General features: G+C 45.5%; 2 protein-coding genes and 2 long non-coding RNA genes across 18 annotated transcripts; 2 read left to right on the top strand and 2 right to left on the bottom strand.

The window, feature by feature from the left end:
- The first annotated feature begins 19146 nt into the window (after positions 1–19146).
- On the top strand, positions 19147–20915 carry LOC127471664 (uncharacterized). Its single transcript, XR_007904724.1, has 3 exons — positions 19147–19320; positions 19808–19901; positions 20883–20915. It is a non-coding gene; the product is annotated as an uncharacterized LOC127471664 (long non-coding RNA).
- A 19339-nt stretch (positions 20916–40254) lies between these two features.
- Positions 40255–43566, bottom strand: FEZF2 (FEZ family zinc finger 2). The gene is made up of 5 exons (XM_051788818.1): positions 42886–43566; positions 41698–42539; positions 41474–41608; positions 41250–41382; positions 40255–40820 (listed from the first exon to the last, which is right to left on the bottom strand). Exons 2-5 carry the CDS (start codon positions 42481–42483, stop codon positions 40564–40566), a joined length of 1311 nt encoding a protein of 436 aa, XP_051644778.1. The 5' UTR covers positions 42484–42539; positions 42886–43566; the 3' UTR covers positions 40255–40563.
- A 4387-nt stretch (positions 43567–47953) lies between these two features.
- Positions 47954–56069, top strand: LOC127471665 (uncharacterized). The gene is made up of 3 exons (XR_007904725.1): positions 47954–53613; positions 54946–55156; positions 55634–56069. It is a non-coding gene; the product is annotated as an uncharacterized LOC127471665 (long non-coding RNA).
- Positions 53843–265747, bottom strand: CADPS (calcium dependent secretion activator). 15 transcript variants are annotated; one of them, XM_051788784.1, is made up of 31 exons: positions 265349–265747; positions 224596–224709; positions 219797–220129; positions 190372–190452; positions 185887–186123; positions 183481–183602; positions 167506–167617; positions 163292–163431; positions 161222–161288; positions 153081–153189; positions 151775–151987; positions 140434–140570; positions 135062–135249; positions 133848–134012; positions 124860–124961; positions 123961–124024; positions 123070–123193; positions 120609–120677; positions 119727–119744; positions 110575–110681; positions 105023–105179; positions 103902–104043; positions 97129–97275; positions 93870–94025; positions 90845–90992; positions 85069–85143; positions 83912–83995; positions 78855–78887; positions 75691–75798; positions 56912–57016; positions 53843–55165 (listed from the first exon to the last, which is right to left on the bottom strand). In XM_051788784.1, the coding sequence occupies exons 1-31, from the start codon at positions 265730–265732 to the stop codon at positions 54986–54988; spliced, it is 4221 nt and encodes a 1406-aa protein (XP_051644744.1). In that variant the 5' UTR covers positions 265733–265747; the 3' UTR covers positions 53843–54985. The 15 variants fall into 15 exon arrangements, with proteins under 15 accessions (XP_051644744.1, XP_051644730.1, XP_051644731.1 ...); XM_051788770.1 differs by lacking the exon at positions 133848–134012 and adding an exon at positions 86477–86491; XM_051788771.1 differs by lacking the exon at positions 133848–134012.
- Between the last annotated feature and the right edge of the window lie 1743 nt (positions 265748–267490).

Genomic DNA, 267490 nt, shown 5'->3' with positions numbered 1-267490 from the left:
TTAGCAGTCACACCTCCCTGCCGCTCTAGCCAAGAGCTGTCACTGAAGCGCACACGACGCCGTCGGTGCTCCATGTTCTGCAACAAAACCTCGGCAGCTCCACACGCTGCCTCCTGTGCTGGTTCTGTGCTCAGTGCTGCGTTACCTTTCCTGTTGTTCTTGTGGGAAAGCCACTCGGGTTTGTGGACAGATTCTCGTTGCAATCTGCTGCTGGCACAGCAACTGCCCAGGCTGGCAGAGCCCTCAGAAACCCAGCAGCACGCAGCCTCTGGAGCAGCACCTGCACATGGACAAACAACATCCATAACTGGAATGGTTTGTTGATGTAAAATTGCTGGTTAAAATCAATACACTCCATCTGCTGCCTTTTGTGTTGCTGCATTCTCACCTGTAAGTTCCACATTCTGGTTGACAGGGAGAAAGACGGAGCCTGGGGCACTGGATGGGGACTGTGATCACTGAGACACTGCAGCACAGCCTGATGACCCCTATCAAGCCCCCCCATTTTATAGTGTGCTCCCTCCAGCCCTTGCTCCAGGGTGTTTCCTCATGTTGCACTCCAGTAGCAGCTCAACACCATCCCACCGGCAGGTCCTGATGCCTCATGAATGAGTGGCGGGGAGCTGCTTCCCAGCCTGCCAGGCCTGCTCGGGGGGATGCTCCAGCACCAGCAGAGCCCAGTGCCCTCTGTACATCTTCCAGACCAGGAGCAGGCACCAGGGAAGGCTCCTCCACTCAGCTTGGCTGCTCCCCCTCCATGGAGAAGACAGCAGCCTCTGCAGGCCCAGGTAGGTGGGTACATGGTCCTTCATAACAACAATATGGGAAAAGAGCTGCTTAAATCCTTCTTGTCCAGGAAGCTCCTGAAGGATGGAGCTGATGGCAAGCTGAACACAAGCCAACCCCACCTGCTGCAAGTTGGACAAGTACAGGTCTGGCAAGTCTACCCTGGGACCAGGTAAGGACACCTCCCAGCCTACTCACAGCAGGGTTAAAACTGTCTCTTTTTGGGAAGGAGGACCACACAGGGAAAAAATGTAACCCCACTGAAGACAGGCAAAAGGAGAGCAACAGGAATGGTTAGTGAGCTGGAAATCCTCTGAGTAAAGACAGGAGGAACTGGGACATTGCCTAGTGAGATGCTGGAGAGAGAGGGCCTGGAAGAGTCAGAAGCAGAGGAGAGGCTGTGGGGCTTATATCCTGGTACTGAAATCACCAATCCTGAAGGAAGGGTGTAATTCTCTTCCTATATCTGACAAAAAACAGAACTTGAACAGCCACGAGGAAGGTGGGGGTCAGGCAGTGGAAACATGACCTGAGGCAGTGATGGAACAACAAAAAATATCTCTGTAGCAGCTATAAAAATCAAGACACTCCAAGGCAGCCCCCTTAATGAAAAATGGCATTTTCAGTAGACAGCAGCAGCTCTGAGGTGAGCCCCCTCCTGCTGCCAGCCATGTCATCATGTGCACTGACCACAGACAGGGCAGAGCTCCCTGCAGGATGCAGGGAGGACGTTCCCTAACACACCCCTGTCCTGAGCTGAGCTCAACAGCAGCTCCCAACACTGCAAAGGTCATGCAGCATTTGTTCCAGGAGGCCCTGGTCCCCAGGAGCCGCTTTGGTGAGCAACAGAGGCAGGAGCAGAGGACAAGAGAAAAGGGAAAGCCTTGGAGAAAGTACTTGGATTCCGTGCTTGGAAATGCATGGGGAAGAGGCCTGGCTGAGACTCGTATAGAGTGGAAAGATGCAGTAAGTGATACTTTGGCAACAGAGATATGATTTACCAGCACTTCCCACTTCTAACAATATGCCTGAATTAATTGGTGGTATCAGGAGATCCCAACTTCTTCTGTAATAAAGAGCTAACGAGTTTAGCCTTTAAGCCTTCCAGAGGCTGCTAGCAGTCATGCTAAGCAGGCACAAATAATAGCAGCATTCTTATTAAATGGATTCAAATGCCAGAAGGTGTATTTTCAAGACCTTTTACAACATAAAAATACTTTTGATCAATGGTTTGTCCCAGTCCTATTACTTAGCCACTTGAAGCTCCACAAAGTGCTTCCTGCACTGACGTGTCATCCCCCCCTGCTGGCAGCTGCCTTATTGATCACTGGTGATTTCTGTTTCCCCTTTGCTGCCAATCAATGTTTCTGATGTCTTTCCGACTTTGTAATGCTTTAAGAAGCAACACTTCACAAAGCAATCTTTCCTGACACTGTTCAATTAATCTGACAGTCACTGGGCTCACTTTTCTTTTCTAAACTTGTTATCTTCCTTATGTCTTGAAATCCTTGTTTAGGACTTGACGTCTGCTTCACTGGTGTTTTATGTTATGGTTTTGAATTTTGAAAAGATTCTACATTTCAGTTCCATGTCTCTTAGGGGAGCCGTTTCCAATATTTCACATTTCCCTGCCTCTGTGTCCGTGAGCCACTCTTTCTGCATAGCTCAGCGTTTCTGTCACTCCCAAATTCAAACTCTGTTGGTCCTATGTCCCAGTACTTTGTTCCTTTGTCTAAAAAGCTGCTGAAAGAGTTTCTGGGTCAACATCAGAAGAAAGGCAGAAGGTATGTGTCTTTTGCCTTGGAAGGATGGTATTATTGGCTGGAAGCCCGAGACTTGATAGAAGGGAATGTGGCACAACCCTCCACCAGCTGTTTTGCTGGTTTTTTAAGTTCTAAAATGATGCCCCATCTGCAAGATGAGGGCCAGCAGGCTCGGACTGCACAGGATGCTGTGTAAAGTAGATGCTTTTCTACACCGTTTAGGGTCTGTGGGTCCCAGGTTTCTCTGGGTCCATCAGGGCACGGTGCCTGCAGGAGTGAGCCGAGCACTCAATTTTTCATACATTTTCCAGCCTAGGATGGATTTGAGATGGCTGAACGTTACTTTTGGTACTACTCCATTAACTGCACTGCTGACAAGGTCATAGGTACCATCTGTGTACAGAAGGAAACAGGCAGACTTGTGAGCTGGTGTCACACGAGCCCTCACAGGCCAGACCTGGGGGAATGAGACACTGAGGCAACAGAGGGAACCTCCAAATAAAGCCTGGATACTGAAGAAATCTAGTACAGACTCTTTAAAAATATTTTCCCATCCTAATAGAGAACCAGTGGCTTCTCAGCCATGCATCACACAGATCCCCAGCCCCCTCTGACACCAAGTTCTGTAGGTCAGCCCCAGAGCTCTGAGATGCCCCAGGCCCCTTCTTTCTGTGAGGGGGAAGGCTGTGATCCCCTTCAGTTCCTTGCTGGGAAGGAAAAGCCAGGGGAGAGCTGTTGAGGTTGATTGCAGGATAAAATGAGATCTTTAGTGTTCTCTCAGCCAGTGCATGGGAGGAAAATTATGATCTCTTCAACAAAGCCTGGCTGTTTCTTCTCTGCTAGGGGGTTCCTATGTGGTGCACACATAGGATGGAATGGGAGTGTCTTGCATATACGAGATAAATGAGCATTTTTCTGTAACAAGGTACTTATCAGGTTTCATCAGCAGACAATCAAGAAGAATAGAAAACCACAGAAAAAACAATAAATTGAGGCCTTGATTACATGCAGGCTGATGGGACCATTAGCACCACTCTCCAGGTGGTACTTCACTCTTTAGGAACTTTTTGTAACAAGCTCAAATCATTATCTTCAATGTTATTGCCTCAGTGTCAGAACTGTTGGACAAACCCTGAGTCCAATCATGAGATGAACATTCTGATTTTAATTGGTAGTTTTAATTTAAAATATCTTTTAATGTCATTTAAATTAAATTTTAATTCATTCATGAATCTGAATACACTGTGACTGTGACTAAAACAAGCTGTTGGCTTGTAGCTCTAATACAGGTAGTTTTGTAAAAATAGATGACATGGAATAAAAGGTGACTATTTATCTACGTATAGAATGGTTATCACACAGCAACTAGCAAGGAATACTAGACTGCAAGCTGAAAAACATCATTATTGGAGTGGGGTGGAATCATAAAAACTCTTAATGGTTCAGTACCTTAGGTTATGAAAGGCTCTGCCTGCTGAATTTTAGTGCTTTAAATAAGCTTCCTTATAACTTAAATCCAATTTTCTAGATAGCCTCTTACTTTGAGCCTGTTAGACATATGTTATGCCTTTGCCTGAAAGTCTCCTAGTGACCTGTATATTGATTGCAGCCTGTGAAATTGGCCATAAGTAAATCTTTGCTCTTTTTTCTTTTTCCCTATTTTCTTTTCTTCTTTTCTGAAATAAAAAGGATGCAGGTGGCTCGTTACTCTCAGGCTATAGATCCCATATGGACTTCAGAAACACTACTGACCTCCAAGCAGTGTGTGTTAGGAAGAATAACTGATTTAAACTAACTTGGTTAGATGAGCAGAGCCCTGTCAAAACACAGTTTTCTCCATTTGCCAAAATTCCCCCCCAGATTCTCCATCTTGAGTCATGGGTACCTGATCAGCCAGGGATCAGCACCTTCCAGTCAAGATTCATCAGCTGGTCTCTGATTCATCAGCTTTAATAGTTTCTGAAACACCTCGATGTGCTGGTATCCACAGGAACTGGGAAGATTAAGTATGTAAATGCCAAAAAAGATATTATGTTGGAGTTTTTCACATAAAAGGTAGGACAAAAAGAAAAAGAACAAGCTCCAAAACGACAAGCAAAAAGAACATGGTGATTTAAAATAAATGTCATAAAGCGGTTCAAATTACACTGAAGTTGGCAAATAAGAGATATTAGTACACCCCCACTTTTTGTGCCCTTATTTCTTTCTGGTTTTATGCCCCTGTCACTTCATGTAGCTGGGAGAAAGGCCACAGTATGATAAGTCAGTTTTGCAAATGGTCACAAAGTCACAGACATGTGGCACAAGCTGCTGATCCAGGTGGTTTCCAGTTTGTTCACAAAATTGTTTTGAGGCAGCTGCATCCCCATACTTTGCATCAGATGAGGAAGGTACATTTTCTCACAAATAGCATAAAACCCACCACTTTGGGTGCCAGATATTTGTTATTACCAGGCACTTAATGGCAGCCTCAGCAATGAACAACCCTGAGCAGGGCTAATGTCTTCTGAGCACACAGTCACCCCTACCCAAATTTTCTGCACTCAGTCATGTCTTGCACTCTTTTCTTCCTCAGACCATACAGTGGTCCCTTCCCAAAATAGAGAGCAAAGTCCCATTATGTAATTTCCTTCTTAGTAAGTCCCAAAAACGTAATATTAACTTCGGCAATTGGATTCTTTGCCTTTTGGAGCTCTTATTCCACATTTTGCCTGCACTTACAGAGACTTCAATTTTTATTGATTTTCCTGTGCCACCTCTCAACATCCTTCCTAGGCAGCATGATGCATTAGCTTTCCATATAATGAATATTCCCGTTTGGTTCTGTACTCTGAAATACACCCATCTCTGAATGAGATTTCAACACTCTGCATTGCTGATTTTCAGCTGCATGCCACAGCCCTTGTTTTTCATAGGCTGAGAGCACCAAAAGAGCCCTCTAGACCCCGAGGTCTTGCTTTTAACACAATCACTGCTGTATTGGGGGAAAAGGAGAACCTTTATATTTTTATGCTAGTTCCATCAATAAAGTTATTAAAGCTATTTTCCACCCTGAGAGAAAGCTACCTGATGATGCCATTGTTCTTGCCTTTTAAAATAATTTTATTTCAATGTGGTACATTTGCAGGCATCATAATCCTATTGTTGCATGTTATTGCCAGTATAATGACTGAAAATGCTGTTGTTTGGGGGAAGAGGTTTGTTTTGGGTTTTGTGAGTTATGGGATTTTTCTGTTTAATTTCATCTACTGCTATAATATCAGAAGATAAGCCAATTTATTCACTAAAATCCTTCCTATCCATTCCTTTGTTGACTTCACTTTCCAGTGAAGGATACAAGGTACTTCTGCAAAGCAATATGGAGAAAGACCTACAGTTATTCCACTACAGGTAGGATGCATCCACATAGCTAAGGGTCTGTCTGTCCCAGGCAGAGTGCAGAGCAGGAAGCATCCTTGTAGTTCAGCTTCTCATAGGAGATGAGTATAGACATAGATGTAAAGTTACATAGTCAGCTCCTCCACACAGGGTTTGGAAAATTGTTTCACTAAATCCACACCCCCTCTAGAGTGGCACCTCTGCAGCACTGGGGTCATCACAGTCTTCCTGACCTGAATGGCAGCAGATTTTTTTTATTATTTTTACTTGCTGGATTTACAAAATTTATTTTCACCTTGTGTAAAGCAGGATGATGTTCTGTTTCACACCATGTCATTACAACTATTACAGCTTACTCTGTAGCCCACAAGCACTGTTTTGAGTCCCAGACTTGAAGTGATTTAGAAAGTAATTAACTCCGGAAGAGCGGAATTTTGGCCTTCCTGCAATTAGGAGTTTTGTGTAAAGCACACAAACCCCAAAGTCTTTCTCTGATATCCACAAGAACCTGAGATCCAAGGTGGGTACAAGGTACTTAGTGACCAGGCTGGCACAGGAGGCCACTGCTCTCCCTGTATGCCCAGCTCTGCCCCTACAGTTGGGGAATGTCACTTGGTTGAAACAGAATAGCTGTTGGCAGGGCTGACTTCAGAAGAATCATTCCACATAACCCAACCAGGTTACACAGCTGTTCCATGCTGTGTGCTTTAACAAACCCTTTCTTCATGACACCATCCTTGCCTCTGCCCAGCCCAAAACCTGAGCTTCTCAATAACATGACAGTGGAGGAAAAATACATCTCTCTCTCCTCACACGTGAGTTCCAGCTGACACATTTCCTATTTACAGAAGGATCTTGTTGAGCATAAGCAAGTGCTTATAGACAAAACAGTATTAAAAAGGGACCTCACACATATGCCCATTACTGCCATGTTTTGTATTAAACTTCCTTTTATATTTAATAGGAATTAATAGATATTTTCACAAATAAGTGTCAGTTGTTATAGGTGATTACAGAGTTCAGCAGGTTGATTACTACTGCAATAGAGCATTATCTGCTGATGAGCTTGTAACCCTCGTTATCTTTATCTGCTAGATGCTCATATTATCTATTAATAATTTATAAACTAACCTCATTATAAACTGTAACATGAACTGCAACAGATTACAGCCCAAACAGGCAGGACATGGGCACTAAAAAGTTTCTCTATGCAGCTAATCCTGGCTTCATTATGCGTTCCTCGTTTAGATTTTATCATACACTGTTGATATTCTGGAGGGCTCCACTTCTTCCTAGAACATGGTTATCAATAATCCATGTGTTGCATTTTCCCACATGGCAACTGATGCCTGTAGCAGAAGCTCAGCTCTTGCTGTTATATTGGTATGGACAGATTTGGGAATAGGACCAAGAGTTCGTTAACAGCCTTCAGAGTGAGCAGAGCCGTGCACAACTTTGTGGGTCTGAGCGCTGTGGTGAGGCCACGGCAATGGACATCTCTGCTCTCACCCCCATCTCTGAGTTGGTGCCTTCAATCCTCCTTTCACAAGAGTTGTCTAGTGCCTGAAGATACAGTTTCACCAGTACACTAAACGACGCTTCCCATCTATGCCATGTTCTTCATACATTTCTTTCACTAAAATGGTCACAACTTAAAGTACTAAAACCTACAAGGCACAAGTATTTGCATTTAAATGGCTGAAGAAATTCCCAAAGGACTGCCAGTGGTTCTTTTCCTGATTTGTATGTGTATGCTTAAGTCTTTAATATTTCACAACAGTCACTTTCCAGTGCTATCTAAATGGAAAGCCAACTTCTTTTTTTTACAAAATCCTCTCCACCTGAATATTTTCTGCCAGTCCTCCCTCACAAGGTGGCATCAGAACATTGACAGCCATGAGTGCTCAGCTGCAGTATCTGGCTTTCTGAGAATGAATGACAAAGGTGGAAAGAGTAAGTTCTTCACAAAAAAAGTAGTATAGTCATCCATGGTGCACACATGCTTGTTAAAATCCATTTTTCTGAATTCATGACAGCACACCTTTCCTTGAAGCCCCTTCAGGCAGGAGATGCTCTCAGGACATCCAGGAAGAGCAGCTGGTCTGGGCAGACTCTCAAGGCAAAAATCTGGGCTTTACAGAAGCCACGGGCAAAGTTCAGTTTGGCTTTAGCAGAGCCAAGATTTTTCTGTCACCTTATCACTAAATCTCTTGGCTTTCAACACTACTGCATATTTTCCTGAGCAATTTTAGGCAGACCTATTTCAGTCTTCTGACAAAGATATTTATGATGAATAGTAATTATGCTGTTGTAGTAGTATCCTGGGACTTTAGCTGTGGACCCATGTGCACCAGCAGCAGCAGTGTGTGGATGCATAATAAAGAGACAGGTTGGCTCTTTATTTATGTATGGTGCTCTTTACCTTATCCTCAGACATTTACACGAAGGAGTTTAAGCTGAGGAATAAACACAAGGGTGTGGATATGATCTCTGGTTCAGAATGTGCCTGGTCTACAGACTGTCAAAGCCTGGTAAGAATTAATGTCTGTGGCTCTCTATCACTTTCCCTGGGTATCCTTTATTGGTCCCTTCTTAAAAACAGGATATAGCCTGAATATTCCTACACTCCCAGTAATAAAGATTTTTCAGCCTGTGTTTTGTTGGAAAGATCTGTCTGGAACAGCAGTGGTGTCATGGCAAACAGATCACAATCCTGCACCCTGACTGCAAAAGGATGGTTCTTTCTGAAGCAGTCCTATGAAGTGTGCCTTGTTTTTCTATAGCTACAAATGATGTTTTGCAGAACATTTTGACAGTTCACAACGAATTATGCCATTTCTAACTTAGTGTTTCCACTGAGATTAATCTGATTTTTGACATATATTTTGGCCTATAAAGTAGCAGTGATCTAACTGCCTTTTAAAATTTTTACTCACAGTAAACAAATAGTTCACATTTTTTGTAAATCTCAGGCTTGTGAGATCTTTCACTGTCTCTCTTCCTCCTCACCCCCATATCATGCTGAGTCATTTTCTAAAACTAATCCAATTGCTTTTTTATGAGCAAATGAATGAAATCTAAACACAGGTACATGATGAGAAGGAAGGCGTATGTTGTCATAACTTTCCAGCCTTGCAAGAGCTATATTCCCTTATAGTCTTGCAAGCATATATGATGAGACCACACAAAGAAAGAACTCTCAATAAACTACAGGGGAAAAGAAAACCTCCCTTTTTCTCAGAACTTGTGTGGGCTTTGCAAACACAGTTTGTTAGAAGGTAACTCTTTATACAGAGTTATTTATTGGGCTGAGACAAGAACACTGAGACTGGTTGTGTGGTGTAAGTACATCAGCATGGAAGAACAAGACAGGGGGGCAAAACAGGGTGGAGAGCACATTCCTTAGATGGGTATGTCCTTTCTTCTCTATTCTAAACAGAAGCAATTAAGGCTCTCTTAGCTGAGAGGAGCAAATCCTGCAGTAGCTGCTGGTTCAAGTGCGTGGTGAGAGCTGCTCCTGACACTGCCACAAAGCCTGGGGTCACAGACTTGGCTCTGCAGACTCCCATGGAGGAATAGGGATTGCCTGGCCAGAGGCTGCCTAAGGTGTGGTCCCAAGTACACCCTGCTGTACACTGTACTGGTGGCTGTTAGCCTTTAAGGTTTCCCTTGGTTTGGTATGATGCAGAACACAAAAAGGGAGGAAAAGCAAGGGCAATATATTCCTTTATCACACATGTGGACACCAGTGTGAGATGGTGTGGAATGACCAAGAGGATGACCAGCTGCAGCTTCTGGTCAGCATGGGTGGGGGTATTGGTGTGGGTATCTGGTTGGGGGTGTGTGCTCTTCTCCACTCCTACCACCCCACTGGCTAAGGCTGAAGGCACAAGGAAAAGAGCTGTCAGCTGGTGAGACAGAAGTAATGGAGTAGACCTAAAATCTTTTAAAATTTCTCTTTACTGATTCACTTTGATTCTCTTTCACAGTGTATCTCTAGAAAGCCTCAGTGACTGAACAGTTCCTGACCTGTATAATTCCAACTTCCCAAATTTACTGGCTCTTTATTTTTTAAAAAATACTCAGTTCCCTTTCAGAATGAATTGCTGCAGTTTCTTTTCCTGAACTGGTCCCTGATTCTAAATGAATGTTACTCCTAATTCTGTGCTATATCTACAGAGGGAGATACGCACATCCAAAAGTGCTTAATAAATAATACTAATGTTAAATTGAAAAAGGATTGTTTACTGCCAGAGATTACATTTTTGGGAGGTACCTTCAGCACCTTGTGGTGACATACCTTGCTACCTTCAGCATGCCGTGTGGGATTTAGCCATGGATGCTTTCATGATCTTTCTTACAGGTAACACCCACATTCTCTCACACACAAACAGAGATTAACAACCATTTCTACTCTTGCTTATGTGTCCTCTGGTGCAGAGACAGAAGTCCCTTCTCAGAGTCTGTAACAATATAAAACAATTAAAAGTACATAAAACTTATGGACTATGTTTTTCAAATAGAACTGGGGAAGCATACTTTTAATCAGCCCTGTTTGATTATTCCAGTTGGCACAATGTGTAAAAAGGTATCACAAATTATTTTGAGAGATTAGCCAATTACAGAGAGCCATTTCCAGAGAGGAAATTTAGAGCATCTCAGTAGTGGCTTGATTTATACAGCAGTCATATTTTAGCAACAGATCGTTTGATTGCTTATATAAACTGGTTTCATTTCACTTGCTTTAAATACAGAAAAATTCTAAGTATATAAGCAGCTCTATGAATAACAGAACCAAGGAGCCTGGTTTTCTATAGAATTGAGTTGGTAGGAAAAAAACCTACATGGACCCTCTGACATCTTGCAAATGGTAACCTTTCTTTTTCTCTGAATAGCCATCTATTAAAAAAACCCCAACTATTAGAACTGTGATGTCTTTGGGACAAGTAACCTTGGTGTTAAATTTGGCTGCAATGGGTCAGCTTCAAAAATTACTGAAAATAGAGATTAGTGCACACATGTGTGCACAGCTACATACACAAACACAGAGTATGACCACATAAGCCTCATTTAAATAGAAAAACATTATCTTTTAAAAAATTATATAAACTGCTGTAACTCTACAGCTTTTGCCAGTCATGTCTATTTTCAGAAGCTAAACAGCTAACCATCGACTGATATCATTCAGTGATACAGTTTAATGAAGAATATAAATGATACTCTCTAAGGAAAGTAATTTTCTCATTCCTTGGAATGTATTTATTTTCTCATATTTCTCACTGCTTCACCTTTCCAAAGAAAATCTCCTTTACTATGTTATTACTAGGCTGAAACATAAATGACAGAAAAGCAAGCGCTGACCCTTTTCACGTCAATGGTAGCACTGACATTTTTACGGAGTTATTTTAAAGCCTGGGCTCCATAGTGCTGTCCATAACTCTGATCACAAATAGAGTCTGGTTCAGTAATGCCAAAGACAGTCAATTGGGCAAGAAAATCTGAGAATGTTTTTAGAACTTGCTGTTATTTTAATATTTAAACTGACAGTGTTTGAAAACTAACTTGAAAGTTAAAATTTAAATTCACCTGCCTTTGTGTGCCTTAAGCTATGAAATAGGTTCAAACATCCAACTACAAATAATGCCATGTAGGACTTTGTAATGTAAAGCTCGTAGGGAGATCACAGGAAATACAAGGTTACATTAGGAAGCCTACACAGGCAGGAAGATCTTGTGTTAAAAACACAGAGATACTGTGTTCAAAACATTCTCCTTCCAATGCCTGAATGGTGTAGCAATGCTGCAGAGCACTGGTGTCAACTGCTCGGGCTGGCTTGGCAGGCAGAGCCCAGCAGACTGCACAAGTTGTGCATTATGTGGTTTATTACAGGTTTTCCCTCTGCAATTCTGCATAGCCAGAGGCACCGAGCAGCAGGTGACTTGGAGCTTTAATTTCCAAGTTTTCTCTCAGTGACGACTAGCAGCTGATAACAATACTGGCGCTGGTGATGGAATTTTGGCACTTCACCAGCACTGCTCAGCAGAACATGCCTGCTAGAAAGACTTGTCTTTGGAAAGGCTCTGCAAGTCAGGCTTCCCTCTGAAGGTCACCGGAAAGCCACGGCTCAGACTGCGCGTCACAAACGGATGAAGGTCTGTGTTAAAATGGCCCCATTTTCTTGCTCTTCCTCCCCCTCTATTCTGTCTAGGAGGCTGCCCTAGAAGTTCACCTGCTTAAGTACTTTCCTAAAAGTTCTCTGTTCAATAGAAGGTTTGTTCATTATAGAATCATAGAATGGTATGGGTTGGAAGGGACCTTAAAGGTCATCTAGTTCCAGCCCCCCTGCCATGGGCAGGGACACAGCTGGATTACATCCATTTGTTCTTCTGCTAGCACTATCTTTTTGCTTTAAAAGATATTTTCACTGATGATAACACTGTCACGTGTTAGTAGAAAACAATCAGATACTCTTCCTGCTTCTGTTTTGATAAATAAGCCAAACATTTTAATCTTTTCTCACAAAACAAGCTTGCTCCACTATCTTGATCATCCTAAAAGCTTTTTCTATACCTCTTCATTTTTCTTGAACTCAGGTGACCAGAAACACACCAGAATCATCACAGCTGGTCAAATAAGTAGAATGACCCATGACAGGCTTGCAAGGATATCCCTGAACAATTCTCTCACAAGAAAAGAGGGGAGAGCTAATCCACCTTTTCTCCATTTGCTGATTAAAGGGTAAATTTGAAGGGTGGGGGGTAAATTGAAGGATAAAATATGTGCTGTAATTTGGAATTAGTGCAGATTATTTGTGTCCCTGGGATGTATTCATTAATTACACTTTTATATTACTTAGATAACCCCTGCTTCTCTCTGCTTCATCCATTCATCCATACAAAGCAAATATGACACATTGCTGCTTCTACTTTACATAGTGTTATAAAAAAAAGTTGGTTCATTTTGTGACACAGAGTTTGAGATATTTAGATTCTATTTGCTTTTCTTAGATTTATGTGATCACGCTGCTTGCTTCCCTGCTTTTAGAATGGTTATTAATGTTCTAAACTTATTGTTTTATTCTCCTTACATTAATCCATTCAAACTTCAAAACTCTTTCCTCAAGAGAATTGTTTATTAAAACAGTATTTTATGTTTCTAAAAAATGTAACTTCTTTGCTTAAAAAAAAAAAAAGAAAGCCAAAACCAACAACCAAATTTCCTAGAAGCAAAATAGAGGAAAGAGATTAGGCAAAGAAAAGAGAGAAAAGATATTTGCATATCTTTTAAAATTGTCTATAAAAGCTAATTCTGAGAGTTTTCATTTCTGATGTCCAAACAAGATGCCACTAGACTTCCCCCCCCCCCCACAGGGCTAAGGGCACTGCTCAAAATTATTGAAATTGCAGGTCTGAGCACTCAGCTGCTCTGAAAATCAAGTCCTATGTGGGTCAAGTTGGTCATTTCCTCTGAATGAACACTTAAGAAAACGTTGGCTTTCAACGAGTTGGTTCAGACTATGAATCCATCCTGGCAGAGACGGGAACAGAACTCAGGCTTTCTGACTGACTGATCAAATGACTCGACTGTGCTATCACCAAGAAAGAGAGTTTAAAGAATGACTCTGAAAGGTTATTTTCACTGAATTGCTGAGTACATAAAATGTGTTGAAAGAAAGGGTAAAACTTCTTGAAAGGGTTTAGAAATGGTTATATTTCTAATCTGTTGTGGTAGGATTTTCAAGTCCAGTGTTCAGCGAAGCTAGACTGACAAATTTATTATAGTTATAAGGCTGAGAAACCTATTAGAAGAAATATAATAGAAGGTACATTTTTGTGAAGCTTTAATAGGAACGGAAACAATTCAACAAAAGACTAAATTCAGTAAGGGGGGAAAAGTCATTTATTAAATCCTTCTAAAAAGATTGACTGACCTTTCTTTAAAAAGTGTCTTTTTTAAAAAATTGAAAAGCTCAAGCCTCATAACAACAACCTAGTAAAAGGGTTTATTAGAAACTGGCTTCTTGTGCAAGTTCAGTTATTTTTATTGTCAGTAAATGTTGATGTTATGCAATAAGTGAAGCATTGTTGCTTCTCTAATTTCTCTCGGGAATTGAAGAAACTCATAATAAAAGCATTCAAAATCTAAACTGAAATAAAAAATAAAACATTGCTCCTGAGGTTTGTATGACAAAAAACCAGAAACGATGGGCTGAGAATTCAGCTGTTAAGGAAACTGTGCCAGAACTGTGAAGGTGGTGTTATTCTACCTCTGCTTACAGTAAAAGTCAAGCTATTAATATCAGGTATCTTGACAGTCGCATAAACGCACATATTAAAATTCAAAGTACTTTTTGCTGCTGTAGATGTATCATCATTACAGCATAAGACAATCTTAATGTAAGACCAGATGGCAATAGCATCACTTCCTTACAGTGTCTAAAAGTTATAGGGTGACTTGTATACCCAATGCAAACGTCCTGAAACTGAAGATGGTGTCTATCATCAACCTGGAGTAAGAGCGGGCACAAAGTTGAATAGTCCAGTTCATTCGAAATATTTTGGGAACTCGGACTATTTAAATAACCAGCAGTACCTGCATGTGGTTGGATCCACATGAAATCAGCAGGCACCAACCTGCTCCTCAGTGAATTTGCTACGGTTTCAAATAGGAATCTCAAACCAGACCAAAGCTGACAGACTTTCTGTCTGTGCAGCAGGCAAGGTCAGCCTTGAGGAACTCCAATGAACCTCCAGTAGGGTGTGAAAGACATAAGCTGTGGATGGTTTTGAAGCAGATGGTCAGACACTGATCAGGTACATAATTACAGGCACCAATCTGAGGAAGGCAGTTTCTCAAAGCTCCCTACATAGCTTGTAGAGAACGACACCTCTGGTCCTTCAGAGCAAGTCCAAATGTTCAGCCTAGTGCCTACATTGAGGTCAAGGAGAGCTGATCTCTTTGCATTGATTACAGAGGTAGTCTGGGAAAATCAGCCTTCCCATGTATAAACCATCAGACATGACTCTCTGCCTTAGGAGCCAAAAGGTGTATTTCTGTCCCTCTTGTTCACCCTCTTTTGCTCTCAGGAGGACCTTGCTCTCTGTGTGCTGGGGAGAAAAGATGCAGCCTACATGCGTAGGGAAGTGCTGCTTGTAAGATCAAAGCTAAGTACCTCCATTCGACCCACTTCAAACAGGAACTGAGAATGGTGGTTCTCCAAGTGTTTGTTTTTATTTGGTTTCCTGTGTGGAGTTTAGGGAAAACTGACAACAGGAGTTGTTTGAAATAAAGCTGTAATTTACTGTCCTAACATGCTGAGAAGCAATTAGATTCAAGCTAATTACTGTAAAGTTATTCTAATTAGTTGTAAAACATTCTACTACCTGTATGTCTGTTAAAGTCAGTCAAGACCTATAGACTTCTTTTAACTTTTTTTTAAAGAGAAGAGTTAATATCATAACTTAAGGGCTAAATTATTTTCTTGAACTCTTCAAAAAGAAGTAGCTATACCATAGAAACTACTGATGGAGACAACATACCCTGTTGGGGCGTGTATCCCCTTGACAAGACTGAGTGCGTGCATTAGTAAACTGGCTGAAGAATTGTCCAGGCTAGCTTGTATTTCCAGAACCTTAAAGGAGCTTTCTCAAAAGAAAAAAAAATCTGCACTTGAATACTGATTTTCTTAGCTTTGTCCTATTTATCAGGTTTTTATCTCTACTTGAAACATAAAAAAAATATTTTCTTCCTTACATCGTTTTATCAAGAACATTACTTTTTTCTTTTGACATTGGACAGAGTCTGGCCTGGCCTGATGCACAGTTTTATACCACACTTTGGCAGGCACACAAACCAGCTGAAGTTCCATCACCTCTGTGTCCTCACAGCTCTCAGTTCTTGCTCTTCACACAGGTCTTCCAACTCTGTTTCTGAACTTGGCCCAGCTGTCTCTAGTTTGGACAACTATTTTTGCACCAGCGGATGGATGCTGAGCCCATCCCAGTCTGCTGTTTGGGTTCTGGTTCACCTGAAACAGGTCTCCTGATGTCCGGGGGCAATTCCAACAAGCACAGATTATTCACTTTAGCTTGACTTAGCACACAGTAATGCATTGGCAAATTCTTTCCAACAACCTGTGACTTCTACCTGTGCACCAGTCCTTCCCACAACAAATATACACCTTTAGCCACAAAAAAAAAAAAAAAAAAAAAAAAAAAAGCAAATACAGGAATGTATTGTTGAGTTTTCCTAGCATTTATGAGCTTCATCTCAGCTCTAACCTTACTACCACAGAGGAGCCAACTATTCATAACGCAGAAGAGGGAATGGTGAGGGACCTGCCAACAGGAAGTTTGAAAGCAGCTCTCTGAATATTGGAATGTGAGGGGAAAAAGGAATTAGAAGTCCATTTCTTAACTTTCTGTGTTTGATTCTTTATTAGCTCGCTCCTGCTCTGGGAGGACGTTTCCTTGCACACTTTTGCAACTGGTCACCAAGGAAGGCCTACCCCAAACCACCACAGAGGTGTACCTCCAAAAGGTAAGGGAAGACAAAAAGAAGAGGAAAGCAAAGCAAAAAACCCTAAAATATATGCATTCCTTTAAAAAAGTTTTAAGCGGTTTCATATAACAAAACTCCTTTCTTACAGTTTTCCCTTTGAAATACTCATGTCTTGCAATCCCAGTACATAAAAACATTTCCTTTTTTAAAAACTGACATATGGCAAAAATTTGTAGCAGTAACTAAACGCACATAAAGCTAAATTGTGCCATCCTAAATGTTAGTAAAAATGACAAAATAAAATACTATCTATATAAACTACGCACAGGTGTGTAGCATATTACAAGCAAAAAACATATCTTGCAATTATAAGCCCACAGTATTTATTTCACTTGTCGGTAATTACATTTTATACATGTTTGTTTAGTAATATCAATCCAAGACATCATTTGGAGGATATAATTAACTGCATGTTAGAACAGAATGTGTTTGACTGTTTGTGTGTGTTGAAAGAGACAAAAATGTTTGTTAGCTGTATTTAAGTGCCACCTAGTGTCACAATTCACCAATTTCGCTCAGAAACCCCTCTAAATTTTCAGAGCAAAATCAAATTGCAGGGTTCGGAAAAACGTAGGGTCACAATCCTACCATTTCAGTGCTAACATTAAGTCCTTAATCCATAGTTAAGTGCTCATGGAGTACGCAATCTCATGCCTACACTTCTACTGCAGGCTGTGACCAAGCAGAAGAGGAACTACAAAATGCACACGTGGTCGTATGAGCACAACTGGGCGGTAAATACAGGTCTCAGGGTCCCACTGGCAGGTATCCAGTTTTTCAAATTTTTGTAGCAATGATCCAACAGTAAATTCACATAAGGATAGAAGAAGTTATGAAGTAATGAAGACAGTATCAGGGTGGAAAAAAGGCTTTTTATAAGTATTATTAAAGGTGGTTTTTTTCTGTAAGATGCACGAAATAACTGGAAACTGAGGGGGGGAGACACACGTGATATGACACACATTTAACAGTAGAACACAGTGCAGTGAGGTGCCAGTGCGTTCAGATCTGCAGGAGAATGCCTTTCTCCATGTACATGACTTCTTCCCCCAGGTCTATGCACTGACCATGACACTAGATGGTCTGGAATATCCCTTGGGTCAGTTGGGACCAGCTGTCCCAGCTGTGTCTCCTCCCAACTCCTTGTGCACCCCCACAAGATGGAGTGGAAGCAGAAAAGTCCTCAACTCCATGTAAGCCGTGACCAGCAGTAATAAAAACATCCCTGAACTATCAACAGTGTCCAGCACAAATCCAAAACACAGACCCAGACCAGCTGTGAAGAAAATTAACTCTACCCCATCCCAAACCAGAACATGGGGATTTCTGGCTGTCAGTAGCACTATTTTTTTTCAATAATTTTGAAGTTTGTATTCTTGACAAGTCCAGAACTGATCTAGGTTAAAATAAGAGTTTATAGCTCATTAGCTACGAACTTCACCCACTGTCATATAAGGCAGAAATTACGGCTTCCCTCCTGTCTCTGTTTCCGCGACACCGAACAATTGATAGTATCTGTAACTTAACTAAAATGCTCTTTGCATTCTCTCCACAAATGGCATCCATAATGGTTTATGTAAACCAAACTTCAATTTGTCTCTATTCTTCCTGAAATTCATTAAATGCTACAAGAAAGAAAGATCACGGCCATTACAGGGAGCTGGCATAGCTCAAAGTGGAATATGCAAAACACTTGGGCTTTCTGTTAAATTTATCGAGACCGTAACCGTTAGCTTTCCACACCATTAGAAACGAGGACTGACTCCTATGTCTCCCTGTCATTTATTGGAAAGTCTTGTTTTTAAATCACAATGGTAAAAAAAAATTAAAGTAAGTTTTTAAGTACTATTTATCCTGACTGCTGCAATAAGCATGGGTAAGTTGACAAGTACACGAAAGAACTTGTATTTATGTCATGAAGTGACTTAATATTAATTTGTTGCAGAAATGTAAAATCAGAGAATGGGAAAAAATAGAAAATACAGAGATGAATAGTCCCAAGAAAAAACTTCTGATCTGCAGTAAAAAGGCTTGTGATGAGTCATCTTAAACTAGGATCAGAAAGAAAATATTTAGGGAACACAAGCATTTTCAGAGCAGCTTTTAGAAATTGTCTGCAGCTGCAAATGTGTAAAAGCTGCAAATATGCAAAAATCAATCGGACACCAATGAAATGAAGAAAAAAATTATCTTTCAGCTTTATCTGGCTCGGAATATTTTGGTTTATGTTTACTGCTAAGGACAAAACATTGATTAAAAAAAAAAGGTGGCCTAGTTGTGCTTTTTTATTTGAAGTACATTTGGATGTAAGTTTGACTATAAAGGACTGGAGTCGCCTCAGCAACTCTCCAATACTGGAGCCGGGAAGGAATTCAGCTCCGACACACGGGGGCAGGATCACACCAGAGGGTTTGGAAACCACATGGAGAACCGGGCTGGCGCTCCGGGCGCACTCCCCGGGCCGGACATGGAAAGCTGTGTGCCTTGTCCGGGGACGGAGCAGTTGTTCTAAAAGCAAACGACCCTGAGCAAGGCCCGTGAGGCTCCGCGACCCGCGGGCTCCGTGAGGGGCGAGCGCCGCCACCGCCACCGCCCGCCCGCGCCTCAGCGCTCCCGGGCCCGGCCCTGATTGGCCCGGCGCCGTCCCGCTCCTCCAATCCCCGGGGCGAAGGCGGGTCTCGACCCCGCCCGACCCCGCCCACCGAGCCGACGGCTCGGCCCCACCTTTCCGGCCGTCTCCATGGCAGCCCGGGGGGGGCGGGGGGTTGTTTTAAGGCGTCCCGGAGACCATGGCGGGTCGTCGTCTTTCTTTTGGAAGCCGGAGAGGCTAAAGGTAAACGACCTGGTTTGTTTATGTATTTAATTACTTATTTATCGCCTGACTTCTCCTTCCTCGATCCTGAGGGGTGGTGCATTCCGACGGATCGTAAATCCTGACACCCCCTTCCCCAGTGGTAGGGCTCAGGCGGTGCGCGTCGCTCCCTGCCTGTCGGGGCCGCGGCCTGAGGGGGAGCGGCCCCGGGACCGAAGGGTCCTGTCCCATCCCGTCACGTCCTGTCCCGCCGCCCTCGGCCCCAGGGGCCTCCCGGGGCTGCTGACGAGCCGGGAGCTGCCCGTGGGGGCTCATCCCGGGCTGCCTCCGGCCTTGGCAGCCGCCCGGGGCAGCTGCGGTTGGAGCGGTTTCCCCGCGGTGCTGTGGGCGGGGGTGCTCGGGCTGGTGCTGCTTTGTCGCTCCCGTTGTGAGCTGTGGGCGCCCCTAAAGGCACGAGGTGCGTGCGGCGGCGCTGCCCGTGCTCTGTTTTCTCCTGTGGCCACTAAAGGTGTTGCTGATGAGCTGATACGGCGCGAACAGCACGACGTGCCCCGGCCGAGGGAAGGAGCGAGCGAAGGGGGAGCATTTTATCAACAGGCCAGGTGGACAGAAGTGTTTTCGGAGTGTGGTAAAGCACGCATCCCTAGAAGGTGCACCCCAACTTCAGCAGAGGCCATGTGTAAATAACTGGTCGCAGTGTGACTCTTGACAGAGAGGCCTTTCCCAACGTTGTCTTTACCTTGATGAGATCTTTCAGCTCTCACGCCCCTTAATCTTACGAACGCGTGATAAATTATTTAATTTTATTTGATGTGACAACGACACAATCACTTCTGAAACGAAAAAACAATAGGCTGTAAAACACTTTCACCCTTCTGAAAAGTGCCGTAGGATCTTTATTTGCATAAGGGGGCACTTGATCCCCTTAATGGATAAGAAAAAAGAACCAGTAAGATGTAAACTATTTAAACTGTGTACTCTTTCATGTACCGAGTTACAGTGCTGAAAACGTGAGCTCAGAAGTTTTTGCTTAATTTGCAAAATTTTAATTTTGCTTAAGTTTATTAGCTTAAGTTACTTAGTTAATCAAGTTACTTAGTTTAATCATGCCTGTACATAAAGAGTATCTGTGAGATACTCCATATCTGTCTCACTGTATCTGTGAGAAGTAGTTAAAAATCATATTTACAAGTAACTTTGTGTTCAGTGTAACATGACAAAAGCCAGAAATCAGTACTGTAAACAGTAATACACAGTTTTTGCAAGCACAGAGTTTGTGTGCAGTTGTAAGCATCTGATACTTGAGAAAACTTAATGCTGAATCTGAAACTCAAAAGTAAAATTTTAATTCTCTCATAAATTATTAGAATGCGGTAGGATTTTCCTAAAACATATTGTGAACATTAGTAGTGTGAATGTATTCAAAGCATAATGTAGCGATGTCTTGTGGCAGGTTTTGTGTAGATAGCTGACATATAAATATAATGTGTGCAACTTTTTAACCAGAATTGTTTAATACTGAAAAGTGTATGTTGATGTCTCTCTTTGGAAGGTTTTAATTTCACTTGATTTTCCTTTTGTAGGGTGACAAAACCAGGGCAAACAGCTGAAAATGTCATCCTATTTGGCTCAGGAGGTTCACCTTGCTCGAAGACATGAGGAGATGTAAGTAGTTGTGTTCTACCTCGCAGCAGTTTGTGCTGGGGTCGTGTGAGACCTCCCTCCCTGCACATGACCCTCGGTGCCCGTGAATCCGAGCTCTGCAAGGGGCTGGAGTTCCAGGAGGTGGCACCCTTCCTTCATGAACCATTGGAATTAGCATCCTTGCCTGCCGTTAAGGGTATCTAGGTTGATGAGTTTTTTGACTTCCAATGGTGGTACTGGTTTAAGATCTCCATTGTTAACCTCCTGTCACTGTTAAATTCCTATTTGGGGAAGGTAATTGGATTTTCTCACTCAGCGCCTCAGTTATAGAATTGCTTCTTTGTTGCCCTGTAAACTCAGATTGTGATGCAAAACCAGTAATGATTCAGAAAAGTCTGTTTTTCTTGTAACAACCAGTACGTGCCAATGAGCAAAAGCCGTACCGATCAAGTCACCCCAACCCACCCTGTCTTTCCTGTTCTGGGAGATTCAGTGTTTCTAAGCACCTTAGCATATGAGGGCTGCTGGTTACAACGTTATAGCTTCATACAAGCGCAGCAGGTGATGCCTGCCTGTACCTTTTCCCTCCTCCAGCACACCCACCCTGCAGCCGGCTTAATTAGCCCCATAGTTTTGAGAAAACTGGGTAAGGTAAAAAGGTTATTTTCTAGCTCCTGAGCAAAATGTTCTACCCACTTAGCAAAATGTTTTCCTTTGTAGACTGTCTCAGAGATCAGAGCTGCTACAGCAGATGGAGACTTATCTAGGAGACAAAAAGACTAAAAAGACATGGCAAACTCAAGCAGCTGATGCAGCTCATAAAAGGAATGCAGCACTTTTAAATGTAAGTTTCTGCAACTACCAGGGACCGCATCGAAATGTCATGGTTATGTAGCTTAGATAATTAGAAAAAAAAAAAAGTGTTTGCTGTATAGTTGTCATTTGAATTCTCCTCTGTACAGTTCCCTCTTCTGGAACTCGACCAAAAAGTATTAAATGACAAGTCTTTATTATCTGATGGCATCACTACCTATTTCCCATGCCCTTCTTATAAAAGTCTCGTAGTGGAAGCTGCTACTATATATTTTTATGTTTTTTAAAGTACGTGGAGATGCAACACATGCTAGTACATGTCTGCCTGAGAGAGCTTAGGGGTCTGACAGGACTCACAGCCTCTCTACGCTTCGATTCAAGACATGGGGGTATGTTTGGAAAGAGGGGCTGACCAGGCTATAGTGCTTTTGGTCCAGGGGAGGAACTGCTCTCCCACCTTAGTTTCATTAAGTTGTAGAAGAGATTTTCAGTTTGGTGTTTTTCTTTAAATAGGTGTAGAGTGACTGCAGGAATCTTACCTGCAAGTCTGTGAAAGTAGTGTTTGGTGTTTCTGGTTCTTCCTAGAGGTGACACCATTATTATATTGTTCACAGCTGTTCCGCATACCTCTTGTCATTTAGGTGAGGTTTGTGTTTCCTAGAGAAATTCAGCAGACACTGGAGAATGGGTAATTGAAAAGATCCAGGTTTGATGGCAGGGACTGGAATGCTAAAAGCCTCCTCTGGAACCCCAGGCTTAGGCATCTGAGTTAGAAGAGATGCACTTGGCCACTGATATGATGCATTTGAAAAATGTTTGTTGGTTTTTCAGGAAGTAGCAGAAAACTGAACTTCCTATGCATTTTCTTTATACTCATTTTTACTGAGGGTCCATATTGTATATATTGTGTTTACTGAAAAAGTAAATTTTACTCTAGATGATCACAAGATTAATTTGTGTCACCCAAAATCCTTTGCTTCTTCATGCAGAGCCTGGTTCAGGTTTAAAATGTTCAGATTTTGGGTGGGTATAATTCTGTTGAAGGCCCTCTTTGTATTTAAATGGAAGTTATATTCAGGGAGGGGTAGACAAGGTGAAACAGTTAGACAGGGATGCCTTCTTAACTATTCTGTGACAAGGAAGATTTTGCAGCTTGGACTGGCAAACTGGTGCATTCCAGGCTGGGGCAATCAATCCCCCCTGTATTGGGTATGGATAATGCAGGTGCTTCACTAGGGAGAAGTAAATGGTTTGGATTTTTTTTTCCATAACTCCTACTCCATCAATTTAGTAATTTCAGCCATTATGATCCCATTTTCCACATGCATTTTACATTAGATTTTTACTTCATAAATACAGTATTTTATAAATTATTTGCATTTATAAATGCATTCTCAGTTTACACGTGCAGGCAAACGCAATAAATGCTGAGTGTGTTTTTCCATGATGAAAGCTTTATTGTATTGGAAATGTTAACAATAGCTCAGACATATACAGAGTGTAAATATTTCTGCAGTTAAACAGATATTTGCCGTCTTCTGTCACATCCTCAAAATTGTTCCTTTCAAGTGTCAAAAATGTTGGTGTTTGTACAGAAAAAAAGCAAAAACATATGTATCAAAACAAATTCTGTTGCAGGATAAAGTAGCATAAATCAGTTTAAATCTATTAATTTTATACTAGTTTTAACAAGCATGCACTCCTGCAGATGCTTTTTGATAACAGAAGAAAACAGGAAAAAAAAAATCTATGCACCATAATATATGAGAAGCTTGAAAACAAGACTGATTAATGTGCCAGCTTCAGAATATTGTTCCTGATACCAGGCACTGTACATTTCACAGTTACCATGTGGAGAGTTGTTGATTTGGCCTACTCAAAAATACATGGACATGACGAAGTGTTATTTTTTTATTTGCATTTCTGGTTTTCTGCATGTAAGCAAAATCAGTTGTTTTCAGTAATAGATCGTAGCAAAAGGCATTTGTCTTTCTCTGTGCTAGTTGGTATTTATGCACAGGAAAGATTTCAAGATTAAATTCTAATCAGTAGTAAGCAAGGAACTAACCTTTTTTTAATTGAGATTTTGACATTATAAGCACTTGTTCAGCGTTTTAACATAATTATCAGAGTATTTTCCTTGATGTCTTTAGAGGGAGGCTGCAGATTTGGGGAAATCTGTATCATTTGGTGCTTATATAATGTTGTCGTAATAAAAGCAGAAATTAGACTAGTATTTGTAATCTAATTTATGACATTTGTTTCTCAGTGATATTTCTTGTGTTTAGAAATATGTATTACTTTGCAACAGCTTGTAACATGAAATAGAAAAGAAAGAATATGCTGTATAGTAATTAGTATTGGGAAGGTAATTTAGAGCAAATTTGCTTTCCTTCCCAGGCATGTAATTCCAGAATTATTTAAGTGGGATTCTGCCAGACTGATATCAATATAAGTGACAGCTGAATTTGGTCCCCTAAAAGCAATGCATGTGTCATGCATTCCATTTTACCTCTGGGGAAGGGTCTTGAATTGTTTTTGTTCCAGTCCTTGTGGTTTTAGGGGAAGCACTGTAAGATGCTCTCTTTTTTTCAGTACTGTGACATATTTGATTTGCTGGGTTTTTTTCCAAAGAAGTTTATATTGCTGATGTATTTATTTTTATATTGATGACAGGGATTTATTTTTCCTACAAAGCTTACCAGTTCTGTAGACACACAAGAAGTGCCATCTAATCTTTCAGTAGTTACAGTTATTTTCTAAAGCATACTACACCTTCCAGCAAAAATTTCTTTCACTGTCTGTCATTAAATCAGTATTCTGAATGACAATAGACTGCACAACATACAAACTGGAGTGAGCAACAAAAAGACATGTCCAATATCTAGGCTATGCCAAAGTGACCTTCTCTTCTAAACATATATGCACAACTGCTGTCTCCTTTCTTGCCTGAAAGACACTCATTTCCTATCACCATGAACATTCCAATGACTTGGCTGAGTATATAAAGAAATAATGATTGATGGTCTTCCTTCCTGCTGAAATTCCTACAGTAATTAGGAAGCAGGAATCAGAAAGGAGGAAAATCCTATGGAAGAATGAGGTGAACGTTGCTGATTGATCCTTTTTCCAGTGTGGTGATAAATTCTCCAGACTTGGCCTGAGCTATTCTAACACGAGCTACATTTGCTGCTGTTGGTGGTGCAGCAGAGAAATTCCTTGCTTAAGTTACTTAAGTTTGTGTTGGCCTCTGTTATTTTGACATCGTGATTTCAAATGGCTTCTATCATTGCTCTTGTTCTCCCTTTATGTTTATTCCATTAGTCTTTTCTCACCTGAAAAGGGACAGCTACTTGCTGCTTCTGAGGATTTGGATAGGGCAAACTGGGTCTCAGATTTTTCTCAAACATCCTTTAACTTCCTACAGCAGTATGGATTTTGCTGTAGAAAAGGGAGAACAGTTTTGGTTGGATTAGGTTTGTTATCATGTACAAGAGAATACAGTCATTGTAAAAGGAATTCATGAAATAAGACAAACACTGTAAATTGAATGAACTGACTGTATCTGTCACTAAGCTGAACTTCAACTAACAGTAAGGCTTGTTTTTTTTGCTTTTATTAATCATACTCACTGAATTTGAGTCATATTTTTCAAACTAAACCTGAGTTGAGCGCTGTGTACTTATTGAAGTATTCAGACTGGCTATTATTCAATACGAGTAATCATGTTTGGTCTCTCTTGTGGATATGCTCCTCCAGAATCTCACTCTTCCTTTCAGCAGCAGTGGTGGTGAATATTTGGGAAGTCCCTTTGGGGAATTTCCTCTCTCATTTAGTTTTTCTGTTGTACTCTTCACACCCGCTCTCTGCTCCCAACTCTGCCATCTGCTATACTTTCTTTCCCCCTCCACTCTGTTCAGCTTTGGCTTCTTCACACCCCACTCCCACGTCCCTTTCTGTCTCTCTTCATCTGCCCACAACTCAATCTCTTCAATGTTTGGGTATGGAACTAAGCCCACAAGAACGGGTCAGAACTTTAAAGGGGGAGGGCGGTGAGTTTGGGGGCATGCTTTGATTTGTTTGTTGCTGTTGGTTTTTTGGTTGCTTCTTTTTTTTTTAAAAAAAATGTATATAGGCCTTTGTGAATCCAACACACATCCACTGGACATACAGAAACCCAAATACTGATTTTTTTGTAAGAAAGCTATGTGAGGTGCATTGTCATCCAAGTTTGTCTGGTGAACAGCTTGCTGCAGCTCTACATTTTTGTGCACATGTTATGCATGCATATTAGCAAGTCATCTTTGTCTTGAGAAGTAAAGATCTTGCACATAATTTGCCTAGTTACTTTACAGTTACAGTAGCTAGAATACATACTTCAGTCTTCTTGTAGCACAGAAAAAGATGTTCTCTTCCCCTCTATTTCCTTAAGTTTTATAGAACAGAATTTAACTGATTTACCCTGGTGTCCAGAGAGAATAACAGTCTTTTACAGCAACAGTCCTACATGGTCCTGAAATGTACTCTTGTATGAAAAAGGTACAGCAAACATATTTACCAGCTGTAGGGTGTTAGTCTAACTAGTATAAGTTGGATTTCAGAATGCCTAAACAAAGATTTGAACTTCAGTGTGATTATTTGAATGCTTTTTAGATTTAATGGGTTTATTAAGTGAAATGCCTTTATGTGAATGTCTATTTTCCTTTTAAAATTCCCAGCATTTGTTTTAAAAATATACTTTGCCTGTGTTTTAGGATATAGAAGCAGCAGAAAAAAGGCTGCAAGAAAGAGTGTGTTTACTTCCACATCCTGAAACTGTTAAGTTAGAAGTAAGTCCTAGAACTCTGTCTTTTTATTTGCTGTTTACCAAATATTTTGTTGGGGTTTTTTTCCCCTGAAGCATGTTCTTAAAGTGAAAATAATTGATTTTAAAATCCAGTGACTGGTATAGCCAAAGGCCTGTGTACTGTGTAGCAAGCTGAACCTAAATTCTGGGGCAAGGTCCCTAGATTCTGGAGCATTCTGGTGGAAATATTTATCATCTTTCAGATCTATACAAAATTCTATTTTAAAATGAAGTCAAATATAAAAAAATTAATATTGTGAATATCAGAGGATTACTGTGTTTATTATGTTAGAGTAATTTAGTTTGTTTTATATGGTCATCCCATTTTCAGTTTGCCACAGATTGTCATCTTTACATTTCAGGGTCAACAGTTTATCAGCATGAACAGAGGAAATTTCACTTCAGTTATTTTGTGGTTATATGGAAGCTTACAAAAAGTACTGCTGCTGCAGGAACACTCTATTTTTGCTTCTCAACCTGGAGACTGTAAACATTATTTGAATATAAAAAGTTTGAGCAGCCAGATTCCCACTTGTGTTTCTTGCACCAACGGTTTGTGGGTTTTGCGTTGCGTGGTGATTTAGTCCTCACAGGCACAGCAGCACAGAGTCCCACACAGGTTTGGGTGCTGGGGCACTGTCAGGGAAGGGCAAAGGTACGTTTTTAGCACTGTCAGCTGTGAAAAGAGGTGTATTGTGCCTTAGCTTCACACCTGCTGGGCAAGTGTTGTCATGCTTAGGCTATTACTTAAATGAGAAGCATCAATTCTTGTTCTGGTTACTGTTAAAAGTTTTTATCTGTCATTGCATTTTGTAAACAGCCTGCTGTGACTATGGCTTTTTTATTATGCTTATTTTTAGACATTTTTAGGCATAAAGGTACTTTTTTTTTTTTCCTGGATACCTATACATCTTGATTGATGCTAAGAAAGATGCCAAGCTAGTAACAGTGAACCTATTTTTACTGTGTTTGGAAGTAGTTCTAGACTCCTTGAGGACTTTTGAGACACCAGCTAGGGTTTTCTGGGTCAGTTTTGGACTGCTGCTCCCTGTGTCCTGTGTTGGGTGTTGAGCTGCTTGCACCATGTAAAGCCAAGTCCTCACAAATGGGAGACTGCTGAGCGATTGCTCTGGCTGCAGAATGTCTGCACTCTGCAGCAGCGGTGAAATTTTAGAGAGAGCAGAGTTACTATTTGGAGGAGAAGATCCTATTTCAGCTTTTTTTTTTTTTTTTTTTTTATACTTCTAGAGAGGAGTGCTATAAATAGTGGAAAAAGAAAACTTTCTTTCATGGTACAAAATTCTTGTGCGTGCTTTGTTCCAAAACACTTCTGAGCATATTTCACTCAGCCATATATGTGTCTGTATTAATATACTCTGAAAGTTATGGCTATAATGGATCCCCAGCTTGCTAAGTCGGAGTAGTTTTGTGTGACAGCACATATGCTTGTCAAAAAAGATTCTTTGAGTAAATCTGTTGAAGAAAATATTTTTGTAAATCTGCAAGAGCCACAGTTATATCTGAGCCACATGCAAGGATCAAAATGATTAGCCAGGAATCTAATACCCTGCAGGGAGATGTTCAGTTTTGGGCTACGTTTCTCCCACATTACATAATTAAGTAAAATAAAAAGGCTCACTACATATGTACCATAACTGTTCTCTACTACAAAATTACTTTTTTCTGAATGGACATCAATGACTAAAAATACTTTCATTGGTGGATGGATTAAGGTGTTGGCTTAATACGGTTCTTCAATCACATTATTTTGGGGGGAAAAAAGATAATACACAGCACTTGAAATTTTCCTGAAAATCCTGCAGACAACAAAGTTATTCTTAGGATACCAATACAAAAATGATGAATGATGAATTCCACAGATAAATAATAAGTTAAATTCATTACTCAGAGGCACAGCATAATGCAGGAGGAAGGGTTAGATGATCCACAGTGGTTTTCCTAGACTGCAAGCTAAGTATACAGATTTTTTTTTTTTATTTGTTGGTCCAAATACTGGGGATTATAACTTCATCAGCGAGTTATCACATCTAAAATTTTACTCAAATATTTAGAATTATAGTACTGCAGACTCTTCTAGCATAATCAGTTTACGTTGGTAAATGTGCACTTTTCATTTCTAATATTAAACCGGGTTTTTTTCCACTTAAAAATTAAATTCCACTAATTACATACTTAAATATAAAAGCTGTTTCAGGAAAAGTATATTATCATGAAAAATAGTTTATTAAAGGTACTGTGAGGGTCTAAACTAATCTGTTGCTTACCACAAGAGGGCACATTCAGTCACTTCACAGTTCACGCTGCAGAATGAAATCTTTCCAGGCTGATATTTCGTATCATTCTAGAAATCTGAAATTTCATGTGTAAGTACATTATTGTTTTCTGAATTGCTTCACTCATAAAGTAAGATTTAATAATGTTTTGCATATCTATATATTGTTTTAAACAGGCTGACACAGATTTTGAAATTAAGTTTATTTTTTCTTATATCTTTCTCAGACTCTCTATTGGGCATCAATAAAAGAATCTCTTCCCAAGTGGGAAGAATTTCTTTTAGGAAGAGCAGAAGTTCCTATTGGCTTTAAGAAAATGAAAGCTACAAAGCAGAACATAAACTACTCAGAAGAAGACTCACAAAAATAAACATTCTAGTTGCATTTTGTTTTGTAATTTATTACTTAAGCAGAGAAGATCATCCAGATCGGGCAACAGAATATCATGCCAGTAAATTGAAATGTAAATAATTTAAATTAAAATTAACTGTATTGGATAATTTGATTCCATTGTTACATTGTGTACAATTCCTTATTTTTTTTCTGTATTAGAGGAGCGATCCTCAAAGGGGCTTTTAGGATCAAGAGTGAGAAACACTGGTGTACAGATTTCCACCAAGGCAATTGCTTTTTCAGTATGAGAAGAGTTTTAGGTTATTTTTAATCCTCTGCTTCTACATGTAAGTGCGATAAGTAAAGACAGATTCTTGCATTATCCTTCTTCACTTCAGTCATCTGTGCTGCATGCCTGTTCGTGGATGAGGGAGAGAGCAGGAATTTACCATTAGGAGGAAAGGCAGGCTGTGTGCATCAGAGTAGCCTTGGTTTAGCACCAAGAATCTGTAAAAACCTTCATGAGAGCAACGGTGGAAGGAACAACCTTGAATTTCCATATCCTGTTTTCCCTGATTTTTGTCATTGCCACTTTCATCACTTCTGCCCCTCACTCCAGTAACCACTGCTGCTTTTCCCAACCTCCTTCTGCCTACGTTGTATTTCCTGTCTAAGGGGTAGGGAAACAAATCTCCAGGGCTTTTCGCTACTTTGAGGATGCCCTTAATGCTATTTTCATTCTGTTGATATAATCTACAAGTGAGAACTTTTTCTTAGACATGAAAAGTTTGGGAGAAGCAAACTGAAAGGTAGGTGGAAGTGGCTGTCCAAGAACAAAGCATATATAGAAGTTGAGGAGCTAATAATTTCATTTCAGACATTGAACAGCTGCTCAGCTTCCTCCTACAGAGGTGTAGTATTGGTGAGTTTTAATTGTGCAGTGGGCTCACTTGATATGAAAAATTCACAATACAGAACTTCAGTATCAGTTCAGTCGAAGATCCTTCCAGGTGTGTGATGTGGTCTGCAGAAACTGAATCCTTCCCAAGCAAAAGAAGCCTAGAAAATACTATTTTTTTCTTATTATTAAGAACCTGTACTCGAGTCAATATACTGTTAAAATTTAATCTCATATCCAACAATATAATTCCACCCCAACCTGGAAGCAGGAGAAAAAAAATTTATCTCTGCCAGTGTCTGAGGATATGAAAATGAAATTATTACAAATTTTACTAAGCTACTAGTTAACTGTCTATGCATCTCCATGCTACAGAGATATAAACTACTGGTTAAATATATACAACTCTGTGTTGCATGAAAAATCACTGACACAATAAAATCAAAACTTCAGCTGCGATATAAAATTTTTGTATGTTTTCCACAGGAATATTAAGAGTTCATTTAAAACTTTTTCTATTGAAGTGTCCATTAAACTGATAAGTTTTTACAGAAACTGCCATCTTAGAATTATCCTGTTGAGTGGGTGTTGGTGTTTGTAACAATAACGTTGTTTTCATAATATGTGATGGCAGATTAGCACGCTTCTCTGCAGTGTTGTTAACAGTTGTAATTAAGGAATAAACAGTAAAGGGTGTCAGTCCGATGACAATTTCATCTATAGTGTCACAATACAAAATGTCACAAAATATTAGAACTGTTATATAACTACAAAAATATCAAATTAGGCTTTCATCTTACAAGCTGAGATCTTAAAAAAAACCTGGCATAGAGACTATTGCAATTTTATACCTACTCAGTGTTCTGTCACAAAGACAACTTGGTAATATTTTCTTCTGTAAGCTCACAATGTGATTCTCAATCTGATTTAGCGGGAATGTGGATGGATCTTACAGTAATAGAGCTCACATTTAAAAAGCAAATACTTGGAGCCAGTTGAGCAGACAAGAAGGGAAAAGCTATTACACATGATGCCCAGATTGAAGGGATGGGTGAGCAGTTAGTCACTAACAAAGACTGGGATTCATCCCGGTCTTTGCATCCAGAGGGAAATCACTTAAACTAAAATCTGGCCCCTAAGTACTTTATACATAGGAATAATCTGGGTCTTTATCTCTTTTGACTCCGCCTCACCACTGGGACACAATGCAGATACTCACTATCTCCTTGCCCCTTGTGAATTCCCCTGGAAGGAGAGCTAAGTGTGTGGACATTGAGGGCATGGCAGCTGGATGGATGAGGATTTGGCAGCGTGCAGGGAAAGGCACCTGCAAGCAGGATTAGAGTAGTTTCCATGCTGCAGTTGGGTGTTCACATAGCGTGTATGAGATTAAAATGAAATTATCTTCAAAGAAGGAGTTTAATTTTTCCTGCAGCATAACTTAAGAAGCACTAGGACAACAAGTGCAAGGAAAGCTGTATAGGAAGGTGTCCAGAAAAGTAAAAATTGAAGAGAAACATTAAAAGCAGGAATGTTTGTAGGTGACTGCTCTCAGAAACAAGGGCCTTGGTGTTGGCCTGTGGTCTGAAACAAATGAATGCAATTGCCTGTGACTGTGAAACAGCACAGCAGTAGGGGCAGGGGGGACACAGTAGGGACATTAAGGTACAGGAGTGAGTGTCTCCTGATTTGGCACAGACCTCAGGGCACACAGTGTCAGGGAACATAATTATATGGCATCTCCTGTTCTACCTAATTTGTTAAGTTTAGTTTACTACAGCTGAGCTAGCTTGCTGCTCGCCTTTCTATAGGTACAGATTTGAGAAAGCAAATGAGAAACTTTAGTGTGTTTAAAAAAAAATTTTTAAATTCCCCCAAACTGATTGATACTGATGTGATTCAATACTGGCCTTATATGACATCCTGAATGGGTGTTCTACACCAAGTCAAGGCTATTACCTTAAACATATCAATTCTATGTAGTTATCACATCCTTTCCCAAACTTTTATATATATATAAATATAAAATATAGATATTACATCATAGATATCTTCTGTAATTTCCTAGCCATCCTGACTAAATGTTTTTCCCTTAAAAAACTCTAACTTGTTACTCTGCAGTCTTGACTTGCTACTTACCCTATTATGTTAAAATATATTATATATATATGCTGCAGTGGTCCTAAGAGCCTGTTGCTTCTGGTGCTTTTTTGGTGGGTGGGGAACAGCAATTGAGAGAAGAGCAGTGAGAAAACCCAAAGGTTTTGCCTGTCTGTAAGTTCATCTTTGAGTATCTTGCAAGAAGAAATAATTAATCATCCTTTTTTAGGTTTATGCACAGATGAGTAGCCCCAATGCTAACCCAGGAGCACAGCCTGTTCACCCATCTTGTCACCTCTGCCATCACATTCCCAAGCTTTTTACTTTCTCAGTTATTCTGGCTGTGGGGGCAGGAGCAGAAGGCATGTTAGTTTTCCCTAGGATAAGAAATTTCTTACTCTGCACAATCTTCCTCAAGACTATTAATTTAATTTGGGAGTACATTTGAAATAATAAGTTGGTTTGGACAAATGATATTTGATACTATGGTATCTAGGTTGTATTTATTCAGGGTCATGTTTTCATAGGAGCTGGGAGCTAAATTTTAGGCTGTCATTTCTGTCTTTTTTATTCACATAGAGCAGGTTGGGGATAGAGATGCTCAGTTTGAGTTTGTTGGTACTGAAAAATAAGAAAACCAAATTTGAAATGGAATGTACTTTTAGAGGTTATATCTGAAAGAAAATATTATTTACTCCATAATGGTAATTTTCATAATATTTTAATAGTTGTGTTCAGATACAACTTGACCTTAAATATCACCCCAAATGCAAGCTGTTTTAACATATTTGTAATGCTAAGGTCTTCATTACTATGATATTCTGTTTGCTCAAGGATTATAATCCATGGATATACTGTGTTATAGTTGAAATAAAGCTTTGATCCTGTAGTCACTGCCTCCTGGATCTCGGTGTTATATTACATGTATGAGTTGGATGTAAGTTGGTGCCTGTGGTAGCCAAGTGTGTGAACAGCAAGTAGGCCAGTGATAAATACTTTGTTCAGGTATAGTGTTTATTTTCCTGTGACTCTGATATGAAATTCTAATCTGCTGAGTGAAGATTAGAATCTCAGAAGTTTACTGCTGAAAAATCCAAGTTTAATGAATCCCAGATCGATTATTGGCACCCCTCCTATTGTTTTACAATAACTGAGCTAAATTACTTCAGATATGCGATTACTAGGAAGATGTAGATAGAGAGACTTAAGCTCTTGCAAAGGAAACAGGTGGGGGAAAACGGTTCTTTAGTACATCCTCCTGCTGTGTGAAGCTCTTTGTCTTAGCTATAAATAGCGTGATTTAATTTGGGAATTTGCTACTCCTTTTAAACACAGTTGAAACAGCTCTTGAAAATGCGCTAAGTTGTACCCGCTGTGTATGGAGCCTTCCAGTTGTATCTTTTACATTTTACTTACTTTGAATACGTCTGTTTTTAACGCATACAGATAGGAAGTATGCTCACTTCTCCCATAAGTTTTATCGCTAGTGATGATGATCTTAAAAATAAATGTGTGGTGTTCTTTCTCCTCACTCTCAGTCGTATCACCTACCAGAAAGCCCTAATAGGCAACAAAATAGTGTGAGACGGTATTTACATCACACTTTTGAAACAGATTCAAGCAGAGCCAGCTGCTGTAAGATTATTTTACAAATCTATTGCAAATTAATAATAGGAAAAATTTGCCTTTCTTTAAGTAAATTACAGTCTTCTTGACTAATTACGTAGCTTGAAGCTGCAGTAAATAAGTACCTGTCTCACTGCGGTGTTGGGAAATGTAATTTTGATATTCAGACTTGCCTTTCTTTACCCGTTTAGTTCGCGTGTGTTCCCAGTAGCTTCATTTCGCGGAGCTCTGACTGTTGCTCAGTAAAAGCTTCCGGAGGATGATGTGCCCAAGTGGAGCACATGCCCGCAGCTTTGTTCGGCGCGGTCGAACCTGCGCGCCCCGCGCCCCGGCGGTGCGGGCTCTGCCCGAGGGGCAGCGCTGCTCCGAGCCGGGAAACCCCGAGCCCAGCGGCTGTGGGAAAGGGAGAAAGGAGACAAAAGAAACACCCCAAACCCATTGCTTGGTGGTTGCCCGGTGTGAAATGCGCTCGCTGTGGTGCGGGGGAGGACAGACGGACGGCGGTCGGTCGTGTCGGGGCGCAGGGACTGCGCGTTACCGGGAACGGTGCGCTGGGAGAGGGAACGGGGAGCCTGTTGTGTGTGTTCTCCCTCACTCAAAGGCGCCGAGATTCCCAGGAAAGCTCTGGGCAGAGGGTTTGATTCCTTGGAAGTGTTCGTAATAATACCCATAACGATGAAAAACGTATCCGTAAACCTCTTGGGAAAAGGTTTGTGTATGTGACCCAGAGTGTGGCAGCTCCCCGTCATCTGGGAACGGTGTTTAGAAGGCGCTTAAACTACTGCAGCCGCTTTGCGCTATTTCTCGGACATTTCTTTGTATCAAGTTTCCGAGTACACTTGGCTTTTTCCTCTATAATCAGCTTTCTCTTGCTGGATTCATTGAGTGATGCGATAATCCAATGTTGGTAATATCTCAATTCATTAACATAATGAATCAGAAGGAAGAGGCTGATTATAAATCAGAAAGCTTCTATTTATGTGAAATATCTTGGCAACTGGCAGCAGCGAGGAAGACAGTAGAAGGAGTATCAGACAGTTAACAGGACCTCGGGAACGCGGCTGCGGGAGGACTCAGGTGCTCTCTGCTATTTAAACGCCTTAGCCCTCCAAAGGACAATTGTGCCCATTGCAGCGAGGCAGCAGCGCTGATTTGGGGAAGTACCTGGCTCTCGTGGCCTCGGTCTCCCAAGTGGTTCAAAGCGCCCATCCCCGTTGTTTGGGACAGGGTTTTGCTCCCGGCCGCCGCTGGCAGGTCAGCCCGGGGGGGTGGGACAGGGGCTGCCGCCTCCCCCCACCCACTGCTGTGGCCCACGGCCTGAGGAGGCCCGGATGGGGCCGGAGGTGCTCCGAAATGCTCGGCAGGGAGCCGGGAGAGGTGAAGCGGGTCCAGCGAGATGCCCAGCCCCTGTCCTGTCAACTGGGAGTACTTTTGCCCCCGGACCAGATTTCTTTTAAAGTTACTCGTCAGCCTGCTTCTTCTGCAAATGGAGAAGATGGCAAAGAGGCAAATATTTGTAGAAGTCAAGTTTTATGTTGGTTTGGGCTTATACACTCAGAATTCCGGGAGCAGACCCCTTTTCTGCACTACGTGTCTGTCTCCGCTGGGGATCATAAAGCGTTTTGGTGACTAAACACGCTCTTAGTCCCAGAGTCACTTTAAAGCAGATTTTAAGAGCACTGGTGACTTGAAGCACCCACACTGAAAGGCCACATGGCCCAGCTGCAGCTCCAACACCTGATGAGGAGGGGCAGCCCGTTGTAAAATGGAGAGCACAGAAGTTCCAAATGCACCCTTTTCCTCTTTTTTTTTTTTTTTTTAATTTTTCATTGAGGGCACATGTTGCCCATGATTGAATCAATTAAGCAATTGCAATAAATCAATGAGATAAATACAAATAACGTGAGGAGGCTGTGGGCCAGGCAGGGTTAGCAGTAGGAGTAGGGTTATAAAAGGTGGGGAAGGGTCACCTAGAGAGTCAGGGCAGGTGGTAGAAACAAACTGGTAAGAGCGTTTTTGCTCCCTTTTTATGTTTTTTTTCCCTAAGGCCCTGTGGTGATGGTGTTGGTTAGCACAGCACCGTGGCTGTGGAGAAGGTGGGGAGAGTAGGAAGGCAAATATTTAGGGCAAAGCTGGCCATGGTGCAAGGTCTGCCTGCAGAAGCCCTCAGGAGAGGAAGGACATGGGGTGAGTGTGTCACCCAGCAGCCCCCCACCAGCACCCCAGCCCGGGGGGTGGGTGCCTGTCCCGCAGCCATGGCCTGCCAGTGACCCCCTCTGCCTGCACAGCCCCAGGGCCTCGCTGCCCTTCACCATCCCGTCCGCAGGAGGCTGCCCAAGGGGTCCAATGCGGCCGGGCAGCCGATAGCCCTCGCCGTGGCCGCTGTCCGTGCTGACCGAAGGGCGATGCCTACGCCGGGACCTGCTGTGCCGTCTGTCCCTCGGTTGCAGGGGCATCTTCCTCCGGCCCTTTCCTCTCTCTGCAGAGCACGGCTTTGGGTGGCAGCACAGCCCCGACTCTCCGGGGGTATCCAGGGTCCAAATCTGAACAGGTAGGGACGGCCTGAGGAAAGACGCAGGAGGTGTTAGGGAGTTGGCAGAGGCCACGCCGTGAGGGCTGGGGAAGGAAGGACAGCAAGGGCCGGCAGTGAGAACACCGAGAGCCAGGACAGCAGTGCCCGCACCCCAGCCGTGGGAGGGCGAGGCCCTGAAACCCGTCCCTGGAGCGGACTCTCGCGGGGGTGGGCCGGCACGCTCGAGGCCCAGTGGGCTCGCTTAAAAATAACGCAAATACTTCGGTAAAACTGCTTAAAGCGAGAGACGGACAAGTCCTGCAAGAAATTGGGCGTCCTTGGGGACGCGGCGGGTTGGGAAAGGCATGTGTCAATTTAGCCCTAGTGTTGACTTAAGCGAAAGTGCTAAGCCATTCCTAAACCTAAGTCAATACAGACTTAAGCCAAAATTGTTATTAACGAGCTCTAATCTGATTTAAGAGCCTCCGAGCGAGCCGTGTCTACACGAGGCGCGTTGCCTTGCGCTGCGCTCCGCGGTGCCCGGTCCCCCGGGGGGGCCGCGGCCCGGGACAGCGGGAGGGTCGGGAGAATGCATCCCCAGGGAGGAGGGAGGCGGGTTTCGAGGAAAGCCGGGCCGCAGTGATTTGGGCTGACCGGTGATGTCCCTCCGCGGGACAACCTCTTAAAACTGTACCCAGCTGGGCTGGCGTGGGGCGGTTCGGGGCTGTGCAAAGCCCTGGGCCGGGGGTGTTTGCAGCTGGGGCCGGGGCTGCCGGGACCTCTCGGCCGTGCCTGGCCCGGGGGTGGTGCCGAGGGCCGGCAGCTCCGCTCGCTCGGGAGAGGGACATGCCAATGCATTTTTTCCCCCGTCCCAATGGGGCAGTTGAGCCCTCCACTCCACCCCCCAGTGGGGGCCTTTCTTTTCTTCCCCACCAGCTTTGAGCAGCCCTGTTTCAGATTGGCCTTTTTATGTTTGATATAAAGAATAGTTGTTGGCCAATTCCATCTTTTCATCGCTGCTCTCCAGGCCCGGGTCCAAGCGGCTTGTCAGATGCTCATTAACTCCCCCTTTGGCTCTTTCCAGTGTGTCTCCTAAGCTCATTGTGCCAAGAACTAGCGCTTCTTTCTCTTTACACGGCTCCCTTTCTCTGCTCCATCAGGGAGACAAATTACTTTCCAAAAGGGATCGCCAGGGATGGTTTAATGAGAATTTCTCTAGCGCTGGCCGTGGAAATCAATGTAGTTAACATTCGGTGCACTTAATTGGACTTTTCTCTTCTGCCTCCTTCAAAAAAACTCTGAAGCTATCCTGTTAATCTCTCATTTGTAATCAATTGTGTTGACTAAACAAAAGTCTAGGTCGTCCTTTCTTCCTGTCCCAGACAATCCTTTGTTGCCTCTAAATGCCTCATTCTTGAGTGCTCCTGGTCGTGTAGATGGGTCCGATTTTTGACAGTTCATTATTGCGCTTTTGTCCATTTAATCTCCCTCGCTGTGTTTTGCATGTGCATGCCTTAATGAGCTCCGTTGGCAATTAACATGTTTCTAGCAGCAAACTGGTTGCTCAGACGTTTGGAGAGCGGAGTGCAGGGAAAAGGGCAACGCAGCTGCCTTGTAGGTTGGTCGCTTCCCGGTGCCCGGCGCGGTGCCGGGACGCGCCGGGGAGCCGCCCGGTGCCGGGGAGGCGCCGGGCCGGGCCGGGCGGGCCGAGGGGGGAAGCCCGGCGGTGCTGGCACGTCCCTCTCTGCGCGGAGGCACCTCTAACCCTCCCCCCGAGGCACCGGCACCGCTCAATCTGTTGTGTGCGCGGCTGTGGCGCCGGGAGAGTTTTTTTTTTTTGTGCGGGTTTTTGTGTTATTATTGAGGCTTGCTGGCAAGAGTGCCGAAGTGTGAGCAGTCGTGGACAGCAGAAACATCTTGTGAGGGAGAAGATAATTGGAGTCTCTGGCGTGTGTGTGTCTGACAGAGCCGCCCCTCCCCCGCGATCTGCGGCTTGTATGTGCCAGGATCCGGGCGAGATCCCGGGGGGGGCAGGGGCCGGCCGGTGGCGAGCGCGCTGCCGCGGCCCCTTCCCGGTGCGTCCGAGGTCGGGGGGAAGCCGGAGCGACAGCCGGCCCGGGCAGGGCTGCCCGCCGCCACCCGGGGGGGGGGGCAGGTAACCAAGCCCACCCAGCGGCGGCCGATACGGCCCTGCAGGGTGCCCCGAGGATGCCCTTAACCGTGACGGGAATGACTTCCTCCCCCCCTCACAGACGGCTCTGTAAACAACGCCGCTTTTTATAAAAATGCGATAAGAACGCGCTTCCTTAATTCCCTTCCCGGGAGCGGGTTTCGCACTGCTCTCGCCCATCAGGGGAGCTGAGGAAGCAGCCTGCGCGCTGTCTGTGGGGCCTGTAGCCGCGCCTGGCTCCCGCTTTCGGCTCCCGACTGGCAGCCCAGACCTTTTCCCGCGGCCCGAGGTGCGGAGGAAGCAGAGCTTCCCCCGGACCTGACAGCGGCACCGGCTCCGTAGCCGCCCCTCGGGATGCGCACGCCCCGCTCCCCTCCTCCGGAACCTTGTCCTGCCGTGGCCTCCCCCCATACACTGTCCTCTCAGAGAAAGGGGTCCCCCCCTTCTGTCCCCGGCCCGTGGGCTGTCCCGCCCCGTCTGTCGCGGCGTCGGGAGAGCCGGGCTCGGCTCCCGCCTGCAAAGGCTTGAGCTGCAGCCCCTTCGCTTGCGGGACCCTTTCCCCCGACAGGGTGTCCAGAGCGGTGACTTAACGGCGACGGGGTTTGCATTTTTCCTCTTCTTTTTTTTTTTTTTTTTTTTTTTGATTTCTTTTTAATCTAAAACTCTCCCAAAATATTTTAACAGATTTTTGTCACGATCTTTCCCCACTGCCAGGGTAATTGGACATCCTTTTCCGCCCCTCAAACCATCAAAACGCTACTTCTGACACTGGAAAATGCAAACCCCAAGAAACTCTGAAATCGCCCCATCCCTCCAGCGGGAGCACGGGGTCCGCCAGCCCTGGCCCCAGCCCCCAGCCCGCTCCTCGGGGAGCGCGGAACATCGCAGCCGAATAATGATCCAGAAACCCGGAGCGAGGGGTCGCCTCCCGTTCCTGCGCTCGGCGGCGAGCTGTGCTCGTCCTCGCCTCCTACTATTTAACCACTCAATTAAGCGGAGAAAGGTGAGCTCCCCATTACGCCGTCCCCGGGCATTTCGGTGCCTGTCTCGTTCCCCTCTTCATTGGCAAGCCCGGCCCGAGCAGCACGCACACGCCCGGCCGCCTCAATCTCCTTTCTCCGCTAGAATAATATTGTTCCTAACGACGTGGCCAGAATAGACACTTGCGTATTAAAAGTGAGGGAGGGGGGGAGATGAGAAGGGAATATTTAGTGTAATCCAAGTGCTTGATTATCCATATTCTGATCAAAAAGAGTTTCTGAGGCCTGCTGGGAGTGATTAGATTAATGTAATGCGGTTTGAAGGGTCTGTGTTTTCTCTCTTAATTTGGGTCATTACTCGGAAAGCAAGCGTGAGATCATTTTATCTGCATGCAAGGAAAGATAGTCATTCAGGAGCGGCTTAAACACGCCGTAATGAACCGACCCCGGAAAGCAGCTCTGGGAAACTCCGAGCCGCCGTTCGCGCTGCCGGCCGGGGGTCCCGCACCGGCGCTGCCCCCGTTCCGGGGGGCGGCTGCAGCCCTCTGAAGCCGCCCGGCTCCCTCCCGCCCTGGTTTTGCTTCCTGCGATGCCCGCGGCTTTCGGCGGGCCCTGGAGCGGCAGGGCCCGACTCCCGCAGCTCCCGCACGCCGCGTTCACGCGGGGGACAGCGCCGTGCAGCCCGGTCCCCGCTCGGGCCGGGGCCGAGGTGGGAAATGAGACACCTGCGAAGGGCCGGTTTATTGTCCCATGATAGATATAGATATATATTCCTCACTTATTCGAGCGTACATTTAAAATGGAGATTTACAGACACGTATAAAGAGCGCTGTCCTGGCGCGGGGGGCGGCCAGCCCGGCCCCTCCTGGCCCGCTCCGGCGGCGCAACGCGCCGTTAAATAAGATTCCTCTTATGTACAACTGCGGCTCGGGGTCGCTTGCTACCGGCGGCTGAGCTCGCTGGGGAAAAGACAGAGAAGCGAAGGCTGGTTTGGATAAATAGTGCTGGCCTGGTGGAGAAGGTCCGATTGGGGCGGCGCGCCGGGCCCTTAGCTCTGCCCGCTGCGCCCAGGGTCCCGCGGCGGAGGAGCGCTGGAGACGCTGTCGTGCAACTTTCGGACGTGCTTCTTTAAATCAAAGTTTCTGCAAAATCCTTTCCCGCAAGTGACACACGTAAAGGGCTTCTTGTCGTTGTGGGTGTGCATGTGGAAAGTCAAGTTATAGATCTGGTGGAAGGCTTTGTTGCAAATGGTGCACTTGTACTGCTTCTCTCCGCTGTGGGTCAGCTTGTGGTTCTTGTAGTTGCCTGCGAAGGAGGAAAAAGGTGGAAAAAGGGTTTACCCGAGGGTGCCCTGGCCGCACGGTGCACAGGTAAGGGGGGCATTAGGAAGTGTCTCCCCCCGCACCCCCGTCCCACTTGTCAAACTCGGTCCGCGTCAGCGCGGAGCAGCGCGCAACTGGCACGGCACAAATGAGAGGCAGGGTCAGCCCGCTGACCCGCGGCAAACGGAGGGCTCTGGATTAGGACCAAGGCCCGGCACCTCTCATTTAAAAAGCATTTAGGGAGAACCGTCAGCAGTGCCCGGCGATGCGGCCCGGCTTAGAGGGGAAGTAATTGGGATCGGCGGCGGCGGCTCTGCCTGCGCCCCTCGCTTCCCCCAACCGGGCCGGGCTCGCCGCGTTTAATCCCCGCTAATGATGGGCGAGGGCCCCGGCCCGGCCCGCCTCAGCTCACCTTTCTGGTGGAAGCCCTTGCCGCAGAACTCGCAGACGAAGGGTTTGTAGCCGGCGTGGATGCGGATGTGGGTGTTGAGCGTGGAGCTCCTGTTGAACGCTTTTCCGCACTGGTTGCACTTGTGGGGTTTCTCCTGCACAGGGGGGCGAGAGGCCCGTCAGTGGGGGCTGCGCGGAGAGCAGGGGGGGCCGCCGCCTCCCGCACCCCGGCTGCCCCCCACCTACCTGGGTGTGGATGATTTTGTGCCGGCACAGGGTGCTGGCCTGGCGGAAGCCCTTCCCGCAGACCTTGCAGACGAAGGGCCGGGCCCCCGTGTGCACCGGCATGTGGCGGGTGAGGTTGTAGTGCGCGTTGAACACCTGCGGGGAAGCGCCGGGAAGGCGAGGTCAGGCACGGCCCCGCCGCCGGCCGCCCCCGGCCCCCCACCCCGTGCCGGCGCCCCCCTTACCTTGCCGCAGACCTCGCAGGTAAAGTTTTTGGGCTTGCCCTCCGCCGCCCCGCCGCCGCCGCCCCCCATCTTGCCGTGGCCCTTGGGGGGGCCGCCGCGCTCCGCCGCCGCCGCCTCCTTCATCACCTGATCCAGGTGTCCCGGCAGCCGCTCCTTGTGGGAGAAGGGCGGCGGCGGCGGCAGCTTCTCGGCCGCCAGCCCCGCCAGCTTGGCATTCTCCAGCAGGAAAAGCTTCTGGTGGGCCGAGAGCCCCCCCGGCGGCGGGGCGCCCAGCAGGCCGGCGGGGAAGAGCTGTCCGTGCAGGAGGTCGGCCGGGTGGTACGCGGCGTCCAGGTAGTTGAAGTAGTAGAGGGAGCGGGGGGCGGCCGGCACGGCCCCTGCCTGGTGGATGACCTGCGGCTTGATGAGCCGGCCGCTGGGCTGGCCCAGGGCGAGCTCTGCCTTGCAGCAGACGCCGCAGTTGGCTTTGCAGAGCCCCGCGCCGCCCCGCAGGCTGCTCTTCCACAGCTCCGAGTAGTTGAGAGTCTTGGAGGGCAGCTCGTAGCCCAGCGGCGGGATAGGGATCACGCAGGGCAGGGGCGAGCACAGGCTCAGCGGCTTCTTGCCCGGCTCCGGCCCCGGCCCGCTGTGCCGCTGCTCGAAGGCTGGCTTGGGCTCCGACGTCTTGGCCATGATCCGCTCGATGGAGAAGGCCAGGGTCTTGGAGGGGTTAGCGGCGGCGGCCCTGCCGTCGTGCCGGGGGCAGGAGGAAGGCATGACCGTCTCCAGCGACCCCGGGCTCGCCATGTCGCTCCGCCGTGCGGGAACTTGGTGTGAGCAGCGACTCGCTCCCGCTCTCGGCTCTGCATTCCAGAAAAGCCAGGAGACAAATCAATTTAATAAGCACCTTGTTCTCCCCCCACCCCACCCCCCACCGGCACCCCCTCCCTATTTACATTCAAATGAACATATCCAAGAACAATGGCACGTAGGGTACCAGATTACTGCTCATTAAGCGGAACACGCTAAAGTAACATGCAAGCTAGACCTTGTTAGTATTAAAAAAAAAAAAAAGGAAAGAAAAAGAAAAGCCTCCTCCAGCCCAATGCCACCCAGCCCAGCCCCACCGATGGCCACGGTCCGGGAAATGCAGGAGCAGGGGCGGGGGGCACGGCGAGGGGCGGCGGGACTCGCCTTGGGACCACTTACCTTTGCCCAGCGCCGGCGAGACTCATCCAAGCAGCGCAGTGTGGCCACAGTCACATTTTGATAGCAAACATCTTCCTGAGCGTCAGATCGCGGTCTCGTACATTTAAAGCTGACATCACATGAAGTCACTTTGAGCAGAATGACATGGGGATGCCACCATGGATCTTCCCCGAGCCGAGGCGCCGGGCTGGAGCACGGTGGGTTGGGGCAGAGAGAGGAAGACGAGCCCCCCCTCTCCACGCACAATTTCCTTCCAGTTTAAGACGCACAAATCGCTCGTGTGCGAGCTGGGTTTTTTCCTCTCTCTCTCCCTTCTTAAAAAGCAACTTGCAAAGCAGAGGAATCGTTTTGCATGTGGCAAATTAGAAGGCAAGTGCGATTCACAAGTTGGGTGGAAAAGAGTGCTCCAGTTCTTGCTGGGGTTAGAAGAGCCACTCCGAGTGAGCGTGAGGATTTTTTTTTCTTCTTCTTCTTCTTCCTTTTTTTTTTTTTTTAAAGAAGGGGGAGAATGATTTTTTTTTTCTAAAGCAACTACCACGCAACCATGCTCGAGTTATTTTGGCAACCCATCTGCAATCAGCTCCGTTGCAACCGAGCTGGAAGATAATTAATAAATTGTCACTTATCTGCGAGCCTCCCCAGCATGTATAAATTAATAGCCAACCCATTAATTAGGACAGTGTATTAATGTTAATTAAACTAAGTTTAATTCCACCCCTCTCCCCTCACAGGGTAGCTGGTGATTAGCCTTAAATAAATGTGGAGGGAGTTGAGTCCAGGACTGGATTTCGCTGCTTTAAAAAAAAAAAAAAAAAAAAGACCAGTGTTCAGCGAACGGGAGTTCTGCAAATTGTCACCCCCGAAAGATGCCCGCTGCCCCGGCGGGGCACCCGGGCGGCTCTCCCTCGTCCTTCTAGCCCTTGTCGTGCCCCCCGCCTTTCCTTTTCCTCCCCCCTCCCCCCCAAATAGGCGACGATACATTATAGCGCCTGGATGCCGGGGTTTCTTTCCTTCCTCTCTTTAATTAAAACGTCGTGATGCGGGAGGGAAGGATTTGCAGAAACCTCAGATGCGAGGACGCGGTAATTGAGAGAGTCCCGCGTCCACCTGTTTGGGGGGGCCCGGCAGCACCTCCCTGGCCCTGATTAGCCGCCCTGTCCCTTGCTGGGGCTATTCAGCCGAACCAATTTTCCCCCAGCGATTCAGGGCGCTCAATTCTCTTTCACTTGTAGCCACTATAGCGCTGCGTGGAACCTGGTTTTGTGTGTTTCTAAAATAAAGGGGAGGATTATCCGGGGGAGAGGGGGGAGCGAAGGGTTTAGACTGAGCCTGGCCAGAGGTAAAGCAAGCAATGAAAAGGCCCCAATATATATTTTTTTCCGCCTCCCTCGCACGCCTAAGAAAGTTTGGAGGAATTCGGGGGTTTTGTGCGGCGCTGACAAAGCCGCGCCTCCTCTCCCCGCCGGGGCAGCTCGCCGGCGGCTGTTTGCAGACAGGCTTTTTCACCTGCGAACCACAACACGCTCCAGAAACAAACTTTGAAAGCGGCGGCCGCCCCGGGCTGCCTGCGGGCGGAGGGGAGCGCCTTGCCCCGGGGGGACACCTCGTCTGGAGCATCAGGTGTTGGCATCCCCCCAGCCCTGCCCGCTCCATCCCGCCTGCCCGGATCTGTCGGGTCAGCGTTCACGGGAGCGAGGGAACCGTCCCGCGTCTGGGGCAGAGGGTGGGACGGGACCGCGAAGAGCCACACAAGCCGCGTCCGGTGGCTGGGCTGCGGGAGAGCCCGTGGGAACCCCGGGGAGCCGCGCCGCGCTGCCCGCCCTGCCCGCGCCTCCTCCGGGCAGAGGGAGCGGGCAGGCGGCGGCTGGGCTGGGCTCCGCTCGCTCCCGGGGCTCGCCGGCTTTAGCAAAGTATTTAATTAGCCTCCACAAACTTCTTTTCCTCGCCTGCAGATTATACTGAGTGGAGGGTTGGGAACTATTTTACACCTTGCCACTCACATGTTAATTAATCTCTATCTAACCCTAATTGCAGTTTATTCAAGCACCGCTCAAACAGCTCACCCACACAATAAACACTGGGGCTGCTTTTATCCATATTACTCCCCGCTCACACGTTGAGTAATTAACTCCAGTACCAACTAATAGTGCAAACAAATATTTTCTGTAAACGAGATGATTTCGGGCAGGATAAAAGAGGGCTGCGGAGCCGGGGCTGAGAGCTTGCTGCCAGCTTCCCCGCGCCACCCTCATCCTTGCCGGGGTGTTTGATGGACCGGCTCTCTCCCTCTTTCCCTCCCTCCATTTCTGGACGAGGGAAAGGCTGCCGGCTCGCCGCTCCGCACCCACCGCCCTGCTCGGGGCAGAGGGGCCTGTAGGCCTCAGGGCTCCTAGGGGCGAGGAGGGACGGGGGAACCCCGAGTGCAGCCCCGGGGCCGCCTCCATCCTGCATCCCGGAGAAGCCCCCGTGCATCCCGGAGCCGGGCACCGGCTCGGGCCATGCCGCTGCCTCCCGGCCGGTGGGGAACCGGGTACCGCATGCCTTGTGCATCAGGGCTTTGAGATCCCAGCTAAGACCCCGGCATCGGAGCTCAGTATTTTAATTGAAATCGCAGGTTTAGGCACAGCTGGAGGCCGTCTCTATCGATTCGACTTCTGCTGTTCCGGCGAGCATATTACAACTGACTGACTTTGAGACAGCTGCCCCAGCCCCCTCGCCTGCCCCGGCCCTGCCGCCTGCCCACCGCCGAGCCCCTCGGAGCGGGTGGGTCTGGGGGGGCCGAGCGGCCCACCCCGGCTTTGGGAGGCAGGAGCTGCCGCACGTCGGGTGGGCTGCGGGATCCCGGCTCGGCAGGGCGTTCTGCCTTTCCCGTGGAGGCTGTTGTCCTGTGGGGTTTTAATCCTTCACCCCCGACGTCTGGAGGGAGAAATGGTTTGCGGATTTTTCCCAGGAAGGGTGCACGCCGCAAAGCCGCTCCTGATGCGGACGCGATCGCTCCTACGGTGATTTTTGCGCTGCTGCCTCCCCAGAAAAACGAGTGCGGTGTCCGGTCGGGCCGGGCCGGCCCCACGCGGGACACACAGGGTCACCCGGGGCTTCTCTAGCCTCCGCTCCCCTCGGAGGGTCCTGTACGCGCCCGGCAGCCCCAGCCCCAAAAGCTCCCTGGCCGCTGACATCGAAAACCGGCGGGGGTTCCCCTTTTGCCCCTCGACAGCCAGACCTGCTCAGCGAGGGGCTCCCGGGGACGTGTCCCGGGTGGGTCCCGGGTGGGCAGGAGCGCAGGGCCCCGCAGGCCCGGCCCGGCTTCCCGTGCCCGTCGGGCCGTCCCTGCCCGGGCAGTCGGCGCTGGGCATTTCTGGTCCACTGGAAGACAACTTAGGATCCTCCTAGTTATTTAACTTGGCAGCTGCTTAAACTCCACAGTGGAAGCTGCCGAAAGTTATTAGCATTATGCTTCAATCTCTCCGAAATGGTGGCTTTGATTTCTATGCTGCTTTGCTTTATATATGTATTTTTCTAAATACTTTTTTCCCCTTTTTCTCCCCCCCTTTTTTAATAGCAGAAGGTGATGAACTACCAGCCAAGCCACCAGCCCAGGCAATGGGGCTGTCTTTGTCAGCTGGGGGGTGGCAGCTTTTTATGTGTTTTTGCAGCTTTGTGGCTGGTGTGAGGTGTGGCAGAGCGGCCCTGGGTCAGGCTGGGCTGTGGTGCTGCCCGGCCCTGGCCCCACTTTTCTGGGTTTGGGACTGTCTCAGTGCAAGGCAGAAATTACTACCTCGAAGGGTCAACCCAGGGATGGTCCCAAGGTGTTTGGCTGGAGTTTGGTTTGCAGTGGTCAAAGACAGACATTGCTTGGACAAATTAGGGAGCAACGAATAGGGAAGTCAGGATAGCAAAGTTTGGGGCTGGGGTGAAGTGAGGGTTGTTACCCATGTGACTGCTTCCCGTTATTCCTTTGAAACCATGATACCTTGTGTAACAGGAGCAGTGCCAATGCCTCAGTCCCTATGAGCAGTCCATCTCATCCTGCAGGATCCTGCTGCCCTGTCACCCAATGGGGAATGCCACGACCGGGGCAGGGGCAGTGCAAGGCAAGGCCACCTTGGCTGGAGCAGAGGCATCGAGTCCCTCCAGACTATTGTTTTATCTCTTTCACTGAGTTATGTACACATTACTGCGTATCTGTAGACAGATAATTTTAATTTTTTTTTTAATTTTATTTTTAGATTTATTTTTCTTTACTGGGGAAGTAGTTTTTGGAGCACTGCACAGCTCCCAGAGCAAGTGTGGTCAGTGGGATTTTGGAAACAAACTGTCCCAGAGTCCTTGCATGGTTATGCTGTTCAACATTGTCAGTTATGCAAGAATAACATTGATATTTTCAACCTGAGTCCAATTTTAAGAGCTGGTATCTGACCTGCTTCTAAAGCTGTTTGAAATCTAGTCCCACTGCAGAGCAACCGGCAGGGCACCGTGGCAGGAGCTGCACAGAGTGCCTCGATGGCAATCAAACTGGCTTATGTAATTCTAAAAATGGCAACTCCTTACTTGCCACATCTCTTTCTGTCTTTGCGGAGAGTCCTGCAGAGCTGCCAAACAGAAGCAATTGAATGAACTCTTTTCCCGGCTCATTCCTCCTTCCGCAGCTCGGAGAAAGTGAGCCAGAGCCTATTCTAGTTTGCCTGTCAACAGGAATGGTAACTAACGGCTCGATCCCAGCCAGGCTTTATGCCCCAAAAACGCTGCCTGCCTGCCTGTGAGGAGTGGAGAGAGACATCATGAGGGAAATCTAGTTCCTGGTGTGAGACTGGTCTGGCCCGGGAGGCAGGCGAGGAGTTCGTGGAATCTACACCGTGTCCCAAGTCAACCTGGCCAGTAAGGCAAGGAGGAAATTGTTGAGCAGGTGAGCTGCTGATCTCCTTCCTTACTGTCGGAAATAGTCGTCCCTCGCGCTGCAGTAATGGAGCAATGCTGCGTCTCATTTCTGAACGCTGAAACTGAAAGATGCTCCTTCCTAATGTTTTGAAATGTTGTACTTTTTTGTTTTGAAAGAGTGGGAGCTTTTAAATTTTTCTGGTTTTGTAGGGTGTTTTTCCCCTTATTTTCTATTTAGGAGAAAAGGTGGGAGGAAGTAGAGAAGGAGAATATAATGGGGGGATGGCCTTGTTCTCACTTTCCTACTGAAAACGTTTCAGAAAAAGGAGCAAAAAGCAGTGAAAATGGGTAGAAGCCCACTTCAGTTTTGTGTTCCTATTCCTTCCTTTTTTTGCTTCGAAAAAGGATGGCCAAAAAAGTAAGTGGGACAAACTCCACGTGTTTTGAATTATTCTTCCCTTAATGAGATAGAAAAACATCTCATTTTCCAAATTTCTTGCTTTTTCAATGAAGAAAACCGAACAGAGAAAGAATCTTTCCAAAGCCAATTTTTCCACTGTGTCTTTTTGCCACTCCATCCTCACTCGGTGTTGTCCAGCCTTTGTGGCTGTGCCACATGTTACATAGTCTGAGATTTGTATTTGCCCTTGTTTGAACTGTTGTCACAGATGTCCCCATCGGCTGCAGGGCTGGACTGGTACGGAGGTGGCAGCACCTTACCTCCTTCCCCCGGGGCATGTGGGACCGGCTGGACTGCAGCATCCCTGTCCCTGGTGGTGGTGGTGGCTAAGTCAGAGAGAGCCTGGCAAGACTCCCAGATTGACTGGTGAAACTGCTGCTGAGCTATTTGAGCACAAGAAAAGGGCTGATTTCACCCCAGAAGACATGATCTAGAAGAACCACTAAAAATCCCTCTAACAATGAGAGCCCGAACTAAAAATCCATACCTTGTTATTCAATGAAAAATATTCAGTGCACAACCCAAGTATTTCCAGATATTGAAGAATACCCACAAATTATGCAAAAATAGCTATTTATTTATTTGATTTAATTATGAACCTTGCCTGTGATTTTTGGGGTGGGAGTGGGGCTGGAGTTAATCATGCTGGAAAGCCAATTGAGAGAAAAGACCAGGTGAGTCATTGGCTCTAGGGAGCAGAGGAGCTGCTTTGGTTCTTCCTCACAAAACAGAGAGCATTGCAGAACCCACCAAGGGCTTTGAGACTTCTTGGGTGCAGAGGACCTCACCAGGGGAGGTTTCTCCCTGGGGAACTCTAGGACTTTGGCCCCACAGTCCATGGATGAGGCTGGTGTCCCATGGCTATGGCCAGTGTATGTTGGAGGGATTAGCTCATCAGTTCCTACTTGCACACCAAGCAGATGACCAAGGGTAGATCTGCCATGGTGAGCATCAGCTGCCATTCAGTGGGTCTTCCTTCCCATCCCCATTGGGCTGAGCTACTGAGTGACCCCCAGAACTGGTGAATATGGATACAGGACTTGTTCCTGTCCCTGACGTGAGGGTCCAGATGGTTTGGAGGCTGCCGTGTGCTCCGCCTCTGATGTAAAACCGAACCTGCAATCCCTGCTGATTTAGCTGGATAGAAAAATACCTTCCCCATCATCAGAGTTCACCACCACATTCACTTTAAGTCTTTGAGCTATTAATCTCCTCCTACCTCCCTTCCAGTGTGTGCTTCTCCTCTCCAGCTGACAGCCTGGGACAGCCCCGAGATCAGCTGCTTGTGGAGCTCTCTGTGCCGAAAGCAGTCCTAAACGGTGTGGCCTTTGTTCCCCCCAGCTGTCGTATCCTCCCGGATCTGCAACAAGTCCTCATTTTACAGACCCCATCTTGACAGTCCCCAATCTGATCTGACCACCTGGTTTGTTTTTGAATCGAGCACTTGAGTCATAACATTTCTGTTTATTTCAACAACTGTATTCCTTGCATAGGAAATGAGCCAAGATGGTCTAAGGCGGGGAGAGTGAAGCATGTCGTGGTTGTAATTGCTTTTGCTCTTCCAATATAAAATTTTACAGTATAATCAAAATCTTATTTTTGTAGTACTGGACTCTGTTATTGACTTAATCTTCTTAAGTGCTCCTATTATTCCAGTGATTTCATCGTTGTATGTTGATTTTAATCTTTTGATCTCCATATTAGCTACTGCCTGCAACTAATTTGTTGCTCAGTGTTTTTCTTTGTTTTGACCTGTGAGGCATTTTCCTCATGGCACACAACTCTGCTGGCAGATTGCATATAATCTCTGCACTTTTTTTCTCCCATATTCTGCACAGTTATAACAAATGCAGATTTACAAATTGAAATGGAATATGTATCTTTTTAGAAAGGCTGAGGAAAATACCACTTCAGGTTTAGCCCAAGAGCCTAAATGTGCTTGATTAAAGGTACTATGGCTGAATGCAGCTCACCAGAGAGAGATGTTGCACAGGTTTTTTAGTCCAGCAAGTTCAGAATGGGTGAAACTGCAATAATTGTAACTTATATACAGTCAAGGATGAAGGAGTTTCTGAAAGCAGTGTTAGACCTAAGATGAAGAAGGCTGGGTTTTGTGAATGGCTCAAGGGACTCTCCTAGCTGGGCTTGGCTTGATGCAGCAGTGACTCTGTTGAATCCTGAACCATGGAGCAGGTTTTTGAACAAACACTGGTGACAGTGGCAATAGTGCAGAGCCATGAACTTCACAGCCAAAGTGCAGAGGTTAACATACAGCTCTGCTGTGTTTTGGTTGGCCATTAGACAACTGCTTTTCCCCTTGGTAGTTGATGTTTTAACCTGTGCTGATTTATTGTGTGCTTTGTTTTCTTTAGCTTTTTCTTTTTAAAGCTTAAAGAAGTAATTTTTGCCTTAGGTTTGCTGTGACTTTTTAAAAAAGAACACAGCCTGAACATTGACAAAATCATCTTTGCTTTGCTATGTGCCTGTTTATGCTTCTGAACACAAATTGTCTTCTAATATTTTTGACGTTTTGGTCACTAGAGAGGCAGAAAAGCAATTTCCAAGATGCCTATGGGCCAGAAGACATGCATTACAGCAGAGGGGAAAGAATCTGTTAGTTGCTGAAATATAAAACAAATTGGATGAACAGCTGCTGACACTTGTCAGTCAAATAGTTGATAGCATTTTCAGTCTCCATGCCACATGCTTTTAAGTAAGTCTGTCAAAAAAAGGATATTTTCGCTGGACTTCCCTGTAAATATGAGAGAAGTTTTGGCCTGATCTATCATTTAAAATTTTGCTGGCAGAGGAATGAAATTTTCCTCTTTCCCCAAAACTGATTGACATAACTGTACTGGCAGATTCTTCATCTAGGTGCAGTTGTACTGGCAGAAAGTCCTTTGACTGTTGGAGCTTGTTCTGTCGCAGCAATGGGTTGAAGTGAACCAGCAGCAGCTCTTTGCATTCCTTGTCTGGCTTTGCCAGAGCTCCCATCCATCCGCAAGCCCTTTGCTGCCCGAGCTTTACTCTACAGGAGCCTGAGCCCTGTCCAAGCTGTAGTCTGTGGCCAGCAGGGTTTTAAACTCGGATTTTCAGACAAAACCAAACCATTTTAAATTTGACATTTCTGCAGGATTAACCCAAGGTGGTCCGTCCTGCTCCTGGTGCCACGGTACAGAAGCCATTTAGGACAGGGTTGGGCTGCCAATCCACATAACCCTGTGCAGGGTTAAAGGCAGTGGGGATCAGGATGCAGAGCTCTCCTTTGCTCAGCCACAGGCTGCAGGCTCTGGAGTGGGAGGTTAAATCCTGCTTTGCAGCACTGCTTGTACGTGAGATCTTCTTCCTGCTCCCACTAAAGTATGTAACTTGAAGCTCATCATTTGGGTCCAAACTCCTTAAAAGTAGCAAGCTGGTTAATGCTTCCTTGTTCTGGATGTGTAGCCTCTGGGTTGTTTTGGAATCTCCGAGGTGCTTTATTGGGATTTGAGGACATGCAAAAAGCTGTCACAGGCCATAGGGTCGCTGCTCATGACAGAGGAACTCAGTTGAGGGTGTCCATCACCGCCGTTCCAGGGAAGTACCGACGTGCGTTAGCGATGCACAGCCAAGGAGCATCTCCTGAAGGCTGCGCCCACACTCTCATTCAAAAAACTGAGCAGGGCTCACTATTTTGAAAGGTGGCAGGTGGAAGTGGGCTGTGTTTTTACCCAATAAATATTTTATGGTTAAAAAAAAAAAAAAAAGGAGCCATTCCAAGAGCAGAATCAAGCTGTTTCTCCAGCTCTGCTCTGCCTGCCTGAGAGCGGAGCTACAAATCTGCGTGTCCCTCAGTGCTCTTTGCTACCAGCCTGGTGGCCAACCCAGTAAGGCTTTCCAAGTTCCTCCTCTTGTTGTCCTTCACATAAATATCTGGGACAGCTGAAGGACAGGATGAAGAGGGCACGAGCACACACATGCATCAGTATGTGTGTGAGTCTCAAATGGATCTCAGCCTCCTAGAGAGAAGGATTTATGTCCATTGCTTTATGTCTTGTGAGATTGGTTTTGTCAGGCAAGTCTTGTGAGGGCTTCAAGGTGGGATTGAAGACTCCAAGCAAAATGAGGTCAAGATATGGATGGGTTTTTTATGCATCCCAGTGACAGACCTGCAGAGGCACCTGAGCTTGTTTTGATAGACTCAGTATGACTTAAACACTCATTTCCTCTGGGGATTTAGGACCAAGTAGTTGCACAGATGGAGGGTGGGTAAGCAGGGGGAAAAGCTTCCTGTGTCACTGGCCACAAAGCCATGTTCCTGCCTAAGTCCTCAGAGGTGGCCTTCCTGGCAATGCTTCCCTCTATCAGCAGCATGGAGCAAGACAAAAATCAAGAAGGGGTCTGCTGGGCTACAGTCAAGAGTTCAAAACTTGTCTACCCTCATGTATCAAATGGCTTCTCAACACATCAGTGGTGTTAAATGTGCATGTCCACTGCCCACTCCTGAAGTGAAGCCCCTGTTAATGCCCCTGTTCCCAGGAGGGTGGTGTGTGCAGGACACCGGGGAAGGTGGGTGCTGCTTGTGCAGGGTGTGCCCATCCAGGTGGGGCTGCAGAGCACCTCCACAGCAAGGTGCTAAACTCTGTCACAGGGGGGAGGGACCCAAACATCCAGCACTGCAGGTGAATATGCTCCAGGCTCCATAATTATCCCAGCCCAGTGTGGGACTCAGCACCCCCTTCACAGGCAGTTCCAGAGGTCCCAGTCTCCTCCCATACATCCAGGGAGTGTCTCATGGCTTTTGGACACTGGAAGTTGGTTTAGTTTAATGGTTCATTATGTCAATCAGGATTGTCCAGGTAGGAAGGTTTTCCAACATTTGTCTGTCTTTTATTTGTGGATGGTGGACATTTGTCCTGGTTCCCCAGGCTGGCAACAGGATGTTGTGCTTGGGCATAAAGGACATCAGCTCTTCTGCTTCTCTCTCAAATGACTCAAATGACTGAGACCTGGGCAACCAGGAAGCATTTCTGGTTTGAACTGGCTGATGGGAGGGAGGGACTGCAAAACCTCTCAGAAAACTCAACCTAACAGAGAATGATAGAGTGGTTTTAGTTGGAAGGGATGTTAAATATCATCTCATTCCAACCCCCCTACCATGGGCAGGGACTCCTTCCACTAGACCAGGTTGCTCAAAGCCCCATCCAACCTGGCCTTGAACACTTCCAGGGAGGGGGCATTCACAACTTCTCTGAGCAACCACTTCAAGTGTGTTTCCATTAAACGTTTTCCATCAAACCAGGCTGTTATTTAATTTCAGCTCAGGGTCTGCCCCTGCCCTGTGTGTGTAAGTGCTGCTGCAACTGGCTGCTTTGGGAGAAATTAAAATACAAAATGAGGCCTTTTGGAGGAAGGTAAGTGTTGGGCAAGGCTGATGGCCATGTAAAAATAGGGGCTGAACAAGAGCAATTAGATGTCCAGGGACAAATCACAGGATGTAGAGTGCAGATAGCAATGGACACGACTGTGGAGGTGATTGCAGAAATGCCCTTGTACCTGGGGAGCAGGCAGTGTAGTCCCACCCTGACCTTGGGGAGCAAATCAGGAAACCATCTTCTTAATTAATAAACTAAAAAACACCCATGAGAAAAGAAAATTCCTTTATTCTGAGGTGGGGGCTCTTACATCTCAGCTTGTCTTGTTTTTTTTTTTTTTTTCCTAAGGCAGACATAAAAAGACTCCATAATTTATTATTAGGACATCTGAATAGTTATTTATTGAGAAGCCACAGTTCTCACACTTTTACAACTGTCGGCTTGTATAAGGCAAAAAAAGCAAAATGGATCACTATTTTACACAGAAAGTAAAAGCTCTGGAGGAGGGACTGATGGACATGCAGTTACTGGTCAAAATGCAATGTACATGACATATATAAAAACCATTGTGAAACAGAGGAATTGTAAATTATGGTAACAATCTACTGAAATAAATATTCAATATATTATTATAAACACATTTGTATAGTCTAAGATTGTAATTAAAGTTGTCTTTGTACATACACAGTTATTTGAAATTTAAACAAAAATGTAACATTTAGAGGAGCAAATGTCAACATAAAACAACTGCTTTGGAGTTGTAATGTGGCATGATATATCCATAATGATAGGATTAATCTGGTGTGGCAATTAGAATGACTAATCCTCTGGGATGTAGCCTCTATGGAGTTAACTGCATATTGGAGGGAAGAGCCTGGTACATTAACAAGGATGCAGAATGATTCAAACGGCTGTCTGGGTTTGTTTGTTTTCTGGTTTTCAAATGAACAGAGAGAACAAAAAATCATTTGTAATTGCCTGGTTCTTCTTTTAAAAACAAAGCTGTTTTTTTATTAATTTTAAGCAGTTGGCATCCACAGAAGAGAAACAAAGAAATGAAAGGACTCGAGTCACTCATCTTCACAACAATTTACCATCAATGTATATACAGTACATTAATGAAGCATTGTTTAAACTTTAATAACAGGGACACACCTAGCATGTTTTCTATGTAGTTTTTCCATTAACAGTATTAAACAATGGTGCTCCATATTGCTTATGAACATAGAGATATGAAATTAGGAAACTGATGAATCAAAGAGAGGTGCTAATCTTATTACCACACAGCTAACATGGCATTTGTATTGGTAAACTTCTCATGGGCATTGAGAGCTGACATAAAAATTCCTAATGTGGCTAACTGAGTTACAGACGAGGTACATGCACGGATACCAGGCGACCCCCAGCCTCCCTAGTCGTCCTCTTCATCTTCCTCATCGCTGTCCTTCATGGTGATCCCCTGGAGCCCTCCGCCTTCGCTGACCGACGCCGTCGCCTCCTCTACCGTCAGCCGGTTCCGGATCGTCTCGTAGGTTTTGCTGTTCAAGGTGGAGTCCAGCACGCCTTGCAATCGGAAATCCCGGTATGTTTTCTAAAGCAGGGAGAGGCACAGAGGAAGGAGACAACAGGGAGAGGTCAGGGCCAACACCAGCTCCCCTGCTTTGCCTCAGGGGCCAGCCTGTGCCCCTGTGCCGGGGGCTTGGGGCCGCTAATGGAAGAGGCTGTGATGCCAGAGAAATCCCAGCCCCAGGGACATTTTGCATCACCCCAGACAATGCACTGGCCACCACTTTGCCATGGCAGAGGTTCCTTTAGGGTGCCTTGGGCAAAAAAATTTACAGCTCTGCAACTCCAGCCCTGCCTTTGTGGGCTTGCGGGGTGGCCGGGCTGGGTGGCTTCAAAGCAGGGACGTGCGGGACTGCTCAGGGCAGCTTTGCATCAGGGAGGCTGGGGTCTAAAAAGACATCAAACAAGAGATAAGGGCTCTGCTCCAGCTAACTTCCCTTGCTCCTGGCTGCATTCATCCTGCCTGTGAAGTCATTTATTTTCCCTCATGCAGCAGAACACTGATCGCCCATAACCGCCGACGTGATTACACGTTCCCGGAATGCTCCGTATTAAACAATCCTACCTACAGTATAGGGATTAAATGAACTAAGTCCGGGATACTGGAGGAAATTATTGAAGTATAAATATAAGCACACGGCACGTGTTTCTTAAATCTCTCTTTTTTCACCTCAAATTGGAGTTGCAGTTCCATGGTTCCCGTATTTCCCTTGTTATTACAATTAACATCTCTCATTTGAATTTATGTTTATAAACTTTTCGACTCTGTGAGATAAAAACTCTGGTCTCGTTGTTCATTTAATTCTGCTCTGTGCTCTGTGTGGAAACTATTTACTGTTCTGCTATTTCAGAAAGTCCTTGGGTTTGTTGTAGCTGCTTCTGAACGTAATATTGGTATAAATAAAGCACAAGGAAGAAAGCTTTCCTCAGCTAGCTGACAAGTAGAAATAATTTGTCTGTGCCTGTTGTTTTCAGTTATGAAAAGCACATTTAATACATCTCAGTTTTAATTTATTCATGCCTTCAATGTGTTCACTGCACACAAGACCATAAACATTATAAAATACTAGACCAAAAAGCCTTAGATAGAACCTAAAATGATCAAAAATATATTTACCCCCTTCTGTGATCTTATTATTTCATGTAAACCACTGTGATTTCACACTGAAATAATTATCATTAGTCCAAGGCATGCACACACACATATACACATACACGTGCCCTTAAGGAAAAAAAAATGCTACTTTCAGGGTATGTTATCTCACCTTTATGATCTCTTAGAGTTGATTATATACAGTCATTGTAAAAGAAACAACTTCAACTAATTATGAGAACAATCTCTCATTTGAATTCTGACAATAGTCACAAGCCACAGTTGGGCTTAAATGTTTCTAGTAAAACAGTGTTAAAAACTTTTGCATTGATTTAACCCATTTTAACACTGGAGTTCATCGGTGTGATCAGCAGGTTTGTCCCCAGAAAGGCTAATTTCAGTGCATGCACTTTACAGGTAGGGTCAAATAACAAGAGAGGTTTTTTTTTAATGAAAGGAGTTACTTTGTTCTTACCTGCACACCTGTATTTTGCATCGCTATGCATTTCAATTTTGCGCGCTACCTGCCCTAGACACAACTATCTGAATTTTTAAAAAGAATTTTAATGAAAGGCTTAATTTATTTGCGGGTGACAGTCTGCCTAAGACAACATGCCACACATGCAGACACACACACGCTCCTCCCAGCAGCAAGGGGCAAACACACGGGGTGATTACCTTTACTATCCTAATGAGAGTTTTCAGTTGGTAGATGTGGAGCTGCAGGTCCATGCGGTCTGTCAGCCAGGTGCAGACGACATTCATCGAGCTGGTGTACCATTGCTGCAAGAGAGACAGGACTTCTCCAGCAACCACGTCAGGGCTGCCCCCAACACCCCATGACACCGACCTTCCCCACCAGCCAGCCACACACTTAGAGGGGAGACAGGCATCTGCTTTTACACAGAATTTCCATGCATGAGCTTTCGAATTTTTATAATATTAACAGCAAGCTTAATAAGAGACCACCAGTAATGCTGCAAGATTTTGTAATCTGATTTTGCCATTGATGGGACTTGCCAGCGGTGGTGTGCATTTGGCTCAAGCCACGTTTTAACCTGTTTCCCCCCCACAGTGAGAGCACAACCCTGCCTTTAAGTGTGTCAGTCCCACTCTCAAGCTACTTACCATCTTCAAATTCAACCACAAACAGCCACAGGGCGAGTCTGGTTCCCTGAGGGTGAGCAGAGGGGAGGCTCGTGTGGGGCAAGGTTTGGCTGGGGGGCAGAATGCTGGTGTAAAGCACCTACGGGTGCCTGTCCAGGCTGTGTGGGAAACCCTTTGGTTTCACCCTCACAATTATGAAAAATGGAAAAGCAGCAAAGAAATGAGCTTGTTTCAAGCTGCTGAACTCACAGGGCCCCTCCAGGGGCTGAAAATTTTGCTGCTTGTCTGTGAAAAAGGCTTGCAGCAGTGTGGCAGCAGCCTGCCGTTCCCGCAGCGCAGGAAGTCTCCGGTGGGCTGTGGATCAGCGCCCTGCTCACGCAGGGCTGACATGGCACGTCTGACGCCACACAGATGAGCAGTGAGCCCTTGAGAGAAGGAAAAGCAGGGGCTGGGAGGGGGGGAATCACAGAAACCTCCCCATGGCTCTCAGCACAAGGGTTGGTTACAAAGCGGGCTGCAGACAGAAACTCATCACGCCTCTGTATGCGCAGTCGCACCCTTCTCGTGATCTCTCTTACACACAGAGATCAAAACCTTTACTGCAGACCAGCTGCAATTAATCTAGAAACAGTTAAAAATACTCAAGAAACCCCACCAGACCAGTTTATGAAAATCCTGATCGAGCACCATCCAGGTTAGTGTGGGATGCAGTTCCTTCCCAATGAGCCTGAAACCTCACATCAGTTCAATGCAGGTATTACTACCTCCCGCACTGCACCTTTGGGTGGGAGTCCCTGACACAGAAACATGCTCTCATTCCACTGGTTGTAGAAGCTGCTGGTTCAGCAGGTGAATGGAGACAACTGAACATGCTGTAATTGTGATTTGTTGCCCTCCACCCTTCAACATTGGCAACCACAAGCTGGGAAAAGGCTCACCAAAGCAAACAAATGAGTCTAAGCTAAACCAGCCCAGCATCACAGAAATGTGGGCTCAAAGCACATCACTGAACTGTATGGTAACACACATGGGAGCTACCACCCTTCACCAGGAATAGAGAGCAGAGGTTAGACATGCTGCACAGGGAAGAGTTTTCCCCCTGACTTCAACAAAGATGTTCCCATACTTCTATTTCTACACCAGGAGGAAATAAAGAGGCAGAAAAGCCACCAAAGAAATGGCACATGGTAACCTCTTGCTCAATGCTTACACCTTGTGCAACTTCTGGCAGTGATTCTGCTGACCCTTCATCTCCACGATGGAAAGCTGGCAAGAGCTTGGATGAAACTAATGGAGGCTGGCAAGCAGGAGCTCTTGCCACAACCGAAGTCAAGCTCAGGCACTGTCAGCTGTCACTTGAGGTCCTGATGTCAGATGGGGTTGAACTGTGAGTGAAGCACCTTGGTTAAATGGCGTGGGCCTGACCAGCACAGGAGACATGAAGATCTGGTGGGGCTTCATACCTTTCAATTGCTCAGACTAGTCTGGGGGGTCAGAGCATCTCTCAATATCCCCAGAGACCCCTCAGTGCTTCAACCCAGGACAGCCAGCAGTCAACCGGTGGTGGCACAGAGCAACTGCTACCACTGGGGGATCTGCCTGAGGTGCCTTGAAATGCTGCAGGTCCACGTGGGCAAAACAGGAATCATTAACGTTCATAATGCTGCTTTTCTGCCATCAGTGTGCTTAACTGAGCCATGCTCTTGGGTGACGCCAGTTGTGATCTGGGGCTGCGCTGGCACACGGATGCCCAGGTCACCCCAACGCCTCCTTCTGCCGCCTCTTTAAATCAAAACCCAGGGGGAACGGAGCGACCGTATGTTACACGTGCACGCCCTCGCCCTTCCACTGCCGCCTCCCGTCTTCCACACAACGATCTGCTGGGTGTTTATGTCACCTCCTCATGAGATGAGACGTCCCCAGCAGGGGCAGGTCCCGCCGTTTCTGTCTGTCCCACGCCACACACGCCTACACAGCTGTGCAGATCCCAAACAGAAATTATAACCTCTGCCCCGGGGTTATGGCAAGGTGGCTTTGCTGCTATGAGACCTTCAGAGCAAGCAAAACATTTCTCTGTGTTTCTGGGTAGGCACTTCAACATGCTGGATTCTGGGGAGATGCAAACTCCTCGGAGCCAAATCTGAATCACACCCTTCTCCTCTTGAGCACTGGCTGACAAGGGCTCAGCCAGGCACATTGCTCGGCTGCATGAAAGGAGCTCTCTTTTCTCAAAGCCAAGTTACTCCAAAGACTTTCTGCTTTATGAGAAAAAGACAAAGTCTAATTCATTGATCTTGATACACAAAACCGTCACGTCACTTCATAGAGCACACACCAACTGCTGAATTTAAGCCCTGCATATTCATAAAAATAAGTTAGCCCATAAATTAAATGTTCCCTTTAGCTATCACTAGTGTTGATGTGCTATAAGACGCACAAGCCCTCTGATTCATGACTAACCTACCAAAGAAGATAACATTTGCATATGATTATATTATTAAAAAAACAAAAACAAAGCCAAATGCTCCTGAACAGAAATGTGATCATCTCAGACAAAAGAGCACAGAGTGGTCCTGTGGGGACAGGGGCCACCTCGCTCTCCCTGGGGGGGTCTGCCATTCCCTCCAGGGCAGTGGGGTACATGCCAGGGACACAGGGTTCCTTGGGGATCTAGCTCCAGCCTTATGGCTTGTTCCCATAGATGAGATGCAGAGGTCACAGCCCAAATACTGAACTCTGGGGCCTTGCCATGGGGCTGCAACACATTTCAGGCACATTTCTGGAGCCCCAGCACAGCTGTGGCATGGGCACACCAAAATAAATTCTGTAAATGTATTTTCTGAGAACTCCTCACACCTGGTTGTAAAGAACGAGTAGACCTCATTGATGGTTATGGACCAAACCCCACGGATAACCCACCGTGGCACACACACATTACCAGTGCAAATTGGCATCCCTGTGTGTCACCTGGAGGAAAACACACTCAGCCTGGGGGCACAGCATGAGGAAAGGCTGTGGAGGCTGCATCCTGGTGGATGCATGGTGGATACCACACATCCACTCAGATGTCAGTAGGGAAGGGAGCAGGTCTCTGGCAGAGACAAGCCTGCTGCACCATGACCCAGCTCACAGCAGAGGAAATGCAGATACTCTTTGGGTGCTCTCAGAGCCCAGGCACAGCAAACAGATGTAACTGCATGGCCAGGAATTCAGTCTCTCTTTCAAGCTAGTTTTCCAGTTCTCCTCTATGTCACAGTGACCCTCATTGTTGGGTGCCAGCCTGGGTAGATCAGGTAGGCCATGGGCTGGCTGGGATGCTCCAGGATGGGCAGTAGAGGAGCTGGAGCATGCCAAGGGGTGGACTTCCATGACTGTCCATCCAACATCCCAGCCAGCTCAAGCATTAAGCTTCCTTGTTCCCCTGTCTTTTTTTTTGAATGCAAAAGCATGATCAATAAGTTGCTGAAATAGCAAGTTTGTCTCTGAATACATAAATTTCAGAAATTGATATGAATTAATCTGCAACTAACACACTGAGTGTGGCACATTTTATCAAAAATCAGCCCTATGCTGGGCTCCTGCGCTTTCTGGGAGGTGGTGTCATTACACATACCCAGGAACATCTGCAAACCCCCGTCTTCTTTGGTGTGAGCTGAATGGAAGCATGACCTCCTGTTCCTTGCCATGAACCTTGAGTTCACACTCATATTTTACATGTTACAGGAAGCCACAGCTCACTCCAGGGGTGCTGCAAACAGAATCTCGTAAGCCAGATGCAACACTGCTTCTTAAGGCACCTGAAGGAGCTGTATTCTTCATTCAAAAGCTTACATACTAGTAGCTTAAGGTCACTTCAGCTTTTGTAAAGAGTGGGACAAAACCAGGAATGCTTATAGGGCTGGGTTGTCAGCAGGGTAGCAGAGGGATTACAAGGAACCTGTGACTCTGCCTCTTTCTGCCTTTACTGGTAGTTTTTTTGTGTGTGAACAAGTGCCATACAACAGATTGAGGCTGGTATAAAGGCCTGGGACTGTGCAAGAGCACCCCGCTGAGCCTCAGCTGTGCTTGCAATTAGCAATAGGCATGAAATGATTATTGTTGTGGTGGCTGATGGCAATCTGAAGTGACAAGTTTTATGGGGGAAGTTGTAGTAGGGATGTTCAGCAAGTTTCTGCAAACCATTAATCGAAGGCTGCAGCACAGTTTAGTCAAAGCTATTTTATGTCATTCCAAAGGTCTCACAAGGATGCTGAAAGAATATTTTTCTGCTCTCAGTGCCTTGGAATGGAGTTTTTCTAGGTCAGGGATTCTTTACTGCCCTATTTAGTGTCAAAAATACCCATTTGCCTCAAATTAGCAGAAAGCTTGTAGTTAAGGGCTAGAGATTAGGCATACAAAATTACTCAGCAGGTGACTGCTGGGTGGATTTGGGGGTTGAGAAGTCTTTAAAACTGACTACAAGACATTATATACTTCTGACAAAAGAACATAGTAATCCTACCTGCTTGCTTTAACCACTGTTGTTTGTCTATTATTATGTGCTTTAATGCTCATAAGAGCAAAACTACTGGTGATACTACTCAATTACCATAGTAACTCTCCCCTATGACCTCTCATTTCAGTACTCGCTTTCCAACCAGAACCAATCCAAGCAGGGCAAATCTATTTAAAACTGTGACACACACTGCACAAGGAGGCTCCGAACGCCGGCTGGCTCCCTCTCTTTGTCCGGGACATGGGCTTGTTTTGAAATGCTGAAAGGCAGCTTTGAAATGAACCCTTGAATTCAAGGTGTTTCAAAGATGAGGGACTGGATGCTGGGCGGCCGCCTCCGCAGCATCCCCGAGTCGACCAGCGTGGAGTGAGGGGACCACAGAGGCAGGAAGGGAGAGAGGAAAGGGCTGAATGTGAGTCTTATTTACCAATGGAAAACTGAACCTGCTCTCAGGCAACAGCCCTCACTCAAAGTGACTTGATCAGCCAGGAAAAAAAAAAAAAAATTAAAAAATTTACCAAGTCTGTTTCTGGCATTTGTGTCCCCATCCAAAGGGCCAGAAGCTCAGCTGGTGGAAGGCACAGTGGGGCTGTGCTGATTTACAACTGCTGACAGTAGGTGACAGGCCACAGAGCTGTGTCCATCCCCATCCAGGGTGCCTCTGAGATCAAACTGGGTCTTTGGTGTTGTCACATGCATTCAGGGCAGCCACCTCCCCTTGGCAGGTGTCCTCTCCACAGGGAAGGTACGGATGCAGCAGCACAGGGATGTGTTGTCCGGGAACCAGCCTTATGCACACAGCTCCCAGCGTTGTGGGAAGACTTGCTTGGAGGAGGGGAGCAGAGCCTGGGTGCTGCCTGCACTCCTGCCTTCACCCCCAGAGTGCCCTGTAAGCACAGCCAGCATTGTACACCAGAATTTGCTGCAGCCCAAAGGCCAGGTTGCTCCTTGGCAGTCATGGAAGGATCACTCTTGTCCCTTCAGTCTTCTGTGGCCACCAAAGTGCTCCTCTCCACCTTTCCCCAATGTTTCTTTCGCTGTTGATCCCAGGCAGTTCCAAAAACTTAGTAAAAACGGGTAACATGAAGCATAGAGACCAGTGCAATTCCTATTCTTGTTTACCAAAAATAAAGAGATGTTCTCAGAAGTCCAAATGTACATGGCAGCATCTGAGATCCCAGTTTGAGAGCCTCCTAAAAAGGCCAGTTCTGACAGGGTGCTGGATGTGGATAAGCAGTGGTGGGATGGAGCGTGCCTCTTGCTCTGCTCCCAGCCAGTGCTACTGAAGTCTCCACCAGGCTGCCAGAGCTGAGCCCCAGCTATTTCTCAGGCTGTTCTGGAAACCTGGGTTTTGTCTTGCTGCAAAAGATGTGCTGTGCCCGAGGCTGACCCACAGCCAGGAGAGGGGGGGAAGAGCAGGGACAGGGCCTTGGTGACACAAATGTATCTGAAAAGCTTAAGATACATGGTGGTGGCCCTGGAGCAGGACATGGCAGAGTTGTGGTGGGCAAAGAGCCACTGGCCCTCAGGCACACACATCATCACATCATTCTGGTCCCCAGTGTCAATGAGGAGACAGGGATGGACCTTCTGCCACACAATGAAGAAGAAAGAGGCATCTCTCCCATGAAAGCATAAGTTTTCTGGATGGCAGGCAGACAACTACCCATGCAGCAAACCACATCCCACACATTCATCATCTTTTCTTCCCACTACTCAACAAAATCCATCCACTGCACCGGGTATTACTCCTCAGAGCCCTGCTGATGGACTCCCCCTCCTGTGCCCTTCCCCAGGGACCAAAGAGCCACCCAAATGCAGCTCAGCATTTGGAGCTACAAGCCCTCCTCCAGCACAGAGGGCCAAACCTGCAGTGGGCTCAGGGCTGAACCCCCAGGCAAAGAGCATCTGGCTCGGTTGTGTCCCGGCCGCAGCCATGGGTGGCATCAATAATGACCCAGCGACTCTTTGGATTTACACCTGTCAAGGATTTGGACCATTCCCCCAAGCCGGGCAGGGGCCAAGGCTCAGGGGATCAAGTGCACTGTTGAGTGCCTGGGTTTTCCAGAAGCAGAGAAATCAGTGTGATATTGCCCACGTTAGAGAAATGAAGTTTAGTGGCTGAGGCTCTTGGAGCACAGAGCTAACCATAAAATAAGCAATGAGTTAATATCGCAGGCATTGATCAGCTAGTCTTACAATTAATGCTTCCAATAAAAAAAAAAAGCTCCCCCTTTTATTCAACAGAATAAGAAATTAAACACTTGTGGGCTCATTCTAAAGAATGAATGAAATTGAATAAGCTACCTAGCACTTGAGATTCCCAGCGAGTGCTTGAATAGAGCAAACCTCCTGAGTTGAATGGATTGCCTTTTGGGACCAATTTGTCTCTTTTCACTCTTTATTCCTCCTTTTTTGCTGACAGATGTACAAAGGCGGAACTGCGCTGTGCAGCTTAGCTACATGCACCCACAGCAGCTGTCACTTTTGTCGAGCAAGTTAATCAAGCAAATGCCACCATATCCCACTTTCTATAAGGAACAACATGTTATAGACAGTAGTCTTGGGAGACGGGGAGGGAGGGAGAGAGACTTTATTTTAACTTCGAGTAGCTGGTATTTTTTTTTTTCCCCTCTGTGTGTAAAAAAAAAAAAAAAAAAAAAAAAAAAAGAAGAAGGAAAAAAGAAGCAGCCAAACCTGGTAGCACAAGCTGACACTTTTGTTTTCCCGTAGAGCAAATATTTAATATGATTTTAACTCTAATTTGTACTAGAAGGAGAGCTGTCCGGTTTTAATTAAATTTAAGGGACTTAGGGAAACACGGTTAAAAAAGAAATAGAAGCTTTTTGTTTGCGTTAACGCTTGTTGATAATAATATATTGATTGTCAATTGCTAAGCCCAAAAGATTAGTGTAGTAAATACTATTATCTGAATGCCACAAGTGAAGTGCTAGCTTCCCGTCCCTGCTTTTCCCTTTGTGAGGCACTTTGAATCACTGGTTGTTATTTATACATTTTCTTTGATAAAACCAACTTGTGTGGCTGATTTTTTTTTTTTTAAACCCTGCCTCATTAAGTGCATAATAGCATTTGCGTGTGGGGCTTTCTGCTTTTTAGCCTTTCAAGCTTAAGCTTATATTCCTCTCTCACAACCATGTTTCAAAACTTGGGATGTTCACAAACAATTGGATACACACCAATATTGTATATATCAGATGCTCTCTTGCTATTGCCAAAGACTAGAAAATAACAGAACATTATCCACAAAGAGTAAATAAATAGTTATTGTCCTGCTACGCCGCCGCACGCCAGATAATAACGCTGTCCGGTCATTAAGCAGCTTTTCTATTGCACAAAATTCTTTAAGTTAGGTATGCAAAAGCCAGCATCAAAAGCAGGTCTGTTGGTGTAGCTCTACGGAGCACACAAGGGCAGAGCACCGGGAGGGCTTCAGGCAGCCCTCAGTTTGCTGTTAGAAAAGTAATTCCCCCCCCCAGATTCACACCCTTGGGAAAGTATCTTTCAGAAAATAAACCTAAGTTATGGTAACAGATTGCAGCGTGCTAATTTAACTTCTCTGCAGGGTCTTTGGGTTGGTGTGTTCAGGAACAGTGCGCCCAAACCCACAGTGTTTGGGATCCGTGACCCCTTTGCCAAACTGGACTCCACGTCTTCCCCTCGCCCGTACAAGCGAACCCTCCGCCAGCCGTGTTCGGCAGGGCTCTGGGTGAGCTGTCCTCACAGCAGGCAACATGACCTTCATATTCCGAATTAAACCTCTCTAGGAAAGTCCACATTAAATTCTAGAGATCTGGCAAAGTGCTAGCAATTTGATAAAAATCCCCTGAAACCTCAGGGTCTTTTTTTTTTTTTTTTAATAAAAGTTATGATTTTATTCTATCAAAGCCTCGTGAAACTGTTTCGATTCTCCCAGGTCACACTTGCACTGAGCTATTACTGAGGTAAACGGCTGCAGGTTTTTTTCCTGGGATTTTTTTTTTTACCACTATAATGCTATCACTGCAAGTACACACAGCGTGTTCTTACACATCCACCCCAGAGCTGTGATTTCTGGATGCCTTTTACTCTATTTTATATTCCTTAACCACGAAATTTCATTCTCGTTGACAATGTAGCTATACAAGGAGGTTACAAAGTCAGAGTCTTGATATTAAAATAATTTGTATTATTATTTAATAAAGTCACAGTCCCAAAGTTGCCTAATAGGGTTAAGCTGCTAGCCAGAGCGACTCATCACCTGTCTAGGATGCAAATGGCATCACCGAATTACATTATTTTTTTTCCCCTCTTCCTAAAAATAAACCCCAAAACAACTCTGAATCGCGTAAGAGCTCTGCCTTCCAGCAGGGAAGAGCATCCAGAGCGAAGGCAGCAGCGCAGACCCCGGCGTGTGGAGGTGCTGCACGCTTTTTGCAGTACATATGGCACCTGAGATCACCCACTGTTTGGGGATCTCAGCATCAGGGTGTGCTCAGGCTGCTGTGTCACCCTTAATTGGCTGGAAGTTGGACCCAGCAGGGCTCGGCAGGTCGGTGCCACAGGTGTTAATGGGAGGGAGGCACAGGGGTCCCAGTGGGTACATCGTGTGCTGGTGGAAACACACAAATTCCCTGCCCTCCAAAGGGGTACAGCCCATCCTGCACGCTCCTTGCTGCAGATCTCTCTCTGCTCTTAACCCAGAGTGATTTTATTCCTTCTCGGAGAGGACAAGGAGGATCAGCATCTTTTGTGTCAGTGGGGCTAAGGTCTCCAGCAAACACACACGCCCAGGAAGCTCATCCCTAACACCCCCCACTCTCGGTGCTGCACAGACCTGTAACACCTACACGTGTTCTGTGCAGCTGCAACTCCACCTGCTGTGGTGGGTGCAGGTTTGTTTACACCACCCCTCAGTGGCTTTGCAAGGGATCCATGTGCTCTCATCACACCAGCAAAGGCTTCCCATGGCAGGGACCCAGCCAGAGATGGACCTGCAATGGTACTGCTCCTTCACTGGGGGAGGAACAAATCTGCTGGGGATCTGTCTTGTACTTATTCAGGTGCTCCTGAGTTGTACGTCCGGGTGGTCTGCTCTGACAGCCAGACACCAGTCTCTGCCTAGCCAAGAGCCACACACTCACACCCCTGGCAGAGGTGATGGGTGGACGTACCAATGACTCCCTGAGCCTTATCCCCAGGAAAGGATCTCATGGAAACGGTTACTGCCTCCTACAGCTGCGGATGCCCTGGTCTCAGTCAGGTTTGCTGTGAGCAAACACCGGTGCCAGATCATGCACAGACCATCTCTGAATCCAAACCAGCCACGTGCTGCTACACTCTGAGCCCTGAGCCACACGCTGGTCAGGGCTGGACAGAGGGCAGCAGGCAGAGAAACCTGTGAGGGAGACCCATGTGCAAACAGCTACTGATCCGTGGCAGGGTGCAGGAGGGATGTCGGAGCCAGTGCTCACGGTGATCTGGGAAGGAAGCCCACTGCCACTGGTTCTGGCAGCACCTCCAGCTTCTCTCTCATCCACAATGTCCTCAAACCAGGGACATCCCATACTTAAACCTGCTAGGTTTGCAGGCTGAGCACCTCAGCGGGTGCCTCCTTTCCCCTCTGAGACTGCACAGCCCCAATCCTGTTTACACACCAAGTTATACATCTCCAGAAAACGTTGCCTTTCGGGTAACAGGTAAAGCCTGTCCTGGCTACGTGCACCCCTGAGCTGGAAGACTCTGCCTTTCCAGGCTGTGCTGGCATGGAGCATCCCATGTCCCTGCACACACAGGGTTGAGTCCTTAGCACCTGGGTACAGCTCAGGTGAGCTCTGGGTGCTGGGCCCTCTCTCCTTCACTGCAGATACAGCTCAGCAAAGTGCACAGCACTCAGTGGGAACTGCCAAATTAAACCCAAAAAGCCCTACTGCTTTGCAGGATTTTGCAGACCTCGCTTTTCCTAAATGAAAGAGCCTCTGCATAAAAACCTCTGAAGGCACGCGCACACACAGAACCACTCCTGTATGGATGCTTGTTCTGAAATACTTTTTTTAACCTATAAAATATTCTCTGCTTATTTCCATTTTTCAAAAAAGAAATGAAGCTGCCATGTTAAAATCTGAGTTTCTATATAAAGCAGCCTAGTAAAATACAATATCCACACAAAGTGCTGCTATTTTTCTGTCCCGATTCCAGGGCCCTGTTAGTGCGAGGCAGCAATGGCAGAACTGGCTGCAGAGCTGCTCAATAAGATGCAATACAGCAATGCCTGCTAGAGAATACTTCCATTCCACCTGTTATCAGCTTGAACTGGAAGCTGTCACAAAGTGGGACTCGATAAACCTCAGCCTCTTTCATAGCCTTCAAATTCAAAACCAGAGTAGCTATGGGCTGCCTGGATACCTCAGTCCTGAGTGCAGGAGGGAGCAGCTCCCCTGGTATCATTCCTGGGGTTACACACCGGATGCAGCGCGCTCCCTGCCTGAGTCCTGCTAAGCATTTTTGAATGCTGATATCATACATCCAGGGCGAGGTTTAAGGGAGCACTGGGAAAGGAAAGAGCTGCAGATCAAGAGAAACGAAGTGACCTGGGACGGCTAATCCGGCACGCACCGCTGGCTGGCGCAGGCAGCGGCAGCAATTGTGTGGGGCTGGGCTGCAGGGGGAGAAAAGGAAAAGAGGGATTGAAGGCGCTGCTGGAAATCAGACAATTCGTCATTGTCCGCGCAGGGGCCGCTGGCTCACCCCTGTGCGAGTTTCTTTGGGCAAAGGCCCTTTGCAGAGCCCGCAGGGAGGGAGCAAAGCCGCCGGCAGCGGGGGCTCGGCCCCGCCGCAGCCGTGCCCCGCGGGCTGCGGGGTCAGCCCCGCACACCTGCGCGCATCCCAAATCCCGGCCCTTCCCACGCCCCGCGCACCCCCGGACGCAGCTGGGACCCGCGTGGGCTGGGGTTCACGAGCAACACCCGCTCCTCCAAGCTCTCCTCCCCGATGACCCACAGGACTGGAGCCCCAGTTAGCTACGGCTTCTTAAAGGAAGCTGGAAGGCAGCTCCAGCTCGGAGGGCACTGTGTAACTCTTACACAGTTATAAATGTGCAGAGAGCGCCTGGTCAGGGAGCAGAGAGGCTGCTCAGAAAAAGGCTCTCTCTGGATGGAGGATGTCATGCTCCCTCTTCCCCAAAACCTCCTTGGCCACTCACGTCTACCAGGAAATAAAATGATCTTTCACTCAGGGCTGGCCCCAAAACACAAATCTCTGACGCTCAAAAGCACGGTGCGGATGATGTTAGCAAGCCTATGCTGACCTTAACGTAACAGAGCAATCAGTCTGCCTTCTTAGAATGATTAATGGAAAATCTCCTCTGGAAAAGAAATCAAATTAACTGTCTTCAACCAAATGTCTACTGGAACATGAAAAGCTGTTCTGATAAAGACATTTAGGAGGGAAAAAAACCCCTTACAAGCATGTAAAATCCAGTGACAGATCTAGGACTTATTTTATTAAGACTCTCCCTAAAATAAATTAAATGGAGCCTACTTAGATGAGCACTTCAGAAAAGAAGCCTTGCTGAGGGGAAGCCAGGGAGGAGGGAGGCCACATGCCAGTGCATGCTTGGAGCCGTGTGAAGTTCATGGATGGGAGTATAACAGGATGAGGAGCAGTGTCCATGCTAAGCTCCTTTCTCTGCTCCTGTGTGGCTCCAAGAGGGCACATGGGGAGAAAAAGAGGCTGCAGAAGGACAGTGCACTCCATGCCCCCTCAGAACAAGGATAATTTGCCCCCTAGAAGATATACTAATAATTGCCATCACAATTTTATTTTTTTAACCAGCAAAGGTCCCTGCTGTTGCATCAGTTCCAGGTCTGGGTCCGATCCCTGCTGAGCCAGCCAAGGGCAGCGAAAGCTGCGTGGCTCTGGCTCCTCCAAAGATGCACAGGGAGGGAAAAGCAAGCTGCACTTCCTCAAGATCAATCTGCCTAATTGTCTTCATTTCACAACTCACTCGGGAGGGGGGAAGAGGAAAAAAAAAAAGAAAAGCAAAAAACAACGCAGAAGAAATAGCTCCGTGGAGGCCATATCAGGATGGGAGTGGGAGAGAGTTAGTGCCCTAATGAGCAGTCTTGCTGCGTAGGAGGGAAACAGGTTGTTGTCTGTCTAAGAGAGAGCGGTGAGTGCGGCTACAAGCAGATACGAGATGGGAGCCCGGCGCACAGCCTGATATCCGTTCTTCCCCTGATCCTGCAACCCGTCCTCCTGTGAGTAATTCTAACTCACAGTGAGTAGCTCCACTGACTCACGACCAGGCTTTTGAGTTCGAGGAGGAGAAGGGAGGGTGAGAAGGGCTCTCTTCTGGCATTTGATTGTGCCACGCAAGGCTTGTGCTCTGGCAAGAAATGCCATGATCCTGCAAGCATGCCTTGAAGGAGCTGCCAAAATTCAAGTGGGTAACCCTGCTGAGGGCAAAAGCTTTGATTTTAAGACTAAGCTAATGCTTCAGTGTCTGCAGAGGTCTTGCTGAGTTAACCGATCTAGCTGTGTTTTGTATTTTTTCAATATACTCAGGTGTGATATCAGGCTCCAAATTTGTAGGTACTGAGACATATGCTGAGCTGCCTGTGGATCCTGCAGTAAACCAGTGACAAGTACTCACTCAGGCTCCTGGAAATTTGCATAAGGATTTTGCTGAAGTCTGAGACTCACACAGTGTTATTACTCATTATGATATTGAGAAGTCAGTCACCAGCAAGGGTTTTGAAAACATGAGGACAGTCCTGCACTGTATCTTCAGGCCCTGCACTCCTGCTGGGCTCCTGGCTGAGGGAAGGAAATCCATCAAAATCCACCAGATGCAACGTCAGCCTTGGGATATCACTGGGGCTTCCTAAAAACCCAACCGGGCTGATCCTGAAGGATGGAACTTGGTGTTGGAGTCTCAGCCAAGGGCTTGTGCCTCCCCGAAGGTGGTGGGAAGGAGATGTTGGCTCCTCTAGCTGATGAGCCATGGATTCTCCTTTGCTGGTGGAAGTGGACCTGGGGTGACTGTTCCTCTGCACCAAGGACAGCACAGAGCAGAGCAAACCCTGGTCTCTCCACTGCGCTCCCTGGACCCTGCTGGTCCCACCCTGCCACCAAGACTAAAAGCCATCTCCGTCTTGCAGGGAAGAGCGGGCTCGCTTCTCATTTCAGGAGAAAATACTCCGTCTGGTATCGCGGCTGTGACACAGACCGAGGGAGCTGAACACTCACAGTGACAGTGAAGTGGTAGAACAGCCTTCTGCAAAAAGCACGGTGGCTGCTGCCACCTCGGTGGGCTGTATCACTGCGTGATTAAGTTCTTACCAGACTTTTTGGTAAAGGCAACCTTCCTGATCTGATAACTGCCAAGGACAAGCCAAATACGCGGGGTCAATCTATGCACACTTAATCCCCAGAAGGCAGATTAAGTGTATAATTGACCCATATAATCCATGTATCATCTCCAGTGAAATGTTTTCTATGTCCGGTTTAGGCAGACATGAGGCCCATAAGACAGCGATCAGAGACACAGAATTACCATTGCAGTGGATTTCATCAAAGTTAGAGATGGCTTTTTAATCACTGATCTCAGAGACTGCTAGATTTAAGCAGATGAACTAGCACTAAGCACATCTGTTTTAATCCTTATCTTCTACTCAGGCTGGTGTCTTCAAGAAGTACAAGGAGGAAAAAAATAAATTAATTTTTTTTTTTTAGGTCCTCGCAATCTTAGGAGCTTCTCTTGGTGTTTTGATCTCTCATATCAAAAGCATGTTTTTGTTTTTTTCGGTAAGATATTGAATTAATCATCAGAGACAAAAATGCCATCTGCGCTATTTAGGGACTGCATCAGGATGCTGGAATTTGCAGATCTCGGGGAGCTCACTCAGTGTTCAGTAGCCTTTTGTGTACGTGTTACTCGGTGTGGCTGGGGAGGAAACAGTCTCCCTATGTTTTACATTAGTGTTTACCAATTTATGAGGAAGAAAGGGTTGGCATTCACACAACCTAGTAGTCAATCATAGACTTTCTGGATCACATATGTTCTGATGGGTTGAAACCTCTACTGTGAGTATCTAAGGGTGTGTGTAAAGATATATACAAATACACAGATCTATAAATAAATCCCACCAAAGGGCACAACCCTTACAAGTAAAACTCCCACTGCCTTCAGATTTATAAACTCTGATCCTATGAAATTCCTATGAGTGACCTGAGACAAAGGGGGCCTGAATTTTGCAGGACAGGTCAGAAGACTCAAGATCACTCTGAAGATATTTTTCCATGTTTAAGATACACCCACCTGCTTCTGCCTCATTGTTCCTATAAACAGTGCCATTCTGCACATCAACTCTGCCCCCTTTCTGGGGAGAAAGTGTTAAAATTTTACTTTCTATCAGGCACTACACAGAGTTTGTGATCCTTCTGCATTGTGTACAAAGTATCACAGGGTTTAAATCCTGAAGCACAGGAACGCTGGGAGGGGATGCTACGATGCTATTCTGAAACTCTTCTGTTACCATTGCTCTCTACCAACGGGCCCTATTACAGTGTTTTAGCTTTAAATGTTATCAAATTAGTGAGCCAGGCCAAGTAAATAAGTCATGTTACTCTGCAGTAAACAGCACTGCCAAAAAGCTAGTTAGGTTTTGATTACCAGCAGAACTCCACAATCAATCTGTTCATTCAATGATCCCAAGAATACAGATTTTTAAAATTAAGATGACTCTATTTCGGGGCGGGGGGGGGAACCCCACCCTGACTAATTTGCAGAATTAAGAGGATTAACACATAGGCCACACAGAAATATGACAATAATCTTCCATAAACACCAGTATCTCCCAAAGAGCAGAGCCCTTTTCTGCAGGTGTGAGCAGGGCAGGCAGTGCAGGGGAAGAGAGATGGTTTCTGAGCTAAGAAATCATGGCAAATGCCAAGAAAAGACATATTAACCCAGCTTCTGTGGGGACATAACACACTCTGCAGCCTCTACTCTGGGAAGGAAACAAAGGGGGAATAAATGGAAGCACAGGGCAGGATTGCACAGAAGTGTGGGGATTAGAAATATCCCGTGAGAGCTCAAACCCCACAGAACATATGACAGACAACCTTGTCCTGTGCACCTCTGCTCCTGCACTGCTCAGGACTGCGCAGAAAGGGGATGTAGCCCCAGCCTACGAGTGTCTCCAGTGTGACCCCACTGGGCACAGAAGACCTGCCTGCAGGAAGGTTTAAGCTGTTTACTGCCACTGCTGCACCTATCATTATACAACACCCTAAACTGGACTGAGCTTTGGCTGGGGTAAGCCAGCACTGCTGCACTAAGCCAGAGGAGGAGCCAGCCTCGAAAGCGTTAATAATCTCATTGCCTGAAAAAATTCTGCAGCTAAGAGGATTGCTCCCCTGCCACACTGGGGGAAGAGTGAACAAAATCAGGTCCAACTCTAACTCAACATCATAAATACCATTTTTGATTATTCCCCTTCTCTTTCATATTAAAAAGGTTGTTAGTACCTGAAATGTCCTTGGAAAATATAACCAAAGAATCTTAAAGACCCCACGGCTGTGGTGCTTTGCTGAGTTAGGTGAGAAGGGCAAAGGGCTGCAGGGCTGTGTCTGAGCTCAGGACAAGAGAGTTAAGCATTTGCTCCTGTCCTTACCCAAACATGGGTGAACACAGCACCAATTTAAATGGGGTCTGGGCTCTGGTGAACCCCATGTACTCATAAACCTGCTTCTACTGACCCACCAGGAGCACCTCAGCCATGATGGGAGCTGACCACAGGAGCAACCAGCTCCTTCAGATGCAACCTGTCAAAGACGATACACAGCCACTCCACACACAGTTCCAATTTTCGGGTGACCAGGGCTTGGCACACCCCACTCCCTCCTCGTGAAGCAGCAGCCCCGCAGCTCGTCCCGCCCGCGGGCGCACACGGACGCCAGACACATGCGAACATGCCAATGGCATCGGGTCCCAACGCCACCCCACTGGTGTGGGGAACACGGATGGCAACAGGTATGGGAACATGAATGGGAAAAGGAATGGGAACAGCTCCCGCATGCTGCAAGTCCCACCTTCAGCCAGTGTGGGTCAAAACAGGCAGAGCAATGTAAAAACACTACCCTTGATTATTTAATTCCACATGGACCAGGGAGACTTGAGGAGAGCAGGAAGGGAAAGAAAGGTTTTGCGCTTTTTGCTTTCCACCAAGAGAGCTGCTCTTTTTTTTTTTTTTCATGTCAACTGTTAATTTGTTTAAAACAAAAATACGGCTTCGTAAAACCAAATACGAGTGGATCAAACTGAAATCAATATTTGTGTTAATTACAGCCTTTTGAAAATTGGAAATAATGGCCCAAAGGGTACAAACACACCAACTGTGAATCATAGGGAAAGGATGAGGGAAAAGGCAGTGTGGGCATTGAAAAGAACAGTCCAGATGAGCTCTGGAAATTTAGCTGCTCGTGGAATAAATTTCAACACAAACGAGCAATGCACTCGCAGGCCCGCTGCAGATGGAAGCGACAGTCTTTTGTTTTATGTTTTGTTTTTTCTCCCCATGCCTGCTTGATGGGTGATTTGCGTCTGGTGCTTGCGCTGCAAACTCTCCCCGGAGCGAGCACTGCTGTGCTCCGTGCATGAATGAGGCATTCTCAGTGGATATGGGTCATGCTAGTAGATGTACACAGTAAGATTATTTGACTCTAATTCATGCCACTTGATATAATGTGATAAAACATTTGACATGAGAGATAAGTTCCATTTTAATCCAGCAAGTTATGGGGGAAAGAAAGAGTGGGAATTGTAAAGGAGGAAGAGGTTTCTAAGGGACAGGTAATGCGCAGAAAGAGAGGTATCGAGTGAAGGAGGAGGTTGGCTGGGGAAAAAGCAGCTCTTCCTGAACACTGAGGAAGCAAAAGAGCGAGTAAGGAAAGCAAGGAAGGTTGTTAAGAGTTCCAGAGCTGGAAGACTGAGAAATGGCATTGCTGAGAAATGGAAGAAAGGACAGTAGGGACAGAAGCGGCTTCAAACAGAAATTGAGATATGGACAAATACCCTCGAGAGACTGAAACACTAATGCTACAGGCTGGCTGTCAACAGAAAACCTTCAAGGACAGAAAGGCTGTAAACGCAACAAGAGCAACAGAAACAGAGATACTGTTAACAAGCATTCAAACCCAAAACAAATGGGCATCACAGATCACTGTTCTCTCACAGTCCAATGAATTTATCTTATTCAACAGAAAATTAGCTGTGATCATATGGGTCAGTTCCTACCACGCCATCTTCATTAAGGAGACCATGTCTCAAATTTACCTTTGGTGTCAGATACATTATGATCCTCCTGCAATACCAAAGTCCATTCCTAATTAGCTCTGTTTTGATTAGCTTTTAAAATTAAAATTTAGTATGCTTAATTTGCTGTCAGTTTGGAGTGCTTGTCAATGAAACAATGCAAAATGTGCAGAAGAGATGGCCCTTAGCAAATGCTACTGCCAAAAAAAGGCTCAAATTTTAACAGTGAGAACAATGACTGAGATGTTCTGCTACAGAGAGATTTTCCACAAGCTTAAACATAATAAAGAGCTCTCTTAGAAGATGCTGTTCCCTTAAAATCCACACACAGACAGACTAAGACACAGTAGACTAGAGTAGAGATTTAAAGCAGGCAGAGAGCAGATACGAGCCTTAGTCAGAAAGAAAGGAAAGATTTATTTATTTTTTAAAGCTATAACCAATAAATTTTCTCAAAATGTGACTTATCCTCCTGTCTTATTTTGTCACATTTTGGGTCTCTCCTGCTTGGTGTCCAAGGAGGAGAAGGCATTTACTTACATCAAATAACCTTTCTATATACATCTCCTCATTGACCTTATCACGCAGGACATCCTGAGAGTGGCGGACAAATGTCACATAGGCATCAGCAACATCCATTCCTGGCTTCTGCATGGAGGAGAGAAGAAGAGAGAGAGAGAAAAACATGAATAGCGACGCAGGGGGCAGCTCCTCTGTGTAGCCTCGTCGCTGCTTTTCCTTCTCCTCCATCTCCTGCTGTCCTCCTGCAGTTTGCCCTTTCCTTACCTGATGGACACTGAGTCCTGCTGCTTTGTGCCCTGTGCCCAGCAAAATACCACGTGCAGCACAGGATCATGCACAGACATTTCTCTTCTCTTGCCTAGGGTGCAGGTGGTCAGAGGAATAAAGCTCTTCCTCAACATACTGATGCTGAGAAGTGTCTTACTACCTTTGGTGCTGTCAACCTACTGAGTGAACCTGCAAGATGGGCTGGGGATTTGTTGTTTTCTTGTGTCATCTTCTCTGCAAAAGCCCTATGGTTTCTTAAAGCAGAGAGCAAACAGCCAGAGCTGAGGTCTTGCTGCTTCTTCTACGGTGTGAGGATGTGTGCAGCAAGCAGCTGGTGTTGCAGGAGGCGTTCCAAAATCACCTTTCTTCTGGTGTTTATAACCCTGACTTTACCTCAAACTTAGTGCTGCTTTTAAGATTAAATTGGGTAAATGGTAAGTCAGAGAGTGTATGTCTATAGGAATGTTTAAGCTGCTGCTAAAGTGTAGGACATCTGTGCTGGCGCATCTCTACAGCTCTCTGCAGAATTCAACTGATTTTAAAGAGTAACCTACAAGCACCCGAGGTTTTGGGGATAACAGCAGTCCTTTAAAGAAAATGAGAACTGAAGCAGGTGGATGTAAAAATACTTTCAAAAAAATCCTCTCTGAGTTCACATTCCTTGATACATTGGATTCAAACTTACCTCAAAGGAAACCCATTAAAATACGGTAACACGAGTCATTACAAGAGCTGCCACAAAATATTAAATTTCCATAGCACATTGTAAGTTTGTTAATAACTAGTGTCATTAGTTTCCATTACTGTGATTTACCTCAGATCACAGAGTATCATTTCTCTGCAAGATACGATTGTCAGCCACTGTAAATTGAAGTTAGTTAACACATCTGTGTAATTTCCAGGGTGAAAATGAGGACAGTTTGGAAAACAGTAGGAAGGAAGTTTTTTAATACAAAGCAAACAATTATCAAGCAAAGGGCCAGTGCTTGGCCCTTGGGGAGGCAGTGACATTTCTTAACACCTACTGCAACAATGACAAGGTATTAATTTGAAAAACAATGAGGACAACACAAATGTGGCAGTAGTCAAGTGTTACACTTTCAAGCAATTTTCAGTCTGCCGATTGTGCCCATTCCAAGAGGGCAGTAGATGGATTGGTTTGTACCCAGACAATTGCAACAACATTTCTGGAATGAGATTTAAGTAATGGTTTTCTATTTGATATGAGGATTTCCCCTCTGTCCTCTAGTCAAACAGGTTTTTCTTTCTCCTTGCCCTGGAAAGGCAGTGGCTTGTGAACCATAGGGTGGCCTCCACACAGGTTTGGATGCTGTGTGGGGCTGGTGGTTGATTTCATTAAAAAGACTGAGGCTGTCAAGGAAGCCATTGTAATGTGGCTTCGTTTCCAGGGGGAGGTGGGGAAACAGGCAAAAAATCGCTCAGATGAATGATTTCTGCTCTGTTTTACACAAAGAACTGGAGCATCTCTCTGGCTCTGAGGATGGGAGCAGACTCCACTCCTCCTGCTGCTGACTTCACAAAGGTGTCCCAGGTACAATGCTTTTGGAAAAGCTTGAAAGGGTTACACAGTGTTTTACTGAGACCACTTCCTTGAAGGTGCTTTACTTCCCAGGAACACAGAGGCCTCAGAGAAGACCATGCTTTGCTCTAGAAGTTACTTACTGTTCTGTGCTCAAATTTCTGATGACTAAGTATTTAAAGATGCACTCAAACAACTAGGAATTTCAACTGAAGGATCTCCACATTTTTTAAGGCAAGAAATAAATTCTTAGTTTTTCTTCCCAGTGCTGTAAATATCTTGTTTCTATTACTCCAGGATGCCAGTCTCTGCATCTGAGGTATTTTAAACCAGGTGACACCTCTTACTGTTCAAGAGTTTGTTTTTTCCATGCTGGGCTCAAAATATGATAATTTTGTAGGCAAGGTTTATCTTGGACTAAAGGGATGGAAACACAAATGCAGATGATGTGGTCCAAGTTGTCTGATAAATTTATCATGTTGTCATATGAGAGCATGTAGAGCAGTCCATCCACATTAAATATACATACATTATACATGCAGGTCATGAAACTCAACTGAGTTATTCTAGATTTCCACTGTCCAGTCTAACTGGATGCAGGAACTGGTGTGGTATATTAAGATCTTATCTTTTTTAATTTGCAATTGCTCAGGATCTCTCTGCCTGTAAATGTTACAGTAACCCCTTATTCCAGCCAACATTCATATATTACACTTCAACTTAATTTAAATGTAAATTTCTGGCAACTTAAGTGCTCTGTCTAAGAACGTTAAGGGCTCTTTTCCTTATGAATCAAGGTCTAATTAGAGGAGATCATGTACAGTTTTCCTATACCAATTACAGAAAAATGGAAAAAATTATTTTCATTAACAATTTCCCAAACACATGTTGCTAGCTCATCACCATTTCCCCAAAGTAATAAAAAAGTCATTTTCTGAAAGAGTAAAATAAACCAACAATTAGAAGAACAAAAATAAAATAGATTAGCTAATGTGTTAGATGTGTGTTGGCTCAGTTCTAACATGTCTGGACCTTTTTGTTTGGAAATTATACTGTATTTGTACAAGTCCAGATGAAGAATTAACAGAATGTACTGCTCCCATTTTTTTTAAATGTGATTCAAGCCAATTGCATAAATATGGTACCTTTTTGACACCATCTGCAAATTATTGCCTAAACAGCCTCATAGGTCTCCATAAGAGGGTAACTGCTCATTATTAACTTCATGGAGATATTGTTTCCAGTTCAAATGTTAGAAATGTGAAGGCCCATGGTTCAGTCTTGGCTGCTAATGCATAATGTGGGTTGCTACACATGCCATAAACCAAAGCACGATGCAAATTACTATGACAGAAGTTGTTTAAATTGTGCTTACGGGTACATCCACGTATTTGGAAGCAGCCTTCACCTGTAAAAGGAACAAGAAGACAGTTTACACCATTAGTAACTTCTCAGGTCTTTTCTTTTTTTTCTTTAAATATCTCTTAGACCTTGCCCAGCCAAGACTTGGGACAATGTAATTCTGAGAAGGTTGAAAAGAGTGATAAAACTAACTTTCCTGTCTAAAAGGGTGGTATTTTTGTTGTCATGGGGTTTTTTTGTTGTGTTTTTTTTTTTTTTTTTGAGAGGTAACTTTACTGCTGCTAAAGCTCTAATAGCAACAGATGATAGTGTGGGAGTTGTGCTTCTCCCTCTTCTACTTCAGTGAGCGGGGGAAGACGGGGTTCATAAGTAGACATCGTTATTTTCTTTGGAGGCCTCGCTCTCCACCTGGTGCCACGTGCCTCCCAAGGCAGTGCATGTCTCTCCTGTCAGGAGCTGGGGATTTTGGGAACTTCCCTGGCACTGGGAGCATTACGGTATAGTGAGGCTGGCAGGGGCCTGCACCAAGACACAAGAAAGCACCCGAAGGACCCTCATTTTGCCCTCTTCCCATTGTCCTGCTCATGGTGTGCTTCCCCCAGCTGTGCAGGCTGCAGCCAGGGACATTGTCAGGGCAAGGTTGGATGGGGCTTGGAGCAACCTGGTCTAGTGGAAGGTGTCCCTGCCCACGGCAGGAGGGTTTCAACTAGATGATTTTTGAGGTCTCTTCCAATCCAAACTGTGATGCTCTGTTAGGCTGAGAATTTTCAGAGAGGTCTTGCAGTTCTTCCCTCACATCAATTCAAACAAAAAATGATTATTTTTTCCCTTTTTGCTGGCTCTGATGCTGACAGGAGCTCACAGACCATGTTGGGGCACTGTGCTCATTCCACGCTACACTGAAGTGCCCCAAAGCTCTTCTGCTTCCCAGACCCTGAACAACTAAATAATTTTTTCCATGATTTCCCCCCCCTTTTAAAAAGACACTATTCAACTGGGGGTATCAGAGGTGGACATTGCAGTCTGTGGTGTCCTCACAAGTTGGTGGGAGCTGTAAGACCCCAGATGTACTTTGTGGTTTGCCATGCAGCAGGGTGCAGGCACGGGAGGCGGGGTGGCCCCGACGTCAGGGCCAACTCTTCCAACTGAGCAGTGCCCAGCTGGCCACAGAGACCTTTTTCCCACTGTAGCATAAGGCACCGTGTCTAGAAAGAGTATGGCTGGGATTTTCCACAACACTTCTGCTTTTAATTAGGGTAAGCGTTGCCGGCCATCTTTGTTTGGGTGTAAAAGCTCACCTGCTTTTAAATATTTCTAAAGCTACCATTAAAACAGCCTAAATATAACACGCACACAGTTGCATCTTGGGATGAATAAATTATGTGTCCCGAATGAGAGAATGAATGTATGTGTGAGACAGAATGTGAGAGTGGGTGGAAGCACTCATATGGTGTGTGTGGGGGGTGCATAATTAAGCACAATGAGGCGATACAAAAGACCAGACTGGTGGTAATTGCCGAGGTGAACGCTGCAAGTATTGGCAGCGCCCGGGCTGCCGAGCCGGGGGGCAAGAACAGAGGGAAGGGCAGGAGGAGGGCACTGAGCGCCTGCTGCCGCGGTGAGACCCGGGGTCTGCTGCCGGAGGGGGACGGGGCACGTCCCAGCACGGAGTTTATGAAGGAGGTAACAAAATCAGCACCAAGCCCTTGCTCTCAGCGAAGACTTGTCTCCAGTTATTCCTGTTTCCAGCCAGCTGTCTGGACACCTCACCCTTTCACTACACTCATCCCCACAACTTTCTCGGGAGGTAGCGAAGCGCTATCGCTTGCTCCTGCGGAGTGGGAGCTGAGGAGCCCCAGCCTCCGTGAGTGAAGGTAGCTGGAGCCCATCCAATGGCTTCATCTCCAGAGGAGCAGGCAGTCATGGCACACCTGCACTGGTGTGGAGCAGCCACAGGCAGGGCTGCCCATGCGAGCACCAAACCAGCAGTTTGTCCAAGCAGCGAAGCCAAATGACAGGAGGAAAGCTTGGAAAATGATGTGGCCTGAAAGCCCGCAGAATTCAAGCTGGGGTCCACGCTCAAGGCTGCACTGTGCCATGCACCTGTACCTTCAAATACCATGCAGTGCATGAAGTGAGGCAGTGGCAAACCTGCTATCTGAGTGCAGATTTGCACTCTTGGGTCCAGCTTAGCGCCACTGTTTTAAACTACCTTCTCCAAAGCCAAGAGGCGACAAGAATAACTCAGCTTCCTGCGATCTCCTCCCTCCACCCACAAAAAAACTGAGCTGCTTCTCCTGCCCACTCCCCTTTAATCAGAATAATTACTTGTTTTTCTTTAAACTCAGATTTGGCTACATTTAGTGAAATTTCCAAACTGCCGGATGTTGTGTGATTTTTGCTAGGCTGCCGTTTTTCGCAAAGTATGTGACTTTGCCATGAAACGTCTCAGTTTACCATACAAATTTTGTGCAGAACAAAAATAAGATCTTTTACTTCTGTCTCCCTCGGGTAACATGGAATCTTTGGTTATAATTACCATAGGTGCAATGCTCTGCCTACAGAGGCCATCCAGATTACAGGGAATTTTAGCAGCTGGCATTCCTGTGACACAGTGGATCTGTACATGCAGACGCCCAGCCAGGGCCTGGGCTGCTGCCACCAAGATGCACTTAAATGTATCAACAAACAGAAAAAAAAAAAAAGTCTGGCCAAATTTAGAAGGGTGTTTTCCTCTCAAAGTGCTCTGCAAGGAGAAGTGGCTAGTGAGAATTTATTAGGACAACAGATGCATTAATTTTATCTTGAATTTCGAGGCAAGAATTGGAAATGAGGATATCCTACTAGGTGATAAAACTGTCTGTCACAAGACCCCCGAGTACATGTCACTTGCAGAGCGCCTGGAAAACACGCGATGAAAGAAGTCGGTGGAAGGGGGTGGGAGACTAATGCTTTCTGGAGCTCAGCGGCTTGGACCATCACACTTTGTTGTATTTGTTCAGACAGGGAAAACGTGGGAGGTGGTGCAAGCATGCTGTAACAAGAGAGAGATTCTGTATTTACCATTGCAAAGACTAAACACAGCAAGTCACATTACTACTGCAGGGAGAGGAGACTTGCTAAGCCCAGTGCCAAAGGGGTCAGGGCTGTTCCTCAGCCTCCTCTCCCAGTGAATCCCAGCAAACACTCAGGCCAAAGCGAGAGACATCCCTTTCCCAGGAAGGAGCAATCCTGCTCCTCCGCAGTGCGCCCAGCCTCTTGGATGTGGGCGAGGGCTCAGCACTTTCCTGGAGGCATGCACACACCATGCACAGCAACTATTTGAATATACACCCCTTTCTGGCTGGAAACTCAGAAAATCAAGGTTTTGGGACTGCATTCAGAGGCTGTGGGGCCATTGGAGTGGGACAGCCACAGTTTTGCTGCTGCTGGGGCAGTTAACTGTGAGTGACTGTCTGAGGAGCAGCAGAGAGGATGTTTGAACCCCATGCTCCGATGTGCTGGCTCCTGACAGGAGCCCAGAGCCCAGGTGCAGCCAGAGGGTTTGCTCAGCAATCAAAGGGAGCAGCACTCGGCAGCGTAAACAGTAGGATGTGGTGGGAGCAGTGCAGCATCAACCGAGGAACAGCTTGGATTCATGGATAAGGAAGGGCTGCACATTACACTGTCTATGCGGGCTGATGCTGGTACTTCCGATGCCTGGAAAGCTGCCGCCTCCACATCCTCTGCTGCTGGCACACAAGAATTTCCTAACCCTCCACAGCACTGGAACGAGGGAAGGTATCCAGGTATTCACCCCAAGCCACCCTCTGCATCTGCTCAAGCAGGAATGTGCACAGCCTTGTGACTGTAATCACACAGGGGTTATCCAGGGAAAAGAGCTGCACTGTGGGGCAGTGAATGAGATACCCTCCCTTCCTCCCTTCTCGGAAGAACAAAGTGCCTCCAGCACACCTGAAAAGGCAGAATGCTTAGTTTGAACCATAGGGTGGTTCAGATAAGCTGCCAGACTGTGTGCACACAGCTGCCCACCAGCAGTTTCTTGCTTCTGCTGGTTAAGTCTTCCTACAACCACCTCAATTCAAAATTGCCTCAAACTCAGCAAAAGGGCCCATGAGCAGCAAACAACAGACAATTTCAAGTAACTGAGACAACTCCAAAATAAGATTTTGGAAAGCCTTGCCAGTTTTCAGAGCAGTGCCTTCTGCCTCCTGCCCGGTCTCTGCCTGCATGTGGGGGCAGCAGGTCCGGAGAATGAAATGTGAACCCAACTTTCCAACCATCCCAGACACAGGTGTTTGGGGGCACACCTGTCTGTGAGCTGAGAGGAGTGAAGCCATAGTTGCACAGAGACTCTCTTGTAAACTTTCTGGCATGCATTTTTAGAAGACCTTTGGAAATCAGCTGCCATGTGTTTGTCCTAAGAAGCTATCACAACACTTTTCTGGAATACAGCTAAGATTGTTAAACTCTTGCTGGATACTCCGGCTAGTTTTGCACAGGTATTGGTCTGGTCCTGTACCTTGCTAGGAAATTTGTGGTGAGCTGTGGACTGGTTCTGCAATGTTAGGGAGAAATTAAATGTGTCATTAGAAGCACCTTTTGCTGCATGACCTCATGGCATTTCCTCTACCTTGTTCTCTTTTAGAAACATAAAAACAATCCCTAGATTTCCTTTGCTGTTTACTACTTAAGATGGTCACTGTTATGTCCAGAAGACTGAGAGAAACACACTTGTCATGCAAAGTGGCAATGAAGCAAATTCTTTAGTTAGGAAAATTGCATGTACAGTGTGATGATTTTTTTTTCATCTCCATACCTATCCTCTGCAGAATAAACTCCACCAAGATGAATGATGACTGGAAATGGCTTTACTTTGTGCATCTTGGGTGTTTATGTACTGTATGTCTGCATACAGGTTGTTTGTATATTCATATGGGGGTTACAGTGATCAAACATCACAGAATGGCAGAATTATTATGTAGCTGATCTAGTCCTGGGAGGGCAGACTACAACTCACAAAAAAAAGAAAAAGAAAGAAAAAGAAAGGAAACTGTAGTCTGTACTTACAGTAAATGACAGGAAAGAAGAAAACAAAGTTCCTTCATCGTATCTAGACAGTTTGGCCAAGACTCCTTCCAAAATGGTGACAAACTATGAAGACAAAAAATACTGCAATTATTTTTAATAATTGAACAAAGGTGTAAAAGTCAGCATCAGCTTCAAAGAAGCCAGTGGAGCTCTCAGCATTGACAAAGCAACAGACCACCCGTCCCCGAGCACAGCAGGCTGGGGAGTGGGGAAAAAGGAGCGCTGCTTTTTGGACGCTAGTGGTGCACCTCTTGCTGGGTGGGAATCACCCTTCTGTGTCCTGGGTGATGCTGGGGACAGGACGTGGGTGCAGTGTGTGGGGAAGCCAGCAGAGCCTGTCTGGATGGGGAAGGCGGTGGTTCTTGCTCCCAGTATGCCGTGTCAAACACGCAGCTAGCTGGGTATTCTTGCAGAAGAATCAAACTGGCATATGTTGGTGGATTATGTTTAAAGGTCTCCACTGTATAATAGGGATGACTTGTTCTCAGAAAGTTTGAAACTAAAGGAAAACACACCCCACCATCTTTCTCCCTACATACCAATTCCCCTCCGTGTTAGCACAGTACACCAGACCTACACAACCACCCAAGGGGAATGCTGGCAGCTGAGCTAGAGGAGCTGACTCTGACGAAAAACAATTTCCAAACAATTAAACCTGACATTTTGGAATGTATTTCCCACTACTGTCACCTCTAAATTAATTTCTTAGGAGAGCATATGGTGATCTTGCACAAGATGAGCTATTTTGTCCGCACAACCTCATGTGTAGGAGTGGTGGCCACCTCTGCGTGCCACCCCAACGGCTCTGCAGCAGCATTTAGCAGTGCCACCCCCTGACTACAGCTACCCCCAGTGCTGTGGGGTGATGCTGACCATGGGGTGCTACCCCATTAACATAACACCCATTCCTTAAAACCACTTCTGGCCCAGTATGGCAACCCTGCCAGCAGTGCATTACATCTCACGCAGTTCCTAATCATCAAAGAGTCACCATGAAAGGACTGGGAGATGTATGATCTTGCCTGTGAGAAACAAGAAGCCAATTCAACATCTTAATGTGTCACATTTTAATGGAAACGCACATATTAAAAATGCAATGTTAACAGTGAATCACTTCACCTGAAGCCGAAGGTTACCTTTGCCACTAGGAGTGTTATCATTTCTTTGACGGTTTCCTCAATTAGTTCATCTATTTTTGAATGGTACTGGTGCTAAAGAAAAATAAAAGGAGAGGGGGAGGAAAATATTAGCATTGATCACAGCCAACAGCTCTACCCTTGTCAGCCTCTTCCCTTGGTAAGCCACAACACGCAGTATTAAACTGAAGAATTATGCAGTTTATTACTCTGGGCCCCACTGCAGTGACCAGTGACCACTGACACTTGTAGGAGAGACCTTGAATTCAGGAGAATCCTATATCTGTTTGTGAAGCATGGGCAAACCCTGCCCTCTTCTGTGTGCCCACAGCTCCGGGAGCCACACGGGGGTGTCGGAGGGGAGGCTCTGCCATCCCTGTGAGCACCAGCACCTAGTGCTCCTAGAGACCCCCAAGTCCCTTTTCTCCACTTCCGTGGGCATTGTCCTGTCCATCTGGCACATGGACTGCACTGGACAATGAGATATATCTGCTGCTGGAGGGGAACAGGCAGCCCTTTCCCAGGGCACCACAAACCACCCAGCCCTCGGCAGGGGAGTGGGGAGGACCTGCTGCTCCAGGGGAGCTTGCAGTGGCCTCAACCACTCCCCCGGAGTTGCACCCTCCCCACCCACTGCAGCAAAGCAGCTGAACCCGTGTTACACTGTGTTCAGCAGGCACACGGCTCAAATTAAGCACTTGTTTAAATGCTTTGCTCAGTGACTGTGTAAGACAGAGTTAAAAACCACCCAACAAACCACAACGAGCTTTTTTGTCCCATGCAAAAGCCAGCAGGCAGTGTATCCCCAAGCCCTGGGTGCTGGCAGATCCCGTGGCAGTAGCTCAGCACTGGCTGACCAACGCCTGTGCCTGCAGCATCAGCGCTTCTGAGTCTTCAACCCAATTTCTGCACATGCCAAACCTTGCTTAGCTTGGGAGCTCTGATGCAATCAGCTGCAATATGGCTAGAATAGGTACTAAAATACAGTCTTCTACTAATTTAGAAAAGACCTGTTTCCAATACAAGATTTAATTAGTGAAAACATACAGTATATTCTTATTTTCAATGGACTGAGAAAATACTGATTATGACTGCTTTCCAACACAAAACATTTGATTTTTCAGTCAAACATTTCAAGCACTGGTGCTAGTCACTATATTCATTACCACTTGGCATTAATATTGTTTTAAAATGTTAACATCAAATCACATTGAAAGAGACAAATCTGCTTTAAATACTAATCAGACTTTGGGAAGGAAGACTGCGAGGGCTTTACAAATGCTAGCTGCTGGTCTCAGTGTCTGATGGGTTCTCTCTGAACTGCTCTGCGGTTTGGGGATTTTTTTCTATGGCAGTAACATTAATACAGGAATTTGGGAGAAAGAAAATAAAAGTAGGACACACTTACCCACTCTTTTGCAAACTTTTCAGATGATTGGGGACAGAAATAAAGAGGAAAGTGCAAAAGACAGGAAAAAGAACATATGAAGATAAACAATAAATAAACCAAAATCTTTTAAAAAAAGAGACGTATGAGAACAGCAGCATCATGCACAGAAACAATAAGCAATGGGAAATGAAATGTGATCAAAACCTCCTTTCGCTGAAATACCAGAGATCGCTACCTGTAGGATTTGCAGGCAGTAAAACAGTGGGAAGGGGCCGGATTGTAGCTGACTGCTGGCACTCTGTTATGGTTTTATTTTGCTCCCAAGCGGAAGGGACCCGGCTGTTGACAGGCAGGGTTCGGCATCGGGGCAGCCGCACACCCCTCACCGGGATGGTTGTGCTGGGGGGACCCCTGCGGCAGGGGCAGGGCAGGGGGACGTGGCACAGCACGTCCCAGCCCAAGGCCTGGCTGGGGGCACTCAGAGCCTCACCTGGGCAGGAGGACAAGCTGGCACCACCACGCCACAGGCTGCGATCTGCTGGGCCCACGTACAGGGAAAACATACACGAACAAGCAGGTGATTTTTGCATTGGCACTTCCCATTCCCATGTCCTGCTTTGCAGGTCAAGACATATACCAGTCCCTTATGGGATCATAGTTATGATTAATCTGTTTAATGCAGAGCTAGCCCTTATCAGCTCCCAGATTGACCTGGCTGCTCCCAGCACAGCTGCAATGCAGCTGTGAGGTGACAGGGACCTGTAAGAGCTGGGTACAGGGAGAAGATGCTGATGTCCTTGGCAGACACAGCCAGGACTTCCTAGGAGAGATGGAGGAGGGGCTGTGTGTATATTGGGGTGTCTGCCCCACGACAGCTTCCTTCTGCAACTGCATTTTCTGTGTATGTAAGACCTTGCAACCAAGCGTTTAGCTAATGGCTTTCATCAAGTAAGTCATGAGCTTGAACTCAAACATGGCTAGCTGTGTGCAAAGCAATCCACTGTGAAATGCACCGACTGATGCATGTTCAATCAAAAGCTTGTTTATAAAGCAAATAAAAGCCCTGATGGAATAAAACTGCTGCTCTGAGAGCAGGAAAGGAGCCTGGGCATGCACCAAGGCGGTGTTGCAGGACTCTGAGCGCTCATTCCCATCGCAGCCACAACTTCCAGGGTGGAGTCAGCCCCGGTGCCAGGGCCAGTGACCATGCAGGACAGGGCCTGTGAGGCTCAGGGTCCTGCCCCGGGCAGCCACAGCCATGTGCACCCTGTGCTCCCTGTGCTGCAGCCCCAGCTCCACCTCAGGAAGGCGAGCCTCGGCCAGGACGGGGTCGGAGAAGGCGGCGGTTTGGAAAGCGAGCGCCTGGTGCTGCTTACAGACGCCTGGCTCGTAAACCAGCAATTCTAAACAGCTCCTTCTACATTCCTTGTGAAAATGCTCAAGGTTAAAGATCGCAGAGCTGGTTTGCTTTCCCCAGCGTAGCCCCCGCTCTGGATCGACTTCATCACAGCTTTCTATTAGCTCAATTATTACAATCCATAATCAGTGCACTACAATGATTCAACTTGACTTTATGTGATGAGTATCTTGCCTTGTCATGTAACAGATTGTGTGTACGTTGTATTTCTCTAAGGACCATCTGACCTTAGATATTAAATAGAAACATACTAGACCAACTGAGAAACATTTAATACATACATTTATCCCCTTAGATGTATTAAAAATTCAGAGGAAAAATAAATATTTAAGATGGTAAAGTATGTTTACCAAATGTTTTAACAGCTGCCTTTAGAGACAAGGAAATGGAATGAAATGATGGGTGTTTGTTTCACAGGGTAATGCTCGCAAAATGCACTCAAGTATCTGCTAAAGTGAGTGTGGCTGAAGGTAGTGTGGAAGGCCTTTGGGGTGGGAGGGAAGCTGCAGAGTGAGGTCAAGTAAGGTATTGAGAGAGTCTCTGCCCACGTACATCTAGAACTGTCAGAAAAATCAGTGGTTTGTTTCTAATAAAAATGTCTTCTCCAGTTAGACCTGGGCAAACAGCCCTGCCTGAAGATTGTCGTGGGCAATGTGAGCCCTTTTTGCTCCTGTTGAACTGTCTGCACAGGGACCATGGACTGGAGGAGCCACATGATGGCTGCAGCACCAATGGATGGTTCTGTCAGCGAGTTTTTCTGACCCTCCCTCCCTTCTCTCCCTCCCTGGTGGAGTTGCCAGCAGCCCTTGCCGAGCTGTGCGACTGCCACACACCAGAGACAGCGGGACAGAGGGACTCAGTGAGGCACAGACCCAGCTCTCCAAATTACAGAGGAAGATACAAGCTGGAAACTTGGGTGCCCGTCTCTCTGCTACCTATCTGACTGTCTCATCATTTCCTCTGGGGACTGCAATAGGCAGGGTGGCCTTTTGTCCTCCCCTCCTGGGCTGTAATGGTCCAGGATCCAAACTTTTACGCTCCTCAGCCTGCCCATCTCAGCACACAGGTTTAGACAGCTTCAAGAAGAGGAGATGGAGGTAGCCAAAAAACGGAGTGGTACGAGCGAATGGAGGGGGAGGTAGTAACACTCATTAAAAGAAAGAAAAGGAAAAGGGAAGGTGTATAAAATACTGAAGCCCTAAATGGTACCTTACGCACCGATAATTTACATCTGCTTTACAGGTCTATTAGTTCAGCTATCTGCTAAAAACCTTGTGCCCCAGAAACTGCTGCTTGCCACAGGAGTTCGTCTGTCTCTGAGCTGCTGTACCAAACACCTTCTGGAAGCAGCACAGGCAGATTTGCAGCTGAATCTCCACTGCAGCCCAGAACAGCCGAGAAACAACCGCCTGCTCCCCTCTCACCTGCAGCCTGAGTCAGGCTCAGTGTACACTGTGACTGATGCTCAGAATTTGGAGGAAATTGTGGCAAGCAGAGAGCATCACAAGTAGTTATGGAAAGAAGCAGCGAGTGCCCGGACACACAATACCCTGGCACAGCTCCTGTTACAGGTCTTGTGACATCTGAATACTTAACCTGACAGTTTTATAAATGCAATAAGCTTCCTCTGTCATGATATCAGCTTGCTTGATCTCCAAAATCTCCCTGTTCTCAGGGACTGTGCTAATATAAGGGTTTGATGCTGGTTTGCAGTGGGGAGCATCACAAACACGGACCATCCCAGCTGACGGGGCACTGCCAAGGTAGATGCTGCAGCACCTGCAGACTGAGGGATTTAGGGAGATAAATGGGTATGAATATGGTACAGAAAATGGTAGAGAAGTTCATGTCCAGGCTCGGACAACAACAACCCACTCAAGATCTGCCCCAGCTGACCTGGGGGACAAGGGAAGAACCTGATGACGGGCAGTATGAAATCTCTTGCAAGGTGACTGTCACAAATAAAATGTCAAAACTGAAATATGTATGAGAAAAATAGAAAGAACAGCTGGATCTGATCCAAACACCACTGACATCAGGGCAAGGAGCCCTGCTGCATCCAGCGGCCTTTGGAGGAAATTCTTTCGGAGGAACGAAGTGAAGTGAACAACTAAAAAAACCACAGGAACAACTTGCAATGATTCACTGCAAAATCTGACCATGGAAAGCTGTAGTGAAAAGGCTTATCTAGGAAATGCTGACAAGCAGCAGGATAGGAGAGCCAAAGAGTATTTGTGAATTTATTCTAGACTGGTATATGAATATTTAATTTGGCTTGAAGCCACTGGAGCAAAATGGTCATTATGATGCATTAAATCTACTTCAATTTACCATTTCTTTCTAGTTCATAGATCAATTCACAGAAACTTCAACCTGCAACTATGGCTTCAGTAGAAAATAAAAATCAGCAATTCATTAAAACAGATTTGTTGTTTGGAAACTTGAGTCATTAAGAACCCGGAAATCCAGAATGATCAGTGATGTGCTGATTATAGCCAGTACTCAAAAGGAAATCAAAGCAGCTGGAATTTCAATCTACTTTTGGAAGTTATTTCTTTATTTTGGTGGGGTTTTGTTTTTCCTTACAAGCATCACAGCAACAACTTGGCACTTCTGTTTTCCTTATGTTTGTCTACAGAACACACTCATACACAGAAAGTGTGTTGCCGACACCTGGCTCCAAGGTGCAGTTAATGACTCAATATATATGGTCATCATGCATCAACCAAGCTTGAGAGATACCGTATGCATACCACAGTCCTTGCAAAAAGCCACTCCTAAGTGACAGGGATTCCGAATGTTTCTATTCATTAGATTTGAGAGCAACCCCCTGTACATTCATCTGCACACTCTCTATGGAAGACTAAATCCACAACCGATACAACGTCTCTGAAACGAGCACAACAGGAGATAGGAAATTTCATGACATTGCTTTTAAAAGCTGTGAAAGGAAGAACCTTCATTTTTACCTCTTGGCCCATTTCCATACTGCAAAGCTTTGTTGACTGAGCTTTGGCATCCACCATGACATTAAACATGGTGCATATTGACTGAGGGACTCGGAAATCTGTTGATCGGCTGGTTTTCTGCAGTTTTACTTCAAATGCAATCCTCGTTCTGTGAAGGAAAGTAGAAAAAGATGTGTCAGTAGCTTTTAAACATTCTGAAGCCAATAATAATAACGTGAAACAATTCTGAGAAGAGTCTGAGAAGCCAGAAAGCCGAATGCTGCTGGGAGTTCCATAGTGCAATTGCTACAAATGTGCTTTTACTAGAAATTATTTTCCAGTTTAAAAAGAAACCCACTTTCCAGAATACACTCTATTTATAAAGTGTGCAATGGTTTCAGGGAAACTATGACTTTCTCATGCTTGATAAACAGTGTGATGATGTTACAAACAGCAGTGTCAATATACATCTATAATTTGGTTGCATTAGCTGGTTTATAACCACAGCCTGCCACACTAGAGGAAGCTCCTATTGCTTCCTGATATCAACTACAAATAACAGAAACTCCTTCATCACTTGACTGAAAGGACATTGCCAGACCATTGCATTTTTAGGTCTCCATGATGGTATTTGCTTGCTAAGTTCCTAACTGTCTTATAAGTTCATAGATTACTAATTGTCTTTTCAGTATGAGCACACGCACATGCACCGCACAAGCCCACACCTCGCTGCTCTCCTGAGGTCTCACTGAGCACAAATTTGACATCTCTGGCAGTTACAAACTGATACAGTGATACACCAAGAGCTTTGTTGGGCCAAAGACTACAGAATCTGATCCCGTGTCATATTTTGAATACCAAGGCATTTGTGACTCTAACATGGGAATGCTCTGCAGTGTGGTGGGCATTGTCTTGCCTTTCTTTGGAGCCCCTCTGCATATTCCAGAGGTAGTTCAGTAATCTAACCTAACACAGAACAATTATCACATCAGACAGAATCTGCCAACAAATTAACATAGGAGCTTCAATTTAGAAATAACAAATAATATCAGCTACAGCTCAGGCATAACTCTGAACTTGGATGATCCCCCAAGGGTTATGCAAATGAAAACTCATTTACAAATGTGAAGCTCCCGTTCTCGGGATCAGATCTGAGTTTGTACATAGGTCCTCCTTGCCTGGATTTATTAGTTAACAGGCCTTCCTTGCAAGGTCTGCTTTCCTGACAGCCCCGAAATACAACCAAGTGCGGAAAGCGGGGTGGCTCCTCCATGGATTCAACAGTTCAGAGACAGACGCGAAGAAAAATGTTGTGTCAAACTGAAATTGCTAAAGAAACCTTAGCCAGGCCCTGTTTGCAGGTGATATAAATAGGGAAGGCAGCATATTGGTTTACATCAGCAGTGGCATTTGAACTGATTTAATTACCAGTGCCAGATTTAGCCTGGACTCGGGGACTAGAATCTTGGTAATTACTGAAAGGACCTAAGGAGACTTGGGATTTTCCATCGCCTTGCAGAAAGGAGCATGTTCCTACTTACTTGTGCTCAGAACCATTATTTATAGTCATACCAGTACAAGCTGGGCCAGGTTTTTACAGGGGGGCAACACATTTGTAGAAAGGTTGAGGCAATTAGAAAAAAAAACCAACCCTGGCTTCCAAGCACTCAAACCCTTCTTCAGATGTACCTAGAAATTTGCTTATTTTTCCCAGTTACCTCAGCTGAGCTAACCTGGTTTGATTTCTACAAACCATTGCAGCTATAACTGGAACCAAGGGGCTTTGGTTACAATTAAAGAAAAAATAAACCAAAAATAATAATAAAAAAACCAAACAAAAATCAACCAACCAAAAAACCCCAAAAAACCAAAAAAGAAAGTAAGAGTTTTGCTTGTGATGCTGCGGCAGAGCAGAGAGCAAAGTTCCAGCACTGAGTTTGCTCCTAAAGAACAGTCTGACAACTGGAGGAGAACTGAAGCTCAGTGACCAAGGATGAGCTGCTGCAATAGAGGGAGACTTGCTCAATGTCAAAGACATCATCTCACTGCACTTTAAATGCACTGGGGTTTATTCCAGGATGGTGAGAGAGCAAGTCTCATTGCCTGTCTTCCTGCCTGCATCCCAAGGACTGAATGTGCCTTCCTCTGTGGTGACACTGCACATCCAAGCTGTGAGGAACAGATAATAAATGCCACACTCACACTGACAGAGTGGCCAGGAAACTGTGGTATAGAACAGCCACATCACACACTGCAGCTAATACTAGCATGTACCAGCTGTACTTGACATGCATTTTTCCTCTGGTTGATCTCTCTGTCTATGCATTTCTGCACAATGAAATACATAGTCCATTTTTTCTTCTTGTCTCATCACCTCTGATACCAATGGATATAAATTGCTGTGGAGAGGTTGGAAATTTAACCTCAATATTTTGCTTTCAAAATGACAGCTGCCAGTATGTCTAGAAGGTTTTTAAAGAAATCTCTGTTTTGGAAGACCTGCAGGTGACTATCCTATAATGTGGCTGATAATACAATAGCTTTTCTCAATCAGCAGCAGATGTGAAACCTGTGTGCCAAGATACTATCTCCTTTTTCTGATAATTTTTTTCTTGTTTTTTTGTCATGGATCTGTGTTTTTTAGGTGAGTGCTGGGATCTTTCTCGGGGCTATGCCTTCAGCACTCAAGATCATCACACCAAACTGCATTTACAAAGGCTTGACTGCATGTGTAGCACTGCAAATAAGAACTATGTAAAAAGCTTGAAAAAACGGGTGATTTATTGTCTTACTGTGAAAAGGCACTCTCTAAAGTCTCAACAGAGAAGTGCTAGCTTGGAAGAGTCCATAATTCACAGGCAATGGGGTGAATTCCACTTTTTAGGGTGGAACAGGCTTTCCACCGCATCTCTGCTGGGCCGAGCTGGGCTGGGGTCACTAATAAATGGTGGCTGAAATGAAATTTCCTTGACAATAAGACATAAAAACCCATTGCATCCTGTGAGCTGCTGTGAGAAACACGGCTGGCTCGCTCATGGGCACGCACCTTTTCACACAGGACTCAATCATGTCACTCGCCATAAGCTTCAAGCGCTGCTCTAAGTGTTTTCCAAACTCCTCCTCAGGCCAGTGCAAATCCCGAATGAAGGTCTGCAGGGCATCAAGTTTCCAGAACATATCTTCCGAGGTGCCTGATCCGTTGCTGGCAGGGCAAAACGAGAACAAAAGTCAGAAGTGGTATCAGGCTCTTTGCAACCTGATGTGGAGACCATTCCTGCAACAAATGTAGGGCAGACAGTATTTTCATACACAGGACAACGCTGGCCATCTCCACCATCAGGATTTTGAGTTTTACCATACAGTTGCCTAATCTACCTTGCTGTCATCACCCACAAAACTTTCCAGACCAGATGAGTAAGACAACATCGAGTTACACATATTAACGGGAAGTATGGTAAAAATCAGCCTTAGTTAATAACCACATTAACATATGTGATTATTAAGAATTAAGGCCAGAAATTGTGGGAGAAAATCCTTGATCGATAATAACTGTCATACTAGGCTGTATGCAGTTATTAAGATTTAGGGTTTCATGCAATTCTCCTCCCTCCAAATTATATCTCGAGTTTGCCTTGTCCCCCCACTGAGGCCCTGTTTCCAGGTAAGGGACAGTGCTAACAAGTGGTGAGCGAGGACACACTTTATCTCTTGAACAGCTGAAAAAAAACTGGGGTAAGTAAATTGAGCTAAGGGCACTAGGCAGCTCATATCCAGGAGTTTTGGCAGGATTGACTGCTGCACCCTTTTCTTGCAAAGGCAGTTACAGGACAATGAATTTCCATTCTTTTAAAATTTATTTTGCAACAACTTTGGTCAGCCACAAAACTCTTAATTTCTCTTCCAAGCACATATTCTTGTACCCATAGTCCTGCCCAGATGGAAGTCTTTGGTCCTGCAGTGTGTAGATACACCAGCTCTTTTCACAGTATAATTATATCTCAAACCTCCACTTACAGAATAAAAATACAGAACTGGATTGCGCTCTGTTTGTGCAGAGAAATTTATGCATCCATAACCCTTTTCTCTCCCTCTCTCCTTCTCCCTCACTTTTTTTTTTTTCTCTTCTCCAGAACAATTACCAAGGGAGCTTCAAGAGTTTCAACCCCCTCCTCGCATACCACTAATGCTAACACAGTAATTTATAAGATATTTAACACACCATGCATTACCACTTGTGCTGACATCATCTATAGAAACAGATGAGGGAGGGTGTTTCTATTGTGACAGATGCCAGCTGCATTGAGTTAATGCTAGAGGAGCTCGGAGCTAATGCAAACAGGGCTACTGCCAGGTGAGAACTGTAGTCCCAACATGCCAAAGGGGTCCTGTGGGGTCCTGGGCTTACAGTCAACGAGATAAAGAATCGTCTCGGTTGTAGGAGAAACGTATCTGACACTAAGCAACAGGTAACATGTCCTTGATGGAGGGGAAGGGTGAGAAAAAGGAAACCAGGGAGATGAAAAGATAAAGAATCAGGCATTTCCTTTAGCCAGGGGACAGGTTTGTACAACAGTCTTACATGTTCATCTACCACCAGTTTTCAGTTGTGCCTGGTTCAAACCTGTGCTTAGGTGTAAATCAGCTTTAACAGTCTAAACCCAGTTTTTGAACTGCATAAATTTACATTTTAAGTGATTAAATGTGTACAAATAAAGTAATTGGTATTTACTACAACAGCAATATTCTGACATCCATTTGGTTTCAAAATTTTAAAAGTATTATTCTCAGTCTTTTTCTCACTTTTGATTAGGGCTCCATCCAAGTAAACAATATAGTATATTAATTTACAAAATGCACTGTTCTTATTTTGCTTGTAAGCACCACAATTACTCTAATCACGCAGGCAGCTTGCAGTATACCATTGATTCTCAAGCGTTTTCAGAGGAATTATCCAATTTTCTGTCATTACATGATTCTTATCTTTTCAAGGGCAATACCACAAAGCATGCACAGAGAAAGATTAAAACTTTCATGTACTCTTTACAGACAACTGCCTAAGCTAGCCTTTAATATAGCTATCTTAGCATGAATATGAGTTGTATGGCTTTGAAACGTAAACAACCATGCTAATGTTTTAAAAGCTTTTAAAATGTATTAAAAAAAATCTCACATCAGTGTTTGGTTTACTTTGATTTGTTACCAGTGCTCTGCAATCCCGCCTGCGCCAGGTTAATGACAGAAATGTTCTGGTGGACTCCAGGTGTAGATGTAATTGCAGGTGCTTCAGTAACACTGAAGGGGGGGGGCTTGGGGGGTTCTTCAGTTTTATCTCTTAAGTGAGAGGGTAGAGGAAAAGCACCACAGTGCTGGCTGAGAACACCCTATGCCAACCCTAAACAACGCTCTAGGAATTTAGGAGGAGGATTGACAAGACGTATGTCCATGTTGGGATGTTCATCTCAAATGACAAGATTTGGGTTGAGCCCACTGTGTACCACCCTCCACACTGCTCAGTGATGGGACTTTTAAGGGAAATCTCCTATAAGAAGAGAACTTGCCTAATCTGTGCTGAGGATTTGTGGTATGTTCCCTCTGAGCTCCACACACGCACCCTGGGACACTTGGACAGGGAGGTGGGAGCACAGAACAAAAGGCTCCTACAGACTGACTGCTTTGGCACTGTGCCTGGTTTTCTAAGCCATGATCTGAAGCTCACATTGAAATATCTTTCTTTAGTTGGTCATGGCATTATTTAGGCAGCAATGATGGCTATGGAGCTTTAATTACTCTCTGGGGCCTCCCCCAACACGAATAAAAACTGTTGCAGGGTACTGCTCTTTCTTAGATTGCTTCATCAAAATCAAGACAAAAATAATCTGGGAAATGCAGAGCTTGCATTAAACAAAATTCACTTTTAGATCTACATCTGGTCCACAGAAATTGGTTGACTGGCACTGAAATTGGTTCATCTCTTTTGGACAAAACTCTTTGCTGAGACACATAATGTCACATTGTAAGTTCGGTGGTTTGTATGTTGTTCAAACCATGGCCCATTGTTGACAGCTATTTTGTACAGCAAGATACTTGCTCAAACTCTCAGTGGGAGTTGGGACAAATTTTCAAGATTTATACAAAAAAACCCTCAAAATACACATGCCAGAAATTCACTAGTGTCTCATTCAGAAAACGTCTAATTAACTGTATCACTCTTTAAAGTTTTATGTAATGCACAGAAACAAACAATACATATCCATGCCAAGATTACTTTAAATTTAAATGAGATCTAATTTGAACTGAATACACACTCAGAATCATAAATAGCAGCCATCCATGACGGTGCAGAAAAGCTAGGCATTTGTGGGATGCCTAGTGGGATGTTAACTGGTAGATTTGGTACTTTAGGGAGATTCACATTTGGTAGATTCACATTGGGCAGATTACTTGTTAAACTCCTGTGGAAGAAACAGACAGAAAGAAAAAATACCATAACAGTGACAATGCCGATGTAGCAGAAGCACATGACACTCAGAAACAAATCTGCAAAGTTCACAGCACAAGGACAGTTAAAAAACTAAAGCAAAACATTTCAGAAAGAAGCATGAGTATGGAAGCTTAAGTGTACTATGTTTGCAGTCTGCAATAAAAATCAAGTTCCTAAAAAAACCCCCAAAACAAACCAGAATGGAAAGAAGAATCACAAAGTAGCAAATTAAAAAAGTATTCAAACATCCATGAAAATAACTCCACCTTCAAGTCCTGATACCATTTCAAAGTGCTGAGAGCAGCCTTTCTTTCAAAAAATCTCTCTTGTAAGTAAAAGTTTCAGTTCTTACACACTTAGGTTGGATGAAAGAGCTAAACTAAGAGATCTGCTAAAGAATTAGGAATTGAAATAATGAATAGATCTTGCCACTGAATTCAGAGGAGTCAGGCTCTCTCTGCAAAACCTCTCTTTGTCTTAGGCCCTATAAGTAACAAAGAAGGGCTAATCTGGAGTGATGAAACAGTGAACTACAAGGTTCTTCCTCAGTGAAGACTGTGCCCTGATCCTCCCTTGCGTTCCCGGGTGTGAAAAAAATGGGTCCTGCAGGTTGCCCAGCCCTCATATGTGCACTGTGAATAAACTGCACTTTATAAATAAATCCAGGACTGGTATGTGACTGTTTCTTGGCTGGAAATGGGCCATGAGGTGATTAAGACATTCAAAGGTTAATTTATGAAGCATGTGTACTTGGGCATCATGACTTCAATGAGTATTTTCAGATGTGCAACTGTTATGCAAAAGTGGGTGAGTGTCTTGATTTAATGTAACATTCTCCCCTAAGACAACCTGTGTGTAACAGCACCTCATGCCCAAAGTCTGGAGGCCACCCTGACATATTTCAGTGTGCTAGGTCTCTAAATGTTATAATTGGTCTAAATCTGTTTTAATGGGTATCTCATCACAGCTTATGTTTTACGTGCAAAATAAAAACTAATGGTATTTGGGAATCAGCAAAAGATAGAACTCAATTACCCAACTCCCATGTCCCCTGGCTCACAGAAGAGGGGCCAGTTTCCAAGGAATGTCTTGTTTCTGCCTTCACCCAGTAATGCTGTATGGCCCAGTGGTACACAACCCATAGGTGGTTTTACAGTCCCATAAGAGGAACAAAACTAGATATTTTGACACTGTTTTCACTGGATCGTTACTTGGGCTCAGTGAAAATGGAATCAGGACTTCAGGATTTCAGCTTCACTCTGCACTGCTGAAGCTACTGAAAGCTTTTCTATTGATGTACACTGCTTCAGCATCCAAACTTCCCTGGTCTCAGTCACTGCATCAGGATATGCCACCTCTGGAGGCCTCTCCCATTCCCCTGGATTAAATTAGTTACTGTACAGGCAGCATAATATGGACTGTTAGGAAACTATCAAATTATACACTATGTCTTTCAAGGCATATTCAAATCTTAGCAATCTTCCTGAGCCACATTTTGAACTTCATTTCTTACTGCAAGTTTTATGGATCAAACCCCAAAGTAATGGAAACTGAGCTGGCTGCACTGAATGAATGTTTCCTAATGCAACAGACGATGTGAACCACACCTCTGCAAGAGCTCAGCCTGTCATTGGTGGCAAGTACTAGGGAATACACTTCATTCTTATTCTCCCTTTGTGAATAAAATCCCTTGTTGGGGAGAAAAATCACAAATCAAAGTATTCTTCTAGTAAAAAAAAAACCAACTATGTTCTTATTTTTTTTTCTTATATATTTCTTAGAAGATTTGATTTCCTGCTATCTTGTTTGTCGTCTTTGTCAGGCAATAAGCAGACAGGAGAATTCACTACCATCACAAAGATGCCCATTGTTTCCATTCATACTATATCTGCTGATAAGATGATATGACTATTGAATGAGACACAGACTCCATAGTGATTGAGAGAGTGTTAAATCTTCAGAACTGGCAGTGCATGTGGTTAGATACTGATACGGAATGAATAAAGAAATAGCAAGAGGTGGACAACATATAAATGTATAAGGAAAAGCAACTTAAATAACTTAGCCAGATGGTAAATACATAAATCAGAGGACCTTTGGTTTTAATATTAAAATTCAAGAAGTGACAGTGTTATATTAATAAAAACACTGTATTAATAAAATATGACTTCTAGAGTAAACAGTATACTATATTCACACGGAAACATATTTCTTTTATACAACACATTATTTTGCTGATGCAAGAATATGTTGCAAGAATAAGTTAGTACTCTTAAAACAAAACAAAACAGCAAAATAATGGAGTATATTATGTTAACATACAGTTACTAATTTAAAAAATATTCTCCTGAATTGACATGCACAGTTTTGCAGGTTCAACCGATCTAATTATCTGACTAACAGTTGCAGTGAGACCTGTAAAAAATGATTAATATTACCAACAAATGTTCCATAAAGCCTGCAGTTGCTCAGACCATAAAACTACAGGTCCAAGATGAGAAACCGTTTCTAGAAGCCAGCCATGCCTATTTAATATAGATGGCTAAATATAACCTCAGCCATCAGGCAGGGAATGTGGGCATTTGCATCAACAAGATGAGGGCTGTCTGATTTAAGACGACTCAGCTTCAGGACTGGATCCTGATATGTTTGATAAAAGACGCACGCTCTGGAGCTGTACCGCTTGTTTTCTTGGCTTCTTCTGCTTCAGCCCCGTTTGTGTCTGTTAGCTGTGAAAATGGCTTTCACCTGTACTGTCTGCTGGGAAATTCTCAGTGCAAACAGACTGGCAACGTCCCCCTGGACAACATCCCAGCGCTCACACGGTACTGCAGCACCGATCACACAGAACACGTCCAAAGGCACCGGGGCTGCTCCTGTAGAGCTGCCCTAGTAATGAAAGGAGGGCAGAAAAAATCACAGCATTTTTACTGAGCTGTCTCCTGGGTTCAGAATAGAGCTAAATGAGACTCTTGGCCATACTTAAATGCTCAGTTCCTACGGGATGCCTGAAACGATTTAGTGAGGGAAGATGCAAACGCCTGTCTCTTCCATCCCTATAAACACTTAAAACCTCACTGCTGAGGCTGAGCAAATGCTCAAGAGCAAATCTTTTCACAAAAGCCTTGATGTGAAGCAAAGAGCTTGATAGTGAAGTAGGCAGTCAAATCTGTGCTCTTCCTGTGACTGACACCCAGAATAGTAACAAAAATACTCACTTTCACTACAACGGTGCTTCTTTTAAGGGGAAACATTTTCCACAGGCATTTTGTAGTTGTACAACCTTATAAAGTGATTAATATAATCCTATTGTTCGAATTCTGACATTTATATTAATGATACATTTATAAGTAGTTTGCAAAGGGTTAGTGAGCAATTAAAAGATGCTAAAGCCAGGACCACAGTGCGTTAGAGACAGCCCTGGGTCAATGAGTAACATCTTAGTCAAGCCATTGAAACTGGTTGTCATTGCACCAGCTTTAGCATTTGCTCAAAAAGATCTTTCAACACAGACACACACACAGAGACACACACACACACATACGTGTCTGTTGGCTGCGATATAAATCAGTGTTCTCTTAGAAGCTAGAATGAAAAAAAAAAACCCATTGCAAACCCTACTTTTCCAAGACCTCTCAACTCACCAGAGAACAGACCTACTCTGTATCCTGCAAACTTGGATGACTGTGCGAAGGACAAGTGTTCCACATTTCTCTCCGTGGATTCATACGAGCACACCAGCTGCTCTAGCTATAGGGCACGGACCCCCTGCAAACTCAGCAGCTCTGCAGAGGCAGATTACATAGCCCTCATAGGCACATTACATCCATGCTTTTTTCCCCCCACTTTTTCAGTACTTAACAGTATCTCTCTCGCTGTTAGTGATTTCTGTACCTAACTCCTCAGAGCATAAGGTGCAGAATATTCGGCAATGAAAATAGAAGAAATACATGCTTGCAAACTGCCATCTGGTCAGGTTATGGAGGGCTACATATTTCAGCCTTGATTGCAAGCATGAGCATAGAGAAACCCTTTCAAAAGACTCTGCTGTGGAATAATTTCTTGGTTAACAGGAGATAATGAGATTTCCTTCTCACAATGCACTGTAGAGATCCTAAGCAGGACAAGAAGCTTGGTGGAACAGACAGCCATGATGGTTTGCCTTTGCTGGCCAACCTGAAGGTCTTTCTTCAAAGCAGAGGAAAGCTCTGGGAGAACATACTACAGTGTTCCCGATTTCCAAAAAGCTTTTCTGAAGAGGTGGCAATAGAAGGTCATAATTTGGATGGGAATTGGCTGGTCCAAAGTATTTGACAATCTATGGCCAAAAATTCAACTGTGCTGTAGTATGGACATGTGGAAGGAGAAGAAGACAGTAGACACAGGAGGGCAAATCAAACAAACTAAGTCTCTAACCTGAGTTTCTCTGCAAGTTCCCTGTCGATCAGACAAAGAGGAGCAGGTGGTCTGCCCAGGAGGCAAAAGATGAAGATGCCTTAACATTTAGTTCTGAACAGAACATCAAAAGTGTCATAAGATCCTAGGAATGACACTCCTCTTTTCTTTTGCACTGTATGTGCCACCCTCTGGCACTCACTGGAGCCTTCCTTCACCGGGTCACATCACATTGAGCCAGCATTTGCAACTCGCACTTTTGTGTGCGAGACACAAGAACAAAATATGAACTAGTGAAAAAAAAAACATAGTGCATCTTTTCACCAGATGGACAGAAGCTTCTTGTGGAAAGCACCCACTTTCCTGATGGAAGAAATCTTTTAAATACCCAAGCCTGTAAGAGAAAGAGTCAATCCTGGGCTTTTGCTTGGAAATGCAATGTTCAGAGTACTCTAACTGGAACTCCAGAAGGAAAGAACCATCACAAGAGAACTAAGAAAAGATCTTTTATAACTATCAAAGATAACTTTGAAATGAGAGGTGATGGCATACCCAGGGACAAAGCATTTTCACAGGCAAGCATCACATCGAAGTACATATGGGCATCTACAGGTAAGCCCCTAAAGTAATTAAACACCAAAATGATGACAGCTTCTGATAAAAGAAAAAAGCAAAATTAATTGTTTATTGAGTGCTTGACCCAGGTGGACAAGCACACAGGATTAACTGCCTCTGTTTCATAACAGACAAGGAAATACAAACACATTCATTACTAAAGCAGAGCTCTCAAACTGAAGTTAATGCTAACTTCGGAGTGCAATTCTGCTTGAAGGAGTGGCTGTAAAAATGGCATTCTCCTACTCGAAAGATCTATTTCTTGTATGTTTTCTGGGTCACATCTGCTTATTTGAAACAAGATTTTTTAGGATTTTTAATCCTGTTAGCCTGCAGACCAAAGACAGCAAATGGAAAGTGAGAGAGGCTCCTGAATGCCAGCCACTTAACCCCACTCAAAACAGAGGGGATGATCAGGTGTCAAGAAAAAGTCTGGGATTTGGCAGGCAGAATCCTTACGGATGCTGAGGATGCACAAGAAAGAAAGGAAAAAACCTGGGTACTCAGACTCCAGGTTGCATATGGGAGGCTGGCTGCTGAACAAAATCTCTTTTCCTTGTAAACGGAACATATTTGGTGTGAAAAGCCCTGAAAGACCACACGTTCTTTTATACAGCAACCTCTGAGAGTGCAGTGCCACTTCACTTTGCCTAGAGAATCACAAAAAAAGCAAGGAAAAGAGTCTCTCCAGAGGTCACTTGGTCCCAGTTCCTGGTTTGAGGCACTGCCAGACTCATGTTGCTTGCAAAGGGTCAATCTTTCTATTTTAATACCTTTATTAGAAGGAAAACTCAGTTATTTTCCTTTGTAGGATCTGACTTGGCTTTATAGAGCAAGCATGACAGGGTTCAGCAATGCTTCAAAACCTGTGAAATAACAACAGTAATCCAAAGCACATGTCACATTTTTATCATTCGCCAGCTCTTGAGTTCAATTTGGGTTTTTCTCAGGCTCCCAGTTTCTTGCTGGTGAACTCCTAGCTTTCCAAATGTAAGAAATGAGTCTGCTTGACTCACTTTGGTTTCTGCACGTCGAATTCTACAGGCAAGGCAGCTGGGACAGGCAAAGCTGCCCTGGACATGGGACAAGTGCAGCCATCAGCCATGGGGCTGATACGAGAGGCACACGCTGCACTATCCCCCCATGGGGTGGGTGGAAAAAAATGAGTTTTGGGAAGAATAAGTACAGCAATGACTCACACAGGTTATAGGGCTGGACTGAACACAGTGAAGCGAGTTTTTTTTTGTTCTGAAAAGGAGCTACTCGAGTTCAAAAGCAGCACTGGAAAAGGCCTTTTAGAATGGGATCCAAAAAGCCATGTTAGCTAAGAAGGTTTTCCCATTTTCATGCTTCCCTGTCCAAAGGCACACGGTTCAAACTGAGGCAGCAACGCATTTCAAAAAACCAATAACATTTCCCTCGTTAGCCTGAAAATGCTGAAGAGATCAGGCCTTCTATTTTTAGCATTACACTAGAAAATCTAAAGCGCTTTCTGCGTGTCCAGTCTAATGTTTGCTAATTCATCTCTGTATGAATCTCCATCCATTTGCACCCAAATTCCAATTGTATCAAAGGAGGTTTCCTTACTTTACTGGTTCCCATGACTCCCGCTCAAAGCCCCTGTGAATTGACTGTGCAATTGAGGACTCCATCAGATCGACATATCTAACAACAAGTGGAGCAAACAGGTCTTGGAGGTGTTTGTGGAATTTTCCATTGCACAAATTATCTAGAATAGATAAATAAAAGTATAGTAAGACACTACAGTTACTAAAACCTCTGTAACAAACCACAGTGTGGTACTTCATCACACAACAAATTCGTCAGCAAACAGGAAAACTTCAAGAACACAACAGGAGCTGGCATCAGGCACCAATGTTCACAACACAGACAGCAGGAATGACTTCTTACTCCAAACAAATAAACAGACAATGAATCTTCTTTTCCATTAATGTCACACTTACAAATACATTATTACTTCCTGTGAATAAAACAGGTGTAAGAAATACAGCATGGCAAACATTACGGTTTTAGCAGGTGGGAAAATCATTTCTTTACTTGCTACCATGACGCTGGAACTTGCTCTCTGAGGATTGGTCCCTGGATTTTTTCATGTGGTCTTAGAAAACTAATTGGGGCCCTGGTCTGGGACCTGGCTGAAGGCAATGCCAATTCTGCCACCAGCTCCCTGGGGAGCGGTTGGAGCACCCGGGCAAGCACCAAATCCTCACACAGGTTTTTAAGGCATAGGCCCACGTGCTTTAGAGAAGAGTCTTATTTCACGAAGTACTCTTCTTCTGAATTACTCCTGCTTCCATTTACTTTAATATTTTCCTCCCTTCAATAGAATGTTAAAGCAGGGACTGGTTTACTTCATGCTAAATAAATGCAGTACACATATATAAAACAATACAGACATTTAACAACAACAAGATAGAGTACCTAATTTCCTGCTTATCAGGCAGCCATTACCAAGAGACTTGAGAAGAAGAAGCAAAATAAAAGTTCAGCTTCTCACCTTCGACTGAGGCATTTCATTTAAGGGGTGTCTGTGTGTTTTTTTTTCTAGTGGCAATGGAACAAAATCGAGAGTATGTACTGTAAACCTCTACTCATCTCAGTTCTCTTTGCAGTACGGAGGGGCTGAAAGTACTATCAGTAACCTGAGCCGCCCACTGAAAAGGAAATGATCAAAATACAATACATACAGTCACTACGGAGGGAATCGTTTATGAGCTGAAAGAGCGGAAAGCTGTCCCAGGTGTCTGGGGGTTGCACCTCTAACGCAGCATCCATATCCACTGCAAACAGTGACAGGAAGGTCTCCGCATGCTCAACCATTAGGTCTGACCACCAAGCAAAGGCCTTCAGAGTTGGTAGAAAAAGATAATAAAGAAGTGTGTTAGTTCTAAGAAAGCACAGAGAAAGATGTCAGGCCACGTTATCTCCAAAAAAAAATTTTAAAAAGTGCATCCCATGGAAACTACCTTTATTGTAAAGAGAACAGTGCTTTGGAGTGCTAGCCTGCATGGGTCATACTAATCCCAGAATTAGGCACTGCTATTCTAAGATAAAAGGTTTCTTGTAAAGGATCTGTTCAGAGCTCCACTGTAAAGGCACGCAGCTATAACATGGCAAAGAAGGTTTCATCTGTTCAATTTACAATAAACAACTTCATTAATCTTTAATGATGCTAATTATAAGAAAAAAATCAACTAATTCTTATTCTAAAGTATAGGAATTTGGGAGTTTCTTCACTGTGCTTGTGGGTCTTCTGCTGTGTTTTTCAACAGTTTAAATTTTACTTGGATTTGCTACTTCCATTTGTCTTGAAAAACTACAAGCCTGAGACATTAAAATCTGTCCTGAATCACTCACACTCTCCTTTAAAGATATTTCAAACATGACCAGTAAAAGTATTACAGCACTGTTCATTTTACATGGTTAGCTATACACGCCCATAGAAACACACTACCACCTTCATGATGCTACTGATTAGGAACTCATTACAAAGCTCTACTATCAACATGCCAAGGTGAAAAAACAAAAATATCTACGGCAAGCCTATATTTTCACAGAGGCAGGAAAAAATTGTCTAAACTTGAAAACCAAAAAATATCAGTGAAGTAACTCATTCTCATGCACATGGGTCCTTAGAATTGGCTGTGCGGGTTCTCTGAGGTGACATTCACATCATACATGGCTCAGATGTGAATGCTGCGGACGCATGCATGCGTGTTCAGAAGCCACTTCTGGCTGGGAACATGCAATATGAGAAGTGCTGTAGATAGGACCATGTGCTGTCATTTTGAAGTGACGGGAAATTACTCAGCGACTTGAAGGATCTAAGGAATAACTTTGTGGCACTCTGTGAGAAAAAGAAATTTCTAGCATAGGCACAAGAGTGGAGATGAAACAGAAGAGATTGGGAACAGAGGAATTAGTTTGAAGAGGAACTGCCAGCCAGGCAGGGGCATTTTTTGCAGATTTTATCAGACATGAATAAGCAGAATGGGCTTTCACTCTCTCAGGGTTCAGTTTTGATTTGCTGATGAAGAACTGCACTGATGTGCAAAGCACAACTCCAGCTGCTGGTTCACTTGGCCATGGGGAGGGGGCAGCACCCCCAAACCAGGTTACTGCCATGGACCCCTTTAATTTTTCCTGTTTTGTCCAGACTTCTCAGATGCAAAATAACCACAACAACCACCTAAATCCCAATCTAATCTTAGATTGGGCCTGCCCAGTCATGGGGGTGATGATGTGGACAAGGTGGGCTGTACCATGAAGGCACAGCTTCAGTGCTTGCCCGTGCCCAGAGCAGCAACACCAGGAGGTGAGTGTCCCTGTGGTCATGGCATGGGGACAAGGCAGCTACAGCAGACTCCTTTGTCTGCAAACTGTCCCCAGCCCCATAGATGAAGCTGCTCAGCACTGTTGAGGGGGTGCTCAGCAGGCTCAGTGGTCGCAGTGGTGGTGGCCTTGGGCATCTGCAGAGTTGATGCAGTGAGTCCACAGGGCTAAGCACTGAGGGCGGTGCTCTTCAGCTCTTCTCCCACATTTGGTGCTGGTGTCCAACCAAGCACAGGGCTGAATTCCTGCAAGTGCCACATCAGGAGGCATCAAACTGTGAGACCACACAGGAAACAAAAACGTCATGACACAAGTCTGGTCCCGATGCCCGCTCCAACCTTCTCCCCAAAGCAGGTGGGAAAGGAGCTGTGCTTAGCAATGGGAGGGTCCTCTTAGGTTAGCAAAGCTTGGCTGTGGTTTTCAAGGAGGGTGCTGGGGCTGTTCTCGCTCTGATGTGGTTCCTCTGGCTGTGCCTCTGCCTGCCCAGAGCCTGCTATGGTGTCACCACCAGACACTGCCCACAGGTCTGTGGGCACTGAGCGATCGGTACGAAGGACCAACGGCAACCGGGATTTTGGGGGGAAGGAAAAGAGAGGAGGCCAAAGAATATCTTCTGTAACAAATACCAACATAAACACTTCAGAGTCCTGCAATAAAAACCTGCTTCCACAAAAAAAGGGGGGGAAAGCTATTTTAAAAAAGAAATTACAAAGAAAAGCATGTGATCATTGGTGAAAAAAAAAAATGCCCAAACCAGTAACAGTTTCTCCTTTTGCTGGAAAAGTCAAATTTCAGTTCTGTAAGTCTCTAACTTATGCCAGAATCCTCAACCTCCTCCCTAGTTTCAGTGAGCAGGACCTTCCTGCGGTGGGAGAGATAACGACATACTTAGAAAATCTCCTTCAAGATGGTAACATTGCATTTATTTACCATCTACTTACCTGTTTTGTTTAAATCACAATGTAAAGGAGGAAAAAAAAAAGTGTGCTTCTAGCCAAACACACCTATTATTGTATATTTTACACATGGATACACATGTATATATGTATGACCTCAAGGAGTTAAGATACATATATACATATACACATATGTATACATAGAGAGAGAAAACACAAGTTCAAAAATAGGTGAATGGCATTGTCTCTGGCATTTGTCATCAGTCATCTAGAGGAAGGGAAAAGGAGCTAGGAGACATCTGATGGGAGAGATGACACAATGACAGAGACCTCCCGCTCCCAGATTACAGACATAGGCACACGGGTTCTGCTGCATTTCTGCCTGTGCTGGGTTGCTTCCTTCTCATGAGTAAGGCAAACCCAACTGACTAGACACAGTACTCCTCTTGTAATGATTTTTGAACATTCTCCATGCTCAGAGCATTATTTTCTGCGTTCTCATTAAGGAATCTGCCTGGATGTCCACGTAGGGAAAATGGGGCATGTTTTAAGTGCAAAACTGCTGTTTTTCAGTAAAATAAGGCATTTCTTCAGTAAGCAGTGCAACTTAATTTTCTGCTAAATATCCAAAGTAGACCAAAGAGTTGCACCTAGTAGGTCAAACATTTTCCACATGTAAAAAAAAAGTCACCTGGAATTGTTCGGGAGAAAAAAAAAAAAGAAGTGCAATGCCTCAGCAATTCTCATTGCACTGTGACAGCATAACACGGCTACAACGCATAATAAAAATCAGTGATAAACCACCCAGCCTCTTCTCTCTCTTCCTTGGGTGCAATTCAAAGTGTGCAGAGAGCTGGCCAACTGCCTGTGCACTGCTGAAATGCCACAGCCACCCTCAGGACAGGGATCCAATAACGCACCGACAGTGTGCCGGGCTCTGGAGAGAGATGGATTTCACCCTTCCAGGTCACTGTTCAGAACAAGGGACCGGGATATGCCTCCTATCCATGTTGGCATTAACCTTCTGTCTCTAATCAAAACCTTGTGACACAAAAGATGCTGGAGAACAGTTCTGAGCCTTCCTCCTGGTGATCTCGGCAGTGAGGCTGGCTGAGCACGACCGGTCCTGTAACCACTTCCTTCAGAACTCTACTCTTTTTAAAATAACCTGTGTTTTAAAAAACAGCTTCTTCCCAGCCAGTTGTATATCCAGCCTGTGCTGGTGAGGAGTGGAATAAAACAGTTTGTGCACAAGTGCAGTGCTCTTGAGCACCCCTTGCTTTTGTAAAAATGAGTTTTATTTCACTCTTCACCCCATATATTCTCTCTCTACATATAAATACTGTATATCCAGTACAATGCACATACAGACAAAACCAGAAGAAGACCACTACCATTCTAGGCACTCGTGTAGTACTTAGTCCATCTCCACCACAGTGTACTAGAGATCAGGTGAATGCAAACGACAGGTAACAACAGGCTGAGGAGCGAGTCCAGGCAGGTAGGGTTGTGTTGGGATGTAACTGCAGCGCTCGTAAAATATACCCACTGCTGCATGCATGGACTGGACTGCTATGCCACATTTACCCTCCTGTGTCAGGCTACCAGCCCTGCAAGCAGCCGACTCGAAGTTGCTGTTACATTCCTCGGTCAAAGTTACAGAAGCGAGGGCAACCCGGGTAAAATCCCAGTAGGAAACATGGCACTGAGAGGGCATGCACGGAATATGACAGGAGTGACTCGTTTCATTCAGTTTAGTCACATACCTCTTTCCCCTGCCAGGATCATCCAAGATTGAATGAACAGTAGAAAAACAGGGAGGAAATTTAAATATGCAGTCAGGCATTAGTTGGGTTTTGTGGATTGTTGTGTATTTATCAATAAGTAAAATTATACTGCAAATTTAATACACACCGGAATGATTTCTAGGTGATTGTGAAATTATTTATCAAATGCTCTTAATGCAAAATATAGTGAGTATATATAGATATATATATATATTGACGGGAAGGAAAAGAGAAAATAGTGAATGAGTGTTACAATAACTACAATCATAAACAATTAACCATTCCCTCTGAATTTTAAAATTATTCCCTTCTCAATAGGCATTCAAGAGCACCAGATTTACAGAGAACTCAGGGCTCAATCCTGCAAATACTTACATGGATATGCAACATCACCTGCTTGGGCAGAAATGTCCTGACGTGCTGAGAGCAGGACTACAGCCAGCCATGCCAGCTGCCTGTGAGATCAAGTGTTTCCAGGATCAAGCCTCACGATTTTCTGGTCTATACATGACTATGACATGGTTTCAGTGGTTTTAAAACATGAACTTTTCCTGTCAAAGTGCTTTGAAAAGTTAAGAGTGGCATTAGGCCTTAGATAACCCAAATAATGAGTAACTGAGCACACACAATTCATCCTAACCTCCATGACTAGTAATTGAAGTATTCCCAATAAGCCAAGACAGAAGAGGCCAACAGGAAACCAGGTGAGTTAATCATGTACTGTAGGGGCCCAGGGAAACCTGAATGCTCAGAAAGGGACAGAAAGGAGAATTGTCCTGTTTTGTTGTCATTTTCCTTGCTTCCCTCCGGACAGCAGGAGCTGCTGCAGGGACTCTGCTCATGCTGGCTGGAGGCACACACACAGGTTATTATTTGGAAATACAACCTTTCTGGAAAGTGGACAGGTTTGCTCTTGTATGTAGTTGGTGGTGAATTATTTGGCCAGATTCAGCTCCAGTGCTGTTGGAAAGGCTGCAGACTGACATTGAGGAGAGTACAACTTAATTAATTCCTCCTTTAGCCCTCCCTCCCCTCTGAAAACACACTCCTCCTGAACTGTACTTTGCCTTCATTGTACTCGAGCACCGTTACTTAAGAATACTTTTGGCTTTTAAAGAAGAGAACCCAGCACCATTTGGGAAGACATCACCCAAACATACAAGGCTCCCACCGGAGCTTGCTGAAGACCTGGGGGACACGACCTCGCCGGGCGCCGCTGCTCACCTCTGCGTGGTGCTCTTCATTTTGCTGTAGGACTTCAATTACCAACTCTGCCAGACGTATTGTATCTTCTAACTTTTTAGCTGGTGTGACTAACCGGCCTACATTCTCTGTAGTACAAGAACTCAAGTTAAAAGGGAAGCAGGGTGAAAAGCTAGACGAACAGTAAGTTATTTTAGAGGTTAAAAAAAATAAAATCCCATAATATTCTACAGCTTTAAAGATCTTTTCATGCATATGTTAAATGCTTATATAATTAGTACTGAGCAAACCAGAAAGCCACATTCGTTATTATACTATGAAAATACAGTGCTCCAGCTCCAAATTTCACAATACTGTCAGAGTTGTTTTGCTTTATGGTGGCACTTTATTAGCTCAAATAAGAACATCACATTCTCCAAAGACAGCATCTGGCCACTAATATATGAAAAACACGTATCCTTCGATGTAGATGATGCTATTATAGGAATCGTGTCTGTATTATTTTAAAATTCTTTTAAGAAGATCAATTCAAACAAATCTGTCTGTACTTGTAATAAATTGTCTCTCAAGCAATTTAAATGTCACCTGCTACTGAAAGCAAAACTTGCAGGTCTGCCCTGCTCCAGGATTTAACTCCACAAGGGTCAGGAGTTATGCATGCTGGAGGGAGTGGAAAGTGGTAAATCCCATGTTCATAGGTAAGATTTATATGGGAAAAGGGATGCAACTTTACAACAAAAACCCCGGAAAACAAACCAAAGAGTTTAAATCCTGGAGCTTGGTGTTCAGCTATGCTGAGTTATTTTGCAGCGTTTTCTGAAAACTCTAAAAAATAATTAAACTGTATTCTTCCAGGTGATTTATATTATTAATAACACATTAAAAATCTGAGGTGCTAACAATATGGAACACTTAAGAGTATTTCACTAGAAATAATGTAGAGAAAAAGAAAATAATCACATTTTCCTTAAACAACAGCTTCTGCAGAGCTGGCTGAGTGCAGCCAAGAAGGTTTCTGTGAGCTGATCCTGCAGCTCACTGCCCTGGGGTGTGGAAAGTCTCCTTGGGATGGTTGCCTGGAGGAGAATTGGAGTGGGAGACCTGCTCCCTGGGGATCCAGGTCACCACACAGACCATAGGCATGTGTCTCCAGTTAACAACCAGGTCCCAGTGCTGGCTCTCTAATGCAGTGAGGGCGAAGAGAAGCCTTGCACTACACAGCCAGTTCACACCTCTGCACCAACATGAATTTTGGCCTCTCCATGATATCAAACCCACAGAACTCATAAATGAGTGAAGCACCAAAACCCCAAATGACCAATTCAATCTGTAATGAGCAGTGTAGAGCAGACTGCATGACCCCGGCACAGCAAACTGCTAGCACTGCAGGTACTGAAGTGCCACTACTGGGAATCACCCTGGGATTTCCAAAGGATCCCAGCTAAGCTGGAAGCCTGGGTCCTGACAACAGGCGAGGTGCTGGCTAGGCATCTCTCTCCAGCCTTCCACACATGCTGTATTTTTGCTAGTTCACCATGCAAATGAACTCTACACTTTTGCTGGTGTATGTCACAGATAGGGGCCCTGGGAGTCTCTTATCCAGTTTTCCTTTTGTTTCTTGTATCAGTGGAAAAAAAAAATCCAGGCTCCCCTTAATATTATGTATTGGGCAAATACTGAAATTGCAGAGCTCCTGATTAACTCCTTAGTCTTTGTCCTATTCAATCCAGCACTTCACCAGCTACAAGTAGAAACTGCTTTCTTTTGCAAAAGGAGCTCAAAGACAGGTCCCTTAGTAAGATCTGATTGTTTCTGCACCTCTGAAGCCAAGGGGAAGGTTTTCCATTGATCAGAGCAGCATCAGACCCATTCTCATTTGCAACACTGATCTGCTCTCAAATATAACTAAAAGACAAAAGTGTTAATAAGAACAACTGCTCAGAGATGCTGTCTTTAAAGAAAATATTGATGCTTATACAACTTTGGCAGCCAGCAGATGTCAATCTTAATTTTTTTCCTTCTTATTTTAAATATTTCCCTGGTTAAGTTACTATACATCAGAATATTCTGCTAAGATAGCTGGAGCACTGACAGTTACATGAAACGTATACGATATACTTATCAAACATTTCATCCAACATCATGTAAAGCTCATACATATTTATAGTTTTCATGCAAAATGTTATGCAACAACAATGTTATTTTGTGCTGACGTTGATATTTGAAAATGTTGCATATGTCAGACATTGCTAGACAAAAAAATGTGGACATTTTGAAATAAATGCTACCTCTAAATCTCTAAAACCTACCACATCGCGCTAGGTATTTTGTGTAAAGCTGCACATGAGAACTAGCTTTCTACTGCTACAGAAGCGGCTGCTAGACTAGAAAACCACTGAATAAAAGAAAGGAAGGCTATTACAGTACTTGGCGGCTGTTTGGCCATGCCTTTGAGCATATGATCTATCATGTTAGTCTGCGTTTGAGGAGATGATGGTGGTGGCCCAGCCGGTGGCTTAGGCTTGGGCGGACGGGCTGTTGTGCATGACGGAGAGAGACGCCAAAAGTAAAGAGACAAATGACTTCATAAACAGTGACAAAAAGATGGAAACTTCGAAAGGAACATAAGCAGAAATGATCAAATACAAATGGAATAAGCTGCTGGGTTTTTTGCTCATTGGTATTTGAAGTATTGCACGGTAATGACACCATTTAACAACACGTACTCTAGAAATCGGCAGATTCGAACATCCTGCGGTACCGTGCAATCAGAAAGCTAAAAATTCAATGCAAGTATGAAACTGCACTTCATGCAGTCCCATGAGGAAACTGAAATGGGTTAATTCAGTTAAAACTCTGGAATTCAGAAAAGGTGAACTAAAAAAGATGACTTGAAGTCAGCGCCCCAATGCTTAGGTACATTTAGCAATAGAATAATGAGCCACAGGAATTAATTGCTTTGCAAATATCAATTACACATTTTAGATTTAAACGTCACTGTTGGTTAAAGGGAGCTATAAAATATTCTTGTGCAATTTAAACATGTAAAAAAATCTGTCACTTAAAAATGTGTGGTTCCTGATCGTTTCCAGCTCATTTAATTATTTTCAACTTGGAATTCTAGTGGCTTTTATATTCTGGGTTGAATCATATATAAAAACTTGCCAGCTCTATCAAATATGTTACTTGCTATTCCAAATGTTAGAATACTGCAATCAGGACTTGACCCATCTGTCATATAGTTTACAATATCAGCATAGGAAAAATTCAAAGAAAATAGCCTTTCCTTTTACATACACCCAGAGAATAAATTATATACTGTGAATATATTAACACAATAGTTTCTATTCCTTTTAATAACAGTTTTTAGCAGCATTGTGACTATTTTTAATCATGCCATTTGCAAGGAATCTGGCATATTTATCTGGACATTCTATTGCCAAAAGTCCTTGCCATTTCGCTTGCATTTTCCAGCGGGGGGAAAAAGAATCGGTTGGCTTGTGCAAAGGAGATTTCTGATTGCTTTTAATTCTCACAGAATTATAACACTTATCAAAGTATAATAAAGAATACTCGAGTAAACCATTAAGGAGCGTGAGTTAGGTTGGTGCCCCTCTCAGTACATGTGGATATACACACACACACATAAACACACATACAGCGCACACGTGCGTGCACACACACACATACATATTTTTAGCCTTTGAAGCTGTGTAATGATTAATTCAGACTCTCAGATTTAAGCTACTGGTTTCTGGCTTTTTTATTTTTCCTTGTTTTCTTGTAACAGGAAAAGCAAATCTATTCATCCATCTCTGGAGTAATCCTGATCTTTGTTCAATGTTTACCAAGAGTGGCTTTGTCCCCAGAACTAAACCTCTCAGCCTCAAGTGACAAAAATAACTGCTTTTTGGGCATTGGCCTAATGACTTTCACTCTAATTTAAAACATAAGCAAGAATTCAATTTGCTACTCACTAATGACTCCTGAGCTTGACATGTAGATGTAGAAAGAATATTTTACTGCCCTTCACTATGGAGAGCAGTTTGTGCCAAGGTCCCTGGATGGGAAGGGACGGTGGTGGGCAGAGGGGATTGCACATCTCCTCCCATCTGCATGTGACAATAGTGGGCTGGGAAACCCTCACCACCCAGGGGAGCCTGTTGGGTGCCAAAGTTGGGGGTGTCAAAGAGAGTTCCTCTTAATACTGCCCCCATCCCAGAATTGCAACTCATTGCACACCTCAGCATTGCAACCCTCAAGCATCCTTAAATGTGAGTCCAGCCCCTGCACCCCCAACAGCTACCCATCAAAAAACAGACTTCATGGACATGCAGACTCCAGAGTGTTGAATGGGCCTGACTAGTGCAAGTGTTTTCTGTCCTAGGGAAAAGTCATTAACAGAGAAGGAGGAGGAGGAAAAAGCAAGAGATGCAGCAGCATCTTCACGAGTCGCTAGTGCAGAGCGTACAGAACAGCTTGGAGGAGGCTCCCGCTGTGCAGTTGTCAGCACAGTGCCCCGGGGTGGCTCTCACTTCTGTGAGACCCCCCCAAGCACCTTCCCCTGCTCCTGGCATCCCCCTGCCACCACCCGCTCTTGGAAACAAGCTTCCACAAGGCATTGCAGCAGGATAAGCAACAAACTCTTGATATAATTCTGATCTGGCCCAATCTGCACAAATATTCAGCTCTTTTGTTTAATTCCAATTTTTCAGACCCAAATTCAAGGCTCTTGCACTACGGCTGCAAAACCACCTGGAGCGAAAGGAGAAAAGTTCTCTCTGTTCCTGGGGGCACTGAACACCCTGTGAGTCCCAACCCATGCTTTTCTTTGTTGTCTCTTTATGGCAAGAAAATTTAAAAGATTAAGGTCTGGCTAAGGAAAAAGATTAATTTCCTCTGTGAATTTAGACAGAAATGGGGCTGTGACTGCCATGCCCTATGGAGTTTATGTGCTTCTCTGGGTCCAGGTCCTCAAGATGGCACGTGAGGTCCCTTTGAGGGACTCCACCTTTCAGGGGTGGCTCAGCTCCCGCTCGGAAAGAGGGAGACATGTAAGGCTGGATGGGTTTTATGGTACTTGCTAGTGAAGAGCTGCAGTGTGTGTGGTAGGTTTTGTTTCACTTTGGCTTTTCTTTTTTCCCTGTCCTTTTCCTCTCTAATCCCTCACCACAGCCAGTTTAGTATCAGAAATGCTCTTGTATTTGCTCCTCATGTGTGTCAGATGGGTAGGATTTAAACACCTTCATCACTGAAATCAGAGGCAGGAGCAGCTTCTTCCTTACCAACAACCTGACAAAGTGCTTTCCTGGACAAATTTCTGCCAAAGGTTTTTATGCTTCTCTGTGATACTGGCGAATAAAATACTTGCAGAAGCTCAAATTACTTGGCAAATTCTGGGTTTGTGCTTGAAATAAGCTTCAGCCTGCAATGAGTATAACAGGTACATTGTTAAATCTGTGCTACTTTGGGTGTGTTATTGCACACAATTCATTGTGTGTGAATTTACAGACTGAAAGATTTTCAAACTACATGTTTTTCACTCAGCACTATGACTTCTGCTACATGGGTTACATCAACCATAGTAAGAATCACACTTGCAATAGAAGAGTATTATTGACTTTTTGTATTTTTTATAATTTGTATTTTTGTAGCTACTGATTTAAGGATTTCCTTGGAATAACTAAAACTATATGACCCTTGCCAACGGCCTTAGTATCTAAGTGTTATATGTGCATTCTTTTGCAAGCCAATCATCAAAATGATATAAAAAGCTGCTGTTATCAAGACAATTGTAAAGAATAATGGACTTAGCCATAATGGACAAGGCAAAACAGCCTTTTATTATATTCATAAAATGAATTTGCATATCTGAAAGGGATTTCAGTAACAATATTCTTTCTTTCAAAATTAGATGTGTTATCTTAAAGGCAAGAAAAAAAATCATGAAAAAAATGGTTTTTTTTCAACTCAGCAAGAGACTCCAGTTCACCTCAAAACCTCAACATACTGCCAAGTGAACTGATCTCCTGATTTTCTGATCATTACTGAATCTAGTGAAGAATTTGTGCCTATCTGAACTGTGTGTCATGCCCCAGGTAGCAAGTTCCTCCACAGCTGGTGAGAGACTTGTAGAAACATAATGTCAGAATGTAGATGTTCGGATTTCTGAACCTCTTGTAATAACTTTGTACTGCTCTAAACACTGCCTTTGAAAGGGCAAGAGGAAATCTCAGAAGCTACATAACGATTCTTCATTAAACACAACTGAATGCCACTTCAAGGAATGAAACAAATAAAGCAGCATTTCAGCAGCACATGGATACAGGTTGTCATGTCTGAGTGAAAGTGTAGGATTTATTAATGACTTCAGCCTATACCCTCACATAAAAAGATGGATGTTTCCATACATTTTGCATCTGTATTTATGTGAGGAATATAATTTTATGTTCTTTTTAAGCTTTGGGGTTCACCAAAAATGCTGGAGGGATTGCCCAGCAGGGGCTGGGCTGACAAATCATACAGGACCTCTCCTTGTCTCGGACCTGATTAATCGTCAGGCAGCTCAGCTCCTCAGCTGAGAGTTACGAATATAAGCACAGAGCTTCCCAGGCTGGGATCCAGAAATAGGGAAGGCGAGTGACGTAAAGTGAGCATGGGACTGTGACAAGGGCCAGTGCGAGCGCCTTGAAAAATACCACTGTTCCTTAACAACCTGCTGTATCGCTCTAGTCTCAAACCAACCTCTCCTGCTCCTGCTTCCTCAGCGGAGGACGCCTTCCACGCCTGCTGGAGCGACTGTACGTGCAAGATGCTCCATGGCTGGTGCCAGCTGGGGCTGATGCAGCCCAAGACTGTGCTCAGTCCCTCTCCTGGGGGTGCGCCCGGGTCCCCAGCCCGGCGCAGGCACCTGGGAGATGCCTGCTTCTGCACGGCCACTGCAGCTGCCCCTCACTGCTCCGTGGGCAGCACTGCCCCCCACCCTGACTGGGTTTCAGCCTCACACCCACCCTGGCATCACCACCGGGTGTGTTTTCAGGGGAAGTCTGGCTTCCCCGTCAGTCCGTCCTGGGAGGACAGTGCTCACCAGTGTGGTGAGATGTGGTGTCTCGGGAGCCCTGCTTCCTTGCAAGGGGATGGAGTGGCTGCCAGAGAAGCAAAAAACCTGACATGTTTGGATAGAGTAGATGATTTCCCTTGGTGACAGTGCAATAGGAGTTCAGTGGGTCCCTCTGTTTTCCAGGAGACATCCCAGTGCTCTGCCACCCCGAGGCGAGACCTATCTTTGTTTCTCATCTGTGTGCACCAACTCAGCACTACCACGAGAAGCCTCTCTTTACAGAGACCAAACCCAAACTGCAATATGAGAAATATTTGGTCTGAAAACTAAAAAAAAAACCAAACCAGTCTTACATCAAACCAATCAATTGTCAAGCTTACAACTATTGCCTTGGTTGGCACCATCTCTAGAGCTGCCTGTACCCAACTCCACCAGTGCAAGGTTGCACTCGTGTTCAAGGGAGTGCCACAGCACTCCAACACAGTGCAGCACATTTCACAAACCCTGTGCACAAGGGACGGAGAAGTTATTCTCTTCCAAAGGAATTGTGGATTCCCGACTTATATAAATAGACAAACACTTATTAAAAGGTTACACTTATTAATCTGTTAGTAGTTTTGTCTAATCAATAATTAAAGCAAGCAATTAATTTTAATTCTTTTAACATAGTTTCCTGTTTAATGTTCTATTTCAAAATTTTAAAGCATGGTAAGAGACTACACACTACTCAGGAGAAAGGACATCAAAGGGTGACATTTGTGTGTTTAAGAAGTTGTTTTCAGTATCTTATTTTTATTCTTGCTTCTGGCAAAATAAATAAAAAGTCAGGCCAAACCCCAGTCACTTTTGACTCCACTTAAGCTGAGGAACTGGTTTCAAGTTGAGTCCTGCTGACCTTGCCTGAAAATTTTTCATGTAAGACAAAGGGAGATTTGTGGGCACAAAGCAGCAGAGTCACAACTCCTTGTGCCCTGTCACTCGCTCCAAGCATAGAGAAGAAGCAAGTTTATTTTTAAATGAAGTGGGCTGTAGGAATATCCTTCTGAATTTCTAAACTGTAGGCATGCAATGGGCCATTGCAGCTAGAATGATGCTTAGTGCATTTACTGTGCTTAATGCACAACAGCCTGTGCTCACTTTAACTGCTGCAGTTAATGGTAATAATTGGGATTGTTCTATTTGCTCTTTGTTTATTTGCACCTTTTATAGCTGCGAGGAAAAATTATTTTCCATTTTCTAAATATTGATTTTTATTCACAATTAATTTTAATGTCATGCAATAGATTATGGGCCAAATTTGAGATGAGGAGGTCTGGGGAAGCCAGAACCTGGCCCAGCTTCTTGTACTGCTCTTCTGAAGCAATTTCCCTTTGCAAACAGAGCTGAAATCAACCTGATCCTTTTTTTTTTTTTTCCACAAAACAGAACAATCTACTCACAAAAATAATGAACAGTTCAGGTTTCAAGGACTTTGGAACTAGGACTCTGGGATACAACAGAAACAAGACCAGGGGCTGCAGAGCTCCACCATCCCTTCTGCAGAGACGGGCACTTGAGCTGAGCCTTTGCCTTGTTACATGTCACCACAGGTTATAAACGAGAGACAAACACAACTTCTGTCCCACTGGATTGTTTGTTACACACTAACAAAAAAATAGAAATAAAGAAAAACCCAGTCCTCTCATAAGGGCATAAAACAGAAGGTATGGAAACCAAAAATGAACGTTAGTTTAGTTATAAATGTGTTTGTTAGGTGTGGAAAATTAATGGCCAAATCACCAACATTTTTTCACCCAAAATGAGCTGCAGTTCTTTTGGAAAACAAGAAACTTTCTCTTTACAAAGACTAGATTCTCCTCTACAACTGTCTCCTAAGAAGATACTACATCTCTATGGGGTACTTCTAATCTATAGGGTACTTCTAATCTACACTCTAGTCTATGGAAGGAGGAAAAGGAGATTATGTAGACAGCACAAATTAACTCCTTAAGTATCAATGCATCTCCATTTTCAGCCTGAAGGAGTACATATCTTAAGGAGCTATGAAAATAGAAAACAAAATAAATATAACTCAACAGTCCTAACAATTTATAATGCATATACAATTGTTCACCTGCGTCCTTTTGATTCTCTATATGAAAGAGAGAAAGCAACAAGGAGAGAAAAGAGAGAAACAAGAACAGATATGCAGGATTAATGAGCAAGTGGACCGCACAGCCCCCCAGTTATGCGTGATATATGACATTTGAAAAGAAGAAAAGTCGCCCCGTCTCGCCCCCCACCCCCCAAGCGTGGGGTTACCAAAGGAGGCTCCTTTCACGGAGGTGAGAGAAAACGCTGCACAAATAGAAAACCAGAGAGGGCGAGCTCTGAGGACACAGAGGGGATCTCCGAGTGACAGCGGGGTCGGGATGTCCCCTCCAGAGCTCGGTGCAAAGGAGTAAGTAAAAAAATCGAGGAGGAGAGCAAGTAAAGTGCATCCTTCCGCTCGAGAGCTAACAGACAGGAGACATTAAGATCTGATGTACAGAGAAAGGACAGCCTTAAACGATCTTAAACACAGGATTGGGTGAAGATCTTATACGCAGGCAAAGGGATGGCTTTTTCCAAGTGTCCTTTATCTGACCTCTAGCTCACTTCTCCCCGATGTAGCTGCTACCTTTTGATTGTGTACCAGTGACAAGCACTTTACAAATTGGGGTTACACAGAAGCAAAGTAAAAATGCATTCAGGTCACGGACATAAAGAAGAACTGAAAAAACTTACAGACGGTCTGAGTTTGTCACAAACAGATGGGTTAATTGTCTAACCTGGTTTAGGCTGATAAAAAGTGACTGGACTTCTCACACTGGGTTTCACAGACAGAAGCAACAGACAAGCCAATGCTAAAAGACTTGAAGCAAGGAGAGTGAGTTGGTTTGGATCTGGACTTTCTTGAGGTAATGAGAACAGAGAGAGCGAGGACAGCATGGAGAGGAGGGTGGTAGGTACTCACGAATGGTTAAATCCATCACTTGAGAGGCCAAGCAGAAGACAGGATGCTCATACATTTCTCTCTTTTTCCCTATAAAAGAGGATTTGGGCATGCAAGAGGCTTAGGTCAGAAGTAAAGAGGTTATAGGCTATAGGTCAGAGGAAAACTTCATATCAGGTTAAAAGGAAAGTAGCCACAGAGTATTTTGGGAAACATACAGGATAAAAAGAAGGAAAAAAAATAAAAGAAAAAAAAGGAGGGTTAAAATTTGAGATCTACTGGATTAACCATTCAGCATGCCCATGAGTCACAAGAGAGGCTGTGACCATGACTCTAAAGGTTTGCTCTGAACTGTTTGCAGAATATAATGATCAAAACATCATGAATAGAGGGAAATAGAATTTCATTGGTTTAAGGCTCCAAGATACTAAGGATTTCAGCCTTCAGTATCTAAGGCTTTCACAGGTATTTCTTCATAAGCATAGCCTCAAGCATTGCTGCCACTGATTTGGTTCTTCATCTCTGACAAAAGTCCCTTCAACATGTGGCTATTCAAATGTCAGCTTTCAAAAGCAAGATTTCAAAGCCATGTACGGCGTGCAGGAACGTGTCTCACCAAGAGAAACGTGGCCTTTGCTCTTCTAAGGAAGCATTAGAACATCTAGTGGACTATGCTCATGAGAGAAAACCTGATGCATGCAGCTGGCGGATGTTGGGTTGTTCGAATTAACAATCCCAGCATGCTTGGAAATTGGTGTTACAACCACTTTTGTAGAAATAGCATCAAAAAGTGGCTGTGGCCAATCACAGATAAAGGAGGAGAAAAGCAGAAGAGAGCAGATAGTGTGGAATGAACTATTTCCCTGAAAAGGCAGCTGGAAAAAAAATAGGTTTGTTGCTTCAAAGTATTCCCAGACCTAAAAGTCACAGTGCAAAAAAGAGGGCAGATAATTAACACAACCAAGAAGAATTGAGGCACAAAAGGAAAAGTACACACTAACTGTTCTACTTTGGAAATGAATGCATTTTTACTTACAGATCATAAAGTTTGTTTTTGCATAGATTTATCTGAAAGAAGAGAGCAAATCTTACCAACGAGTTAGTGATATTTACACAGAGAACCTAAGGGAGCCAGCCCTGGGTAGAAAGCATCCATCAACAGAAAAGCTGCTTTTGATTCTCAGTCCTCCATCCTTGTCAAGTATATTTAAACATTGCATTTTACAGAATACACCAATTAAAATATCCTGTGAAGTTGAGTACTTTGATAAATTGCCTGATAATACAGTGCTTATGAAACCTTCGTTCCTTCTCTATTTTTGTCACTCATTACCAAGTCAAGAGTTGATAAACATCCTTTTAGTGCCCAATTCTTAAGTGTTTCTCGCTGGATGCATAACAATGAATTCATTACCACTGGTACACAATTTGCATCATTAGACAGAAAAAAAAAATGGAAAAAGAGAGGACATGTCATGTACAGAACCTGGACAATTTGCCATATAATAACAACCCAATTTTTCATGTAAACAAGAACTAAGAACAAATCAGAGGGAGTTTTAGGGGTTTTTTTTCCTCCTCTCAATATTGTCCTATAGGCATACAACAATAATCTTGGCTGTGGGAAAGCTTCACATCACACATGACAGAAACCCAGAGTGTAGAGCAGAACATACCATTCATCTGGAACACACAGGTTTAAGCAATTGGGAACTTGGAAAAAGTTGGGTGGGAGTTTCAACTTGGGAACAGCAGCCAACAGGGTACCAACATAAACTGAAAACATGTAAAGAACGACTGTATCGCAGAGCTTCAGTAACACATATCCTCCAGCAAACTTTAAAATGTCTTTTTGATGGCTACATGTGTCTCTGGTCACTGGTTATTATTCTCCCATAACTTAAAAGGTCAATAATATCAGCTATGCCAGATTTAGAGTGACAAGAAAGAAATCTGATGCAAGTATGGGATCGCTGATCAATGACTGTTAAGCAAACTGCAAAGACAATGAAATACTCCCAGAAAAAAAAGACATTTTAAATTGGCTACAAACAATTAAACATACATTTAAACAGTTTTTCAGCTTTTTATTTTTCATTCGTTTCCTGAGCTGTCACAAGCAATTAGTTGCACTATACCTTCAGCTGCAAAGATGACATCCCAAGTATTTCTCAATTTGTTTTTTAAAACCACGACTGTGAGTCTGAATACTACACCACTGGCCAAATGCACTAACGATCACAGAAAAAAAGCTGCAGTTCTTGTTAACTGTTTCCTCTCTCTTTTCCAGAAAAAGAAACGTTTTGCATAGCTTCCATTCTTAACTGCTTCTGAAGCCAACACCACAAAAATTATTCTGAATCACAACAGTTTTATTGACAAGAGAATAAATAGCAAATGAGCTTCTTTTAAATAGCTCCCAGCCACAGTTGCCACCTAGAAACATAAGAAAAATTGTAATTTCGCAAAGAAAGAGCCTTACCTTCAATTTTGGCATACTCTGATAGTCGAGTATAATTGACTAGAGCTGCTTGCTCCAAGCATTTACGGATGACTGTTTTTACCTCCTCTTGAGGGACCGGAGTAACTATGTCTTTCATCAGAACCTTGACACAAGAAAATCTGATTTGTTGTGGCATCGGGCACACGGAACTGCTTTTCTCCAAGCCCAGCACATCCATCCATATCCCTATGCTAGTGCTGTGTGGCTCTCGAGGCATGTGTACAATAGGCAGGACCTGCTAAAAGGTCACCTTGGCCAGCCTAAGACGTGGGACCTACCCCTCCTGTATTATTCCCCTTCTGTATCTGCACCCTATGGTACGCCCTGACATCTGTGCTGATGATTTTTTAGGGCATGACATTAAGATCCATAACAGCTTGCCCAGTGCCAGGCGATATTTTACTCTTCCCAGGCTCTGCTCACTGACTTGGGTTTGGGTCTGAGCTTGGCCATACGGCAGGTTAGCAGAGGTGAGAAGGATGTCAGAGCAGCGGGAAGGCTGGAATAGGGATGGGGAGCATGATGGTGAGCAGGTTTCATAGATCCAGGGGGAACAAGTCTGTCTGAAGACAAGAATTTCACTGGGCAGCAGCCAGGCATCGCTGACAAGGATCTGTGGTGTGGCTCCTTTCCAGGGAGATCCTCCACCCTCACATATCAACACAGACACAGGCTGTGCTGCCCTTAGTGGCCAGGCTACACACCTGCCTTCAAGCAGAAGCAGGAGAGACACCTAAATACCCACACTTCAATGTTAACTATTATTAACTGTATGTCCTATGCAAAGCCAACAGCTCCTCAAGCTCTTCTAGATGGAAAGGTACATGAATAAAGGTAATTTGAATGACTCTCTGCTGGTTTTATGCTTACCCTTTCCAGCAGCGACAGAGTGGCTTTCAGTGCACCCTCGGGACGGCCAAATGGAAAGCAGTACCTAGAAAAAACATATCATGTCAATACCAGACCAGGTGCATGTGAACAAGCCTTTCCTGAGCTATAAAGATGCTTTCCTAAATATGCCCAAGAAATTCCCTAGTCCATCTGCCTGGAATGAGCAGTCTTTCTACAGAGTAACTTTCTGAAAGGGTTTGCTGGGGACACTAAGGCAGCAAAACAGAATATAGCTTAGTTGTAAGCTGATAGTTGCAGCAGTTTCTTAAATCTGGGTGTCACCTGGAGAGTTTTTATATCTCCTAGGAAAGAGATAAATAGCATCTTCTTGTAAAAATGGGGGGAAAAAGCTTCTCTGGAAAGGACATTAACTTCCAGCTGGAGATCTGGAGATGCACCAGGCTGTAGGTAACTCACATTGCTGATCTGTGTGTGACCGTGCACAATCTGCCTGACCTGACCGGTGTAGTGGGAGTCATTCATCCCTTTTTGTGGGGGAGCATCCATCCTTCCCATACTGTGACATCCTTGCAGAAAGCCCTGCCTGTCAATACCAGGGAGAAGGGAAAGTAAGTGGGTAATAACTGAGAGGAACAGAGATATAAGAGGATAAGGGATTTTTTTGTTGTTATATTTTAGAAAAAATCCACAGCTTTACCATGCCTATGAGAGCAAGATGGTTTGAGATATCCTTTAAAGGATATATATTTAAAATCACACTCCAGCTATAAACATGCTGCACTGCCCTGTGTAGGTCTGTGTCACTTATGCAAAATTCCTGTATGCATTCAGAACCTGCCTTTTGGTTTTGCTGCTTATGGGAGGGAGCTGGGAGGAAATCAGTCCTCTCACATCCAGCCTGGGCTCTCTGCCTTTACCTGAAATGCGTGATCTGGTTCTCCAGAAGCACACGAAGCCGCTCCTTGATCTCTTCAAAGCGCTCTTTCTCGTCCACGGTCACAGTCCCTATCCCGTCAGGCCTGGAAGAGAAATGTCACAGTGATTTGGGTTCCACCTCAGCACCCTGGTACCTCATCCCCACTGCACACTGCCTTTTCCAAAAGGGACTTCATCAACTGCGAGACATGGGGAAGTCATGTCCATCAACTTCTGGACAGGGGAAGTGCCATGCCGAGACATGGGTGGTTGCAGCAGAACTGCTGCCAAGGTATCAAAAATAAACAAATATCCTCTCTCAGAGTGATAATCTAGATGTGGAAGCCCCCCCTTCCCCTTTATTTTCCTTATTAGATAAGTTGGGAAAAGCAGATTTCCCCGTAAATACAGGTATATGTACGGAGTGCAATGCCAGCTCTCGCTGCAGGATTGGGCCCATTGCCGGCAAAACAGAGACTGAATTTCTGCAGAAAAATTCAGCTACTAATTTAACACAATTCACAGTATAAAAGAATATCAACAACAAGACATATATATAAACAGAATAGAAGATTCTGCACTTCTTCTTAACCGCTGAATCACCCCACTATATTAATTTCTTGAAGTGAACCATCTTCAATATATTCTGCCGAAATGTGCCCAGAGAGTGACATGCATTTTGCATTGAAAATGCAGTGCCTTTTTGGTAATTTAATTTTAACTTACAAAAACAAGCACATTATACAATTTAGCACAGATTTTCTCAGACTATTTGATGATCCTGTATTTCAGGAGTGCACAGGAGTGTGTAGAGAGACACCCAGGTCCTGCTGCCTTGGGGTGTTTCGCATGTTTCACAGAGCACAGTGTGCAGGCAGTCCCTGCCGAGGCTCTCCTGGGGCTGGATGATGTGGTGGTCCCTGTGCTCTTCCACCCTGTACCTCTGCTGATGCCAACCCACCCGGGAGCAGAGAACAGCAATCCCCTCCTTCTCCCCCACACCCACATGGCAAAATCCGTGGCGCAGCAGCATCCCAGGCAAGAGCAAGTGTAATCCATCCATTGCCAGACAGACAATCATTGGCACTGCTTCCCATTGCAGAGAGCAAAGTCTATGGATTTGTGTACTCCTGGGCAACTCTGCTGGCACAGGCACTCTTTAGGTAATGTAAGATGTCTTAAAATTGAACAATGTTCTTACTTAAAGGCCTCCTCCAGTGTTCAGCTTAAGCTGCATAAATCCGCAGTACTAGACTGGTTTGGCTTTACAAAAGACTTGGCAAGGGATTACAAAGCTTCTAATGAACCTCCTGTCAGGGGTTAATTGGTTGGCTTTATTTTCCTCTTAAAGAATCAAAGGCCCTAAACTTAAAAAAAAAAAAAAAAAAAAGCTATAAAAATTTAAAAGCTATAAAATCTGTGCCATCACTTCTCCCTGACCCCGCATTTCGTAAGCTCTTAGTATCATAAATATGAACTCTGATATTCCAACACAGGTGAATAAACCATTAAAACATTTGGGAAGAGGAACTTGCAAACCGTACATGATATTTACTGCAAAATTTTATAGCTAAATATACATTAAATAAAACTTGCAACATGGACACAGAAAAAGACTTGAATACCAGGGCATGTATTTAAAGTTAAACAGCATTTAATCAGAATCTTTGATTATTTGCCAAATTCATTTGTGTATTAAGGAAAAAAATAGGAGAAAAGATTTAGGTTGAAACTTGGATAAAATGTCTCAGCTGGGGAACACATTTCATAAACAATTTTGGAAGTATGGATCTGGTCTCATTAGTACCTAATTAGTACTAGTTATTTTGAAGAAATGAGCAAGCCACAAAAAAACCAAATTAGATTACGAGCAAAAATTAATGTCTTAACATGCTTAATATAATTTATTCCAAAGTTCCATAAAATATTTAATATTCAGATAGAGATGTCCATGCCTTTTGTGATGCTGTGCACCGCACAGCGCCTGGTTTGCTCCCAAGCAGAGAGAGATAATTCAAGGCAGACTACAATAAATGCCGTACATTAAGGGGCAGAGTTCTTTGACTTTTGGCATTCGGTCCTCCCCCTGTACCCACAACAGCTCAGAGTGTCACTGGGTTAATTGTCTCAGCACTGACAAACGAGGGAGGGAAAGCTGCCTGCCCTGGCAGTGATTTGCTGAGGGACTGGAAAATTGTGTTACCCTTTGCTGGGTCAATAACCTCAACTGGTGAGATTTAATGGCCGGATCTGACAGCTCGGGTTGGGTCACAGCCCTTTCACAGGAGTCTCAGCTTCTCACTGTATTCGAAGCGCTCGCCTTGTAACGACTCGTGGTGGACACCAGGGATGGGCTGACGTGGCAGCATCAGCCGTGCCACGGCTGGGCAGTGGTGGCTCTGGAAGCATCACCGACCCACATGAAGATGAGGGGTGGGCTCTGGTGACAAAGCCCCTGGCCAACGCATCTCTTGCTCAAGTCACAGCACCCCAAGGGATGGCAAACAAACCACCAAGCCGCGTGTAGACCATGGAGGCTTAACCCCTTGTCTTTGCCGTCCTTGGGATCTGTGTGAGCCGGGAGGACACAAACCCAGCGGCTCCAGCCACTGCTCCCTCCATGCAGGGTGTGCTGTGCAGTGTAAACACATGCTGCTCTCGTGTATCATGCAAACTTGAGACAATCTACAGGTCAGCTGTAGCCATTTTTGGAGCAGCGTGGATGTCTGGAAGGGCCTGCCAAGTGAGAGCCATCACCGTGGCAAGGACTCCCTTTCTCACCCAGCTGTGGACTATATTGCATCTGACATGATGAGCATCTCTTGAGTCTACCTTTCAAATTTTCGGCAAACCATTTTCTCACTGTCCTTCACAAAGTTGACATTTTCGGCAGCATGATAGGAAAGATGTCATGTCGGCTGCTTTTCAAGTTGTTGTCACAGTGGTTAGCACCAGTTCTGTCATCTTTGCTTTCCTCACAATCCCCCATCTTGAGCCATGTCACAAATAATAATACTTCCGATGTTTTTGTCAAATTTCAAATACTATAACCCAGCTGCACATCTTCAGATTTACTAGTTATGTTAATCTTTGTTGCTCATCTTCCCAGAAGCTGAAGCATTAGGAACTCACTAATTAGTGACAAATGCAGGATATAGATAGAACTGGAAAAACACTACCCAAAGCCTTGCACTTAATTTATTAGCTCGATAATTTTGAAACCTAATTAAATATTCAAGTCAAATATACTTTGAAAATGTAATCTTTCTGAGGGAACATATTTATTTTCCTTTTTGCAAGAACACAAAGGGAATATAGCTTAGCATTGCTATAATTTAAGATTCGCTTCTGTGCTAGAGACAATTCCAGTACATGGTTGATGGGGCTGAAAAAAAATCCCCAAGAGAAGCTCAAGTCGCACCAGCTCGTTCTGATGCTTACTGGCAATTTTGTTTTCAGCAAAGGTCTCCAGCTCAGCTTTGATACTTGCTGTTTGATCTCATGGACAGAAGCACTGACTCCTCCAGCAAACAGCATCTCTGCAGCAAGGACACCTAAAACACAGCTGCAGGAACTCGTGTTCTCACACACAGTCCACAAACACATCACTACTGCGCTGAAGCAGTGATGAGAAGTGAGAGGAAAGCAAAGGGGTGGGAAAAAAAAGTTTTTGATGTACATGGTATATACAAACACATGAGGGGCAAAACGGGTTTGGGTCTATGAATTCAGGTTGACAAACAACATTAATGTCTCCATCTGTGTGGAGACACAATTCCATCCAATTCTCTATAGCTCCTGCTCATGGATACTTGAGGTGTACGGCAGAAGTTGTGGGCAGAGAGGGAAGCAGAAGGGCAAAAAAGGCAAGAAAAATAACTAACGAGATTTTTAATTATAAGTAAACAAGTTTCAGATCACTCCTTCTGCTGCAGATTCACTGTGTTGGCTCTAAACTAGTAAATTCCCACTGTAAATATTTCATATGAAAAGTTTTAAATGCCACTTTCCTAATCCCTCCATGTTTTTAAGTTTTAAGCCACAAAAACAACAACATCAACAAAGCAGGTGGTGATATTAAAAAAAAAGGGTTGCAATTTAAACAGCAAAAATGATAGTCCTTGTTTAGCTTAGATGGTTTGTGCAAATTCCAGTGTTAATTATAAATTATAATTAGGACCTGTGATCCTAAGGCCACTGCTTTATTCTACAAGTCCCGCCTCCCCCCATGCCCTTTTCTAATTATACCCAGTGCCCCCAGGGCTAGTTATGCTGCTAAAACAAATATATCAAAATGATTTTTTAACAAAGACTAATATATGAAGCAATAGCATGCATTTGTATGCAATTATAAATATACAGTATAGCTCCAGCACGTTCATCTCTTTGACATAAGCCTCTATGAAATACCATGGCGGCTTCTAAATGAAAAGACATATCATCTTTTACACCTTTTATGTTTAACTTGTCTACACTTTTTTTTTTACTGGGGAAAATATTGCTTACACGTAGCAAACAGATCTTTGCACGCACTGTGAGCCCTGGCATGCAGAGCCAAGGGAAAAAAAACAATGTCAAAAACTGATGCAAATAATTTGATTTTTTAAGTAACAACTCAAATATAAAACACGTGCTGCCTTCAGCTCCCTTGCTGGTTGCCAGGTGCAGCACATATGAGCTATACAGTAAACATCAATGATTAGTGCCTTGGACGGCATGTGTCAGGATAGGCTTTCTCAGGATCCCTCGCAGGAAGACTTGCCTGCGCAAAGTCCCACCGGTTGCACGGGGCAGAGCTCTGGGGATGTGGGCAGGATCACAGCTGCCTGCCTGCTGCCTCCCACATCTCCCCCAGCAAATTGGACCTGAAAGAGCCCACCTGTCTAGACCCCCAGGAAAAAAGTGTATTCAGCAAACGTCAATTTTCCCCGGTTCCCTTTTCCTTCTGGGGATTCACACGGCGCAGGAAATGCCGGTCGGGAGCCCTTTGTTCGTCCCAGAGCTCCTGGGTGCTTCCCCAGTGAGATGCTGCCGAGCATGGGAGCCATTTCATCTCCCAACTCCTGCCTTCATTTCGCTCGGGCTCTCCTCCACCACCGCAGCACTGAGCCAAGTCACGGCTCATCGCTTCTCATGTGCGATCTGCACCCCTGACGCACCGCGGCTGCACCGGATGGTTTCTGAGCCCTGCCATCCTACACCCATTGTAATGAATCACGTCAGCCGTGGAGCTGGTGATCTGTTGGTGGCTGGCAACCCACTGCCCTTCAGCACAGGCGCCGGATCCCATCCGACAGACAGTCGTAGCGTGTGCTGTGTCACCATGGACTCATCACGGGGCTGGATGGGACATGGAGCTGGCACCCAAAGAAAGGGTATGGCATCACACCCTGCCAGATCCAACCTGCCTCCCTGCAGCCAAGGCAGTGCATCTGAATGAGACCTGGAAACTCAACACAAAGTCCTAGGGAAGCACACGAAAGTATCATGATAAAATGTTCACATATTTACTACTGAAGGGACCAAAACAATCCCGGATTTCTTTTGTTTCAACTGGCTGTGTAGAAACCTTGCCTTTATGTGAAACAGCCAGATATGCAATTAGAATACAATGGAAAAAATTAGAGGTATGTCATGCAGTTTTCAATTCCTCAAGGTTTATGACACTCGCATTATTTCTGCTGTAAAAACACTAATGAAATGTTACCATTAGCTAATGAAAGAGCTACTTCTTGAAAACAAGCTCGAGGCCATAAAATACAGTTTACAGAAGAAAGGGAAGTCACTAATATACCAAATCAATTAACAGAGCTGCCTGGACCTTGGGTAAATCGTCATTGAACTTGCAACTTGCAGAAAATTATGGTGTTCAGTTCAGTTGTTACTAGACTGGAGAGGATTCAGTCCAGCACCCTGATTTTGATAAGCTCCATGTCTGCTAATACTAAGCATGCACACGATCAATATTTTAAGTCTTATTTTTAGAAGTTTGGGATTAACAAGCACAAAAAGAGTCTTTTACGGTGCCAACTTCAAAGTTGAAAAACAATATTATTATATGCCTAAATCAAAAAAATGCACAAGAGAAACAAGGCCACTCCTGAAAGCGACTGCAAGGGGCAGGAACCACTGCTCAAGGTTTAGGCACTAGCTTTTGACCTGGAAAAGCTGAGCTCAACTTTCTGCTCTGCAATAGCTCTCCCATGTACAGACAGGGAAGCAGCAAAGCTCCTCTGACACATCCCTTCTCTGTGTGTCAAACAATGCTGGCAGTAGTCATAGCTCTCCGACATGAGGACAGCGAAAACATGGAAAGAGAAGGCAGGGAAAGACCTCAGTGGCCATGTAAAACCTTCCACAATTTTACCTCAAATTACAATGTCTTCTCAAAACCATTCCTGCTCTTGCCTTTGCTAGTTTTTAAGAACTACTGACAAAGGAAAGCAACAACCTCAGTATTATAGTGGTGATACGAAATGCAGAGACATCAACAAAGACACAATGTATGTTGTCGGATGACTGGATAACACTGTGCCTTTCTCACCTGTCACCTAAGTAAATATATCAGAAATCACACCATCTTTCATAATGGTAGGACTTTACAAAAGGCATCCAGTCATACCCAGTGGACAAGACTCCGTTACCAACTCACTAGTGATCACAACAGTTAAAAAGCATCGAGTTCCTCAGTCTTAGTGAAGAGCAAGTACCTGGGGAACAGCAAACCATGTGGATATTTCTCTTGTTGATCCCTGCCTTCCTGACAACCTGACCTCACATAGTCAGGTGTCTGCAAGAGGTGAAACTTAGGACAAGTAACTTACATTTAACCCGATTTTTACTTGGAAAAAAGATGAAATTAAAATAAAAAATTAAGGGGACTGTCACGCAAACAGCAGTGATTTACAGCCTTGGTACAGAGAGAGCATGTCAGGGCTCTGAATAAGCAACATGAGCCCAAAGGAGGGGGAGACCAAACTCTGACATATAAAGCAACAGGGCTACAAAATGCCCCCAAAATCCCGTTTTGACCATTTCACCTGCTGCGGCCGCAGGGTCAGCTCCAAGCTGGAGGTGCTTTTCCACCAGCAGCCGTCCTGCCCCTGTCCCGGCTGTGGTGCAGCGGCCGTGCTGCCGAGGCGGGGGTCGGACGGGCGAGGAGGCATCGTGCCCACGCTGACGCCTGTCATCCTGTCAGCCTTGACCTCCAGGCTGTCCTCAGCGCCCGCACCGCAGCCCGCCTGCACTTCCCCGCTGACTGCGAGCGACTGTTGTCTCACTGCCTGACCTTATGCAAACACGATACAAACAGACAGCCCACCTCAGCTCCATCACTGTCTGCTGCTAATACAGGAGATTGATAGCCACATGAAATTATCTCCCTTCTCGACCTTCATTACTGGGTGGCATATTCTGACTGACAGCCAACCTCGTCCTGGGGAAAGCTAAACCACCCGTTCGGGGTTTTTACTGTCTAAAAGTGAAGGAACTTTTTTTTTGTAAAGAAAATCAACACTTTTTCCATTTCGACAGAAAAAGAAGCCTCTGTTAAACAGAAGAATGTCTCGCAACTCAATCTTTCCCAGACAACTGTGCATCCCAACAACAATGCAATGCATGGTCACTCCAAGATGTTCTGCTGAATGCCGTGCTGGGTCTTGGGGCAGGTGTGCCACCTTGACAAATTTTACATGGAAAGCTTTGAGCTCTGCCATGAGCTATAGGTTTCCTGGGGAGAGCAGGGCCAGCTATAAGGCAACAAGCAATGTATGGACACAGCAGGTGGGAGGAAGGGACGTAGCTGAAGCGAACGCGGCTTTACACACGTCGCAACTGCCAGGAAGGACTGCGCGGGTAAACACCGGCTTTCGATCGCTCTCTGCCAGCCAGCTCGCAAACGCACCACGCATGTGGCCTCAACAGCTCTCTGAAAAGAAATCGTGACTCTTCCGCTCAGATATTCACATTTCTTATAGTAGACACAAGAGATACGGAGTCATGTGTTCTCTCAGACCCCCTGTGGTCCCTTTCTGTGACCTTCTGATAGCAGAAGCCAGACGCTGCACCCCGCGGTCTCTGCACCGAACTGCTGGGTGCTACCCAGAGCCTGCCCTTGGTGGCAACGTGCAATGCCACAGCCCTGCAGTTCCCACACAGAGCCTCCTGAAATCCCCAGGCAACAGAGAGACAGCAGTGACCAAGAAGGAATATGAACCTTCAACCTTCTGATGTGAAGTCAAGCATCAGCTAAAGACAGCTAAGTCATAGCAAGACACCTCACTTCTTTCTTGGAATATTTTAAATGGAATGTGACTATTTCAGTGACTGGAATAGCCCGTCCATGGCCGAGTTTCCCCTCTGGCCGTGCCCAGCAGCTCCCAGCACAGTGCAGCAGCCACACACAGCCCTGGACAGCTTTACAGCATTAGACTGGGGTCTACATACCACATGAGTTTTAAAGCATGACGTTTCCTGAGCCCACAACTCTCCAGCCCCATGGGGAGGGAATGGCAGGTTGTCACCTTGGCCAGTACTGTCAGATACCTCCCGCCACCAACCCTGATGAAAAGGAGGCTTCAGTTCTGGCTGTGCTGGACCCTGTGCAAAGGTACATGGGGGACCTGTGACTGGTATCTGACCTTCTCTCTGTTATGGGCTAAATGGGCTTTGAGCCAGGTCCTGTTCCCACACCAGCTGAGATGACAAAGGGCAATGGGGCAGCCAGTTTCGCTGCCTGGTCCCATCCCCTACACGTCATGTGAGCTATCTCACATGTTTACACATGCCTAAAAAGTTCAAGGTCCTGACCCCCTATGGGACTTGGGTGCCCAAACTCCATCCAGCTCCCAGGAGAGTGTATGACCCAAATGCCAGAGCCACAGTAAGCCTCCCTGAGCTGTGGGGATGCAAACTGCCCAGTGTGCTCAGTGACCAAGGAGCCCCCAGTGCCCTCTGCAACACACTCCTGTGCACTGCATGCTTTTGCTTACCTTTTTGGCTCTGGATTCGGCTGGGATTTGGGCTCTTTCTTTTTTTTGGACTCCTTTTTGGAATCCTTTTTTGTCTCCGTCTCAGCAGCAGGGGCCTGAGATGCTTTGCCCCCCTCACCGTCTGCACTTGGCTGTGACCCACCAAGTAATTCTGCCATGAGTTCTCTTGGGGGAGTGATTGAAATGTGGGGGGCAAGACCAGCAGCAAAAGTGAAAGAAACAAGAACAAAGCATGAAAAAACTCAAAATAAAACAAAAGGAAATTAAGCTGAAAGGAAACAACTGAAATCATATCACAATTGGCAAAGAAAGAACGGATGAGCAAAGGAAAGTCAGAACTAAAAAAGAAACTAAGGAATCAAAAACTTGGTTTCCATGACAAGATGTATGAAAGTAACTGCAAAAGCAAGTGGCAGCCTTGCAATGTGAAACCTGGGCAGTGCATGTCGTAATTCGGGGTGGTATTTACCAGAGCATTTATGAAAACACCTAATTATTTTATACCAGCAGCATATGCAGGATACACAGTGATATCTCAAAGTATATAATACAACTTAACAGAAAAAAAAGCAGAAAAAGAAGTTGCAATAGATACTACAGCTGTCAGCAAAATAAACAGAGGGAAAAAGCACAGCTCCAGTTCCTCCCATCAAAGGTTTTCCACATTTAAGAGAAAGGAACTGGCTTCTTCTGAAACTGAAACTGCTTTGAAACAGTGCAAGATAAAATTTTCAGTTATGTCTAAGCAATTTCTGCACTGATGTCATGTGGACTTTAAATGAGACATGGGTGCCCAAGGGCTTAAAGCCCTTTTGAACACTGAAGTTTGATAGTGCTGAAAATTTCACTGCTGCAATTTGTCAGATCCTCTCTCACAACAATTAAATCAGCACAGTGTATCATTTACTTGTATCTATTCAACCTGCAACAGTCACATGTACTTCAACTTTATCTTGTCCAGAACTGCATCTAGCAGGTGCCTGGGCAAGAAAGTTAAAACCCTTCATTTCTGGATCCTCTGTGTGCATTTTTACTGCTTACATTAAACAAGCGACGAAACAAACAAACAAACCGACTATGCCACTAGAAGTGCTGCTGCCAAACATCCACTGTGAAAACAAATTGGGGACTGTTGTGCATTATCCAAGGAAACCTATATTTGACAAAGTCATCCCTTGCTGGCAGGATGCTGCTAGCTAAGAAGAATTCCTTACCTGTTGCCATGAACATGTGATGCACAAAAGGCAAAACTGTAGTGAAGTAAGGTGGGGTCAATCATAGCTCCGTTTTCTGCGCGCTCTAGCAAATCTCTGAGGTAGCAGAGATGTCTGTGACAGCCTCTCACTCCATTACGTGCACAATACTCATCTAGCACAAAGACCTGGCCAGGACTAAACCAGCCCTGTTTAGAAATAAAGAGACTTGATTTTAAATATAAGTTATTAAATACAAAGGCTATCAGATTTGGAGGTGTAGTGGTCAACTGTTCTAATAAAAGGAATACAAACCTAAGGCTATGTTAAGGAAAAAGGAGAGAGGTCACTCAAACAATACAGTCTGAACATCATCACTCAAACACAGCATATACTCAGTGCAACTGTTAACAAAAACATATTATGCTACCATTAAAGGGAAATGTCACTTAAATGCTGAAAAGTTAGGCCAGTTCATGACAGTGCCTAGCAAAAAGAAGAGGAAAAAAAAAGACACCTTTAAGAGATGACAAAGGTTTGGTTATTTAAACAGTGCGAAACAGTTTTGGGGATGGGATTGTACATTGGGCCAGGAGCAAGAAGACTGATGTGGGGGAAGAGTATGGAGGATTACACTGAACAATGACTCTTGCATCTGGCAGGTAGGAACGTCCTGCAGACAGAGAAAGGCAGCTCTGCAGTATCAGAAAGGGATGTTTCCCGTGATCCTTATTTTGTGCCACTGGCGACATGCTCTGACATTGCCCACCTCCTCGGCACTGAAGCAAGGGGAGCTCTGCTCAAGAGCACGGTTTCTTTACACATCCAGAAACCTCAGACTATTTCTGTCTGTCAGTCCTGAGGGCCTGCTGACACACGGCTTGCAGTGCAGTGCAGTGTCCGGACTCCCAAGGAGGACGCCCTTCCCTGCGAGGGGATGGCTCCAGTGAACATCCTGGGACAGCCGAAGCGGAACGTGCCTCTGCCTTTGGGAACGGCGCTAATGAGAACAAGAATAATCTCGTAGATTGCTTTTCAAAATGCTGCAAAACCGTCAATATTTACATGGAAATTTGGGTGCTAAACAATTGCTAAGACGCAGCTCTGGAATGCATCAAGCTGCAAAATCTTTCATCGTTTAATTGAAAAGTTCCTGCAGCGGGCGGGAGAGTAGTTGAGGCAGAGCACTGCCCCTATAGGCAACTTCTTTGCCACCCCATCTGTTACCCCAAATGCTACATCTTAGAAACAACACTGCTGTGAAAGATTAAAATATATTTTCTACCACTCAGATGACACCAAATCTTTTCTAGATGCCAAAATAGCTGCTTTGAAAAGAGTTGAAGAAATATCAATTAAGAGCTCAAAGACATAGAGAAGGATTTGCTCATCCTTATTGGGCCAACTCCAAAACAGATTGAGAAAAGAATTAAAATAATGAGGGGAAAATGATAGATATAGGGAGTAGCTACAGTGCTGGGATCACTGGAAGTGCACATTTCAAAATGAAGACACAGAACAATGCAGATGGGACAGCCCTCTGGAAGGCTATTTTTTGGGAGGGGTATATTTGCCTTCACCACTCTTAATGGCATTTTGTCTGCTTTTTGGTTGGTGGCATTATGCTTGATTCAGGAGTTCTTTATGTTGCCTGTTTGTTACATCCTTGGATGATCTCTTCACCTTGTCTCTCTTCACGAAAGTCTTTGGTTATGTGGCACGGAAAAAATATAGAAATGTCGTGATTGCTCTGCAATAGAAAGATGTCTATGTTTGGTTATGGGGGTAGAAGTGCAGCTGAAACTGTTATATTCACCTAATGCATACAAAGGACTCATTTCTCCCTACAGGGTGAAATCTTGGCCCTACTGACACTGACGGGAAGGCTGGCACTGATTTCACTGGAGTCAAGTATTAAGCCCAGAGTTTAAAGTGAAGGAAGCAGAGGCTGGATCCAGTGATCCAGAGCAACCCACACTGCTCCCCTGAACTGGATGCTGGTCCTCAGGAAGAGACAAGGGACAGGGGCAAACACTCAGGGTTGCTGCCATGGTGCAAGGAGGGGAAGTGTGAGCGAAAGCTCAGAGGTTCAGTGGTGAGCCTCAGACCTCATTAGACCACAGGCAGCAGAATGTGGGTGGAGAGACCCAGAGCCCAACAGAACCAAGCAGTCTTCATTTGCAGGAAGAGGTAGGAAATAAAACACCTGCTGCTGAATGGGGCTCCAAGGGAGCAGTAAATGCTGCTCACCACAGCCCCAGAAAAACTCCTAAGGTTTGATGAAAGGTGGTGTTCAGACAGATCTCCCAAATCTTCAGGCAGATCCTGGCTCTTGATGAAGATTTGCCTGGCCCAACCAGCTGACACCCAGCCAGCCTGGCAAACGCAGCTGACAGTGATGACACATGGGGTGTCTGTCCCCATTGCAGAGAGGTATAGTGCAACGTGGCCTCACAGATGTCTCCAATGGAATTAGGAAACCTGGAGGGGACAATGGAGAAAGGGCGCAGAGCACAGGGAGCTCCACTGACTGTTTTCAACAAGCTGAACTGCTCCAATACAGGAAAATGTGTCTAAGGCACCAGCAGGGAGTGCCATGGGAGCTTTGGAGCTGGGAAAAGCAAGGATTGGTCAGGGCTGGTGAAACATGGACCAGCTTCCTAAAGGTAAATGCAAATTTTGAGAAAACCAGAATTTTTGAGGGAAAATTTTCACATTTCATTAGCTAAATTTTGCCTTTACCACAGGAAGTCCAAGAGAATTTAATCTTGGTGGCCTGCTTCATGGACCTCTTAATCTGACTCCTTCACATATCTTGGCTAGGTTGGGCACTCTGAAGACTTTCCATCAGTACATGCTGTGCCATATAATGGGAATTCCACGAATGCTGACACATCATGGTCAGTACAGCTCCAGCACGGACCCAGCTGTATGAGCTGGATGCTGGCAGTGGGTTGGGAAGACTTGGGAAGAGCTGAAGGGCAGTCTCAGAAACAGCATACATGTCCAAGTGAAAGGAGTGAAGACCCCATGTGTGGGGTCCATACCATGCTGGAACAGCTGAATGCTCATCCCAATAGTCCAGGAAGAGCCCTGAGCGTGACTCCGCTACCAGTTTGTGGATGACAGGCAGGAGCCCTCAGCAAGCTCTGCAGAAAGCGCTCTTCCCCTTTCCCAACACTGAGCTCTCTGCCAGTAAACATCACTTCTGCTGTGGCTGAGTCAGCCAGGCTGTTTGTTTTCCTAGGGATGCCTGGCTCAGCCCATGAGTGGGCTCACAATTGCGTTGTTTAACCTGGTTCCACAGAAAGGAAGTGATGCTGAGTTATCCTCTGTGTCTGGGTAAGTCTTCCCTGGCACCTCCAGGTCCACGTTTGAAAAGAAGAGGTGTGACGAGGCAAAACTCCGTGGGACCTTGCATGGAATGTCCTGTAGGGAGAATAAGAACTGCCCAGCAGCACACAGAGTGGACAGAGCAGGCTTACCACGGGCTCACAGCTCCTCCAGCCAAGTCAACGCAGTGCTATCACCAACATCCCAATGGTACAGTAAGAACACTGGGAGCTCTTTGCAGTTAAACTCAAATTTTGAGGTCAGTCTGTTTTTTTTTTACACCATAATCAGGACAAAACCACGGTAAAGCAAGTAAAGAAGCATGTGAAATCCAAGCATAGGTGAACACAGGCCATTATTCTCTTCCTTACAACACTGCAATGGGTGATTTGAAAGAAGATCAAGTTAATTGGTTAATTGGTGATGTTCCGCTCCCAAGAGGCATGACTTGGTGCTGAGGGGAGCTCCACTGCTCCAGCAGCTTCTATCAAAGGCCTAAACATCTCCATAACGAGCAGAAGTGCGGTTGGTGGGTTTCTTGAAGAAAAACAGTGTTAATTGTTTTCAGTGATGGCCTCGCACCTCTCCACGGGTTTAATTCAACAACCACAGCTCTCTCACCAGGCCCGAGATTGCACAGAGACAAACCAGCAGCAAGCCAACCTCTCAGACATGCATGGATGGGGATGGTCTTCCTAGGGTCAGCCATGCGTGGGGAGCAGAAGCTGCATGCCAATGTCACTGCCTGCCAGAGCAAAGACCTCGATGGAACCGGTGAGGAACCTGCTGCAGGTCTGACAATGCTCCCACCAAGCCTACTTGTACCACTTGGGTATCTGCAGGTAAAGTGCAGCCTTCTCCCACCCCATCCTTACCTCAGGGGACGTCCACAACAGTTCCTCCTAGCCCTTCCTTTCCTCAGGGAGGTGACAACTCACTACCACTAATGGCATTTACTGATTCTGAGCCTCTCAGAGATTGGTCCTCGTGTGCGGTGCAAGGTGTGGGGTAGTGAGAGAAGCACCGTGGTGGGGGGGGACGTGGAGGACAGGATTTGAGACCAACAGCCTCATTGCCAGCTGCTCAGCTGTGCTCCCAGGTTGCTCTTGTAACAGCAAGACACTTGAGAGTCCCAGCTCCAAGACTGCACAGCTGGTAAAGATGAAGGCTCTTGGCATGGGGTGGTCCTTCTAGTGAAGGAGCCCACCATGACACCCCAGAATGGAGGGTTCTGTGCAACTCTAGGAGGGCAGCAGGTCAGGATCTGTCCCATGCCATGTTCAGGACAGGTTCTCCATTTCAGACCCCCCTAGAAAGGATTCATCCTATTGTTTTCTCAAAATTAAGAGCCTTTTCATCCTCCTCACTGAAACTCCTAAAAATTAATTGCTCAAGTTGTGTTGTTATCAGTTATTTGTAATTTAAACCCTTACAGTACCCAAGAGCCCCCAAGCACTGCACTCCAGCCAAAGGCTACAAGCTGTCCTGGAGCATCTCCTGCCACTGTCCTACAGTGGGCTGAGAGCTGCAACTGCTGCTCATGGGAGTGCTCAGGATGGGCATGCGACTAAGGGAGTGTGGACAGACTGCAGCATCACTGCAGTTATCCACATAGTACCATCTGTTACCTGCTTGGGATCCCTGCTCATAAAGAGACATAAAGGTGGGCCACGGTTATTCCTGGTGGGACTCCACTGACATGGGAGGTGGTATCAGACTGTCATCTCTCCCCTGTTCTTTCATCCAGAAGACTCTGGAAGGCAGTGCAGGAGGCTGCAAAACACTGCTCTCTACTTCACATCCCCACACTGGAGTTTGTCTTTGCAGGAAGAAACATTTTAAGCATTGCAAACAGAAACGATAAAGACAGTGCGACTGGAGAAGAACAGCAGTCAATTCACTGCAGGCAGCCTCTCAAAAGAAAACACCTCTGGGCCAAATTCAAACCTGGTGTAAACAGAAGTCAATCTTCCAGCAACAGGGGAATTAGCCCCCACTCACACTAGCTTTGACTTTGCTGCTTGATGTTTATATCACTAGAGACCAAAGAATATACTTGCCAGACAAGAATAGGAATCATTAAGTCTGTGGTCCAAAGTGAGGCGCTGAACCATCTCAAAGAGTGAAGCGTGGTCAAAGTTACAGGGATTGGAAGAGATAAATTCATCCATGCCATGCTTTTGAGCTCTATCTGCATCTGTTCATTTATACATATAGAGAAAGACACCATTTAGAGAGATATAAGACATTTTAGTTGACAAATACAACAGAGAAAAATATACAGTATGAAGCATGAAAGCTAAATATCTCCTCTTCCCTCCATTGCCATTAAGTTTTCTCTTTGCAGGCTACATAGTACACTTCACCTCCCATTGTCAACTTGCATCAGTTATGGACTATATTATTGCATTTAGGCAAAAGATTTTAGAATTAACATCTTGTCAACTGCTCATTATAGTGCATTTATTCTGTACTTAAAACCAGAACACAAACCCAAGAATTCACTCTGTATCTTACAATAGGCTATGAGTTAACAGAATTTTGGCTCACATAAGTAAATTAGCTCCTATTTAGATAGCTGTGGTTAACTGTAATAGATTCTGCCATTCTAATGAAGTTACAGCTGTAGCATTTTTCTCTACATTTGCTATGTTCTCTAGGTATCAGACCAGTTACGTTGTTCTTTATCCAAATGCCAATGTTTGTCTTCCCCACGGCAATTTTTTTTCCTAATGGCAACTTTAAATGCTACCTCACTGAAATAAAAAGATGCTCTTTTAAGCATTGCTAAGAAGTTAAATTGATATGTAGTTTGTTGTCACAGAGGCAGTAACCCGACAGGGCGCCGGAGCTGCCAGTCATCCCGACGGAGAGACTGAATTTCCTCTGCCTGGATTACGAGCTGCCATTTTTGGGTGAATTAACAGCCTCAACGTATTCACACTTCTCTGCTTTGGGTGACATTTACGGGCACTAACTCCTAGGGGCTAATTAATTAATCTCAACATGGTTAACTAAAAATACACCGAATTCAGCAGTCGAAATGAAGCCGCCAAACCGGCCTGGGTGCGGCCAGCCGGGACCCTGCTGGGAGCAGGTTTTGTTCTTCCAGCGGCTGGGGAATTAAAGGACACCTTTCACTCGGTTTTGTCTGTGCTCAGCTTCCTACTATATGGGTTCTTGCCAAATCCTTGACAAAGAAAATAGGATTTAAATCCTTCCCCTGTTTATAGCCTCCTACGGGAACTGGGTGGCCTTGAAACAATGTGGCTGAAAGGACACAAAAATGCAGTTTTCCGCAATAGGAGTATATGGTAACTGTATTTGTTTTAAAACAAAATCCCTCTTTACCAGAAAAAAACCCACAAAATCCTTAATTAAAAAAAAATTCAAGTAAATCAAAAGAGCTTTAAATGAGAGTGCGAATGTTCTTTTATATATGTTTTACTATTCAATATTTAGCTGTGAAGGATGGCATGTCTTTCTAAATACCTCGCTCATGTCAGTGCTCTCAATGATCATTACTGATCATTGGAAGCAATCTTTACATTTTCTGTATAGTCTGTCATTATCTATATACAAACTATATAAATAACATCACCCACTGGAAAGAAATCAGACAAATTAAAACATGTAACATTTCAATTAGCTGCTAGGAATACTTAATTCAGCTGTAGCTGGCAATTTTCCTCGCTAAAACCCTGCTGAATAAACACTGACGTTTTTCCTACAGCTGGTTAATTTTTGAGGGTCTGCTCCCCTGTTTCACTCTATGTGCTGGGCCCTGCTGCCCCCCATGTCACCTCCCTCCCCGGTCCCAAATTCCCCCCTCTGTCTCTGCCAGCAGCTCTGTGCATTCAGCACAGGGACAGAAGAAGCTCCTGATGGTGCCGAGTGAGGTGGCAGCACAAGGGCTGGCTCGGGGGACGGGGACAACTTCCCTGAGGAGCGCATCACCTCCAGGGCACCTGTCCAGCACCCTTGGGTATGGGATGTGAAGCCCACCCAGGCCTGGGGCTTGTGGCATGGGTTGGCTCCTGTCTGTTTTGACAGCTTTCTGCCCTCTCCTCTCTGTCCCTTCTGGCCAAGATGGATTTGATTGCATTCAGTCCCAAAGAGTTCGGCTGTGCTGTTCTCGATTCCATCCCTAGTGCCTGCAAAATGTTTTAACAGCTATTATCAGACTATTTTTAATGGTTTGCTGCTCTGCCCGGCTCCTCGGAGTTGACTGCAAGCTGACAAATTGGCTGGAGGCCTTCATTTGCCAGCTTTGCTCAGAGATTTTATTACTTTTCAATTAGAAGCCCTGATACACTGTCAATCCTCCTGCTCAGCCAACGAGGCTCCGAGAGCCGAGTAAATCAGCTGGAAATTTGAAGAGTCCTCTAGCCCTTTAGCTGGTGAACTTTTTTGAGCATATGTGCTAGAAAGCATGTTTGAAATGAATATTTTTTACTCCAGACTAATAAGCTTTTCCCCACGTTATGTTCTCTGATCAAGGTGGGCACAGAGCAGACCTTTGGTTGGTGGGAACCGACCGAAGCGCCGCTGGCTTCCACCGAGCTGAGGGTCTGGCTGAGCTTTTTACAATCTCCCTGCCCAAGGCAGGGGCACAGACAGTTCCCTGCCAAGTGTGAGAACAGACACAGTGATTAAATGTCCTTCACAACTGTCCATAATCAGGGACAATTTTACTTTCATTAATCACTTTGAAGCCACACCTTACTGAGCATCCCGTTGGGTGCCTGCTCAAAAGCCCATTTCCCCCAAAGCTCTCCACCTCGGAACAACCACATGAAAAGAGAGACATCAGACATGGCACTGCGTGAGCTCAAGTGACCAGAAAAGCATGATCCACATGACTTACGCTCAGTCAGTGGTTTAAAATGTGGATTTCTGCCATGGGAAGGAGGATGAGCAGCTGCAGCTCTTCCTGCAAAGCCCAGTGCCGCAGCTCTTGCACCGCCAAACCATTTTGCATCAGCAGAGATGCAGGGCTGGGTGGGTGCATGTTGCCCACCCAGGGGATACAGCTGGTGTGATGTGAACTAGAGATGCCTGTGAAGAATGGTAATACAAATGTGTATTTCTTTCAAATGGAATATCAACTCTGGGCCAGATGCTGCTCTGGGCCAAAATTCTTAAAAATAACTAGGAGCAGGTTAAAGAGGTCAATCCTACACTAAATTCATCTTCCCTTAATTATTCTAAATAAGCACCCCATGCACCTTACAGTTTCTTTTTGAATTTTGATTTTTCCAATGGACTCATTTTTAAAAATGAAATTCAGGAATCGAATTTTCTCAAAACATTAAACTTCCTAGGCAATACACAAACAAAAAAAGAACAGATCTAAATATATTATTACCCCACTTCAGACACATATCTGCAATTTAAAATAATGCCAACATCTGCATTTGAAATAAGTTTACGTCTAATTTACCTTCTTTCAAAATGGCCTGTACAGTTTGCATGTGATCTTAAACAAAGTACAAAACGAGAATGGCTAATATTCACACCCAAACTGTACAGCCAATTTGTAAGTACTTTAAATTAATTGTTTCAGTCAAATACGGCTGCTTTTTTGACCCCGCTCTGTTATTCTAGCTAAAAAGGAAGGAGAAACCAAAGAAAGAAAGTTATATGATGCTCCAGTAATTTGCAATCCCTTCCCAAGGTGCCGTGCCAAGCTCGCTAGTGCTTCTTTGTTCGGGGCTCCAGCCAAAATGCTGCTGCAGGCCCACAAAAGTTATCTTACATATTTAGACAAGCTCCACACAACTGCAGCTGAAAGGTGTTTGATGGTGGTCTCGGGAGGGAGGCTGCCAGAGGAGGGACATGGGCAGCACAGGCTCCACGAACCTTTCTTCTGGAAAACTGCAGACTTTGGCCTTTTGTATCACACTTGGTCTCTACATTACTGCCTTCTTTTAATACTGCCAGGTTTATTTTGTTCGTTTTTATCCAGTTTGCATTTTACGCTGACTTCATTAACTAACCCCCTGTCACACAACCCCTTCCTACAAGTGTTTGAAATCAGTCTTAAAAATCTACCAGTGTCAGGAACACAAAGATTTCAACAACAAGAATAATGAAAACCAAAGGACTGTCCCACTGTTTGGTTCTCTGAGGGCTGTATTTCTCTATATCTAACTGTTATTTAAAAAGGAAGAGACAAAATGGTCAAATCTTTCATTCTTTTTTAAAAATGTATTTCCCTGCCCTCTGCATTTCTTTTGCTCCAGCAATAATTTTGGCAGATTTTGCTTTGAGAGCTGTGAAGTTAATAGTGGGGGACAAGCTCCATAAAAGAATTCTTGTTATAAAAGGCTTTAGGTAGCCATTTTATTGTAAGAATTTCTTACTCCAGATTTATTTCTTTTCGATAATGAGTGACTTTGTTTTAGTATCAAAGGCAACTGAACATCCAGTAAATTTTACAACGCTTTTGCTTATAAAAATAACCAATAAAATTCCAACAAACAAACAAAAAATCAAACAACTGTAAATTAAAAGGTGACTTTGTATCTTACTCATCTGGAAAATGTGTGCTTGTCATATCTGCTTGACATTACAAGAATGAAGATGTGGTTTGGACAGTAACAAACAATGACACTAGTCAACCTCATCAGGAGACATGAAATAAAGGAATGACAATGATTGATGGCAGCTATTCATTTACAGATATTTCTAGAAAACTCCTCACTGGCCTGGCTGGGCAAAGCAGGAGAAGTTTTCCAGGCTGCGCGGTGCCGGAATGCACCGCGGTGGTGGGTGACTGTGTGCCCACCGCGACCCACCGCCCACTCCCAGGGGCAGCGGGGTCCCCTCGTGTTCTCACCACTATATGAGAGCTCACGGACACACTTGGACTGTGACTCGCTACAGAAACACCCAGGGAAGTGCCTGAGAGCCTCATTTTGTCCGGCTGTGTGGAGCAAGAGGCTTCACCAGCAAACACCAGTGTTCTGGGGGGGAGAAACTAAGCCCCTGCACCAGGAAATTGCCAGGTGGATTGTGAGTGAGCTGCTGGCAGTGCTGGCTGGTGACTTAGCAAGTCCCCTCCTCGCCACGCACTGCGACATTGCCACCTCTGAGAAGTGCTATGTGTGTGTGTGTGTGTGTGTGTGCACAGGGCTCTGCAAACCTCCTCCCCAAACCTCCTTCCTGCGCAGAGCTGCGGCCGCTGCAGCAGCCTCAACTCGCCTCTCAGCTGCAGAGCAAAGAGCTCTTTCTTTTCCCTTCCATATTATTCCATGTTAGAAGATAGTTTTAAATTTAATTGCCTGTTTATTTCTGTGGTTTATGGCTTTTTCCCCTGCTGTAAACAAATTCTTTTCTGCTTGAGTTACAATTTTAATAAATTATTATGAATGTTCCTGTAAATCACCAGACACACCAGGCACTGAACTGCAATCTAAGTTATCTAATGCTTGGTCATTAAATGAATAAGAATTTGTAGTATGAACTTACATAATTCCTTGTGTGGCAAGTCAAAAACACAGTTTTAGAACAACTATTTAGAGTACAAAACATTGTTTCACAGCATTTTTATAACTATTTAAAAATATTTTGAATTGGATGACTGCAGAAACCCGTGAATTTGTATTTCATAAGTTAGAGTCCCAGGCTTCTTAAAGCACGTAGAAGTGATTTACAGGCTAGTTTTAAATTCATGCAAATTACGTGAGAACTGATTTAACATTTTAATTCTGCATTCCTGCAATGAAGCATCTGCAAGTTGACAATACAGAAGACACAGCAGCGTTCTCATGATATCTCTAACTATCTAAAAAAAAAATAAAGCAATTAAAGCACAAAACTAATAATCTAATAGGATAGCAATGCATAGTAGTGCAAATACATGTAATGTTGCCAAAATCAAGTTCATTCATTCATTCACTCTTTCTTTCTTTCTTTCAAAGTGGCAAAAATCTGTATTTCATTCAAATTAAACTTTTGTGCATTTTTTTGAGGTAAAGTCTGATAAGAATCCTCTTTGGAAATCCAAACATTTAGAAAACAAAATAAAGAAAGAAAAAAGAAAGTGTCTGCTGAGAAGGAATTCTGCCTGCTATACCCAGGGGGATATTTGTACACACACGCACATACTCACACATAGGAAAAAAAGAAGAAAGAAGAAACAAAAGGAGCAAGAAGGAAAAAAGGAGTCTTGTTTGATGGCCAGGAGGGATGACACCGCCTGTTCCTTCTCATAATTGCATTCAGATACTCCAGATACATATTTGCCAGCTCTCATGACCCACTGATGCTATTCCCTCCTAAGGAAAGCAGGCACTCACCAGATATTAGAGAAGAAGCTTTTAACACCAATAAAGGATTTGTACTGGGTGTACTTAGGACTGAACAAAGACTGAGGAGAAGCTGTCTTACAGCACAAGTTTGGGCTTTTATATTTTTCAGAGTATGTATTCCAGTGGGAAAAGGTAAAATAGCAATCCCCCTGGCTTGTGCTTTGACAAGCATGGCTTTGATTGGTGACTGAGACCCATGCTAAAAGATTAATTTATGATAATTTGGGGGAACAGCAGCACCCCTCCATGACAAATGCATTTAGGTCTGAGTGGGCCAGCATCTCCAAATCTGGGGTGACCCAGAGAGCTGCCACTTGCTGCTGAAATCATCCCCTAATGAGTTTATGGGAGAGGGAACTATCAAACCTCGATGACTCAGGCTTGTTTTCACAGGGCATGCGTGGAGGGGTTTTTGGGGGTCTCCTCTGGAGTCCTGCACCTTGTCTAGGTCTCTTGGGGTCTCCTGCCCTACCTTGCTACACCCTGAGGTGTCCATGGTTAGCCCCGCACTCTGGTGCGCTGCACCAAGCTAATCATCGGCACGGAGAGAAAGGATATTGTCAGAGTGCAAAATGATCTGTTTTCAGGCAGGAAGCAGTCAACTAGATGTAAATTCCATGAAACAAAAGAAGGTATTATTTACAGTTTTATTGTGATGTTAATTAATATTTACATCTTGGAATGAAAAATAGAAATGTTAATGATTGGCTTTACTAAGAGGATCACTTGATGCCAATGTGAAAGCCAGGGAGAGAAGGCAATTATGCAAACATCACATGCATCCCAATTTCAGTATGGAAACTTACATTTCAAACCTCAATTCAGGAAAATAACATGGAAAGTTTGTACTACAAAATCTAAACATGAGAAAGATTTAAGAGAAAAAAAAAAAGCACATTGCATACGTCAGATAATCTAGCCTGATTATCTGAGCTGTGCTAGCTACAGGGAAGCACTTACCCTTGAGTCCAGCTAGAAGTTAGCAGGGTAAGAAGGAACAAACCAGAATAACATAAAGACTAGCAACAAGGCTCAGGAAAGCAGACAGGAACCCTAACCTAGGAGCTAAATATTTGGGTTCAAGCAAAGAATGAAAAAGAAACTTAAAGAAAATCAAACCAACCAAAAAGAAAACCACTTATAGCTGAAAATTTCTTAAGCAGCTCAATAAACCTCGCTACTTATTATGGGGGAACAAATCATCACAAATTCTCAAAACAACCAACTCTTTGTATATGGTGTGATTAACAGTTATTAAATATAAACAGACATTAAAAAATTAAATATAACCACAAGTGATACATAAAACAAGTACGGACCAATCTTTCATGTTAAAAAGAAAAGGGTTTCGGAAAAAAAAGAACGTTGAGCATGTTTGGGAATTTTGTTTGATGCATCACTAACACAGAACAAACAAAGATTGGCGCTTTCAGACAAGTGACCACTTTTATGAAGCTTAAATATTGCCAAAAGGTGTAATATGTATTGGCAGCATTATTGACTATAATACTGTGCATGGTTTCAACAGTAAACAAGAACAGTTTGGGTTTTTTTCTTTTATAATGCGAACACTGGAGAAAAGCACAGCTTTGCGTGAATGGAGTTTTTCTTTGAAATTGTAGCAAAACAAAAAAAAGCAAAACTTTTCACTTTAACAGGTATTGTTCACCCACATAAAAGGAATTGTAGAGTCATACAAAAATTAATGAATAGCAGGATCTATTTTTTTTTTCAGTACTTAAATAGCAAATAAAATAAACTCCACCCTGGTTCGGAGCTGTCTGATTGCTTCCAACTCAAGCGCTGCCATCAAACTGTGGATGAGAATTTGAATGCTGCTCTATCTTTGTATCTACTAAATCAAAAGAGGGGGGAACCAAGTGAATTCACTATTTCTCCCAAGTTTCCCAAAGAGCAAGATATGTCCTTCCCAAGTTTCTGTGTGACAGACAGCTCCATGCCAGGCGTGGAGGGCTGGATTTTGTCTGCGTGTGCATGCATGCGCATGAGCCGTCTTGGACTGCTACGACATGAAAGCTGTAACAACAGTTACTCGTCAAATGGCTTAACATTTACTTCTTTGCACATCCTCATTCACCATAGCCTCTAATAAGCACAAAAAAAAATGACAGGTATAAAGATAAATGTACAAGAATAAAATGTTTCGCAAAAGTCCTTACCTTTCTGCAGGCAAAAAAAAAAAAAAAAAAAAAAGAAAAACAAACCCCAAACCAAAATACCCAAGCCGAAAAAACCCAATAACAAACCAAGACCCTTTTAAAAATGCAATACTTGATATGTTTGAATTTCAAGACTGAAGGAGCTGAGATATGTATTTGTGCATTTAAGAGTCCCGACAAGCCATCATAGCATGCATGGTTCACTCCTGCTCTGGATTATTTAACTGCTGCACCCAATGACTTTTGCAATGAGCATTGCCATGTACAGACATTGAAGTATGAAAAATGAGCAGCCTTTGCTGTTGAGATGAAGGTGTACTATGGCATGTTGCCCTACTCCTCTTGTAGGATGTGCACAAAAACCTGTCAGAGGAATCTAGATTCAAAGGAGGAGGAGGAGGAAGGAAGACCAAGGTCAAAACACACTAGCCCAGAGGATGCTGAGGTAGCAAGTCATCATCAAACTGATGGACTGATGAGCAGACCAGTTTCTCTCTTCCAGGCTTTGGCACAACACAACCAAGAGGGTTTCCCACTGCTTGCAGCAAAAAGGGGAGCCTGAAGCCGTCCAGCTTCTCGAAAAATACATCGTGGGTGGAAAGAGGGTGGTGGTGTTATAAAAAGCAAAATGATCCAGATTTGGAGCTGGCATTAGCATGAGAACAAGTGAGAGAAACTGAGGTCAGATCCTGACCCCCTAGGATACCCTGGAGGAACCAGGGAGTGAAATCTTGGCTGTTTTCACCAGAAACAAGGATGAAGGATCCCTGCCTCCTGGCAGGCAAGTGAGATGGAAAAACAAGGTCAGACCTGTGGCATTTCTCTAGCTCTGAGCACAGTCGGGCTGATAGAGTCTGCAGGACTATGAGCAGCACAAGGCTCTGATGGATGTGCTGGGCTGTGGGCTGTGGGCTGCAGAGAGGACTCCTGGGCTCAGCTACTGACCTCCCTGCTTCCTGTCAAGGGCTAGGACAAGCAAGATGCCCCTTCTCCACCAGAGGTACTCTTAAGCAGAAGGGTTCAGCTCTCCCATGCACACAGCGCTTGGCTGTACATGGAGACATCACACTCAAATGTCCACAGCCCTGGGCATTCCCTTTTCCTCCTCAAATTCCTGGCAGATTTTGCTACAGCTACTACGATGTGTTTGGGAACACAAGCCTTACCTTTGCCCACCAACATATTGGTGCGACAAAGTGAAAACTCTGTAAACATCAGGAATCTACCCAGCAGAAAAAATTCTCCAGGCCTGATGTCTGCAGGGATGGGAAACGACTGAAGGGAAAGGTGCTTCCCTAGTTTGATGTTCTCTGTTCTCATCTTACTCCACAGGAATCATGCTGGGATAAGCAGGAGTGTATCCTCTGTGCACCAACCACACAGCTACGAGCATCCTTCAGCATCACTTGTTAAGAAAGGGAGCCACAAGCAGCATCCCTCTGCTGCTCTCCTTTGCTAGGCTTTGAAGGCTTTCAGCATGTAAAAAAGCAGCAGTAGAAGGACCCATGCCTGCTATTTCCAAGAATTCTTTGATTAAACACTCTGGGCAGAGGGACATAAAATCTCTGGGATGCAGTCTCAGGTCAGCACAACTCAACCAGGCTAGAGGCTAATTACAGCCAGTAAATGTCCCACTTACAAGAGGCCAATTCCTACCTCCCATTTTGACTTTCTGAGAGGCGCCCTTCCTTCCCAACCCCAGTTCTTTACACCTTACACTCCCAAAGTCAGTGACCTGACTGGGATGAGGAGGATGAGGGCCACTGAAATTGAAACACTCACTGCAGGTTTACCGCGCTGCATCACACTACATCTCACTCACAGCAGCAGCAACGCAAGACAGAAGGGAGGCCAAAGTATGCAGGCATGTGGAGAGTACAAAAAATTAAAAAGCATCAAGCAGAGGTTTTCTGCTGTAACATTGGTTGTATAGCTGTATGTCTTGCACTATTGTTTTCTATAAACACCAACATGAAAAAGTCAAACAAATATAAAAGACAAATATAAATGCTATTGACAAGCAAAGGGCAGATTTTCTGAGTTCCTTGTAACAATATACTCCATAACTGCTTTAGAAAGACTATTTTAAAATGTTAAAATCTGCTTTAATTAGGAGAATTCTTTAAGATTTACCACTTTTCCTTACTTATATTTAATGATATAATTCTTAATTTTTGCTGAAGCTAACAAGAACTGCTGTATGTTACATAACAAAGGGGCTGCAGACGTGTGATTGAGACCTTCAAGAAAAATGAGTGAGGAGGCATTTGTGTGGTTTATAATCAAATTACATTTGCAAGACAAAAGAAATTGCTCTAAATTTCAAATGAAGCAAACTGGGTATAACTGCACAGGACATGCAGCATAGCTACAACTTAAAAGATGATTGCTCTAAATTCACATCTAACTGGCCTGCAAAGCAACCTGTTAAAAATACCATATGTTTTCCTACAGTTGAATATTCAACAGGAGACCTCTTTTTGTGTGTGCATTTCATACTTGCAAGATTTGCACCTGTAGTTCTGGGCACGTGATGCATTTGATAGACAGCTAATGGCACTAATGAATCACTCTGATCTGGGTGTGCAGTTTATTGTGTGGGGGTAAGACGCGTGTCTGTGAAAAGCAAGCTGGGTCTCAGGCTCTCAGATCCCAGTCTCTCTCCTCCATCAAGTATTGCACTTTAAAATACCCATTGACAAGTTCCCCAAGGAATATTGTTTCTTGGGTTTGGTTGTGCTAAACACACAGGTTAACTGCTTCTGGATCTACTGATGTAAAAAGCAGCTTAACGATAATGAAAAAACATTTCATTTTGAAATCAGAAACATGTGCGCGAATATTGATCAGTGCAGAAAATCTTTCCATCAAAGACTTCTGCTTTCTAGGAGAACTTATTTACTTACAAAATTGAGAGATTGGGGCATCTATCTGGGGTACATTTCCTCCTTTAGCATTTAGCTTTTGCACTTGGGTAGGCGGTACAGGTTTGTGAGACTGGCCGGTGGCTCGGTACATGGCTTGGACCCACAGGATACGGTCCTGTTCATCGTCACTTGCAAAAATCACTGTGTCTCCTTCCTTCACAGCGTTGAAGAACGTTCTGCCGCCATCCAAACCTGGCAGGAAAGGAAGTGACAATGCAGTTTCACAGACTTTGAGGTCAGCTAGGGGATCTCCCCAGCTGCCCACCCCACCACTGCTTGGGTGTCACCTCAGCCAGCTCCATGCTGCTCCCAGCTCAGTCCCCTCCCTTGCATCAAACTCACCTGAAAGACAGCCCACCATCCTGTACTCCGATTACTAAAACATGCCCTGACACTCTTGGATTAATTGCTTCTCTCACCTACAGCCCCATCTGTGCAGGTCCCATGTGAGTTGCAGCACTGGAGCCCAATTAAAAATGGGTTTTGAAGGGATGTGGTGGGAGGTTCCCCATTAGACCAAATGCATCAGTGCTTACAGTGCACAAAAGGTGCTTGGATGATGCCCTTATTTCTGCCTTTTCCCTGATTTGGCACACATCTTCCCATCTCCATAACATGACCGTTAACCTGGAATAAAGGTCTTGACAACCAACCTACCGTGCCTTTCTTCGTCTCCTCTGGGGATACCCTTATCCAGGGCATGGGGAGGATCACCACACCCAGTGTGTTGCCCCGCTGAAATAAAAGTCTACTTGGACCCTCTTCCATTTGGAGAAGGGTCTCACCATTCAACAGGTACCTCCAAGTACCAGCCCTTTTTGTCCCTGCCCCTTCCACATGCTGATATCCATCAGAGAGAGAATGGGGCAAGCAAAACTGCTGGCTTGGTCCCATAAATATTTTCTACAATAAAGACAGGCACAGCTGTTAATCTTTAATTTAGGGAATATAAGCTGAAGGCACAGGTTAGAATCACTACTGAGTTTGAGCATTCAGTTCACAATCAAATTTCATTGGGATTTACACGTTTAATTCACTTAGGCTCCCCAGAAGAGACGAGTCTTTCTCTCCTCTGGTGCAACTCTTAGCACAGTTCCTTGGATCTATTTATAGTAAAGTCATGCATAGCTAATGATCAGTATAAACACAAACATATTTAGAATAATGCTGATCACAGTTCAGCTGCAGGCAGGGAGAGAGAGAGAGAGAGAAGACTCCTGTTGGGGAGCTGCACGTGTGGTGAGCCAAGCACCCGCGGGCGCAGAGGGACCCGTCAGCCCCGTACCTGGCTGTGGGTCCGTGTAGTCCACAGTGTATCCGTCGAGCTGCAGCAGCTCTTGAGGTTCAGCTTTTTTCTCCCGGTAGCTGCACATAGCAAATGTATATTGGCTAACCTGAAGGAAATCACAAAGCTAAGATGGCACCGTGTGGTCAGCACAAGGCAATCCAAAGCGCTTACAAACGCTGCGCGCTGACAGCACGTTTGCAGGGGCTGGGGGTGGTGGGGTAATTTTGACGGTCATTGCCCATATGAGACAGACTAAACTTTTTACCAGGCTTCTGCAAATACCTCTCTTTACGCACCCTGCTGCAGCAGGCATCTAATTCTCCACATCAGTACATACAGCGGTTTAATTTCCTCCAAAAGAGGAAGCTCCACGGTTTATAACCCTCTATCATTCATCCCCAGACAAGTGCAAGAGTGACACCCTGTCACAAACAATGTGAGCTAAATTGCTAGGTGCCAGTCATATTAAAGCAATCTTAAGATCCCACTGATCTCGGCAGTTGTTGTCATCAGTGCTGTAAATGGCAGCTCTCACTCCTCTGAGGTACCATCTGCATGACACGATACATTCAATGTCAGGCTCTTGACGGAAGCCGACTCAGCTGCGGGGGCTCTGCCAGGCTCCCGAATCGCCTTTAGGAGCCCATCAGGCCGCATCAAGACCCCGCGTGTACTCGGCGTGCTGCGATCTGGATGGTCGGCGAGAGGCTCGTCCAGGGAGGAGGAGAGGAGAGGATTCTCCGTGCCCCAGGCTAGGAACTCACGGGGAAATTTACTGTCAAATGATTTCAAATGACTTTGTTAAGGTTGTGTCACATCCTGGATGCCTGACGTAATTTTATTCGTCTGGACATTTTCTTGACCTCTGGAGGAAACTTTTAAACTCTAGTGGGTGGCAAAGAGTCGTGCTTGTCATTTTTTGGAAGTTGGGAGACATCCTGAAAGGTGGGAGCATGGCTGGGCTGAGGGTTTTGCCCTCTAACTCCAGCCAAATCTCTCGGCTACAAAGACACATGCAGCCCTTATTTTGGTGACATCTATCACTAATAAAATGTAATTTATCTAAGTCGGGAGACCCATCTACTGGCACAGTGTCTCCCAGCCGCCGCTCGGTTTATTGCTGCCCTCTATGGGTTTCTGCTCACTGCCAGCCTGCTCCAGCAGCCCTGCCTGCACCGTGCCTTCCTCCAGGAACAGCTCCAAGAGCCACCTAAGAATAAACCCTATCATTAACACATTTGTGGGAGTAAGACTAAAAGTGATGCTTTAAGCATCTTGCATCCTCCTTAAAACTACCAGCACTGACGAAAGATTGACAAGTAACAGACCAATAGCAGGAGCACACCAGTGCATATTCCATGCTCTGAACTTTGCATGCCTACCATCGTACCGGCAACACAAAAATTAAAAAGATTAACAAGAAGAAACCTAAAAATAACCCAGTGCCCCACAGCACAACATTCAGACTCCTGCAGTGTTCATTCAGTTGTACTTGCAGTATACTGCTGCCATCTCCTGGAGAAACTTTGGAACGTACTTGATTAATGAGAAACTCCTGGAGATCTCATCTGAGAGGTAAGGATTTGATTTCCCTGCGTTAGACAGCCAGAACTTCAGAGACTGCATGATAAATTCAATTCCTGAAATAAGTGCTAATTACGCTGATGTTGATTGAAAACATTAATACCACTAATGTTTTTTTTTGCTTCTCCTCTACGCTCTACAGCAACAGGTAAAATTCATTCAGTAGTTCAGCTGCTGCTTCTCTGACCCTGAACACAAGGTCTGAACTTCAGGCTCTTCTTCATATAAAAGTAATTCCGCTCCTATTTGAACCCAGAAAATACTCTTCATCCCTATCAAATAGCCAACCATACCAACACAGCAGTAATGCTCAGAGCTTGTACTTCTCATGTTAAAGGTCATAAAAGGCAGATGTAGACTGTAGGCTCTGGTGGAGCCATCCTGGGACAGAGGTCTCTCCTGTTAGCATGCACATGATTTCCTTTAAAGAAGATGCCCTACACTGTTAGTAGAAGAGACCTCTAAGACAAACCTTCAAGTTGGTCTATAACATGTAGTAAGCCAGGGCTCACCTGTGTTCACCTCATATTTCTTTCTCTACTCACATAGCTCAAGGGCAAAGCCCAAGCTCAGGAATGCTGCAGAGCCTGCTGGCACGAGCAGGCTAGGATCAGGCTGGAAGGAGGACACGGCTATTGATGGCCTCTGGAAGAGGTGCCAACTGTGCCAAGCAGAGTGCCTGCACCTCAACAACTCAAGATACTGACTTCAAGGACTGGCTAACCAGCCTGTGTGCCCTATCCTGCTGCCCAAAGCATTTACTGCTTGGGGTCAGAGAGAAGCTGGTGCCATGGCTACTGGTGCAATGTGGCTCCTTCCATTTACAAACAGTGGTAAAGCAAAACCCAAGAAAATGAGATTCTAGAAGACTCGGTATGTCATGGTTATGCTTCACTGCTGAACAGCACTGTAGGGTCAAGTGGAGATTGCAGTTGCCTTTCATCAGTCCTCTAAAATGTTGTGCTTTACAGAGCCTCCTTTATGTAGAAGCTCAGAAGTGGCCAGACAAGTGAAACAGTTAATAGCACAAATTAATCTTACAGCCTGCTGAGTTCACACTGAACCATAGCTGAGTATGAGAGCGAGCGAGCAGATGGGACGGGCAAGATGAATGGTTTGAGTAATTGGAAAAAACACAGATACAGAGAGGAAACTGAAGGAAGACAGAGGAAAAATCTCTGCCCAGTGAGGGACAAACTCTCAAAGCAGCTGGGATTTCATCCAGGGACTCGATGAGGGCCAGAAAAGGAGCATCTAAGGAAGCTGAACTGAGCGAAACTAAAAGAAGGGAACTAATCCAAGGCAGTCCTGGCTGGTTCATTACAAAAGAGGGAAAATGCTTTGAGAAATAATTTGAGACAAAAGAACATAAGGAAAAGGAAGTGGGGGAAAAGAGAAAGAGACAAAGAAATTCAGGAAAGGGGAAGAAGAGAGCGGGAGACAAATGCCAAAGTTCAGTATTCCCAGGCTGCTAAATTAAATCTGACTTTCTTGGCACTTGACCATATTCTGTCACCAGCTATATAATCCAACTGATTAATAAATACAGTAGATATGCATTAACCAGTCCTGACTTCGTCCTTGTTTCTCCAGCAGAGACTCCTGCTCTAGCGAGCACTGCTTTCCCCAGGATCCTGCTCAAACCTGTTAATTGTCATGCCTCACACTCTGAGCTCAGTCATTCGCCTCCCCCTTTCTCACTGTTGACACAACGCCGCCCTACTTGGGTTAAATTCTTAAATGGACCTTTCCTAGATTAACAGCATGCATTTTGTCCCAAGGGAGAGAAACCGTGCGAAGATACTGCCAGCTGTAATACAGCTTTACACTTTGATGGCAGACTCTTGTCCTCTGGTTGCAGCTGTATGTTGCCTCCCGAGCCCTTTCCTGACACAAATGAGCAGAGGAAATGATCCAGCTTAAAGAAAAAAAAAGTGAAAACAACATAGATTTCACATCTCAGCACATCCATTCAGCTCTAAAAAATTGCACATAGCAGTTGTCTCAACTTCTTTCTTCAAGCAGGTGTGGGTGCTCTCCTGGGGTAGGGCTGCGTGGTGGGAAGGTGTCCCACGTGAGCATGGATGGGATGTGCAGGACCTATCACAGGCAGATGTAACAGGCTGTGGCATCTGTTTAACCAGCAGTTTCCAGACATTTTGTAAGTATCATCATACTCAAGATTTCTCAAGAATCACTACCTATGCCTAGTTTTCAGCAAGGGTCTAACAGAAAACATGATTTAATATGATTATGGGGACCAGTCAATGGGTCATTTACCTTGGCTTGAGGACCACAGTCTAGGACTGCTGGTGTGCAACACTGCAATTCTGCTGAACTATTTTCAAATTCTGGTGGTTATTCAGAGTTACCGAACACTTACTTCATTTCAATTTAACCCGACTCAGCTGAGTTTTGCTAAAAGCATGAACTGTCACTGTTAGTCTAAATTATACTGAGTTTAGGGGTCTGTCACTAGAACAATAGATCCAGGCGTAGACACTGCAACTGGTTTTAATCTGTAGAGAGTTGATCTGGTTCCAACAACATTCTGCAAACACCATCAGACACAATCAGCTGAAAACTGCTTCAAGCTACACAGCAGACATGTCATCCAGGTACCATGGAGTGTTACTTCCCATATGCTGCCAGAGCACAGAAATGGGGTTATGACAAGAGAAGAACAGATTCAGTCTGAAATCTCAGTGTAATTAATTCACTTGCCCTTAAGAATCATTATAAGAAATTTCTATCGCAAAGCCAGCAAACCCACCAGAACCAGCCATGGTGTTGTTGCCAGTACAGCACGTTAGACCTTGCAAAGAATTAATATAAGCTCTGTCAGCTATCAAAAATCCTAGCCTTTGCATGATCAAGGGTCTAACTGGCAAACTGGTTGAAATTTGTATGCTGTGCTCAGGCAGCTGATACAGCAACTCAGGGAACACTTAAAACATCCACAATGGATGTACATTTTCTTTCCTAACCAGTCATGGAGAACTTTGCCCTAAATAGCTCCATTGCTTTTGCTTACCACTGCCACTGGCATTACGGTTGCCTTTACGAAGCATTTTCCTCACTTGTGATGCTGCCGACCATTTCCATCCAAGCTCAGGGCCATATTCTGCCATCACTTTCACACTGCATATCTCAGGATTTAAAATTAGGCAAGTAACGAGTCTCTGCCATGTAATTTACATCTAATCAGTATTCTGCTCTTCTGCTGCTCATCTCGAAGGGTGTCTACGAGAAGGGTGGGCAGCATGCAGAGAGGACTGCGATTCATTTGGAAAACTAACCCCTCTTAATGCATGGATTCGTGCTGGAGGAGCACACACACCAGCTCTGCCAACCATGTCATGCTGTAAACCTTCCCCGAGGGGTTGAGCCAAGTCCACCCAGCAAGGCAGGTGCTGGAGAGGTGAGGCTCAGGTCTAGAAATGGCACAAAGGAACTGCTCACACCCACTATACCCAAACAAATCACTCCACTCCTGTATAACCCTTGCAGTTACACAGACACAGAAGGTGCGAGGGATTATTCCACCCAAATTACAAGGCACTTACTGCTCCTTTCCCCTTCTCCCCAGGGCTTACACAAGCCAAGTAGCAGTGGAAGCGCTCCCAGCAGAGCTCCTTTTCCTCCATACGCGCGCAAAGCCTCCGTTCATGCCGGCGAGGCATCGCTGACACAAAAGAGACAAACTGCCATCAACACCTTCCTCCCTGGTGCCGCCCATGCAGTTTGGCACCTTTGTGCCTTGTTTAAATGGTTATGAAGAGTTTAAGTATTTATTACCACGAATTTCCTAACTGCTGGTACCAAAAGGCAGAGTGGTACCACCCAATAGCACTGAAGGTATCGAGGCTGTGTCCATTTGAAACAGGGAGAGAGGGGTAGGAGAGGGCATAAGATCAGGAGGAGGAGGAGGTTACTCTGCAAAGCAAGCAGAGAGGAGACAGGGCTGCAACAGAAGATGCTACAGGTAAAGGACAGAGACAAGGGATCAGAAATAAAATATTCAGTTATTCATCCAAATGTATAGCCTTGACCTCCTGGCACTGTCATGGACTGACCAGACCATTATATCCCAAAGGGACTTTATGCTTTGGACTCCATGTCTCAGCTCTGCTGCAGGCAGGAGCCTGGTGTGGATGAGCAAGCTCCTGAAAGAGGGGCTGCTCCTTGTCCATTCTCTACATAACAGAGCCAGCTCACCTTCCTGTGGGGGTTATTTTCTGTCTGTGGTTTAGCAGAGTTCAGAGCATCCTGGACATCAACACCTTTACTGCCAATCCCTGCTCGTATCAGCACCCATCCTTTGCATTGCATGAAAAGCAAATGACAAACATACGGACAGCAAAGTATTTTTATTCCATCTTTATTGCCTGCTGACATGTTCAATATGCTCAAACTACATCTGAGGGACTGCATAGAGAGTGTTTCTTGTTTATATTTGATGTACGGCAGAACACTTTACATTGCACCAAATGTTGAGCAAACGGTAACATAACAGAGAAGCTGCAGTGGCAGCTGGAATTTCTGAGGTGGGCTAGAGAGACTCTCTGGGGGCAAAAGTCTGCTCATCTTATTCAAATGAATTGCTTTTCTGGCCAAATTCTGCTCTGATATGCCAACTGACGAATACAGACCTAGTAACATGAGAAAACATGGAATAACTCTGAGAGCTTCGATTCCACAGCAAGCTGAAGAATATATAGCAGCTGAAAACTAGAGAAGCAAATGCAACCACACTGAATGGTCAAAGGAAAGGCTCCTTAAGAGAGACAAGGGAACCCACATCCAAACCTGCAAACCCTTGCACAGAAGAATGTCAACAGATTTACTTATGGGAGAAACCGTGTCAGGAAAGATGATTCTCTGCTTTGGAGAATCCTTGTTCACAGGAAAAAAAAATTGAGAACTTGATCTAAAAGGACTGAATTGTCTTTCAGGGAAAAGCAATACCGGTTGCTCTACAGGTAATCACAGACTGCCACAGCACTTCTAACTTCATTTCAGAACATAATAAAGGAAACATACAGAGCAAAGCAATCCTTCAGTCTCTGCCAAAGAACAGGGTCAGTGCATAATGTCCCCAAAAGGAAAGAGGGATGAAGGCATCTCCTGTGGCTGCTCTACACTAACTTGCCCATCTCTGTGGCCATTTTGACCCCATGTGGAGTCCAAAATGAGCACTTAACCTGTCCCTGCTGATCACATTTGTTTATTGGACTAGGTACTCAACAGGTCTCTCCAAATAGCCTCCTACTTATTTGGGTCACGCATATCATAAATCCCCTTTACTTCCCAAGGATGGGTTTTCTTATCTGCCCCACAATTTAGTGCTATGGAAGCCAGCAGTGATGGACAAATGGGGAATGAATGCAATTAAGTTTCCTACTGAGACAGCTGAACTTGGAGCAATAATTAACACAAACCAAACTAGCCAGTTTACAGTAGGTGATTTAGGACCAGAGAAGCCAGCTGTGTAAGGTGAAGATGGACTGCCTGGACTCCTGCCCTTACCAGCACAGGACAGCCAGCACACAAGCACGCTCCATGCCACCTGTGGAGCCAGGTGCACCTGGTTTACACCATCTCTGTTCTTACATAGAGGTGAAATCCCTGCTCCTCTGCAGCAGACCTGCCATCTGCTTCAGTAGCAGCAGGATTTCACCCTTTGACTTGATCACTTTAGGTCTGTGCTGGCACAAGATCTCAGTTGGATCCCATGTTATTTCATCAGAGCATTTCTGTGTTGCTTTCATACAGGACTCTGTACAAAGTTTTTATATCTCACAGTTGGAGACAACATAGCCTGGGAGTCTAGAGAGAATGAAGAGAGAGATGGACCCAAGAGGACTCCGTGGCTTTCTCAGGTTGGTGTGAGATGGATCACTCACACTGGGGCCACACGCAGTGGTTTCAGCTGCCACTGGAAGGTGAGGGAAGATCTAACACACAAAGTATTGATCAGATCTTTTTAGGTCACAGAGGACATCTATCTGTTTCCTTGAAATTCTTAATCATGGTCAAATACACAGGTCTACTGAAACTGGGGGGGGCAGAAAGTGAAAGAAAGAAAAAAGGAGAAAAGGAAGACACTGCAAAATGATCAATGAGAGCTGTAGACAATGAGAAGCAATAATAAATGTGAAGGCAAGATAAACATCAAGAACAATATGCTGACTGATGTAGCCAGTGATGAAACTTCTGTAGATTTGAGCGGGCTCCAAATTTAACCTGGAGGCTCAGAAAAGAGCATCTACACCCAAGAACCTCCAGCCAAGACAGACTGAGCTTCCTCCTCACCTCATTAATTCCTCACTAAAATTGAATCACCATTTCATCAAGCATTCAGGAGCATCTGGAAACTCACAGCTGGGATATCCTTGAGAACGTGTATATGCTTAGAAAAAAATCCATGACTTAACACACACCCTACAGAGAACCACAGCTCAGCATCAATCACAAGGCACCAAAAATCACCAGAGGAATGACTTAAATATTTCATGTTGTGATTTAAGATCACTTCTAGTTACATCTGTTACCTGGACCAGGACAAAGAATCGTTTCTTCCATCTCTTCCAAACATTTTTTCCAATGGCCCATAAATACCTAGGAGAAAAGAACAGGTGAATTCATTACACAAGTAACTATCTGTTGTTCTCTTGTTTTTCAGTGTATTTTCTTTACACCTAGAAAATGAAGTTATTGCATGAGCAGGACTAATTACAAGACTCTCAAGCCCAGCAGCATTCACAAATGTGTTTATTTCTAGCCTGAACAAATATCCTGTAAAGAAAGTGACACAAAAAGCTTCTAAAGACTCGACATTACACAGTATTAATTCTCTCTTTCCCTTTGTCTTTCTCAACTTGCTCATAATTTGAAGCACTTTGATGCCAGGGAATAGATACAACATGGTGAGATGGGCAAAGACTACATTTGCAACGGAAGAATTAAGGGAGAGAAATCCCTAATGTTAATTTAAGACTTCACAAAACCATTTGGCTGAGGGGAGCTGCCAAACAGAGGGATACTTTCTACATCAAACCCACTGCTCAGGATCCCAGTATCCACTGGACTGACTAAACAGGACACTTTATTGAACAGCTGAATTCCTAGAAATTGATTTGCTACAGATTATTCAAGCAAACTGAATAATTTCTCAGCAGGAGTGAATTTACTGTTTTCTAGAAAGGAAGAATTAACTTTTAAAATTAATGTCAAAATAAGCATTTAATCTCTATGATGAAGTGGCCACTGTGACACAGACAATGGCAAAACTAGTGGCAGCACCACGCTAATAATAAACACAAGGATATTATTCAGCATTAATATGTTTTATGTATCATTAAATTACTTTTTTTCTGGCTCAAGAAATAGAAAAACACTTCATTTTGGTTATGGTAGGGGTTCCTTATACCAGAAGAGATCCAGCATACTCTTGATGAACGTTTAAGCCACAAAATTCCAAGTGATGCTGATGTGGGCACTGAGTCCTTGGCTAGTCCAAGAATAGGGTAATAATTGTCCTTTTTGCTATTGCTGCTAATATCAATAGAAAGACAACCTCAGTTCTGGCAGCAAGCTGATGTTACAAACCTCAAAGTTTTAAGCAGCATTATACAAATCAAATGTTAGTTGAAGAAAGCTTGAGAATGGCCCTGCTGTCATGTGCAGTCAAGGAAACAAGCAGGACAGGGAATCTGTCTTCTCTGACTTTTGGTGTCTGTGATCATAGTGGAAAAATTAAGCTTCACACATGGCTATTGGTTCTGATCTCATCAGCAGAGAAGACAGGATGAAGAAGAATTAAAGAGGATGAGGGATCTAAACCACAACTAATGGATTGAATCTAACAAAATGCTATGAAAATAAAAATGAAATGACGTCATTTTCATAGCACCAAAAACATACTGGAGAAAGAGTTAATCCAAACAATGACTTTCCTGAACATTTTCAGTTTTTTTCACATCCTGAGCTCTGAAGAACAAAGAGAGGGAAGCCTTGCCAATGGCCTTAGCTAGACCTTCCCAAGGATGATCTTTGTAACTGTACGAAGGTAGAAGCAGTCAGGGACCTCTATGGTCCCAGAGACTCTCACACTGACTCCTGGAGGGAAGAGGTTTCTCTTTTAACCTTCCAGATCATTAGTCCTGCTCCAGGCAACTGCTATTTAATTGTGTTGTATTTCTCAGTATAAATAATGGTGACCACACTGGGGTTTATTTCAAGCAGAACATGCATTGCACGTGTGGTTCTGAGCAGCCAATACAAGAAAACAAAGACTAACTTAGAAAATTATATTATTCTCAGCAAGAGAGTTGGGCAGTTCACCTATTATTTCTTCACAGGGAAAAGCATAACTAGCAATTTCCTGATGAATACTGTTTAAAATTTAAACTGTTTAGCTCATTCGGATTAAAAAAGACTATGCTAAGAATATGGAAAGTGCACTAAAAAGGACTGAACTAATGCCATTTTTATATTTATCTTTCTCTTTCACCTCCTGTGAACTTGAGAAAAAGAGTTTCTCTTTCAGAATCTTAAAAAAAAGAGAAATTTCCTAATGCACACTCAAAACAAAATGAGTTCAGACGGAGACAAGTGTTTACCCAGAGTGCTTCATGTTCTGAGGCTTATCCATTCGCACGGCAAGCTTGATCTTCAGGTCTTGATCTGGGCAGTTTTTGGAAACAGTCATTTTGTGCCACTCTGACTGCTTTGGGCTATTAGGAGTAGGATGGAGAACAACCTGTAAGAATTAAAACCAGCAATGTTAAAGAGAAATATTATTCACAAAACGGGGTTTAATGGGGAACAGGAACACATCAGATGAGCTATTTTTGACCTAAAAGTCAGTCTGGATATGTCTATTCACATCAGTGAGGATGGACAGCTTTTTACTGCTTTCTTAAAGTACATCTTATTATTTTGGAATTAGGTCATGTATTCTTTGGTTCCTCTATCAGCTCATGGAGCTGTGCAGACAGAACCTCATTATCATCTCCTGTCATTTATGGAAAGATTGTGGTAAACGAATTTGCAACTGTCCAGGTAAATCAGTCTAGACATGATGGTGGACTGATGTGATTAGCAAAGCAGCGACAAGTTTTTTTGCTGAGATTGCCCACTGCAATCGCCCACTTTCAGACTTGTACAACCTGGACAACCTCCAGCCTCCCTGATACCTCCCACATGAGGTGTGCTGTTTTCAGGGCTCAAAAACCTCTACCTACAATGGTTCATCTACTGCTATTATCAAGTTGTGAGAAAGCTGGCTTGATTATTTACTGCGATGACTGGATAAAGTAGGCAACAGACAGGCTGCTGTGTCTGACTGTGCTATGACAGCAAATCAAATCTGCAGTGAGGAAATTATGGGAGGGTCTCCAGCAGGGGCACATCAGTGCAACACCACTGCAGATGAATACCAGTGCAAGTGCTTGGCTCAAAGTAACTGAAAGGCTGCAAGAGGTGAATAATCTTTCCTGATCATAGCTGTGCTTTTCTCACTCATTCATCACCACTGCTAAGCTGAGCAGCTCTCTCAGAGAGTAAGGTACAGAGTATTCTCCCAGAACTAAACCACACCGACCATCTTCTTCTGGTGTTTTCATATGTGTCCTTTTAGGTGGTCTAACCTTCTTCCTCCTCCACCTATTGTCCTTCTGATGCTTTCACTCTCAGAGGTCTTTCACTCTCAGAGGTGACTTTGCCTGGCACAAATTCATTCAAGTTTCCGCTCCTATGTAGTGAGATGAATCTCCTTTAAATCCATCAACCATTATGCATGCCAATTGTTTTACAAATGGCAGTGTTCATCCTCGTTAAATGATGTGCTGCCATCACTCATTCCTTGCTCATGCTTTGTCCATGCTCCTGCCAAGCTTCTGCCCAGACTATAATCTTGTATTCCTCTGCTCTTCAACTTTACTGCTGATGCAACAACCTAAGGGCTGTTTTCCACTAAAATATCCTTGACACTATTACCCTCTGATGAATAACTCTAAAACTTACTTTATTGCCTCCTCTAAAGCCTGAGGTAAATATCAGTAGATTCTCAAGTTCACCCTTATTCATTAATGTTATTTATCACTTCTTTTATTGAATTGCTTTCTCTGGCAGGAATCTGAAGCTGATATTAGTCACATAGATAACTGAGCATAACCAGTCTGTACTGCATCACTCTTGGAAAAAAATACATTTAAGCAAATCCTGAAGATGAGAAGCGAGTTCTCCATACGGGGTGGGGGGTTTTGGAAACATTATGGACCCAAACTGAGCAGTATCCAAGGAATCCCACTTAAAGGCAGGTCATGCAAGCACATACACTTGAGCTAAACCGCACCTCTTAGCGAGGCAGCAGCCACTCAAGGTCTTTGGAATGCTCTCCACTTTGATTTCTAACTCTTTTTCATCAAAAGGCACATAAACTTTCCTCAGTGGTGTTGTAATTCACAGCTCTTCCCCTCCTTCCTCTCAGTAGATGAAGTATTGGCATGGCTGAAATCCATGGGAGCCCTGCCACTGGCTTCAATAGGGCCAGGATGTATTCCCATGCCTTTAGCTGCCCATCCAGCAGGCTGTAAGGCTTGGGAGCATTTTTCAGCTCCTTTGGATAAAAGTGGCGAGCTGAGGATTGGCGGCCGGTTGCCAATTTAACGCTCGCAATAGAAAGTGGGCATTGTACCCGCCTGGCAGAGCACAAAGCCACTGCTCAAAGGGCGCCTGAGCAGGGGTGTTTTGTGTATAAAACCTGCTTCCCTTCTCTCTCCATGCAGACAGGTTCCTGCCCACTCCAACAGCTAAACCAGGGGCTTAACACGTTCCCGGTTTCATTGTTACATTAAAGAAGAAATCTTGATGCAGCCTGAGCAGACACGCGTCATCTCTCGGCCGCTCCGGGCACACTGAGCATCCCTTTGAAGTTTGGCTGACTGAAAGCACTGGTGGCCACGGGCCAGGGGGAGTCACTGCCAGCTCCCCACACTTGCCACTGCTGGCCCATGTCCTCTGGCCCACAGAAACTCAGAGCTGAGGGATGTTTTCCTGCTGGACCAGGAATGAAAGCGTATTGGTAGGGCTTGCTCATCAGCATTTCAGGGCAAGGGGGGTTGCTTTGGGGCCTGACATCTTTCTCAGAACAACATGCACAGTTAATTGCTTCCCGAGACCAGCAAAGTCAGCAATGTTCATGGCTGCCAGTGGAAACAAGACTTACAAAGCAAGTGGGTCTGCACCGGGTGTAACCACTCAGGAGAAAATCCCTGAATGGCATCGTGGCTGGCTGGGTGAAAAGCTCTGCTCAGCATGCCACAGCGGATAAAGGCAGGGTGCCAGGCTGTTTGAAGTAGGAGGTTTTGAAAATAATCCTGAAAATATTATGATGCTGTGCAGCAAAAACAACTGTAGGTCTTCAGCTGGAGTATTGCAGCCTACTGGGGTCATCCTCCTTGTCAAAAAAAGGAGGAGGACAGGATAACGGGAAGGGTCAAGGTGTGGATGAGGAAAGCCTGAAGGGGCTGTGACACTCTTAAAAGAGAAGAACAAAGGATGCTACAGAAATGTGAAAACACAAACAGTTGAAGTGAACATGGATTACATGAGACAACACTGCATGCACTGCTCTGCGCTATAAAGTTATAAATTAAACCAACAGCTCACTAGGACCTGGAAGAATGTTTGGCATTTTTATGAACAGAATTAATATAAACCCATGTTAATTAGGCAAAATGTTGTTGTATAGACAGACTCTCTTGTGTCAAGACACAAGTAGCCATGGAGGTAGCAAGAAACATCCCAACAGGTTAGTCCATAATTGGAAATATTGCACTTGGGCTTGCCACAGGATCAGTGGCTTTCCTGGCCATGGATTTCTTGGACATAGCCATGTAGACAGAGTGGTGAGCAAGGTGTGCTGCAGAGATGGGCAGACAGAGCCCAGGTTGTTCCAGGTCGTGTTGAGCCCTCTTACCCTGAACTGATTTTCATGGGGTCTTTAACATTCTGATCTCTCAGCCTGAGAAGCTGAGGAAGGCATAACAGGGAGTTTGCTGTCACTTATGCCTGAGGCCAACACAAATTATACAGCTGGAAAAAATCCATGGAGACAACTGAAATGCCCCAAAGCCACAGATATTCTGGAGCTGTGGGCTGTAGCGACGAAGGGCCACCAGTCCCAGGGCACTGGTTTAGGGGCCACAGGCGCGGGGCAGAGATGGGGTGGGAAGGTTTGCTCTGTGGCCAGTAACCTGCGAATCTGAGCTCTTTGCTATAACACTATTGAGGGGAGCAATGAAACCCCATGTTTTACTCCCCAGTCCAGCCCCACAGAAGCCACCAGTTTGACCACCATCCCCAGGGAACCCAGGGTTCCAAACCTTTTGCAGTGAGTACTGCAGTCAGTGCTTTCAAAAGCTCAGACTGTGCACCGGCTGCTCAGCAGATAGGAGAGCAGCTTAACACTCCCTTGCCAAACTTAAATCCCCTCTTTTTGCTTCAGCATAATCCCCTTTTCTGCCTCAGGAATGTCCATTTCCGTAAGCAACTTCTAAGGCTTTCCGGACTGCCAATATCACACACAAGATCCTCTGCCTTTGCTCAGAGCAGGCACAGCCAGCTGAAATGCTGCCATTAAAAACTCACAACAAAGACAGCATGCGAGATGCACTCCTTTCCAGCAGTGCAGAGCTTGCTTTCTTCCCCCCTCCTGAAGCTTGGCAAAAAAGCAGAGCATGTTGTGCTCCAAAGATATTTCCGTACAGGAGAGATTTCTCTAGAAAAGCAGGGCCAGAAGGAAACATTATTAAACTCAAAATCGCCTTACCCTCCCAAGCTCTTTGTCCTCCAGAGCCAGCACTCCTGTGCTCTCCGTGAACAGCTTCACCTTCACTGCAGGAAGCGCGTGGGTTGTCGTGAAGTCTCCCTGGGTGCCCCAGCTGTGAAAAGAAAGACAAGAGAGATGTTCAGCTCAGCTGCAGGTCAGCACTAACACCGCTTGGGTGTGCAATGGTTAATCCAAAATGTCCTGTCTGACACAAGCTGAAGTGGTTGGGTTGTGTGAGTGACAAAGGCATTAATTATCTTCCTTGGGAAATGTGGGACAGATGTTTGGAAAACCCATGATGATTCTTGAGGGGGAAAAAAAGAGCATTTGGGAGCAGCATGAAAACAAATTTAAGAGAACTTTCTTATTAGAAAGAACAATATGTCTCCTGCAGTGCCAGCCTGTGCAGTCACAAGAGAAGCTGAGGACTGAAGACATCTGCACCCGGGATGTCTGTAATCATTCAGGCCTCTGTTCTTCTCGTGGCCAATTAACCTCTACTTTCCAGACTGATAGCGAGGTTTGGGTTTTTTTGAAGAAACTGTAATTTAACCTAGGTCCTCTTCCAAGTATCAGCCCAGGCCCAGTTTAAATTCAAGCTGTTATGTCTGGAGTAATCCTAGTTTGCTGGAGCTGTGGAGCAGGACACCAGCTCCTTGTGGATGGGATGGTAGTGGCCAGGAAGATGAAACCTCTACAACCACACAATGAACTGAGACCACCGCCTACTATTTGTACTCCATGAGTCATTGCATGGCTTGGAAAGGAGTGTTATGGAGGCAGAATGACCCACGGTGTGTGAAAATGCCCTCTAGACATGCATGTCGCTAAAGGAAAGAGCTTCTGCAGTCACAAGTTGTCCAAGTGCACAAAGAACATGGGGGACCCTGCCAGGACGGTGTTATGAGCAACACCTGTGAGTGATGTGGTGGAACACACACTGCAACCCAGAGTGCTGCAAGTCAGATGAGAGATTATGCCATACCTCACTAACAACTTCTATTTGCCCTCACTCTATTAAAGACACATTCTGTGCTCCAGAAGTATCAATTTATGCTTTGCTCTCCATTGAGCAAATCTTGTCCAACTGAGCTCAGCAGATGAGCATGTTCAGTGAAGAGCTGATTAACAAACTCAGCTTCTTTATCAGCTCTGCTCTAAAGTTTTCTCTCCTGGTGCCACTGATCCACGTTTCATCTTTTATGATGATGCATCAAACTGCCACCAGTGCCAGAGAGCAGAGCTTTGGCATAAATTACCTACAGCACCACAGGTCCAGTCAAGTCCTCTATAATATATCTTTTTCATGTGTGAGCCATCAGCTACGTAATAACTGTTTTAAGCATAAGAACCAAGAAACAACTTTATTTTCTAATCACGGTTTAGGTCACAGGTTATGTTTTCTCTCTTAAAAAACTGCGTCGTCACCAGGAGGGAAAGCAGGGAGATAATCTTGCTTTGGGTAAGAGGCAAAAGTAAGAAAATATCCAACCTTACGCTGTGTACTTTGACAGCATCTGCTTTATAGAACTCATATCGCTGTTTACTATTAAAAAGCTCTTATTTGCTGAAGCATTCCCAGACCATATGTTATCAACAAATGTTACTAACCAAATACAAACAGTAATTTTCATTAGGTTTCCTTCATGAGAACAACATTAACCACAAAGGGAATAAATGTTTCAAATGACAGTAAACATACATAGCAAACCCTTGACAACACTGTGGCGCTGACACATTCATACCCCCAAAAGCCCTGAAAAGATCTGCACCAGCCAATGGAGACCATCAGAAGTTGGGTTTTGTGCTGGTTGGAGCCTGTGGTGATGTCATTAGTTGCCATAGTGATGTTCAGCATAAGGCCATAATTCATGTCACTGAAATATCATTTGTATTCAATCTAAGTACCCAGTTTATCTGGGCTGTGTATTACGTTATTGTTGAGAAAATTAGCTCTGGATGGTAGCTAGGTATTAGGATCTTCTGAGGGACTAACAATGTAGTGGTTTAATTTCCATATTTAATCGCTAAGCAGGTTATCACTGCAGGAGTTCATTTGTTGGGAAAGTGCCTTGGGACTCATTCTGGACAAATCTCACAAAGTAGCCATGCTATCTTGTACCCTATCACAGAGTTTGTGCTGATGCTCCAAAGCAATAAAACTTTTGCAAATGAGGACAAATAAATGTCATTCTGGCCAAAAAGAGATTTACATGCACACATATATATATATATATATATATGTTTGTGTATATACACATGTCACAAAAAAAGAAGCACACAAGCAGAAAAATCCTGAGAGTACTTTTTCAGTCAAGACCATATCAACTACCTGAATCCCACCTGAACCCCTCAGCCCAGCATTTCTTACTGCCCAGTGCATTCCAAAGCCTGGAACTGATCAAGAAATGCTGCTGTGCACAGGGACTTTACTAGAATCACCGACCTGTTTATGGCATCTCTGCTGTTCCAGTGGTATCACTGGGATCTGCTTGTGTCTCCAGGGTTTCTGCTTAGGCATCAAACTTAGGATGAGCAGCTAAACTCTTCTGGCTGCAAAGAGGTACTAATTTGACAAATGTTGGCCCTTTTACAAGCAAAATAAGGAGATCATCTCTGTGGCCTTTGTGTCTACAGATTCACCTAGAGGTGCCATCACAGTTACTGACCAAAGAGCCCAAAGCGCTGAGAATTTTTCCTGAATGAAACATAAAATGACACATATCCAGAGGATATGAGTGGATAACAAGGAACAAAGGTCAGCTCTTGTTTCCCATTACCTCAATGGGCTCATTTAACACGAAGCACCTGAAGGATGGGCTCACCTGTCTGATTTCAGGAACATTTGGGAGCTCTCACAAGCACTGTCCTCCCTGCCACATGAGGGACAGTGATGCCATTGCCAATGCAGGTGCCAGACTGCTCTGACCAAGCTGCTGTCAGCTGTCTCAAGTGACATGCTGCTGATCTGGCAAACCTTCAGCTTGATGCTACTCAGCCCTTCTGAACTTCTGGCCAAAATTGGTAAGACCAACTAGTCTGCTGATGCCACACCAAGCTCTTACCCTTTCCTGCAGAAACAACTGTCTTCATCCTATGGAACTGCAGTGCTTTACATGCTGATCTTTGGCTGTGGCCTCTAAGGGCTACTGAAATGCAGACACAGCAACTACAAAATTAAATTACCACATAGCTAAAAAGACAAAAGCATTAAAACACCATGGGGCTGCTATGTTACAATGTGTGATTATCATACTACTTGGGATATGAATAAGGTTTGAGCAAAATCCCGTAAGCATCCCTGCTTGAGTCCTGACTGCACTCATGTATCACATGAAAGCAGGCAGGAGGTTCTCTGACTCCAGCTGCTTTTCTCCATGATATCCCACTTATGTGGCCTAATCCTTAACTTTCTCAGCTGTCCTTTAGAGACACTGACTTAGTAATTTCTGTTCAACTTTAGCATGTAAGTTCCTCCACAGGAAATTTTAGCACCCATGACCTTCCTAAAAGTGAACATACACATTTAATACCCAGGAAAATGCATTAAATTTTCTTCATTTGTATACTGTGGTCTCCAGCAAGTCTGCTTAACTCTTGCCTAATTTGAAACATCACTCTTCTTCCATCATTGCTCTTGTAACTTGATGTAGCCAGAACACTGAGGCCTGTGATTTCTATAAATAAAGAACAAGTACAACTGGGTTATATTGCTGGGCCATGAACCAGCCCTGCTAATCAGCTCAGCCTGTCAGTGGGCTAACACAAGAGCAGCTGGAAAGCCATGTGCTTTCCACAGGGTTGACTTTTAAACATGATCCATGACCAGTTCTCATGGGCTTCAAAACTGCCAGAGGATACCTTTTATCCCTCTCCAGATATATTTATTGAAATGGGTTTGGTTGCCAGTTTGCATGAAACAAAAGTGAAAAAATCAGAAAATGAAAGTAAAAATGTTTCCTAAAGGAGAGCTACACTCTTCCCTCAGTGGGTTCACTCCAGGTGTGCACTACAGTCAATGCACACAGCAGTCTCCTGGGACAGATGGTCTCTGCTGAAGATGATGCCCTTCTGCCTTGTTCCCACAAATTCACCACTTAAGTAAAAAAGTCTTGCAGAATAACATTCCTAAATGTTGGTCAGATTTGCACCTGCTTGGTATAGTTTTTCCAGTCTAATCGACTCAGCAGCAGTGCCTGTCCCCTCCCAGGCCAGGAACATGTCCTTGGGAAGGCAGAACACAGCAAGCAGCTGCTTCCATCCCTGCAGGGGCACAGCCACTGAAACCTGCAGCAGCATCCCCTACCCTCCTGCACAGCCAGCTGGCTGTGTGCAGGGGCATGTAGGTCCAGCTGAAAGGCCTTTAATAAATGTGACCATGTCTTGGACAATATTTGCAAGGCCAGCTTAACCTCACTCGCTCTTCTCTGCTGCCAGAGTGGGATCCCATGAGAACAAGACCAGTTGGTCTGGTTGCCTCCCTCCCTGTGCACTGCTGGTACTGGCAGGAGAGTCACGCACTTCTCTTCATCCTCATTCCTCATCTTGTCCCTCCTGGCACTCACACCAGCATGTCTGTGTCCCTCCTGGTGTATTTATGGTTTGGTCCCCAAACTGAGCCAGCTGGTAAAGGGAAGCTCATCGCAAGGGTGGCACAGACATCAGTCTGACAGACACTGCCTGTGCTTTGAGGAAATACAGGTCAGCAAAGTCACCTTTTGCTTAGTGACTGCTTCACGTGGTGTGATGCTTTTAACCCAGCCTTGGTTTTTCAGCTTACTGCAGTGCCTGGCCACGGTGCCTGCCGGAACTGGATCCTGCTCTGACGATGGAATGTTCCCATCCCGCTTCATTGCTGGGAGACTGAAATCCTACACACAGTCTCAACTTAGTTCTTCCAGAAATCCTGTCTAGCAAATGACGGCTTTATTTCTTTAGCACACTCCTTTCCTCCCAGAAGAGATCTTTGCAGGAAACATCCTTAAATCTTAGGCCATAAATCATGTATGCCCACAGCTTGAGCACTGGGAAAAACAGAGTTATAGCAGAAGCATGCCAGGCACTGAGCTAACCTACCTTCATGCAGCTGATGGAGTAGTGCACCTTTTCCTCTAATGTAATGGTAAGGTGTATTTCTTTTTTACATGTTTCTAGAGACACAAGCAAGGAGGAAAATAAATGGTCTTAAAACATGTTTAACAGTACATGAAGAAGCACACAGGAAAGCTTTTTGCTATATTCTCTAATGCTTTACATATACCAGCCATTCAAAAACATCAATTAGAGGCTGACCACCACCATTACCTGTGATCTTTTTGAACTTCCCTTGCCCATACTCTGAGGCTGCAGTTCATTATAATCGAGTGCACACAGACTTAGCTCAACAGCAAAACCTGATGCAGGGATGGCATTAATCCCACCGGGATGAAAACATCCATTTTTAAAAATGAAAAGAACAGTTGGGAACTTCTAGGAACACCATAAACTAGACAGCCCATGTGCTGACCTTTCACAAGCAGGTGCTGGGAGAGCAGACAGCTCGCTCCTTTTTGGGAGCAGTGCTGGTGAGGCACCAAACTGGCAGGGACGCGGCAGCACGGATGTGTCCATGACACGTGGCAGAGGCAGGCTCACACCTGCACCAGCTGGGTCACAAAGCCGTAAGAAACAGAAGTAGGGCATCCCAAGGCCTCTGGGAAAATATGTACTCTTTGCAACTCTCATGGGTAATGGCAATGGATAATATGTTTTTCGTTTGTGTCTTAGGGATTTGAAAAAACCCAAAAGCATAGAAGAATTCAGAATTTTAGGCTCTGCAAGAAAACCCACAGGCTGGGGTCACACAGCTAGAGACCTGTGGAGTGCAGCTCCACACACAACTCTGTTTCAGTGGGAGAGTGCAATAAATCACTGCTAGTTTGGGGATGCTGGATTGGGGATAGCTACAAACTCGTTGGCAGCTTACTGCAGTAGAGCTACAAACCTCAATTGAGGTCAGCTGAATTCTTCTAGAAACATAACCCAGTGGGCAATACAGCATAAATATTGAAAGATAAAAAGGTTATTTAGTCAGAAACAAAACAAGGTGGTGAGTAAAGACACCAAACAAAGCAGGAAGCACTTGCTGCAGATGAAGCAAGGGAGGTGTTGGTTCCTCCCACCAACCACAGCCATCCATTGGCAAAATACCAAGCTATTTAATCCATTTGGTGGGTTTTTTGGGACTGAGTTTGGATTTCACATGCTGTAGAGAGCCTCAAATGGATCTATGGCTCTGAGGAAAGGATTTGATCTTCAGCTGTCAGAAGGTACTGAAAAAAGAGACCAATCACAACTGTGGAAAATCACAAATTTAGGGGACTGTACTATCATGTACAAGCACCCAAGTCACCTGCTTTGGGCTCCTGTTATTACAATAAAGAGAGATCTATTTAATAGTCAGTAGAGTTAGGCCTTAATTTGCCTTATCCCAATTTAGCAAGCAGATGAAATGATGCCTCACCTAAAAGGGTCCCAGTCTTCACTTCTAAAGAGGGATGCTGGAGGTAACTGCTGCGGGTGCAATTAAAATCTCAAAGAATACATATAGATGCAGAGAACTTTCTATGTTTCTGCTCATGCAAAGATGACCTGGGCTAGGAAATACAATTCAGGTGCTAAGAAAGGCACCTTTCCGTTGTGCCTCTAGAAATGGATTAAGAACGGTTTGCATCCATAATACGTCTTGATTCCCAAGAGCTGCTGAGCCTCCTCTGGGATTCCTCCTACAGTAAAAGTTTGATGTGTTTACTCACCTTCAAAACAGGATAACCAAAGACATCAGACACAGATTGACAATGCAGCCTATTTCTGTTTACATTTGTTTCCTCTCCTCCCTTTCTGCTGCCAGAACAGCCTTTCAGTCCCATCCCCTCGGAACAAGCTGAGCTGAAGTGGGAGTGACAGCACAAATAGATTTGATTCCTCCTAGACTTTGCTGCACAGACTTCGTAACGATTCAAACTCTGCTTTCACTGATGCTGCTCCCATGCAGGTGAGCGACAAGTCAGCATCTCCCTGGCACTGGCCAGCAGAGGCAGCTGTACCTGCCTTCCCTGGAGCTATGGAATGCTGAGCAGGGCCATGTCTCTGCATGGAGTACTGATGCCTGCTCTGATGGGATAACCCAAGGGTGCTCTGAGTGAATCCATTATTTCCCATGACATCCTAATTCCTGCTGAGCATATAGCATTCCCTCTTCTAAGAAAAGAGCACCATTGGTAAATATTTTGCTTACAAAAAGGGTGTTTATTTACCCAAAAACACCACTGCAGAAAGCACTATGGTGTTATCCAAAAGGTGAGCAGAGGCAGCACATTCCCTAAGGACAGCAGCTGAGTTCCAACGTCCAGCATTTCATCGACTGCCCATTTTCTGTTCTCATGGCTCTGAGACACAATGTATGTCACCCACACAGACACCATTCTGCTTAACATCATGCAGCCAGCAGTACCAGACAGCTGATAAAAGGCACCACCTCTCCCTCCAAGAGCTGCAACTCCCACATCCTCAAACTGGCTCCGGCAGCACTACACTGCCGGCTGAGAGAGAAATATGTCTTGGAGAGCATCACATCTGTGCCTGAGCGTGCAAAGTGCAGAAGGAATAGGGTAAAGCTGACAGAGACTGCAGCAAAGCAAAGCCTGCAAAGGTCTGCACTTGATCTGCTTGTGGCTCACACACAGTCTCCACAGACCCCGTTCCAGTGCCAGCACAGGGCACTGCAGCCAAGAGGAGCTGCTGAGGCCGACAGCACAGCTTTAGGAACCCAAAAAAGGATGATCTCTGCTATACAGAAAATATGGAGTTTGATTTGTGTTTCCTGAGAGTGACTGATACAGTGGGGAAGTGTCATGAAGGAAGTAGGGAGGGGAGGTGGATTTAATCACATTATAGCTATTTACGGCCACGAGATGGCATTCCTGCCCCAGAGATGTCCCTGTGCCATGCCTGCACCCAGCCCAACACACCTCCTGTGCCCAGGACCACATACCCCTCCTGGGCTGCTGCAGCCCTGGCTGGGCTCTACTGCACAAATCCCACGGTCGGTTTGGGTGAGAAATTCTGGCAATGCCATTCACCAAAATCTTTGGGGTATTAACAGGGAAAACAAGTAGTGTGATTACTTTCCATGATTTGATGACTGTTTTTCAAATGCTCTGTGCTCTTCCCTAATACTTTCACAATTAGAGAAGAAAAGCTCAGCAGGAGGAAACGGAAATGAAAGCCCAGCATCGTTTCACTGGGAGGTCTGAACTGAAGGAATAATTGGTTTTACAAGGGCTGCCTACTGTATGTGCTCCATCAGTGTATCTGCTTTGGATACAGCACAAGTTAAGAGTTTAAGTCACAAAATGCATCTGTGTGCATTTACTGTCTGTGGCTGTGACACTTCTTGCATAATGCAATGTCTTGCAATGACATCCACAGGCTAATTAAAGTTTCTTTTGGTCAAATATGCTCCACTGAACCAGCCCCAGAGCTGCTCATTCCACAGAACAATTAAATTCAGTGGTTAATCACTTCTCTCAAGTCTTGTCACCCTGAAAGAAAACCAAACTGCAGAGGACTGCCGCTGGTTAAGGCCTGGTCATGGTTTGGACTTAGTAAGGCCAAGCCCTGCCAGCTTCACAGAAACTCAGTATCTCACAAGCAGAGACCATGAAAAAGGAGAAAGAAATCCTCTGCCTGAAAATACAGGTTACTGGTTTGTGCCAACATAGTCTACACCTTCCTTTATAAAATTCAGGAGAGGAAAGCAATGAAATATTTCCTAAATGTAAACAGAGCAGAAAACAGCACCAGGTGCCTTTCCAAAATCAGCTAAAGAGACGAACAAGATATTCGAGACCATCTCTTGTTGTTGCATCACCACTTACATTTTTCCTGTCCTATATTTTTCTAAGACAGAATCCAAGACAGAAAGCCCAAATCCAGCCAGATACTTGGGATAACATTTGCCTTGCCTAACTTCTGACAGCTAGAAGTAAAGGCATCCTAGAATCTCCTGTTTCAGTGGGGATGAGTGGACAATTCCAGCAGGTGATGCCCATCCAGCTCCTCTCTCCATCAGCATGCAGTGACAAGAGGACGTTGCTCCCTTTAAGTACTTTCAGACTTAGTGCTGTGGTTTGTTGGGAGATTTAGCCCATTCACAAAGCCAACAGGCCTCTCTACCTTCATTTCACAGAAAGAACACCTAAAACGTTGAGAAATCACTGTCCAGACAGGAGCAGGCACAGTACCAATCCTTTAAAGCATGTTCTCTATCTCCCTACGCTGCTTTGCAACCAGCAATAGCAGCACCTCTCATTAAATGATAATGTGCATTACTTGTACACAGCACTTAATAAATAAACCAACAACTGGGCCCTTTCACATGTCTCGCTCCTTGCCTTTCCCTTGGCAAATGACGTGCAGAATCTGCACTAAGGCATGGCTTAATTATTTTTAAAAAACAGCAACCATGAGCAATAAACAAGATGACTAAATGTATCCCGGGACTTGCATTTTGCAGTCCTTCTCTTAATTTAGCACTGTTTCAGCTCACTGAATCTCAATCTCATTTCAATGTCCTTTTGGTCTCTACTATCCCATCTTAAGGTTGCATGAATAGGAGTGATGAAGCAGACGGGTGTCGATGAAAATTGCCTTGGGCATCATCACACCTTCTGGAATACTTAAATTTGAATGTATGTGCTATCACAGGAATACATAATTCCCAAGTGCATAGAAACACTCAAGAAATTAGACAGCTGGCGAGAAAAGAGAGACATTCATCTGTGAAAGAGAAGGTGCATGAGCTCAACCCTTACTAGACACCAGAGAATCCATGTGAAAGCAGTGCTCTGTGGGCTCTAAAGGTCAGGGAAAACACAGCCAAGGCTTGCACTTACTTGATACCAGCAAAACCAACTACAAGAGGTAAGTCCACAGAAACAAGCCTTCATTATTCTTCAACACAGCTTCTAGTGTAAAATACAGGAGAGGAGGGACTGCACATGAGACCTTTGGGAGCAGGATCACCATCCACAGTCCCAGCAGAGTATTCCACAACTGTCCAGGAGGCTGCTCACAGCAGTGTGGCTGTCTGGGTGACAGTCAGAGTAAGGGAATCCTGTGGGGTCTACCTTTACTCTGGGGAAAAACTTAGCCACTTAATCTAAAGCAAAATTTTTGTCCCCACAAGGTAAGAACCATTCCTGCAGAGCAGCTATGAGTAAGCATCAGAAGAGGTTCTGAATTCCTAATTAAAAAAGGTATTAAATCACTTGCATGAAGACTTCCCATAATAGATCACACGCTTGCATCTGGGTAATAACTTTTTAGTGCAGTTTTTGCTGTGCTTAATGACTTGTCCACAGCCTCCATTTTCAGAAAAGGGAACGTCACAGCATAAATCTCAGGAGCATTATGGAAATACTGTCACACACACAAAAGGGGATTTGAAGAGCAGGTCAGACCGAGCTAACAGCAGAACCCTCCAGGTGCAAAGTCAGGCACAGTCTCATTGGAAAACTGTCTCCTGGGCATGCTAAAGAGCTGTCAGTGAAGAAATCGTTTATCAGGGATTTGGACACCACTTTGTATCTTTCAGCCTCAGACAGAGGGCTAAAAACAACTGCCCTGAAGATCCTGTTCCTGTCCCTGTCATTGTCACCAGCAGCATCACTTAACTCACAGAGAGCAAAGCTGAAAATCTCTCCTGGAAGACCTTTCTCCAACAGATGCCCTAGGGCAGACTGACCCTGTGCTCAGAGACTCACTCCAGGGACGAGGACTGCACCTCAGAAGTGATGGTGTCTGATGTTACCTGTACCCAGGGCTCAGTCACTGGCCTTAACACATTCCTAAGTCTCCTGGAGGTTTCCTAAGGAGAAAGAGCTGCAAACATCTGCACAGCTGTGAAATGAAATCATGCAACTGGAAAGGCAAGCCAATTGGTATGGGTAATTAACACAGCTTATATTTAATGCTGAAGCCAATTAGAAGAGGAAGGAAAGGGGAAAAAAAGGAAAAAAAAGCAGCTACTTCCTAAAATTTCCTTTTGCTTTGTTTTTCACCCAGCATCGTGAATTTTGCTTACACAGGGCTTAGCTAAGCTTGTAAACCTAAATATGAATGCCTGCTTAAAACCTGCAGCCACTCAGTTCTTGTGCCTAAGCTTTGCCTTATCTGGAACAGCCCTGCCAGGCACAGCACCAACAGCTGTACTGGGAGATACATAACATGAATTATGGGCTAAACTCTGCTCTCACTCACATCAGTTTAAACCCCTTCAGTTCAGTGGAGTTAAATTAGTTCTACAGCACACAGAATATTTATTTGTAATTTATACATCTCAGAAGGACTTTTCTCATTTTACCACAGGGGAGTGTGCAGGGCATCCCCAACTAATTTTGGCAGCAAAACACTGACTGCAACAAAACGTTTTTATCGTGCTCCTATCTGTGCAAAGCCAACGGCAGCACTTCACACTCCAGGGCCTGAGACGGGGGATTCCTGAATGAAAAGACCAGATTTTCCCCTTCTGCAGACAGAGAAAAGATCCCTGTTTGCCAGCCTCCCTTCCTGCAGGGCTTCTCCCTTTGCCGCTCAGTGCCCATCTCCCAGAAGGAGAGGGTGACCGAACGGCACTGAGGAAGGATGCTGTGCACTTCCAGTCCCTCTTTACAGTCAGGCAGCGGGCTCTGATGGACATGGCACGCCAATCTGAAACAAAACCCCTGGCTGAAGGATAAGGATGGAGATCTGGTGCAGCCTGTCAAAGCAGAGATAAACAGCTGAGCTGTCACAGCACCTTGAAACAAATCAGGGAGCAGGATCAGAACAAGCACAGAGATAAAACAAGGCACTCCTGTCTCCTAGGGCAGTGGGTAAGAGAAAGGAGATGGGAGAGGTTTAGAAGTTTACCAAAGACATTACTTTATCATCAGAGTGAATTTCTGGAAAGGCCCAAGCCCTTGGTCATGACAAACAACATAAGATGTGATATAGAGTCAGATGAGACTCATTGAGTGCCCTCTCTCCAGCACTGCCATACAGTACATGCTGAAGAAACCCCAAGTACATGGAAAAAACCCCAAGCAATGATGATTTGTCTTTTCTCCTTCAAAAACAACAATCTTCATTCCCACCTATTCTCTGAGCCACTGCACAACCCCTGCACTAGGGTTGAAGGTGCTCAACCTCAAAATAAAGACACTTCCAAAATAAAGACAGCCCACACCTCTGTCCCTTCTTGGCTGTGCTAAAATGCACAGACAGGATGGCCAGATTCTTCCCCCACCAGTTATTTACTGCTTTTACCCCAAATGGTTCAGCTGAGGTCAATGCAGGGACACATGATTTTCACTACTGTGCATCAAGGGAGAATGAGACTTATCTGTGTGCCAAAATAGGTCCAGGTGAATACACAGCATTTATTTACAAGGCACGTAGGACCTTGCTGTTGTTTGGGTCTCTTTGTTTTCTTTTGTTCTGCTTACATCAGAGAAAGGTTATAGAAGATGCTGAAACACTGGTACAGCTGATGAGCACTGCTACAAGCATGGGTTACTCTAAATATATCCATCAGCCTCTTTAGAGGCTGTAGAACAGGGGTGTTGTGGCTGCATCTTTTGTGCTATTCCCAAACCCCTCAGCAACCCTGTTTTCAGGCTGTGCAAATGGCAGCACTACTACCACAGCTCCTGGAAGGGCATTTTGGAGACATGCAGACAGCAGACCTCAGGCCAGCATGCAGGGAAAGGGGGGTATAAACCCCTCAACCATCTGTAAGAATACAGTTCCAGTGTGAAAAGCAGTAAAATCCTGCTCATGTTGGGATTTGGGATATTTTTCAGAGGCATCTGCGGGTTAGGACATAATACACAAAGGCTTTTTCTTACACAACTTATTAAAAGCACTACCAATAATACACTGCAAACCCGACCTGAAATAAACCTTACCATTTCAGGTCTGACTTTCTCTAGAACTGTGCCATCACACTGAGGCAGATAATCCTCACATGAAGGGATTGGGCTTAAAATGTCAGCAATCCAGCACAGAGCCTGAGAAGAAATAGAAGGCCAGTATTTACTGCTGTCCCAAGAGCCACACTCTTCGCACATGACTCATCTGATCACTTGGCTGCTAACTCTGCTACTGCCCTGCCTCTCTCAAGATCTGCAAACAGCTCCAAAGTCACTAAGATGCCTTCAAACATCTTTTTGTCAAAAACTGCTGGTTTTCCACCAGGGAAGATGAAAGGAGAATCTCTCACAGACCTAGACCAGTGCTTTTGGAAATCCGCTCCTGGCCAGGGAATCACCTTTCCCCATTAGTGGTGTGGAGCCAAGGTTAGCACCCCTGGCATGGCACTGAGCTGAAGAGCAGCCACTGCCACTGCTGTGACTTGGGTGTTTTAGCTGAGGGCTGGTATTTCAAGGACACTTGAGAATACAGTGACCAACTCCACGAGTTAGGTGAAAAGATGTCCTACCGGCTCGAGTGGTCCCGTATCACCCTCCACCCCAGGACACCCTATGACAAGGCTGTCATAGAAAAGGGAAGTCTTCCAGTGAATCCTACTGTTCAAATATAAGCTACTCACCCCCAGGCCAGGCAGCATCCCCTGCCAAAGCATGCAAATCCTGGGATGCTGGGCAGTGAGCAGTACCTCATGCCTTTGCTGAGCTGCTTCCTTTATCAAGGAGTGGTTTGTTTATTATAAAAAGTACACAAACAAACATGGTGTGAATGACCTCAATGAGCATCTAAACTGACACCCCAGAAGGTTGTTTTGCCTGGCCATACATTATCTGTCTCTAAGGCAGCACTGCTCAAAAATGCACCAAAAACTTCTCTGAGATGTTTCTATCACTGCCCTCATCACCGGAGTACCTGAGGGCCTTCAAGTCTTGTATTAAGCAACATGACAAACATGTCACATCTGGGTCATTCTCTCTTTCCTGCTCTTCTCAAGAGGAGAATTAAGTGCAGTAAATTGCTTTCATTGGACTTTGGTTTCCTGTGTCTGTGGTGCTGTGTCTGCAAGAGGAAGCAAGGTGAAAGAAACACCTCTAATGCAGAGAGGAAAAAAGGACAAGCTTTCTGTGGTGGCCTCTGGTTTCTGTGAATGTTATCCCAGAGCCTCTGCTTGGTTGGTCTTTGGTTTTGGAATTAGAATGTCCCAGGACCCTCAAGCAACACAACTGTCAAACCCATTCCCTTCCTAAGGCATTTCCATAAGCATTTTCCAAGTGCTGGAGCCATCCAGAAGACATCACACCTGGCTCACACCTCTACAGGAAGCCAGAGCAGAGAGAGGATGAGTGTGATGGACTTGCATAACTCGTATCACACTGCAGCATTCAGTGTTGGTTGCATTTTCCTGAAGGCTGATGGCTTCATGCCCAGACATTGTACATTTCATGATGATAAAAAGACCCACTCAATTGAAGAGCTGACTCCTGCAGCCCTTATTTTAAAAACAATTCTTGCAGAAATGGTCCTACATCTGGCAGCAAGAAGGCTTGTGCAAGGAAGGACAGACCCTTTGAGCAAAAGTGGGATGAACAGACCAATCTAAACAAGCACATGTAACCCAGAAGTGTGCTTTTCAGTACTGATAGTAGTAATTTCCCCCAGATAGAGCCTAACTTTCTCTGCTGAAGCAATAAAAATACCTAAAATAGTGAAATTGTAAGTTCTTATGGAAATTTTGTTCCAAGCACAGCTCTCTTCCTTCCTTCTCTGAAGGAGATTTTTTGAAGCATTTTGAAAAGTAAGCCAGGCTGCAGCACTTTCCCTGATTGGGAATATTGTTTTTAAACCACTTAGTGCAGATTCCTGCTGCTCTGGTGCAGTGCAGGGCACAAGGCATCAGCAGTTTCTGTGCCTCTATGAGAGGACAGCAATGGAGGGAGGGCAGTCTGCCCTCAGCTCTGCTCTCTCCCGAGTGTCTGCCCGCAGTGCTTGTGCATTCCCATGTAATGCAGCCAGGCAGTTCCAGCTTTCCTTCCACCAGCTTGGGAAGCTCCTGGAAAACCACTAAGAACTGGCCATTTGGAGGGAATGGGATATGGAAACAGAGGGGGAATATCCCAAAAGCAATCCCCTCCTGCACTGCTCCCTACTCCTGGAGGAGGCTTCATACCACCTTGGCAATTCTCCACTGTGAGGATGTGCATCAAGAATTAAATTTAAGGGTGGAATCTCTGCAGTGATCCAGAGAAAAACTGCCTCAAATCCATAATGCTTCAAGCTAACTAATCCTACAAATTGGAATGGAAATAAGCCATTCATCATTTTCTCCTTCCAAATTAACCAAGATCAATCACTACTTGCAGGCGTTTCACAACATCTGGGCAAGACAAAAGTGGGGATTTGGGGACCAGATCAAAGAGGACAGAACAAGACCCTGCCCTTGAATGGGATTGGGTCAGAGAGGCCTCTGATAAAGCTTTAACTGAGTGACTTGAAGCTTTTCCCAGCTCCTCTCTCTCACCTCTGGTTGTAGCTGCCAGAGTGTGTCCCTGTCAGCTGTTTCCTTTCTCGTAGGACTACCAAAACCCAGACAGTGAGGATGAGATAATGTACCTACACCTGATGGCACCAGTTCAGATGGACACTCAGACAAGTATTTATCTAAGCACATGCTTAACTCCATCCCTATTTAGCAAAGTCTTTACGTACAGGCCCAAATTTATCTCTCTATGGCTACATGAGACGTAAGCCTCTCATTAACACCTCTTTTTCTCAATCAGGGCTTATGTGCCATTCTTAGCTGCAGGACGATGCTGTGCATACGTGGAAGGCCACATTTCTCCTCTGCTTCTCAGTCCCCTCTGGCCTCACCATGCAGGAGGCAGAGCTATCTGCAGCGACTCAGCAGCATAGAGATGGGGGAGAGGACAGCATGGTGGAGAGAGAAAAAAGCAAAGCAAGACTTACGTTGGCTTTGAGGCTTCAGCCTGGTCAGTCTGCAGTTTCTCCCCACCTTCCACTTCCATGGTGCAGTACACGATACGGTTGGGGGCCAGCGACTTCAGACCCTGCACCTCCATGATGACAACCTGCCGGGAGAGAAAGAGAAATGTAAGAGAAGCAGCCTCCTTCAGACCTTGCTGTGGCTCCTGACCCAGCCAGTGCTGGGGGCCTTCATGTGCTGCTGGTTGTTCATGGTGGCAGGTGGGCTGGGACAGTGGCACTGCCCAGGCTGAGTTGCAGCCAGCGAGGTCTGTGTGGAGATCAGGACTCCCTCTGCCTGCACATGGGCTTGTTGAAACCTTTGGGTGCCCAGGGCTGTACCAAGCTTCAGGAGATGGACTTCACAGACGTGGTCCTGCCCCACCTAGAAGTGCCTAAAGATGTGTAATCCAGAAAAAAAACCAAACAACTACTCAGCCAAGACAACAATAAGAGTAATCACACAACAGTTTGGGGTTGACCTCTGAAGATCATCTAGTCCAATTCCCACATCGTGGCAGGGACATCTTTCAGTAGATCAGGTTGCTCAGAGCCCCATCCAACCTGACCTCAAACATTTCCAAGGAAAAAGCATCTTTGCCCTAGTTGTTCCCTGTTCCTGTGTCTCACCACCCTCACATTTTCTTATATTCAATCCAGATCTACCCTTTTTCAGTTTAAAACTGTTACCCCTTGTCCTGTCACTCTACAGTCCTGGTAAAAAAAAAAAAAAAAAAAAAAATCTTTCTCCATCTTTCTTATAAGAAACCTTTCTTATTAAGAAATCATCATCTTAGTTTCTTGCAGGTAATTACCCTTTTTTCTTTTTTTAAAGGTGATTAATCCCATTAACTACATACCTTAAACTTTTCTACAAGAAGCACCGGGGGAGTTTCTGTTCGTGTTTTAACACAGATATCTATGAAGTATATACACAGGGGTTTAAAATTGTTCTCCTCAGGTCTTCTGATCTGGCTTGAGCTGAAGATCCCCTCGCTGGCACACAGAGCTCCACAAACCCTCTAATGAGTGCACATTTTCAGTAAAAGCTCTCTTGCAGCAAGAGTTTTCAGCACTGAGCGGTGCCCAGACCTGCCTGCTCCTGAAGTCAGTGCTTCACTGAGCTTTGGCTTCCCACCAGATGGGGTTCAGCTGGAGCAAAGCATTGTAGACGCTCTGTTGTAAGGGCAAGTCCCTTCACACACGGCTGTACACGATGCACAGGCTTCTGCAACAGGGAGGTTTATTGCTTTGTGATAGTTCCCTGCTCCCCCAACAGGAATGCTTGGAAGTCAGGCTTTGTTTAATGCTGCTCCTGAAGGCACGATCTCTGGGTTCACAGCCCTATTTCTAAATAAGACTGAACTGAATACTATAAAGAAAGTTTCAGACATCTAGTGAGTTAAACTCTGAGACTGGACAAGCAGTGTCATTAAGTTTTGCACTGGCATGATATGTATAAAAATGCTTCCCATTTGCTTCCCATTTAGGAAGCAAAATAAACAAGAAACTACACAAAAATAGAATTTTCTGATTTTTCTGCATCCTACATTTTTGACTCTATCCTAGTAGTTGTTTTGACAATGTAACATAAACCCACTCATTGACAGACAACCACAACTCTGTATGGGTGAGCTGATGACTCCTTGAAGTAAATATGCCTGCAAATAGACCACAAATATGTTTGCACAAAACAACTGAGTTGGCTGAAAACAGCTCCTGAGCAACACTGTTCCAGGACTGAGGCAGCCTGTGTCAGAGGTAATGGAGGTCCCACAGCATCCTGCCTTCCCCTGGGCTGCACAGACAAACTGCTCGACAGAGCAGAAAGTCAGTGTTCAACACAGAGCAAAGAGCAAGTCAGCACAGCACAGTATTTCCACACAAACTGCAAGCCAATCTGTTTGGTGCATTCAAACCCCAGAAATTTTCAACAATTCTTCAAAGAGGAAGCAATTCTTGCAGCGAAATACAGCGACCCCTCTAACTGGCAATAATTAAACACAATGACATTTACAGTGTTGCATTATTGTATTGGTTTTGGGGGACAGTACAGGCTCAGGTTTACTGGGGTACACTCAGTAACAAACTGCATGAGGAGGTCAGTTAATGATGTAGATTTCTGAGCCATCTGATATACCTCAGCAGCAAATGCCAGACAGCATATATCACACAGTTTGTTCCAACAAGATGGTGAGACACCCGAAAGGACACAACATTTGACCACAGGCAAAGCTTCCAGTAACCAGGGAGGAGCTGTTCCTCATGGAGATCAGAAAGTGATTTCTACTCACCTTGCTTCAACTAACTGAAGTTTGAAGGGAGCAGAACTTGGCTGCTGTGATTTTTACTCCCACGAACTCTGCACCCTGTGGTGTGTGTGAAACTTACCTCCAGGGAGAACGACAACACCACGTCTGACTTGGAAAGCTGGTTCTCATTTTCTTCTCCCATGTCAATTATTGAGGTGTTGTGGCTACGTTTCAGCTTCTGCAGCTTGAACTCGGAGCCTCCTTTAGACACAGGCATGCTCTCCAGGTTTGCCATCAGGAGATTGACAGAGGACTTCAGCTCCTCAATGTACATGTTCTCCATTTCTTTGGACACAAACTTGGGAAACTTGCGTTCCTTGGATTTGGAAACAAACACAACAGAAAGAATGGCTGTGACAATTGGCAGCCACTTGTTGCACTGGAAGAATCCCCCATGAGTATCTGCAGAGGTTTGCTAGCAGGGAACTCCCACAAACCAGATGACAAATTACAGCTTCTCCCTGGGTAATGTAGAAACATTATTAGTTTCCGTAGAATTACTACTTACTACTTGGTACTTGTCCAACTTTCCTGTTTGTTGCATGGACTTGCATTTCATTGATTTTTCTATCAGCAAATGGATTTTTTCATATGTATGTATTCACAATTACAAACACACCAGGTCAACTCTCAGCTGAACTTTGTGACTGACAGCAATTTACTAAGGATTCAAAGGATGTTGACAGTATGGGACTTGTCTTCCAGTCTCCCAAATGCACCAGTTCTTTTTAAAACACTTCTGAGCAGTCGCTCCATCAGTTTTCTAGGTATGAAAGGAGCCCAAAGAGGGAAAACCAGCAATGTGTGGGCAGTAACATGTGGTCCCAACTGGAAGAAGGGGTAAAACACCCTTCCCACTACTTGCCAGGGCCTGAATTTCCCTCCAAGACAACAACCTTTCATTACAGTGCTGCTTGTTGTCAACAGGAACTTTAAAGATTAAAACCAAAGCTGACGGTGAGAGAAAAACATGATGTTCCCCAATGCATGTTCTCAGCTTTGAACTTCTGCCCATCACTGGTCTGAGCCCTGTCTTCTGACAACTCTTCCCATGCCCTGAATCTGCTCAGGATTCGAGTGTCTCTCAGTGGGTTACGAGAGACTGTGCATGGTGTGTGACAGCGAGGCAGCATCTGCAGCCAGGGAATGTGAAGCTGACGTGCAAAGTATCTTGGTAGCAATTCATAATATTGTAAAAAGCTGTTTGTAAAATGTATGCTAGAAAAGAAAACAAGGTCATGTTTCTTCTAGAAGACTGTCACCAAGTTGCTGAAAAAGTACTCCACTGCACCAGTTTTTGCATCAGTCCTCCTTACAAGCACAGTTCACAGCAGCACTAGCACCAAGCAGTTAAAATATAGTCATCTGTTTCCAGTCTCAATCTTGGGAAGCAATTCCCTCATGTAAATTAGACCTGGTGCAAGATAAACTACCTAATCAGTCTGCTTTATTGTCTATGCATTGTATAAGTTGCAAGTCACCCTTAGGAAAAAAAAAAAGTAACTGTTTTGTGGATTTTGAGAACTACTGCTGAAGCAATGATGTTCAGACATTATTGCTTTTTTACCATGCTGCCATCCATCTCTCCAGGGACTTCAATTTTGGCACTCCCTCCACAAACCTCTTCAGAAGTGCAGCAAGACTGAGACATTTCACTGTGTGCCACCAGCAAGATCTCATATTAAGGCTAAAATGTCTAAAGTGACAGAAAACAGTTTAACTGAGACTATTTGACTGATGATGGAAATGCAGAGATGCAGGTGTAGTCTCTAGTTACCCACTGGATTGGAGATAAAGTTGGGGAAAGTCTCGAGTAAGGCACTATAAGAAATGCAGATAACAGCAAGATTGGGTGTTAGTCACCTCCACGTGTACTTTGAGCAGAGAGAGGATCAGGAATGGAGACAAGCATAGAGAGAAGCAGAGTTAAGAGACTGCAAGAAATGACCAGTCCAACAAGCTGGAGCAGAGTGGCCCAGCCCCAGACAGATATATCACTCTGGTCTCATCACAAGGTCTCATTTAGTTGCCCCTACACGCGCTCCTCCTTGTCCTTGAGGCCAGGTGACTGGGTGGGGGAAAAGGCACCCCAGGACAGCAGAGCACTTGCTACTGCAGAGAAATACATGTCTGCCTTGGCATCACTAAGCTCTCAGTTGTACTGCTGCTCTATTTGGTTGCCGGAAAAGTACAACACGCAGAATGAAAAGCCTGTCCAGGTTCAGCTTTAAAACATCTGCTTGACTTTGAGTGTGATCCTCAAGCCGCCTGGCTCCAAGGCTGGGCTTATGTGCTTTGATTGAGTCAGGCTCAGTGGGGGACCCTGCCTAATGCTGCCCTAGTGCTGTGCTGAGCTGCACTCTCCTGGGCACACAGGAAGGCAAAAAGACCCAGAGCTGTGCCCTGTATCCAGGGGCAGGAAGGCTGGCATGCACAGTCACCGTTCAAGGTCACACAACAGGTCAGACGAGGGCGTGCAGAGCCACTGGTTCTGCAACACTGCAATGCTAAAGTCCCGTTAGACTCCACAGCCTTTGATGCCTCTGAAATGCAAATGTCCTAGTGCGAATTTCTTAACTTATTAGCGAGGCATTAATTTGCCTCGAGCATGGAATCTCCAAGACAGCCACCTCAGGGCTGGTTTCACGAGCACTGTAAGCCTCCCTGTGCAGCAAATCTGTATTAAAAGCTGCAAATTGGAGATAAAATTGGAAATGCTATCCTTTCACTGAGTTGAATTGTGAACCTGCCCTCTGCTAGAGGGAAAGCAGCCTTGCCCAGAAAGGAGGATACAGAGAAGGATTCAAAAGGTCATTTGGATGCCTCCAAAAGACGGTATTCATGGGTCTGAAAGAACAAGGTTTCTCATAGGCAGATGCTGGTGGGACCTGACATAACGGAGAGAAGGCCTGCAGCAGTACCATGAAGGAGATTTAATATCAGTAGCTGCCAACTGGATCACAGGTAAGTTCCTTTTACTCGAAACCACCCTCCAAGCTGCACAGTTGTATTTTGAAGGTTGAATTCTGCACAGGGATATGTCAGGTTGTGTTGAGCAGTTTCCCCTGACTGTCTCTCGCAGGGCCAGCAGTGTCATAGTTTGTTTTCAGCATCCTTAGGGGAAGAATGGAAATGGCAAATTCTCTTTTGCAAAAAATAATTCATGAAGCTGCAGCTTCTGCTGGCTGCTACTGAATCATGCATATTGTTGTCCCACATGCCATAAAGAGAAAATGAAACAACAAAACCAGGCAATCTCATTCTGGCACTCAGAGCCTGGCTACCCATCTCAGAACCGGAACAGCCATGCTCTGCACAGGGGCCTACATTTCACTGCAAACGAGTACTGTAGGTTTTCTTGACAGGAATAAAATGGCAAAGGGCCAAATGCTGAACAAAAGAGCTGCAGTCGGTTTGCTGTTTTGCTGCACCACCATTTGGCCATGTCATCCTTGGCCACCTCAGTAATTTTATCAGTGAAGTGGGGAAAACCAGAGCCTATGTCCCTGAAGATGCAACAGCAGCAGCTGTTTAACAGAAGTGTTAATGAGGAGGAGCTGTGCAGGCACCAACAGCACTCTTGCTAATGCCTGATCATAAATGAATGTGCTCTGCTTTTCATACCCAGGGATATCAGTGTGGCTGCAAACAGCTCTGATATTACCTTTCTTATGAAAAATCCCGATTTGGGCACAGGTCAGTGCTGGGAGAGCTGCTGCTGAAAGGCAGGCCCCTAGACTGAGCTTGCCTCTCTGATTAGACCTTTTTCTTTTCCTTCTAGTAATGGTTTCTTGATTATCAAGAATGGCCAGATAGATCATTCCCAATGACTTCAGCCCCTTTAGGGCTTTATCAGAGCATCTAATTAGAGGCAAGGATAAAATCTTGGCTTTACTGATGTCAACAGAACCCCCTCCATCTGTGGTCCATCAGAGGCCACACAAATCTGCACTGTGTGAGGGTGTGATTTACTCCTAGGGAGACAGCTCCTTACAGAAGGGTCTCTAGGCATCTTAGCCAGGTGCTTGGTTACCAAAACTCTTTGGAGGTCCTGTGCCTGCTGCTCCAAACAGCAGCAGTGCCTGCAGGGTGCAGTGCTGGCCTGACTGCTTTCATGCATAGTGAGAACTTGTTTGGGACAACACATATGAAGTACCTTTACTGAGGCAGTATCTACCTACAGGGAGGAAACTGTGGCTCCCAGCAGCCCAGCAAAAGGTACAAATCCCTTCAGGGCAATTTCTGTCTCCTTTGTACATGCCATCACACACCTTATTGCCCAATGCAGAAATTTGACAGAGTCTGACAATATCTTTGTCACTGGTGAGGATGTGTAAGGGATTTTGCAGGAACCCAACCTGTCCCAGCTCATCAGGACATTCCAAGGAACGCACATCACAACAGCTTCAGCTGTACTTGTTGTTTTGTTTATAGTTAAAAACCTGGTAATTTTTATATGGTGATTACTGGGAGGAAAAACCCATAAGAGAATGACAGAACCTGGAGGTTGCATCAAACTACTTATATATGAAAAGCTTATTAATAACAGCAGAATTTTTTTTACCTTGGCAATTTGCTCTGCCATTTGGAGACGTCCATCCAACTCACGCCTGATCTGTGCTGCTTGCTCATCTGGGTTGTCCAGCTGTATAAAAACAAAAAGCAAAAAATTAACCAATGCAGCACCTTTACGAGCAGTTCAGTTCTTCCAGCTTACCACCTGCACTACATTATCAGTGAAGTATAGCATAGAGGGAGTGGTGATGGGCCACCTTCCTGAACAGAAGCCCCCCCCAAGGACGCCCACGATGCTCACCATCAGTGAGCACCAAGACAGACAGTTTTGGTACCTGCCCAGCTGCCTCCTGGGGCTGAGCATCCTCACCCTGAGATCTTACACCCACTTTGCCCTGTGATCCAGCCTCGCAGCAAACTCTGATGGTGACTACTTGAAACCCTGGAAAGCGGGGTGCCCTCCAGAGGTATCACTTCACTGGCTCTTGAGAAGCCACAGCACCCTGTGCTGGGGCAGGACGCTTGGCAGCTCCAGATCACCAAGCCAAACACCTCTGGCCCAGAAAAAACATAAGGCAGCTTGGCAGAAATGCACAGCAATAGCATTTGCTTATTTTCTTTCTCTTTTCCTCCATATTGCTTCATCCCTGTGCTACCACCTAATTCATGCCATCAGTTTTCCTGCAGACTTCAGCAGAGATTTTGTGGGGGTATTTTTGGGGTGTTTTTTGCAATGCACTGCCCACAGTCCTGTGGTTCAGTGTTCGGCATCTGCCCAGCTCTGAAATGTCTTCTGAGGGTAAAATGTTGTTTCTGCCAGTTAAGTAAGTGATTACAGTACAGGTGGAAGAGGTACAGTGACTGCTGCAAACAGTTTCCTATTGGTAGGACTTGGAGCAGGTCTGTTATTTTTAGTGGGAATACACAGGCATGAAATCACAGAACAGCAAAAACGCACAAAATCAATCCGACAACTGCTATAATGAGGTGGCAATTTTATAGCTGTTTTCAAGATTCTCACTGCTCTTTAGACTGCTTTGGGGTCATTTTGGCCATGGCACAAGGCTAGACACATGGTCAGCGGGGTGGTCATGGCAGTGCTCCACCCACGAGGCACAAACCCAAGCTCAGCCTGATGCAAAACCTTACTGGTTTAGTTCATCTCCTTGAGTCAATGTGACTTCAGGCGGGAGGGCTGGCTACCCCCCCAAATGCTGCCTTTGTTTTCAAACTATCAGCTCCTTCTGGCTCCCAGCAAAAGCAATTGCCACAAGCCGCTGTGGGTCAGCTCTCCCATCGACTGCTACGTGCAAATGAGCTTTGTTTGCTGGCTTGGGGTTGTAATAATCACCTCCCTGGGCTTCATCCTTCTCTGGAGACAAACTGCTTGACACAAGAAAGGCTCAGTTGGTGCAGTGCAGTCTGGAAAGTTACAGCTACAGCAAGTTCTGATTATCAGCCTGATGAACAATGGGCTCGGCCGTTGGTGGCCCCTGGATGGGTTGAAACACAACACTTTTCCCCCAGCCCACCACTTTCCACAGCACCTCCTTGGCCTTCTGCCTGTGCATCCTGCACCTCCCCTCTCCCACACACGCTCGTGCAGACCTGCACACGTGCAGGTGTTTATTGGCACACTGCTTCACCTCGTATGATTTTCCAGAGAGACAACATTGACTTTGGCTGAGATTGAAGGAAAGTGTATTTCTGATTAGCTTTTGAATGTCTTCATTACTGTTTTAATTCAGGAAAACTACAAAGTGTCCTGACTATGATACAAATCCACTGAAGCTTCAGTGGTTTCATTCACACCAGCTGTACCACACAACCTTTCATCTTTATATTCCTGATCCCAAAGCTAGCAGAGAGACATGGAGCACCACCACCTTTTGGGACAAGCTGCCTCCATTAATTTCTCTGTGAACAAGTGCACCTCGCAACTATCCTGCATCAGTGTGCAAGCAGCTGTCAGAGCTGCTTCATTAAGGGTAGGAAATGCACAGTCCCAGATTTCCACTTCTTTGCAACTCTGAAAGAAGGGGCATTATTTGAATTCCATCTGAGCTACAGTAATTGAGGTTAATCACACACTACCCAAAATAACTCAGGCGCTAAATTTAGAAATCGAGGATGCTGCTGTGGAGGAGAGTTGGTTCTGTGGTATGATAAGGAGCCAGCAAACTGCCTCATGCTTTCTGCACTATCTTGATTTTGCAGATGTTTTCCAGTGATGCTACAGGTGTCAATGAAAGATCTGACTGCAGAAGATTATTTTTCTTAGGAGGTAACAAGCACCCCAGGCAGCCTCTGTGGCTGTGGTTGAGTGGGTAAGGTATTGCTTTCCAGGGCTGCGCTTCCCAAGATTAAGTAGTGATGCCAAGCCAAGTAATCCAGTATTTAAAAGAAACAAAAAATCTTTCCAGGCTGTATTTTTGACTCGGCATGATGGCTCCATGGCAAAAACTGATCTTTGGGAAAGCAGTCACAGCCTGTAGTAGCCAAAATAATATTTTCTTCTTGTTGTCTACAGAACAGTACTAATGAGGCAGCCCCTGCCTGTCCTCCTGGCACCTTCCAGCAGATCTCTTGGTGACTGAGAGCAGCAGCCCAACAGTTCAGCCACTGTCTCCTCCTGTGCCTGGGAAAGGCTCCTGCTGCCACCAAAGCAAGTCGAGTACATTTTACACAGTCATAACACTATACAGGGCCATTAAGAGAATAATGTTGGTGCCCATAAAATATACTTTGCTTGTGAAATAAGGCAAGGGGCAAATGTGAGGCATGCCATCTAAGCAAGACCAAACATCCAAGTAAGGCAACACAGACCATAACACCATTAAACTCCCAATTCCTTAACTAGAGAATCAGCTATTTATTATCTGCCACATGTGTGCCCACTTTATATTCAAATACTTGACAGCCAAATACATAAATGATTTACAAAGTCAAGAGAAACTGAATTAAGTTTTGTTCTGCATTATGACTATGTTATGGGTGTGCTATGAATAAAGCAAAGATATAAATAATAAGGTTGCCCCAGTCAATTAAATGTGAAAAGTATTATAAATTTCAGTATATATATGATTAGTCATATGCACTGGGCTTTTTTTCAGCAGTGTGCCACAAATACACGACGTACATAATTTGCAATTCTCAACTGATCATTACCCAACTGCCTGCTGGTAAATTAGATGTTTTCATATGTCTACCCGAATATGACATTATTTCTCTCTGCCTGCCCTGCAGAGATTATCGACGTTGGTGGAACAGTTGCTAAAGCAAAAAAAAAAAAAAAAAAAATGTAGATGAAGTTCTGAGTGGAACCCAAAACTGACTGGCATCACAGCCAGCCCATCACTGCAGGTGCTGCATGGTAGGTGTCTACTTTAACCTCCTGTGAGGGTTCAACTACACGAAGAAGGCCTTGCAGAAGAAGGTTTTTTTACATACAAACTGTTAATAAGGAATAATTTTTAGTGGGCATGAGTAAATGAAAGAAACGGGTTTAAAATGTTCATCATGTGAGTTTGACAATTTTCATTGCCAGTAAGAACCAGATGCTGGCCTGCAGCAGCAACCCTCTGCTTTCACCCCCCCGAAACAAAACTCACTGAGAGAATTTTCTTCATGTTATCCCAGAGGAATAGGAGATAATCCCCCTACACCTTTGAAAGGCAGAAGCAGATTCAAACCAATCAACCTAATAAGGTCATAATATCTACAGCAAGATGCATAGGCACCCACTAAACCCACACCTAAACTGTTTGACTGCTGGGTCAGAGACCTCCCACACATAAGCCAGCCTGAGCCTTGTAGTAAAAGTCTAGAGGCCAGGCTCACTTCCATTCGCCCCAGGAAATGCCAAAGGCAGTACAAGGACATGAAGAGGGTTACAGTATTACTTTAAACCCCCATGTTTTTGGAAATCAAGTGTTATATATTAAAAGCTCCAACTTCAGTTTATCACAGTTTATCACAGCCTGATCGTTTACAGTTGCAGCCCTGGTCCCAAAAGTGATGTTGGAGTAGTGCAGGCTGCCCTCCTCTTTCCTTCTTTGTTATGGCCAAAGTAGTTCTGCTCAGATTCACACCTCAGATCCACCCACCTGCCTGGGGACTGAGCAGAGCACAGCTCTCATGCTGTCAGAGGGCTGCAGCTGGGGCCAACACATCCAGCCTGGGGACCGTGCTGGTGGCACAAGTGACACACTGTACACAGCACTTGGCCAGTAAATAAGAGCAGAGTGGATCTGGCCATGCCACCAAACATGGATTGATGGGACATGATCCCAACAGACACAAGTGAGTGAAACACGACATGGGAGCTACACCCACGCTCTGAGCTCAGCACTGCTGGAAATAACATTGTTAGGATTTACAGTGACAGGATGCAACATACAGATACAACCTTCAATGCCTGGCATTTATGCTGTGTATGTGACAGATATTGTTGGTATAATTGCCATCAGCCCCAGCCAGAAACCACTGGGACCATTTAACAATGTAATCCCTCCCTGTCAGTCACTGCTAATGCTGATCCCTGTTTCCCAGCAAAGACAGCAAGTGTCACAACATCCCCATTCCTGATGCATAACTAGGGCTGCTCTGGAAGCATTTCCCCTCTCTTGACAAGGGTTACAACATGGTGGTGAACCCAGTCACCCATCTGTGTCATGTGCTTCTACAGAGGACCAGCCATTTGCAGTGGGATTCTGGAAAACCACAACTTAAATGCTCTGGCAGCGCAAACACTGAGTGGCACTAACCTGTTTTGCGCTGCATTGGGAACAGAAACACATCTGGCTCTTCACCTTCTGGAAAGGAAAGCATTTAGTCCAGGTGTCCAAGAAATCCTCAGCCACTGCCTGTGCTGGTTTTCCTCCACGGCAGCACTGGCACCAGGGAATGGCCACACAACTGGAGGCAGGTGCAGGTGGGCTGCTGCTGAGCAGGAACTGTTCTGGCTGGGGATACTCTCAGCACTAATCTTCTCTATCCCTGTGTCCAGCACACCACCATGCACCCACTTTGTGAATGATTTTACCTGGGAGGAAAATAAGTCCCTGGAGGACAAAGACAAATGCTGTGACATGCTCATGTCCTTCCTAAGCCTGGCTTAAGTCCTCCCAAAATAAATGGTGCAGCATCTGTCATACATGGTTATAGGTGCCAAAAGCCTCAAAGAGAAAGTTTCAAGGCAGCTCATCCTTTGACATTCTGGGAGCTCTGTAGCTCAGCAAATGGTTGATTAAGTATTTCAAAGCAAACATGTTCATGTGAAGGCTGAACAAGATCACAATATGGGTGACAATTTTGCAGCTTTGATGTAGGGCTTTAAGAGAGATCTTTGTCTCGTAAAAGGTGGTTTCCCTTTGTGATGCAGTGTGAGAAAACACTGAAAAATTCATAAGCCACATCAATTAATAATTAATCTGTCACTCCAGGAGTACTCACAACTTGTGGCATTGGCATCATGGAGTGCTCCAACTGAAAAACATGTGGCCCCCAAAGTGACTCATTGCAGGGAAGCAATTTCTTAGCACATAACTGCTGTTTTAGGAGATAAAGTGCCATGAAACAGGACAGAGTGGTACCGTGTGGCACACAGCTTCCTGAGCCACACTCCATGCCAATGTCACGGACTGCTCTGTAGCATCATTTTCCCACCAACAGTAAATATTCCTCTCTATGAGTGGCAAAGGGCAGCGGGAAGGTGGCAGTCTGGCACTCAAGGCCCCAACCTCTTCCCAGGAGTCTGAAGCAGGAAGCTTCAGGAGGATCTGAACATTCACATGTTCTTCAACCACAGGTGGGATTCCGATCTCCCTTTAAATTGGGAATGTGACCAGTGCTAACCTGCCTTGGAAGGGTAAGTCACTAATGTCCTGGGTAACTTGCTAACCCTCCAAGCAGCAAAGTGCAAGCCCCAGACCACTGGCTGCCTTGGGATCTGAAATGAGAGCAAGGACAGCTTCACTATGTCAGGCACCTCCCCACATCAGCAAAACCAGCAGCATCAGCACAGTCCAACCATGGATTCAGCAACTATCACTCATGCAGTTCAAGACAGGATTTTGGGAGACCTGGAGGGACCAGCAGAACATCTCTCCATCAGCTCTCAGGACTGCAATGCTGTATGATCCCTGCACATCTCAGGGACTGATCTCCCAATGCCACTGCACAACAGGGATGCTTAAGGCCACCTCTCCTCTGGCCAGTCAGACCTCTCCAAATCAGCCCTTTAGGTTCAGAGTCATGCAGAATTTTTCTAGCACAATTCTCCTTAATTCAAGGAATTACAATCTGCACATATTACCTCACCAAACTTTTTGGTTTTCCTCCTGTGAGCCCCTGTCAGCTCCTCACACAGCTCCAGGGCTCTAGCACCCCCAAAAGTGACAAACCCCCTCCCCTGGAGAGAAGCTCACACCATTTTGTTCATGTATAGGTGAAATGGGCCATACTGCAGGAATTCAGTTGCTTCCATTTGCAGTTGCACAGTCAGCTGTTTGCTGTGGATGTGTACCTGCTCCCACTATCCTGGCAAACTCCTGGATTATCTAATGAACGACTGCTGCTGTGAGAGAGCACTCAGGGAGTCCTGGGAGGGTGATTTAAAACAGTAGAAAGGACTTGGATAATTCAGTAAGGGCTGATGCTTCCCTTCTTCTCTCTTAAAGAGAAATCTCATTTCATGGTCCACAAACTTTAGGGTTTCGGTAGATTTGTCAGTGAAAATATTCCCTGGGATGTAGAGCAGCCTTTCCTTGCCCCCGTGTGAATCTTAGAATGTTGCAATAAATCTCTGTGCCTCAGCAGTTGCCTGGGCTGTGCAGGTTCCCACCCATCACATCTGCCTGCAGACACTGGGACTGTGTCTGCTTCACTAGGCGAGGTCAAGAGATCCACCCTCAAATTCACTACGATCCTTTTGGATATCTGTTTATCCCACAAACTGAGCTGATTTCCAGCATATTTCAGAGCAGGACTGGTGGCTTGTGCAGGCAGAGGTTTCTCATGCCCTCCTTGCAGACAGCAGCACCCATGGGTACTGGGAGCTACAGCTCATCTGCAGAGCACTGATGGATCAATCAGCAGCTGCTGGTGTCGTGGCAAGAGCAGACAGGTGCTAGGCATGGATCCTGTGCAGGAAAAGAGGACATCTCCCTGTGCCATCACCTGCCTACCACCACACCCCCTCTGCAGGTTTGCAAGGCTGCACTGCAGGGCTGAAGAAAGCTGAGACAAGCAAACCCAGCATGCAGCTTTCTAGGAGGTTGTGCAAAGATACCTCCAGATTTATGTGCAATGATAAATCAAAGAAAATGAAAAAACAGATTCAGCAAAACAGGAAGGGGAAGGAAAAGCGCTGCCTGCCTTTGCAAACGTTTTGCAAGCTGTTAAGAAAAGGGATGGCAAAGCACATCCACTTGAAAGACACGTCCTTCCCATCTGTGGCCAGAGAACTTTTGAACCCTGCAAATCCCTCTGCAAGATCATCCGTGAGAGGTGTACGACACTGAAAGGGATTGAAAACTAAAGCTGTCCAGAGGCTCTGACCTCTGAGCATGCCTTAATACCCTCTTCTTATGGCATTGCATAAGGATGCTTGAAGGCGTGCGGGCAGCATATGCTGAGCTGTGGCACCACCAAAGAAACTGGAGCACTGGCTGGTTGATGCTGCCTGAGGTAGACCACTACATTTAGCTTGCCTGTGTTTCCTTACAGCTTATCATATGCTGAATTTCACATGAGTTAATGGGAAAAGAATCACCTGAATTTCCTAAACAGGGCAATAAACTACTACTGAGTTCCAAGTAAGTTTTACAGCTAGAATTACTCTCAATTAATTCATCCTAGTCATTATGGAAGAATGGTCTACACATCCTTAAATCCTCATCTTTGATTAAAAGCTTATTGGTAGACATACTCACCATGTAATTCAAAATGGGCTTTGGCTTTTGGAGCTAAAGCAAGTTGCATGAGGACCTAGTCCAGCAAAGCTCCACTTTCTTGACACTCCGCAGGATTAAAAGTAATGGAATAAAATGTGGGAACATCTCCAATGGTGTCTATGCAATAATAGTTTTTCTGCAGAAAGCTCTAAGCAAAGAACTGACAAAGCAGAGACAGGCCATGAACAGCAAGGTTTTGGTTCCCTTATATGCCAAACAACAGGCTACCAGTAGAAAATGGGGAAAGGGAATGTAGAGGGAAGGTTATGGCTCCCACTTTTTCAAGGACTAAAACAGCAAAAATTGCAGTGCTGCTCATTGCAGTGCATTTTGATATTTGTGAAGTTTAGATTTATCACAGCCAGAGACTTAAAGAGATCGATCTCCTAAACAGGATGATGCCTTTCACACTGGTTTGACGCAGTAAACTTTCCTGTGAGGTCAGGGAGAAAACAGTTAGGAGAACTAAGCCTCTAGGCAGCAAATCCTCAGCATGCAAAGAAGTCACTACATGTTCCCAGTGGACAGTGTCCTAAGGGAGCTAAAGCTGCTGATCTCACTCGTGACTAGGACCACACTTCTCCAGCAGTGACTGTGTAGGTCACCATCAGACCCCTTTCCCTACAGCAATGGAGAACTGGAAGGGAACTGCCTTCCATGGTAGATCCAGTTATTTCAGTCCCTCTGGTTTGTACCTTCACTAATTAGCATCGATTTATCAAAATCCAGAGCAGAAACAACACATCTGTAAGGCCTTTTCATCATTACATAAGAACAACTATTAATGATTAATAAGTAATCACTATTATTATGCTAAATTACTATATTATGCTAATTAAAAGGTCACTTCCTTGCTTTTCTTAGAGCAGTGCCCAGACAGCTGGGCTCTGAGTCATTCAAAGGTTTCAGAGAAGTTTACCTCAGGGGGAATCTCCTGGTTTTGAACAGAAGCAGTACCCTTAGTCATACCAATCCTATCAAATATATCAATGCATTTCAGAAAAGTCACTTCTTTTTTAGATAATTAACATCCAATAACAGGAAAAAACCCCACGAGGAATATGGATTAGAATCTTAGTTTCGCTGACTGGGAACATCCACCTCCTCTTTTACTGTCTGATCCCCACCAACAGGACCTATTCTGCTCCTGAAGAACCAGTGGCACAAAATGGATGTATGGCATCTCTGAGAAGGGCCACGTGGAGCTGTGAGCTGTCATGTGGGATCTAACCCCGCACAAAACCCTTGTGAGATGCTCTGGCACCTGCATTAAGGATCAACGATGTGAGAAGAACTGAAGCAGACACAGAAAAGCAGAAAAGGCTACGAAGAAACAAACACAGGGAGCAAAAATGTAATGCTTTTAGGAGCACTGAGTCCCTAAGATGAGAAGGAAGAATACAGCACAAGGTACCATGTGGAGGGAGAGCTTAGCAGATGGGGCAAGTCCTCCCACGGGGTACACCACCCTTGTCCCCTTACTGGTGAGGACAGTCTGCCCAGCAAGCCATCTATGCAATATGGAAAATGCTGTTATGTGTCCACATTAAATATATAATAAATAATTTATGTGTACAGATACTATAACAATTACAGAAGATGCTTCAGCCTGGCAGCAGCAGCTCCTGCAACACGGTTGGACAGCCCAGCTCCCTCTGCACAGAGCACAGCACTGCTGCTCCCGGGCCTGCCCTAGCCTTGCTCTAACCAGCTCAAATCATGGCTGCTGTGAAGCTGGGTTACAGGCTGGGATTGCACCATCCCGCCTTGAATTTGGGCCCGGTCCTGACTGACCCCTGACACCCCTCCCACTGCCTGGGCAATGCTCACAGACTCCAGCTAGACCTGTGCCAGCACAGGCTGTGGGTGCACCCTGAGGACAGGGCGCTGCTCCCTGGGGAAATACATCCCAACAGCAACCACCCACCAAGGTTTACAGGGTGCTTTGTGCTTCCCTCCCCTCTTGATGTTGGAAGCTGCCACCCCAGCTAGAAGCTGCTCTGCAGAACAGGCTCATGGCAGACATGGCTGGGGATCAGCCCTCAGAGCTGCCAGGGAGGCCACTCCACCTCCCTGCGCTGGGGACTCTCGCTCAGCACATCCGTGAGCAGAAGAGCTGCAGCCATGAGCCAGGCAGATACAAGCTGAGATGTTCAGTCTCCCACCCTTCACATAAACCCTGCAGGAGATTCATCAAGGCAAATATCCATATCTGCTGAGCCCAGGCTACATGCAGCCCTGCCTGGGTAGGGGAGGATGGGCAGTGGGTATTCCCCTATGTGAACAGGGATGAGCTTTTGGGGCCCTGGGGTTCAAAGACCCTAAAAATACTACAGTTTAAAATTTCTCCTAGTCTTAGAGCCACCACCTTCCACCTTTTATATTGATGTCCAGGGCAGGCTGCAGGAGTGCAGCACTAATACACACATGTAGAGTCATGAGCCGTCAGTCTTCACCATGTTACCATGCTGCAGGCAATAAACATTTCCTTTTCTTCTTGTCAGGGAGCCAAATGAATCCTAATGGCTTTCCTGACCATAACACACACAGAGCACCGGCTACAGACCTCAGTTTCTGACACATAAGCTGTGAAGGCAACAGCCTTCTGATAAGAGAGCATCAAGGCTTCGGGGGCTCCTGCCAGACCCAGTGTGCAGCACTAAGAGCAATTAGTTTTTTCCAGGCCGTGTATTGCATGTAATAGAAAATATTAACTCATGTTACAAATATTTATAAAAAGTTCAGACATAATTAAGCGATTTGCAATTGAAAATTAACAATCTAAAAATTCAGCCATGCAGACAGACAATGTTAAATATAACTGCAGTTAATGTGAGCTAATTTAAATAGAGCTAATACAGCAGCAACAGAAAAAGGCAGTCAATCACATCCCCTGTCATTAACAGCCTTCTCCGTGTGGAATATTATTGTGTGAATCTTTCAACCTGCTCTGCTGTCCCAGTAGGTGCAGGAGAGCTCTTTGCCCACAGCCTGTTCCAGCCAGAGAGGAAGGATGAGGTGTCTGTCTGCCCCCCACCTCCCAGGTGTCCACCTGCCCCCCACCCCCGGCTGAGGCTGTCCCAGCACACCTCAGCCCCAGCCAGCCCTCACCACGAGATGGCGAATGGAGCCAGCTCGCTGTGGAGCATTTTGCACTGCCTGCACCCCACGCAGCTCCCTCCCAGGCTCTCTGCAGAGGCTGTGTGTGACATGGACCCCAACATCCTGTGTATGGGGGCACCAGGGCAGAAAGAGATCACTGTCACTCTGAGGGTCTCACACTGTGCTCATGACAGCATGAACACCAGCTTTCCCCCAGTCCCCCTCCAAGCTTCGCCCACTGCCTCTTATTTATCTCTTCCTAGAACTCAGCAGGGATGGAGCCTCCAGCCAGAGCTCTTCCATCTTCATAGGGTGGAGAGCTCTTTTTCACATTGTTTTACTAATCATTCTTTGTATTTAAATCAAAATAAAACACTAGTTTCCCAACACCTCCATCCCAATCCTGGACTACCTCAGCTTTGGCGTGTGCCAGGATGCAACACAGCTGGAGAAAAGGGAGCAGCACCCACCACCCATGAACCCTGGAAGGGCAGCCTGAAGGAGAGGGTTGGGATGCCAGGAGAGATGGCACAGTCCTCTGCAGCAGAGTCCCATGAACAAAAGATGATGTATTTAAAGATGGGACATGGACTGGGTGGCGGGTCAGGCTTCACTGTAGATGCACAGTGTATCTGCCAGACAGCTCCTCTGCGAGAAGCACCGTCATCTCCTGCTTTTAGAGGAAATGTGGTATTTCAAACTACATTCATCAAGGCATGACCTCTTTCCTTTGAAATTGTTACCAGGGCAGGAGGCTTTCGCTTACAGAGTTAGGGAAAATATACTGGACACTCAGAGAGTATGGTTTTACATTCACTGCTATTGTTGAGGTCCCTTGGTGCTTTTGGAATGGCAGACTGTGCTGCAAAAATAAGGTGATAACCTGCTCTCTGATCCCATTTCATCTGTGTCTGCCCTCAGCCCTCCCTTTGAGCTTTCATTGATGGCAATACACTTCATATGTACAAAAGACCTGCAAGAGAGTAGTGCAGAATATACATCTGGAATCCAGATGTGAGCCAGAGTGCAACCATGACTGTGGGTCTGCAGCATCAGTACCTGCTCCTCTCAGACAACTACTGCGGTTCTTTTCAGAAATTAGGGAAGAACACCAACAAAGATTAAAGAGAAAAGCCACTCTAGAAGCACTCACACAGAATTTAGCTTTTTTTTTGCATTCTGCTCTGTAATCGGGTCAAATGGTGCTGTTAGAGTCCCCCTCTTACTGCAAATGAAGGTACCACCAGATGCTACCAGCTATAATCCCACGGGAATATACACCTATGGAACCTACAGCTGAAACCCTTCCCCTCTGTTACTTAATTGAACAGATCTATGGAAATTAAGGGAAGGACAGCAGTGCTCAGGGCACTGGAAAAAAATCATGTATGTGTACCACCACCCATGGGGTTGGACTGTTGCCCCAGCTGCGACTCTGTGCATCCCTCTCACCCTCCGGCTGGAGTTATAGGGAAAGACAAGAGGGTAAAGCAGACTCTGACAGGACTGATGGCTCAAATGCTGTGAGAAGTCTTAAGAAAGGTGGAGGAAACGGAGGAAACTCTTGCTGGGAATTGGAACAGCTGGGAAACGCTCTGGATACCTGCCTGTGCTGCTTTGCAGGTGCAAGGGGATTGCCTGAGGATCACACCGTCACCTTACATGAAAGCTCAGGGAATAACTGAATCATTTGGCTTACAGACTGAGCAAAATCCACAACAGATCCTACCCCTCAAAAAGAACTCATTTTCATACAGGTTTCCTAACTACATTTTCCACTATCTTAAAAATATAAGCTGTTCTGTTTCTAAAATGCTCAGATGCACCTTAAATCCATTCTTTCACTACTTTTTAGGGAAATTTAGAGTAGAGGATAAAACATTGCTGAAACAATTCAATCAGTTCCTCAAAAATCTGAAAAATGCTTCATTCATCCCAAATCTTCCTACATTATAAACCACATGCACGTTCATCCCGCAGGATGCATTTGCTGAAAGCCAAGAGATGTGAGATTGCCTCTTCCATATATCATTGGGAGAAAAACCAGCAATCCTGTTCCATTTTTCCAGGGCTGTTTTCACACCCAGCCAAACACCTCCCACCTGTGCCAGATGTGTGCTTTCCATTACAGGTAAGATGAATGGAGGGGGTGGCAAAGCAGCCGGCTCTGCAAGATGCTGCCTCCTGTGAGCAGGAGCCCAGTTGAAAGAATGAGCACCCAGGCGTGGGGAGGGGAAAATGGGCAAAGCAGAAAATCCCATCCCAGCTCAATCACCACACAACATTATTCTGGTTTATGCTGCTGGCAGCTTTCTTCACTGCACAATGACACACGCTAAAAATATTTGCCGTTTGGACTAGATTTCATATTTAAAAATGTATAACAAATAATTACTTGTTCAGCACAAACCTTATAGCTTCTGTTTCTGAGCAGATGGAAATTTGTAACAAACTTCATCTGGCAAAGCAGTGTCCCCTCATCTGCCATCACCTCATCCTCACTGCCGAGCAGCACTGAGCGCTCTGTGCATCCCAGCCCTGCTTCCTAACCCAGGCATTTCCATAGCAAAGGTTTCTGGCTGCAGGTGGCCAGGAAACAGTTCCAATCCGTCTGGCTCCAGGGCTCTTTTTAGAACCCATCACAACTTCCACTGCAGACTAAAATGAAATAACCAGCCTAGACAAAGTTCAGTTAAATAATTGATCTATTTTGATTCTATATTCAGCAATAACACTTTCACGGTGTCCAAAATCTGCCCAGCCATGGGAGGCTGATGGCCTCCCAGCCCCAAATGAACCATTAGCCCCTTCCTGTGCAATGTCCTGTACACCCCTAGTAAAATTCAGCCTACAGTTGCTATGTTAAGGCCAGACCCTCCATTCAGACTAAAGATTATCTGATAGAAAACCATCAGGTGTATCCTTCAGGAAACAGAAAAGCTGCCACAACCTTTGCCCAGCTCTCCCAGCCCTGACTGTCAGAAGCAGCCAACAGCAACTGCTTTGATCCCAGTTTTACTGCCTGTACATGCACGGTTAAACATTGTTCCAGTACATCTGCAAACAGACAAATTACTCGGGCCATGTTCCCAGGTAAACCAAACTGTTAGACCTTCCTAATCCTGCCACATGACTCCCAAGACCTTTCCAACGCATTTTTATAGTGCAGATCCCAGATCTGGATAACAGGGAGGGGTTTTTTGCTGCCCTATAGAAGGACAACGGTTTCCCACAATGTTTCCCAGGGTTCCTCTGCTTATTTAGCCAAGACCTGAGTAGATGTTGCAGCTACAGTTCTGTCCCTGAGTCCAGACTTATGCACAACTGTCCTCATTGTCTTTTCAGAGGTTTCTCTAAATGTCACATCCTCTCTGGTCTGCTCAGCATCACAAGTCCCTAATTTACTCTCACCAGATCCCAAAACATCCTCCTCATCTCTACTCCTTCTTCACCACTCTTCCCCTTCACTCTGTCTTTAGAGATACATGTGCTTCCACTGCACTGCTCAGTCTTTCAGTCTTCATTCTATCTGTGGCCCTAAGTTCCTCATGGTTCCATGCAAACAAAGCCCAGAGTTCAGCTCTTCTTTCATGATTTCCTACAAGAGCCAAACCTTCACATGTCTTGGCACCACAGCTGAAGACCTCAGCGCGCCCACTGAGGCTGTGGCTGTATCCTGTTCTCCTTGCTTATACACATGCCCTGAGAACCCTCAGCTGATGCCCTCAAGGCATCAATCAGACACAAGCACTTTGAAAACTTTCACAACTCTGTCACCACTTTCTCAGGTGCCTTGTTACTTTACTGCAAGTCTAACTCTTGTTTTAACATTATTTATGACAGCTCATACTTCCTCCTTGCTTGTTTTCCCTGTAAGTCCTCTCCAGAGCCTCTTTTGAAGCAGAAAAAAAGGAAGAAGAAAAGGGGGGCAAGGATAAAAAAAGGAGTTGATCTTCCTCTCAAGTTTGCTAGAGGTTCTCTTGGAGGTTAAAGGCTTGCATCCTGAGAAAAGCAGGGGTAGCACAGTTATTTCAGATGCTGGAAAACAGAGCAGGCAAACCACTGTAGCAAAGTGGCCCCATATCCATTTCAACCCTGTCCACAAGTCCTCCTCAGGAGAGGCAGCCAGGAGGGTTTTCCAGCACATCCCAAGGCAATTGGAAAAGCTTTCCACACAAATCACTACCGTCAGACCAGAGAGATGGGGTTTGCTCAACATTAAGGCAGGAATCATTGCAGCCTGTAGACAGCCTTGCAGCAGACAGCTAATGACATTCCCATTCCATGCTGAACTCTGTTTTGCTTGGTGAATTTTTCTGAGCCCATCCCTTGCTGTTACTCTCTGTCAGCTGCTGTACCAGCCCTGCTCTTCCCTTCTGTGAGGATCGCATGGCACAGGCCAATTCATGTCCAACAGAGTTCATCCCTGTTGATTTCAGTTACATCCGATTTCATACTATCAATGAGCATTTACTCCTTTTTCAGCAGGACTTTATTTGACCTATTTTTCTTTTCCTCTGCTCCCCAGTGCTCTGGCACACCCTTCCCCAGCAGCCTCTGCACAGAGGGAGTTTTGTTATTAATGATTCCTACGAACTCTCTGTCTTTGAACAGGAGAGATTTACTTTTGACTGATATCTGGCACTGAGTAATTTCACGCAACGGTGGAGAGAGAGAGAGAGATTCCCTTCTGCTGCGGCCTGCTGGTATGGCATGAAGCCTTAGGGAGACAGATGTGCCTGCTCTCCTGTCCTTGCACACTGCACTGCCCTTCCCTCCATCATCCCATGCTCTGTTGCTACCCTGACTGCAGATGAGACAAAACGTAAGACAGAGATACCAGGGGGGGTTCCTGACTTGCAGTGCTTCACATGGTGCTTCATGTGATGGTGATAACCACTGATCTGGCCTAAACAAAACTTATTCTGATTGTTGTCATCCAGAAAAATCACTCTTATTTTGAAGCACACCAGGTCTTCATAAGATCACTAATGACAAAGCTCAGATCAGGCTCATATTTTGATGTTACAATGCCAATGCTCCTTCTGCTATATTTAGGATAGAAATAGATATTATTATTTTTTTTGTTCATTGATGGTGCTTATGTTTTTAGCCATACAGGGATGAAATTGCAACTGGCATTACTATAGGAAAGTTTAATGATCCCAATTATCTCATTGAATGTATCTATGGCTATTTTCATGCACAGAAATAAAACTTCTACTGGCTGCCAGACATCCTCAGCTGTTTTGCAATCTCTATACATAAAGGCGGAACAAATTGGCCAAGCAGTGACCCCGAATGTTTGCCTGTGTTAAGTGGTAATAAAGGAGATCAGGAGTTACACAGCTGGGCAAAAAACTGCACGTGAAAGGCACAGAGTCACCTCCTGGCACCAACCAGGCGGTGCTGCGGGAGCAGCAGGACTGCAGATGGTGCCCCTGGGGAGAAGAGCACCTCATCAATTAGCCAAACCAGCAGCAAAACCCATGTCCAGTTCTCTCCTCTTGCTTGCTAAGGACTGTGCTCTTAGCAGGGACTTCCCAGAAGAAAGCTGTTGTACCAGCCACAAAGAAACCACGCGTTCCTCATCCCAAATACTGCAGATGTTACAAGAAACGCAGTTGGGAACAGACCCTTTCCCAAATACTGCTGCTGCTGCACACTCATGAGGGGCCACTGTAACTTTCATGATGGATCTCTGACAGCATATAAGACAGTTCTTAAGAGTGCATTGCTCGTCTATTAATCTAACTGGTATTATCCTCTCTAACTCTGTTTGCCCCAAGCAAGCAGACCCAAACCACACTGCTCTCGTCTGATCTGACAGTCACTCTCATCCACAAAGTTATTTTGGAATCATTTTGACAGTGGCAGCCACAGCTCCTTCAGCTTCCTTGCATTCAATGGATACTTAACCATCTGAACACAACTGTTCTGACCCAAAATCCACTATTAGGGAGAAAAAAAGGTAAATAAAGAAAAAATCCACAAGCAGAAAGGTCAATGAATAGTCAAGTTAGAAGGTGAATGAACAGGCTGCTTGATATTTTACATTTTTCATAGAAATACAGAATCATAGAATGGTGTCACTTGGAAGGGACCTTAAAAATCATCTCATTCCAACCCCCTGCCATGGGCAGGGACACCTTCCACTAGACCAGGTTGCTCTAGGCCCCATCCAATCTGGCCTTGAATATCCAACCTGTCATCCATAGCTTCTCTGGGCAACCTGTGCCAGTGGCTCACCACCCTCACTATGAAGAATTTCCTTGTAATAGCTAATCTAAATCTCTTCTCTTTTAGTTTAAAATTGTACCCTCTTGTCTTATGACTGTCTGCCTGTGTAAATAGTGAGAGTTTAGATATTCATGGGTAGGGAATGACTTCAAGCCACAAGGAGATTGTGGGTACAGTGATGAGGAACTGTTGCTGACAGACTGTTCTGTATCAGAAATAGAGAGCACTGGTTTTTAATGTGCTTTTAAAATACAAAATAAAGTGCTGTGCTTGGCAAATGACATTCTTATCATAACCTAACACCATCACATGATTTGATAAAATTATTGTGTCAATTATTTCTCTATGAAACCACATCCCTGTTTCGCAGCTATTTTGTCAGTCCTGGTCTCAGTTCCACACAAGGGCACACAACAAGACTCCTGGTAATAGCAGCCAAACACATGCCTGCAGCTCATTTCACCAGTGTTGCACAACATGAGCTCTCCAACAAACTGGCAGAAATATCAGCAGGATAAATGACTGGTGTCGAGAAGAAATAAGAGACCTTTTAATTACTCAACTATTAGAATTTTATAATTTAAACTACCCAAAAGACTTTCTCCCAGTCAACTCTAGGCTTAACTAGGTCACAAAAGAAGATAGCTATGTTTAGGAAACCCCTCCACAAAAGCCAACAGCTCATGGTCCTCAGCCTGGGAACAAGGGAACTCTCAACTGATGCTCCTTCTGCTGAAGAACAGCCAAGGAGTAAAGCCTTGCACTCGATGCCTCCCTCCAGCATTGTACTGCAATCTGTATTAGATTCCAAGATCTCCCAGCTTTGTTGATGACCCAATATTTTGCTGTGTCCTACGTTTTACTTTTTTATGTTGATACCTGGAGCAAAATACCTTCAATATAGACTTTGCCCAGTTTCCCTTCCTGTGGACTAATGACGACTGGACATCTGTGATATTGGTGCTGTAAGCACAGGCAGCAATCAGTCAAGACACAGAAAGAGCAATCAGTCAAGACGCAGAAACAAGCTTAGGAGACATCCCAGAACCTGCAAGAATGAGTAGGTATTTTAACCAAAACTCAGCAGGGTGTTGGGTGAAGTCTGGGAGGCTTCCCTGTGGTCACTGTCTGTCACTGTGCCTGCTTCCTCCCAGCACTTTTCTTTCACTGCAAACATCATTCCCCGGGCAGCACATATAGAAGAGGACAGCAAAATTATGCATCTGCTCTTTGTTCTCATTTATTGTGGTAAATGCCTATAATTTTAGCTGTACCCTCCTCTGCACATCTAAGGAATGCTTAAGGCTCAAGCATGAACACAAAAGCAGGCAGCCTGGTTCCACCAATGCCCAGGAGCCCACAAGGCACTGGAACCTGGCTGTGGTTGGGGCACAACAGGGTTCAGATTCCAACGTCCATCTCACACCATGCTATCCTGGGCCACCAGCACTCAGGGTTCACATCCAGACCTGTTGGGAAAGTCTGCTCACTTCCCTGTCACAGCTATCAATGTTTAACATCTGTGGTCTTCAAATCTACAGCAAAACACCCATGTCCCTCACATCTGACATGAGCTGGCTGACATGAGCCGCTCTCCCATACCTTCTAAGTCTTTCCATATTCAGTGGGGAATTTCATCTCAGTACTGCCCTTAATCTCAAGGCACTCTGGTTGTTACACTTCATTAAACAGGGGCTGCAATCGTTTTCTCGCTTTCATTAGAATGACGTTTCTACAAAGGCTTCATGGCAAAGTCATGACAAATAATATTGTGCCATCTTACTGCCACCTCCCCATCTTACTGTTCTCTATGTTAGAGACAAAAGAACTGGACCAAAGGCTGGATACAGCACTTGAAAAACACATGCACAGATGTGCACAGATCACTCTTGTTAGGAAACATCACTGTGCCCTGCATTATACAACAAAGTCTGTGCTATGGAGACCAGCATGGCTTTTACATAAATTTAAGCTACTATAGCTGCCTTTTAAATACATGAGAGGCTGTATTTGAAGTTATCTTGCATCCAATTCCCTATTGAACTTGCACTCTAATTTCTCACAAAACATGAGTAGAATCAGATGTTCCAGAAAAAATGTAGTATATTGAATATGAAAACTCAGCACTGAAATAGAGGTAAGGAGCAGCTTACATAAGTTAGGGATATTGAGGCTGAGCCTTTGAAATGCATGAAATCTACTTTGTTGATCATTTGCCAATTTATAGTCAGCTCAGTAGCAACAAATATGTGCCTACTTTGATATCCTTTTGAAGACAATTCTTGTCACCTCATTTCTTTCAAGAAATATACCTATTCTCTTATTAATCTAGTACTTTTTGGATAAAATTTGTAAGATTAACCCAGCTGTATTTTATATTCATGAAATACTTTCTATGGCCTGATCGATCCGACTCATAAAGTTTCTTCTGAATTAAAATGATGCTGTCTATTGCATCCCAAACTGTGGCATAAAGCGTTTGTCAAGTTACATAGAACACTGGTAGTCTGAAAAAAATGTAAGGAATGGAGGAAAAGACTGGTAAATAACATCTTTTTTTTTTTTTTTAATAATTCTCTTCACTGGAAATCTGAACACAGTATGGATTGCAAAGGGGTAGAAGCAGACTTGAGGAAACCACATCTTTCAGAAATAAGATTAGAGAAAACCTAGTAAAATATTAATATAGAACTTCCAAAATATTCCCTTAGTGGATGATGTATGTCTGAAGAATGATCTCTCTATTTAACACGATAAAAAGAAAACTGAAAGAATGGTGTGTAACCTGAGGCTAGCAAAGCTCAGTGGAAACCAGTCCAACTTCTCTGACAAGACACTGTGTGTTGAAATGAAGACCCTGGAGTTCTGGCACAATCCAGCATGACCATGTATAACCCCTGCTATGTGCAACTACAACTGTATCTTTCCATATTGCTCATGAGATAGGCACAAAAAGTTCCCCAGGAAAGCAACAGGATTTCAGTGATAAAATACAAGAGTGAGGGTTGAAGTGCTGCAAAGCATTGAGATTTTCGTGTGGAATTCAAATTAGATTTAAAGACCTACACATAAAATCAAATTCTAGCAGCTGCATTGTGTTTCCAGTTAAAAGGAAGAGAAAGAGAGGCATTAACATAGTGCAGGGTCATGCACCAGTTATGTCTTATTAAGTATTCCAGCCTTCCTTAAGATAAGCATCACATATGGGTTCTTTTGCAGCTAGCAGTTCCTTGCTTAAAGAGAGAGAGGTCTGGATAACACCCCTTCTGTCTCCCAAGGCCTCCTGGGTTGATTGACAGGAACATGTACTGAAGGGAACAAATGCTGCTCAGAGAAAAAACAAGACTACTTTCTCCAAAGGGGGCCAGTGGGGTCATTTCTTTGTCATGTCTTCTGCTCATCATCTCTGGTTGAGGCAAAGACAAACAGGAGGAGCGACATTTTCCTTTCCTAATAAGACACAGTCCATGCTGAGAAACTGATTTTTACATACAGTGGCTTCTGATTCAGTGGAAAAAACCCCAAACATCTGGCTAAGCAGTGGAAAAGTCATGCCTACAACTATATTTTCCGTGAAAGAAGAGAATTACCAGTCCTTAAATAAAGGGGTTAAGGTAGATTGGAAATGTCAAGTCACTGATATTATATTTTATAAGGTAACCATGGTTATTTTTTATGCATTCCTTTGCAGCATGAACGCAGATGATGAAAAGTATTCATGGGCCAATTGAAACAAAAATAAAACTGAAGAGATATCCTGATGGTAATTTAAACCTTAGACTGCAGAAATTATTCAGTCCATACAGACAACAAGTAGCGTTCAGCTGATACTGCACCACAAAAACCCCTTGGTAATTAGACAAGGGTAAAAACTGGTTTTTACATTTCACAAAGGATGAACATCTTGAAAATCATCCTGACTTTAGGCCTAATGTATCTGCAGTGATCCATATTGCTGGAGCAGGATAGATCTGGCCTCAGGCATGATGTTGTGCTGTGGCCTCTGGATAAAGCACAACTATTTCTACTTTAATTTGTTTAAGCTGCTGAAAACGCAGAGGACAGGGGTCCTGGTGTGCTGCAGCCCCTCAGTGCAGGCAAGCCAGGGGGTCAATAATGGTCTGGATGCTCTGGTTTGCTCTACTGCTGCTTCTTGAGATCATTTGACATGCTCTTCCATGAGACTAATGAGTTCTCTTGGTCGCTCTTACCTCGCTGGCAAGTGGTGTCACCCCTTACAGTGGGGGCAGGGGAGCAGCACAGCAGATTGGAATTAAGGGATGGGTGCCCAGTTGTGACAAAGCACAGAATCCTAAAATAGGGCTTCAGCTCTGAGGAGTCCCCATGTATTCCTGCAGCAAATAATGAATTAAATTCATCTCCAGAACCCCTAGGAAGAGGGGCTCCCATCAGCCAAAACGTTTGGGGCTAAATGCCCCAACCAACAGGCTTCTGTCTACTAGATCCCGGCGCATGTTTAATGCACATCAATGAGCTTGCAACTCAACATGAATTTCACTACAGAATCGATAAGAAGAGGAATCAAACCATGGCAGCAGAGTGCTGAAATAAGAGGTTGTTCCTTCACTAGAGAACCTGTCTGGATGCTGAAACCATTTGCTATCCCTTGAATAATATACCATGACAAGCCACTGCTTGTTTTGGTGGAACAAGTGACATTTGGCTAGGCTGCAGAGAGGCATCCACACCCCTAATCCCAGAGGGAAGGCTGACAGGAGGTAGCGTGGGAAGGATTCAGTGCAGAAGAGTTCTTCAGGCTAATAAACATCTCTGGTTAGTGTTAGAAGAAAACAACTGACTTTTCCTCTGCAATTCTTCACTGTTGTTGCATGACATTATAATTTCTCTACTCTTTGGATGTACACTCTGGCCTGGTTTCTGTAAAGGGACTAAAATCCAGAAGAAGTCCACAGTAGGGCCAGAACTGGAAGTTCCTAGTGCACGAAAACATACACCCCAACTGGCAGCTAACAGGGTTAAAACACCCTCTGATTAAATGAAAGCATCTTTAATTAGTTTAATTGACCATGCCTCAGCCAAGACCATCTGCTCAGCAGCATTTGCCTGCTCTTTGCAGGAGCGATTGATCAGCCATAGCTAGAGAATACAGCATTAGGCTACATCAGATTTATTTTGTTTAATAGAAGAGCTAATTTGCTTTAAATTTAATTACAGGGGCCAAGATTGCTCTCTAAGTCCATAACAGCACAGAACATAAGCTGATCCTACAGCTAATGGATGCATACATAGGTCCATATGTATCTGTGCAAATCAGATACTGGGTGATGATGGCTCAGGGACGAAGGTACCACCCTGGCAGAGAGTGATCACTGCACTGTCCTCCCCAGAAGGCAGCAGCACTGTGGCACACTGCTGGCAGGGCCACCCTGCTCAGTGCCTTGTCCCCCCCCAACCGGCTGAGCTCTTCCCTGCAGCTCTCACTGGATGCTGGAGCTGACATATGTCCCATCTCAACCACCTCTCCTGCTCCTAATTATAGAGACACTAAACAATGCATCATATGCAGGGTCAGCATTTCTGCACCACACAGGACCAATGGGGACAATTAGGGGACCACTCTGTACCTCCATCAGCAAACCTCTCCCAAAGGATGTGGCTGGCAGTGGAGGGTCCAGCAGAGACAGACATCACGCTCACCCCATCCCTGACACTGTGCCACCTCCTCAGTTTCACCTCCCTCCCGTGCCAACATCTTTGTTCAAACATTGCACCCTGAGCAATTCCTCCTCCTCCCCAAAGGAACACGTGTATCTATGTTGTGTTATTATGAGAGGGAAAATTTCATTCACTTCCCAACGTTTTTTCCTTTCTCAGTTTCCCATCGGGCGCTACATCACGGCTGTCTCTGGGAGATGCTGTGGCTGCTGCTGGCTGCTACAGGAGTAATTACAACCCTGCAGAAGGCTCCGGGCTGCCATTGCTGTTTCCATGGAAATAAACACTGAATTACTGAAAACAGAGCATGATGCTTTATGGCTTTTGAGGCTTTTGATCATCTTGAAACCACTTTCGCCCATTTTTATTGGTGGTGGCTTTGTTTTAAGGGGGTGGGGGAGGATGGCACTCAGAGTGTGGAAATAGGTGGAACAACTAAAATAGTGAAAGAGGGGAAAAAAAGCTAAGGGGTCTGGCTGATGCCCTGGGGATTTGCAAGGGGGACAGCAGTGCTGGCCAAAGCTGCTGCTTGTCCTTACCACAGGTATCCAGCCCTGGAGAGAGGAGCTCGTGGAGGCTTCTTGGTCCTTGTCTGCTGCCTCGCAGCAGCCCCAGATCAACACCACAGTCCCTGTGATGGGCCATTTGCAGGGGCTCCAGGATCCAAGCAAACCTCCTGCCCTTGTAGAGGGGTCACTACAACCAGCATTAGTGCTCAAGTGCCCAGAACCGCAGATGAACGTTTCACAGGCACTGAGCTTCAAGAAGCAGCTAGAATAAAAAGGAATTGCTTTGTGTTCTTTAAAGATGATGAAAAGGGAGCAGATGGGAGGGATCTGATACCAAACTCCTGAGTCTCTGAATTGAAAGGACAGAGATGTGCACAGGTAACTCCACGCTGTGCACGATCCTGGGCTCAATGCTCATTGCAAGGCATGGCTGCGAATTCTTCATCACAACAAACTAAATGAAATACTTGATTTGGGGAGGATACACACTTTTTTACCAAACATTTATCCTGAGGTGACCTTAACCTTCATCTCACCATCAGAACTGTCACAGTGCCTCACAGGACTTCCTGCCCCAAACCTGGGCTGCAGCTTCCAAGTACCACCGCAGCATCTCTGTGACGGGAGAGGGTTTATGAGGGGTATTTGTGGAGATGACTGCAACTTTCAGCTAAGTCAGCAAAGTCAGCTCATGCCATGTGATTGGCACATGTAGGGTGTGTGATCAACGTGGGGCAGGCACATGACTGTCGCACGTCAGGCGTTTGAGGGGGTTCAACAGAACACAGCGAGTGGAGAAATGAAGTTTGGTAGAACCACGTGAACTGCAGAGATGAGAGAGGGGCAGAAGGCGAGACACCACCTCAGCAAATCATCCCCAATACTGACTGGAGCTAAAATCAAGCAGTCGAGTCAGGACAGAAATCCTAAATATCTTTTCTGCTAACACTTCTGAAACTGAATTTTTTTTGGCAGGGGAACTTTCTGCTTTGTGAGAAGTGTCAGCCTTTGGACGCAGTGTCCTAATTCAGCTGCAAAAATAAATGTCAAAACAGTGAATTCTAGTTTTAAGCCAGCTCTGGTTGACAAAATTTGGGTTGAAATGTTTCCTAGCTAAAATCACAGGCCCCCAATACTTGCAAAACAATTCCAACTGCACTGGTGAATGGTTTTTATGCCTTAACATGAAATAGCCGCCAGACAGCGATGGGACCTGGTGTGGGTTGCAGCCCACTCACACATGCCACTTCTCTGATGTTTTCCCTTCTATATGGAGGGACTGGAATAGATGCTGAAAAACCATGAGCATTTATTAGTATCCCTCAGCAGGTCTGAGATGCCTATATTTAGTTACTTGCTTTCAAATCTAAAATCTAAGGGAATTATGCTTAGCACAGGTATTTTGCACATTTAACAGGCATGCTACAGTGTATGGGGCACTTCAGGCTCAGGAAAGAAGAGAAAGTCTGATTGTGAAGCCTGAGAGATCAGACAGTTCTGCAGGGAGAGCCCAGAATTCCACGCTTCCTCCAGAGGGGGAGGATGGAAGTGTGCAGCTCATCACAGACATGGTCTGGACATCTGCTCCTGCTGCTGGATTAACTGAACAGCACTGTACTGGCTCCTGCTCTTCTCACTGTAGCTAAAAATGACTTTCAACAGCTTGAGATAGAAAAGTAAATCACTGCCCTACGGCTGGGAAAGAACAAGACAGGGAGAACACAACAGCCTGATTTTCAGAGATGCTGCAGCAATTCAGCTGTCACGAAGGTCAGTGGGAAATACAGGGTTTGTGCCCAAGGAAAAGCCAACTGCAGCAAAGACCCAAGTTTCGAATTGTACATCACTTACAAAAAGTAGTTCCTCTATGACTCTTCCACAACCACAAGCTAATTACCAAGCAGAAGAGCTAAACTCAAGCCTTGCCAACAGGTTTGGGACCAGGAAGCCAAGACTGGAACATATTTGTCCCTCCACAACACCTCTCGCACATCAGAAGAGCTCCATGCTGGAGCCAGAGATACTCAATTCCCACACTGACTCCAGTGGAGCAGAAACACCAAGCCACGTGGCGTGTGTTATGCAAAAAGCACAAGACTCTGTGTATTATTTAAAATGTTCTAGTCAGAGACTGTGCTTAACAACACTGTTATCTTCACAACCATTCTGCTACAACACCACTTCCCATCTTTGTTTCCTGAAAGCATTTCCAACTGCATCAATCCCTTTTGCTCTGTTGCAATCTCAGATCCTGCTATATCACTGCTATCGCATTAAGAATACACTTATCTCACACCACCTGGGGATATTGTATTAAAAATAAAAATCTCTTTAGAAATCATCCTCCTTCTGCACAAACAAAATATTATCTCAGAGGTGAATGGAAATGCCGTCCCAGTGATGCAACCATTATGCAATTAGTGTGATGTAACAGAAGGCCAAATAGAGAAAAGCATCTGCTTCCAGAACACAGGAGAAATTCAAGGAGTGTTTGGGGCTTTCAGCACCATTCCTGGTCATGCTTTCAGAGGAAAATAACCAGGCAAAGCCTTCTCACCCCCTCCCTCCTAGCACAGCCTACAGGGCAGTTTCACCCTACACACCAAGGCAAGGAAGAGCATATCAGGCCAGTCAGCCCCTCTGCTCTGCAGGAGCAACCAGAGGAGACAATGGACATTTTGCTTTTCTAAGCACAGGTGACTGACTGATAAACTGCATGAACAGCACAGTGCTGCCACTCTGGAAGGAGTGATGGCATTCAGACAGCCTGCCAGGGAAAAGGTTTTGCTTCCCAAGCCCATGCATGGCAGACAAGCCATGGGTCAAAAATAAGTGTCGCTTTTACCATGCCAAACCACTGCTGGGAAGCTCATGCTTGCCCCCAGGTTTGTTTGGGAGGTTTGCTCAGTGCCAGTGTACAGCCTGTGGCCAGCACCATGACAGGCTGCCGAGCCAGGGTCCGTGGTGGGCTCTGGCAGGAGCTGCCCGAGAGAGGAAAGCAAATGCATCAATCACCCGCGTGTGCACAACTTGTGCCTGCATGGCATTTCTGGGAATACTGCAATTTCAGCTCACCCAGGAAAATCCAGATAGTTTTCCTTATTCACAAACAGAATATGTAAAATATTTTTGTTATTACAAAACAGGAGACAGAAGCTTTAATTGAATTATTAAGAAAAAGGTTTAAGTTGTAGTTCGAATTAACTCTGACCAACAGTCAGTATGTCTTCATGGGGAGGCAAACGAGCCCTGCTTAGGCTGACTCTGACCCAGACACAATCCAGTCTGAAACACAACAGCACGTTGGAAATAACTGACCATTTTTAGGGGTTATGGAGCCAGTGCCCCAGAGCCCAGTGGGTGTGCTCTGTGATGCAAGTACAGCTGCAAGCGCAGGCTGGGAGGTGTCTGCAGAGCCCTGCCGGGGAGGGAGCTCACTGCTGATGTCAGGACAGAGGTGGTACAGAAGAGGACAGCTTGTCAAGCACAGGGAGACAGATGTGGCAAGTGAAAACTTACGAAAATGCAAAGTGAGGTGGAGGGGAGCGAGCAGCTGGAAGAAGTCCTGCAGAAGCACATCCCAGTCCTGCCACCTGCACACCTGTACATGCAAAGCTGGGAGCCATTCCTCCCCTCCAGGTGGCCTAGGTCCTCTCCCACCCAGCTGCCCATACTTCATCATGAGAGACAGGAGAAAGCGTTCATGGAAAGATGCAAAGGGAAAAGGAGCTAACACCCGAATCATTGCTCACTGCTCATGATTCTCTGCTCTCCCCTGCAGCTCTGCTGCAGAAAACACACTGGCCAAGTGGCATGCACCTTTGGCTTCTGCCAGGAACTCCCCATACAAGCTAAGCAAACACAAACATTTACAGGTTGACAGGTTTTCCTTATACCCTACAATAGACTGGCTGCAAGCAATGACTGAGACCATGCAGGAAGGAGGAGAGGTCAACTGCAATTTCGGTGCTTCATGGCAAGACAGAAGTACGAAGTGGCTGCTGCTGCTCCCCCAAGGGCTGTTGGTGGCCGGAGAGGTCCAGAGACCCCTCTGGTATAGCCCAGATTACATGACCACAGGTAGCACCAAATTAAGGGTCCTCACAGCAAAGCCTGCAGTTTTCCCATGTGCTCTCTGCTGCCTTCCCTGCAGCACCTAATGGGAGAGGGAGAAGGAGCAGCAGTGACCTGTTCCACGTGGGGCAGGGTCCCACCCCACTGTGCTGGCACCATGGCACTGTAATCACTCACACTGTATCCCAGGAAAACACCAAACATCTGGATGACTGCTGGCCTTGCAGCTTTCTGAGCTTTCTTTTACAAAGGGCTTTCCTTTCTGCATAGCTAATCCTCGCTATCCAGGTATTAAAAACAGAGTAACTCCCATGCTAATACTCGCTTTCAACAGAAATTATGTCTTTCTGTAAAAGCTTAAATTACAGGTTTACTGCCTCCAAGTATTAGAAGAGACCTAGAATTAAATCCTTCACTTTCAGAGTAAAACTAGGACCTACTGCAGGAAAAAGGTTGCTTGATGCAACAGGGCAATTCGTAGGAAGCAGCCTCTGGGTTCACAGTGTAAGCCAGAAAGGCTCTCACAAGCAGAGATCATCCACAAAGCAGGGCAGCTATGTTCAAATAGTGTTTTCTGCATCAGTGGGAACCACAAAGCAAGAGGTTGGGATCACACACATGCTCACGCAAAGCCACCCTAGTCCTTAGCTGAGCACAGATCAAGGGAGGATGAGAGACACAGGGTTGGACCTGGTTTAAGTTAAAAAAACCCAAAACACTGCAGAACTGACTCAGCTCTCAATATATCACTGAAAACATGGTTCTGATTTTAAAGAAGCCCTCCAGCAGAGGATAGAGGTACAAAATCTGGTTTGTAAACACAATTTATGAGGTCCAATGCAGTTATTGCTGTTGGCTTTTTGCTATGAAGACACATTACTCAGCGACATTTATTATCCTCTCCCTATTCTGCCATTAAAGTTCTGAGATGAAGAACAAAATGCAAGCTAACTAAGCTCTTTACAGGAGAAAAAACAGATCAAACATAATTCTCTGTGTCTTAAAAAGAATTGGAAATGTCTAGACAGAAGACAGACAGAATTGGTCTCAAATGTATTAATTTCAATAAGAAGTTGAAGCCCTGTATTACAGGGAAGAGACTGAGGTCTGCTCCTCCTCCGAAAACTTTCCACAGCATTACCTTACTCTCTCTGTGATTCTGACATCCTCTATCCCGCCTGTGATATTTATATCCCATAGCAGGGGACTGTAATCTGGGTCACCAACAGCCTGGACAGACACCAACAGCCTCAGCAAAAGCTGCTGGAAACACAAGCAAGCACTGCAGAGTCTCAGCTCTGCAACTCTGGGGAACTGGCTCTTACTGGGGGAGAAAGAGAGAAATGGGAAAGGTTTTCAAGTACAAGCAGAGCCACTGTGAGGTCATGGGTGTTTGGGATGCTCTTTCCTTCCAGCACAGGACTAGAGGGATCACGGAGCCTCCTCTATTTAACGTACAACCTCAATGAGCAAGTTTGCATAAGCCACCCACCCCAGGGGCTCCTGGCTCTAAGTACTGATAAATTATTGCAGGCTGTAAGAAAGTACCTCTGTCATTCAGACTGGTGATATGACAGAGGAAAGGTAAACAAGTCACAGCCAAATGGCCCACTTAGGTACCATCAAAGACCTGCCCACCCAGACATAGAGCTGAGGAATAAAATTTTCCCATCTCAGCAATCCCATGGAATTTCATGAGAAAACAAGAGAGAGGCCCACTTGGACACCCAGAACAAAATTAGCAGTGCAGAAATCCCACCATGAACCAAAACCCCTTTCCCTGGTGGAAGTTCTCTCAAAATCAGTCTGGTCAGCCCCAAAGTTTCCAGTTCAATAACGCCAGTATTTCCCATTGGCAAGCCTTCCCCCAAGAAACGCTTTTCCATTCCCACCTTACCTGACATGCATTATACAGGAGTTGATGCTCAAATTTCTTGATCCCCAAAATGTTCTGGAACATCTCGTAGAGCTGCTCCTTGCTGAGGATGAGCTCCGAGGCAGCGCTCGCCGTCATCCTGGCCTGCTGCTTCCGAGGATCCTCTTCCCCACGGTAAATAGCATCAAACTTTGCCATCCAAGAGCTCAGGACCGTCTCCTTGCTCAGGCCATCAATTTCTGGCAGGCTGCGCACTCTCTTCTCGATGTGCTTCTTGAAGACCTCCCGGGAGTCATTTGCTGAGCACCCTCCACTCTGCACCATCCTGGCAACACGGTCACTTTTCAGGAATACCTGCAAAAAAAGGGTGACCAGATTGCGTCAGTTAAAAAAAAATAAATCCCCTTTAAGTACCATAAAATGTGGTTTCACTGCTGAGAAGCTGCTTATTGGCTGCCAGGGTACTTTCCAACTCCTCACTCAACCACCACATGTTGCCAGATCAACCGAGGTTTCAGCTGCACTTTGGGAAGCGTAATGAAATCAGGTGAAGCTTCTGCTTTGCATCCACTAAAATGAAACATTTTGATGCAATTAGGACTTGATGTGATGTTGTGGTCGCAACTCACCAGATACATAAATGCCCTTCGGGAAAGCAGAATTATATTTTTTTCTCTCAAATGTTTTAATAAAGAAGTTCTTGCACAACTACATTTACCTAAACAAGTTCTGCCCTGTTAGAGGGAGCAGAGTCATCCTACTCAAGCCAACAGCCCTGCACTGCATTTACCCTGGTAGCCAGGTCCCTGGGAAACCTCTGACCATGCAAGGACAAGGCTTACATCTTAATTCTACTACACCAGAGGAGATCTTTGCAGACTGTCCTGCTGTCACAAGAATGGCACTGTAATAATTAATTTAATGTTGCCTTCAGGTAAATAACATGTGTCCCCTCACTTCTCCCTTTTCCAACCTGGGCAAGCAGTATAGCAAGAGTTAAAACACCCCAGGAAAGGACAAATGCACTGATCTTTACAAACCAAGGGGAAAACACCAAGGCAGCTCAGATCACTAAAAGGTATCATGGCCATAGTGGACAAGCCCAAATCTTTTCCTGCTCCACCTCTGTGGAAGCACAGGACAGTTCAGCACAGCTTGAGGCTGCCTGGGAAGGCTTTGCAGAGGTGCAGGGCACTGAAAGCAGGAGGGAGGGAGAGAGGGAGAAGGTATTTGATAAAAATGTTCTTCCCATTGAAAAAGCAGCAGGAGGGTCAAAATGTAACAGACTCCCACAGACCAGGAGATGTCCTGGGAGCAATGCAGAGCTGAAGGGTGAGAGGGGTAGGAGAAATTGTGTTGGTTCTTCTCTCCCAAGGCCTGAACACAGGAAAGCAATCGATGGCCAGTAAGAAAACTTCTGTTTTATTAATAATGCTGAGAACTGATGAATGCAGCAGCCGGCAAAGAAGTTGTACCAGCACAGGGGTGTATCTGTCAGCTCTCAATAATTAAAGAGCTTGTGGATGACCTAAGGACACAATAGATTTATTTTTTTTATACCACTCAGCAACATGGCACTCCAAGTTCCCAGATGCTTTATAGCACAGGCATCTATCAGCAGTAGTAGTGGGTTTTGCTCAAGGACCAGCCCAAAAATGCTGATGAGGAAGAGCCAGGCTGTTTCCTTCCAATATCACCGTGCTGGGGAGCACTCCCTGCAGACCAGACAGGCAGGATGCCACCAACAGACTCTTCAATGCATGCTGAAATGACACCCAGCATGCACTTTGTTTCCTTGCAGAGCTTAAACAGGAGTGATGACATCCCAGGTGTGTGTGCAGGTGCTTTCAAGTAATAGGTGAAAGCTATCAAGAACCAAGCTCCTGTTGCAGCTGAGGAAATCAGCAGCACACTGACTGGAGGAAATGGTGGGAGGTCACAGTGAACAGCCCCACTGCAATATCCTGGGCTCCCATGTCCCCTCATCTGCCCCAGGAGCCTGGGCCTCACCCTGTGTGACAGTGCTAATGACTTCACACACCTGCCAGCACCAGTGGCTGTTGTTATCCCATGGTCCTCACCCACACCAGAGGGACGATGGCACTGTAAGCAGTAGGATCTGGCTCCCTGTATCCCCTCAGCCCTGATTTATCCTCCCTGGGTGTGGAGCAGCAGCCAGCAGATGAAAGGATGGCTGCAGCTGGCACAGAGGAGACAGGCACAGGGGGAGTGCCAGTCAGATACAAAGCAGAAGAAAAAGACCATGAAATAGGAAGATAAAAAAAGATAAAAAATGTGTTTCATCCTGCAGAGCAAGCTGCTCTCTTTAGAAAATACCAGGTGAATCGCCTGGCTGTAGGACTACCCAGTAGGGCTGCCAGGAGTCAAGAATAGCTGGAACAAAATCCTAGTGTGGGTGCACACACCAACACGCAGAAGAGAACTGACCTCTGGGAGCTGGGTCAGGCAATTCCTGCCATGTCCATAGAATAGCCCCCCATGTCATGTGTGGCTCTGTCTCTGTCTGCCCACAGCAGAGTGGAAATGGGTCTAATGAAGCATTTCCATAATACCCACAGAAGCAACTGCTGCAGAACATGCTGGTTGATAGACAAAGCTTTACTCGTTAGAAGTAAAAGGACCTGAGAAAAGCTCCCCTGGAGTGTGTTGGAGTGTGCTGGGCCTGTCTCACACACACACGATCTGCAGCATTCCTGCAGGCAAAGCAGTGCTTTGCAGAGCAGCAGCAGATCACTCAATTTTTTAATTTGATAGTAGCCTGTGAACTAGTCTAAGACTGACAGCACACACTTAAGCCCTGACAGCAGAATTAACAGCAGAATGAGGTCATGCAAACATACTCAGGGCAACAGGAAATGAATTTCTGACTTGCAATGTCACCTTTATGTGACAGAAAAAAACTCCAATCATTCCCTAGGTAATGAACTTATTCTGCACTGTTGGTAAGTGGACCCCTTAGAAACACCATCCATGTCCTGCACAGAGATGGCCAGTTTCAGCTGAGAAAGAACAAAGAAGTGTAAATATTTTCCAAGCCATCATGCAGCTTTATAAGTCAGAACCTAAAGGCTGATTTTGAGATAATGCCTATGCAAGAGACAGTTAATTGCACAAAACTGAGATCTGCAGGAGCTGAGATCAGCAGGATCTGCTGCGACTGTGCCTTGGATCAACCAAGGGGAGCACCTCTCTGCAGAGAAGGGAGGGAGAACACTCTCAGCAGGGAACACTGCTCAGGCACTGAGAGGGGCAGAGGTTTTCAGCAGTGAGACTTTGCCTTGTACCACTGCAGCTGCTGCCAAGGAACAGCCACACAGCCAAGCTCCAGCTGCACACAAGCCGAAAGCACAGGGCCATAAGTTAAAGGAGACCAACAGCTAAAAAGAAGAAAAAAGTAGTTGTGCTAAAGAACACAGAGGGATGCATTACACTTCATGTGGCCTGTTTTAAGCAAGACAGCCAGTGCAGGGTTCAGTTAAATTGCATATATGGGTTTGCACACATCTAGTGCTGGTCAACTGCTCTTTTAAAGTTTGATCACTTGGGGCAATTATATAGCACAGAACTTCTGGAGTTGATCAGGACACACTTTTGGCCAGACACATCAATGAAACAGAGACGGACTTTGCCTGTTTTTAAGCAGTTTCCCTTTCCTGCCCAATAGTCTTATCTGAACAGATTATGCTGCTCTTGCATCCTAAAACACAGCTCATGCCATCTTGAAAACTTTCTTTGAGAGCATCTGTTCACTGAAGTTGTGATGATCCCTTGGCAATTTCTTTTCTGATAAAAGATGTAAATGACTCTCAGCTTCCTTCCTGTACAGAAAATGATGGAGCAGTAACTATTAGGCTGGTTTAACAGAGTTAATCCACAGATAATTTTTGCTTTCCTTACACAGAAGCAGCTGCTGTCATTTCTTATAGAGTAAAAATTCTCCTCAGTTCTAGTATCAGATTTTGGTCCCCTCTTAGATCCCACTTCCCAAGAAATATTTTATGTAGGCAATTCAAAATCTTCACCTGTTATGACAGAATAGCTCTAGGGAGAAAGAAATGGTTTGCAGAAAGGCTAGCAAAAAAAAAAAAAAACACAAGCAACACTCCTCATACAAATCACAAGCACCAATTTCCTTCAAAAACAGAAGCTCTTTCCTTCTGAGAAGAGATATAAAAGGCAGCATTATGGGTTGCATACAAAGAGGTGCAAAAAGACAGACATGCATAATTATTCTTTTGCACAATTATGAATGATGCTTCACGTTCTTTGGTATCATCTAGTTTTGTAGATGCACATCCTCCTCCCTCCCCCTTTGCTTTACAGCACTTGTCATGCCAAAGAGAAAAGACACGACTCTCACTGAAAATCCCAAAGTCAATTGGAACACAATGCAAGAGCTTCCTCCAGAACTGAATGTGCTGCCCAGATTTCTCCTGATATTTTTCATGGGGAGCATGTGACATCGATTTTATATTGTGCCATATTCACTGCTTTAGAGTACACTGTTTAAAAGTATCAGGAGGATATTTTTCAGCTTAAAGGAAGGGTGGTCTTCCCTATAATCAGAGCTACAGGATACACCATGATGTAGGGTTTGCCACGGTTGCTCTGTGGTTTATGTTCAAACTCTGAACCTCCCAAATCTTGTGATGTACCAGACATCAGACAGAAGATACCTTGCACTTGTCTTAGCTTTGTGCTGCTTGAAAATGAACAATCTATTAAATCAGAATTCAACCACATCTGTGAATAGGGATAAGAACAGGGTTCTGTACGAATATTACATTGTCTCTCCTTACCTCATAGTAGCTCTGGACAGCATTTATAAATGCTTCGTCTGCCACAATCTGGGTTTCTCCATTGAGAAAGGCCTGGAAACGATCTTTGATCGTCTGGAGCTGCTGCTTGCTTATCTGTAAAACATGCCAAAAGGATAAAATTAGTCAAAAAAGGTTTATGTACGAGGAAAAAAACCACTAATTGTTCTGCAGGATTTTATTGGGGTGCTTATGATGAGTATTTCTGCTCTCCTTTGAGGACAGCAGCCACACACGGATACAAACACACATGCATTTTGCACCCTGGTAAGTTCATTTAGGCATCATGAGCACCTGAAGTCACCCTGAACATCATTTCTAAACAACTCTGCCACCACAAAACGCACACAAGACTTTCACAACTTCAGGCATACCCAATTCACAAGCAAACTGCTGTGTGTGTGCTTGGAAGAGCCTGTTTCGGGGCAGCCCCTTCCCCACTCAGCTTCCCCTGCCCTTCAGAAGCTGAGGTTTCATTCAGAACAGGAAGCCTTGTGAGTTGGCTGCTGAAGGTGGCACTCATCAGCACTCTGGGGCCTTGGTTCTTCCTTGCTTGTTGGGTTTTTTTTTTTGTCCTTGCTTATTTCTTTCTTTTGGCTTGTCATATATAAAACACCAGTCAGGAGCAGTGGTGAAAGAATTTAATGTCAAAAAAATCATGTGAGGAGGGTAAACCTGTTGTCCTTATCCTAGCAAGGACTTTGCTGTCTCTTTGCTGCTCAAAACAGTTTCTGTCCATCATACAGCTGGTATAACTTACAAGACAGTTCTAATTTTGTCACAATGACATCAATAGGAAGTTTACAAGGGTTTATTCCAGCCTTATAAGAAAACATGCCACTACTTTCCCAATTTATCTGTCAGTTTAAAAACAGGCATAGCTAAACCCCCACCTCTGCAGCTTACAGAGCAAAGTCACAGCAGGTGCATAAATCATGTACCAAAAATGCCAGCCTAACATCTTAAAATGCAGATAACACTCATGCTGAAGGGCTACAGGGATTTAAATGTAGCTGTGCCTGGTTTACCATGGGGCTACTTCAAGTTTGAGGATTAGGCAGAAGGAAGCAAACAAGATGTATATATGGCAACTACAAACTTAAAGGAAAAAGAGGGCAGTAAGAATTAGGACTAGAGACCAAAAGGTCTAGAGAAGAGTGCCTTTTCCTCACTCGTATGCAAGCAGAAGAAACCAGCCCATTAGAATGGAAGAGAAAGATAACATTAATGGCTCTAAGTGTCTAAATGGCTTTGAATAAAGTATCAAAAACTGCAGAGATTCAAACAACTAGGGCATAATGAAGCCTGGTAAACACAGCTAGTGATAAAAAGCAGGAGCGGGACCACTTGGAAAATGCAATGATAAATATCACTACATCTACAAAATGTGCTATGCGGGACTGTGGTAACGAACATCATGAATACTGGTAATTAATTCTGGAACACCATGCTGAGAGGGGTTAGTGAGCAATAGCAATTTGATGTGATAATCTGGGATTAGTTTATCCTGGTGCTTATGGAGAGGTGTTCATCAAAGTGACATAAAGTGAGACTCAATATGCTCTGCTTCAGAAAACATGGAACAGCCTTCACCACCCCTGTGGGTGCTGGAAAGACGAGTCATTCCCACCCCCAAAACCACAGCCCAGACTTCAGAGGGTCTGACACATGCAACAAGGCTCAGCATCACAGGGCTGGAGTAAGGACTGTCCCCTAACCTGATCCAGCTAAGCCTTTGGCAATATGCCCAGTGGAAAAGCACTGCCAAAAGCTCATGGTTTTCAGGCTGGCGGGATCTAATGTTTGGCCCTAAGAGTCTATCTGCCGTGTCAGGCACCTAAGCCCCTTTGTGGTGTTTGCCAACAGCACCCTAGATATCCCGAGCCCTTCGGCAACAGGCACAATATGAGACATAAAGCAGGCTCCAAACCTATCTGAGCTGATGGAATTGAAAAGAAAACTGGGTCAGCAATAAGAGGAGCCAGAGACAATGCAGTGATCAAGTGGGAGACACCTGTGGGAAGGCACTAGGTCTGTTTTTATTAAGCATTTAATTATCTGGAAGAAGAGAAAAGTAAGATGTTAATTAAATGTATTGATGATTTTGTATTAGCAAACATCATGAATGTCAGGCAGAAATGACAGGGCAACAGAGGCCATAAGAAACCAAGGAAAGAAAGAGGAAAACTACAGGTGACCTTGAAATCAGGGTGCTGAGGCGCAAGGAAAGACATACTAAGAGCACAGATACTCTCAGCCAAGAGGCTTTTCATTTCGGATTTTAACAACATGCATGGCATATTTACTTTTTTTTTTTGTGCCCAGGTTTTTTCTTAGGACAACCTCCAGAAGTCCTTGTTTGTTCAATTACTATAATGCTATCTAGCAGCAGTATTTTATGCTCCTTCCTCAGTATTGAATGGGCTACCTTCAAAACAAATGATGCTCCTTGAAATTCCTAGAAATTCCCAATACGCAGCTCACACGCAAGCCCCTGGGGGCTGTGGAAATGAATCATCAGATTTGTCTCTACTGGAGTGGCAGTTGCCTCCTCCTCAGCCAAGCTCTATGCCAGTATTTTCCCTATCCAGGGAAAAAGAGATCCTCTCTGATCACATCAGGCTGCAGCACAGTCCAGTCCTCAGCTAATGGGACCTTCAGTCTCCCATCCCATCAGACCATGAAACAGCACTGGTGTATTGATCTGTGTGTCATTGATATGGATGCTACCAGGGAGGCAGTCAATCAATCTGAGCCAAAATCAAACTGCATTCATATCGAATTTAGCTTCTGCAGCACAGCAGCACATGCCAGGTGCAGAAAGGCAGCACCAGAAGGGAGGAGACCAGACCTCCAGGTCAGTAAAATGTGCCCCAACGTGCTCCACCTCCCATTTTATGCCTCCTCCCTTCCCTGTCAGGCACCACAGGCATTGCTGCCGAATCCCAGCAACACTCCTGGGGCAGCCAGGAGATAGCATCTCCCAGCAGAGGCTGAAGCAGGACAGGGGAGCAGCCTCAGCCCCAGCATCACACTCCAGAGCCCTGAGGCAGGGCCAAGCGATGCCACCGATCCAGCCACAGGCTTAAAAAACCACGTGCCCTGAACACTCAACTGGAAGCTTAAGTGCTTTAAACGCAGGGGTGTTATTTTCTCTCTCGCTATTAGAGGCAGCAATGATCAGCTAGAAATCCATATAAAGCAAGCCAACAGCTTCTGCAGATACAGTAAGGCCACTAAGGGGTCAATACAAACCACTTCTCAGTTACCTGCTGTAGTGTGCTCACAAATAGCGGAAAACAACAGAATTACTTTCCCTTGGGAGCACATCAGTACAACATCACAGCCATTGCACCAGCTGTGGCAGGAGGTGAAACCTTGTTAGGCTGCAAGCCCAGCAGGTGTGAGGATGGTGGGGGCAGAGCCTCGCTGCCCCTCATGCAAACACAAATCCAGATGCCACCGCACAGGAGAGGAGAGCTGGGAGTAAGCAGGAACACTGTGGTGGATGGAAGAGGTTTATTCAATTCACCTTCCGTCACTTTTCCAAACCTCTCTGACTTCCCCACAACTACTTTCCACGTGTGACAGCCATTAAAGAACTAACAGTCATTTCTGCATTCAATAGGGACCACAGAACACAGTGACTCTGGACCCAAGTGAACTCCCAAGTTAATGTTGCGGTGTGCTTATGCAGCAAAGTGTTTCCCAGCCTTTACCTGTCTAAAGCATGGCAGTATTTAGTTGCCAGATATACACATGTATATTAACAAATGTAATCAATTGAGGCAGTACTGATGAACTCCTGGCACACATATCAGGCATGGAGCTTTGGGCTGGCATCCCCAGTGGACTGCATGGCTTTTTATAAGAAGCGTGGCAGATGTCTTCTTCATTACGGACTAAAGTGCGGGGAAGAGCTCACCAGTGACTAGGTCTGCACACTCAAATGATTCCTGCCTTCTTGCTCTAACTTTTTTTAGGAGAAAACGTATGCCCAGCACAATCTAGTGACTCAGAAACTGACTGGAGAACCACTGGTCACAACCAAGTCACAGAGGCAACTGACTGAATTCGCTTGATGCAGATCTCAGCAAACGGCACACCAGCCTCCTCAGCACAAATGAGCCAGCAGCTTTCTTACTCCATGTTATTTTTACACACACTCAACCTGACTCGGAGCCAAATCCAAACCTGAATGCATGGAAACACGCCACCTTCTCCAGAGTTGTCCCAGCCAGTGAACAGCTGGCACATCTCTGTGCATCGTCTCCAGCCTCCTTTGCCTATACCAGAGAAGCACAAGCATTGCAAAGAGGAGATGTTTGCCACAGAAAAGTTCCCTGAAAGAAGTTATACACTCACTAATCCACCCTCTCTCCAGAATGCTTTGCTGAGTCTGAACATGCAGGAATAAATACAGCACTGAGATGGGCCCAGAGGCTGTGGCATCTCCAGTCTTGCAAATTTCCACAACCTGACTGCATGAAAGTTATCTAGTTTGGGAGGGAGCCCTGAATTGAGCAAGGAAATTGAGCCAGAGACCTCCAGAAGTCCCTTGCATTATGCTACGGCAGCACCATATCCAACAGATTTGGAAGGAGAAACCATTCTAGATTGTAGATTGCTGAATTTGTCAGTGGCAGGCTGCAGAATAACCCATCCACAGCTGTACAGGTACTCAGATCAGCTAATAAAGGCATGCCCATCATTGTGACAACTGCTGGAATTGCAGATCCGGATGCTATAGAAGGAGGTCAAGTGAAAGGCACCCCTGCAGTAGAGAGCTGACCCCCTGTACAGCCACACTTGAACACCTCTGGTCGAGGACTGAGTTTCGATGCACTGATATCTCATGGTGCCCTTGCACCCTGTGCATCCCACTGGAAGGGTCTGTCCTGCAGCCAGGATGTGAGGATCTACTGCAACACTGCACGCTGGTCCTGATGGCTCAGCCCATCAGCATCACCCATGTCTTCAAGGAATCACTTCAGCAGGTCACCTACTTCCCAGGGGAAGCACCTCTGCCTTTCATCCAGAGAGCCCAGGAGCAAACAACCAAGAGCAGCACTGAGCTTTCTCTTTGGGGCACCTGCTGCTCAGGGACCACTGCAGGAAGGAAAGAAGGAATATTTAACGAGTCACTGTTCTGTTGCTCTGAGTTTGGTTTCGTAACATCTAATAAATATTTTACTACTCCTCAGCATCAGGTGATTTAGGAAAAAGCTAAACCAACCGAATGAGTACCCCTCATCATCGCTGCTTGCACAGTCAGAAAATCATACACAACAGGGACGATGTGGAAGGGACGATGTGGAGGTGTGGAGGGGCCAGAGCAGCTGAGCACTGGCCTTGGGAGAGAGGCCAGAGACCCCAGCAACAGGCATGAGGCTAGAAAAATCCCTGTCAGGTTATCTTGCACTGGGAAAATGCATCAGGTTTTCCCTGTGACGATGTTGCTTCCCCCCCTGCAAGAGAGAGGACCACAGCAGGGGTGACTCACCCCCCCAGCTTTTAACTACAAACTCTCCTGGGCAGACGTGGCTGCTCTGCAAACAGCTGAACGCTGCCGGCTTTTCAGTGCTCACATCCCCAACCAGCATTAACTGCCAGTTCTGGGCAACTCTCCCCAGCCACCAAAGAAAAAGTCACAGCTCCGGCCACCAGCCCAGTAACACTCTCTCCTCTCCCAGAAGAGATGCCCAGTTGATTTTTTGCAGAGAAAATGACTGTGCCATCATCGTGCCTGCGTTTACACTCACGGGGCAGCCAAGGGCACACACAACCCCTTCTGTCTGCAGCAGCTCATGTCCTGCCTGCTCAGCCCAACTGCAGTGTTGAGGATGGGTCAGAGCAATGAGGATCCTTCAGGAGCAACACTCCTACAGAGCCACCTGCCCTGTGCTCAGAGATAAGGCTGAATTTGGGCACAAATAATGCAGACAGTTCCTGGGTCCCTACTCACCAGCCTAGCACTGATTTGGAGGTCAGAGACTGAACCAACCTTTCACTCAGGCAGCCCGAGAATACAAGAATAATGTTTCCTGACCTAAGGGTAAACATTTGCATCAGCAACATGATCAAAGGGGTGAGAAAAACCACCAGAGCTGCCTGCAGAGGAAGGAAGGCCCTTCCCCAGCCCAGCCACAGAGCTACCACCCAGCTGTGCTCCACCTCAGCACCAGCTCCAATCTCTGCCAGGACCTCTCACTACTTCTGTTATTATAAGCAAATTCCAGCAGCTTTCAGCATGACCAGTGAGTGTTAAATGATTTTGGCACTTGCTGGAACATTTCTTCTTTAAAGAGGCTCAAGTATTGCTGGGTAAGTAATGGGAAGGTAAAACATCAATCCCTTTGGTTAAGCCAGCGGCAAGCACAGAGGCTCTAGATCAAGCAGAGCAGATCTGCTCTTCCCACTGTCCCAGACTATATCCAGTAGCAGATTTATCGAAGAGACAAAGCACAGGCTCCGAGTTGCTCTCTCTGAAATACGTGAATGTGCTTTTTTATCCTCTGAAACGCTGAGTATATTTCTTTTCTATGATTCACTCTGCCAGCTAGGCACACTTCTTTGACCTACATGAAAGACCTAAAACATTATTAAGGTTGCTCCTACTTTCTGAAATGCTGTGATGCACCATTCTAAAAAAGGAAAGCAAAGCCAGGATTTGGGACTGGGCCTTGCCATGCTGACTTTCCCCTTGTGCTTTCCAAGCTACACATTCCTCTTGCAACCTGGCACCACAGGGCAAGCCTAGATGTAGACATATCAAAAGACACCTTGCCACTGCCTGCTTCACTTGATACCTCTGTTTGTACCAGGTGTGTCCATCTAACACTCACATGCCAACCCGGCTTCTCCCCGCTGCAAAGGGTCCTCTTTTCCATTAGTATCATAAAATCACAGAATGGTTTGGGTTGGGAGGGACCTTAAAGATCATCTAGTTCCAACCCCTCTGCTATGGGCAGGGATACCTTCCACTAGACCAGGTTGCTCTGCTGTGGTTCCAATCAGGGACTTCTGTTTCTGTCTACAAGTTTCCTTGTGCTGTGTGTCTCTCTCCTCCTGGCTGGTCCCTCCTCTGCAGCTGATGTGCAAGTGAGTAACCCCAAGATGGAGCCACCTGACAAGAGCACAGAAAACCTGGAACTTCTCCCAACTTTGATCTTATTTTACCTAAGCAAGCCATTAGCAAAGTGAGTTTTCCAACAGATCCAACGGACTAAGCCAGCCCTGCTGGGTATCTTTCTGTGTATGATCAAACAGATACAGGCCCCTATTTTTTTCCCTGATTAATAAAAATATGACTTTGATCTCAGAAGAATAGAGAAGCCAGCACAAAACAGAAGCAAGAAATAGCAATGATGAAATACTAGGCCAGTGACTGAGGATGGGCTGAGGGGTGATTCCTGCTCTAAGAAACCTCACTGGTGACTTCTGCTGTGCCGGAAACCTCGCCTGGTGAGCTCTGCTGGGTAAAACACATCACTGTGATGTGGCAGCTTTAGTAGAAAGCCCAGTGTCATTCTGCCTGTGGTAAAAGTGCAGCTGCTCTGTTAATAAAACAGAAAAAACAAACCCATAAAAATAGCAGCAGAAATACAACTAGGAAATAAAACCAGGAGACAGATAGAATGGAGGCTGTCTAGGATGGGCAGGAGTGACAAGCAAAGCCTGCCAACACTGGGTGCCCCTCTGGGTGCCCTAAAGGCAGGAAACAAATCCCTTTACTCCCCTGAGGTCTCCTCCAGGCTGGACTCTGCAGCTGGATTCTCTCCTCCTCCTCTCTCCAGCCCTTCCTTTCTCCCTCCCAGTGCCAGCCCCTGTCTAATTAACCTCAAGTCTTGAGGGCCACTAGCACAATCCCTTACACAGCATCCTCCAGCAAACTCTGCTAGCAAGGGCCTGGCCAGAAGGGCAGGTTGAGACACGTTTGCTATGACTGGCATAGGAACTCTGTTGTAAATGCAACAGAAATTGCTTGGCTTGCCCTTTTATTCCAGCAGTGCAGTACCTGTGGTACGTACAGTCCATTGCTGCTCTGGGACCTCAGAAAACACTTAACTTGGGAAAGAGGATCAAAGGAACATTCTCCTTTTCCTCTGGGGCTGTACAGGCAGTCTTGGAAAATAACATTTTCACTCCTTCTCTTTTTCTCTTGGATGGAAACCAACACATGGTCTGTTCAAGCCTGTGAGTGTTGATGTGACGCAGCTACTGAGACACTACCTTGCACACTGTCATGCTGCAAGACCACAGTGTGCTGCAGTGGAAGGCAATGGTGGGGAGCTGCAGGACATCACAGGTCCTTTTCCTTGACACACCCATGTGGTATCCTTTGGAAAAGTTAGGAACAGGCTGGGCTATGAACCTAGTAGAATTCATATTTATTTCAGAATATTGAGGACAACTTCCAGAACTTGGATGTTCACAGCCTGACAGACAAGGAAAGTAAAAAAGTCAGTTTGGGGTATGGATGCTGCACATTTATTGCCTAGTGGCTGCAAAGCCTAAAGTCTTCTGCTCTGTCACCAAGACAGGCATCTAAAATCTCTCATTCAATCATCTGCAATAGATAGTTGATACTGTATTTGTTTAATAATAAAAACATTTTGTGTAAAGTTTCCTACAAGTGCTACAAAGGAGCATTCCCAAACAATGCCCAGGTACCCAAAGGAAAGAATTGTATATAAGTCAATGGTTTTACACTACTCATCAATATAGTGAGAGTCCCCTTGATGAGGGATACCCTGCCAGCCCCTCCTGAGGAGCAATTAACAGCACAGGACCTCTTCCCACCATCCAGCCCAGTGTTATTTGGACAGTTTAGCACTCTGAAGATAAGTAACCCATATTGCTGCTGATACTACCTGAGAGTCTCCATTCTTGGACTAATTTAGAGGCTGGGAAAGGCCTGATATATCCTATGTTTGGAGATCCCAGGCACAGCCTAAAGACAGCTAAATACGCATAAGCTAACTGATCCACAAATGTGAGTGAGGGACAGGGTGGGAACACAAAGTGGTCTATGCTGGTGGGTCCCCCACAGAGGAGGCAGTGTCCCAGGACCCAGGCAAGTCCTCGCTCTCCAACAGCCCAGTCATCTGATTCCTTTGTGTTGCATCTCCTGCTTGTGAGGGAGAATAACAGCACTTCTCTCCAGAAGTGGCTACACACATGAAAAGATTGAGAGGACTGAGAGCACCTCACAGACTCAGATGGTGGGTATCCAAGAAGAAAAGCAAGCTACTTTTAGAGAGACACTTTTAAATAACTATTTGAACTATTTCCATTTCTGTGTTCCTACTCCAGGCAGACATTACATAGTACAGAAGCTAATCATCCTTCCTGGTTAATGTATACAGCAGCTCATGCTGACTTGAAAACATTGAACGACGAGAGCTAAACATCTCCTACCAACACTTCAGATGTCCAAACAAGAAACCCAGTCTTGTCTCTACTTTTTTTTTTTTTTAAAGCAGCACATGCACCATCACTGAAGTTATTTTTGTACCATTTTCATTATCAAACTCTGCCTCTCCTCCATGTCACAAGCTATTTTAAAAACAGTTCTTACTGAGCTAAAGTGGCAGACGAATGGAGGCTCAAGGACTCCTGGTGTGTCCCAGCCTCTGTGAAAGCACTAGTTTCAGCCTGGCAAAGCCAGCAGGGGAGGGAATATCTTTGATGGGAACAAGCAAGATAGCAAGAAGTGGAGGGAAGCTTCCAGGCAGACCAGGCTGAAACAGTGAGCCCTGCCATGGGCACCCCGCACACATCCACTGCCACTCCCCAAGAGCTGGGGACACCACCAGCCCCCAAACCAGAGGGCTGCTGCCTAAATCAACGTGAAACTGGGCTGGTGGAGCGGAAGGGGAAGCAGATACAGGTCTGAGCAGTATTTCTTTTCCAAAGAAAGCACATTTTCAAAGCAGCCCGTCAAGAGACATGACCTATTGCACACCAGGGCTCTGACTAAGTACAACCTGTCGCGTTTGAGATTTTCCCTTATTCTGTGCATACACCATGATTTCCAGGAAACAAACAAAAAGAAAGAAAACACTCCAAATTTTAAGAAAATCTGTTTAAGAGCCAAACGCATCTCTGATCCAGTAAAAGAGAAGCTGTCTCTTTCAGATAGCACTTGAAAAAGGTTCAATCAATCAGTCAAGCCAGAACAGAGTTTGTTTCTAGATAGAAAAATGAGAAAAGGTGTGAAAGTGTAGTGCACCTCCTCCTCCTCCTCACATTTCCTGCTAAAGTGAGTAATCTCAGATTTTACAAGGGCATGTTGTTTGGAGCTGGAAGAAAAAGTTTGGTAAAAGGTAGTTTGTTCTGAGGCAACAAACTACTGCAAGAAAACAGAGCATTTCAACTTTCCATGCCGACTGCCAGGCAGTGACACGGGAATACACATTCGCAGGGTGGCTGGTATGTACCTGGAACAGCTGAGAACATCTGCCTGCTCCTTCAAAGACATCAGGGAACATCACCTGCAATAACATCATTCCACTGGGGGGGATTTACTATTACTTATTTTAAGGAAAGGTACTGTTAAAACTATCCAATTTTTCCCCCACAGCCCTAGTCTTCAGACATAGTTTATGTCAGGAGGCTGAAAAAGAGGGGCAAAACTTGCAAATGACCTGAGGCATCACCCAGAGTGGACGAGACTCCGATGGGGACATTCCCTCAGGAGTATATTTGCTCAAGCAAGTCCACAGATTTCCAGGCTTGGAGCACATTCACTTGGCAGGGCAGGCTGGAGGAAGCAGTGACCTTTTCTCAGCTTTGGGCTGTAAACATAAACTGTCCAAACCCAGCTAGGGAAATCACGGTGCACACGCAGCCTGTGTGCAGTGTGGGCAGGTCCCACACTGGCATAAGCAAAGAGGACAATTAGCTGCTTGCATGAAATTAGGCGTGAAGTTCAATAATGGTTTTCAGGATAAGGGAAAGGCCATTTCCTGGGCTCTGGAGTCTGCACTGATCAGTCCAAGCCTTGCAGCCCAGCGAGATCTGCTGGGGAACCAGTGGAAGGACAGGGATCTCCAGAGTGAGGTGTCCAGGCTGTGCAGGGTTTGGCACTGGGACCTTCCCCATAGCAAACCCCACAGTGGAGTGGAGGAAGCAATGCCATAACCAGTGTGTGCTTGAATCATCCCTGGGGGCATCTGGCAGGGGCAAGAGGGACATCCCAGCTCCCTGAGGGACCAGCCCGCTGCTCTTGGTGCCCCCAGCTGGCATGCTGGCTGTCTTTTGCCTTTCACCTCCTGCCAAGTTTAATTAGCGCTAAATAATATCCCCCAAAGCTGCTTTCTGTGACCCAGTACTAGCCACTCAGCCCCACCCAACTGCACAAATCTCTCCTGCTGGCTCCCTGGCACAGGGTGCAAATGCAGCCACATCTGGTGTGGTCCAACTCACCTCCCCATCAGCCTGGAGGTACAGACAGAACTGTTAACCTGGATGGAAAAAAACCCCAAACAAACAGCTAAATAAAGCACTTTTTTGTGCCTCTGATGGCTTGTGGTGCCTTTCTTGGTCCAAGGTTCAAAACATCCAGCTTTTCTAACAAACCCAGAAAGAGCAAGTTTGGTACCAATATTATACATTAACTATCTAAAGTTACATGTTGGCAGTGTTCAACACAGCAGTTGTATATGGCCCTACATAAAGATCCTTTCCCAAAACACATGCCTACACAGTAAAAACTCTCATTTAAGGCTAGGAAAGCTGTTTTAAGGATTCCTGTGAAATGAAGTATATGGCAGGCTGTCTCAAAAAGAAGAAAGAGTAATTTTTCTTCTTTGGGCTTGAGGCAGGATAATTTTAAAGGCTTTGAGTGAGTTATGAGTTCTGTGCATTTCTGCTGGGAGGGTCAGAGCCTGCTGACCCTTCCCATCAGATGAGACATCTCTATTCCTCACTTGTTGTGGGTTGTGCAGAAGAATTGCAAGCTGATGCTACAAGAAAAGTGACCTGCAGTAGAAGGGGATGTAACACATGGAGCACATATCCTTTTCAACACACCCCCAGAATATGTTGTTCAAGCCCAAAATCCAGATTTCCTATGTCTCTTATGCTACCTTACTCTGGTTGAAAAAGCCCAGGAGGAGGGAGATGAGGTTGTGCACAGAGATGGCAGAATACAGTCCTAAAGGGCAGGAAGGAAGAACTGTCTGTTGCTACATCTGGTAATGAGTTTGTCTACAGAGTGAGAGTACAAGTTGAAACCCCCACAAAAAGCAGCACAGTTACTGCAGAACTGAAGCATGTAATTTCAGAGGAGTGTTTGTAGGAGCAGAAAAACATGTGGGCATACAGAAAGAGGAAAAGACAAAATTATTCTTCATAAAAGGCAGCTGAGCTAACATTTGCCCACAGAGTCCTCTATCCTGGTGCTTCCCTTCTGCTCCTAGGAGCCCTGGAAGAACTCACTGAAACCCTAAGAGTGAAAAATCGCAAAAAGGGGGAACATAGGCTCCCAAAATGAGCACAATGCATTGAATCATTACTCTCATTTTCCTCCTACGAACAAGCACGAGGAACAGGCTATGTCCTGAGAGCAGGTCTGTGCAGGTGGCAGATCCAGGAGCTCGGTGGCAGCTGGACCATGAACTCTGTGTGCTCTGATCCCACAAAACAGATCCCATGCTATGCTGTATATGCACAGACAGTCCCAGCGACTCCAGCACACCTCAGCCTACAGCATGGATTGCCTTTTTTTCTTTTTTTTAAAACTCAAACATTCCTATTAGAAGCCTCAGCCTACGCTGAAGTACAGAGATAACTGGTACCTGCAGAAACTGGAAAGAAAAACACTAATCATAAACATTGCTTAAATAAAAGCTGCAGAACTGGGGTCGTGGGAATCCAATCTTTCACCTGAAAATGCCCCAAGATATTTGAGTAAGAAGAGCTTGGAATTTTGCTCCTGGTGCTGATTGCTGGGCTAGAACCAGCCCAGTCAGCGATGGTCTCTCCCTGAGCACACGGCACCAACACACATTGCAGAAGGGACCCACACAGCCTGCTTGGGAGGGGGTGGCCCTGATTGATGGCTGTCTCGGAGACAAATGCCTTCCCATCCCTCTGGGATATCGGCAGTGAGCTTCCCTGGCAGCTGGACAAGGAAGAAGGCACGCTGTGACGTGGGCAGGGAGCCCTTGGGGCACGCTGGTGAAGGCAGGTGATGCCAGAACCCACAGCACCAGCTTCGCGTGCTCGTGCAACTCTTCTGGCCTCAAAAGGAAGAAGAGGGGACCAGGTTGAACTGTCACCGAGCAGGTTTTGTCCCGAAAGCTTCATGCACACTGGGGCGTGCATGAAGTGGAAGTGCCAGAAAGCAGCACACACAAGCCTGTCCCCCTTGGTTCCACTGGCAGGGCTTTCTCCAGGGATGCCAACGTTACTTTGCCATTCAGCCTCTCCTCGTCTGCAGTTTCCAAACTTCAGGGACCTATCACAATGGTTTCTTGAGTGTTCAAGTATCCTGCCCACACTGACAGGAGAAGGACAAACTGGTGGGAAACTTTGTTCCACCTCCAACTCATTCTCAGCCAGGCTTCAGCACTTGGCTTGACCCACGCAGCAGAGAGAGCTGCCAGGTTCCAGCTGAAATCCTGACTGAGGGTTTGGAAAGCCGGAGATTATGCATGCTGTGGCAAACAAAATCAGCACCAAATTCCCCCCCAGAGGAAATCTTGGAAAGAAATAACAGAGAAGTTGGCAACAGAAGTCACTCGAGAACTTTAGCATCCCTGCCCATCGGGAAACAAAGGGACAGCTCCAGACCTGGAGAAGATACTCTCCCTGTCACTGACATGAAAGTCCAAGTCTTTGGTAGGAGCAAAGCTCCCCAAGCCCAAATGCAGAACTGTTGGGCACAAGTCACTCTTGCTGGCTGATGCATGTCTGTCTTTGCAATCTCATTTCTCTCTCCATGCTGTCTCCAGGTTACACTAAAGGTCCCCTTAAATTCAGGGGGCAAATAAAATGTTTTATTTCCTTTAATCTTTTTAACTGTGACCACTTCTTTTCAAACCACATCCTGTTTTTGAGTGTTGTGATTAATTCCTTAGATATTTTTTACAGAAATGCAATTTAAACAAGCAAAACAAATCCCAATTCATCCAGATACCATAGAGAAGAAAAGAAACTGAAGATAGTATCAGAAAAAAAACAACACAGAAAGACAGATGCCTTTGCTACATTGCAGGCTAACAGCAAACAGACTTATGCAGCAAGAGCATGATAGAATAAAGATGCTTATCTTGAGCAACCCAGTGCCTGCCCAACATGAGTCAGTAAGAGCAAGGCACCCACCAGCCTGTTTGGGAGACCAGGGAGACTTCTGAATGGGTCTGGCAGCTGAGCTCTCTGCTAAGCTGTGTACAAATCCTCTTTGCCTACAGGCTGACATTTGGGTGGGTGACACATGCTGCATTCTCTGCTCGGGGGCTGCTGCTGAAGAGAGAGCAACATTCTCTGTAGCTACGGAGGGCCACAGGGAAACCCTCTGAAGCACTGTGTCAAAGGCTGGAATTCAAAAGAAGACTTTTATTCCCTTATTCTTGGTGTCTGCAGAACCAGCATTAACCCCCACCACACTCTTCAGCTTTACGGCCTCTTCCCAAGGAAGAGAATAACAGAACATTAAGCTGGCACAGTATGTATGAAGTGACAGCAAGACCCCTTGCAGCAAAATCTCTGTGTGATGCAGAAGGAATTACCTCCACAATCCCATTCCTGTCAGACAGCAGAGCACAGCATAGAGAGTGCTGTGCTGCTGATGCTAGAGTGTGATTTCCATTAGTGTTAATAGGAACTACTGACAGAAGCAGCAGCCAAGAAGCCAAAAAGCCTCTAATCTCGATGACCACCTTTGATGAGTACAGAACTGCATTAAGTCAGTCCCAGCAGCTGTACCAGGCAAATGATCATGGTTGTGAGCATGAGAAAACATCTAGGGCTCAGGCTCAACAGGCCCCCAAGAAGGCCTGGGGCACTGGAGCCAGAGCAGTGCCAAGGGCCAGCAATGGCACAAGCCAACCCCCAGTCCATTGTCCACGTGGCACTTGGTTACAGCCCTCAGGAGCAAACTTGAAGGAACCAGGTGGCCACTGCAGCACTTCTTGCAGCTACTCCAGGAACAGCTACTGTCAACAACCAACAAGGCCCTTGGGATGGGGCACAGAGCACCATTTCTAACCCCAGCAGAAACAAGACAGTTCATGAGAAAGTATAGGTTTGGAAAAAGAAGGGCTTGGGATCAGAAGATGATATAAGAAGAAACAAAAGATGAAACTACATGTATGGAAGAGGCTTAAAACCAGGAGCTGTTGTTTTGGGGGTTTTTTTGGCTATAGCTATAGTTTCACTTGCACGACTCTGAAACAAGCAACCAGAAAGAAGTATTAGTGCTTCCTAGCTAAATGTATGCAAACATCTTCTTGGGAGTAGCCTGAAAACTCCTTTGTATGCAATCTACTCACTCAGGTTCCTGCTTCCCACAGCCATCCCTGTGGTTTTCAGACCCCTTGAATCTCAGGATCTCCAAAGCAAATATTTTAATCAAAAAAGTTAAAAAAGCTTGCTCAAGCACAGCACCACATGAAAAGCCTGGGGTTCAGCTATGCCTATCTCTGATTCAGAGTGATATTTCAGTATTGTTTTTCCTTGCAAATTACACCAAGAGAAAGATAGTTGGTTTTATTTTCACTGCTTTTTAGCAGATAGCAGTTATACAATCATTGCACCTTTACAGAAACAAATCCCACTTTAAATGTACTAATTTGCATTCCCCATTAGAGTCCAGCAGTTCAGAGGCAAAAGTCCATCATTACAACCATCTCTTCAAGTCATTGAGACTTTTTTGGATAAGCAAAAGCCTAGAGAAAATTCATCCCCAAGACATAAATATAGACTTTTATTCTTTAGAGAAAAAGACAGAAACAAATCACGGTCCTTTGAGAGTGGATAAACTAGATGTCAAGGTTATTTTCTTCAAAACAATTTAATAAGCAGATGCTGAGCTGGTGGTGGCTGTTCATCGAACATGCCACACGAGGCAAGTCACTGACACAGCCCTGGTCCTTGCAATTTGCAGCAAAACCATCAGGTCTCACAGCAGATCCCCTGCAGTTTGAAGTGCCTACCCACCACCTCCACCACTCATTTCTCATCAGCTCTCTGCAGACAACAGATCATTTCATCCTGTTACTTACGCCACAGAAATTTAGACTCGAGGAAAAATAGGCATAACAACATTACATCATTTAAACAACCAACTTCGCTGACTACATCAAATTCTGTCTGAACTGCTGGCAAGAGCAACAGACCTTTAATTGAACTAACTAGCCCTGGGCCAGAGAAAGACTTTTTTCCTGCTGATTCATTTGATAGGAGGTGATGGTGCTGAGATCACTGTCACAATTCAAAGCACTACTGAGTACTCGCCCACAGCTCACTCAAATCCCTTTGGTTACAAATGCCTCTGCAGCAGCCTATGCTTCCCAGGCACCTGCCTTATCCTGTTTGCACCCAGGTCAGCTCCAGGGTTTATTTTTGCTGCTGATAACCAGAATTTCGTAGCTTCTCTGTACCATTTGGTGCAGAGTGAAAATAGGAAAAAACCCCAGCAGCCCTAGCCCCAAGGTACTCGTAACTCGAATAATTTCACATGATAAGCCATGAGAGCCAGGAGCAGTCCCCTTCACAGGGCTGTGCCAAGGACACAAGTCTGTTTCCCTTGGGCAGGGACTGATGCTGAGCTCTGGAAGGGGAGCCCAAGCTCATGCCAATAGGATCTGGACAAGCTGGGTGCAGGGGAAGGAGATGGCACCCCCTCTCCCACTGTGCTTGTGCTTGCCCATGTCAGGTTTGCCAAACACCTTAGGAAAAGCCAGATTCTTCACATGAGCACACTGCTGCAGGGAAAAGACACAGCTTTGTACCACTCAGCATGATATTCTGCCATGTGGCACTGCCCAAGCCCACACAAGGCATTACCTTCTACTACACACTGAAGTGAGCTACATTTTTTGATGCTTTTTTCTTTTCTTCTAGAAAGGAGCTAATTAGAGTGGAAAAGGATCTCTATGACTCTCACATGTACGGCTCCTGTATTTCAGAGACTTTTAATTTGTGTTATGCAACTACCATACACACACTGTACTTGAAATTATATAGCACACAACCTAATCAAACAACACTAACAGTGCCAGGTAGTTAAATCACGCTGTGATAAGCAAGGAAAACAATTTTGCGTAGGCATGGCCCCTTGGTCAAAGTAGCATCTACTACCAATTATCAAGTTGGTAAAACGCACCTGTTGTTTTGGGTAATGACTTAACACGTAAAGTGAATGGCTGGGACTGCACTAAGGCACTTGCCCAGTGCAGAGAAGGGGCACCCTGGTGGCACTGACCACCCAGGAAGCCCCAGAGAAGAAATGTGAGCCTGGGGCAGGGCTGTGGAAACCGCAGAGCTTCTTTGGGGTGCAAGAGGCATCGAGGACAAGACTCCTCAAAGTATGGAAAAATCTACTGAAAAAAAGAAAATAATTTGTTCCTTGTGTCCATGACAAGAAATTAAAGGTATGCTTTACAGCAAAGAAGCCAGGGATACTGGAGAAAAAGTCCTGTCCCAGTAGGGATGCAGATGCACAGGAGGAGGTGGCCCAGGAACTCATATCCCCACATCCCCATTGGGACCAGCTGGATAAATACCACCAAGAATGACCTGGGCATGCTCAATCCAGCTTCAAGGGAGGAAGACGTTCAGACAGCCTGAGGTCCTTCCAGCCCTATTTTTACAGGATTTCTACTCTTGACTCCAGCTGCCCTGCCATCCCTCGCAGGAGGCATCCCGCTGCCGATGCTGCTCTGCAGCAGCCCCCGCAAGAGGCACAGGCTATATTTATTCTGGTACATTGCAGTGGGAAGCTTTAATCTGTGTAATCGCCTCAGAGAAGATTTCATTCAGTGAGGGGAAAGCAATTACTGTTTCATTTGCAACCAGTTGTCTTCCCAGGGTCTTCATCTATCAGAGCTGGAGGGTCCTGTCAGCCCTTGCACCTGCCTGGACAGTTTTTGTGAGACAGGTTCATGCCTCTGATAAAAGCATCTGCAGATACTCAAGGTTTTCTGCCCCTGTTTGAAGCAATTTTTCTTCTCCCAGCTGCTATTGCTTTTATCTGACAGCATACAGCCTGCATGAAGAAAACAACTGGATATAATCCTAGATTAAAGGGATTGTAACGCAGAATTAAATACAAGCTGTACCCTTGATAGGGCTTGCTGTCGTCATTCCCTGAGCACAAAGCTCGGCCGTTTGGGAGGTGGTCAGATGGTGGTGGCATTTCTGATACTCTCTGCAGCTCCTGATTCTCTTAGACAGGTATTTATGTCTCCCCACATAGGTGGAAGGGAAAAAAAAGAAAAAAGGGAAAAAACGTCAACAAAACAAACAATCCTTAGCGTTTTCATATCATGCTGCATTAAAATCCCATGGAGATTTCACTTCAAAAACTAACAACTAAAATCCAAATTCTCAGCAGGACCCTGCACATGCCAGCCCTGTTGGAGCTGCTGCATCTCAGTGCTGGGAAGGTCTGTGGTCCTACAACAACCACACCAGGAACTGGAGGAAGGTAAAACAGACAAGCAAAAAGTCCCAAGGAAAGGATATTCACTGTCTACTGCAGCAAGGACCACAATAGCAGAGCAATGCAAAAGCCCACCAGGAAATCTTTATGACTTTATCTTACGTCAGGAAAACCACAATATACTTATATGCACAGCTGCACGTCTGAAAAAAAAACCAAAAAAGGCACTTTAATCTTCTGCTCTTTCCAGCCTGGCAGCCAAAGTAGCTTGACTTGATAAAAAAGACTCGAGAGTTGTGAAAACTACATATTACAGGAGAAAATTTCCAACTGTCTTTCTCTTGTAGATTGTGGCAGCCAAAAAATCCAACCCTAAAATAAAGATGTGCCTGAAGGTAGCAATTTTACAATCAGCAACATAATGATTTATATCACTGCTGTCATCTTTGTTGGGGAAAAGGAAGCCAGGTATTGTGATCATTAGCTTTTTGATACAGATGATATTTTTAAACGAGGAAAAACACATGCATTTTAATCAGGAATTGAAGGAAATCGTCCCAAAATACTAACAGAAGAATCTGCAGCTCATGCCAAGATTTGTAAACACAGGAGATGAATATTAAGCCAATGGCATCGTTGGTGGCATCCTGAGTCGCTGCACATCCCTGAGTATGTGCATGGGAGCTCACTCACCTTGGAACCCAGGATCCACACCCTCCCCAAACACATGTCCTCATGCCACAGGGCCCAACCAGGCCTGAAAACTGGCCCCACTCCTGCTGAAGCCTGTGGTCCAAACAGTGAGATGCCACTGCTCCCACCCAGAATCCAGCTGCACACACTGGGGAACTGGGGAGTGCTGGGGCTCCCCAGTTCCCACTGACAGCAGGCACAAAGCAGCAGAGTTGGGTCCCACTGAGCAACAGGAGCTCCAGGCTCCTGTCTTAAACTGAGAGCCAAGACATTCCTGCCTTTTATCCCCAGAGAAGTCCCAGAAGCAAAGCTTGGTGCCTCATCTCTAAGCTACTGCCTATGCCTTGGCAGACACACATGAAGTTGCAGGTGTACCAGACAGGAGGCTGCTGCTGTCAAAGGATTAAAAATCAACTGATCTTGACCTTTAATGCAACAACCCGGCTTCTCATGCTTCCATTCCCTAATGTAACCATAATCACATTTGTGGCTGAGAATCAGAAAACTGCCTTCAGAAGACTTACATGCAGCCTTCCACAAGCCTGGGTGATACAACAGCAAGGACACCACACCAGCACAGGCTTTCTCGAGACCCTGATGAAGCAGGTTTGAAGCTGAGATACATTTTAAAGTCACAGAACTGGTTACAAAAACACCCAAAGCTCAACAAAGATAAAGAAGACAGAGGCCAAGTCTAAAAAGCTCATTTCTTCCCACCCCCACCATATTTTAATAGAATAAAGGAAATGCTCAGCCCAAATTGGAGTAAGTTTTGTTTATAAATCCCACATGATATGCAAAAAAATGCTCCTCCAGAGACAAAGCTGTGTCATGTCCCAGTTCACAGCTTGCACTGACAGCCATGTAATCTCACCCTGTGTACAGCAGTTTCAGACTTTCAACACGGATTCCTCAGCCTGACAAGGATGCACTGAGGATGTCCAGCAGCCCAGCACTGTGCCATGCCTGTGGGACAAACCAGCAGTCGTTCTGCGCCATTCAACTCACGGGTCAGCACTCCTGCCTCCCAGTTCTCAGACTGAGTATTTCTGGCCCTGTGGGTCTGCAATACCTCTATGCTGTTTGCCCTCCTATGTTTGCCATTGAAAAGCATTCATAGCACCAGAAGTTGCAGTGTTTTCTGAAAGCAACTCTAATTAAGTATGAAAGCAAGTCTAATTAAGTATGGTTCTGCTCCGTGAATCCCCTGGGAAGACAGCAGAATACTATTAACCCTTGCATCCAGCTATCTGCCTTTTGCCCAGTGCTGAGAGCAGATGAAGCCCTGATCTAAGTGCCAAGGTGTGCACCTGCAGCTGTGCTGAGCAACGGGCCAAGCAGAAGGTGCCACACAGGAAAGGGCTAAAACACTTCTCATCCTCCCCATCCCACCGGGGAATGTGAGTTTGACAACCATCCTTCTGCCAACAAACCCTCCCCATCTCTGTTAAAATCACACCAGCACCTCAGGCACATCCGTTTCTCATTTTTGAGGCTTCTGCAGGAAGTTGTACGTACACAAAGCAATCAGGATGAGATCTGGAGCATCCCGGTGGCCGGGCCTTTCCCACAGCCAGGCACTGAGCTCTTGCTTGCTCTGTATTTCCTCTCTGCGTGACAGCTAGAACAGATCCCAGGTGCTCACCTGGGAGTTCATCCTGCTCTGTGCAATACTGCTAACGACAAAAGCTAACAGTGAAACCTCCAGTGAGGCAAAGAGAACCAAAGTACAGCCCCAAAACATTAGTCACTACAAACACTGCATCACCTGAAGCTCAGTACACATGGGGCACATTTAAATATACTTTTATTTAATTATGAATGAATGTGGGTTTATCTGGTGTTTACTCCAGAGCAATAAAAACACATACAAAATGATAAATCCCCCTGCAAAGAGCCATCACCAGTGGATGCACACCTTGACCACCTGAGCCAGTGCAAGCAAGTGGAGATACAACTGAACAGCAAGGCCTGACAATTTTCATGCCAGAAAAGGGGCATTTTCCTTATGTGCTATCCTTACATGCTACTGTGTGCACTCTCAGGAGATGCCCACCTACAACCTCTGCTTAGTTACTTATTCTTTTGCACAACCTATTTATTAAACTAAAAGTTGAAAAGCAAAAACAAGGAACTCCTACCCAGGAAGGGAACAGTGCAAGGAAGGATTGCCTGGATTCACCAGGACAAATGATAATCATTGCTCTGCTCTTGGGCTGCAATTGATTAGCTATAAATACACAGCAGTAAAGGTATCAGGGCATGGAAAAATCTTTTTTGGAAAGGCACAGGAACAGACCCCAAAAGCAGAGTCCTTGCAGCTCTCCAACAGATAACCCTAAGCGCCCATTGCAAATGGGAGATGATATTTTCCCACTCACACTGGACAGAAGAGCAAATGATATCATTAAAGCCCACACTGCACCTCAAAGTCCTTGGAGGGAAGGGAAAGAGATACTTCATATTTCTATAAAACAATTAGTATTGACAGAACGGACTATAATACAGCACTCAGCCCAGAAGAGTAATTAACTATCCCAGCAGCTTGCTTACTGGATGCAGATAGGAAGCAGAGAGGTGGCAATTAGAGAGCAAAAAGGCAAGGCAGACACATGGCTTTGCTATAACGAGGTATTGACCCTCGAGCCCTCTGCACAGTTGTCTGACGAGGCATCACGTACGCTGTGCCGAGCAGCAGAGCATCCCCAGCACAGTCACTGCCATTGGGCACGGTGGGGAAAGAGCCAGAGCCCAGCACTGATTTGGGAGTACCTTCTCTGCACAGGTTGTGCTCAGCCTCTCTTCCCCTTGAGCCTTAAATAGGAGTGGCTATAAGCCAAGCAGAGAGCTCTGGCCACTGATAGCATCAGTGATGGAAAAGTACCACCGATGAGGGATAAGGCCTGGGAATTTATCTGCAAGATACCACATACCATCAAATACGTTTCCACCAAAGCTCAAGGCAACTGGTTTCAGCACCCTTCTAATTTGCAATTCTCTGAATAATCCTGAAAATTGAAGCCGTGGGGACAGCTGGAGCTCCTTGCACACTGTTTCAGCCTCATAAGGCTTAGCTTTAAACATCTTTGCAGAGAAAAGATTTGTATTTCAATTTGAGGTCCAGAAAAAAAGGACATTAAGTGCTGACACCTTCAGTGTTTCTCCCCCAAAACACAGAGGCACTGTGGATCTGTTCTAAACAGCTTCGCTTCAGTAGCCCTTGCTCTACCTTATTCCCACCTCCTGGGGGAAGTGTCCAGGCACAGTCCAAAGGCCCTCCGTAGGGAGCTGAGGCAGAAGCAAACACTGTACTTCAAGACAAGCACCTTCCTCCCACCTCTGCTCGGCTCTTCTCCACCCTTTCTCCCCTCTTTTGCCACAGGAGTTTTCCAGCACGGACTGGTGATGCCCCTCCACAGGGCAGTCACAAACAGGCAGAAAACACACCCGTGGGAAGCCAATGTATTTACACCTGCATAGGTATGTCTGGCAAACAGCTCACAAGTCGGGCTGACATAAATGATGGAGCATGAGAAATAAAGCTCTTTCCTGCTGTGATGCTTCAAAACAATTCAGCAGGTTTTTCACACCGTGAATGTGTGTGAATGTGCAGCAGCTCCACGTGTGGCTCCAGAGTCAGAAAGTTATTCTGCAGTGAAGAAGATGACTGCTACATTCCTGATATACCCGAAACAAAGAGAGAAACTGGCCCAGCGAGGGTTTCTCAAGGACACCACACTCCCCTGGGTGCAGGTGCCAAGGCCCTGTAATGATGAAGGGCATGAAAGGAGCCAAAAGACATCAGGCATCACTGGACCAGAGTGAATATGAGAATGCCTAAGTCATTCTCACTGGCCAGACCTAACTCTCACAGCACACTTAGTGGTTATTTAAGAAATGGATCTGGATTTGGAGGCAACACTAGTCTCAACACTTGTTGAGACTCTGAACAAGCTGGGTAAGGAAAGTAAGGCTGCTGTAGGGTCTGCTGCAAGTGGTGTAGGACGTGAGACCTGCTGGGAGAAGGCAGTTTAGCAACCAGACTTCGCAGAAACCGAAGATACAGAGACCTTGGGGTCAAAGCCACAATTCCCACCAGCCAATGCCAAACCTCACCCAGCATTCAGGAGCAGCAGCATCTCCCCTGCCACCTTCTCCTGACAGCAAACCCAAGAGAGCAATTGGAAGAACCCCATGGGTGCAAGTATGGCATTAAGGTTTTGGACACGTGACTGTAAGGTAGGAATCCTGAATGAGCCTTTTGTCACGTTCCCTGTACAGGAAGGGGATTCAGACCAGTTTGCTGTCACCATACATGCCATTTCATTCATTTGAGCAGCAGCACCCAATCCCAAGCTTTCTGGTGGCAGGGATCAGTGTCCTGTGCACCAGGAGGGCACTGGGGAGGAAACACATCTTCTGAATACTACCACGGAGTCAAATAATCTCATCAGCTACGGGGAATCCCAGCCAGGTTCTGAAGACGCAGCAGGTGAGGACAAACAGCATCACAAAGTTGCTGCCACATGGATGACAGAGCCATGTAAAAGCAGAGCACTTCTCTTCCCAAAATGCCATTGTCAATCCTAACACGCTAGGATGAGAAAGCCTTGTTTTCACTGGAATGTTCCACCAGCAACCACCTTTGCACTCTGGCTCCGTGCAGTGTTAACAAAATAAACCAGATCTTGGCCCCAATGAGAACAACATGAGTTTTTGGTGCCGACGAGTCACTGCTGTATCTCACCTCAACATCCCAGCTCGTATGCAAAAGTGGTGCCTGTTTTCACAGTACAATTAATGCAGCAGCAGGTAACAGCCAACACACAACTCCTGCCAACACAAATGTGCTGGGTTCATCTTGGGACCTACTCTGCTGATAGAGCTCAATATTGCTCCATTAGCATCAACATGGGCAAAATAAATCACAGATGAGTAAAAGCTGACAGCGACAAACCAAAACACCCTGGTCCTGCTGCAACAGTTGATAAATCATATTTAGGTACCAAATGAGCTCTAAAGGACAGGGTAAAGGAAGGCAGCAGGATATGGAATAAAATTTGGCAGCTGCAACTCTGGTGCCAGAAAGGCAGCAGGACGGGACCACGGCTGGATGCCATCGATTGGAGAGGCAGCTCTCAACTGCTACTTTACTACCATACAAAGCAAGCAGCTCTTCCCCACACTCTCCTTGTGCAGATGATTTTAGGAAGGAAAGAAATCAGGAATCGTTACTGTGCCACAACTCTGAAATACCTCCCTGTCTAGGTAAGAAACTGTTCCCATCACAAAAACTCTAATTTCAGCGTGCATGTGCATGAATGCACAAGGTAAGAACTAAAAATAGAGATACCCTATTTCCATGCATCGAGTCAGCAGGTACAGAAAGAGCGTAAACAGTGATTCAGCAGCAGCCCGCATGATGCTGAGATTGTTTCCTTGCCTCTGCAGCCCTGTAGCCCTTCCCACCTCAGCTGGGTCACCAACACCCAGCAACTCCCAAGAGCAATGCCCAGATCAGCCTTGCAAAAACAGCCCGAGCCCCACAGGGAGATCTGCCAGCCATGGGGGACTCACTGGCTGCTCGGCTCCCTCAGTAATGGGGTGATGTGAGGTGGCTGTGAACGCTCTCCAGCTCCCAAGAACATGGACATTTTATAGAATTTCTCTGTCTACAGAAGTTTTTCTACTGCAAAGTCTACACAATACCATAATTGTTTTCTAAACAAAATAGCTGTATCATTTGCATTTTTGTAATTTTTTTATTAAGCTTCTGTGCCTTATATCTACAAATCCTAGTCATCCAAGCTGGGTACAAAGAGATGCACAATGTACAACCACAATGTATGGCTGCAATCTCTGGTGCAAAGTAGTGCTGTGATTCCATAAACACCTCTGATAAATCGCACAAGATGACATCAAGGACATTTTTTGAGTCCTGTGAGATTTGCTACATAAACAGCTACAACCTTGTGCACATGGTTTCAACAGGGACAAGTTGTTTTTTGCTGGTTCTCACCCCCAATTTTTTTGTTACTGTTTGCTAAGCAGCCAGAAGGAGAAGCAGATACAAGTAAATGAGAATTAAGAGTAGAAACTTCATTTACATTTTGTAGAACTGAGTCTATCTCTTCAAGCAGAAAGTAAAACAATATTTCAGTCCTTCCAATACCCAAGATCTCATTCACCCTTTCAAAGCTAGCAACAGGAAGAAAAGCCTCCCAAGCACTTACCCACTCTATACTAAGCATCCATGTGAGCAATTCCCTCCTCCAGCCCCTGAAGTCCTGGGGCTGGCATGCTCCTTTCTGCTTTGGCAAGCTGTACTCTCAGCTCCAGGTGCCATCTCTTCCAAAAGCACCACTGTCATGGGGAAAACCCCCAATCCTCCTATCTAGTGATGCTAAAGTTCAGCTCAGGGCTGTGGCTCTGCTCAGCATTAGTGCCCCATCTGAGCCACCAGACATCCAGTGGAGCTGCCACCAGCCCTGGGTGCTGCTCCCGTCCCCTCCCATCCTGCTATGAGGTCCCACAGCAATCCTGGCTCTTGGCCAGGACAGAAACCAGGGTCGGTGACACAGGGCTGGCTGGTCCCACAGGTCATCTGGGGAGGTCCAGCCATAGCACCCATAGTGCACCTGCCTTTGCTGGATTATTTTTATTTACTTTGAGAATGTGTCTGGTTTATAAGATTCTCCCACAGAAAAAGCAGATTTACCCCAAAGCCCAATAATAATTGGGACATTAAAATCAGGGGAGTTGTCATTACAGCTGCAACTTTCAGTCATATTTCTATGATTTGAGGGATGACAGTCCTATGAGCTACACATAGTCAGCAAGCCTTTTAACATTTGACAAAAAAATATTATTGAAGGGTTTCCTTACACAATTGTGACTTACTCCCACAGCATTCCTAGCCAGTGTAACTAACCAAGAACAATTAAAGTGCTTGAGGACTTCAACTCAATCTCAGAATGGATTAAAGTCCTTTCTACTCTCACCTTGACATACTCTGAAGTCTGGAGGATTTGCATTTTGACGTCTAATTGAAATGAGACTTGCTGCCTGACAGGCCTTAATCTTCTCAAAAACATAGTTGTTCCTCTCCCAGAACAAGTATTTATCACAAGTTTCACCTTGAATATAGGTCAGAGCATTGCAAAGCAAGTAATCAGAGCTGTAAAAAAACCAAACCACAAAGATTCTGTCTAGGTAAAAAAAATGAGTTCAAAAGGCACATCTGTTCTCCTGAGTCACAGCAAGGAAAGATTATTACCATTAGCATGAGGGTTATACAGAAATGAAACAACTGGTTAGAGAAAAAAAGAAAAGAAATAGCTTATAAGTGTGATCTTTCATCATTAAATTTTAATAGGAAAACTACTGTGATTTGCTTAGCCTGAATATATGTAAAGAGACCACCTGACATCATTGAGGCATAACAGCACAAGATAAATGGAGATGATTTGCCACACTACTGGAGCATCTGTAACTCCCTCCCAGACCTGCAGCAACTAAACAGCAAGTCAGATGCTTCTGGCTGGCCACTGAATATGCTTCTGGCTGGCCATCGGATCTTATGCCTTTGGCTGATAGGAAAGAATCAGAGGTCTTACTCTATTCCTGCTCACATGGGCTTTAACAGGGGGCAGCTGAACTGCTACACTAGTTTAAATGCCCATCTCCTGTTAGTCTCATTTTGATTGTCCCTGCGAGCCTTAAGCATCACCACAGCACAAATATCTGGAGGTCACAGTTTGCATCAAGAGCGCCCTAAGCAAGGGCAGCCGGAGCACATGCATATGGAGCACATGCATATGGAGCACATGCATATGCATCCTGAGAGAGCCTGTCTGGAGCAGAGCCTTGCTTTGCAGACTCCCAGCAATGCAAAGCCAGGCTCAGCACTCCAGGCTGCCTTCCTTTCATACAGCAGTTGGGTTTTGAGAGCATTCAAAGGAAAGAGAAAAGTGGTGCAATAAGGATGGAGATTTTCCTGCCCTGCTTCTGCATTACAGAGCAAGTCTCCCTGCTGTGCTGTCCTGAAGGATGGCAGCACCCGTGACAAGCTCAGGAGATGACAGAGAGAGCTGCCAACAAGCCATGCACTGCCCTGCCTATGGAAACACCAGGCAGCCTGCTGTCCACCTGCCCAAATGCAAACAGGAGGAGAGGGTGCACAGCTATTGTGCACAAAATAGGTAAGAACTATAAGAAGCCCCATGTGTGTAAATTAAACATCAAATGTGTACAACTCATAACCATGAATTATGCAAGACTATTAACTGTCTTATTTTAAGAGGGAGCAGCTGTAGAAGCTGCTTGGAGGACACAGCAAGTCACGGAAGGGACAACCCCTGGGCGCTCAGTGTCTCTGTGTGTCTGAGCTACAGCACGGATATTCTCACCAGGTCCAGCCTCAGCAGTCCCAGGGACCTGCATCCTGCACTAAGCAATTAACTCAGCATCTCAGAAGCTCTCACCATCCTCCAGTGCTCCACAGAGGAAGGAGAAATATTTTCATCACCTTCTCATTGACGGCAGCTTGAGAAAGATCTGGATAATTGTGAGAGCTTGTGAAGGAGCAAACAGGGAGCCTGTAACCTGGCGCAGACCCAAGCCTCCAGCCAGTGCCCAAACTGCCAAGCTCTGCCTCTGCTTTCACCTTTCACAAGGAATCTGAAACAGCAAACTCCCTCTGAGACCAGAGAGCTCCAGGCCCTGTTTCACTTCAGTAATTTTCTTGTTGACTAATGAACCCCCACACTCAGGCAGAGTGAGGTTGGTGAGGATGCCAGCCTAGAGCAGCACTGCACAGCCCATGTCACAAGTGCCACCGTGTCACAGGCAGACACAGGCTGCAGGCAGGGATGCTGGCTGGCAGCGCAAAGCACTCGCCTGTCCTCAGCCCACAACCTGCAGACACCGCAGGCTACTGAACTCAGCCTGGTCCCCAAGTCCTCCCTGAGCAGACAGCACATTTAGCAGATGTGCTGAGGTTGCAACTGAGGTTGCTCTGGCAATAAATTACCTATAAGGTGAGAAAGCTTTTGATAGAATTTTACATAAAACATTAATTTCTCTGGTCAATACAAATGCTGTTAGGACTGAATGGCAGGGCCATACGCAGCAAGGAAGCATGTTGGAACATAACAGGTGCTGAAAGGGAGGCACAGATGGGTATTAAGACCAGTTTCATTCATTGTATACAGTATGGACTTGGAAGAACAAACATCAAGCACTGTGATTACATTTACTGATGATTAAGATTTGTGTGGGCTCCTCAATACACAAGAGGAGGGCAATAAAGTCTAGGACAACTGTGAGCAAGCAAACACCTCGAGGGATAATTAAATTAATTTGAGCTATGGAAATGCCACACAACAAGGTGAAAACATAAAGAAAATAACATTGAACAGGACTTTGCACTCAGAGACTATATGAGGCAAATGCAGGCTATTGCTTGCTCCCAGTGACCCACTCAGAGTACCAGGTGCTGTCCAACCCCATGCTGTCATGGCCATCAGGTGAAAATAGGTACAGGATACACATAAAACACTAAAAAAAGCCATCCCAGTGATACCAGTTGTACATGCCCCCAGCCCAACAGACTGTGGCTTTAGAGAGGGGCCATATCACGTGGGTACCACTGGTGATACAGCAGCTCCTGGGCCACTCTGGCAAAACAAACCCATGCAGGGGATCCCAAGACACAACACCTGCCTCCTACCTGGCTTACCAACTCCCAGTCCCTATTACCAGCTGCTTCCCAGACTCCTGACCATTGCTTCCCATTTTGAAATCATGTACTTGCCCCTAATTGCCTGGGCAGCATCACTATGCTAACCAGCCCTGCCTGATGGAAGGCAGTTGCCTTAGAGACACCTTCTCTGAGCCACCCTGCCCAGCAAAGGGATCACTGGCAGGGCATCACAGCAGGCACAGAGCTCCTTCCAGGAGATGGGTCCCAACAGCACGTCAGAGCGAGACTGAGGAACACGAAGCATCTGGAGCAGCAACGCAAGACAGGACATGGGAGAAGTCAGAAGTAGTAGAGCTGCCCAAGGCCCTGAAGGCAAGAAGATGCTAAATTTGATGAGGTTGAGAAAGGGAGCCAAAGGAGGAATAAATAGAGCTAATGAGAAAACAAGGCATGAGCATTCAAAAACCTTTAACACACTGCTAAACAGCAATAAAAAGGCAATTAGAGTTCCAAGATGCATGGAGGGTAATTGCACACACTATAAATAGGTGGTGGGAAGACTGTACTGCTCAGCAGGATCTGATTCACTTTTGGGGTGACTTCTGCACAGAAAGGAATATTCTGGTGTGTGACAGAAGCTGAGAGAAGGGAGTTTACAGAGAGATGAAATTACAGGAGGAATTTCTATCACTCACATCCTGCTGCATGAGATATGCACCAAGCAGGAGCTTTGTCACAGAGGCTTTAGAGGCTGGTGTTTGAGGAACTCCAAATAAAAGTTAAGCAGCAGAGATGCAACACAGCCTTAGGAAGAAACATCCATTTTATACCAGTCAGCAATTTATATGGCACTGGAATCTGAGCACTTCAGTGGCTGCCACTACTGATGGAGAAACCTTCTAACAACACCCATGAAGATCACATCCTGCTTAGCTTATGACCCTTGTACAAGCACATGCACTTGTAACAGCACTTAATGACAAGCAAAATCAGAGGTTTAAAAGTGGAATTCAAATGCCAAACTCACTTCTCCCATCCTCCATCATGCCACCAGCATGCTCCTTCTGTTCCCTACCTGTGCCTCAGACGTGCTCGCTCTGCTCTGCAGACACTTTCCCTCCTCCCCAGGCTGGTGGAACCCTTGAGGGGATGCCCCTGTCTCAGTGTGCAGGCTCATGGTAGCTGGTGCAAGCAGCCAGCTCACTGTTTAAAGAACAGGCTCTCTGATGCCATTCCCTGTCCTTCCTTCCCTCCCTTTGCCAGTTAGGCTAGAACAAATGCACTGGCTGCCGCTCTTTCTGCTGGGCACACGGCTGTGGGGGAATGTTTTGTGAGAGATTCTGGGGAAGAAATAGCCCTCGGAGCAGAAAAACATCACAAGACCCCAGCTGAAGGCAGGGGAAGGGTCTTTGCAGCATTCTGGCCAACATCTTTAAGAGCAGAAGGTACTACTGAAATCCAGGAGCCCACCAACAAGCAGGCAGAGCCTTGGCCAAAATAAACCACCATTGCATGATCAACTTGAGTCTTTTGAGGACACCAGTTCTCTCCTGAGATAGCTAGAGGCTAGGAAAGTATTATTCTCCACCATCCCTGCATGGCTGTGGGTCATACCTGCCACAGAGCAAGTGGGAGATGGAAGAGGAAAACACAGCCACACCTGGAATCTGTCAGCAATCCCTCCTCACTGCCCCAGCTCCTTCACAGATACCTTTCCAGAGGAGGAAAGTTTGCAGACTGAAGCACCAAACTGATAAAGGGAGCTGATAAAAGGAGGGAGCAAAGCTGCCAGTTCCCAACTCCAAACTCCCTCAGACAGGCCTGGTGCCCTTCCCAAATCCCTGTTCCTTCCCGTCGCAGAGCATCGACATCGATTCACGCTCAAGAGCTGCTCTGCCCTCGCGAATGACTGAGCACACACAAAGTCTCTGCAGTTCTAACTCCAACTAGCTCTTGGCTATGCACCAAAACCCAACCCCGTGCAGCTCAGACAGATGCACGTCCCCAGATAACAGCAGCAGATGGCTCCTGCCTGGAGGTCTCGCTGGCAGAGGGTGGTCTGCAGAGCCACGGGTGGGAGGCACGGAGCTGGTTTTTGCAGCAGGCACCGCTGTCAGGTCACACAGCGTCACCCATGGCTGAAGAAGGGCTGGCTGTGTCCTTCCTTCATCCTTGCACTGTCACCATGCAGGTAGCAAAGCAGCTGGCTCCGGCTGCGTCACCCCATTAGCTTCCTTCTGAGGCAGCGATGAGTCTGTCATCTCTGGTTGCAAGAAGAATGGGAGCAGTTTGCTGGGAGGGAGGGAAATCTAGGGGTGGAGGCAAGAAAAGCAAACTTGGGCACGTGCAATATGCAAAGCATTTGTGCCCTCTTCCTGAATTAGGAAAGAGTGTTTGGCATCTTAGAGGAAAACCGCCTTCGTTTGATGTTCTGCTTGTGGGACACCCGTATCACCTTCCAGCTGCCTAAATCCTCTGCTGCTGAGGTGTGGGACCAGCTGACCTCAACAGCACACCAGGCAAAGTGAAACCCCCTCCTTGCAAAAGCTACAGCCCCTGACAGCACCAGCAGCAGTCCAACAGAAACTTCTGCATGGCTTCACCTGATTGCTCCCAAATCACTCAGTATAACTCCTGAATGCCCCTTCCTTCCCAGCCCCCACCCATCAAACAGGGACACCTGAGGGGAGACAGGCTGCATCTGGTTGGCTGCTCCTGGAGAAGCTTCTCCCTTTCACAGCTGCCTGCACCAGCCACATGTCAAGGCTGGCCTGTGAGCTCAGAAACCTCTTCCCAAAGTGTCTTTGCAGTATTTAAGTTTACTTGGCCAACAGGCTGGACAGGGGTCCCCCAAATCTCTTCTTGGGTATAAGAGTCTGTTTCCAAGCAAAGCACCAGCTGGAAATGCAATGTTACTTCAACAAGAAGGCACCCACCTCATCTCAGTCCTATGAGCATGCTGCTGTATTTAGAAGCATCAGTTTATCTTCTCTCTGACAGCCAAATATCAAACCCAAGTCTCTTTATCTCACCGGGGTGCCACCAGCCAGGCAGCTTGTACCCTCCTGTCCCAGCTGGAGTCTGTATGTCAGCTGTGATACCCAGGCTCCAAAACAACCCTCGTGCACGCACACCTGCATCCCTGCCAACAAAGGGAAATTACCACCTCTCTTTGAAAGGCTCCAAGGAAAGCAAGGGGCTGCTCCCCTGTGTTATGGAGGTGGGGAAGCACCGTGGGCTGTGGCTACATGTTGGGGTGTTTAAGATGGTAAAATCCTGCACTCCACCACACAGGCTTCTGTACCTCAGGGCAATGCCAACGTAGCATCATCTGGCCTGATAACAAAATTAATTCCCTAGGAAAGGGAGAATCACATCCTGCAGGAGTCAGCACGCCCCGCACACCTTATGGATTGCAAACACACCTTGCAACTAACAGACACCAGTGGTTGCTACAAACTTACAGAATCTGCAAACTCCCTGTGCCATCCTCTCCAGCTCAGTGGGTGCTCGGGATCAAACTCAAAAGCTAGTGCAGACATCACTGATGCTCTTCACAAGCCAACGTGTGAGATGGTTTCAGTAAGACATTTCTTAACAAATAGCTTCTTCTATCAGTACTTCCTCGTGGTGTGAGCCTGGAGAACAGCCTTTCCTCCCTACTACCTTCCTCCCCTGTACCAGACAGGCGACTGGGAGCCAAACCACCCCCTTTTAGCCTTGTTCCAAGGGACTGAACTGTGTCTGCACACACCACGGTGCTGCAGCTGCTCTGGATACAGGGCTCCTTTCTCCTGCAGAAGTGCATTAGGCAACAACAACATCCAAAGCAAGTACTTCTTTTCCACTGCCAAAACCTTTATTGAATTTTTTCCCCCCAAGATTCTTCCCCTATCTGAAGACAGTGAGTGATGGATTTGCAGGGACAGGGTCACTCTGCTCCATGCTCGTGCAGGATCAGATCAAGTTCATATGTGGTGCTCATACTAAATCAAGTGTGGATCTAAATCCCACCCCAAGGAGGGAGTCTGCAGGAGGTTTACAGACAAAGCCAGACTTGAAGACTCATAATTTTAGGAAGTCAAAGAGCACTCTTCCCTTGTGTGAATGTTACCCTAATTTAGCACATAAGATCACAAAAGGCCACTGCGGGACCATCAGTGGGCAGCCCTGTTTGCCAGGGTATTTGTACAAATTCATTGTGGCATCAGCCCAAAGTCCTACCAAAGTCAGTGGGGTTCCTTTGAGATCTGTACATTGCATCTCCAGTCCCCAAGGATAAACACTGCAGCACCATCATCAAAAAAACCCCCATTCTTTGGGCTAGGAAAAACCATGATTAAATCTAGATTTCATTAATTTCTTCATCAAATATTAACATTTGGGTATGGGGAGACACCGACAAGGGTCACTATATACCTGACACTAATAAAAGTCCAAGCTCTCAGCCTTGCTGTGAAGTAGACAGGCAGGTTTTGAACTATGACAACTACAAACATGGCATTGCTTCCCTCAAGTTGAATAAATATTTGCATGACATTTTGACTCAGGTGTTTAAATTCTAGAAAATGTCTGACTTTATCAGCCTGAATCACAGACAAACAATACCAAATATTATCACTAAAAGCACCTTTTCAAACAACAATTTCGAAAGGTTAACATCCAACACTCAGAAACTGTTCTTATGTCTGGTTTTAAGAATGAAGCCCACCCGATTCAGAGGAAAACCCAGGTGAAATATCCCAAATATCCTGTACCCACAAATAACTCCTTCCTAAACAGGCACCAGGTTAAGACGCTCTGTGTACTTTTGTCAGTACCTACAAGGTAATGACACAGGAGAACTCCCCAGGAACCTGCCATCTCTTGCATTTCCTCTCTCCCACCTCACGAAGATGCAGCTGGACCTGCTGCTGAACCACAAGGATCACCCTATGAGAAGGGTAACCCAATTCTGACCCACTGGGAGCTGGTGGTACCACCTGAGTGAGGAGCAGCCAAAGGTAAGGAGACAACTCCGCCTGTTCTGCCATGGCTGCACCACGCTCCAAAAGAGCTGGGGAGCAAGGTGCCACCTTCCCTTGGACCTCACCCTGTTCTATTTCCAGAAAGAGAAAACCTCTGAGGGGCCACCTATCAAACTCCTCCTCTGAGGAGCCGGCTGTTCTCCTGGATGACAAACAGAGAGGAGCTGCTCACCACCAGGGAATGTCCTCTTGTCTGCTGTTTTAAGGGAACTCTACTGTTTTAACTAGTCTTAACTTTCAAAGACACACTAAAATATATGTGATTCCTAGAGATCACTCTGTGGGTGAAACCCTGGCACTGCTGAGGTCTTTAGCTGGATTCACATCAACACCATCCAAGCAGCAGCTTTACTGATCATACGATATTGACTGGTCTTAACATACTGATCAAGTTTACATAATTAAATAGAAATAGGATGTTTACTTTGTACCACCCTGGACTAAAGCACTGGCAGTAGCTCTAAGGGGTTTGTATGCACACAGTGCTCCTAGCAGAGTTGTGATGGCTGGGCTCCTACTGCTAAACCACACTACAAACTAAGTAAATACTTCTCCAGCTAACAAAAAATTGCATAGGGAAATGACTTGCCGACCAATTCCCACTTAGGTGAACGAGAACAAGTGACTCACCACTCAGCAGAAGGAATTACAAGTTGTGCAAAAGGCAAAGTGCTTCGGGGAGAGTGTCTAGACTATGCAAAGCAAGGCCATAAATAATACCTTTTGGAAATGACGGGCTTTAGCAGGGGTTGGAGCTGCACAATCAGATAAGTCTTCTCCACTCTTAGTTCACAATATCTCTAGCCCAAGAGGTGCCACCCAGAATAACTGAAATGTCAGGCTATGGATCAAGAACTGCAAAGTTTCACAACAGCCAAAGACCAAGCTCACAGCCTATTTAATTACCTGCTTCACAATCCAATAAGCTGCAAGTATATAAATAGCCAAAGTATGACAAATATTTAATATCTCCAGAATTAAATTAAGATAAGGCACTGGCAAAATAAATTATAAGTGTTTTGACTGAAAATAACCATTTTCTGCAGAATCCAGGCGATTTGAGCACAGTAATCACATTCTGCACTTCACACTGCTAAGGAGCACAGCATCTCAGATGTGCCAGACCTTCCTCCCCACAATGATGCTCTGAAAACAGGCTTGTCTTCGCTTTGGGGCTGGCACAAAGCTGACCCAAGGACAGCCCCAGCTGAGAGCCCAGCCACACACACAGCTCTCATTTGATGGTCACAGTGGCCTATGCCCACACTGAGCCACCTACGTGGCAAAGTCATCCCCTAACTACTCTTTCAGGTTTTTATAGGCATAACACTAGTAATTATCTTGCAAGCTTCGCTACAACTACAGAGCTGTCCATGAGGTCCAGCTCACGCTTGAGACCTGCATCTCCTCCTTAAACAGCACTAGAGAGCAACAGAGGAACAGAGAGAAAACACACAGAGCACCGTTTTTACCTCTCCTCCCCTGCAGAGCTAGAAAACCACACCTCCAAGCATTTCTCGAGGCCAGCAGAGCAGAATCTGACCATAAAATCAAGTTCCTCCAGCAGAAAGCTGCTAAAACACGTCCCAACACCACCTGAGTCAATGTCTGTCCCAGAAGAGCAATGTGTTGGTGATTTTAAGAGAGAACTTGTGTAAATATGGCATGAAACTAACAACCCAGCCTGTGACAGGGAAGAAGTATGCGATTATTTGGAAGGCTGCACTAGCTTTACTACGTTCCTAACTGTGGTAGCATCTGTGTGCATGCTGAAATGGCAGAAATTTGATAATTTAAGGTGCATTGTAACCAATTTAACAGTCTGACCCCTCACACCTGTTCTGCATTAAGCACTGCGCTTAAATCAATCACACCATTCAGCAAAGCACAAGCTTAAGCACTTCGCTGAATTTGACTGAGAATTTTGCTAATGCACCAGACGTCATCCCACAGGCTTACACCAGGACCCAAATCACAAACCACTTCTCCCAGGAGTAGCTCTGGTAATCTGCAACTAAGCTGGAACTTTTTTCATCCCACATTTATCCCACTGGGAACTGATTTACTCTCCCGCCTGCCTGCACCCTTGTTCTGCAAGGAGGGAGGAAAACAGGCAATGGCAATCACGACTGCAGTGATGTCTAACCTAATGTGCTCTCCACATTTTATCTCCTAACAAGTTCTTCCTGCTGCCCCTTTCCCAACGAGTGTTTTCATGGGGCTGGCAATAATCTGGAGACGATCTCTCCATTTACGCTATTCCTAGGTTGCGCTGTGCCTTTTGGCTGCTGTGCTTTGGAGGTATTTAGCAAGAGGTACAACCCACATCCAAGGATGCTTGGTCTGCACCACTACAGACACACATCTTGTCTGACATCCCCAGGCTGCCGGCTGAGCTCTCCTCCCAAAGGCTTCAGACAGTTGGGATCAAGTGGGAAGAGGCACCGAGCACGGCTGGTTGTCTCAACTCTACTTCCAACAAGTCAGCATGAGCTAGAGAAAAGACTAAATACATCCTGGGCAAGCAATTACCAAGCTAAGTGCCATCTGCGGTAATAAAACACTTTGTTCTGAGAGCAACAGAGCTGGCAAAGCCACTTTCTTCCTGAGCTGCATTGCAAGGCTGGAGCCTTCCATGTCCAGCAATATTGTAAGGTCTTATGGGAGGTTTTTTCCCACATTAAGTAAGTCTCTTGTTCAGATTCCCCAGTGTCTAGTAAGGGCTGCCCACACACTGCTACCTTCCTCCCACCTGGCATAGGAGATAAAAATGGATCTCCCTATTCTCACCTAGCTTTTCAGGGACAAGTGTCTTGCAGACCACTATCCACCTGTCAAATGTGCCTGGAATTCAGCGGTGGCTTATAAAAGGACCCTAAGTAAGTAAGACAGCACAGGAAAGTATCTAATAAGCCTTTTTTCTTTTCCCTTGGGAAACAGTGGTAGTGAGATGCAAATAAAAGAACTTACAGATAGACATCACAGATGTGTAGTTACTCAAGTGAAGCTTTACCACATAAACATTAAGATAAACCTGAAGCAGAGGTGTAGAATTGAACACGCTGATCTAGAAAACAATTTTTTCTCTGTTGCTGAAATTTCTGGGGTGTCAAGATTGGAAAAATACCAGCTCTGAGTGGCATCTGTTCAAATTTATCTGGAAATCCAAAACTGAGTTTGTTGCTGGTGTAAACAAACAACGCTGTCATGCCCACGTGCTGTATATACGCAGCTACGCCATCCATTCAAACTTTGCCACTGTTCGCTTCACCCTCATACATTATCATTTATCAAACGGCATGTCAAACCTTTCTGTTGCAACACTACCTTAACTACACACTTCCCCTTATTCCAAGGTGGTTTCTGAGTGCTGCAGAACACCAGGCTGCATGTTCCAGCTCCCCAGCACTGCACACAGGCGTGCAGACACATAACCAGTACCCGCGGTGCCGGTGCATTTGCACCACGGTAACATGCAGCTCCCTGGGGCTCCAGGTACCAGCCAGTTCTGAGACAGCAGTGCTGCAGGATCAAGGAGGGAGGATTACACACCTCAGGGGAGGCACTGCAGGGATCCTCAGCCCAGGCAAGAACTTCAGTGCTGTGACTGCAATAAAATCAATTGCTTTCTTATCTGAGAAAATTGCAAAGAAGAAGATGAAGCTACAGAAGCAGCCCTGGGCTCTGGGAGCCTGGGCAGGGGCTGCCTGAAACACAGCCCATCTCAGCTGCGGTCCTCCTGCAGGTATGGGCTGGCTCTTATCAGGTAAGCCAGCCAGGAAACCACTCTGCGGGGCAACAGCCTCACTGCCTCACCTGCAAGGCCACAGTCCCCTGCCTGAGCTGTGCTTGGGGGTGGCAGCATCTCCCGTGCTACAGGGAAGAGCTGTGAGCCAGGCGAAGCCAGACCTCATCCTCCTCTTTCCAGCACTGGTCAGGACCTGCTGAGCATGGCTGGGGACAGGTCACCAGCCCTCACCACCACACAGATCTGCCCAAACACCTCTGAGGTGGCTGTGTGGCACCTCCCTGACATGGGTGTGGGGTCTGAGCAGCCCACTGTGAAGCCTGGCTGGTCCCCTTGCCTTGTCAGAGCCTCAGTGGGGCTTCCCAGATGTCCTGCAGCGACTCCAGTGGGCAGATATGCAGGGTCAGGCCCTCGCATCTCCAGAGTGCCCACATGTGGATCCAGCAGCTCCCTCCACAGCCTCTCCATCCAGCACCATCAAGAGAGGAGGGAGCACGGTCCTGCACACCAGCCTGGGGACTGGCGGTTTTCCGCTCCCCATTTCTCCCAGGATGAAACACTTCCCTGGTAAACAGCAGACTGTGAGGATGGAGAGACAAATGGAAAAGGAAGCAGTTTATTCCTGCTCTGCTGATGAGCAAAAACTGAGACAGCAGCTCCCATTAGAGCAGGACCAAAACCCAGTTTTCTCCCACCTTTTCCCTAAGGAGCAAAATGCATTTGCATGACTCTGATGAGTCTTGAGCGCCTGGTATTTCCATCATTACTAAAAGCCCAACTAAAACACTGAGGCTGAAGTTCAGTAGCCAAGAGAGAAGGAGTCCCATACGTTCACTCTCTGGTCACCCTGCAGCCAGAGAAGGAAGGATGGTCTTTCCCAGAGGGATGCATACAGAAAACAGAGGACATAAGTCCAGCAACAAACTGCAGGCTCTGGCAGTCCTTTAATTGACTTCAGTAGGAGCCTTGGCTAAGGAATAAGGGCAAGGATTTATTCCCAGCATGAAAACTGAATATAAGGATATACAGAAGACAAAAAACCAGAATGATTTCACCTTTAAAAGGGTGAATTCAATTTGACATGTGTTGTCACGTCAAATTTAACTTTCCCAGTTCCATCTCACTGCTAAGTTTGAGGGGAGACGGTCAGCCCCCAAGACACACCTATTTTAGCTATCTGTATAAATAAGCCAGACATGTTTCCCTACATTCTTCATTTCACAGAGGATGGATTATTTCTCCGGAGATCGTGCATAACTTCTCCGTGTCCTTGAGTATTGCTGCCAGTTGTCATTACTCCTCATTTTTTTGTTTCACTTGCACTTTATTCACCCCCTTTTCCTCCCCTCTTTCTGTCCTTTCACAATGCACTTTTTTGATTTCAGGGACTATGAACTGTCCTTCTTCCCAGCCACTCTTCTCTGGACCACAAGATGCTGCCTGCTCCTTCGGATAAACTACTTGTCAATTTTGGTTCAATTTCACGTGAGTTGCAGGGCTTGTTTGTTTGTTTTTGTTTCTGCAAAACTAACAATTAGTTACATTTCACAATCTTTCTCTAACAGAAAGAAGTTACACAGGAAACAAAAGCCAAAACAACTTTGGAAATTCACAATATTGAAAATGCAAAAATAAATAAATAAAAGCATCTCGAAACCTAGCTATAATTTCAGCTATGCCCTTTGCTCAGCAAACAAAAGAAGATCATTCAGCCTTCCAGCAACACCAGATTGTCCTATATTGCCTTTAAACTACATGAGACAGTACGGATACACTTTCCTACCTCCGTATGTTGCAATGACTAATAATAGTGCTGTGGTGTAGCAGAACTGAATGTCGTTTGCATCAATACAACCAGGAGTCTGCCTGAATTGTAAAGGTCATTTGTGAACACAGAACAGTATCAAGGCTAAAACTGCAGTCTAAGAAACTCAACTGAAAATGGTGAAAAAAAAATCAGCCAGCTGTTCCAGATTGCTACATCCCATCACAGACCCAGCTCTGGCTGCCACAGGAAAAAAGTTGGCTGCATTTGACTGGAAGATGCCTGTGTTCACATCTCAGAGAAACTTAAATTTCTGTCCTGGCCCATGAGTTTGTGCCTTAGAGGAGAAACAAGCTCCGAGGCAGCTCCTTGGGATGGGGAGCCCAGGTGAAGTGTTCCTGCCCAGCCTCCGCCTGGAGCAGCACACGGCCCTGCCGCGGTGACGCACTTGGGGAGGAAGAGTCAGGATTGTGGCAGGGACTTCATGGCAAACCTCTGCTGCCCCATTTTGCTGAGAGGCCAGTGTCAAGGAGCTCACTGCACACAAACACTTGCAAGAAGTTTAAATGAGACTCGGCAACTCCCCAAGTCAGTGCCGGCACTCCCAGTTAAGCAAACTTTGCAGTAAGCATGGAGTTGTGGAGTCCCTTTGCAGGAGGCAATGAGACGCACCTGGTGTTTTCCAGCAATCTAACACACCTCTCTCCTTTCAACAACCTTTAGACGACCAACATCCCAAACTTCCCAAATCCCAACGTTGCGTAACTAGGAGCAGTGTCCTATGTCACCGTGCAGGCTCCGTGCTGGAGGCCACGTCGGGGAGCAGCACGGAGGGTGGCAAAGGGTCAGAGGGCTCCCCTGAGCCCCGGGACAGGGCTGCTGCCAGCAAACCCCAACACGCGGGCCCAAGGTGCCCTGTGCCGGGAGTGCCCTTGGGGTGCCCGGGCGGCTGCAGGCCTGGGGAGCAGGAGGACAGGCAGGGAATGCAGGCAGGGGTATTCAGGGGAGCGGGCAGCGCAATAGGTAAGCTGTGGGCATGCAAGCAGGGGGCAGGCAGGTGGGTGGGTGGCGAGGGTAGGAGGACAGGGGCAGGCAGGGAGCAGCCAGGGGTGGGTGATGGGGACAGGAGGCCGGGCCTGGCCGGGAGGTCAGCGCCGGGCAGGGAAGGGCAGGGCAGGGCTGGTACCTTCTGCTGCCGGCGGGCCATGTCGGTGGGCTGCTTGGCGTTGAAGGGGTAGGCGATGCAGCGCATGACGAAGACGTAGAGCTGCAGCTTCTTTTTCCTCTCCTCCTCCTCCCGCTGCAGCCGCTCCAGCTCGTCCTTCTCCTTCTCGCTGGCCACCGAGGGGCTGGGGCTGGCGGGCCGCGCCGCGCCGCTGCCGCGCCCGCCGGGCTGCAGCCCCCCGGCGCTCCCACCGCCGCCGGCACCGCCGCCACCGCCGCCGCCACCCGGGCCCTCGCCGGGGCGGCTGGGCGAGAGCCGCGCCGCGGCGGGCGCCAGCGGCTCCTTGCCGCTCTCCTCCTCCACCAGCTCCTCCGACTCCTCCTCGCTGGACGACGGGTCCAGCATCGCGGCGGCGGCTGGGCTCGGCCGGGGCCGGGCGGGCTCTGGGCTGCGCTGGCTCCGCTCGCCGCGGCTCTGCCCGCGCCCGGCTCCGGCTCCGGCTCCGGCTCCGCGCGCGCCGCCGCGCCCGCGCGCGCCCCCGCGCCGCCCCGCCCCGTGCGCGCGGGCGCTGACCGTGGTGCTGCACGCGCGGGGCGAGGGGAGCGAGCGCCGGGCGGCCCCCGCGCATGCCCGGTGGGGGCCGCGCCGCCGGCGTGGCGTGAGCGCCGTGTCCCCGCGGCCACGCACGGGCACCGCCGTGCCCTCGGTGTCCTGCTGACACCGGTGTCCCTCGGTGTACCCACAGAGACCAGTGTCCCTCTGTGTCTCCACTGCCCCGCACAAACACTGCTGTGCTCTCGGTGTCCGCAGAGCCCCGCACAGACACTGCTGCTCCCGTGGCGTCCCCACAGCCACACGCGGGCACCGCCGTGTCCTCAGTGTCCCCACGGACACCAGTGCCCCTCAGTGTCCCCAGAGCCCGTGGTGTCCGCACAGCCCCACATAGGCACTGCTGCACTCATGATGTCCCCGCAACCCCACACAGGCACCACTGTGTCCTCAATGTCCCCACGGACACCGCTGTCCCTGAGCATCTCCACAGCCCCGCACAGACACTGCTGTGCTCTCAATGTCCCCGCACAGGCACTGCTATGCCCGTGGTGTCCCCACAGCCCCACACAGACATTGCTGAGTCCCCACAGCTGCCTGAGCCACGCATATCCTGCAGACCTGACGCTCTCAGCATTTTCTCAGCAGCTCTTCTTGCACCTCAACGTAGCTGAAACTCTTAATCAAAAAGCAATACTGCTGATAAATATTTCACCAAGTCACTAACTATTACACATGTAATGATATCGTGGTGTTCTGCTTTGAAGATTACCTGGAGTAAACTGAGGACTTCAGGAGCCACCCTGAGGGATGAATCAGTGAAGATGTCGTGTGTGCTCAATGGTTTAGTTTTTGGTGATTTTCAGATCTGAATGAGGCTTCATTTGCACGTATGTGTGTATTTGTGGTGGGTGGGTGTTTTCAAGGTTTGGGTTTTTTCTACTCAATTAGCAGTGCTTCTTTTGTAAATGTCAAAATACCTGTCACCTGTTAATTCATGTTAATAAATGTTTGGGGAAGATAAGTAAACATCAACACCTGGTAATGGGGCTGTGAGAATAGCTTGCAGGAGAGGAGATGGGTGCTGCTTCAGACGATGTGTTCCAGCATTTTCACATCAGCTGGGCTTTCTGAGCTCCTTTCCTACTTCTAATTAAAAGCTCAGTGTAGCAGATGAGTCCGGAAAAACTTCAGGGCCCTGCATTTCCGAAAGCCATGAGAAGTGGCTAAAAAAATTGTGTAAAGAGGGAAAAATGGCTTTCTCCAATTCCATTAGTCTTACCTGCTAGAGCTGTGCCCTTCTGCACGTCACTATGTCATGGTGTGTCCTTCCAGCAATGTGGGAAGTTCTGAGGATGCTGAACTCTCTGTGTGGAAGAGCAAAATTGTCAAGTTCCTGCAAACAAAGTTTTCCATGTGCTTCCCATAGGGAATCCTGCTTGTCAAGGCTGGGCTTTGGAACCTTGCACCCCTTAGCACCGCAGGGTCTAAAAACTGGTCTAAAGATGTAACAGCCACAGCTTGGTCTGCCCAGCTACTGCTTTCCTCTGAGACCACTTCCAGAGGCAGTGCTTTATTGCCCAGTTTCTCAAGTGCTGCTGCCAGAATGGTCAG

Source organism: Manacus candei, unplaced genomic scaffold (assembly GCF_025592945.1).
Source record: "Manacus candei isolate 608988 ecotype Guabito, Panama unplaced genomic scaffold, ASM2559294v1 h1tg000025l, whole genome shotgun sequence".
Lineage (NCBI taxonomy): Eukaryota > Metazoa > Chordata > Aves > Passeriformes > Pipridae > Manacus > Manacus candei.
This window is presented reverse-complemented; position numbering and strand designations above follow the sequence as displayed.

Bases quoted from the DNA above. Each gene is read 5' to 3' on its own strand.
- FEZF2 (XM_051788818.1), bottom strand. From the start codon at position 42,483: ATGGCGAGCCCGGGGTCGCTGGAGACGGTCATGCCTTCCTCCTGCCCC. The intron at 41,383-41,473 runs GTAGGTGGGGGG...CCCCCTGTGCAG, and splicing joins ACAAAATCATCCACACCCAG to GAGAAACCCCACAAGTGCAA. The intron at 40,821-41,249 runs GTGAGCTGAGGC...CCTCCTTCGCAG, and splicing joins CAAGGGCTTCCACCAGAAAG to GCAACTACAAGAACCACAAG.
- CADPS (XM_051788784.1), bottom strand. From the start codon at position 265,732: ATGCTGGACCCGTCGTCCAGCGAGGAGGAGTCGGAGGAGCTGGTGGAG. The intron at 83,996-85,068 runs GTAACCTTCGGC...TTGTCTTCATAG, and splicing joins TAACACTCCTAGTGGCAAAG to TTTGTCACCATTTTGGAAGG. The intron at 75,799-78,854 runs GTAAGCACAATT...TCCTCCATGCAG, and splicing joins CCAAATACGTGGATGTACCC to AAGCCAGGAATGGATGTTGC.